Source organism: Chanos chanos, chromosome 5, assembly GCF_902362185.1.
Source record: "Chanos chanos chromosome 5, fChaCha1.1, whole genome shotgun sequence".
Classification (NCBI taxonomy): Eukaryota; Metazoa; Chordata; class Actinopteri; order Gonorynchiformes; family Chanidae; genus Chanos; species Chanos chanos.
Window position 1 is genome coordinate 17,898,764 of NC_044499.1, and position 232,500 is coordinate 18,131,263.

The following is a 232,500-nucleotide window of genomic DNA, read 5'->3' on the forward strand; positions in this document are numbered from 1 at the left end:
AGTACAATGGTACCTAATTTAAAAGTGCAAGCACATCTGTGTTACTTTGTGTTACACTGTTTGGGTGAATATGTGAGCTGCACTGGTACATTACAACATATTTACCTTTAAAAGAGCTGTTATTTTATTTGGTACTTTTACTGTAATCAGAACACATTTTGTCTTAACTAACAGTAGGCTACTTGTATTTGTATTCTTTCCACCTAAGGACGGTATCGAGCGAAACAGCGGGCCGACAGGATCCTAATTCGCGTCTCATTTTCTCTTCCACCGCAGGATGGAGACAAAGTAGGTACTTATTTAAGGAACAGGATATAGAGGTACGTAACGAACACACTCACACGCGCGCGCGCGCACACACACACACACACACACACATAGACACACAGGCACACGTACACACGCATACGCACACGCACACACGCACACGCACACAAAAGGTTTCAGTATAAGAGAGTCTGGTATCATTTTATTGAGTATGTTTTTCTGGTACAATAAAAAGGAGATAGATTTTGAGACATGTCATTTAGGAACACAGTGACACGTCTATTCGAGGAAGTACGGTACAGGGAAGAGATACGTGATGTACGGTTGACACGCCCCCTCCCGCTGCAGTGGGAACAATCTGAACTATAAGGAAAATACGGAGGTAGTGTTGTCTCTTCACATTTAAGCTCGGAAAAAAAGCTTTAACACCGCGTTTAGACTTTAAAATAGTTACATCTTTCCTATGAAAACGAAAATACCTGTATTTCTTGTGAGTGTCTTGTGGGGTAAGCATTTTAAAGGCTCAAACCGGATGACCGAATGGTTTGCAGTAAGACTAAGGTGCTAAGATAACTATGTAACGCTGGTTTTATCCACGCAAAAACTGGCTTGACTGCAAAATAAAATAGGTCGTTATGCCAAAACGCTGTCTTTGCCTACAATGTTTTAAGAGCTTGCTGTGTTGCTGATTGCATAAAGCTGTGTTGTGTCAGAGGCAGTGATGCTTGCACGAACCTGCAAAGTGGAAAGTGTTGTAATTCGTAGGAAATGTGATATCACCACAGTTTCTGAGACACTTTTGGGTTCTGTGACAAGCCACAAGTGTAAACTTCCTAAGTGCTTTTTATATGTGAACATTTAACTCGTTAAGCAAGTCCTCGTCACTCGTTTAATAAAATGTAACCTAATTTAACTTTGGACGGAAAGCGCTGAAGCAAGGCCCGTGCTTGACCAGGACTTTTGACAGGAGCTGTCAAACTCTAAAATGCTGGCCGTGAAAACAATCTTGAAAAAACTCAAATGTCTAACATGCATTGAACAGTTGTCCTATGGATCTTTTTTCAGCGAAGAGATACCACTGAAATACCAAGGCACCGGTTCCTGTACGTTAAGAACGTTCTAAATAAGGAGACTGAAAATGTCCCACAGTAAACAAATTAGAGTCTTGGTTCTCAACGAGATGGAGAAACTTGAAAGAACGCTTTTCCGACTGGAGCAAGGTATGCAATGCCGTTCAGTTTGTATAACGGTCGTCCGACGTTGTATTTACGTGTAGTACTTGTGGAAGTTGTTACCCGAATAATATTTACAATTAAGTTCACAAATATACATATTGTATGGTATGTAGTCTATCGTCCGGCTTATTGAGCAGTTTTACTAAAATGGCCAAAATCGACAACTTGCCATTAAAATACTTTGCTGAAAATCCAAAACCAAGGTAGCATATGATGTTTAAATGTCAGTATTCTTTCAAGCTGTGAAAGCACACAATGTCCTGAACACTTTGCGCATAAATTGCAGTTGTTCCTGCTGTCAGTTATCCCTATGTATGGGTTATTATTTTTATGTACTTTTTGTACATGAGATATCTGTTGTGTGAATGAGAGGGGGAGCATTTAATGACGGACTAATATTTTTTTGTGTGTGTGTATTCATCTGTTTTCGTTGCAACCGCAACAAGTGTGAGAAACAGCGTGTAGCTGCGGTTAAACTGCAGTCAAATACATTTGGGACAGGCAACTGCAAAACTTATATGGACAGCATCATTTGCTTGGGCTCAGTTCCGTGTTTGAGCAGTGTGTGCTTCTCTGAGAGAGCAAATGAAATATGAAACAGAGTACATGAGAAATGTTTCAGAAAAAAGAATCTAGGTGAATTGATCTGGTCTGCAGACTATAGTGTGAGTGTAAGGCTCTTGGTGGAGGAATGACAAGTAAACAGAAGAAACATGTAGGTGGAAAATCACTGGGCTTTTAGGTGAGATGCCCAAGGCACAATGATTATGAGGTTCAGTTGGATAAAACAATAGAGGAAAGTTTCCACTTGGCAGACATGTTCTGAAACGTCTGACTTATATCCACCAGACTTTTCCACTCTAGCACTTTTGTGTGTCTTCACATGTATTTGTGCTGTTGTGATCCTGTCAGGGTATGAGCTCCAGTTTCGGTTGGGCCCCACTCTGCAAGGGAAACATGTTCATGTTCACACCAACTACCCTGTGAAAGGGCAGCACTTTGACCGACACAAGTTCCATGCCCTGGAGTGGATCAATCCCACAGGAAGAGAGGATGACTCTGACAAGTTCTGTGTTTTGGACCTGCAGGTTGCTGGCTCCTATCAGTATTACTTTGGCCATGGGTGAGTCAGGGTACTCTCATATTTGAAATATTATAACTCCTATGTGTTCGCAGGTTACAGGAGCAGTTTGCGTTGTTGAAATATTTCTCTGCCTTAACCAGAAAATGGGTCTCAAACAAATTATCTGCCGTCATTGTTATAGTAAGAACTGCGTTGTGGTGTTAAAACACAAACAAAATGACGGGGATGGTGGTAGAATTATCTCAAGGAGATCTCCTCACTTGACAGAGATGAGAAGAAGTCTGGAGGGGGATATTTTGTGGTGGATCCGGTGCTTCGGGTGGGGACTGACAACCGCGCCCTGCCCTTGGACTGCATCAGCATTCAGACGCACCTGGCCAAATGCCTGGGTCCCCTGAATGAGTGGCCAGACAGACTCAGAGTGGCAAAAGAAGCTGGTAAGAGTGTGGTGGCCAAGTCATTTTTCTCCACAGGTTCTAGCTAAGCTAGCAGAGAGGCTGCACATTTAAATCCATTGCAGACTGCAAAGGAGTTTAAGAATTCAGCTTTTTACCCTGTTATGGTGATGAGTATGAATGAAGCAGAACAGGGATACTCAGCAATTTAAAAAAAAATTAAGACCACCCCGATATTGTCTCCATATAAAATCATCACTTTCATTATAATGGGCTTTTTGACTGAAGTCTCGGTAATCTCTGTTTGTTCTGCTAGTGAAAAACAGATGTAGCTCATATGAAGGGCTTTGACATCTATTTTTGTAGTTTGATGAAGGTTAGTGTAAGAGAGACATACGGACAGGCCTTTGATCAGACCAGAAAGGTCAGAGAGTTTATGCCCCATGAAAGACTGATTGGACAGTGGCCAGGATATACAGGTCTAGGTAGGATGTGATATCCTCGAAGGTGGTTGATATGGAAAAAATTATTGGGCAAAGCTTTGAACTCTAGGTTATCGAATTGGACATCAGACGTCCATATTACAGTATAATATAGGGAACGATGGATTTTGTGTAGTGAAATGGCATGTATAGGTAAGTATCAAAGTGAGCCAGATGTACCTCATGGACAACATGTGTGTAGAATTCCACACTCCATTCTAGTGCTCAGTTTTGTTGAATTTGACCTTATTTCCACCCGCACTATGTTTAACCTCTCGTTATCTGTCTGCCCTGTTTAGAAAGAGAACTAAATCAATAACTCTACAAGCCAGAGCAGGATCACTGTAGATTCAATCAATAATTTTGAACAGGTTAAGTCAGTTCTCTTAGCATTCAACATTATTGTGTATTCTGAAAAAATGTCAGTCACACTGAATATTATTTGTAATTTCCAAAGCAAGAGAATTCATGACTATACACTGCCCGGTGTTGATTTTTTTATGGACACAAATGGGTATTCTGGATTATGGATATTTTGGTGCATTTGGTTTTGGTTGAAAATGAGTTCTCCTCGGCACTGGTAACAGCAAATTGTATTGTAACTTCTAGGTTACAATATGATCCACTTTACACCACTGCAGACTCTTGGTGAGTCTCGGTCCTGCTACTCCTTGGCTGACCAACTGGAGGTGAACCCAGACTTCTCTCCTCCTGGACAAAACTACAGCTGGACAGATGTGGGCAACCTGGTGGAGAAGTTGAGGAAGGAATGGGGCATGCTCTGTATTACAGATGTGGTTTACAACCATACAGGTGTGTGTGTGTGTGTTCTTTGGTTTTTAGGTGTCTGATAAACATGGAGAAAGAGAAGGATTGGATGCCTGTAGGCCTGAGAGGCCTTCTACACAGTGCTTGGTAACTTGGTAACTGTTGCCATATCTTCAAAGGTATGGTGCTCTGATGACAAGACCTTGGCCTGGTTTGGCTGTATCTCAAGAGCTTGGGAGGTTGTAAAACTTACAGAGAACAGAGCATTGTTTTTTGGCAGGAGGTTCAAGGGCTTCAATCCAAGAGTATGCCTTTCTTGACACTCTCAGCTTTTTGGTTGAGTTTAAAAAGGGGAAGAATCATGTGGTGATAACATTTTATTTGTTTGTTTGTTTGTTTATTTATTTTTAAATTCAGAAATGCTTCTGCCCATGTATTTTCACACTGTTATTTTTGTGGAAGATTCCTGTCAGCCAGGGTTTCTCAGCCTTTTAAAATGTCTGGTCTTTTGACTAATGTGTTTATTGTTTAATTGCACTGCACCACCAAATATGAATCCTTTTTAGCGTGCGTGACAGCAGCTGGCTCTAATGCGCGCTCTAGGGGGTTTTGAAGTTTTCTCATTTTAGCTGGAGCTGAGCGATGCATTGAGGGTGACTTACTGTGAATGTGATGTGCCAGCTGGACACAACAATTTCTCATTTAGTGTGGGAGGCATATTACCCTAAGTCCTCAGATGGACCGAACAAGTAAGCCTTCAGGCACCTCTAGAGCTATGAGAGCAAGAATTCAGGAATTGCACATTCACTGGACAGCACTGGAAAGACAACCTTATAAGAACAGATTTCTATGTGATATACAGGGTTTAGTCATTCTGAGGGTGCTGCATGCTTCTGAGCGTAATTCCTGAGCAGTGTTTTCAATGTTCATAAGTGAATAGTACCAAATACTTCTGTGTATGTTGAAGGGCAGGTAATTGTGGTTACTGTTGGGTCTGGGCTTGCTTCGTTCCGCAAGACAGAATGTTTTCTTCGACTGACAAACACTTCCTCCAACAAGGGAGGAAGAGGTTAATATTGTATAACTGCTTCAAGTGTGTAATTCCGTTTTAAAAGGGGAAGATATAAGATGAGAATACCTTTTTAACTGACATTGCTTCAGAGGACTGTCTCCAACTTTCATTGCCATGCATTGCATCATTTTGATGAGGTCTCAGTGTACATTTTAGTATTAGAACATGCATTGGAAGGCTCATGGGATGGCCAGCTTTGGTGTGAGGAGAAAGGCCAGAGTGCCAAACTTATTGAAGGCCATCCCCTTATTACCCTTTGCTGAATGCACTTGTGAAGAGTTCAACTCTAAATATATCCTATATGGATCTCAGTGCCATGGAAGTGTTAGTGACCAAACACTTTGTCACAGACTGTCTGGAGCCCTGCAGCCAAGCGTTTTCACCGGCTGCAAATGGAGGCCTGTTACACGAGCAGAATTTTAAACAAAATGACTGAATGCTTTCACCTAGCTCTGCCTAATCACTGAATGTTTTCATTCAGCCATGTACATTAAATATGTACCGAAAAAAATGAGCGTTCCTTTGATATGGTTTGACTGTCTTTTGTTTAAGGACTGCTGAGGTTTGTCTCACATGTTTTCACATGCTGCTCTATAGTATAACTCAAATTGTTTTACTTAGGACTTGTGTGTTCATTGAATCTGTAAAGACTCAGACATGAGTCCAAGCACTCAGTGGCCGCAGCGCTTAGCTCATAATTCACAGTTCTGGCCAGTAGTCAGTGTAGCAAAAGGTCATACAGTATGTGAAACCCAACCCTCATCTCTCTCTAAATGTCATATGAGAGTTTAGGGGAGGACTAGTGGTGTGGGTGGGTTTGTTTGTGTGCTTTTGCTGTACTTAAAACATGGTGGTCCAGCAGCACCTGCTGCTGACCAACAAAGGCAGGAAGCTGGGTGTTCAGTCTGAAGGTTTATAGGGAACAAAGTATTTATCTGGGACAAAATGATCTGTTTTACCACCAGACTTTGATATAATTGAGTACAAACAAGTCATTTAAACCTTTGCCATGAAAATATACAGTGTTCTTGAACTTTGGTATTTAGATTTGGCCCAGGATCAAACACAAAGGGAAACAGACAGATGTAATGGCTGTTCTGCTGTGAATACATATCCAGACATTAACCATTTTTCCATTCATGAATATATATACAAACAGCATAAGTAGACCCCCCCCTTCATTTGTACTTTAAATTTCATTCCATCATACTAACAAGTTGAATATCTATGTAAGATATCTGTGTGATAGTTTTTCTGCTCTGTTCTCTTGTTTAGCTGCTAACAGTCAGTGGATTAGGAAGCACCCTGAATGTGGCTATAACCTGGTCAACTCCCCACACCTGAGGCCAGCCTGGGTGCTGGACAGGGCCCTGTGGCATGTGACATGTGACGTCGCTGATGGGAAATTCAAAGACCTTGGCCTCCCTCCACTCATTCAGAATGAACAACACCTGCACGTGAGTGTCTGTCTGGCTGTATGCGTGAACTGTGATTTATTGTTCTACAGGTCATTTCACTGTGAGTGTTTTTTTTTTTCTTTTCTCAGGCCATTCGTGAGGTCTTCTGGCAATATGTGTTCCCCAAAATTAGACTATGGGAGTTCTTCCAAGTCAAAGTTGAAAATGCAGTGGAGCAATTCAGAATTTTGCTCCAAGATGGTGAGTAGTACATCCATTCAGTATGGCTTATACCTGGGAGGGCTGTATTAAATTGATATTTTTCAGAAAATATCCAAATTTATCTTTTAGATTTTAGATTCACTTCCAAAAAGAGCTGATTCGCAAAACATAAGTGTCTTGAATGAAAGTGACACATCATGAAAACAGCTTATCCACTTCTGGAATTGAATGAACTGGAGATAAGAAAAAGTTGGGTTGGTTATGGTTTTTTGGCATCTTACAGGAGCCAAACCAGACAGGAGTCAGACACATGGAAGACAGCAGCTGAGGATTATCAAAGACCCTCAGTTCAAACGTTTTGGGTGCACTGTGGACATGAATTCAGCCCTGGAAACCTTTGTCCCTCATGGGTCAGTGTGTCTTTATGTCAGTATTTTACACATATCTTATATAGTATATGATGAATTATGTCATCAGTCATCCATGGCACAGTTATGCGCATATGCAAGCACAGAGTCTTAATTTCTTGGCTGATCTGTTGAATACTTGGCAGAATCAGACTCTTTGTCGGTGCATAGCTTCCGTGAGATGAACAGGTTGTGTGGTGTTCTTTGTGGTAACAGGAGCACCCCAGCGGCTATTGAGGACTGCTGTAACTGGCTGAGGAAGAGGCTGGAGGAGCTAAATGAGGAGCAGTACAAAGAGGTGCATCACCATCAGGAACAGGTGAGCATTTCACTGCACCCTGAACACGGTATGCTCTCACTGTTTGTCTCCTCCCGTCACTGTAAACAACCTCTGCTTTGTCTCTGTGTACACTTAGGCTGTGAACTGCACCATGGGAACAGTGAGTTATGAACGATTGGCCGACCACGGACCCAAACTTGGCCCTGTAACCAGGAAGCATCCACTAGTCACAAGGTGAAATATCTGTAGCAGCATACGCCGTGTCGTGCATTCTCGGGTGTTCAAAGAAGATGCCATTTTTTAAAGGAGAAAAAAAAATCTTGCTGTACATCCAATTGGTGATAGGTATTTTCATCTGATGTCCAAGCACCTTCTGCTGGTGCATTTTTGTATTACATGTGAAAATACAAATGTAAATTCAGTGCAGAGTTACATCCTGCTTCTTGGATTCCCAGTTCAAATGCCAAGTCTGCCACATGTACCAACTATGATTGGAAATCATTGGGAACACAGCTGGCCTTAACTCTAGGGTGGAGTAAGACAGGCAGGGTCCTTCTCCCCATTATAGTCAGTGGTCATCGCTGATGATGACATGCCCGAGTAGGTGTAAGATGAGTCAAGCACATAGCACTCTACTCTAAGTGTGTTACTTTGCTTGGCAATACTGTGCAACTTGGCAACGCTAGCTTCACTCACCTTGACTGTATTCAGTGCCGTGCAAAGAGGCATCTCACAAGACTGTGGAAAAAAGGGGAAAGATGTCGAATTAAAATGTCGTTTTAAAATATTGTTTGTTTTGAAGTTGTTACCAGTGGTCTAGACCGTATTTGTCTTTGTCTCTGCAGATATTTCACCTTCCCTTTTAAAGAGACTACACTGGAGAAAGACCTAGAGATGATGAACCAGCCAGATAAAGCATGTCACTTCTTGGCCCATAACGGCTGGGTGATGGGTGATGATCCCCTGAGGAATTTTGCTGAGCCAGGTCTCCTATTTCCTCTTTCCCCATTCAAGCTACTTTATGTTTCAGACTTAACAAAATGATTGCGTTGATTACAATGAGTATATTATGCTGTACCTTTTTTCTTCCACATGGCGGAGTTCTCATGCCAGGTTACACTAAATAAGTTACAATACCTGTCTGCTCAGTTAACCAGAGCGGTCTCTTTTTCATTTTATCAGGCTCCAATGTCTATATCAGGAGAGAGCTGATCTGCTGGGGAGACAGCGTCAAACTGCGCTATGGGAACGGGCCAGAGGATTGCCCATACCTGTGGGCCCATATGCAGAAGTACACCGAGATCACAGCCAAGCACTTTGCTGGAGTGCGTCTGGATAACTGTCATTCAACGCCACTGCATGTGGCTGAGGTACGGTACTCATTCATGGTCTATACCGTGATACTAGAGACAGGAAACTAAAGTAAATAGAATGACCAGAGGTACGCTGTAATATGCAGCTTTTTGTAGTCATACAGTTCATATTCAATCACAGCAGGTACTGCTTATATGGTGCCACGCATGGTAGTTCAATGCAATGTGTGGAAAAAAATCATTTGAGTAAACAGCGGTGTTATAGATATTATTGTGTTTAGCAGCTAAAACAATATAGCAAAGCAGACACAATCCTGATCTCTGTCGTGCTTTGGCGTGAGTTTTGGGCAAATTAATCGCTAATTTCTCAGAGAAATCAGCTGGGAATTCTTTTCTGATGAGTTCAGTGTGAGAGCCTGGTGAGAGGAGTGGGATTCTCTCTGACAGTCCTGTTGTACTCTACAGACCATGCTGGCTGCTGCTAGGGCAGTCAGACCCAACCTGTATGTGATAGCTGAGCTCTTTACGGGCAGCGAGCTGATTGACAATGTGTTTGTAAACCGCCTGGGGATAACAAGTCTCATACGAGGTACTGGACAGTGACAAAAGTGGCAAAAGCCAGTGTTGTATGGGCATGACGCTAATCGAATCATCGTATGTTTGTCTTTTTTTTTTTTTTTTTTTGTCTTTCCTGCATTTCTTCTGACATTCACCCCGTTTGATATTTATCCCTCCTCCTTTTTTTTATCTCATCCGTCATCATTTGGCTGTCAAAACATCCATTGCCAAACCATAATCGACATCCCATTCTCAAACATCCACTTTATCTGTCTTTTAACTGTGCTTTTTGTCAACCGCATGTTTTTTCTTTGTCTTGGCCTTCTTTTATCTCCTCGCGACCTCTCTCTCTGCCTCACACTAACCGCCCGTCTTGCTTAGCCTGGCTCTCCGCCCTCTCTCCCCTGTGTGCTCTAATCCTCCGGCCTGCAGTTCATGCTGGATGTGGCGCGAGCCATTAGGCCTGACCTCTACGTGGTGGCTGAACTCTTCACTGGCAGTGAGGAGCTGGACAATGTCTTTGTGACTAAACTAGGCATTTCCTCACTCATCAGAGGTAGGAGTTTTTTTGGTTGTTGTTGTTTTACAAAGACCACAAATGACTCCAAACTACAAATCTTCAAGATAAAACCCTCCAAAGAATGCACTTAAAAGGCATTGAATGAATGAGGCTAACCTTGCATTGTGAATTTTGGTCTGACAACTTAACGCTGACGTTCATTGTGATTAACAGTCTCCTTTGCAATGTGCCGCACAAAGCATTATGGTATTCAGAAAAGACCACTTAGCACTTCTATTCAGGGGTTGTCAAGGGTGATTCTTGTGCTGGTAAATTAGGTAAAAAAAACCTCTTTTACCATGGACACTTAGAAACCTCCGCACAACATAGACAACTGCTTAACTGAGCCTCTCAAATCAAGAAACATAATATGTCAATTATGGAACAATAAGCAATTGTGCCTTAATGAATCAGTGATTAAAAGAACAATTATGATTTGCCCTTTTCAGTTAACTTTAATTAGAACCAAAGACACACTGATGATCCCTGGTTTTAAGTGAATACATTGGCAGAGTTTGGCGCAAGCTAATACCGTGAAGCACCAAAATGTACTGAGTGAGCTGGTGTGCTGCTTTTACATGTGTGATTTCAGTTTAATCAAGAGAGTTGTGTCAAAGACTCTACCCCTCTCCAAGGTAAGTTTAAAGAAACGGTTATATGCTGAGTCACTGAAACATGTCTGCTCTTTTTTGACTCAGAGGCCATGAGTGCAGGGGACAGTCATGAGGAGGGCAGGCTGGTTTATCGCTATGGTGGGGAGCCCGTGGGGGCTTTCCTCCAGCCCAGTCTCAGGCCTCTGGTGCCCAGCATAGCCCATGCCATGTTCCTGGACGTCACCCACGACAACGAGTGTCCCATTCAGGTGTGTTTCTCCTCAGGGTCATTTCCTACATCCAACAAAATGTTGGACGAAGTTCAAGTGTTTGAGCAGTGAAGAGTCTGTTTGCACATTGTCATTAACATTTGAAAATGGATTATCCCTCTAATTTCTTGGGAAATGGCTTACAGTTTTGTTTTTTGCTGTTGTTGTTGTTGTTGTTGTTGTTGTTGTTGTTTTCAGACTGTCAGCAAGACCGATCCTGCTGATGTCATACTGAGTTAAATGCATTTCTGACAGTGTGTGTAACGTACTGGCTTTGGTCTATGTTTCAGCTCCGTTCAGCGTTTGACTCCCTCCCCAGCTCTGCTATCGTGTCCATGGCCTGCTGTGCCACAGGCAGCACCAGGGGCTATGACGAGCTGGTGCCGCACCAGGCATGTCCACAACAGACACACACACACACGTGCACACACACCTCACAAAACTGTTTTTTTTTTTAATCATCGATCACAGGTGGTTCATTATATTCTTCAGTAGCCTGTTAATTATTGCTTTGCCTCAAAAATAAATGCTGACAAATCGTGATATTATTATGCAATTGACTGGTTTTAATTTTTGGATATGTTCTGTTTTTCATTTATCTGGTTTTTGCTCTTGTTGTTCTGTTAGATATCAGTAGTGTCTGAGGAGCGATTCTACACTAAGTGGAACCCTCAGGCCAACCCCTCTTCTCCAGGAGAGGTTAACTTGCAGACTGGCATCATGGCTGGCAAACTGGCTCTCAACCGGCTACACCAAGAACTGGCAGCCAAAGGCTTCAACCAGGTAGAGCCTCAGAGACCGACTCACTTTGCTTTTGTGTCTGTTGATTCTTTGCGGTCGAAGTTTCCATGGCTTTGTTCTCTCCACCTCTCCCCAGGTGTATGTCGACCAGGTGGATGTGGACATAGTGGCAGTGACCCGTCACTGTCCCAACTCTCACCAGTCTGTGGTGTCGGTGTGTCGCACAGCTTTCCACAACCCCAAACACCACCACTACCCAGATGAGGTTCCGCCCATGTTCATTCCTGGTAGGATGCATTAAGCTTTCAGTACCGCTCCTTAATCTTTACAGTCTGAGAGAATGGATCAGTGCTTGTCCTGCATAACATTGCACCCTTTGTTTTCTTCCTTTCTTTCTTTCTGTCTTAGGTAAGATAGAGGAGGTGGTGTTCGAGGCTCGGACTGTGGAGAGGCACACAGGCTCTTACAGGAAAGACGAGAAGAACATTAATGGGTTGCCCGAATACACAGTGGAGATCAGAGAGCACATCCAGGTAACGTGAGTGGTGTGACACCAGTCTAATTATAACTGTCCCCAGCCAATAAAAAGACCTCACCTTGGAACACACAGGTTTATAAATTACAAAAAAACACCTTGCACGTAAACCTAAAAAATCACAAAGGGCTTGGATTTCTCCCTGTCTGCTTGTTTTTTCTTTTTGTGTGTGTGTGTGAGTCGACCTTGATTTTGAATTTCCCCCTCTTACATCTTTCAGTGGGGGTTTTTTTTCAGTTTGTTATAAATGATTTCTGATATGAGCACATGGCACAGAAATAGTCCCATATACTCATATGGACTGATTTACCCAAGGGTAATGCCTCTGTGTTTGTTTTGTGCTTTTGATCATATGAGTAAAGTAAATGTGGCTTGTGGTGTCCTGAGTGATGTCAGGTTTAATCTTCATGTCTCAGCTCAAGGACAGCAAAGTGGTCAAGCAGGCTGGAGTGACCTCCAGGGGGCGCAGTGAGTTTGTGCAGGAGATTGTGTTTCAGCAGCTTACACCTGGAAGTGTCATCGCTTTCAGGTGAGAATTCATCTGAAAGTCACTTGTTGTTTTAATTTCTTTTTTTACTCGCTGTGTTTGATGTATATTTGCCTTCATGCATATAAAGCCGTACCATTTTCCATTTTTGTGGGCTTATTCACTTTTGCTGACTGAATGGATGATGTAGAAGGACCCACACAAGTCACATAACCACATAATTCAGTATTTATAAAGAAATCTTGAGTAATTCATTCGGTATTTCACTGTGAGAATATCTAAGCACAAGTCCTTATCCTTCTCTCAGGGTGAGTCTGGACCCTAAAGCTCAGGAACTGGTTGGCTGCTTGAGGCATCAGCTGGTCCAGTTCAACCCCCAGTACAAATCAAGCAGTCTGGCTGATGCAAATGCCCCAGCCATACTCAAGACTCCACTGGCACAGTGAGTATATTCTCATTAATCACCTGTTTGAGACTCTGAGAAAGGTTGAGACTCCGAGTGGTAATATTTGTTTTGCTTAAAAAACAAAAACTCCTCCCTCTCCCTTAGTGTGGACTATGTGCCTTTTCATGGTCTCAAAATTCACTAAATATGTTAAATTCTTCATAGCAGAGAACTGAACCCATTCTTCAGAAATGCCCACCCTTTCTTCTCCCTCTCTCTCTCTCTCTCTCTCTCTGTGTCTCCCTCTCCCTGTTAGGATCATGTCTAAGCTGTCTCTGGCAGATATGAATGTGCTGTTGTATCGCTGTGAGGCTGAGGAGCAAGAGGATGGAGGAGGCTGCTACAACATCCCCAATTGGACTCCACTTAAATATGCTGGCCTGCAAGGTATTCCACGCACCAACTCCAGCCACTTCATTACTACCCTGGTCCTCATGGTCTCCTTTTCTGCTTTTCACTTCATTATAGCCATGTGATGGGAGTAGCCATCCCGTAGTATCAGAAATATTATGGTCCTATCACTGATAATGTGGATATGATTCAGTGAGATTCTTTTATGTTGCCTCAGTGAGAAACTGGAAATTGCCCTCTGGCTGACTTTTTATAGTTTTATTTGAAAGGTTTATGCACAGCATCTATAGAAATTCACCTCAGATTCTATTTTGCCCAACCACAGCTAAACATTTGCCAGAGACATAAGTGCCTGATTGTTCACATAGGTCTGTCATGTTGATCATATAGGTCTGTTGTCAGTGATGGCCAAAATCCGTCCTAACAACGATTTGGGTCACCCGTTCTGTGACAACCTCAGACAGGGCGACTGGATGATCGACTATGTAAGCAACAGACTAATATCCCGTGGTGGAGCCCTGTCGGAGGTAGGCATCGACTTTAAAAAGCAAAAATATACAGTAATTTTCTATGAAAGTATGCAGCTTTTCAAGTAAAGTACTGTATACATGCTGATTTTACACAAGTCAGTAGTAAATAAAGTTTCCCTGGGTTTTATAACATGAACTGCATGAAACTACAGAGGAGTAATGAGAGAGAATGTAATGGAGCAGATATCTGGGGTTTGTTATTTTTAGATTAGGGGTTAGGGGAAAAGTCAAGACACTGATAGGGGCTGATATAAAGGTCAATGTGAAGTCTGAGGTCAAGTTTGGAGACTTGGCAAAGTCCAGCAGGTGCTCCTCTTAGAAGGAGGCTTTTTTGGAGCTTTACAAACAGCTGTCGTAGACTTCTGTAAGGTGATCTATAACCTAGCTTTCCACTGTAAAACTGCTGATAAGTCACCAGCTGAGTAAACATATAATTTTAGAAAAAGCTCAGTAATCCTGGTTTCCCAGCTACCCACCTTAATTGACAGTCCAGACACACGTGCTATGTCTGGCCTTTTCTGTGTACACAGGTTTCTGAATCTGTCTCTCATTGCCCTGTAGGTGGGTCACTGGTTCGATGCTATGTTTGGCTACCTCAAGCACATACCACGCTATCTCATTCCCTGCTACTTTGATGCTATCCTTGTTGGGGCGTACACAACGGCCTTAGACGTCACTTTCAAAAAGATGTCAAGGTTAGTTTTTCTCTGAGTTTCATCCTAGAAATGGCCCTAAAGTCCCTATTTGATATGTACATAATGAAAGAGATAACCTATGCAATGTGGAGGGTTTTTTTGTAGTATTCAAAAGCATTTGCTGCCCTTACTGGGCATATTGTCATCTGTGATGCTAACTTGGGATGTTAGAAATATCCATATATGACTTGGAATTTCCAAATATTCCCTGAAATAAAGTATGGAACTATCTAGAAAACGTCAAGGTCGAGGCTGCATGTTTAGTTTGTGTGATTGTGTGTGGTGGTGCTATTTAGTTTTGTGCAGAACGGCTCTACCTTTGTGAAGCAACTGGCCCTGGGTTCAGTGCAGATGTGTGGTGTTGGACGTTTCCCTGCGTTGCCACCTCTCTCCCCAGCCCTGGCAGATGTACCCCATTATTTCAATGAGGTCACCAAGAAAAATGAGCAATGCTGTGTCTCCATGGCTGCAGGTAACATAGCAACACTCTCTCTATACAGATAAGCTTCGGAAAAAGGAATTGGCCAAATTACTTCATGTAAATGTATATAGGTTAAGTGCTCACTATTCCTGTAGGATACACATGCAGGGTTATTTGACACAGTAAAATCTCAGTTAATATTTATCACTGTATTTTTATTTGAACTTTACAGTAAGTAATACATAAGAAGTATTATAGTATTCAAAAGCAGTCCAGTTTATATTCCTAATTGATCCCTCTTTTACAGGTTTGCCACATTTCGCTGCTGGAATTTTCCGTTGCTGGGGCAGAGACACCTTCATTGCCTTACGTGGCCTCATGCTGGTCACTGGCCGTTATCTTGAGGCCAGGTCTGTCATTTAACACACATCTTGCCATATGTGCACACTGTGTGTTGGGTCCAGCAAGTAAGGATTAGCAGTAAAAGGCTGATCCTGTTACTTTCCTTCACATTGTCAGATTAGACATGCATTATTAGACATCTTTTTCCTCTTCTCTAAAACTGAATGTCACCTCTCTCTCTCTCTTCCTCTCTCTCTCTCTCTGTGTCTCTCTCTTTCTGTCTGTCTCACTCTGTCTCACAGGAACATCATCTTGGCGTTTGCAGGCACGTTGAGACATGGTCTGATCCCTAACCTGCTGGGGCAGGGCGTGGGTGCTCGTTTTAACTGTCGTGATGCAGTGTGGTGGTGGCTTCAGTGCATCCAGGACTACTGTACCTTAGTGCCTGGAGGTACTGACATTCTCCGCTGCCCTGTGTCCAGGATGTACCCCACGGATGACTCGGAGCCCCAGGCACCCGGCACTTTGGTACGCTCCTCACACACACTTAAACTTCATTTACCTTATTTGCTACAATTCTGCTTTTGGTTCTAGAGTTTACCAAATGTCCATCCTAGATTTCCTTACAGTTCCCACAAGCGTGTTTAGATACACCACAAATAAAACAATGTAGCCTGTTTTCATTTGTGGATTGGTTTTTATTTTATTTTTTATTCTTGTTGAATGTGCTTTATACCACATGCTCTCTCGTTAAAGTGTCATATACAGCCCGTCACTCAGTCTGTTTGATGCTCTGACAGGATCAGCCACTGCATGAGGTCATCCACGAGGCCCTGCAGCGCCACATGCAGGGCATTGAGTTTAGGGAGAGAAATGCTGGACCAATGATTGATCGCAACATGAGAGATGAGGGTAAGGCTTTCGATCTCTCACACCACTGTTTGATTGGTTTCCTAAACTGTATCTTCTCTTACTGTATTTTACATACGTCTTTCAGGATTCAACATTGTGGCCAAAGTGAACCCTGAAACTGGCTTTGTTTACGGTGGCAATCGATTCAACTGTGGGACCTGGATGGATAAAATGGGAGAGAGCGAAAGAGCGCGCAACAAAGGCATTCCAGCGACGCCTAGGCATGTATTAAGTTCATTAAACAAGCCTTTCAAGAGAATCACTCACTTACTAAGCTAACCGTCTAAGAGGAGCGTTTGATGAATTATAAATATAAGAAGTTATAGAATCTCAGAAGTGGTTGTAGTGGTTGTTGTCCTTGTCATCAGTATTGTTTTTGAGTTCAAAACCAAAGTTGAAAAGTGTTCAAAAAAAGCCTAAGTTGTGAAGCTCTAGTGAGTCCTTATTCTTTAGTATTGTATGTATTTGGTATTTAATATTTTGTTGTTTTTATTTTATAGGGATGGCTCAGCAGTAGAGATTGTGGGTCTCTGTAAGTCAACCGTGCGCTGGCTCGTGGAGCTTAATAAGAAGGGGCTCTACCCTCATGCCACCTTAAACCTCCGCAAAGATGGTGAGCCTGGAACTTGCACACACACACAAGTATACATATATCTTATATAATTTACAGTAAAGTCCTTTGCAGTCAGCTCCACTAATTCATATCAGACACTGACACATTCGAATAAGCTTGTATGTAGTAAGAGGACCAGAGGTTTGCAGCAAAACACTGGGGGAAATTATATCACATATTAAATGAAATGTAAAACTGTGGCAGTAGTGGGACTGTTTTAATTGTTCGGGTGCCAGGTGATATCCACCACCACTCAGACAGAGTAGTTAAAAATAAGAATTATGATAATAATGAATAATAATGATGTTGGCTTTAGCTGAAGTAAACCAAACACCATAAACACAGCTATTTAATTATTTACTTATTTATGTAAAGAAACACATTCTAGACCGGAAACTTCAAAAGATGTATTATATTTCATCGTTCGGTGCGCAGCAACAAAGTCTCTTTCGGGTTAAACGAGACGGTCCTCCGCTTCATGAAAGGACTGGGGTGATTGGGACCAAAAAAGAGAAGATGGAGAGAGAGAGGCCAAAACAACAAAAGCAAAAAAAAAAAAAGAAAGAAAAGGTCAAAAATGATCACACGCAGGATTCCGACTTTTAGAATTCCCGCGACATAATTACATTACATATAATTTCATCGCAACAGTAATACAACACAGGGCAACTCGGGCACCATGGGAAAATAAAAAAGAAAATAAAACAAAATTAAATAATCGAGAAACAAAACAGCTATCCCAAGGTAAAACCCTCCCGGAAGAAAACCTCAGCAGTAACCCAAGGTTACGCTTCTTATATGAGCGGTCAACGATAGGACCGGACTCAAAAAAAAAAAAAAGAAGGCAAAACCACAAATATTTACTACACTGCTGCCGTGTCATCTGCTAAAAAATGATAAACAATTCACAATAGAATCGTAAGCAGAAAATGATCACGACTTACTGGTGGAAAAATGAAGAATGAAAAGGCCGCAGAATGAAAAGGCAACACTCAAACCAGTTACACCAAACTCTTTCATTTTTCCAGTTTTTCTAAATGTACACTTGCTGTTTCTCAATAGCCTCTACTCATATCTCCACAGGTAAGCAGCCTATATCCTACGAGGAATGGGACAGAAAAATCCAGGCCAACTTTGAGAAGATGTTCTATGTATCTCATCAGCATGACGACCCCAACGAGAAGCACCCTGAGCTGGTCCACAAGAGAGGCATTTATAAGGACAGCTTTGGGGCCTCCAGCCCCTGGTGTGACTACCAACTCAGACCCAACTTCACCATAGCCATGGTGGTGGTAAGTACTTATTAGGCTCTGCACAAACAAATAGATTTGTCTATGGATCAGAAAGAGAATTTGGGATATAGTTAAGTATGAGTGAGCTTTTTTAAATGGTTTTTGCCTCCTTCAGGCTCCAGAACTGTTTACTGTGGAGAGAGCCTGGGAAGCTCTGGAGATTGCAGAGAAGAAGCTCCTCGGACCTCTTGGGATGAAGACCCTGGACCCAGAGTAAGATCTTTTCCCTCAGCTCAAAAGCTAAGTCATTGTAGTTTTTCCCTTTTAAATGATTTCAAAATTCGCGTATTGTCTGATTTTGTCTTTTAAACAGTGACATGGTGTACTGTGGTGTGTATGACAACGCCCTCGACAACGACAATTACAACGTTGCTAAAGGTTTCAACTACCACCAAGGCCCAGTGAGTTGCTCTCTCAGTGATTAGTGACAACATTTAATTTCACACTGTAATTCCATATAGAGTACAAAGATCAATTTGTCTTTCTCCAGGAGTGGCTCTGGCCAGTAGGTTACTTCCTTCGTGCTAAGTTATACTTTGCCAAGAAGATGGGCAAGGACACCTATGACAGAACAGTGTTTTTAGTGAAAAATGTCCTCTCACGCCATTACGTCCACTTGGAGAGGTAAGTAACCACCCTTGTAAATACTGTTAGATTTCACTGTTTACAGCTGTGGATAGAGGTACTCTCAAGTGACGTCCTCAATCTACTGTGATGATAGGTCCTGAATAGTTATATTCATTGAAAGCCATTAGGTAGATTGTTCAGGATAATCATGTAAAAGGAGCCATATCACACAAACATTTCTATTTCTATACTCTATTTATTTTTCTATACTCCTTTTTGTTTCTCAGATCTTCATGGAAGGGTCTACCAGAGCTTACTAATGCGAATGGCCAGTACTGTAGCTTCAGCTGTGAGTCCCAGGCTTGGTCTTTGGCTGGTGTTCTGGAGGTTCTCCATGACCTGTAAACTGTGACCCTTCACTGTGTCTGATAACTGCCTCTTCACAAGTCTTCCTGCACAGTTTTCATCCGCCCACTTCTCTAGTCTGACCTTAAATGAGCCCCCCCCCCCCTCATGCACTTTAGTTCTCTGAGCCAGTTCTTTTACTGAGGCACTGTGTGTGCAGCCTTATTAGTTGAGAGAGTTTCCTGCACTGATGACCTTGGTAAGATACGGTACAAGTCCTTTCTCAGTATTAGACACATGCATATAACATGACCTATTAGAATTATTCCAGTGAAACCAATGTTACAAAATAGTAATTAATTGCCATTGATATGTAGGCATTAAAATATTGTGATAGCACTTTCAGTAATACCTTAATGGATTGAAATATATTGTAGTTTGCCATCCCTACCGTCAGCACATGAGATAGTGACCCCACACATTTCTCTACTGTTGACCTTGTTCATAGAGATCAATAATATGTTGGTTTTTGTCTAGTTCTGTTCTGAGATATAATGTCTGTGCTATGAACATAGCTATTGTAAATGTTAGAATATGGTACCTGTCCCTAATGCTCATCACCAATCAACTGCTGTAGTGTGTCTGTCTCAGTTGTGAAGTTAGTGTACCCAGTTACTTGTTACGTAGTGGAAACAAAATACACATTTTGGGAACCGACTTGTGATGGTTTATCTGCATGTCCAAAATGGCTGAATGGTTTGGAGTATTTGTTATTGAGAATAAAAGCAATATCTCAATATTACTTGCGACTCAGTGAAATTTTATTTGAACGTGTTACATCATCACAAAACATTTTATAGTTAAACTCCCATCAAATGTATGTGAAAGATGAGTCAGACTATTGTTATTTGTTTTCCCTGACTGGGATGCGTATCTTCATCACATGGTGGGGATAGCAGTTATTTGGACATCATTAAAAAAAAAGCAGTTTATAGTCCCACCCATTGTTGTGTCTCATACAAATAAAAACTGAAAATCTGGGTCATTACCAAGAGGAACATATTGAACATACCATTCAAGAACACACCTTGGAAGAGTATGCAATAAATGTTCAGTTATTTTTAATTCTGCCACGTGATCAACACAGAGCCAATGAGAGTGAAGTGAAAACAATGCCAAGTCCAAGCAGACGGCGAGAGGGAACAGTCTGTGAGGAAACCTTGGAAGACTGTAGAGGCAAGGGGAGAAAAAAGTCTTTACACTGTGTGTTAAGTTCCCAGTGTATTGTATCAAGCACAATCTATAAAAGTGGTCATTTTGTTCCTGATAAAAGAGTCTGTGTACTCACTGAAGGGTTGTTGATCACTCTCACAGTGGGACTTTTCACCTTTGTCCAGAACTTACTGTAGCTCTCCACGAATGTGACACTTGAACAACAACACAGGACACATCACACAGAGTCACACATGTGTGGACTTTCATTGCTATTAATCACTTTATGATCATTTTAAAAAAGGATCCTTACCAGAACTGGATATCACCCAGAAAAGTATCAGTGGGTGCCTCCCAAGTTGCTTCCACCTTTGTTTTCTGTTCTCCAGAAGCCTGGCTGAGAGTAGAATTCTAGGAGCCAAAATCAGAATAGGTTCTTTGTGTAGTTCTCTTGAGGTACTTTCAGTGGTAAAGTTCACCAATGTCTCTTCATAGAGAAGAAATCCTCATAATGTTGGAAAACAAGCTCTCACGTGTAATTAAGGAATGTTGAAGAAAATTTTCTCCAACATTGTATGTTACGATACCTTTATTTTTTCCCTTTTATTGAGTAATTGTCATCTCTCATCTATCTTACGAGCTATGCCCCTCACTTTTCTCTCTTCTGAGTATGTGACATTGAATTATTCCAACTGTCCTACAGCACTATATAAATGTACAAATGACCACCCATACCTGGATGTTGAAACAGTTGAGGGGTCTTGTGAGGTTGGTGTCTATGGCAGTGAAACATCCTACTGCAACTTGTTCTCCTACTTTCCGAGTCTGTAACAGGAAACCTTGGAATTTTGAGGAGTTCCCAACTGTCTCCAAGGTTACTGAGAAGAAGAGTGACACAAAGAAGTGCAACATGACCTCAGCACCCACATTTTTGGTCTTTGCATTTGACGCTTAGCTTCTAAGATTTTCTTTGTTTAATAGACAAAGTTATTGGTTAAAGAGTAGTTCATTTGAGCTCATAATTATGGTGAAATGAAACTTAAACATTCACAAACGCATACTAAACCTTCTTTTGTGTTGGAGTGGATGAAAACCTTCATCTGAATATAAATTCATTCACAATTCTTTAGATCATACAGTGCAATTTTAGGTATAATTTGAATATAATTATTGTCTTCATAATTCAAAAATCAGAATTAAACATAATTTAATTGTTTAAGATTACTTTAAACTGTCGCCTCACTTACATTTTAAAACCCAGCCCTGAATCTCAACAAGAAAAACATAACATTGCTCATGTTGAGTTGTTCTACAGCATTCAGGAATTGCAAACTATGTCACTCATATATGAAAACTAAGTATTTCTTTGTCATGTATTTAAATGCATAAGAGACTTTGTGTGCAGAACTACGTCTTAATAAGACAGGAGGTGGTATTACACACTCTTACAGAATAAATATTTGTGATTAAATAAAATTCAACTGAAAAAGATTTAGGTGTGTATATAAACTATAATTTCTTGTGTGACATTTAATTCTAGTTTTAGTACATTTCATCCAAAATGGAGCTGCCAAAAAACATCTCAAAGCTTAGTTGCAGTAGACTGTGACTGTAGAATAAATGTTAAAAGGTTGTTGTGCACTTAGAGGGGATATACAGATAATAAATATACAGAGGTAGTGAAATAGCAAACAGTTATCATTAAGTTATCATTAGTCATAACCTTTTGCCTGTCCACTCTTCCAGAAGAACCTTGTTTCAAACACCTCCTACCTGTGATTCTTTGCCCTGGTCCATATGTGGAATTACTGACCAAGACCTGGAACGGAGGACTGGATAGCTCTTCTTGGAATGGAGAGTGCACAGGCTGCATGCTCTCACAAGACTGAGCCACATCACCATTGGGAAAACACTGAGCTTCCCTCATATAGTACATAACCAAGACCAACAGTGTCCAAAGACACCAGGACAGCATCTGCAAATCAAAAAAAAAAAAAAAAGAACGAAAGTGAAGTGAATTACTGACACAAAATGTAACTGAGATCCCCCGGGACACTGTGAATGTTGTCTAAAACATATTCTATTTTCCATCGGCCCTGATGATGTGAAAATTTGAAACATCTATTGAAATAAATGATCTTCGACAACACTCAGTAAAGACATAGTCAGAGTGCTGCAAAGTGCTGATTGCAAATCATTTGGTTTTACCCTGATTAGATCCAAACATGCTGGTGCTCCTAGTGTGTCAGTCTAATCTTGCCCAATTTTAAAGAAGAAAGTGTTTGTGTTTGTGTTTGAAACTCCAGGTTTCCTTTAAACAGCTTTACTAAGCATTTAATTTAGATAAAAACGTGTAGAGGTCTGATTCTTACCCGTATCTGATATTTAACGGTATCCAACATCTTGCTAATATCTATTCTTGAGACGATACAACAGAACATACCTTTTATGTTGTTTGGTCTCTTTCCTCCAGAGCAAATGATGCTCAGTGACACCAGTCAGTGAAAAGGACTTGTTAAGATACAGGTTTCATGCAGAAGGGGGTTTTTCAAATACAGAATGCTCAAATTACATATGGATAAACTCTGTGTGTCTCTCATGTTTCTTACCACACATTGGAACTGAAGTGCTGTGCCCCATTAAGTCTTTTGTGTCCACTGACCAGTAAGTATCACACAACCGGTAATTTAGCCATTGTCCCTCTTTCATTCATCTGCTTGTTCTGAGAGCTACATGTTCTTGTTTTTGTTGTTGTTTGTTTGTTTGTTTGTTTGTTTTCATCATGTAGTAAGAGTGAAATGGTTAATATGAACTGTGTTGGAGAAATTTTGTCAGGCCCACTTTTCAATCCACCTTGCAGCAACTGGCTTCACCTGTTTACTAGTTCTGCTCTTCACTGGACTCATTATTCAATTATTAGTTTCACATTATTCAATCATTAGTTTCATTAGTGTCCCTCTTCTCTGTTTCAGTTAGTCTCCTTGTATATCTCCATCTGTTTCCCTCACTGCCAGTTGTGAAGTCTCTCATACCTCTGAGTTACTAAGCTGTGTTCGTGCTGTCCTGTGTTGATTCTATGGGTACACAATTCTGCCTCATTTCTACTCTGTCTTTGCCCAGCCCTACATTGTGACAGTAATCTCTCCCATATTTTTACCATTGCCCATTTATGTAATACGACTTTGTCCTCTGCATTATTCAATATGCTAGTGTTTGACCTTGACACTTTTATTAAACTCTATTTCTCTGCACATGCATCCTGCATTTTTTTGTGACAAATCTCTATAGTTGTTGTTATTCAGTTTTAAAACAAAAGCAGTATTGTGAATAGGAAGGTCTTTGTAAGATTCAAATTAAATAAATAAAAACATACATACATACGTACATACATACATAAATCAATAAACATTAAGTCTCTACCCCATGAAACTAAAGCCTCTGACATTTTTTTCAGGTAAATCATACCCCCTGGTAATGTGTAGTGGCAGAAATGGACTAAACTCAGAGCTGGTTGGTGCATTTGGAAATTCTAGTAGGTTCAGCTAATTCAAATGATAGGAACCACAGGTGCTGAAAAAAGATGTTATTTCTTTGTTTCATTGCAATAACACAAACAAACCATGTAACTTTCCCATTTTGCAGAGGAAAAACTCAGGGTGTCAGGTTTAAACTGAAAATTTGTTTAATTTCTAAGAGCAGGCTCGTGGTAATGTTTTCTCTTTCCTTAAGTCCTGTCCTCCCATAAGAATTAGTAAGTTTAGCTGTCTAGCTGTTTAACTGTCTTTTCAAACCTTGTCTCGACTCTGCTGCCCAGTGAGTACACAATGTATTCTGAAGGTGGTGCCACTATGGTACCAACTAAATCTCTTTCATTGTTGTTGACGTACTAACAGTAATAAAAGTAATGGTAGCCTCTTGCCCCTTGAGCAATTTAAGTAATTTCCTCATTACTGCCTGTCAAGTGGTTATTTTCCAGCAGCAATAAGGATGTTGTGGTTTATTGCTATATATGTGAAGATATAAATTATGCCGCCCACGGCTAGATGCAGCACACACAGTCCAGAGGTTTCAGCCTTTTTGGAAGGTAACATTTTCAGTACATCAGAGAATGGAGGTAAAATACAATGTGAAGTCACATTATAATTTACTTTACATTTTTGTAATTTCAGATTACAAAGAGCTAATCTTTCATGTATTTGAATTTTAGTATTAAAGTAATGGATAATGACAAATCTCATTCATCTTTTTGATCATTCTTTTGATATATTAAAGCATGTCTAATTATGTGCCATGACTTGAATAGGTATTAGAACAGAACAAAATGTTGATCATGTATTGAAATAGTAATTCTATGTTGATTTGTTTTTTAGATGCAGAGTGTCCAGTTTATCCTTCACATTCTGTTTTTTGGGAATATATTCCTTGGTGTAACTGGATATCCAAGTGGTTCAGTAACAGTAGCATGTGTATCGATGAGTCCACAGCATGGTTCATCGACTCCTGCCACAGGTCCTGCTCCATATGCAATCAAAACAAAAAACTCAAATGATTGAAAAGGCCAGACAATTACAGGTTAATAATAACTTCCTTTCATCTACACACTCTGGTTTCACTCTTTCTCTTATGCATGTAAGAAAAGAAAAGAAAAGAAAAGAAAAAAGAAATTCTATAATTTCTCTTGGATGATCAAAAATCGCTTTCAAAGACTTTAGTCAATCGTAAACCAAAAGTCAATTTTTTTCCAACATCACTGAAGAGTTAAAAAATGGTTCAGAGTGATTCATAAGCCAGGGGAGAAGAATCATGTTTGTAATGTCTGATTTGGTCTCAGTAACACTAGAGGGAATAGGTGCTCATTTCAAGGGCTTCCTGCTGCAAGCTATGAACAATGTCACAGGGGAGCGTCCAGTTGGGACTTTCACACTGGTGGGAGACAGCTCCCAGTTACTGGACTGTGGAGGAGCGGTAAGCACAACATTTTGACATTTTGACATTTTCTGGCTCTCCCAAACTCTCCACTTTAAGCATAATATTATGAACTTATGTAGTCTTAAATACATGATTTATTAATAAACCACTGAGATAGAGAAGTTCCTTATCTTAAAACAAGATTACTAACAGTAATGTGATGAACATCACTAAAATGGTGGCAATGATAAATAAAATACTTGTGAGATATATTACTAATACAGTAAGTACAATGCAATAAATATACAATAAATGTCTAAATAAACTATAAATAAGAGGCTTTGATTGTACCTAAGCATATGTTCATAGTATGTGAAATGTTCCAATATACAGAAAATATGTATGTGAAATCATACATTTAAAGAAGAATTTTACATCTATAAATAGCTCTGTGAAGTGTGGCATGTAGCTCTTTATGCCACTTTTAATTTTTCAAACACATAAGGATTGGATGACACAACACTTAACGGGGGATTTGAAAATAACAATTTTGAGTGTGTTTTTCTTTTTTTCCAGGGTTCAGCTGTCAGCCACAAAAACAGCATGGAAAAGTCATCTGTTGAAGTCATGTGGAAAGCACCCGACATTGAAAATGCCACCATCGAATTCAGGTATCGTACTTCCATCTGTTGAAAGGCAGTCGTATCCCAGGTGGATAAAAATGAAACCTCACCTCAGAGTCACAGCTGTTGTTTTCCCTGGTCAACATCAATGGGGAAATGCAAACGACGACTGGACTGTCTTGCAGTAAAATGCTGTCCATGTCTAAGCAGATCCACCTTCACAAAAACAGGGCTTTCACATAGAGCAGTGTATCTTCTAAAAACAAGTGCTGGACTTGTAAATTTGTGTGTATGCCACTGAAATGTCCTTAGAATGGTGTTGCACTGATGTGTGGTTCTACAGCTGTAGCTTTATATTTGCTTCATGTTATATGTTTTATGTTTTTATCATTTTTTTAGCTTTCACTACGTAGTAAGTATTAATTCTTTCATGAATCTTATAGAGATTACTAATCTTTGTGGTTGTTTTGCAGGGCAACAGTGGTGCAGCAACTCACCACGTACTGGGTCGGGTTGCGTAGCGATCCAGTTGCATACGACGGCAAACCCTACAACAGTGCCCCATCTATGTCCTTTACATTGTCTGTTCTGTTGCTCCTACTCCTCCCTATACTAACTTAGATACATAATGATTTACTATCAAGGAGGAGAGGTCTGTGGAGGGTTAATTGCCAATGAGGCCAAAAGAACAATTGTTACAGTAAAAATGCTTCATTCAGCAACACTGACATTCATCAGTAATTTATGTAACCAACCATGTAAAGCTCTGATATGTCAAATATTTATTCTGTTTATTCAGTAATTGCTCCATTACTCTGGAACAAACTCTTAGTTTGAAAAAATGTATTTTGATTATGTTCATAAGTATTCCAATTACTTTATCTCATTTATCATTTTTCGTCTAGATTGACATCACATCTGTGCAAATATTAACAAAGTGATATGCTTTATATTCACTGACATAAAAAATATGGAAACAGTTTGCTTTAAGTTCACTTGAAAATTCTGTTATTTTTAACCATGAACTGCTTAAGTAAATGTGTTTTTTGTCTTTTATTGATATAAAATATTGATAGATATAGTGAAAACACAATGTCCACATGCATGTCTAATTAATGAAAGTATACGTTCATGGAGATGATAACATGTGTGTGCATGTGCATGTGTGTGTGAGAGAGAGAGAGATGACATGCACTAAAGAGTCAAATATCAAAAGACCAGCTTGGCTTTATTTCTTTCTCTCTACCACAGGTGAAAAACACATTCAGACAAAAAATTTTTTAAAATAACAATACGTGTTTGTGTGTGTGTGATGAGTGTGTGTGTGTGTGTGTGTGCATACACATGTGTGCACGTATATGTGTGTGTGTGTGTGTGTTTAGAATCCCCTGTATGTGTGACAGGTAGAGACTATGGGTCAGTGGCTGATTGATGGCTACATTTTATGGTTTCTGTCACTCATCAGTGAAACTGGATCTAAGCTCTTCTGCTGTCCAGTCACAGGAGCTGCCTGAGGGGCCTTACCAGAGAGGTCCCAATAGGAGACCAAGGCCCAGTTATATTATTATAGCACCAATAGCACCTTGTTATAGCACCTTCTTTTAGGGGTTAGTCACACCCCCAGGGGCGGGGAAGAGTCCGGAAAAGGGGGGGGGGGGGGGGCAAATCTACCATTCAGGGATATAGCTCAGGGTTCAGGGATACAGTGCGTCCAATATGTGGAGGAGGGGGCTTCACATTCTCTGGAATGCCACGAAGAGTGATTTTATTAGGCCTTGTTCTTACAGGAGAGACAACAGGCCTTTCTGTAGTACCAGTGTGTGCACAGTTTCACCCTCAAGACGAGTGCACAGTTGGCTGTCGCCTTGTCCTGACAAACATCCTCCACTGGAGAAATGGAAAAACAAAAGTTTAGGCATCTTTACAGCGTGTGTCCTCTTTTCATACTAAACAAAAGAATGTTGAAGTGAGGCGACCAAACATTTGTAGCTGGACATCTGTTTCTCTCAAATTTGATTTAAATGTACACAGGACCTAACCAAGTAAAGCTTAAAATAAGTCATCCCATTTCTCCTGAAAACAACCACTCTCCTCTGCTGTTCTTATGTGTATATAGCCTTTGTATATATGTATAATTAGTCTGTGGTGAGAAACTCAGCAGGCAGTAATGTAAAGTAGTACCTGGGGCTTCCGTTGGGCAGGCCTGCACCTCGCATGTCTGTCTGGACTCCGGTTTAAGTGCTGAGTCACAGCTGTGGCCAAGCTCATCGCCTTGGTAACACTTCACCTCTCTCACCCGCACCCCGCTGCCACATGTCTTACTGCACTGAAAGCACACAGACAAGCTACCACTAAGCACTCTTTCATTACATACACACCCCAAACATCATGCCACAGACCTCCTAAACATCCACACGCTGTACATGCAAGTGGCATTTATGTAAAACCACCACAAGGGGGCACTGTAGAGGCTCTTTTTTTTTTTATCTTGCAGCCAAATTAATGTTTCATAGAACTCTCAAATTTTTGGAGAACAGCTGATTTGTGTTTCTATCAACTACATGTCTCTGACTGGTAGAAGAGTATCCACTTACATTTCCCAATAAGAAATCAGATCATAAATTAAAAGCATTGGTAAAAAAAAAAAGAAAAACATCAGCAGGACATCTACCAGGCTGCTTGCACATTTTCAAGTGTCTCTGTGTTGTATTTTTAAATTTTTTTGATTATGTAAAATTCAAGCAAGTAAGCAAACTGCTCAGCAATTAAGGTTAATGGCTTTCCTTTAATCAGACAAGAAGATCCTTTTGGTAAAAGGGAGGTTTACCTGGGACCAGGAAGTGGTGAACCACTTTGAGCACGGCCTCTCAAAACAGGCAGTGGTTTCTTCAGGCCGCAAAGCTCTGTCACACATCTGTTCAGGGAACTCCTTAAACACCCCGTTAACCAGCCCAGCGCACACGACCTGACGCGTTTTCACCCCGCGTCCACACGTCGCATTACACTGTGAGAAGGCAAAAACACACTTAAGCAAATGCAGGAAAATCTTCGATGGATTCTGCACAAAATGGAAAAATAAAATTCACGTCACAGATCTAAAAAGACAGAAATGACTTATGATTGCGGTAGGCGTTTTTTTTGTATACTGAATATGCAGAGCTAACCCAGACAAGACTCACCGGTTCCCACTCCTGCTCCACCCAGTGAGCAGGACAGTTTTTGTCCCCACATGGCTGCACTGAAAGGGGTTTAAGGTCCAGATCACACTGACCATCAGAAATGACCTGTCCATCACTGTTCTTACACACCACATAACGAGACATGCGGCCCTCCCCACATGGTCCTGAGCACTTAAACACCACCACATGAGAACAGAGAGATAGGGAGAGAGAGAGGGGGGGGGGAGAAGAAGAAGCAGGATTCAGCAGGAACAAGTTGGAAAAGAAAGAAAAAAGACAAATAAGGTTTAGGAAAGAGATATTTCTTACACTCACTGGATGTCTATAACTCAACAGTTCTAACAGTAAAATCTCTACTCAAACCAGGCATACTGATAAATCACTCAGATTATCTGCTTTCTTTTACACAGGCATGAATGAGAAGTCAACTGTGAATTGTATAAATATTTCATGTTTTTTTTGCTACAGTGCTAAAAACTGTGAACGGTGAACTCACAGGCCCCCAGTCAGAGACGGTCCATCTGCGGTCACACGGGGGTCCCTCACACTCCTTCTCACTCACCGGCCGCATGGTCTCATTACATAACTGAGTTTCCATGGAGCAGCGCACCTCTCGACTTCGCAAACCCCGCCCTCCACAACGTGCCGAACACTATCGCCAGTACACATAGCACATTTAACACCAACAATAACATCCTGTATTTCACAACATGCACTGAGGGCTCCGCTGGACAGGACAGGGCTTAAAGACAGTCCCTCCTCTATATCATGGGCAATATAATTCACTGTGTTAAGTCTATTTGGTTACTGTACACAGTGCAGCCCAATAAGTTCTTCAAGGTACCCACCTCTGACCAATCAGAGACCTCCCACTGTGGGCCACACCCCTTGCTCTTGCAGGCTTTGCGTGCCATTGGCTTCTGAAGGTCGGCAGCCTGACAAAGCTCATCATACACGGAGCTGTCCAGACCTGGAGCCATCATCTTCCAGCAACGTACTGTACGGAACTGATAGCCTTCCCCACACGTCCGAGAACACTCACTCCATCGGCTTGTTTCCCATCTATCTCACGCAAGGAAACACACACCGGGACACAAGGGCGCACATATGTTTGGGATATAACTCACATTGTCCCTGAGTTATATCCCAAAGGTACAGGTTGTGAATGACATGATGATATCAGAGTTAAATCTTTACCATCTTATTCCCAATGTGAAAAGATCCGGCGGTCCTGACTCGGCATACATTTGGGTTACAGAGCACTGCTTCATTGTAAAAATGAGCCCCAACTTAAGTGTTCGATGTGATACTAGAGTTCACTCTTGGACTGACCTTGGAGGGCACTCTTTCCCTGTGCAGAATTCATGTGTGGGTTCTGGCCTTGTCAAGGCATCACAGTGGCTCTCGTCAACTTCTAGGCCATCATAACGCACACATAAAGCATAGGACGTGCTTATACCTGCAGCAAAAACACAGTCCAAACTACCTTCAGTATTCACTTCAAATGAAAGAGTACGTATGTGTGTGTGTGTGTGCGTGTGTGTGTGTGTGTGTGTGTGTGATGGCTTGTAGTGGCACCTGTGGTACACGTTGAGCTGCAGGGTGCATATGCTGACACCTTCCATCTGTACATGTCAGCTAAGCTGATATCACGATCATTTCCTCCAACCTCAAACTCATTACTGCCAGGACACAGAAAGAGAGAGAACTGAAGACATAAAAAACAGCCCAGAGCAACATCCTAGAGACAATTAAACTGACATCTTCACTGAATATCTTTCAATCAAATGCAACAGAGCAAGACTATGAGAAAATATAGCACAAGTGCTTATAAAATGAAAGAATCACAAATACAGCCCTGGCTTTACAACCAAACAGTTAATGTCTACACAAAAGTCAACTCACATCATTCAGGCCTACCCTGTGCCCCACCACCCACCTACTCCATTACCCCATTCCCTCTAGTTTCTGACCTCTCTGTGTTGGGTGCCTGCACTGGTTCCACCTGATGGAGTCTGAAGGGGTTTGCTTGGTGGGGTACTGTGCCATTGATCTCAGTTTCCGACAGAAGCCTATGGGTCCCCTCATCCTCGTTCACACTGCCTGGGTAAATCTCCAGAGACAGGCTGTTATCCAAAGACAAACTAGAGTTCAGGTTGATCAAGTCACAGCCTGGAAGAGATGAGCCATCTTTACAGGATGGCCTGGGGCCTCCAGGCTGGAGCAGGACATCGTAGAACAGCGTCTTCAGTAGAGGCTGGGGTACACGCTGAGTGCTATTGGGATTACTGCTGTCACCATCAATCGAGTTGGAATCGGCACCTGAAACTAAGAAATGAATACAATGGGAGCTAACAGTGATCTGAATGATAACGGTGAATAAACATGCTGAAGAAAAAAAACAAAAACAAATTAGTCTGCTGAAATCTGTCCAAACCATCCATGCCATTACTGCAAAATTCTACTGTCAGTTTAACTATACTGTTGAACCACGCCTATTCAAGCACAGAACACCAACGTCTGCTCCCACCGCTAAAGATAAACACACTACAAACATAAAACACATTTACCAAAACTATCTGGCACCTCATGTTGGAGCAGCTTGTTCTCCAGCTCATTACCAAGCACTGGACTGACAGGACTGAGCAGAAGGATGTTAGGCAGAGAGCTGATGTTGATTTGGGTCTGCACCTCCCAGCGGAGCCCCTCTGGGCCCACTCGCACTTCCATGTTCTCTTTGGACACCACCGGCACACTCTGGTTCCCCACCTTTGTGTACTCCTCACTAGCCTCGATCTCATTGTCAGTGAGGGAGAGTTCTGTGGATGTAATGTTGTTAGCTTCTCTGTCAGGCACAGCTGGGTACTGGGCAGGGGGAAGAGGAGGGGGAGGGAGAGCCACCAAGCTGCTGATCTGAGGCTCCTCAGGAGAGGAAGAAAGAGGCGCTGCAGTCCTGGGCTCAGTAGAACGTGGTACTGTGTACTCATATGTGATATGAGGCATCTTCCCATTGAGGTTGTAGTACTTTAAGAAAGAAAGAAGGTTGAACGCTTCAGTCAAAACCTCATCATTACAGAACATCATAGTTCATCACTGGCAGAAGTTTGACATGGAACTTCTGTTGTTCAGCAAAATTCATCATAATTGCATGTGGGTTTTGACGTCAGCCCACTAAGCTTATTTGTTGATATTTCAAAACATAAACAGCAAAAACATTACTAAATATTGTTTTACTAAAATACTGCATCAAGCAAAAAAAAAAACAATATAATGACAATTCAGACAGAGGCTACTGCCAAAATGGGTCTAAATTTCCCTTCATACAGTAAAACTTAACAAACACATATTTGAAGCTGTAATGGCTCCTGGCACTGCAGTACATACCTATATACCTACCATGACGTTCAGCCCTTGGTGGGTGGGTCCCTGGGCCATGATATACTCAAAGCCATCAGAAAAGAGACTGGCAGGTCTCCTGTACTTAAACACCGTTCCCGCAATGTGGAAGTTCCGCGGATTGTCTATGACAGTGTTCCCATTGAAGAAGAAGTGGCCTGCTTCATCAGACAGGGCTGGAAATCAGAATATTATAACATAAGTAACACTGCTGATTGCTAGCAATATAAGTAACACATATAATTAGACTTCTCTCAGTTTACTCTGCCCTTTGCCTCGAAAGCAGCTTCATGTTTCGATGTCAGTCTTACCCAGGATATTTTCCGTCTTTCGGCGCTCAATGATCTGGATATCTGTGGCTCCAGTGGGAATGTTGGTTATAAACACATAGCCTGACAGAGTGAAGAAAAATGTATAACGTTTAGCTAACATCAATCCTTCAAACTCACTTGCTGACACCCAAAAAATGAACTCACACAAATAATACATAAAGAAATCTCTGTCCTCCTAAGTATCTGTCTCACAGGCATTTTCTCCAATGCTGATGATTTATCAAACCGAGCATAAGAGTGGGCCTATAGGTATATATATACACACACACACACACACACACACACATATATATATATAGATCTATCAGAACAAAGAATATATAAACTCAAAGACGCACTAAAATTTACTGGGATAATTTGTACACTTTTAGGATGCCATCCCACATATCAGAGACAAATGACCAATGTTTCCCACATTGTCAGATATTACATGAGCTGCAGGGGGTGGTAGGCTGGATAACCTCTTGGTGCCAGTATAAGGTATACCTAACTGTGTGATCCCTTTTCGGTAAGATCCTGATACACGGTAACAGGAGCCTCCATTCCCACCGCAGACACCGCATTTATCTATGGTTTTACTGGAGTACAGCTTCCCATCACAACCGACCACCTATAGCCCAGTAACAGTGCGTCGGAGGAGAAAAGAACAGCTAAGGCTTTTAATCAACACATTATTCAGCTTACGTAAAATCAAGCATAGCAACCACAATCAATTAAATAACCTGATATTTGTGAAGAAGATCAAATGAGGTCCATCTAAATATTTTTGAAGTTAGTGGTTAACATAAGAAAAAATGCCTATAACGACAACATAGTTATGGTACTATTGTCTATGAAAGCTGGTTATTATTAAGTTACAAGGCATGTTAGCAAAGACTGGCATGAATTCTCAGTTTGTCGGTTTGTTCACATCATTCTGTGGAATCAGCGATTGCTTTAATGTAAAAAGAATTGTGAACAAGACACACCTTAGTTTTTTGTAAAAACTGAGGCTAATTGCAAATGATCAGCACCAGTGTTATTAGCTCATTAAAATTAGCTTTATAAGATCTGCTAACATTTAATAACAGAACACTGAAAAGTTGTGTCACTAGCTGCTGAATTTAATCTTGACGGAACATCTCTCAGGATTCTGAGAGGTACAGCTGTCAAACCTGGCATTGTCCCTCTATGCAGACGCCTTGGAAAATGCCATCCCGACAGTACGTCCCATCATGGGCTGGCACCAGCAGCTGCCTCTCTCCAGTGGTGGTCGTGCACTGGAGGTCACATGGCTTGTTGGAGATGCTGATGTAATCATCTGAACAGGAGATAACATCAGCAAAACAACATCATTCATAGCACTTTGAAGACCTCCAGAGATAAATAATTCTTTATAGTGTTGTTGAAAGGCCTCTTTTGTTCTAAAAGGGGAGCAGACTTTGGAAATAATCTATAATGGGCATCTGTGAGTCATAACACTGTTGAAGAACTGGCCAGTGGCCAGAGATGTGCAGGATGAGATCGGGTTCTGTGGAGCTCTCTGATAGGAACCCGGGAGAAATCGAGAAGAAACAAACAGGCTAAGAAAATATAGTGGAGAGGAAAGGAAAGGAGAGGAAAGGAAAGGAAAAGAGGATACATGTCACCAAAAAGAAAAAAAGAGAGATAAAAAAGAGATGGAGTGATTCATCACCTGGGTAAAGTGGAACCCACTCATAGTACTTCCTGCCGAAGGCTTTGGCATTGAACTGGGAACACTGATGTTGTTTGAAGCTGATTTTGCTGTTGGGGCATGGCTAGGCACACATCCACGTCCACACAATAAGGAAGATACAAATCATGAAGTGGGCATCATGGCAAACTACTTGCAGGTTCTACTGAGCCTTAAACTAACACGTGTGGGAATCTGCTGATATGCCAGCTGGAAAAACTGGTACACTCCACTCACGCTAATATGTTGCATGTTTGAACTATCCATATAAAATGAATGTTGTTAAGCACATATTCAACACAGTTCATTTAAGATTAACAAGAAACTGTCCATACCTGATTCCTGCACAGCTCATATTGCTTAGGTGTTCCAACACAGAAGGAACTGTTGATGTTTTGTGTGGTAGTAAGCCTAAGAGGAGACCATCTTTAGTCTTCAATATTGCATTAATATTATCAATTTAACCAATGAGGCCATTTGAAAGATAAAAACCTATGACATGTAAAACTAGACAGGCAAAGAAGATAAGGTGTTTGTCCATTCTTGCATGGGTTACAGCCCTACCTGGCCTACAGATGTTCAACTTTCCCAGGCTTTTTCACAGCTACCCTGCACCAGCCCTCAGCCCCTTCCAGATGTGGCTCTCCTCATTTTCCTCCCTTTCCCCAACCACACAGGGCAGAGCTAATGGGAGCCAGCTGGAGCAGCTCAGCTCAAGCCTTTATCTCGAGAAGAATCTCCCTGAAACGGCTGCCCGTTCACTCTAAAAGCCACTTTATAATAGGTTTGTCATTCTGACCGGAATCGCTGGTGTCATGTGGGCCAGTGACCAGTGGATTGATGTTCATTCCACAAGACATTCCTCTGTCTGCCAGGGTGCTCTGGGGCTATTAGTCAAGGGAGAAATCTGCCTCTCTCTCTCTCCTTTCTCTCTCTCTTTCTATTTCAAGGGAAGGCTAACGTGACATAACCATTATAATGCCTTTCTTTCATTGTCTCCTTTCACTTTCTTTCTTTTCCCTGGTACATTCTCACTATTTTTGGAAGGACAATCTGAAAAATGGTTTTATTAGCTTGTTTGTAAGTGAGCCATAGAAAGGACCTCAGCATTCTTTTCACACATCTAACACATTGTTTTATTGGTATAATTTTCTTTTTCTTACAAACATTTAACTGTAAGTGGTATTATTTTCTTAATTGTCACTTTCTTTTTCCTTCGTAATCGACAGGCACTGGGAGAGAGAAACTGGCGTCGGCCTTGGAAGCAAGGCCCTAAAATTAACCACTTATAAAAGCTACAGTCATTTATGCAATCAGGAGAGGAGGAGAAAAAAAAACTCTTTCCACATAAAGGGCATTCGGAAGAACTCGGGATCATTTAATCCCACATTAAATGCATTTTTTAATCTACAAGTTGATCATGAGTGACACTGCCTAGTGTGAAGAGTGGGTTCAGTCCAGGGTCAAACTGACAGCGCTGAGGCTGCTGAGGAAAGCCTTGCTCAGACTATCACACCTGTCACGTCTAATTAGTGAAGGGCCCGTTAAGAGTGGGCTGGGAGGGCAGTTAGTTCCTTCCTGGTTTGGTCTGGTCTGGTCTGGTCTGGCCTAGGTCTGCCCCAAGGCTGAGGGGGCTGCTATGTGACGGTAGCTGGGTTACCTTTGTTGTAGGCAGTGGCGCTCCTGGGAACGAACCCCTCCTCCACAGGTCCGTGAGCAAGTGGACCAGCTGCTCCATTCACCCCACCATTGAGCCACTTCGTCGGGCTGCTGCTGGAGCTCCTCCCTCCCCTCACTACTGTCCTGACGGAGACAGAGAAGTGTTGCTTCACTCCCACCCAACCACATCCACATCATATTACATGCTACAGGTATTCCAATTCTTGGTCACGCCTGGCTAAAATCTCTCTATATATGCAAGATCTCCTCAGTATGTGTGCTCTTTGTATAAACGACAAAAAATCCCTGTATCTACTGTATAAATCTCATAGTGGGTCTACTGTTAGAGCCAGCTGCAACTGGCAGATGCATCTGGTTCCACTGTATTATTAATGGGACAGCCTTCAGTTTAGGACAGGCCAAGGTCAGAGTGGAACTTCATTCAGTCCCTCTGAAAGGCATCCACACATCTTTAGAAAAAGAAGAAAAATCAGCTTTTTTCCACCCATATTCTGAGCATTTACCATTTTACTTGAGTTAAAAAAAAAAAAAAACAGTTGCATTGCCCTTGGTTATGAACTTACTTATACAACTAAAAGCTCTCCCCCAAAAATCAAAGCTCTTTGTATTTCTACAGAGGCAGAGAGGCAGCTGCTGATTAGAAAATCTTAGGGTAGAGACTTCAAATGTTTTACAGTTTCAGCATGAGGAACAGGTTTAGGGTAGACTTCTCAGGTAAAAGTGCAACCTTATGCAACCTTATGAACCACTGGAAAGGCTGAGTCCTTGCCCAAAGCTTGGGTATGAGAGAGTGGAAGAGAGAGGAGAAGGGAGAGGTAAAATAAAAAAAAGAGGGAAAAAAAGAGCAGAGAAAGGCACAGAGACTATTGGGCTCAAATTCGAAACAGAACCCACGGCTGGCTTGGAGTCTCTTCTCTTCTCTCAGAGGGCCAGACGGGCCAGGACATTAAAGAAGGCATTTGAGAGCTGGAGGAGTTGGTGAGGGAGGGGAGAGGAGAAGAGAGGAGAGGGTTTTTTGTAGTAAAGACATGGAAACAGAGGTGGATGAAGGCCCCAAAACAGCCAAGCCAGATGAAAGGATAAGAGTGGGCAAATTAACTAGACTCCTGTTGTCTAGACATCAGGTTAATCGCCCCTCTCCAGCGCCTGCATCAATGAACTTAAACTGCACACATGCACAGCCCCCATATGCTCAGATTTTTACGGGACAGTAGCATGAGGTAGCATAAGTCTGTCCGCTGGATTCTTAAACTGTAGATTTATGCTGTAAAGCTTTTTTTCTTTTTGTTTTTTTTAAACATTTTCGTACATTCTGTTTGCATATGTACAGGAGAGAATGAGCCAGTGTGAACTTCATTATGTAGCTACATCTACTCTAGACACAAACATCGTGTGTTGCTACAGGCATATAGAAAACAAAATGCAAAATGACAGGGAATATGAAGCTTTGTCTTCGAAACCCAAAACACCCCTGACATTCATTCTGGTGTTCCCCGAGCAGTTAAGCTTGAGACCTCAAGCTTGTCCAAACAAGAATCAACATGTCCTTGTCTTGAGTCTACAAACCCGCTGGATGTTCAGAATCTGAGAAGACAATACTTCACTATACTTTAAAATGCATCGCGCTCCTCAACCGAGACACCCCCAGGAAGTCCAAATTACGATCTCTGAAGGAAGAACGACTGTGGGAATGAATGGATGGGCAGTGCGGTTTCATAATGTCACTTGAGTTGAGTTTACAAATGCCTCAACATTATGCCGGTCAGGAAGAGAGCGTGAGAAGCATGCGTGGATGCACAGAGGAAATGGAAAATATACACTATCCTAAAATTTGCAAAACAACAAACAAACTGTTACTAAGACTCTAAAGCGGAAAAAATGATAGAGTGGGGGGAAAAAGAGACGAAAATTCGTTCAGCCTCTGTCCGCCTTCGAAAGATTACGCTGTCACGCTATAGCTACCTATGTTTGAAATGTGCAAGTCAACGGTAACCCATCAGGGAGTCTGACCTGTCTTACCATGATTTCTATAGGCTTACCTGTTTGACCGGTATCGCTGAGAGACCACTTCGCGAAATACAGAGTGACAGTAATCTTGTTATAATGATTCATTCATTCAGCCTACAGACATTTCCTAAATCCAAAGAGCCGGAGAAAGTCCGTTCAAAACCTTGCCAGTTGTTTTGGCCTCATTAGTCTGAGCCCAGTGGACCAAGTGCTCTCTAATAATGTGCAGCCACAAAAACTTCGGAAATTCCAAGAAGACATAAAGCCTCCAGCTGGGCTTTGATCTTAAAGCATAAAGCGCGCTGAAAAAACGGTATAAAAGAGCAATGCATCGGGTAAATGGGGAAGCGTGAGCACTGTGGCTAGGAACATTCATACTCTTGTGGGGTTGCTCCACCAGTCGAGGAAACCGCTTTTTCTCTTAGGAAAGTTTCATGCCTCTGCCAAAGAGGGCAACTTAGTGGCTTTTAGAATGAAACCGTTATTTATTTTTGCAGTGCACAAAGTTAATTTCGTGTAAGTTAACGTAAACAGAACTGTATCACAGAGAGAATTAAAGAATAAACAAGGAGAATATTGTGATTTACCTTAATATTGGCGCTTTCGGCTTTATCATATGTCCATAAGTATAACACAATGCAGTGAATTAGAATATTTCCGAATCGTGTGGTCCAAAGCCTGTACATGGTTCATGTGAAATCAAAAAAGACCTCGCCCCCCTTAACCACGACCAGAGAGAGCGAGGCTTACACTGAGAGCTTCAATGTTGAAGGAAACCCTTGATGCATTAATGGCTTTACAACCTGCTGGCCCGGAGGAAAAAGGGGGTTGGTCACACCGACTTTGATTGACGTTTTACACTTGAAGAACTTCGAACGCCTCCATCACCTCTCTCACTCCAGTTTGAATGTATGGAGAAGAATGATTGAGAGCTGGCCCCTTTTGCCTGCGGAGTGGATGGTCGCTCAGCAATTACTTATGCACTTTTCATAATGGTGGTTGTTCTAAAAACCATTAACCACAATTACGACTTTACTGAAGTCTCTCTCTCTCTCTCTCTCTCTCTCTCTCTCCCTCTCTCTCTCTCTCTCTCGTTCGTTTTCGCTTGCTCGTCTCTCTATTCTGCAAAATTGCATCAGTTAAATACTGACCAATAAACACACTATTGTCACAATTATACATACATACACACACACACACACACACATATATATATATATATATATATATACATAAACAACTACTGTTACAGTGATAAAACAGCAGTGATATGAATGAATTTACAGAAACACTGATTACTATTAAAACAAAGATAAACAGTTTCTGTGGAAAAGACATGGGTGAAAAGCAGTAAGTGGGCTATGACTGTCATTAAAGATTATGGCATTGACATGTGTTTTGCTCCACAAGGAGCAGTGTTTCCCTCACTAAGCGTTCTGTTCATTCATTTCAGGGAAAAAAATGGAGATTTCATCTTTAACTGCTCTGCAAATATGCAGATATGTTTCTCATTTTATTTTGAATCTCTCACTATTTAAAAGAAAATAATTCTCTATCTCAGCCTCCCCTGCCGGACTATGACCACAGATTCTTCTATGTTGTGGTACTCTTTGTGTCTTCATCAGTGGATAGGCTGTGGTTACTGAGCCCATGGTCACAATCCTTTTTCTGACAGTGAAGAGATACTCTACCAACTTATGCGTATACCAAACATGTTGACTCTATTCTTCCTCTCTGTCTGTCTGTCTGTCTGTCTCTCTCTCTCTCTCTCTCTCTCTCTCTCTCAGTTATTCAAAACACATATCATTCATTAATTTGTGTTCTTTGTAGAACAGTGAACATATATCAAATATAAAATATGTGTTCACAGCAATTTAAGAGAAATCAAGTTCAGCATCTCCATATGGAAATGGAGCCTGAGGCTTTTCTTCATTTCTCATTTAATTTTTCTGTGTAATCTTGTCTGCATTCATCCCTGTTTCTGTATGATTCCTAAGAGAACAGAGTACAGAAAGAAGAAATAACATTGACATTTGTTATGGCCCCTGCATTCCATACAACATTAAACATGTTATTTGCATGGACAGAGCAGGAGTTAATGTACTGTATCAGTTTATCAAACATTCAGTATTTCAGCATTAAAGTCATGTAACAGCAAAATGGCTGTACAATACACAGTTTTGTAAGCGAGGAGTTGTTACATGGAACAAACAGCCTGGAGTGCCTGCGACTGCACATCAGATGTGACTACACAAATACATGAAGAAAGTCTTTGAGCTTTTACAAAAATATTCCCAGTGAAGTAGACAAATAATTCTGAAACTTTTTTCATCTGCCTTAAAGCAATGTAACTAAATGTAACAAATGTATTACTTACAGTTGACTAGATCTTCACAGTATAGGTAAGGTGAAGCTATTTAGAAAAATCTTAAATGCATATATATATATAAATGTACTGATAAATAATAAATGACAGAACAGCAGTGGTTTACAGGTAAAAGAAAGAGTACATCAAGTGTCTGAGGATTTGAGGTCCAAGCATGAAAAATGTTAGGTGGTTGACTACATTTGTTGCCTACATTTGTACTATCAGTGTACCTTAGAGCAAGGCACTTGACCTCAAGATCGCTCTAGTTGTTTGTGAAAAGAAATTATTCTAGAAAAAATTATGTGTTCTAAGTGGGTAAATGTACACATATTGCACAAAGGTATCACAAGTAACAATGAAAAGGAAAACTGACAGCATCAGTATGGTATATCCTGCTATAGTGAGATAAAATAAGGATTCAAAAATCAACTGGGATTAATCGGTAAATCTTTTAGTTACGTGCCGTGGATCACTCAAGAAGAAGTGTCAAGGAGTTCAGTACGATATTTTTCACCTTATTTTTAGCAATAAAACATTTTATGCAACATTGATTGCAACACACATAAGCATTTAAGAGAGAGTTTTGCAGATGATGACACTTTTTAAACTGCGATCAAATCAAATGTTGGTATACCACTTCAAACAATGCAGGCATGCTCTTGTGGCACAGTAAATTTTGGTGCCTGACAACAGAGGCGTGTTCAGGCAGTCCACCCAAAAATCTCTGTGTCATTGCCCACTTTCAAAGATTTGCCTTAGTGAGCATTTCACTGAGAATCAACTGTAAATGACTGAGAACGGAAAACCAACAAACTAATATTAAAGTTGAATGAAAGTCATCTTTTTTTCCCCATCTAATAATAGTCAGAGTTGCTGATGTTTTTTTTCTTCAGATGATCAAATAGTTACATGAATGAAATCTACGTTTTTCATTTGTCAACAAGTGAAAAAGGCACGTCTAAATAAACCAGGAAAGTTTCAGTGATTTTTTTACTTTTAAAAAAGAGATGAGTTCACTCTCTGCACTTCAGTAACCTTGTGGTGTTTGGCTTGTCTTTCACAAAGAAAGGTTTATATTACATGGACTTCAAACTTTTCAAATTCATAAAATTTGTTTTGGTTTGACTTTGTTATTTGGAGTTGACAGTGACATATCTGGAGTTGTTAACTCTGCCCATAACTAAAGCTTTACATTAAACTTGTGTATTTTGTAACGTTCTGGGATTTGTTTTCACTGCATGTTTCCATATCCGTCTATGAATCATCCAAAAAAATGTTGTTTTCTTTTAAAGACTTCTTAGGATCATTTCATATGTCTTTCTTTTATTTAAAAGAAAACCAGCCAGTAACCCTAAAAAGAGGTAGAAAACCACCTTAGTTTCTATGTCCTGGATAACAGCCAGAATGTTGCAGATACTTGTGCTCTGAAGTGATGAAGATCAGTGATCTTTAAACAGCAGTCTTTCATTTCAGACCTATAGCGGCATAGTTACAGGTGTATGTAAGGGTATCGTCAGTCTTTATTGCTGCCACATAGTGCTGGAGGGCTCAGTTCCTACACAATAGACTGTTGTTCCTAAAGCCCTGAGTCTATAGTGCCAAGGTAAACGGAACCCTTACACACTGATAAATGCACGTTCTTTCAAAAAACTAATGAACAAGCATTACTCATGAGAAAGAACACGTGGACATATAGTCAAATATTGTCATATTAAGCCTTTGACTTTATTTTATAGAGTCATCGGGCTATGTGAGGACATGAGCACATGCTTCAGTCCTGATTAATCAGCCTCTATACATGAATATAGTCTAGTTTAGTTTGTATAGAGTTTATGTCATAACTTTTGTAAAAGGTATTAAATGTGTTATTACACATGTAATGTTTCAAGTAACAAAATAATATACACATCCTCATTTTGGCATGGAATGATGTTTTCACAGAACGTAAGAAGGTAGAGAAGAGCCTAGTTTTTAAAACTTTAGTGAATGTCTCACACCATAAAAAAATAGCCCCATAATTTTGATAAAAGAAATAAAACCCTTTTGAATTTATACGCATTTATGAAAGTTTTAGCAACTGCAGTTTAAATACAGATTTTCTCTTTTAGATGTCAAAAGTCACTGGAGCAATCTTTGTGTTAAGGCACCTAAAGGATGCCCTAAAGTGGAGACTAAGGACTTTAAAGTGATCACTCTGTTGTACACAGTCAGACTTTTCCTTATATGCCTAAGAATCTAATTCTTGACTCTCTGAATAATGAGCATCATCTTGAAGAATCCTCTTGGCCAAACTATGAATCAGTCGCAAAAAACTTATAACAGCAGTGCCTTGAGTCACGTTGTGGCCTTTGGTGTAATAAAGTCTGATTAATCTACCTGTAGATAGCGCTCTTGCTTTTGATTTTATGAATAATACTACATGGTGATATCACTCGTTCATAGCAGAGAAATTACTATAGATGGCGCTGGTGTCTAAAACACACTATCACTTATTTGGGTTGCTGCGTCAAGTCGTAAATTATTCCAAAATGTAAGAGATCATTTCACTTTTACATAATTAAAAGACATTTTAAAATCTCACCTATATTTACATAAAGGGCTAATAAGACTGCTGAGGTGTTTGAATTCTATGAGAGATATTCGTCAGTCTTCTAAAACTTCTACAGTTTCTGGGTCTTCCTTTTTAATTTTTTTTTTTTTTTTTTTTTACCGGAAAAGTTTAAATAAGACGATTGCTACTTGAGGGTTCCTATTACTGGAATTAGGCCCGTAGCATATTTCAAGGACATATGCAGAATTTTCGTTCACATAATTATAGGACTCCTCCCTGTTTCAACGGGTAAGGGAAGGGGGGATTCCCACCTACTCCTATCCTGCCTTACACCATTCACATGTCTGTCCATTCATCACTGGCCATGCTGGAGGACCGCACAACCTTAATCTATCCTCACACAGAAAAATAAAATTGTTTTTTTTTAGCCTACATTCAAAATACATTCTCTCGATATTATTTGCCCAAATCAATGAAGAATTAATAAACCATGATAATATATTGGATTACACAAAGATAAAAAAAAAAAAAAAAACTAAACAAAAAAACTGAAGATTGGGTTGTTTGAAGGGCAAAAGATTTCGCCTAACTTTTCGCGACTTCGGATCCGTTTTGAATTGTTGGTGTATCTGTGTGATGCCTTCGTTAAGGATCGTGCTGGTGTTATGGTGCTGTGTGCTTTGTAGCGCACCAGTGGCGTGGAGCTCTGTGATAGACAACAATTGGAAAGACAACCACGCTGATCCTAGTGAGGATCTGGAGACGACTCTTGAGGACGAAATGGACAATCAGGAGAATATTTTAACACAGGTAGGTTTTAACATTTATTTTCCGTACGTGTTTAATCATAATTGTCAAATCATTGTAAATAATTTATTGGCAATTATATTGCACATGCCTAATATCTAATAGAATATTTCGTCAGCAGTATAATTAATTTAATATGCCTATACTCAGTTAACTGCATGAATGTTATATTATTTTATATCACAGGAACACCATTATGCTTGCACTGCATATTATGGAAGAATTCTTTTTTAAATGAAGTGCATATGATTTTGTCATCAGTGTGCACAGTGAAGATCGTGGCATTAAGATCTTTGAGATCATATTTACAGTATCCTCCAAAAAAGTGAATCTTTGAGTTTTAAATTTGTATTTTCTATCTAATAATGTTTAATGTTTTTCAAAATCATAACTGTATGATGTGGATGTTGTTTTGGTGTTTAAATCTTTGTATCTCTTGGTTGCTCTGCTGTTGTTGTTGGTGTTTTCATTTTTGCATCTCTTTCCTGTTCCAGCTGCTGGGGGATTATGACAAAGTCAAAACACTGTCAGAAGGACCAGACTGTCACTGCAAATGTGTGGTGAAACCTCTAAGCAGAAGTGCCTGCAAGCGCATCGAAGAGGGAAGTGCCAAAGCAGAAGATTTTTACACTGTGGAGACAGTAACATCAGGATCCAACTGCAAGAAGTGTGCCTGTGTTGCCCCTCCATCTGCTCTGAACCCCTGTGAGGGTGATTTCAGATTTAAAAAGCTTCAGGAGGCTGGGAAGGATGACATCAAGGTAAAAACCTTCTAAGTATCACTCTATGAACTACTTATACAATGCATAGATATACTTACCTCTGTATATTTTTGACTAAATACAGAAAGTTGCATCCAACAATCATGGTTTTGAATATCCCATTTAAATGAAATGAGTTTCCTCTCAATTTTGACTAATGTTGCTTTTTTTTTTAAGCTCTCAACTATAATGGATTTATTGGAAGGAGCCTTTTATGGGATGGATTTGTTAAAGTTGCACTCTGTCACTACAAAACTCCTAGAGCGGGTTGAAATCATTGAAAAGGTATGTGCTTACTCAGTATCTCTTAATATGAATATGTTTAAAGTACACATCTGGCAGCTGAATTTTGCCGTTAATGGCTGTTTACATTGAGCACAACATTTTCAGGAGCTGATAATCAGTCTTTGCCCTCAAAAAGTTGTGATGACTTAAAAAAAGAAAAAAAATCTGACATCACAATTGGCAACTGTGAGAATGACTCAGGCTTGAATAGTCAGCACAACACAAGGACCTGTGTCATTACTACAAATGCACAGTTTGTTTCCTGTGCTTACTGCCATTCTCATTAAAATAACCACACTTTGGATTTTATGCAAACAATTAGTCCTGTTCTAATTCACCGAGGCAACTGAAACCCACTGCAATCCTGAGTCAGTGGTAATGGGTCAACTGAGTTCAAGCATTTGGGCAGAATTACCACACATGGCCAACTACTGTGTTTCTGCCCGTCTTTATTCAGTCTGTTTCAGGGAACCTCACAAAGGAGAGAGTCAGTCTGAAAGGTGTCTCTGGAGAGAAGATTAAGGGAAAAGGGTCACGCGCTAACCATCGTATGGAGAAAAAGAAGCGTCTGAGTGACGTACAGCCCTCGCTCCAAAAAAATATGGCTGCAGCCTACACACACACTGAGGTAGACCCCAAGTGACACACATCAAGACAAAACTCCTCACATAACTCTAAACTCTGCATGTAAAGACATGAGTGAATTCTCATCTCTGGTTGAGGCAAAATTCAACCTTCAGTCAAATATTACACACACTGAAGTAAACTCCACTAACTGGACAGAGGGTCCTATCCAGAAGCAAGCTGAGCATCTGCATGCTGTGGAAAACTTTGGCTTAAGCTACCATGTCAGCCTGGCAGCCTGTTCAGTACAGTATTATGAGATCAAAGACAGAGAGTTTTCCTTAAGCATATCCAAAGATTTAATATACCACATCCTTCTTTCAATTCATACAACAGATTATTAAAACAACCACAAAATGGACACTTTGGACCTATTATAGAGACAACTACTGTAACTCACGTATTGCTGCTCAAGCATAAATGCCTCATGTGGGGAAGTGTAGCTTTTATATGTACAGTGTGATGGATGACACCAGATGTTTTGTTCCTGTGCAGAAGAAGTATGAGGAGCGGTTTGTTGGGACCCAGAGCTCCAGCAGGCCTTTACTGAAGAGGAGCCATTCTGAGGGCCAGGAGGTGGCCGAGGGGCCACAAAAGGCCAAATCAGGGTCTAACGGTCTGGTCATCAGAGGGGTGACGTATTATAAGTCCAATACTGAGGAGAATGGGGAGGAAGAACTTGGTGAGTCAACTGCATTACCCAGACATCAACCCTACCATATGTCCCACTAGCTTTTAACTAACTCTTAGTAACTTATTCTTTGTGAGGTATATCTATGACTGGATGTTACTTCAACTTCATCTGGGTGTTACTGGTACTTAGCGATGGCAGGGTATTTCATCAGAGACTGACTGCGCTACATTTCCTTTTTTAGCAGGAGCAGATGAGGCTTTGAGTGGTGATGGTTCAGTGGATTTACTCATTGATGATCAGCTGCCCAAACAGTCACCCAAGACCACCAGAGCAACAGCCTTTCTCACCACAGCAGCCCCATCCACCCCAACTCTTTCAAAAGAGTCCTCGGAGCCAACAAGAGCCGAGGAGCAGGTTGATCAGAATGTAGCAACTACTGCAGATATGGTAGTTGTTACAAATCAGATAACAGAAGAGAACCAAAGCACCATAAAGACACTCATGCCTTCAACTACACAGGCAAGAGTCATGACAACCACAACCACTGCTCAACCAGCAGCAACAAATGGAGTTGCCATCAGCACACCGCCTCCAACAGAGCCAAAACAGCCTCTCAATCTAACAGCACCTCCAAGTCAGGAAACAAGTCAGTCAAAGGTTAAATCCCGTCTTAACTGGGATGAGGACACCACCGAAGCTGTCACAGGGGCACCAAAGAACTCTGGTGAGTTCAAACCCTGCACGATAATGTGAAGCTGTTAAAATGTTCATATTTAATGACATAGAGATAGAACTTTAATGCAAAGTGTTGTCCTTGAACCTTTGTTCTTCTTGTTAACAGGAGTATGCAAAGACACTTTGGCCACAATTGGGGATCCAGTGACACACAACACTTACGGCCGAAATGAAGGTGCCTGGATGAAAGACCCTAAAGGCAATGGCAACATCATTTACGTCACAAACTACTATTACGGCAACATCCTACTTGAATTCCGTGACATGGACACCTTCAAGCAAGGTATTTTCTCAAATCACAATATTTTACTTATTTGAAGTTGTAATTCAACATTTTTTAATGTCAACGTAACTTTACATGCCTTTTGTTTCACAGGGCGTTCTTCCAACTCCTACAAACTTCCTTATAACTGGATTGGAACAGGCCATGTGATTTATGGAGGGGCTTTCTACTACAACCGGGCCTTTTCTCGCGATATCATCAAGTTCGATCTCCGGTTGCGGTATGTCGCTGCGTGGACCATACTGCATGACGCTGTGTTAGAGGAGGACACGCTTGGACATTCAGACATTGATTTTGCTGTGGACGAAAGTGGACTGTGGATGATTTACCCAGCACTAGATGAAGAGGGCTTTCACCAAGAGGTGATCATCCTGAGTAAACTAAATCCATCAGATCTGCAGAAAGAAAACAGTTGGAGAACAGGATTGAGGAGGCATTACTATGGGAACAGCTTTGTAATCTGTGGTGTTCTCTACGCTGTGGACAACTCTGACCGTACACATGCCAACATTTCCTATGCCTTTGATACGCATACGCACACCCAAATGATTCCCCTTCTGCCATTCACAAACAATTACACCTACACCACACAGATTGACTACAACCCCAAAGATCGCATGTTGTACGCATGGGACAATGGTCATCAAGTCACCTATGATGTGATATTTGCCTATTAATGACTGTAAGGGAATTTAATAGTTTGATAGGATTCTACATTCAGCACTTTTTGTATAAAGTAGTGAAAAATTATAATTCTATGTCTAAGTGGATTGTAGATCAGTCTACATGGCCCATATTTTTTTGGAAATTATATATTACCTTTTTTTTAATTGTTTAAATGTTTGTCAAATGCATGTCTTTTATTTGGCATCTTATGATCACTATTTCTGTCCTGGACCGGCAGAATACAGTGAACACTGAGGCATGACAAGGTTGTTTTTCTACTGCTTGGGAGAAACATATGTAAGCGTTGTATATAATGTAATATAAAATAAATATTACAACAAAAATCATTACACAAATGTTGAGTGATGAATACTTATGCCAATCCAAAACATTTGGAAAAGGTTCAAGAGCGGAATACCAGTCAGATGCAAAAAAGAGATGCAAGAAAAATAACCATAAACCTCAAATGACTAATATTTATTCAAGTTTTGTGTTATACATTTGAGTACAATGTTGTACTGAACAAATAGTTTAGTAAGTAAGTTTGTGTCCTTTTCCTCCTATAGGCATTTAACAAGAATTAAAAAAATAAATTAATTAAAATGATTAGAATTAAAAAGGACTACACAGTTCTGAAAAATCAAAGAACTCTGATACAATGATGCAGGTCTATGCTGTGGCAGGTTCCATGGAACTGGAAAGCAAATAATTTAGTAATACCAAGAGTTAGAGCCTTGGATATGAAATGATTCAGGTTTCAATATTAAATTCTATTTCAGTCTTAAATCAATCACTTAGTCAATCACACCACTTATTTCTTTGATACAAACCTTTCAGGAAAACAAAAAAGAAAGCACACTAAAGCAATTTCAACTGCATGGTTAAACTATTAACTACTGTACTACACTTTACCCATACCTATACCTATACTCTCAACTGTTCTGTACCTTACTTATTATACCTTAGATTTGATGGTGGGTGTTCAGTTAGGCTCTAGAAGTACATCAGCAGATAAGAAGTCCTGGTTGCTGCTTGACGGAGTGGAACGGTGTTCAGTGTCATTGTTGTGAAGGAAATGAGGTATGCTGGAGGTCTTGATGTGGACATACTTAATGTCCGTAACTTCAACATCAATCTGCATCATCACTTGGTAGGCCTTATCCTTGATCACAGTTTCTGAAAGATAGACACAAAATCACAAGACCACATATAGATAAAAGGACAATCATTCTGCTACTTGAAATCATTCATTCTTTCAATAAAACTTCTGCGTTTTGCTACTGAGTTCTTGTCCTGTCACATATTTACGTACAGATCTAAGACATTCAGTACAAGAGGACTAATACCATTGTCAGTATCTGCCTCACTGCTTTTTCTCATGACCACACACATCTACACACTGCTGGAAGACAAATCCCAGTCTCTCAAACGCACCTGCTCAAAACATTAACCACTATAGATTGCTTGGTTCCATATAGCTGTGGTAATTGGAGAATGCTGGAGAATTGTAAAACAGCATGGCCAGTTCTGATGGATCTTCTCATCCTCTAAGAGTGATTTATAAATTTGAACTTGAAAAAGAGAATGACATGAAACAGAACACTGGAAACTAGTGAAGTGATCCTAGATGATCCTGCTGAAGTGAAATTTAACAAGCCCACAAAAACTAGCAAAGTGTCCATATTACATCAACATGGTCTTACATGAACAGAAAGTTATTTTATCAAGTTATTTTGATTAGGTTCTATATGTTTTAATCACGCTAAATACTTCTCAAAGTGACAAAAATCATAAATATTTGGTTTTAGGTTTTGGATTTGTTTCTCTTTACGTTCCCTAAAAAGAGTGCAGCTCAGTGTTATTTTAATGTAGCCTATATGATTTGCTACCCAACCCCGTCAGGTGGCGTGTTATGTCTTAGTAATGAGACAGGGACAACTTGACAGAATAACACTGATTTGAACTTTAACAGCATTATTTAATGACTGAGCTAAATGAAACAGCATATAGTACCTTAGATGCTATTGGCATTATCAGTTGGCATAGGTATTAGTTTCATTAAGCAAAACTTTTGGGTTTGTCGGGTGAGACAAGAAGCTTTTTAGGCTATCTGAATGCACACAATCCATGTAAAGTAAAAAAAAAGGAGATATTTCATTCAAAATAGAATATCAAAAGTGGCAAAAGAGGTCTCACATTGCATTTACATGTTGCAGCTACATGTTGTAACCATGATGGTGCCAAAAAGGGAACCAAAGTGACAAGAAGCATCTAGAATACTTATGGTAAGACAGGGCCCATTTACATCTAATGACTGATTGCCAAGAGGGAACTTAACGGACGAACAGTCCATCTTGACATGAAGTGTGGACGTGGAAATATCTTAAATATGACTCAGGAAAAAAATGGGCCCCTAATTGCATATCAGTCAGTAAGTATGAGATGATAACATCTTTGTGTCTGAATAACACAATAAATCTAATTCACTCAGAAAAGCAGTACTGGCCGTTATGAGAGCAGAGGGCAGGAATGCCTCAGCTGTACTGAGAAGCCATAAGAACATGTTTAGATGCATGTTCACATAGATCTGGATGGTTGCCACATCTGCTCCTGAAATGCTGGACAGGAAGCCCCAGGGGCAGGAGCCTCGACTTTACTTTGGCCAGGGCTTGTGTCAGGAGAGGCTGGAAACTTCTGCTTCACTACAAAGCTCACATTTCACAGCAGAGTACGGGACATGCACCCTGATGAAAACTAGGAAAATGTTCCAGTCTTTCACCATAACTTGTGGAGTTTAGTAACTACTTAGAATAAGACAACACAACAAGACATTTATGATTAAAATACAAGGTTCACATTTAAAAAACAAGATTCAGCACCACAGCTGAAAGCTATGTAGATCAGCATACCATCTTCATATCCTTAAAATGGATGAATTTGAATTTGGCAGTCAGATCTGGAATTAGTCCTACAACTCCCTATTTTTAGCAGAATGAAGGCTTTAAGACAACATCTGACTAGAATCACTTCAGAAATCCATATTTATCATGGTTGTGTAAAAAATAACCTAATTTTTTTGTCTGTCCTTGACCATGACAGTTGAATATACAACAATTAGACATGTGGCCAAGCATGGAATGCTTCTGACTGAATAAAGTGACCCATTAAGAAACCCAACAATTAATTTTTTTACCACTGGAATTCTGCGTCACATCTCAGCACTCTAAGACAGACTCTACACGAAAACTCCTGTCCCTAGCTGTAAAGTGTAGATTGTATGAGAAAAACACATGCACGTCAAGTTCTCACTAAGAGAGCCACAAGGCCTCTGTAAATTTCATCCATAAAAGGATATAGTGCTCTACAATGGAACACAAGCTGAGTGTAGCTGCTCTTTGCATTTTCTGCATTAGAAATTTGCATTTGTCATTAGGGATGAGAACATATGGCTTTGCCTGCCTAAACAAACAGAATCAGAAAAAAAATATGATTTAAGCTGAGACCTTAAATAACATGAACATAAAATGCTGGAAACTAATTTGAAAAAGTTTTTCCCTTGAAACTCTAAACAAATAAAGAAAAAAAAACACAGAAGAAAGGAAAAGTATGGACTACATTAGGTTTTAAAAAATGTAAACAAACTTTTGTTTTTGTTTTGTACACTGTGTTTATCATACATTTTGTCTGCTCCAGTTGATCATTTCTGCTCTTACCATTTGCAGTCATATCTGGGTACACAAGAGATATCTTTGGCCTACTTCCTCTGTTGTGGCTGGTAGCGGAAAGCAGAATGTGATCCTAAAGACAAAAACATTTATAAATAAGGTCTTAATTGTTTCAACAATTGAAGAATGCTCCCACAGAATTGTTGAAATACTGGTGACTAAGTGCTATACTTGCAGATGATCTCCACAAACACTTGACTGGTTCCCACTGTAAAGGGAAAAAAAAGCCCAAAGGGCATTATTCTCACTGTGACCAATTCCTCTTGAATAGAACTGACTGAAAGGGATATGTCATTTGTATTACTTTCCTATATTCTCTTTATTTCACCAAACTAATCAATGCTTTGGATTCATAGTTAACAAGAAAACTAGATCTTGACCAGCCTGGAGAACAAATAAAAGAGAAAGCAACAACCTTAACTCACGTCTAACTGTTATTTACAGCACTTTGTGTTTGAAGTAGCCAAAACAATACACTCACTGTTGCAGCGAATGAAAAGAGGTGTTTTGTGATTATTGTTATTGTCAAAGTGGGTGCTGAAGCAAATGAAGAAGCTAATTCCCAGGTCGCCCAAACTGACCTTTTCACATGAAAGAAGATACACATGTCAAAGGATGAGCCCTGGTGAAGAATGCTCCCATGAGGCCTCTCAGTTAACCAGATATGCTCCCACTAAACATGACGGTCATAGAAGGTAGACCTCACAAGTGTCAGTGGCCTCCATAAACCTATGACCATTCAACGAGTGATGACAAGCTCATCTGCAGCCTGAGAACAAATGAGAGGCTGCAGACAGTGACCTGCAAACACTGTAACTCTCAAGAACACCTCAGGTGAACTCCAAAGGCAACGAGGTCAAGAATGTACAACAGACAACAACATAAAATGAGCCGCAGCTCCATAAATTTCAACACAGCACAAAAGGGGAGGACAAATAAGCCATTCAGACTAGAGTGCACAGTTTGGATGGTCTGTCTTCACTCTCGGTCTTATTAAGCTTGACACATTATCCAAGGCAATGCTTAAAAAGTCAACATCTTTTACAAAATGTGTTTCAAGATGACAAAAAGAAAATGTAGTAAATTTATTTTTACCCAAACTTTTATGTAGAAAACATCAACTGTTCCACAGGAGCGTCAATAAGGGTACTATTGCATACTCGGAACCGAGGCCTTTTAAGCATGGAAATTTTAATACTAGCTCTAAGAACCTAAAACTAATGGAATGTCTCTGAGCCAATATTCTCTCACTGTGCTCTCAAATTAATGCCACCATAATTAGCCATCAAACTGGGCAAGCTCAAACTAAGTGAGCCAGTTGCAGAGTACAACTGCTTCTTTTTCTCTAAGGAGCTGTTTAGAGGTATAATGGTATATTTTGAGGTCCAAAGCAACAACTGTAGTCTCAGAGTGGTCACTCCGTGCTGCAGATGGAACATCAGCCTCAATCCAGCAATAAAATAAAATGTGTTTGAAAGTAGTGCCACTATTTGTAGTTAAATTAGTAACATAGATACATTGCAAAGCAGACTGATGGTAATTTCACTAAGTTCAGAAGTTTCAGCAATTCCTTAGCTTTTACCACGAAACAGTTTTTGACCAAACTGAGCAAACAATATTTTCACTTGTGCTCCATTACGGTTTGGATACAAAGTTAGCCTTCACCAAACCAATCTCTTTAGAGCAGCCCTTTTAAAACCAAACAAATTATATGCAAGATGGAGTCATATACATGAATTTATATTTCTGTATACAGTTTAGTGTTGTGCAGACTTCAGTGCTTCAAACTCGCAAAAAGCAGTGCAAGGAGACAGTACACCCTGAACATGTCTATTGTAAACATACAGAAATGCCTAAGCACTGGTTTGGCTTTCTCTGTGGAAGTTATGTCTCAGAACGAGGAAATTAATGATTTTCCATTAAAAGGTCAAATATATCTTGAAAAGACCAGGAAACCACACTGGTTCCATTCAGACTTTTCAAGACAAACCGGCAGTGAGGAGCTGACAAAAACAAGAAACGTTTACACGATCTCAAAGAGTGTGTCAACCGATTTTTTCTGGACTTCTGCTCCTGGCAGCCTCTTCAGTTTTCAAACCAGCTTGAAGCTGTTGGAGAAGTTCCATGGCAAGGCCTTGTCAAGAAGCCACATGCAGATCTACATGGGAAATCCCTGTCAGACTCCGACAACGATTACAAAGAGAGCAAGCGGTGTAATCAGACAAATAATTACATGTTTTTTATAGTTGAGCTTTTCAGTCAGTCAGAACTGCGGTAGTTGGACCTAGTTTCACTGTAATGTTCTGTAGACCACTGTGCTGGGAGGGGACATTCATCAAACTATGTAATCTAAATATTCTTTCACACTGAGCTAGTGGGTTTGAGTCTGTGGGACCTTTTTCCTCTTAGACACAGGTCTGATCTCATTTTGATCTCATTCACCAACAAAGCCTTTGGATCCAGCTGTTCTTTCCCACATCTGCTGGGTCCAGCCATACCAGTGAAGTCCCAGTCTGCAGTTTCCATCACTCAGACTGTGGTGTGTGCTCAGGCCCAGCATTCAGTGAAACCAGACGCTGCTCTGCTCTTTCAATTAGCCAGCAGAGGTTTTGGGAGCATGGATGCATAGAATAGACACCCACTCACCCAAGTCTGCCTTAACCAGGCCTGATGTCAAATAGCTCTGATCCTCTCACAGGCAAATGCTCAAAGAAACATATCTTATCTCTCCACATTTGTTCATGGAAGAGTGTGCCAAATATGCAGACAAAGAAAGTGACAGAAAGTACTTGGCTCTAAACAGACAGACAAGAGTTCTTTCGGGTAAGGACAAACCAGAGCTCACACAGAAAACACACGGGGGAGTATGATATTAAAGAGTCTAGAATCAGAGTTTTGTTTTTTCCCATTTTAGGTTTCAAGCAGACAGATTCTGGCATCTCATCAGACAAAATGTACCCATCAACTCCTCTGAGTAGTCATCAAGTTTAAATAACTGAGAGTCAGGCTTGAAACTTCAGAGGGGTTATCAAAATGATGTTAATTGGGGGAAGGGATGATACCTCCCTATGTTCCACTGAGTCTGTCATCTATACAAACCCTCACGGTGAAACAGTATGCTGACTAAATGGGGATTTTTCAGATTAATATCATAGGAATGCTTTTACTAAATCTTGCCTTGGTGCATACGGAGGCATCAAACACATATGGAATTTCTGGAGGCATTTCAAACAGAGAATGTATCACAAAGTATGTCAGTCAAAGCAATTTCTGATTCTTTGAAGAAAATTCATTCACATTTGTTTGCCCAGAAAAGATGGGACATTAACAGTACTATCACCCAGTGCCATTTGGACTTTCATTTTGAAAGAAACATTTTTTAAAAAATCATATCTGCAAGTACAGATATCATTTTTGAGAGATACAATATAAATCAATATTTTTTCTATCCTGCATATCTATGCTTACCTTGGATTTGCAGTTAGTTTAATAGGCATATTTCCATTAGCAACATCTCATTCAGCCAGCAGAGGAATTTCAACCTCAGTCTAATTACCCAAAAGGAAAATGAACACCTTTGGAAACCATAAAAAACATGCCTCTAGCATTTTCCTCATTGTCAGACAGAACTCAGTATGAAGACAGATTTTATCAGTTTAATCAAGACCCAATAATTCAGGCAAGAACATTTTACCCAGTCACACTCTCCAAAGTCTCCAGTATTAACAAATCAAGCAGCTAAATCAATGAAACATTTAAGCCAATGAGCAGAAATCACTTGAACAAATCAGAATTGATTATTAAAATACATCTGTTTATTTGTTATACGTATCTATAAATTCCAGTGCAGGATTTGACTCAATTCAAACCACCTTTAGAATGTTGCATTACAGAAAATAAACAAGTAAACACAGTATCAGCTAAGTTTCGGAAAGACCATCTGCTCTTTTACTTTGGCTTTTGCCATTCAGATCTTGCCATTTAAATCAAGAAGTGGAAAGTTGGAAGTAAAAACTGCTTTGGATTACACCCCATAATGCATTACTAAACTTGTTCATGGCAAACCTTTGATTCCATTCACTCAAAATTCAACAATTTCATCAGTTTAAGACATACTGAGGGTGACACTTATCCAGAATTACAGTACAGTGTGTTCTTCATAAAACTAATCATTTGAAACAATTTCTGCTCCTTGCCTTCATTACTAACAATAGTGTAACAGTATTAAGTTTTAAATCTAGATCAGAGAAGAATAATATGAAGTAAATAAATCAACTCTGAAATGGCAAGGAAGTTCAAGAGCATTTCACCATTTAAGAAACTTAAGCATTCAGTTGATTGGAAAAATATATATATATAATAAATATGTATTTATCCATCAGCAATTGCTCATGTAAGTAATGTGAGGTGTACGAAGCACTTCGGTACTATTTAATAACGTGTGAACTCACCCTGTGAAATGACACAATGTAAAATGTGTCTTCTCTGCGATTTAATTCAATAAGCAAATCCTGGAAACTGTGCTGATAAGCATTATACACCTGCACTTGACTCCCTGAGGTCCTAAAAGAGAAAGAGTTTGAGATTGGGGTGATAATATAAAGTTTGGAATGAAAAATTGAACACCTTCATTGGATTAAACAGTACAGGAAGTGTTGTTTAATTCCCCAAAGCTTCTGTCTGACGGCCTCTTTACTCAAGCTCTGTTGGGATTAATACAGCGTTGGCCTATGACTCTGTGAGCCAGAACTGTGGCTGAACGGCTACATTGCAGGCAATTTCGGTGTGGAGTGGAATTATTTGGCAACAGTAAGGGATTGTAATTAATACATAGTAAGTTAAGAAGAGCTCCGTCAATTTAAACTTAGACAAACAACCAACAGAAACAAACATAACTAACATAAATCAAATAAACTGCATTACAGACCTAGGGAGTGCATCTAAATCCACTAAAGGTTTGGTATTTGACAGTTATTCAAACTATCAAATATGGATGACACTAATGTAACAAAGCCCAGAGGAAAAAGAGTTCAAATGAAAACAGACCTGTCAGAGGACTGGATTGCAGTAGACTGGGTAAGTGGAGCCTTCTTTTCTGGATCATTCTAGAAAATACAAGAAAAATAAACAGATCAGTCACAGATTTACATTAACCATGTGCATTGCAGTTCACTTTGTTTACTCTGGCAGTAAAGTTTGGTTGTAACCTTTGATTATAGAAACACTTACCACATGGTAAAACTGATACCAAATCACATAGAAAATAACATGTCTGTAAAATGTTCCTTACATAATAACTTCCTTCAGCCTAAAGAAGATCTGTGACACACATAGCAGGGCATAGAAACTGAGGGTTTTGCATTTATGTGTGTGCATGACTGCTCTACACAATTACCTTTACGCCTCACAATTCACCTCAGTGGGACTGTAAATGGGACTTTCCTCATACCTCTTCCAAATTAAAAGAAATGGGGAAGGTCTAATGGAACCACTGTTACACAACCGTAGACACATTCAGTTCTACAATGTCTGAAGTACATTAGCCATACGGTGGTGTCAAACACCCTGGACTGTGGAGGTCAGTGCAAGTGTCAGGGCAGCTGTACAAACACAGGGTGACTAATTCATAGAAATTCAGCTTCTCCACATCGTGGGACTCTGCATGGGCATTCCATGTCCCTCACTAGAGTCTCATATTTCACTGAAAAAGGTTGGTCCTACTTTCTTCAGTCCATAAAGACAGATTCAGAGCTATGATTAGAGTGCTGGCAGTGCTGTATGAAAGGGAGGGAGATTAGGAGAGTCATGGAAGATGACGTAAAGCATATCCACAGAACAGACTGTCTGGTCTGACTCCGGCTGCGGGAGTACACAGGTCTAATGGGAAAATGGTAGTGATAAGAGAACAAAGTGGGGGTATCTCAATGCTGCATCTGCTGTGCCTCTCAGCTAGAGCGGACGGCAGGAAACACAAGGGACCACACAGACACACACACACACATACATCAAAGATAAGGTACAGAAATACATGTACAAGAAGGCTCATACACAAAAACTGAAGTTTGTGGTGTGTGTTTGTGCGTGGTTGTGTGTGTGTGTGTGTGCGTGTGTGTGTGTGTGTGACTTACACATGTAATAACAGGTATGTTTGAGTGATGCGTCGCAAATGTCAGAATGAATTACAAGGCAAAAAAGTTCAACTGTGCCACAATGCCGTTAGTTGTTTTGTTTTTTCACAAACACGTGCCCAGTGCAGTTTGTCAAAGCAGACAAAAAAATCCTTTCAAAGACAAAGAACTGTTATCATGACTAGGAACCAAAAAGAGCACCCAAGTAAAAAAGACGTCCTGGGCAGTATGTTCTCCAGATGGGTCACTTACAATGACAAAATCAGTTTAAGAGCTCTTCCTGTCCAACTGTACAAAGCTCTATCCCTTTTGTCTGAATTTTACATTTTACTCCTACCGTCTGGCATCGCATGCTAGCCGAATTCTTTAGGGACCCTTGAAGTGAAAGGAAACGTTTTTCAAGGCAGTGCTGCTAGGGGGGGTAGATATGACCAAGTCACGCCCTCTGGACCTTGGAGATATATCATTCTACCAAAATGAAGCTCTCCCCCTGTTACTGTCCTAGAGCTTCTGTCTTTTGCACAGCAGGTTGGAAAAGGTAGTGTGGAAACTGGAGAGATTTACTGGGCATCTCCTCCTGGCTCTGCGTACAAAGATGCTCTCCAAGCCTGTGCTTTACCAAACCTTTCATTGAGCTCTATGGGATATTTCAGCTGAAGACAAGTCAAATTGTAATCTAGGTTAAAGCTCAAAGTTCTTCCACAGGGTAACAGTTTAACAACTATATGCATTTTTTTTTCCAAATACCTGGCCCTGAAGGAAGGAACACTATTACTGTCTATTCTATTTACTGTCTAGGAAAAACAAATAAAACTAAACAGGGGGGACTAATCCACTGTATAGTGCTATTCATTATCAGTTTGCCCAAAGAGAGGTTGTCCTTCACAAAGGCAAAACTGTTCATGATTCTGCCTGTTGTGTGAGCAGATGACAACGAGGAATGAAACACTTCATTTTGCAGAAAGGATGAAAAGAGAACCCATAAATGATTTGCGACAGAGGAGAGTGGAATGCTTTCTTTCCCATATGTTAGTGAGAATTCTAGACCTGAGGCTTCTACTGCAACATTATTTCACAACAACATAACATTTTTAACATGATGCTGCTGGTGCTGTTCGACCCACCAGGATTTTGAAAAATATAACTCTCTCTTTGAAATCTTCCCTGAGGGGAACGAGTGAACGGTGGAAAACTCCCTACCTCCAGTGACTTCCTCAACCTGTCTCAGAGAGGAAACTGTCAACGTGGAGACATTAGACCATAGATTATACACTCCCTGGCCAAAAAAAAAAACCATCGCCATTTAGATTTGGAGCAATGTTATGATATGGGGTTTCTTCAAGTGGTCAGGTCTAGGCTCAGCAGCATTATGTGGTGATAAAATGAAGTCAGCTGAGTACCTGAATGTGCTGAACCACCAGGTTATCCCATCAATGCATTTTTTCTTCCCTTATGGCACAGGTATATTCCAGGATGACAATGCCAAGATTCATAGAGCTCAATTTGTGAAAGAGTGTTTCAGGGAGCATGAGGAATCATTTTCACACATGAATTGGCCACCACAGAGTCCTGACCTCAAACCCATTGAAAATCTTTGGGATATGCTGGAGAAGACTTTACGGAGTGGTTAGACTCTCCTGTCATCAACAAGGTCTCGGCCAAAAATTAATGTTGTGACATTGCATAAGGTTCTCGAAACAATGCCACAGTGAATGTGCACCATTATCAAAGCTAAAGGTGGTCCAACACAATATTAGAGTGTGCAACTTTTTTTTGGCCAGGCAGTGTAGTACACTCTAAGTCTCTGGGATATGTTTTTTTTTTTCATGGTCCTTCAAAGTTTTTTCCAAGTTCACAGTTACTGTTTCTTAACACACTTTTGTAGCATTGAATAATACACACACTTATAATAAATAGTGCATACATATTCATAGCTGGCCACTCATCATTTGTGTGGCTGTTTAGAATACTCACAATCTGTGAGACAGCTAGATGCATTACCATGATGTCATTGGAAAGTTCAACTAAGTCATTGTTAGTATGTCTTCCTGCACGCTTTTAAATAATTTATAAGAACTCCTGAAAGTGTATAGCACAGAAATTTAAATATTTAACCCTGAACCCCTGAAAGCAAAGAGCACAAATGTTTAAACATTGTCTAGACCTATTTCATTACCCTCTATCTCTCTTGATCCCTTTCCCTTTTACAAATTTATGCACTCACAAAATAATCACATCTCTACCATCAAGGACAACTGGATCACTCACTAAAAGATCAAATACACTATATGAGTCAACACGAAAATCAGACAAACAAGATGTTTGGTCAAACGGAGTCCTTCCCTGTGGAAGTTACTTTTGTCAACAAAGTGACGTCATCTGTTCAAATGTATGCTTACAGACGAGACAGACAGTGACCCAGTGACCACATAACTGCTTCTAACAGGGTAGTTTACTCCTCAGTGACAACTTGATTACATTCAGCAGACGTAGAATGCTGTCCTCACGTGCCCCAAGCACCCAAGACACCAGGACTATAAAAACAGCACCTTGGACACTAAAAAAAGAATCCTGGACCAATGTTGTAAAGACGAAGAAGACAAATTCACAAAAAAAACCCCTCTGAAATAGGGCAAAAAAGGCAACAGTTATTGATGGTACACAACAACAATTGTTGATGTCTTGACTATGTGACATTAAACCCTGACTCAGCATAATAATGTACCATGTCTGGAAACATATGCTTGAAGACTGTATCTCTTACCATTACAGGTTCGGGTTGGTGTTGATCACTTGTGTTTGATCCGGTCTGTGTTTCGTGACGAGAAACCCATCCGCGTAGGCTATTTGTGAGACTATATGTATAAAACAAAGCACAGCACAGAAAGATATTGTGAATTTGGAAAGGCATTTGGTAAAACAAAAGCACACCTGTATCCTTTATCATCAAAGCCAGAAAAATAAAAAGGAAGCCAGTTAGAATCCATAGCATTTCAATTATCATTTAAAATCAAATTTACCTGAAATACAATCAGACACTTTTCCAATATATTCTGGTACTGCTTATGTATCAAATGTGCTTTTCCAGAATCATTACAACATTTTTTCATGTTGTATTTCACAGAGATTTCCAGAGTGGACTGAATGACTACGGCCATACTGTGGTAGAATAAGTGAAGAGGTCTATTAGTGCTAACCGAATGAACTTGATTCTGCTGAATACAGGCTGGCACGGTGGTGGGAGTCCAAACACAAGAGGCTCCTTCTTCACTACCATGAGGGTTTGCTCTTTCAGGCTGAAGTCCTCCCAGCTAAAACACAGACAGTGAAAGACCGCTTTGTTTACTCCAAGCCTACACATAGCCTACATGAAAAGAACGTCATCCCTCTGAACCAAAAAATATCTAAACTGTCCATTTTTACCATTGACAATGGGACAATGATGAATGTGAGCTTATTCTTTATGACTTGTACCTTAACGTAAGATGAGAAAGGCAAGGACGCAGACAGGGCAGAGGATCTGTTTGATGAACATTTCAGACTTTTGGGATTCAAAAGTGTTTTGTTAACAGGGAATCTAACCTTGTAGTAGCAGTATATCTGACTGAACAGTAGTAATACATAATTGATAAAGAGAAAAAATTTATAAAGAGAAAAAAATGCCAAAATGACCATCAAATTTCAATCTGTCATCACTGGAAGTGCATTTCAGAAAGTGGATATGTGACTGTGACTTAAGTAATCTTTGCTCTGGCGATGAGGAGATGAGGCCTGCCAGAGTATGGAGGTGCTGTCATAACTCACAGAGAGACTCAGTAGAGAGCTTGTGCACCGTTACATAAGCTCCCTACTTTCCTCTTAATGCATTCAGCACACTCCCCAAGCTCAACCACACACACTCACACACACCGGCAAACCATATTACAATCATCATATTTCATAGTGATGATGACCAAAGACCGTGCCAACAATTATTTTGGAAATTCAGCAAATGTCTCAACGTTAGGGAATTTGACGCAAAAAAAAGTGGTTTAATGAGGGTCTGTTTTCTTTAAAAAGAAAACCGTAGGCGAGAGAGCCTATAAATCCACATTTATGGTTTGAAACAAAATAATTTGGTCTCCAAATATGCTTTGTTTTCACCAAACATTCTCTGTCTTTATGTTGTGTCAGGCCATAAAAATCAATAGAGCCAGTATTAAGTTCATGTTGGGAATCTGTTGACTTGTGGGACTTGTATTGTTTAATTACCTGTCCACTGAGGGGGACTGGATGCCATCAGGTGTTCCCTGGTCTGCTGCACTAAGGTCAAAGGGGGTGAAACCCAGCAGATGTCTGCTGTTCCACACAGTATCACCTGGCTGTCTGAAGCTGGAGTCTCCAGCCCACCTAATGAAGGATACAACAGGTTACACAACAAGGTTCATAGTTCAATAAAAATAACAAACTTGTCCAGTCACACATACACATTAGTCAACGTGAATTAGTTCCAGAAAGGTGACTATCGGCTTTTGCAATTAAACAGATAGAGGATTAGCTATATTTAAGCTGAGTGGTATTTATCCTAAATAAATACCACGTATAACCAAAAAAGAAATTTGAAAACATATAAACAGAATCTAAGACAGAGACAACAGCTTCAGGGATAGCTGTAGAAAACAGGAGAAACAGTTTCAGTCTGGTGGGGAATAACAGTCAGTCTGGCTGCAGAATAACAGAAGCCCAAGTTCCACCTGGCTTCAGTCTGGGTGATTACAGCAGTCCATTGTGCAGCTCAGAGTTAAGAACATCCGCTTTAAACTGCCAGGACGCTCACAACGAGAACAAACCAAGGCAAGTCAAACAGCAGACCCCCCGCTTTGAAATAATTATATCCTTTTTTTTTTCCCATGTGACAAACGTACTGAACAAAAACCCTAAAAATGAAGGTAAACTCTGCAGGATCTTGTTAATACACAAATACTTGGCAATGGTCAGTGAGAGCAAACAAAAGAGTCAACCACCCATTCCCACAGGCAGTGGAGAAGATTTACAGTACATTCAGCTCTTCTTCAAAGTTTATTTTAAAAAGGCTGTTCATGAATTGTAATAGATGTGGCCACTTGGACTTAACAGAACACATTTGGTTTAAAAATAAGTGCAATATTTCTCTCAGAGACAGCGGCTAAGGTACCCTCGGTGTTCCGGCTTCTGAGAAGTCTGAGCGCATGGAAAAGTCCAAAAAGACCTTCATTCCTGTAGCCAACTTTCCAAAGCATCTATCAAAAAAAAATCAGCCTGGACAAAGCAGAGTTTTCCATGGCATTTTGAGAAGAACAGAAGAAGGTAAAAAAAAAGAAAAGAAAGAAAGAAAACTGAACTTAATACAAACAGTGTGTTGGAGTAGCAATGATTTCATGTGTGGCCGGTGTAGAATCTAGTCCAATTGATTTCACTTTGATGAGTCATTCCATCACTCAAATGACTACAAGTGAGGAAAATTTTCACCTGTCTAAAAAATAACTGATGTAAAATGACTCAGTGACTTTAGTCCTTAGATGTGGTCAGCTTGTCATACAGAGGCATGATGAAAACCATGAGAACATTCTAAACCTGTCCAAAACCTGATTTTACACTATCTCCGTGAATTATGAAGTTCTGAGATCTTTGTGTGGGAGAGGAAAAAAGCTCTTAAAAGAGCGAAATTCAAACTATTCACATGTGTATGCTCCTCAAGCACTGCTCTACATTTGATACTGAATGCTCATCGTGACAGACAAGTAACAGTGTAATCAAAACCACACACACAAATCACAGTCAGAGTTTATAAGACTCCATGTGGCAGCATGAGTAGTAGATCTTGCCCACTGATTACAGGGCACCTTTCTAAATGGGAGTGTTTGGCTTATGTGATGTGACATTGAGCTTGGCAGCTGTCCTCTTTACCAACACTCTTTACACCCTTGCCATCCTTACCTCACTGGGCCAATGTTAAACACAACAACGACCAGGACCACCAAGAGGCACACTCCACGCCTTTTAGGCACCATCTTTCTCAGATCTGCGTTCTTGTAGAAGTGAAAAAAAGATGAAAATATTCATAAACACAAATGAACTCTCAATGTCACAAACTTTCCACTGTGGCGTCCATGGTTAATTTTTGAGAGGGCTCGCACAAAAAAAAAAAGCCTATAGCTGGATGCACAGCCATTAGCCTGGTATGTGATAACATTTTTGCAAATGTCAAAGTACAGTGCAATTAAGTTCTCGGCATTCAAAGGAAGTTAAAATTAGCCACAAAGCATGTTGGCACATGGTTAAAAGATATAGCCATAGCTTTTACTAAACATCTGGCAAACATATGGATTCAGGAGTTACTTAAATCACTTCTCAACATCTTTCTAAACATGTGGATAGCCGTACCCCCTTTTCAGTCCGTTTGCTTTTACCTTACCTTGGATAAACTCACTAAAGAAAGTTAGCATTGCCTCAGCCTGACATCAAAAACTAACACACCACAAACTGAGCCACGGACCTTCTCCTACCTCACTCATTAGTCCAGCCATCTCTGCACGCATAGAGCCATTCTCAGAGCGCAGTCTCTGGTTCTCATGCTGCGTCATCTGTAGCCGGGCCTCCAGTGTCAGCAGATACTTCTTCCTCTTCATTAGGGACAAAGTCAATAACTGACCATCCTTCATCATCTGAAGAGGCTGGTTCTTCTCAGGTTTAGGAGAGGAAAACATAGCGAAATATAGTGACATTTATGGTCATAAAGAAAGATATTCAGTGTATGACAAGAGTGAAGAAAAGATGAGATTTAGCTAATTAATGGCTAATTAAGCTGGAATGGTGAGAGGAGCCAGGTTACTTGTGGTCTTACTAGTTTAGACTGATGGGGCGCTATAGAGTTAGAAAAATAACATAGCTTGGTTTAGCAGTCTAACTAGTTAAATCTAGGTTTTGATTCACTAATATCTTGCTCTGCTTTGATGTCTGCCAAATGTTGCACCATATTTACGAATTGCTTGAAGACTGGCTAATGTAATTCTACAAAGTCAAAAGCACTAATACTTCATTGAAAAGGAATACAATTAGTACACAGACAACACAAGAAAAGCTTCCAAAGGCCATGTTTGTAATCACTATATAAAAACAAATACACCACACACACTGGGTTACTATATTTCACTAAACCGCCTTAATTTTGAGGCCAAAAATATCTGTACTCTCTGTAAAGACTTTTGACATTCCTCTAGTACTGAGATAAATGGCAACGAAAAAACATTGCCCAAAATAAGCAAGCACAGCATTCACTAAAAATTCTACTGTGCAGCTTTGCCCCTCATTATGATTGGGGTGCAGGGTTTGTAATTTCTCTGTGCGGGAATCAACTTTTGTTTTGAGACATACAGATGATCATACTAATCATTTACGTAACACTTCATCTCCTAGTGAATACCACACCTAACCACACAAGCCCCTTAATGCCCAATGAGTCTGTCAACTATTCCAGTAACCCTGGCATGATCTAGCACCTTGTCAGCAGCACATTCAATCAAACAGGTGCAGCAGTGAAAGTGGAAAAATTTATACAGACTCATCAAACATAAGCTAATGAGAGCAGCCGGCAGAAAAAGCAGAGTATGTATTTCCTCACTCGAAACAAAATTTTCCACTGGAACGTTGAACAGTGAGAAACAACCTGACACGACTAAAAAATGAAATCATTTAGAAATGCGCTGAATTATTTAACTGGTTATGTTCCCTGTATATCTGAGGTGAGGTGAGGTTACGAGTAATTTAAGACAAACAGGAGAGGAGAGGAGAGGAGAGGAGAGGAGAGGAGAGGAGAGGAGAGGAGAGGAGAGGAGAGGAGAGGAGAGGAGAGAATAATTTGTCTGATATTTGTCATCCTCATACAAAATATATATATATATATATATATATATATATATATATATATATATATATATAGATAGATGTACTTTAAATTGTGGGAGTTCTATTTAGCTAAATGGTTGTCCTCCTTTGCCCCCTTTTTTCACTGAGAGAAAGCCACAGAGGAATCTCATTGAAACTTTTAACTCTCCACAGTACTCTACATCAACCTATATCTGAGGCACGATTTCTCTGGTTGTCTAATAGCTTTGGCCTTAAAACAATCCGAGTTCCAACCACACTGTTTTATTTGGTTTCCTAAGAAACCTTTTCAATTCTGGGAGCACAGCCATCTGTGAGGTCCTGACAGAAAAAGAAAAAATTCTTAATGTGGAATAGAGCATTGATATGAGTCCTCAGAATGGAAAGGAGGTAGTTTAAACTTCCGTGACCAGCAGAACTCATTCCACTCCAGAGAGTTGAATTTTAGACAGAGTCAGCAATCTCACACTCAGATAATCCTCACATGAACTTGAAAGTCTGGCACCACTGAAGTTAATATGAGACAAAGAGCTTCACGGTTTCCAAATCTTGATTACTTTGCTATTGCTGATCAGAGAATGTCTGGCTCTGTTATTGTTTGTGACTGTTCATAGAAAGAGGTTAGAAAAACAAACAAACAGACTCCTGAGAACACGGGGGGCTGGCAGAGTGAACACAGAAATCCCTCAGATTTTATACTCATTTAACTGATTCAAATACTGACAAGATGCAAAGACGGGTTCCTGCCAACTGATATCTTTAGATCATCCAACAAAAAATGAAGAGTATCTAGAATTAGACACAATAATGTCACTATTACTCTTTCATCACTGCATACTGATATGGACAGAATCACAGTCATAACATCGTTTGAAAGGCCATTTTCTGTATTCTCTATTCTCTGTTCTGTATTTCTCTATTTGAGATTGTACATCTTCTATGTTTGCACAGAGCCTCACTTCAAATTTCATTCGTACAGTAAAGCTTTGTACTATTACCACTTTTGCATCATCAAAGACCAGAGTAAAAACTTATCTAAAACGAATTAAATCATAATCAACAAACAATCAGCAGAAAGCACCCCTTTTCTGCTTTTAAAACTGCGAATTCCCAAGACAAACCAGGCACACAGATTTAAAGATGTGCCCACTGCCATAAAATGCTTCAGGAGCAAAGAGTCTCTTACAGACCGCATCCCCCTTCCACACAAACAGTCACACTATTCTTAGTTCATGAATTCAGTCAGCAAAATATGCGCTCAGCTTGCTGAAACTTTTAACTTTTAACATTTTGATATGAAAACTGAATACATCGAAAATAAAATGTAATAAATGTAGTTCAAGATATCTCTTCCTGGATGCAGGCTTTACTTTTTTCACATGTTTCTGTCTGAGGTTTTGTATTATCAAATACACAAACACTCCAGCAGACAAGATAGACCTTTTAATTCCCTAAGAGTTCTCTAGTTTGAGTAAGTAAGACATTGTTTAATTGTTCTCCAGAGACAAAGTTTGCAACTGAAATCTGTTTACCCATTAATAAAAATTAAAAGGAGTTGTCTTCAGATACCTGTATGGATTCTCTTTCAAAGATCAAAGGTTAAAATGAATCCATCAGCCCTAGGAGACATTGGTCTCCTGCGATTTCAAGAACAGGGGATAACATCCTGGCTCCTGCTGACATTTGACCTTTCTTACAAATGGACATTAATGCTTAGACCTAACTGACTACAGAAACACAAACTGAAGTCCTAATTAGTCCTAAACAAAAGTGTCTTGCCCCAAGTAACTTCATGACAATAATGCGAAAGCTCTGATGAATCACAGCATTTCAAGGTGAAGTACAGCATTCCCTCGTAATATACCATAAGTAACACTGACTGTTCAATGCACCTTATCTTAAACAAGCTTAAGCTTTTGTTGTTGTTGTTGCTGTTGTTGTTGTTGTTGTTGTTGTTTCTCTTTATGACAGACAGTTATGTAAATGAAATGGAAAATGTGAAAATCTGAGCTTAAACAAGTTTGTTGTTCACTGTTCTTCAAAGAGTAATTTAATGTAAAACGAGATGGGATCTGCAAACCCTAAGCAGTCATATTCATCCCTTTGGAAAAAGATTGAGCAATCATTACCAAGACACCATGTGGTGTCTCATTCAAAAGGGATGTTTAGAAATGTGGCAGTAAGTATCTATATCTCTGAAATCAATTACAATGAAAAGAAAGGCAGTAAAAAACACTATGTTTTTATGTGGTTTCAAAACAGAATGGCTTCAGTTTAAAGCTGAATAAAGCATTGACTGTTGGCATCCTTAAGAAGTGAAAAGTGCTGTGCATTTGTGTGTGAGTTATCTGTATAAATATGTCTCTCTAGCCTAAACCATTACCTTTCTGCACGACTTAGCGCAGATCCAGTGACAGATAACGTACACAAACAGCCAAAAGGAGATCATTCATTCAAATAACACATTCACAATCGGTAGATTTTTATAGAAAGAAGCATTATGTGAAACTACTGAGCAAACAAAACAGCTCTTTTCTCTTTTTCCTCTCACTTCCTTTGGTTCACTTACATTAGAACAGTATTGGAACAAAACCATGTGTCTGGTAAACATTTATATAAAACAGTGTTTTATGATGCAGTATTTCTGTGAGTCCTGACAATTCCTAACTTCTGGCTGCCAGGTCTTGGTTCTACCAGTTTAAATATGAACTTTCTGCTTTATTTCCACGTGTGAAAACTAAATAAAATATGCACAACCGATGTGAGTTAGACATTAGATTTATGACACTGTAAAATGTGCAATATAAATAGAACTGAACTCAGTCGCTATCACTGTGTATGGCCTCACATGGCCTCACACCACTGTGAGTGTCCATTCACGGAGCCTTCAGTATGAGGAGTGCAACAGAAGCTCGGCTGCTTTCTTTTTTATTAATGTGTGGCATGTCTCCATTTCCATTGCATATATTAGGCTGGAAGTTGTGAAAATTACATGTATTTAAGTCTTCTTGCTGGCGGCTTGCTTGGATTTCCCCAGAATTTTCTGTGCTAATTTCTCAGTTGCTCTGTGTGTATATTCTAAAGCCCAGGTGTTCAACATATGCGTAGACCCAGTCTGGAGCACTTTAGCTCTGCTCCCTCCAAAAGCACACACACACACACACACATACATGCTGCACACGCACACACACACACACACACACACATACATACTGCACACACACACACACACACATACATACTGCACACACACACACACACACACACACACGCACACCCCTTGCCCAGTAGCTTTCAGTGTCAGAATGTTTTGCCACATTTTCAGTGTTGAATGCTGTAGAGGTGATCTGAATCAGAGCCCCTCGGTGGCTCAAAGGTAAAAACACTGCTCGTCTGCCAAGAGACTTCAGAGGTGTTTCTGTGGGGCTCTTGAGAGGGGAGCAGTGTCTCGCCCTCTTGTTTAAGTCTTTGGAAAAGGGGCCTTAGGGCTTTTTCCCTAAGGAGCGTAACTTCCTCTTACATTTCACACCACCGCATGCCTTGTCACGCACTTCCTCCCTGTACCCTGTATGTGAACCCCAGACAAAAACTGCTGAAAAGACAGCAAGAGAAAATTGCTGTTTCCAGAATACAACAGGTAGGTCTTGACGTACCTCTGGGTGAGATGTGATTTTGGGAGATGATGCTGTAACCATGGGATGTTTGGAAGATGGAGATGTGCTGGTTCCTTGTGTAACCTGATGGCCTTGTAACGAGCCTGTGGTGGTAAACACAGTATTTGGTAGGGAGGTGAGAACTGGTGTTGGTGGTGTGGAATTGGATTTAAATGACTGCTTCCTGTAACTATCTAGGAAGAAAAAGAGAGACTTTACTGAGAAAGACAACAACACTATCTCAAAATTTCAACATACTCCATTACAATGTTCGAGGACCACACTGGACAAGCGCAGGCAACACACTGATTGGATCAGTGGGTTTCAATGCTATAAGACAGTGTTTAATTATGCTCAGTCCAAAAGATTCTCGTCAAAATTAATCATGATTCCATTTGTCTTGTTAGATAACAACAGTTGAATAAGGGTTCATTCTATTCTGTATTATCGTACAAACAATAAAGTCAAAATAAAAGTTAACTTGCTAATCACCGCAGTCACTTTTGTTTGTGTTTTCTGCTCCGCACAAATAGATGGTTAGGACTTATATCAGCGCTTTGCATTGATTCAAACTACTTTATTAGACTGTGAATTTTTGCTACACGTCTGTGGCTGAATAATGTTTGAGCTTGCATGGCGAACCTTGAGCCTGTTTCATCTCAGGTGACCAGGGAGGCAACGGCTTCTCAGCATAGGACCAGTTCAGTTCAGAAATGCGACAATGTCCTGGTAAGGTAATGCCAGTTTTACAGTTACAGTCACTAGGGTGTCAAAGTTCTAGAATTTTCTTACGTGGCCAACTTGATGATAAAAAATGTTCTTCTTGCATATATTGTGCTCTTCCCCAAAAGTATGAAAACTCTATTTGTTTTTTGTGGTTCAATAAGAGAGTGAGGAGCAAAGTCTTGGAACAGAATTCTGACACCTGCCATGGAAATGTCCGGGTCTGTTTACAGCAGAGGGCAAAGAATCATGGCCCAGTCTCTGTGCACTAGTCCAAACTAGTCTGGAGTGACAGTTCCCTAGAGTAAGGAACATACTCACACAGATACATCTCATCAAATATTGTTTTTAGGAGGATTACATAAAACTCTGCATGTGCTCATTTGTGTATATTTTACTCATAACTGCTTGTGAATCCATACAGTCACAGATATTATTGGGAGGCTTTCACTTTGACATCAGTATTTGTTGTTTAAAAAAAATTACATGACTGGCTAAGAAAGAGAGAGATGTGGTGTGTTTAATTTGTCTCACCTCATTTGCTCCGTTCAACACTTTCCCTAATTAAAGATACATGTCATCTGACTATTGAACTGAGTCTGTTGTTTGTTGTTCGTACTGGAGTGGAGTCACTTCAACACTTTTGGTCACGTCAAAACCTCCCATATCTCACACTACAACCACGTACACGGGTCAGCATCCATACAATATCAAGAACCAGCAATTTGGAACCAGCTCACATTAGGGGGCTCTTACAATAATCACATTAATTACATTCATACTGCAACTGTTCCTACCATAGTAATAATTCTTTGTGAAAATGATTGTGCTCTTGGTATATTATATGAAGTAATACATCAAGCAGATAATGGTTATGTTCTGGATAAATTCCACTACAGTATTGTATATTACAGGCAATGGCGAAAATGTTGAAGTCACTGCCCTAATTTTCATTAAAAATACACATTTAATAATCATGTCAAAAAATGTACATGTCAAGGTGATACATCTAGAGCACACTAAGGCTATGTCAAAATAACAATGCACAACAACCCTGCGCCACTGAAACACCACAGCTGCGACTGGCGACCTGTCTGGGGTGTGTCCCCATCTTTCGCCCAATGAATGTTGAGATGCTCCAGCACCCCCTGTGGCCCTAATTTGGATAAACGGCTCAGATAAGGAGTGTGAGAGAGAGTGAAACGCCCCAGGTCACAATTTCAAACGTTAGCAGCAGCATAACATAGAAAATTACGCTCTGATCATCCATGTCGAAACAATCCTTTCATCACGTTCAGATAAAGTGATTTCAGCGGATGAAAATGGTAGATTACTGTGAGTTTTATCACATTCAGATAAAGTGATTTCAGTGGATGAAAATGGTAGATTACTGTGAGTTTTATTAGTTCAGTGACTTCTCACTGCTGAGAGAGGATGTTCCTCTATGCCCCAAATAAATGTTATATAGTTCACTATGCACTTTACATACACTGCTGAGATTTAAAGAGTAATCATAAAATATCCTTGTCAAAACATACAGACGTGTCAATATTTTCTTATCTTATACTTGAAAATCATGGAACTGAAAGGACTCTTTGTGGAGGAGAGAAGAATTAGTGATATACTGACACCCTCTGGTTGAGTAATGTTAGTGAAGCCTCACACTCAAAACACCAGTACATTTCAGTCACACAGTAGGCTCCTCCTTATAAGAGGTAGGCTTCACATTTAAATAGACATTTTTGCCTTCTTACCACTAGTTAAAACACAGTGCTGGTCCGGTGGTGGTGGTGAAGCAGGTTTTGCCAGCGCAGATTGACTGGACTGGAGCATCATGGTGTTTGCTTTAGGTGAAGAACTGATTAAGGTGGGGACTATTCTCACTTGTTTAGGCTGAAAATAGACAGGCTCCGCCAGATGAAGGACATGCATCAGGGGCTATGCTGGTCTGGCAGTGAAGGTAAATTAAAAGAAAGAGCCAATGCATAATAAGATCATTTGAAAAATTAAGGCATTCTGTCTCCTGTAAGTGTCCAGAATTGCTAAATACTTTCATGTGTTGGTTTTATGTACTAATTATATCTTATATGTGAAGTCATTTGTATTAAGTATTTTGTAAACAGAATATCATCAGTTCTCATCATTGTCATTTTTATATTGTATTTCTACCTTTCTGTGTAGCCTCTATAGATTTTCCTCTTTAATGTGATCTCTGTCTGTTGCAGTGTCTCATCCTGCAGACACACATTTAAATGTTCATTAAAAATGTGTGAATCAATGAAAAGCAGCAGTGTAACCAGGCATTATGAGAACAATGACACAAGCAACATATAAGGATCATTTTGAGAGCTCAAACCCTGAACACAACAATTCAGACAGTTTACTGCTACACAGAAAGTGTGGTGAAAGTAATGGCTATGTGTATGTGGGTTGAACTGAAGTGTGAGCTGGCCACGGAGGACACAGAAAAACTGAGCTGGAAAACACAGTCCATGCTGGTTAGAAAGATTTTCGGTAGCACTCGAAATGTTTGTTTACTTAATTCTAAGTTTAAAAACACCTTTTCTTCTATTTATTAGCGCACGCTAACTTGAAGGTTTTATCCAAAATGTTTAGAATCTGTTAACATCAATCTGTTAAATATATGGATAGGACACAGTGCGTTATAAAATATTTCTGTACAGCACAAAAAAAATGCACCTCACTCTACTCTGGAAAAGTTTCAAAAATGATAAACTGATCTAGTGCTTTCTGTCTGAGGGACTTACATAACAGGTGTTGTTCTTCTCAGGCAGCAGAATCTGAGTGAAGTGCTGAACAGACTCTGAGTTAGTGGAGACTGCTTCATCTGCGCTTTTGTCCCTACACTTAATGCAATCCCATCATGCCAAGTACACGTCAGAAACTGTAGTAGGTGCGTTGCCCACCGGAAAGGTGGCTTTACATAAAATTTGTTTTCCAAATTTAGCCCTGATAAGACCCAACTGCCACCTACCAAGGACAGTGCTGAGTCAAGATATTGGATTGACACGTTTGTGGATTTTTGATCATGTGGACAGTTTCATTTCATTGAAATGACTGGCTTTTTGAGTGAGATCATTCCAACAGTCAAGATTTTAAAGATAGTAAGTTCTTGAGAAAAAAATATCAGAATAAAATTTATTTTTGCCATTTTCAAGATCCCTCACAAGACTTGTCCTGCTGTACATTTTTAGACAGTTCTTGTTTGGTATGGATAAAGATGAATTAATAAATTGTACAGAAATTCATGTATATCTCTGAAGCCTTTAAGCTCCTCAGAGACGTGTCTGTGATATTCCTCTGATAGTTACTCCCTCAAAGAAAATGCCTTTGGAAATTCATCAAACCAAATCATTCATTTGGGGAACCATACTCCCACAATCCGCATATCTTTTTGGCTAGTTTAAAATCTGCCTTCTTCACCTGTTTTTAATCTCTCACATTAACTGCAGTTTTACAGAAGCCACTAGGTGGCAGTGCATATTCCAATGGGTTCTGCAGTGCCTCACTCCCAGCTCTACAAGCCAAACAGTCTCTATATTTTCATTAATACCCAACACTGTTACACCTATTTAAAGAAGCCAGGGGTTCAGTAATTAGTGGATCAGTTGAATCGAATGTGATAGTGCAGTGTTAGAGAAAAAATATATTGTACTGTGGGACACAGGCCTGGAGTTGAAGAACACTATAGACTAGACTACAGACACCAAGATTTCAGAGGTTTCTGTTACACCAACATACACACTGGCACAAATATCAGTCAGTTATATGGACAATGCTTCATTTTTAATAATATACATACATACCACAATACACTGTGACAGCACGGAAAAATTGCATATCTACCTCATATTTCCACGAAGGCAGACCATTATAAACAAATTTCTCTTCCACAAAGCTCTCTCTGAGAACACGTAATTTATCAACACAAAAAGAAACAACTACCTCTTTGAAAACTGCTTGGATAGAGATACCTTGATTTAAGGCAACTTTGTGTCTCAGCATTTGTGATATAACTTTGTAAGTCAAATTTTCATAGAAATCCTGAACCCTATTGTCAGTCTGTTGATTTCAGTGCAGATATACTGATGTGTTTGATCTCATCCACTCTGTTCTTGTGCATCTGGAACGCTGGCGTCACCCATCGTCCACAAGAGCACTGTTCACCATACCAGTTAAACGAGCCCAGCTTGGAACTGCACTTTGGACACAGGAGCTGCCACACAAAATTAGGATTTTCATTTGAAATGCCAGGGAAACAGTTCATACACACACTGCACTCTTGTACACCTGCGTCTCATATGACAAGATGGCTATTCTACCTGTCCATCCATTACACCAAGCAGCGCCTCTTCCATCCACTGCACCGGTTCTATGAAGTAGGATGTGCATTGTGTCTGACCATCCTTATCAGAGGCATGGGGTACTACACCACTGGTTTTTTTATGAGCGAAGGCAGTTGGCCCGCTACCAACGCTGTGACTGAGAATGCTGGAATGCCGGAAGAGAGTGCGTCTGTGGTAGAGGACAGAATTATGCAGGATTTACTTTGCTTTTTCTGGAACATTCTCCACAAAGGGGTCTGATACAACAGAGTTAAAAAGTTAAATTCAGTTTGTTTGTTTTTTTACCGGCACTTTCGGCATCGGTAAACTGCTTCAGAATTCTGGGTTTGTGCAGGATCAGCAGCAAATACTTCTTTTGGCATATTTTGAAGCTCTGAAACAGAAACATAGACTGTTACTGCTGCTGGTGATTTAAACACAGGATGTTTGTTTCTTGAGGAGCAAGATAGCAAAAAACAGGTAAGCAAAAGAATGCACAGAGTTAAGACTTTGCAATATAAAATATGTAACGTAAACATGGGGTTTTTCAAAGAGTATGCTACAATACATAGTTCAATCAAGGAAAAGGTAAGTGAGGAAAAGATATAACAAAAAAATACCTGGGTATTTTTCGGTTATTTTTTTGAGCCTAAACTGCTTGTAAAGTGGACTTGAGGTATCCAACTCACAGTTCATTGATTCATATAATGACAACTGGTCCAGAAACTCCTCATTCATTCTGAAAATATTTCAGTATTTTGTGAGTGGTTTAAAGAGTTTTGGAAATACAGTTGTAGCTAATATCATGTGACAACACTTAAAGAGAACCCTTTTTCTGACGTAATCGCGTATTAAACTGACTTACTTCACGTCAGGCTTAATTTGCTGAAGTTTCTTGTACGCATCTTGCAGGCTCATTTTCTGTGTTTTCATTAGGTATGCAGTCACCACGGCTGCACTCCGACTTTGACCTACGTGACTATGGGGGGGTGACAAAGTGAGTACACATGGTTATCAGATAAAATTGTCTCACTATGGGTCATGATCGCTGAGAAGTACAAAACATACCAATGAACGAGGACAGAGGACTGAGGTGTTCTGACAGCGTCATAGATAAAGCGAACACATCCGTCAAAATGACTGAGAAGATCCGTAGACGACTCGTCCAGGGCACGCACAAATTTAGTCTGAAATCCCTGTAATACTGGTTCTTCGGAGTCAACAGTAAGGATGTGAGTTATACCCGTGTTGACCAAGGTTTTCGGGTCCTTCAGATCGCAGACACCTCCTATGTAGAGCCCAGTTTCAACTGCAATCATGTTTTCATCAGGCACAGGCCAGATTCCCCGGTGAGAAGATCTAAAGTACTTCAATTTGATTGAACTCCTATCTGACTCTGATAGCGCTAACGGAAGCCAAAGGCAACGTTTACTCTGAGAGACTGGAAAGCAGACAACGCTCAACGACCTGATGGTTAGAATGGCAGTCAAGATAATAAATGACAAAAGCTTTTCCTAAGACAGACATGTACAACAAGGGTTTGCCATTTGCAAAGGCAAGCTTACTTTGCACCGCAACGAGAGCGTTCCACAACTTACAGTTAGTATCAACGTTTTAAACTAGACAAAAATGCATTAATATCCATTAACAACTACATTATTCGTAGATGTGGATTTCGAAACACTATCGTGTCGCGTGTTGCCTGGCTCCTTCTTCGTCCTGCAATAAAATAAAGCCGATCGGAGGAGTATGCAATCAAATATTTAGTTCCGACGCCATGCGTTCCAAGCTGGTGCTTTTGTCACTAGATGGCAGCAAAGGCGCTTGTAAAGTATTGTGTCTAATCACATTGATAAAAATGATCAAGTGGATGAGTAAAGTTAGCGGATTTTATGTTAAACAAACAGCCAAAACGCATCATGCAACCTAGTAAATTGGATCACAGTTGGGACACAAAAAGATGCAGGCTTTTAAGGCTTTTATTGAAACAGTCAGAAAATTGACACACAAGCACGCTCATACAAACACGATGGTTCTTAGTGGATAGTAGATCTTAGTACATCTACACTCATCAGAGATCTACACTGCATCAGAGAAAACCTGATGCTTATATCTATATCTATCCATATCGAGAGAGAGAGAGAGAGAGAGAGAGAGAGTTTGTGTGTAACATACATGTAATATACATTATGCATGCTAAGTGTGATGCGTACCCTATATATAACATAGTGCCATGAAACCATTCAACTGCTAACTGCTACAGATCTGTGTGTCACATCTACTGTGCATAATTCTTAAAATACTTCTCTAAGTATGTACTGCCTGCTGCTAATAAATCAACAAAAAAACAACTTCTCAGTCTGCAGGAGATTTTGATTAAATTGCATAGAGCAAAAAATTCTCATGCATCCCTGTGTTTAAAAGTGTAAAGATGTGGCACTGCCACTGGTGTTGGCTGAAATTCTGCCTGTTTAATAGGGTTTGGTCATTTTCATTGTGGTTTGAAAGCTGAGAGTATGACATTTAAACAAGCCTGAACCACGCCACTGAACTTAAGCCTCCATTGGCCTTACAGGAGGCAGAGGTATTTTCCAACCTCTTGTTTATTTTGATTATGTCTGCCCTGAATAATTCAATATACAACAAATAATTCAATGTACAACAACATCTACAAAACCTAGAGCAACCCTAATAGCCTGTATTAGATACAGTGAATTATAGCAGCAGTTTTCATGGTTCTTAACTACATTCACCATGCTCTGTGCCTTGTCACTTTTGTCTTATTGTTGTATTACTTAATTACTGCCATTATTATACACCAAAGTAAACATGTCACCACCAGATATGTGACTATTATGAAGACATTATCAGTACCGTACTATTTTTGAAGCTTAGTTATAATTCACACATCACATATATACAGGCCACCATCCAAAGTAACGTTCCAGAGCAGACGCCTGTGGTCTAATCTTATTGGTCTCTTCAGGACAGGTCCAGCTTAACCTCAGCTGGTCTGTCAGAATCCCATCCCAATCTCATCCAGTTGCCTGTTTTACTCATTTATCTTTAAGTCATTCAGTAGGTTATGTTATACACAAAGATACTTCTTTTTCTTGTTTTCCTGGTGTCTTTGCTTTTTTTTTTCCCTCAAATAATCCAAGTTATTTCTCTTTTGTTATATGCCCCTTAGATTTAAATGATTAAAACTATTGATTTTTTTAAGCATAAGAACAGTCTTTACTGTAGGTAAGGCAAATCAAATCTGTCTAAACCCTCAAGACCCACGAAAGGGGATTAAAAGTCTGCTATGCTTCCTTCAGTGTAACATCTGTGTGAACCTGATTAGATCTTTGTTATTTCCCAATGCTCCATAGGAACCATTCATAACGGGGAACTTAAGATTTAAATAGCTGACCTTCACCTACAGACGGAAAAGCATTGTTACATGTAAACAAAATCAGTTTCTTTAAGATGAATTTTTCAATGATTGCTCTCACGGATGAGAGACATACTTGTCTTTTGGCTTCCTACTGTAATACAGAGACATGCAGAAACATAACACTACTCTGTATAAGATTCCAAGAGATGACTATGAAGGAGCCCAGAACTTTTCTGTAACAATTGTCTCTTTTCATATGGAGACAGTCACAGTTTATTGTTTGGTTTTGTTGTTGCTGTTGTTTTGTTTTGTTTTTTGTTTCTTTCTTGTTCTTTTTATTTTTTGGCTTTTTTATCCCACTATTGTTCTCCTTTGTAGGCAGATTATATTCATGAACGGACCTGGATCTCTGTGGATCTGGGCTGAAATATATTTGTTTGCTTCTCATGTGTTCTGCCAACTCTGGTTTGGAAAGGAAAGCAGTGAACTCTCCTCCAGTTTGGCAACACAAATGCCCTCCTCTTCCAAGAGGTGACAAAGTGAAATGGTTTTGCTCTCTCACGGCACAATTAGCTTTGCCCTGTTGCTTCCTTTCTTAAGTTCAGCCAAGATGTCTTCCTCAGATGCATTCCGTACCTCTGTTTTAGTGCTTTAAATATCTATGGACTATGTGCATTCCATTTTGGGCTGGCTACTGGTTTTGTCATTAATTAAACTGCTATTTTCGTCAGGACCTGGAAAGCTGCAGAATTGCAAGCATTCCGGGGGAAATTTTTGTCACAGATTCATCTCCAATCAGCTATTTTTCTGCTTATCTCGCTGTTTATCTCCCTTCTCAGTTTCCATGACTCTTGAAACAGAGAAGACTTTTCAAATACTTTTTTTTTTACACTGTATGAGTTTTGCAATTCTATGTCACTGTGAGGGATGGAAAAGATAACGATTGCCTCATTTTTCCTTCAACTCTAATGCTGCTTACTAAATTACACCCGTCAGGACTAGAACAATGAACATTTTGATAGCTCCATTTTTTATTGTCCTTCTAATACGAAGGGGGAGGTAACCACCGTCTTTGTATTACCATATGTGTATATGTTACCTCTATGTCATCTCTGAGTCATTGGCCATGTCCTGTGAGCTGAGCTGACAGTCCTGTTGAGTAAGGTTTACAACACATTTCCCGTGTTGACAGAGGGGCAAGATGTCACTCATGAAGAAACGCCAGTCCTTCCTCTCTTAGATTAGTGCCAACTGCTTCACAATCCCTTTGAGTTAGTTTCAGGAGCAACTTTGAGGCATATTTGGGATAATCTCAATATAATAATGTCTACTCTGTATAATCCTGTTAGTCAGTATTACTGCCGCAGACGACGATTGGATTTTCAATCATTTTCACAGACTTTATGTAGCAACCTTTAGCTGAAAGAACAGGCATGTATTCATTGTCATGTTATTGAATTTTCAATTTAGGAACAATCAATTTTTTTTCTTTACCATTAACACAAACAAGTGAATATGTGTGTCCAATAACCAGTAAGTAAACCAGTTACATTTGGACAGCAAATCATTGTGGGTCATGAAAGTATTGTGTAGGTAATCATTTCCCCTTGACACTGTGCTGGACACAATTAAATTGACCATTCACTGTCATAAGTTCTTGTTTTTCATAACTTAACTGCCACAAAAATGCCTCTTTCAAACAAAAGGGTTCGGCATGCAATTTTGCTCCATTTTTGTGCCCAGACATTAATGACCTGTGAGATGAATGATTCCCAACAAGGCTGGGTCCAATCACTGGAAGTATCCAGTATGGCTGCACTCATCGTCTTTGTGTGTGTGTGTGTGTGTGTGTGTGTGTGTGTGTGTGTGTGTGTGTGTGTGTGTGTGTGTGTACGTGTGTGTGTGTGAGTGAGCAAGTGCCTGAGCTAATGAGCACGCATGGCAGATGGAGAGGACAGCCTTCTGCACACACACACACACACACACACATTTACCCAATGCTCAAAATCTCATCAGCACTGGGAAGATTAAGGGGTGTGTGAGAGGAGGTGGGTAATTTTCACGTCACCACACTGCCAATACCACAAAAATTCTCCATTTCACAGACTGAAAATATAGAAATAGTGCCTCATGCTTTCACAATAGTGTTGCAAGATAGCTGTAAGATTTTTTTTTTCCAAAATGATACCTATGGAAATAAATTTTTCACCGCCTTGTTACCTTGTTATTACCATTTTATTGTCTTAAATCAGCATTAATCTGATTTGTTTAATTAAATGACTTGTGTGTAAAAGAGTTAAAAAAAAACAACCTGGCTGCCAGGCAGTGAGTTGAGGGGTATCCAGGCATCAGTTCAGGCTCTGTCTTGGCTCTGTGCTTTGGCTTTGTTGGGTTAAGGGGAGGATAACTGCCAGATTTAGGTGATGATAGATGGTATGAGGGGTGTGTTTTTAAAGTGTGCTTTCAAGCTCCGTGCGGTTAAAAGGTCTTCACCAAGCTATTGTTGAGGGCAAACAGCAAGATTAGCCTCCTCGCCTTTCACAAATTTACAGTGATTTGGAGAGCCTACTAGATTTTCTTGCATGCTTGCAAGAAATGTTTGCACAATTTCTCAATCCCTTACAAATATCTCCAATTACAATTAAATTCAATGATCCATGTTCAAAAGGCGGGAAAAAAGGCTATTTTATCCCTCTCATCACAATTTGAATTTGTAAAGTGGAATTCACCAAGATTTGCTTCTGCTTTGAACAGGACAATACCGATGTCTCAGGCCATGTGGCTCCATTAGAGAGATAAAAGGAGGGTTGATAAATTGTCCTTTTAGTCCCTTTCTTTGACTTCACCAATTTATATTGTCTAACAGCAAACACATGAAAAGGTCCTGATTAGTGTAGAATGAGCTGGAAGAAAAGCAATTCATCTTAGTTAGTATCCTCCTGCGTTCTTTTATTGCTTGTTTTTACAAGGAGAGCCTAGGTGCCTTTCCCAGTCGATGGGAGAAGGCACAGACGGACAGACTGGTCATCATGGGCGACACTTTCTGTGTCCCCTAAATGTGAATGCAGAATTCTGAAAGCCAGTGACTCCTGAATAACCTCCCGAGGTAGCGGGAGCTCACCCTTAAATGACCCCGCACTCTGAGGTGGGGATCTTGGGGTACTTTCAAGGGGTTTTCAGACTCCTGAGCAAATCTTAAAACTAAGTACAGTTCGTTTTGTTCCGATTTCTTCGAACAAACGTGCAGCAGCCTAGCTCCTCGTAGGCAGGAGTCAGACAGCAGTAAGCACATTTGAGCTTAGCGTGTCGCTGATAGTAGTAACTTCGCCTCATACTGGTAAGCAGTATGTCCTTCTGTAGTATCATCAAGAGAATTGTATATGAATGTCTAAGACTTCAGTAAATCTTTCATTTTACCAGCCTTAAGCAATATGATATGGATTAGGTATCTTAAAGATGTGAGCTATTTAATTGTTTCTTAACCTATGAAAAAGAGCGGACTGCAACTAAAATGCAACGTATCTAAAAACGAAGCGATAAGCACAACATAGTTCATTTTATTAGCAGTCTTTTCCAAAAAATATATATTCAAAAAATGTTAAAGATTGTGATTTTGCAACTAGTAGATGGTACTTAAGACCAAAAAAATCGGATGTAGTTTAAATGTTACAATCTTATACTGTGACGTGTAATCCCGTTTTCTTAAGAATGTGTCGTCGCTCGTGATTAGGCAATAACTTTTAAGAACGTCATATTTCGAAATATGGCAATGTCCGTGACTTTGTATGGTGTGTGTGTAGCTCGAATTAGTGGTAATTACGCGGTCATTGCGAGAATAGTTACTTTCGCCACCCCCTCAGTAGGGCCCCTCTGTGTGTGGCACGAGAGCTCAGTCAAGCTGTGGACGGTGAGGAGGAGATGCTGCTGTCTGTGACGGCAAAACAAGAATCATTTAAAGGAAACAGTCACATTAAAAGATAGGTTATATCATGGACAATAACGACCCTTACCTTCATTTAAGTAAGTACATGCTGTCTATTTAATTTTGGTCTTTTAGGCAGGGGATTTTTCCCACAGACGGATTTTTGTTTTGTTTGTTTGTGCAGTACACTTTCCTTATATGGAGGTTTGATAGACCGAATTCCTTCAGCGGACTTTAGACGGGACGGCTATAAATCCAGCGTAACCACTTTATCAATGCGGTTGGTAGTCCTCTCGTGTACTGCGAGGCACTGCCAATGTTAAAGTCAGGTGATTGTGATTCTTCCTCTCAGTCGGGGTCAGGGGTTGGCATTTTAATTGCGCTTATGTAATTTATGGCCTTTCTAACGCGTCTCTTTAACTGTTTGCTGCCGTGTTGTTTTTAATGGTAGTGGGTCGGTAGGTAGTGGGTCGGTAAAGAGTGGGCCTGCGTTAGTTCTGCGAACCGTTTGATTCTGCCACAGCTGTCATTAAGTTAATGTTCTGAAGGAAGTTTACCAGGGCAGCTCTGAACTCCTACACTCGATCACTGAGATCGCATTTGGTCGAATCTACTAGCGCAGCTGTAAAGCACAATTTGTACAATTTATCTCGTAAAGTATATTTTAAAACTATTACAAAGAAATTACATTACCTTTTCATTTTGCTGTAAACAGTGTTCAAAGAGCGTGGCAAAACTGGCAAATGTTAGAAGGTGGCTTTTTCATCTCCCAGTTTACGGCCAATTTTAGGCCAATTCTGGATTCTTTTTCTTTATAGATTAATCTGTTCAATATCTATTGTGCTTAGTAATGATAAAGAGCAATATCCTGAAGTGAAATGTCCTATTTTTAGTTCTTACGCTATTTTGAGTGCTCTCGTGTCCTATTTGAGGAGAGAGGCATTTGACACTTGTCACCTTTGAAAGGTGGTAATAACCATGATGACTGCAAAGCACCTACAGTCATCACTGTTACACAGTCCCAGGTGGACTTGGCAACTTGTTGTGAGTGCCTCTTCAGCATTAGACTGATCTAAAGTGACTACACTCTCAAGCCTGGATGGCTCTTTGGCCATCAGTCAAGGTAAGTTCAAATTAGCTGGTCAGGAATCACGTCTAAGTGTTGTTACAGTCACCTGTTTCTCAGTAGATGTTTCTGAACTGTTATCCCTGTGTCTATGTATTTGTTTTATCCAAGTCTTAGTGCTTGTCATTTTTGGTCTAACATGAAGACCCCCTGGGCCTGCTGTGTTACATTCATTAACACCCTTCATGTTACATTTCCCAGATTCACTCTTGCTTAATTAAAACACACTCTGATGTCTATTTGAAGCAAGGCCGACGCATGCTGAGAACCGCGTTCACTAATGTCACTCGCAGCCTTGAGACTTCCTGATATCACTACAATTAATCGCATTACATCCATGTCATTTCCCGCCAAGCACAGTCAAGGTGCCTACAGCCAGAGCAGCGCCGTCTCTCCTGCCTGAGTAAACATTTATTTGTTTATGTATCAGCTATTCCTGTAAAGGGATGTCTCGCATTCTGTATTACTTTGCTTGCAAAGTAATAAAAATACATTTATCAGGGGAAATATATTCTCAGATGATAATCTGGCATCTTGCTTCACAATCCTGTTAGACACCTTGAGGGATAGTAAGTGAAGATTATGTGCACTCCACCTAACAGTGATGTAATGGCAGTGTGCCAAGCTAGTGTTACTGCAGTCGTTGGGTATTACTCATTAGGTGCTGCCTCTTCCTCGCCCGTTTAGCTATGCGTGTGCACTCAGATGCTTTCTCTGCTGTGCTGGTACAGTTGAGATTGATTGACAGAGAAAAAAAAGAGAGAGTGGCTGTAGGCCATCTCTTCTCATGATTTCTCCTGCCTGTTTGAGTAATAAACATCATCAAGAAGGTCCACGCTTTTAATGAATACTAAAGCTTTTTATGGTCTAATATTTTGAAGTACAAAAATAGCCAGTACATGCCTGATCCATTAGATAACATTCACTCAGAGATAAGCTCTATGGTCCGCACGGACTGCTCGCTGCAGCGGCGAATCAGTTCACAAATATAATTGACAATTTTTCTGCCCCAGTTATGGCCGGGCTCACTCTAGTAAACATTAAAGGAAAAGCACATTTCGGTTCGTTTTGTACCAGGGCTTGACTTGTCCAGACTTGCCCAGAACTCTAAACCTGTAGACTGCTCAATGTCTGGAAACTGGAGGAACTGGGGTCAGTGTTTAGAAAGCAGTACATGCAAACCATTGGAGTTCCTCTGTATGTGTGTTTATTCATAGCTGTCATATGAAGATAATCCCACATTTTATATTGTCAGCTGGTCATCCCAAACACTCTATCCACACAACTGTAGTTCGCACTTGTGCCGGACACTACATCATTCCATCATTCCATAATCTTGACTATCTCACCGGTATATGGAAGGGCTTTTGGACTTTTATGTATAATGAAAAATTAATCTAGGTTCTGGAGGGGGGGGGGGGGGTCCAATCCTAGAGACCTGCAAGACTGTCCACTAATGCTTCCTCCATAGCTGGAGTTAATAGGATGTTGTTTATTATATGGCAGGTCAAAAAATCTATAACCACTTCAGCACTTTATGTGGGCAAAAGCATCATCTTAGGATACAATGGCTTGACATTAGCGACATGGTCTTACCTAAGGCAAGCCACGGGATAACTGGGATCCTTTTCCCACATGCGGCATGGTTTAATGCAGTTTTCCTGCCTACCCCTCACCCCCCCCCCCACCCCCCACCACTCACAGTGTTTCATATTTAATTTCAATAAGCGTGTGTCTGATAATTCTGCTGGGTGAAGTATAAGCACGTGGCCAGTAGTATAGCTGTAGCCGATCAGGATGAGGGGGAGAGGAGATGTGTGCCCTTCTGTTTCATGCTTGGTTTATTTCTCTCCATTTGATTCTTTTGAGGATTTCCTCAGTAGAGAATTGCTTTGTCTCTGCCTCTTCTTTAAGCTTTAATCACAACATATGGCCCAATCCAACTGGATGAAGAGAGGCCTCAGAAGCCTCTGAGATTTCCAAGTATTGGTTCAAAGTGCCATAATGCTGAATGTAAATGTGATTAAGTATAGATTTTTTTTTCTGAGGGCCAGATTGCTATAATTACCTTATGTGTGATGAAACTGCTGGAGAGCAGCAGTCCACGGAGATGATGGAAATCAGCTTGACAGGTTATAAAGTTGTGGGAAGAGCACCATTTTTCCTCAGTAAGTACTCAGTTTTAATGAGTGGAACTTTTTAACATCATCTGTGAACAAGCGTTGTTTTTAGATACAATTGCTCCTCAGTGGGCCTGCAGAAAAAACGGCATCTGTCATTGTAAATAGGTAACACTACCAATTTTTAATATGTCTGATATGTTTACAGTTTGAAACATCTGTATGACTGTATAGATTTCACATATATGTCTATGCATGCACACACACACACACACACACGCACACACACATGCACACACACACACACTCACACTCACACACAATCAGTCACAAACACGCACAGACGCAGATCCTCATCTTCACAAACATGACAGCTGGCCCGTCGGTAAATAGACAGGTTGGACACGCTTACCAGAGGATAAGAGGATTAAATGGCATCACTGATCTGACATCAGTCTCATTAGCTGTAATTAATGTTACAGCCTCTATTCTCTGTGGAGAGATTCATTCTCATGCTTGTTATTTGTGACACTGATTTAAATAAAGTTCCCTCTCTGTGATGCTGCTGCTTTTCTTGCAGTCGAAAGAAATTTTGTTTTCGTTTTCCTCACTGTTTGTATACGGCTAGTGTACCAGACCATAGAGTGCACAGTTCTTAAAAAGAAGGTTTGTCACATACATACAGAGCCATAGAAATAACTACTGACTGAAAAATAAAAATATTAAACAACAGTAAAACTGCTCTCTGCGGAGCACCGTGAAAGAGGGGACGGATCATCAATGGGTTTGACAGGTAATTTCAGTCTGAGCCTTATCAGAGACCTCTCTTTAAAAGTGATAGGAGCTGAGTTTCAGATGTAACCTTTGACCCTTGGCTTCACTTAAGTGCCAAAGGCAATCATCATATGAAATCATGTCGTGAATTACCTGGCCTGATAGATTATCAAATTTTCTTTCACAGAAATACACAGAACTATTTGGTGTTTATGTTGTATAGAGGCAGTGAAATGCTTCCTCCAAATAGTCAATATTTGTCTCTTTGATGAGACAATTTTCTTACTAATCATCCTCAGATAATTGCACAAATCTTTACTATACAATAGATTTTAATTACTTATATAGTTACTCTAATTCAACCTTGGCAGAAAGAGAGAGGGAGCATAAGGCAGTGGAGTCTATCTGCTGATCTTACATTGCTCTTGTGGTAATAGAAGCATGGAAATTTCCTGAGATTGGTGCCTGTCAGTTGGAATTTGATATTTATAGGACATTGATTTTATGACTCTCTCATACAAACGCAGAGAAAGTCCAGAGAGAGAGAGAGAGAGAGGGAGAGAGAGAGAGACGTCTTGGGTTTCACAGCTCCAGTGAAGTGTTTAAGATGCAGTCAGGAGATGAGGGGGTACAGTGATCATGCGTACATGGTGAGAGGACAGAGAAAGGTGTAACACACTGGCCATGTCTGGACATCACCAGCCATTCATAATGCCCTTAAAGTGCTGTGATAGTGAGTAAACAGACAAAGCTTCTGTATTAAGCTCATGCAGAGAGTATTAGTGTTTGTCATAGGAGTGAATGTAAACTGTAGGATTTTTGCCTTTCTGTTGACTGGGAGGTTGACAGTTTGCTGGTCTTTTGATCCTAACTTGAAGAGGAAGGACTCTTCGGGTGGTGTTGTAGGATTGTTTTCAGTATTTTACCGTCTTCACGTAAATATGGTTGTGTTTTAGCCACAAATTTGTCAATTAATTCCACTACCGTCAACCCGCTGGGAAAGGAAATTTTGCATGTCTTGTGTTGCAATGAATTTAAATACCTACTAAGCTGGTCTGACAGCAGACCTGTAATGCAGTGAAGTGAATGGTGTTGCTTTATAGCTGTATTTCACGCTGTGACTGTTGTGACTGTTGAAACATCTGCTTACGTTTTAAGCGACTCATGTTTGAACTTTTCAGGAAATGTATGAATGTTAGATGTCTGCTAGTGTGCATGTATGTGCGTGCCTGTGTGTGTGTGTGTGTGTGTGTGTGTGTGTCTGTGTGCTTGTGTGTGTGTGTAAAAAGAGTGGGATGTCGTGCCAAGTGTAGTCTGGTTCGTGCTGTCTAGCTGACCTATGAAATGGTACTGTGTGTAATCTGAGATTGGCGGGTATAGATACCAGTCACTGCTGTGACCCCACAACGATGCTGCATGCAAATGCCACCGCCCATTAGCCGTGACTGACACAGCCTCCCAGATGCCTTGGAACATCTTTGGAATGGAAATGTCAACCTGTCATACTGCATACTCTATATTTACAAAACTGGCAGGAAAAAAATAGCTTTACCAAGCCTCTTTGAGAGCAATAATATAAACAGATTTTCAAGACCAACCAATAGTGTTTGAATGCTTTTTGTTTTTCTAAATTTGTGGTGTTTTAAGTGAACATCCCAACTAACCAAACTAAAATAGCTCTGATTGTATGTTGCTTTGCTTATATATATATTATATGTTTGGCTCTTCAAGTGCTCTATGGGTGCACACCTTGACACACTTGTTCACAGACATGCTCTGAACTCGCCGTTAAAAATATATACTGCTGAGAAAACTGCTCAAATACATGTTCTATTTTTTATCCTGTTGGTAATGGTCTTTGAGTGGTTGTCCTGGTAACTGTTTAAGTGAACTTTTCTGTATGTAATTGTGACTTAGTTGGTAATTTGATGGTATTGCAGATGCTGTTTACACTTGTCTTTTGCCTCTGTCTGACGAACTGCTTAGTAACAACCCTGTCTGTTTTCTTCCTCGCTTTAACAACTCTAAACCTAAACTGTGTGTTTAACTTAACAGCACTAAGTCTGATCAAACATGATGATGATGATGATGATGATGATGATGATGACGATTCAGTTGACTCCTGGTCTCTGAAGCCAACTGTTTTCTGGTTTTGATTGCAGACTCTCCTGTGCAGGTCAGCCACGCTCACCTGGGCTCCCAACCCTCACAGAACCCCCTCGGCGGCATGGTCGCACACCACTCATCTGTCATCAGTGGTCTGGGCTCCGCCTACTCCGTCATAACCTCCTCCCCTTCTGTCTCCATGCCAACCACAACCCACATGGACTATGGAGGACTCAATGGTCCACAGGTATAAAGGACATATTTCCATGACAGCATCCACACATACCTATATACTGCACTCAGTTCTCCTGTCTGTTTCTATTAAGATGGTATAGTAGTGCAGATTAGAGTTGTACAGTGAGAGGTTTTGTCTCAGAGAATATGTGGTGTTGTTATAGTCCCACAAAAAGGCTGAGTTAATGGTTGAACTTTCTGATGTGTGCGCTGATAAATGATTCAGACATCTAAACAAAACTAATGCAGAACCGTTTGAATGAATCATGCTCTACATTCAGTCCTGAAGCTCATTAAATTATGATTTAGTATTATTTGTATTTGTATGATCTATCTTTAAGGTCACGGGCTTTTAGCTGCATGATCTCCCAGTCTGTTTAGTGATTAGCCCACGTTTCGTCTTGCCCAGGGTCACACAACATAAGGTCAATGCAACCTAATGATGGAATGCTCTTTTCCCACTCGTTCTGCTGCCGCTCTGGGCCTGGTACTTCCCCAGAGGGGACAAGCCCACTGAATATGCCTGTCCTATAGAGAGCTAATGTAGCGTGACGGACAGCTCCACTGTTTCCTCTGTACGAATTGGGGGGGGGGGGGGGGGTTGGTGGTGGTGGTGGGGGTGAAGGGGGGGATGGGGGGGGTGTTATGACTGCATGCGACTGAGCTGCATTGGAAGTAAGATGCCATGCTTTAGAGGACACCGACGCAACGGGCGTGTTTTTGGCCAGGGTCCTTGACTGGCTTGCGGAGTGGAGAGTTAACCCTTAATGTAGTTTTGTGGGGACAGCACTGTGAATAATGTATGAGGTTATATGCAGTATGCAGGAGCAGACACTGCTCTACTGCAGCCTTCATCTGGGATGGGACGAGGGCCAAAGGAAGATGTAGGTCACCCATGTATATGTGTGTGTGTCTGTGTGTGTGTGTTCCATAACATCTGCCTCAATGCCCAACCACATTGGACAGCTTAGGTCAGTGTTCAAGGGCACTCACTGTTTGTGTGTGAGTAGGAAAAGTCTCAATGGGCTATTTTTCTAAGGTTAAAGAGAAACATATTAAACAACCCTAAGCCAAACCTTCTCCATATTACTTTGAGAATTATTCTGTTTGTCTGTGTCACAGGTCGGCTATCTTAACATCCCAGCAACAGCACAAATGCACTCTTCAGAGAGACCATAATGCTTGCATTTCATGTTTAATGTCCCCCTCTACTGGCTTAAACTAAAACTACACTTTGTTGATTCCTGTCAAGTTGATGCAGCATGCCAGTTTACCATCTGGCTTATCTGATGCACATTTGGCTAATTTGCCTTATTTGAGAATAGACAAAGTCAACTCGTGCTATCAGTGCTTCATTGTTACGGAGCTAACAGTCCATTACCTGTGTATTTCCTGTCCCTCTGTGGGAGCCACAGTAAACATTTGCTATGAGTGTTTACTTGAAGTCAGAACTGTGAAGAGTAAACACTCAGGGTAAACAAACCTGCCCTGTACCATTGCAGAAAACAGGTCACATGATCCACAAAGAAAACACTTGATTAACAGCCACAAGGAGAGATTGAACACACACACATACAAACACAAACACTCACACACCTGCTAAACCGCTCTCACTGAAATCCTGTACTCTCAAACATGCTAATACATCTCTTTCTATCCGGTCCTCTTTCCTCTTCCAGATGAATTCTTTGAACACCGTGAGTAGCTCAGAGGATGTGAAGCCTCCTCCAGGTCTGGGTGGACTGAGCCATATCAGCAGCTATCACGCCACCAGCCCCAGCTCCCTCTCCAAACACATCTGTGCCATCTGTGGAGACCGATCCTCTGGTGACTGTCCCTAACACAAGACACCCTACACCACAGCAAACCAGAGCTGCCAAACCTGACCACAATCTTACTGTTTGTCATTTTATTAGAACTCTTCTTTTTAAATGTTTTCCTTAGCCCAAGTACTGTTTTTTGTTCTCTTAGTAAAGGTCTCTGGGCTCAGTCAGATGAGTGGCAGGGGAGACAGAAGTATTGCAGGACCCGTAGAGCAACTCGTGCTTAAGTACTTTGCTCAAGGGAGCAGCACAGGTAGTCAGTGGAAGGGCCGAGACATTAGAACCAGCAGTCCTCCAGTACTAAGTCAACATTCAGACATTAGAACCAGCAGTCCTCCAGTACTAAGTCAACATTCAGACATTAGAAAAACAGCAGTCCTCCAGTACTAAGTCAACATTCAGACATTAGAACCAGCAGTCCTCCAGTACTAAGTCAACATTCAGACATTAGAACCAGCAGTCCTCCAGTACTAAGTCAACATTCAGACATTAGAACCAGCAGTCCTCCAGTACTAAGTCAACATTCAGACATTAGAACCAGCAGTCCTCCAGTACTAAGTCAACATTCAAACATTAGAACCAGCAGTCCTCCAGTACTAAGTCAACATTCAGACATTAGAACCAGCAGTCCTCCAGTACTAAGTCAACATTCAAACATTAGAAAAACAGCAGTCCTCCAGTACTAAGTCAACATTCAGACATTAGAACCAGCAGTCCTCCAGTACTAAGTCAACATTCAGACATTAGAATCAGCAGTCCTCCAGTACTAAGTCAACATTCAGACATTAGAACCAGCAGTCCTCCAGTACTAAGTCAACATTCAGACATTAGAACCAGCAGTCCTCCAGTACTAAGTCAACATTCAAACATTAGAAAAACAGCAGTCCTCCAGTACTAAGTCAACATTCAGACATTAGAACCAGCAGTCCTCCTGTACTAAGTCAACATTCAAAGAGTCCCACCTCAGATTTGAACCAGTAAGCCTCTAGTGTACCCACTGGGCCACTGCCACTCAATTCAAATGACCTCAGTTTATAGTGGCTTATGTATTATTAGCAAATTTCCAGGTATTGAAATAGACATATGGTGTAGGTAGGAGAGGGAAATATTGGATTAATCAGAAAAAGAGTGTTATTCAGTCTGTGCTTTATATTGTCGGAGAGACCTTATAAACAATGATGAGTGATTCTGTTAGGATATGTACAATTATGCCACTCTGTACAATTTTGTAGGGAAGCACTACGGTGTGTACAGCTGTGAGGGCTGCAAGGGTTTCTTCAAAAGAACCATCCGGAAAGACCTCACCTACACATGCAGAGACAATAAAGAGTGCCTGATTGACAAACGGCAGCGAAACCGTTGCCAGTACTGCCGCTACCAGAAGTGTCTGGCCATGGGCATGAAGAGGGAAGGTGGGTGTACTGAAACTAAACTTCATCAACAGGACACTTCTCACTTAGAATTATGTCACATGTAGCACAGACTCACAATTACAACTCTGTCATAGCTCAACGCTTAGTACCACACACGATTGTTACAGAAACTACGTGGTCATCGTTCATTTTTAATCAGCGTAAATCACGGACTTAAGCGTTTATCGAGTAATGATCTGGACAAAGTTTTATCACCTTTAAAGAATTCATAAGCAATGTGCAGCCACACAGAGCGTATAAAAAGTGTAGAACTGTTCGGTTTCTCATAGTGGGTTGGTATAATGGAAGCTTTAGACAGTCTGTTCGACTGCATTGGGGAGCAGTGATGGAGGTGGACATGTGTTTATGGTCGCAGCTGTGCAGGAGGAGAGGCAGCGTGGTCGGGAGAGAGGAGAGAACGAAGTGTCCACCAGTGGCTTTAATGAAGACATGCCGGTGGAGAAGATCCTGGATGCCGAGCTCGCCGTGGAGCCTAAGACAGAGGCCTGCATGGAGGCCAATTCAGGAGGCTCAGTAAGGAACCACCACACGCCTCCTTCTATCTCCTCCTCCGCTGGCCATGGTCTAGCACTCTCTAATTCATCCTTTTCCTTGACTCATTGTTTGGATTTCTTGACCTATTCTCTTTATGCCCTTATGGATGACGTGTCGTCGTGTTTTGTGGCTGCTACAAATCATTGCCTGCTTCAGGCATAACTCCATGTCCTCTCCATAATAATAAATGCAATTTAGTCTAGAACTCTCTCTCTAAACTGTCGTGTGGGGATTCAGCCCACAGAGTCTAACTGGGATCTTCTGAGAACTTGATTATGTTTGTTTAGGCTGTTGGAAGTTGTTTTTGGAACTTAAACTCAGACAAAGCCAATGGCTCGGATACTTTTAACGCGGCTATAATCTTGACAGTACTCATAGGAAGCCCCCGAAGTTTTTAGCTGACCGATCCCTGTTATCTGTTGCCATTACTTTCAAGTGCTGACCCGCTGCTCTCTCTCTCTCTCTCTCTCTGGCAGACGAACGACCCGGTCACCAACATCTGCCAAGCAGCCGATAAGCAACTCTTTACTCTGGTGGAGTGGGCCAAGAGGATCCCACACTTCTCTGAGCTACCTCTGGATGACCAGGTCATCCTTTTACGAGCAGGTCAGTCCTTCCCTCTGCCCTGTGTCCCACATACAACAAACAGTTTGGCAATATACTGAAAACATACACTAGTGCAAGTCTATAAAGACACATTTGTCTTAGTTGCATAAATACTGTGATATCTCAGGAACAGTTCAGTAGTGTAGAGGGCATGCAGGGAAATGTTGAATGGTAAAGGAAAGGAGTTGTTATAGTTCACATTGCGTGCAAATGTACCACAGCAGGGTAGTGAAAATATGTAAGTGATGTCAAGTTATGACCTCCATGATTAAGTGTGCAAGCATGCTTTTGTGTGTGTGTGTGTGTGTGTGTGTGTGTGTGTGTGTAGGCTGGAATGAGCTGCTCATTGCCTCGTTCTCTCATCGCTCTGTAACGGTGAAAGACGGCATCCTGCTGGCCACGGGCCTGCACGTCCACCGCAGCAGTGCTCACAGCGCCGGAGTCGGCTCTATCTTCGACAGGTCTCTGCTCACAGTTCAGTCAACGACAATGTCAAACCCTCTCAGTTCAACTGTTCCATATAGAGCTGAATCCCAAACTACTCCTTCTCATTCACTGTCCTTTACCTCGTTAATCTGTTTACTCCTCGTCTGTGTTACTACCTACCACACTCACTCTAACACTCTGTCCGGATGTGGTCGTGGTGTCTTTAAAGGATTAATGGCCTTATGAGGTCTGCCTAGCAATTTCCTAAATAAATGTGTTTGTTCTGTCATCTAAATGTGGTTTATGTTTGACTCAAATCTTTAACCCTGCGTCTCATGTTTTATTCTGGTTCCTCTGTAGGGTACTGACAGAGCTGGTATCTAAGATGAAAGACATGCAGATGGACAAGACAGAGCTGGGGTGTCTGAGAGCCATCGTCCTCTTTAACCCAGGTTAATCCTCTCTTTAATTATGTTATACATGTAACGCAAGTTTGCTGCATTTTAGTTTCTCTCGCAAAAAACACATCTGCTTAGAATAGCTGATGACTATGTGTTTTTTGAATCTGTAGATGCAAAGGGTCTGTCTAACCCATCAGAAGTGGAAAGTTTGAGGGAAAAAGTATATGCCTCGCTGGAATCTTACACCAAACACAAATACCCAGATCAGCCTGGCAGGTGAGGCTCAGGCTATCTCCTCTCTCATGACACGCAGAGGAAATAAAGACTGAGTTTTATATCCCCCATGATATTTATCTATCAATTATTTTACGTACTGGTGCCAGCTCCCCTAAAGAACAAGACACCATGCATTCCATGCAGTTGTTTAATCTTACCTGAGGATAGAACAGAAATCAGGGCAGTAAGACAAATAAGAGAATTAGAGATGTATTAAAGGGAACATCTCTTGCTCGTCCAGGTTTGCGAAGCTCCTCCTGCGGCTGCCTGCGCTGCGTTCCATTGGACTGAAGTGCCTGGAGCACCTTTTCTTCTTTAAGCTGATTGGTGACACACCGATAGACACGTTCCTCATGGAGATGCTGGAAGCACCACATCAGATCACCACATGACCCTGATTCTGCTCTCTGTACATACCCCCTTCCACCCCCCCACCCCCCAACCCCCCCAGCCCTCTCTTATTGAATCGATGTGAAAATAAACTGCATATTTTGTACCAAGCACAATGTGAAAAAGAAAAAGATTTGTATCAGTATTTTCAAAGAAAATCACTATCAGTGTGGATCTAAGAGTACTGTAAACATTTTATTATGTAAATAGACTTTACTCGTTTTCACAGCAGCATTGATTTAATGCAATGTAAAATTATTTTATTCAGTTGAAAATTGTGAAAGAAATGGTCACCAGCATAGAATTTTTAATAAAGATGTATTCTAGAATTCTGTGAGCATTAAAAAGATGTTCAAAATTGAAATGTCTCCTTTTTGTACCATCTGCTTCATACTTCAAATGAAAATAAGTGCAAAAAAGATGTTCAGAGATGTTTAGCTTGAATTGTGCAACCGCACTCGGTTCTTGGCTAACAAGACGGTCTAACCAATGATAGGATTCTGCTTCTTGACTGAGCTTCTCTAAAAGAGAAAGAGTTGAGTATGGTACACTGTGCAGGACAAATATTGCTTTTCTGATAAACAGTTTGAATTTCACATAACGGTTTACCTCTCGTCTTTTGTAATGGATGGTCAGTGCCTGACAACAAACGAATCCCACAATGACTGAAGATTCTTAGCAAAGAAAATGTGTAGAAGTGTGTAAGTATTTATTTGAAGGAGATAAAACTAAATTATGTCTTTTTTCTGTGAATTGAGAAAGGGACCTGAGTCGTCTTTTAAAACGACTCACTCTGAAATAAGTTGAGGGCACAGCAAGGAACATTTTGTCTCTTTTTCTTTTTATGGCGGTTATATAAAGAGCACGCTGTACTTTTTTAAATGTTTTGTAATTACATAAGCGTAATAATGTAGATTTATCATATGAGATCATCACTGAAAATACAGCTCATGAATGAAAAAAAACAAAAAAAACAACGAGAAGACAATCTTTTACGTTACCGATGCTCAATGCCTGACAACAAACAAATCCTACAATGACTGAAGATTTTTAGCAAAGAAAATGTGCAGAAGTGTGTGAGTATTTTTTTGAAGGAGATAAAATGAAATAAAGTCTTTTTTTCTGTGAAGTTTAAAAAGGGACCAGAATGTCTTTTAAAACAACTCACTGAAATAAACTGAGAGCACAGCAAGGAACGCTTTGTCTCTTTTTTGGTTGGTTTGTTTGTTTGTTTGTTTGTTTTGCAGAAGTTACATAAAGATCATGCTGTCCTTATTTTTTTTCAATGTTTTGTAATTATATGAGTGTGATATTGTAGATTTTCATATGAGATCCCCAATGAAAACACAGCACAGGAATGAAAAATAAGAAAAACAAGACGAAAAGACAATCTTGTCACGAAAGATCAAAAAGCAATAAAACGAAGTGTTACATTTAAAGAGTGTGAGATTCACTGGCGAATGTGTGAATAATTGGCTCGTTATTCTCTTGACATTAATTTGGCTGCTCATAAAATGTCTGGACCAAACAAAGTTAAAAAAAAAAAAAAAGAGCATACATTTCTTAAATCACTCTTGAATTGAAACTTTACACTTACGAAACTTTACGATACTCTACGCTGTTACTCGTAGCTGGTACACATGAGCTCAGACTGCACAGCCAGTCGTCAAAGGTTCTATCGGACAGAGCTGCAGGGATGTCATTAAACAGGAAGTCTGGGCAGTTGTGTTATTTGGTTTACCAACAGTGGGCATTCTCAGACACATCTGTAGTCAGGTCTAATGCAGCAGACCATATATCATATGTGAAACAAGCAATAAAATAACATTAGTTTAGCAATTATTCATCCATCACTCAAAAAAAAAAACCACTTTCACTTTTAGAACACAACTGGGATTCTTACTTCAGAGAAATCTGTTTGTTTTCCAGCGGCTGTGCCAAGTTCGTTTAAAACCACACATCTTTCAAGACCAGGTTTTCTCTTGTTTTGATTTCTTCTCAGACTCTTAATCAAACAGGGAATGACCAGATATTACAGTTGGATCACCCCACATAATCTGTAGGCGTGTGCATGACCCCATGTCCAAGGTGTGGGTGTCATAGTGTTTATTCATTGAGGCGCTTGGCCTGAAGAGAGGTTTTACACGATCTCTGGAACACACTGTTAGGAGTGGTAGACTTCATTTTCATTAGAAGACATTACCTCAGAATGAAAACGACTTCCCACAAAGAGGATGTCTTCCCTCAGTCTCGTGTTTGTTCTTCGCACATGGTCTTATTACTGTGACAATAAAAAATCCCTCACATCTTGAATAAAAGGCTGAAACACTTATGAAAAAGACAAAGTTCAGATACTGGCATGCTTTGATTTAGTTGAACACATGCAAAAGTCACTTACATGGTCTTGACCTTTCTATGGGCGTTCACCACCCATATAATTCCCATGGAAGATTCCAGATACTTCTGTTCTCTTACTATAATTTGATTTGTAGGAGCATTTAATCTCCATAATGGTAACTTGAGAGGAGTCAGTTTCATAGACATTGTGACGTGTGGATTAAGAGACCAATATCCTTAATGAAATAAACTCCACACTTCTTATGGTGGTTATTTTGCAGTCACCTAAAGATAGCATGTTAATCCAGGACTCTTATTGGTCAGGAAATTATGCAGGACAAAGAGAACCTTCATAAAACAGTACAAAGCCATGATGCTAACCAGGTGCCCGTCAAAATATCAGTTAAAACAGATGCGCCAATCTGACCACACAATAAATAACACTATAAAATTCTGAGGTGCTGGAGTTGGCAAACATTTACTTTATTGGTAATAACAATGCAGCATTACATTAACTGGACCTGCACCATTGCCATCCAGCATCATTTTCCGGAACAGTGGGCCTGAAGAGAACTGGCACGTCCTGTGTACTCTTATAAAACGCTGGTCAGTGGCTGTGATGTCATTGATGTCCGTGTAGACCGATCCAGTCACATTTCTCACTCTTCGCTTATGTTGTCTGAATTTTTTTTTTTTTTTCATTTGTGAGTGTGTGAATGTGTGTAGGAGGCTTGTTCTCCCAGTATTTGCATCATTGTGGTTTGACTGGATTGTAGTGGTTAATTAAAAGAGGCACTGGCTGAATGGAGAAATCCAGCTGCTTTACACTATATAAGGGACACGCTCCACTCAATCACAGCAAGATCAGAAGACTCGAGTTCCTCTGAAAGGTCAGTGACTTCCTCTATTACCATATACTCTGCTCTCCAGTGTGGGGTACTGTTTTATAAAGACTGTACCAAACAGGAGATGATAATATGAAAGAGTAGGAATGCTGAGATAGTTTCTTACAGTTGTTTCGTTGTTCTTGTTGTTGCTCTTGTTTTCAGGTGATTGCAATTTGTTGTCCTCTTTTTTCCTCCGGTGTCGCTGAGAATAAGAGTAACCATGGCTGGATTCTCTCTGATTTCAACACTAATGGTGATAACCTGCATCCTGCTACCACTTTGTGCTGCTCAAGGTGAGAGTCACATTAGATTGAAAAAGTGTGCCTTTGCTTTTATTCATATTTGTTTCAGTTTCAGTTTCATTTCAGTTACAATTCAGTTGGTCATGTTGACCCACAGAGAATGTTTCTTACAAGTTGGAAACTTAAATAGAAAGACAACATGCAACAAAATGTTTTGGGGACAGCGGTTACTACGTAAGGAATAAACACTAACGAATGCTGTGCCTTTTGTTATTTCCTTTCAGCCTCCTGTAACGGGCGGTGTGGAGAGCCCTTCTCCAGGGGTCAGGTGTGTAACTGTGATTATGATTGCCTCACCCATGGAGAATGCTGCAAGGACTTTGAGGCTGTCTGCCTTACAAGTAAGACCTCAAACACATTCTGTGTGGCAATACGTTTCTGACAGAGTTCAGATTCATTAAGCGTATATAACCTGAATTTATATTGCTTATGTAGATATCTGTAAGCACATGGATTTACTGTCTATGTGGTAGCAAAACACACTGTACAAAGTAGGTGGATTGGTGCTGCCGTCTAGGATGTACACAGAATTGATCACAGTGCTATATTGATAACTATTTGTACTTAAAATACATTAATAGAAATATTTCGATAAGAGACTCACTATATGTATATATACTATACTATGCTATACTCAATATATATATATATATATATCAGCAGGTTTTTGTCAATTAATCATACTAAAATATCACAAATAGACTGTGAAAGTGAGATGACAAGTGAAAGGGAAAATGTGGATGATTGACAGGTGGTTCATGTATGGGACGGTGTGGAGAAGCATTCGAGCGTGGAAGGCTGTGTGATTGTGATCCAAGCTGCACCACATACCAAACCTGCTGCTCCGACTACTATGGACAATGTGGTAAGGCAAAAGCATATATATACATAACACAAATGTCTGAGGCCCCATCGCTGGCTTTTGCTAACTATTAAAACCTGTTTGTTGTTGAGTTGTGTTAATTATTCTTTTAATGCTTTTCAGAGTCCACCGCGTTACCAGTTTCCAACAGGAACTCAAAGAGGGACAAGCCCACAGGTGCATTCCCATCTTTATGACTTGTCCGTATTCAATTTAAGATGGATACATTTTTATGTGATGCATACCTCTACTAATTTTGTGGCAATCCCCCTCTCTGCGGGGTGGCCAAGTAGCTGATGTATTGCGTTTTCTATGTCTGAGAAATAATGATGATGGTGATGATTTTTGACAGTGTCTCAAATCAATTGTCTTTAGAGCCTCCTAAAAGCAAGACAAACAAGAAGTCAGATGTGTACCCTCTCAAATCTAAGAAGCCTCAGGACAGCGAGAGTGATGAAGTGACTACAGGTAAGTGTGTTGTATGCTTTTTTGATCATATGATATGGTGGAGAAATATCTGGTCCGGGAGTGGTAACTAGACGAGAAATCCTTTCGCCTGTACCTGCACAGAAAGGAAGCGATCAGACTGATTAATCTTAACAGTAGATTGGATGATATGACTATAGCTGCGACTGACCACGAGTGACTGGATGAGTTTTAATTTTGAAATTTTAATTTTGGATGTGTTATGTTGTATTTGAGACATGTGGGCGAACTAATTTGGTAAGAACAGAGCTAAACCACAATGAAGAAATTCGGACTGAGAGTTAGGGCTGGACGTAGGTGAAAGGTAAATCAGGCTCTCAGCTGAGAAAGGGGACAACAGCCAAGACTTAAATGCAGCCACCAAACTATATTGTCCATATGTGTCATATGTAGTGAAGGTTGATACAGTTTTTTTGTTTTTTTGTTTTTTTTCAGACTACACTGAAACCCCAGTTGTGCCAACACGTGCTCCAACACAGGTGGCACCTAATGCCTTTGGAGGTGGTGAGTTTAGGAAACAAACTCACAGCTGTACTCATATGAATTCATATGCTATTGCTATGCTATGCTTAAAATGGCCAGAGATGATCTTCGTCTCCCATTTCCTACAGATGTCAACAAACCAGGCCCATCTGAATATGCACCCGGTGTCCTGGACAACAAGGGTAAATATGTGCCTATCTCTGAAGGACCCATGTCTCCATTAAACCCAGGGAAAATTGTTCAGCACAGCATGTACCCAACCTCACCAGAAGGTAATGGAGTTTTATTCATCCTGACAAGTACATCTATGCTCTAGTTACAGGTTGTCAGTAAGCGAAAATGTCTTTTTTTTGGAAAGATTTTATCTAGGACTGTCATGGATTATGTGTTCTGTCTGGAACCCTATCCACTACATGCAAATGATGACTACCTCTCCTGTTACTTCAGGCACTGTCTTCCCAACTGCAAACTCCCCCATGCCAGCAGGAGGACCAGCCCAAGCCGGAGGTCCTTCTTCTGGAAAACCCCTCACCATCCCTTTTCAGGTTTCTCTCTCCATTAATGGACCCTCTGGTGGTCTTGGTTCTGGCCCGTCCAGACCCAGCACTCTCGCAGACATTGCTGAGGCTTTGGGAGCCACCAACCCAACTCTGCTTCCCAGTAAGAGCTTTCACCTTGAGCACACCTCACCTTACCTTTTCAGTTCGACTTTGTGTTTATAAGCTTTATAAACACTTCATATTATCGAGCCTGTTTTAGTCTGATTCCCTTACAGTCAAAAAACAATGGTATTGCAAAACTTTCCTGGTATTAACATAAAAGAAAAAAACCCGTTTTTACAGTATTATAATCTATGGATGACATTTTCCATCTTTTTGTGTCCAGACGGCAACTACAGTCCTGACCTCTGCGCTGACAGTCCCATCGATGCCCTTGCTGCTTTGTTCAACGGCAGTATCATCGTTTTCCGAGGTAAAGCTAGGCACTTCCTCCCCTGTTCCCCGTTTGAATATAAACTCACCAGGTTCTGCTGTGTGAGAATCAGTCCAACAATTTAACAGAAACGTAGCTAAATGCTTCTCATGTAATACCCTCAGGCCATTTCTTCTGGCTGGTGGACCCCAGGACCAAAACCCCAGGCCCTGCTCAAAGTATAGTCGATGTGCTAGGCATTCCCTCTCCCATCGACACGGCCTTCACACGCTCCAACTGCCAGGGCAAGACCTACATTATCAAGGTAAACCCATTTACACCACTCACATGACTTTGGATAACACAGAAACATCTACTGTATATAAATTTCAGTCACTGGTGGGCACCGTTCTATTCACATAGTTACCTAGAACGTAGTACTTTGGTTGTAGTCAGACACTTTTCCGGTTTTCAAAGTTCACAGTAGCCACATTGGTCTCCACTCTCGTGTTCTCTCAAGGGTGATAACTACTGGGTTTTTGAGAACGGTGTGATGGAACCTGGTTACCCCAGGTCTGTGTCGGTCGACTTTGGAGGGCTCACCGGTCAAATTACAGCAGCTCTGTCTGTGCCTGCCACCAGGAAGAGGCCTGAGTCTGTGTACTTCTTTAAGAAAGGTAAATTCTCCTCGCTGGCTTAGGAGACAGACGATAGTTAGGTAGCCCTCAGTCTCACTCAGAGATATAAACTGATGCTCTGTTTATAGGAGGTCTTGTGCAAAAAATGTCATACCCATCTGGAAGTGGCCCATCCTGCAGCGGCAAGAAAGGCAAAACCATGGCCAACATCATAAGGAGCCGCCATGCCCGCCAAGCAGGTATTTGATTTTTTTTTTTTTTTAAGCACTGCTATATTTGTGTCAAAACACAAAAAATATTATGTTGACCCACATACTCTCAGAGACAGCACCATGTAGAAAACAATGCAGGTAAGACACTTTAATGACTGTGTCTGAGACTAACTTACATTCTGTAATACAGAGAGTGATCATTCATCGCAGCCTGGATCAATAACTGCTGTACCTGATACAGAGGTAATGTGTGCTTACATGGTGGCACAGCTCATAAATGTTTGTTTACAGGAATACAACTGACTGGAGAGATCAACATTACTCTGTCCTGGAAGGGATTCCCCACTCCAGTCACTTCAGCCCTGACCATGCCCAACCCAAGGAAGCCTGACGGATATGACTACTTCATCTTCTCCTGGCGTAAGTCAAATTGTCTCTTCTGCCTATGCCAGTTTTAACATGTGTCTTCACATATTAAACACATTTGTTTGACACATAAGCTGCTCTACCTACTTTGGACCTATTCCTGTATAGGCTGATGCTGTTCTCTAGTGTTAGATACCTGGTAAATGTACATGCAATTTATCAGTCTGCTCTGATCTCTGTTTAACAGCCAAAGTCTTCAACATCAAGATCACTGCTGAGTTACCGGCTCTGGCCTCTCCAGCCAACGGAGGTTCCCCTCAGAACATTAGTTCCTGGCTCAACTGCCCTTAAAAGGATCTGGGCCTCCAACGCAACAAAAACAGCCAGGCCACGCACAGCAAGATTTCTCCATTTATTAGCAAAATCATTTAACACAACTCTAGCGCAGTTACTCACAAATACAAAACAAAACAAATAAACGAATTAACATGAACGAGCTGACATTTAAAAAAAAAAAAAAATGTTTGAACGAAGGCTGATTGGAATTTTTCTAGATATTAAGATTGGCAGGGAACAGTGTTTCTGCTGAGCGGACGCTGTGGTACTGCGAATCACGTGATCAGTGCTGGGCACCTCTGCCGAAGGGTCCTTGACCTGGTTGAGTTGAGGCCCCACATGTCATACAGAGAAAGAGACAGACAGAAAGACAAAGAGAGAAAGAGAATACCAGTTAGTTCTACCATTACACCTCTAAAATCTACGCTTTGACTAGGTTGAGGAAACATCTGGAGAGGAACACCTGTGTCAGTGGAGACCTATACTTAAGGTTAAAGGTCATATCAGCCGAAAATTAGACATCTCAGCCGCCGATCATGTGACAACTCAAAGCAAGATCTTGTGGAAAAAACAGTTTGATTCCTGATTTGTACTGGTCTCACTAAAATTGTCCTTCAAAAAAAGTTGCTTTGTATGCTATCCACTTTCCAAGTATCATTGTTTGCAGTGATATATGCTTTGCTTTAATAAAAGTCTAAAACCTCTCTAGTGTTGTGGTTTGGCAAGAATGAATACGATCCTGGGGTTTTACTTGTCATCAGTGTGTGCTGAGCAGTTGTGCTCTGAATGAGACTTGTATGAAACACTGGCTACAATTTTACGAACCTTTCCTGATGATGCGAAATCCAGATTTGGTGCCAGTCTTCGGCTGCTGACTACTGCTGCTAGTGTCTGAAAGAAAACGCAAACAAAAAAAAAAGGAAAAAAAAAGAGGGATTTTACATAAACGGGTACTGAGAAATAGAAGAAAAACATTGAGAGTTTGTGTGTGTGAAAAAACAAGAAGGAGCATAAGGGAGAAGGGTAAAAAAAGAGTGTTGACCTGCAGAACTGGAGGTGGGCTCCTGGCTGGTGGAGGGCAAGCTTGCGTCATCTGAGGGTTGAGCTGGCTCCAGCTCAAACTGGCTATCCAGAGACACCTCGGCACTGGTCCTGCTCACAGACACAGTACCACTAAACTCAATTTATTTAGTTAGAGCTCAACACTAGTCAATGCACTAGTCATTAACTTCACACAGATTGTCCTTAACAGCAGCAGTAAGCACGGAGTCTGATTCTCACCCTTCACTTTCTGCCTCCCCTATAAATACTTCATCTGCTTCATCTCCAGGGACTGCCTCTCCTGGAACAGTCACGCTCGCCGTGGATGTGGTCACCATGGGAACCGACTGGGAGGCCGTCTCTGACACATCTGAAGGATGGCTCTCGGTGAAGACAGTCACTTTAAGGAGAGTGGATGAAAAACAAGAAAGTGCTCAGTGACATTGTTCATGAACTAAGTTTAATTTCTGCTTGTACACATAAAAGATAGTTAACAGAAATAATGGTGGCATAACAATGAAAGAAGACAACTTGCAACACAGAGGTTGGGGAACAACACGCAACACATCTCTGGCATTCAGTTCATTCTACAGGTCATGTGACTTAGCTGAGGAAAGAGTAGTGGGTTTACCTGGGGCTGCCACCTGCAGGGGTGTTGTAGGGACACTCCTGCCTCCAGACTCCTCATCATGGGCAGCCAAGAAGAGAGGACTCTCATACATGCCCAGACCTACAGATACAAACAAAACAAACAGGTCAGGACTCACAGTTAGAGCTTCTATTCGCTCTAACGGGGCATAAAGAAGTGAATGTTTCAGGTTTACCTCCTTGAGAAGCCAGCTGGCCCAGGTCAGAGTGTGAGGAGCTGGCCTGGGGAATCATGTCTTCTGGCGGACCAAACCGGAACCGTGAAAATGCCGCCACCTGTGGAGAACTGAGAGAAAGAAAGAAAAGGAAGGAGAAAGAGGGACAGAAAAGAAAGAATGAGAAGACAATAAAACCAAATTACAGCAAACTTTACAAAAGTATCTTTATTTACACAGAGTTCATAAAGAACAAACCAATATACAAGTATCCAGTAAAAGTGTTAGGAAACTGCACAAAGACTCTGTTCTTGTGACTCTAATGCAGTACTTACAGTTAAAAGGGATGAATTGAGAGTTGTAAGGTAACTATTATCATAATAAATGTGTTAATATTTTCTGATGGATATCTCAGGACAGGTAAACATTGTTGTAGAGGGACAGAGGTGCTCAGACTCACTGAATGGCTTCAGCAAATCCATCTGTGCGAGGTGGCACATTCAGAGTTGGCGTACTGGGCACCATTCGGTCATCGTCTTCAAAGTACTGCGGCTGTGGGACAACATATACACAGTTAAAGTACCAGCGACTTTTAGACTGTAGACAATGACTCCTGTGTGACTGATTAGACATACTACCACAAAAGAAATAAAGCCAACCACACATACACATACCATGTTTCCAATGCCTGGAGTGAGCTGAGGTCCTCTGCCCATGGAAGGGCCACGGATAGACTGCCTCTGTATGGAGCAAAATACACAGTGTAAGCCTCAGTGAACAAGAAGGGATTGTTTTAATGCTTACAATCACTTGGAAAGTGCTTTGTCCATATGCACTAGTAGAATGAGTAGCTGCACACTCAGAGTTCAGGCTGCAATGTAACATCATTTAATATCCTTATTCTCCATTGTTTCATCAAGCAGAACCTGTGTAAACTGAGGCCAGAACCTGTGTAAATTGAGGCCAGATATACATGAGTGAAAGGTCATCAGTACCTGGACAGGTAGAGCTCCCAGTTCAGAAGCCTGGGGCTGGAGATAGAGCACTGGGGGCAGCGTGTGGGGTGGTCGCCGTGGTGACTGGGGTGGGCGGTGGCCCAGGGTGGTTGTGGTGGTACTGGCTGCTACGTGCATCTCTCTGACTGGTTCAGCTGCTGGATAAGACTCCACAGTGCTTCCACTGGCCTCGCCTAGACAGAAGAATCGTCACGATACACAAACACACACACACACACACACACACACACACACAAAAGGCATTTCTTCATTACGCTCCAGTACAACCTCACAGACTATACTACATATCACACTGAAAAACGACTGAGATAATCAAACCTGTTTAAAAGTGACACAGCACTTCTCTAAATCACAAAGGTTACATTTGTTCCCACCATTATACTGTGGGCTCTGATGTATCTTTTATCGTCCTCTTAACCATTTCATTTAGCTTTAAGTCCTGCATTAAAGTGGACCTGGTGGTGAGCTCTTACCACTGCTCTGAGAATCAGCCTGTCTCTGGATGGAGTCAGAAGCTCCCTGGCTCTCCTCATTCTCAGTGCCTGGCTCTGTGGCGTCGGCTCCCTGAAAAAAAACAACACACACCAACATACAGGACATCAGGTATCAGAACACACGGAGGGCGAAGCAATACGGGGCAGGAACAACTATGACACTTGATTAATTTGAGTTTGATAAACAGTTTGCCTGATTCAGGACAAAGCCCTGAAATTTCTTGAGCATGTAGCAGATTAAAAAAAACCTGAAAGAAGGGTTCAACAACAGTGTACTGCATACCTCAGTGTCATCGCCCTCATACTGCTGATTGACTTCTCCACTTCCACTACCCTCGTTACTCTCCTCCCCCTCTTCCGCCATCCCTCCATCACCCTCATCATCATCGTCATCATCATCTTCCTCCCCTTCTCCATACTAAAAGAGAGACAACAGGAGTGAGTGAGTCTATGGTTTGGGGTTTCAAAATCCACAATGTAACACAGGTACTCTTTCAACATAAGCTGCTGGTGTTAAAACAGACCCTTTAGAGTATAGTATCACACCCACTGCAGACACAACATGTTCCAAAAAGTATAGAGGCGAGCTTGTAACACTGAGTTAATATAACAGGATTTACCTGTCCGGCCTCTTCCTCCTCCTCTTCCTCCTCGTGACTCTCGCTGTCTGTGTCTATGACGATGACGTCGTGCCTGCGCTCTTCAGATGACTCTTGTCCGCTCGGCTGGGACTCAGACGGCTCCATGCCCTGATCCATAGGGACCGACTGATTTAGATTCTCCTCCTGACCTTCAGCCAAGACTGGGTAGCCATCCTGAGGACACAGACACACACACACACACACACACACACACGCATGCATGATTGACTGTCACAGGGATGAGGTGTCACATGAAACAGAGAGATCATAATGAACTCATCTGACTGGCTCTTACCTCACTGCCATCGTGGCCCTCCTGTCTCTCTGCTGGAGCATCTGCCTCAGCGTCATTGCTCTCCTCAGTCCCAGCTTCCTCCTGCACATACAGTCATGTCAAAAGAGGTTTGCCTGTGTATGTGTTTTCAGCTGTTAACATTCATTTATGGAAATTGGAGAGTAAGAAAAAAAAAAAAAAAATCAAAATGAGTCATTGTGATTCCAAATACACACACACACACACACACACACACACACAGCTCACTTCCGGGCCAGTCCTGTGGAAGATGCGTAGTTTTTTGGGAATGGGAGGCTCAGTGGGGTCCTCCTGTGTTGTGTCTGTGACCTCAGTGGAGCTCTCCTGCTCCTCCTCACGCACACGCTTAGGTATAGAGGAGCCCGGTGTAGCTGACACTGAACCAAAGAACACAAAGGCACATAAGTGCATCTGTTTTACACAACACTTGCAACTGCTACCTTTTCAATCACTCCATTTGATATTAAAACAATGTGATGACTCTTATAGCACAAAATGTTGCAGTTCTAAATTTCCTTCAGGATCAATAAAGTGTCTATCTATTTCATGTTTGATAAACATGACATCAACACATCGATACAAGAAAGGCATCAATATGACTATTTTTATAACACTGTCTAACTGTTCAGGCAAAATTTGTAAAATTACCTACCAGTGCCAAAGACTGCTGTGGAAGTGGATGGCCTCTCCATCTGGGAGCTATGGACCGCCTCCATCACAGGAGCAGGCGGCTCTTGATTGGCCTGTTGCTGGGTGGGCTGGACAAAGGCGGTGGCCTGACTCTGCTGCAGGGTGAGGAGTGACTGAGTGGTCTGTACATTAGGGCTGGTGGAACGCACGGAGCCACTTGCACTGCCAAACACAGGGCCCTCAGAGGACTGCAAAGCTTTTGAGCAGGGAAATACAACATGGTAAGGAGCAATACAGAGAATAAGGAATAAGGAGAATATGTAACACAGAACAAATAATATAAGAAGCTCTTTGGATACATGAAATGACACACATAATGAGACAAAGTGTATTGTTTTTCTGGATTAAGAATAATTAATGAAAAAAAAAAAAACGCAATTGTACATTACTGAAGAGAAATTATTTTTTATATGAATGGTTATACATATATGTTTATATTTACTGTACGATCCAAACTTATGGAATAACCTGTGTCAGCTTAAAAATCTCGATTCTCACGTGACCTCTCTCACCTTCCTGTGTTTCAACCTGTGTGGTTGGCATGACAGTGGCAGTGGGGGTTGGTGTGGTGACGGTGGCTGGTGTTATCATTGGTCGAATGCTGGCTCTGGGTGTGGACTTGCTCCCTGGTATAGGGGATGGTTTACTGGAGGCACCTGCCACTGGTGTGGGCTTTATGTTAGCAGTGGGCGGCTCTGAAGAGCTTGCACTGTTAATAGATTAAAAAAAAAAAAGACAGTCACGTGGAATCATTATGATCACTTACAAAAGTATAGAGATATAAACAAATTTTAGCACAATCCAGAATTATTATGCGAACTTTACATAGTTAGTGTTTTCTGGATCATTACCTTCCCCTGTCAGTGGCTGGTGTGGTCTTCAATGTGATCTGTCTGGCTTCTGTAGGTCTCTGCTGCTCCTGAGCCTGGGGGAGAGAGGAAAGTTTTAACAATACGTCTAGCTGTTCCATAAAGCTGAAAACCCAAACACCATGACTGGGACTTTATCACTGAGTGCAATTTGTATTTGGATGTGAATGGGGCGTGGACTGGAGTCTCCGGCTGTCCGTAACCGTGAGCGACCGTGAGGTCAGGTACCTTGCTGGGACCTTGGTCCTGGGATTCATCTCGCTGCTCTCCGTGTCTCTCCTGTTGCTCGCGGAGTTCTCGGAGCTCCCTCTCCTGACGGGAGAGCCTGCCCTCATACTGAGATTTCAGTGCGCTCATCCTAACCTCCAGCTCCTCACGCTGCTGTTTCAGCTCCTCATTCTCCTTCGCAAGCTGCTCCTTAGCACCTGCAGAAATCACATGCAAGATCCATGGGTCTCTTGTAAGGGAAATTTGGAGTCCCCTGTAATGGGAGTTGCTAATTCTCAGAGACAACAAACTTCAGATGTGATGAATCACATCTCAGAGATGAAGCACACTTCAGAGATGAAGTGCAGTTTTCAGTGAGGTTAAGGAGTGCAGTGAAGCAAACTACCAAAGGACGTGTGGGGGTATACAAGATCATTTTTCTCATGAAGCACAGGATACTTGGTGTTCGCTCCCAGGTGTTGCAGACACACAGGGGCCTTGTCTTCTATATAATAAATACTCATTGTTCTAACACATAATTGCTATATGCTGCAAAATGTATCTAAGCAAGCACAGGTCCCTGTAATGTCAATACTTCCTCATGACAATAGCAATGAGGTACGTTTTCCTCCTAAAACTTACAATCATAATGCAAAGCAAAACTCCTGACTGGGCCTAACTGGTATCTATCAACGATCTATTCCATTTACTAGAACATTCCCTACATTCCTCATCGACTCACTGTTTATCTGGTTGATCTTCTGCTTGGCTCCCATGAATGCCTTCTTGGTCTTCTCCTCCTTTTCGGCCATCTGCTGACGGAGCTGCTCCTCTAGACTGGCCTTCTCCTGCAACTCTGTCCTGAGACGAGTCAGCTCTGGTTGGACCTGAGCTACCTGCTCCTGCAGAGTCTTCACCTCTGTGTCACGTTCACCCACCGTCTGATACACACACACACACACACACACACACACACACACACACACACACCCCAAGATTTAATGTTACCTCACCTTTGTTAAGATCCAAATGTAAAACTACTGTCTGTCGCCTTCCACAATGTCTCATTTCCCCCTTCTCTATTCAACCAAGATTTGGATGAAAGAATTTTATTTTATTATTTGAGTCACACTGTTTTTTATTATATTTTGAATGAGCAATAATCATTAGTGGGAATATTTTTATTGCTGACTTTAACCCTCTGAAAACATAACTGGTGCTGAAGAGCACAGAACTGTTATTTCACTGAATCAAGAGAAATAATCTGATATACAAGTCAGTGATTGCAACTGCTATAAAACTATGTCTACTTAGCAACCAATTTCACATAGATGTTATCTCAATGTCTGAGGGACAGGAATCCCACACTAAAATGATAATCAGTTTACAATAAACTAAAGGGTCTAAAGGGTAAGAATGCCAGTTTATGAACACACATGACAAGAGGACAAAATTCCACTGAAACGCATGGCTCAGACCAGGCTTTATGGGAAGAGCAGTCAGTACCTTCTGGAGGTTGTCCACTTGGGTCTCCAGCTCTTTAACTTTGTTCTCCGCCTGAGTGAGAGAGTTCTGCAGCCTCTGCATCTCCTGCGCTGACGCCCGCTGGGCCTCCTGATCCACGGCAGGCTTAGCAGCGTTCTCAGCCACCAGCTACAGTCGAAAACACGTTCACGCAATAAAATCAAACAAACCCGAGCTGCTTCAGCTGAAGAAGTCTGTGTGTTTGACGGTATTTTAAACCGAGCGCATGCTAACATACCTTGTCGTGTTGCTCCTTGAGCTCCTCATACTGTGTTTTGTAGCGTCGACCGATCTTCTTGACCTGCGTGATGGTTTTGATTTTCTCCTGGATGTCCAGCACTTTGGCCTCCAGCTCTTTTTTGACATTGTCCCTCTCAGTGGTCATCTTTGCCAGGTTCTCCTTAAGGCTCTGGACTTGATTTTGAGCACTGTTGACGGACGCTTGCATCCTGGATTGAATAAAATCAGAGAGAAAATATGAGTTGGAAAAATCAGCAGATGTTACGATATATCAGTAGAATAAGCTTAGCGGAGCAGAGTCTACTCCATCAATGTAAAGTGCCTGTACAATGCCCAAGTCTGGAGCAGATCCCTACTGTCTAAGACAGGGGTTTGTCAACCCATAGGGGCCTGTGGCAATACTGCAGGGGTTTGTGAAGAAAAGGCAAATGTCAAGTTAAATTCAATTGGTTCGAATCTCAATGGGGTTCATGAGGGAAAAATGTGGTTACAGAGGACAAAAAAGGGGTCCAAGGGGGACACTGACCTGGCCACTTCATTCTTCAGTTTGGCAGACTCCTCAGTCAGCTGCTGGATGCGTTTGAGATGGGCTTCTCTCTCCGACTGCAGCTTCTTTGTCTCCTCCTGGTCTGTGTCCTTCTGCTGGCTGACCAGTTGCTGTTGAAAAATCAAATCCACACAAAAGACCCCATTGTTCAATCGTGGTAAGGCTATGGGGAACCTGTCATCCTTTTAAATTACACCACAACGTGAAATGTGTATTCTACACAAGAAATAAATATCTGTACAAAAACAAAATATTCTTCAGCATGTTCTCAGTAATGCTGAATAAGTCAGATTCTTAATGTCCAATAACATATACTGTCAGTCAGTCTCTAAACCTGGTGCCCTCTGACCTGTGTTCGAGCTTTCCAGCGTTTGACATCCTCTTCCAGAAGCTTCTTCTCTGCTTGCAGCATGCCATTCTTCTCAGTCAACTCTGTTTTGGAGTCCTGCAGGGGCGTGATGTCTGCCTCCAGTTTACGCATCTAGAAGAGACACTCATAATTTTGTTATATTATCACTTAGTGCTTTAGAGTCATCTGCTAGGCCACTGAATAGGCTTCCAGATCAGCGAAAAGATGTTGATCACCATAAGAACTTCAGATTTTTTCACTGAATGGAAGACTTTGTCGATTTAGTGGAATTTACTATCACGATTCACCAGCTGCTGAACTCCTCTCTGATTACAGTCTGGTGTAATGGCTTAGGCTTATGTAGTAATTCTTTCATTGATGCTGCCTGGGAAAGCAAGGGCTATTTAACGACATCTTGCCTTAGCCTGCATCTGCTGCAACTCATGCTCCAATCTGTTCTTCTCTTCCTTTAACATTTTGTTGGTCTCTGTTAGTGAGTTCATGTTCTCCATCTTCTTCATCATTTCCTCCTGCTGTGCCATGGTCTTGGCTGTTGCCTACAGAAGTGAAAATACATCATTTTCATGGGACTTACCCATTTCTGCTAGTGCACAGTACAGATGTTAGTATCAGTAAATGAACATGTCAAAGTAAGGACAACAGGGACATGAAAGGGAAAAAAAGAAAGAAAAAAAAAACTCAAATTGCTATGTATGCACACAACATGGTTCCGCTGATGAGACAGTTTTTTCAGTAATATCAGATGAATACTTGAGTAAGATGTCTCTCTGCGACTGTTGTGAGATGGTGCTATTGTGACTAAATCCTTGCTGCAGTCATGTGCTAAGCGCTTGGCAGTCCCACCTGTAGTTTCTCACGCTCCGCAGCCAAGCTGTCCTGTAGCTCCTTCAGCTCTTTCTCCTGATACTCCACACGCTGCTTATAACGCAGAGTCTCCACCTGAGCCACCTCGAACCTGGTCTCGGCTATCTCCTTTTCCCGACGGACAAACCTGCACGAGCAGCAGTGAAAACAGGCTTAATGTAGGCTGCTTTTCTTTTTCTTTTTTAACTTTCAGTGATCCTGTGATAGACTCGTAATCAAGAAGGAAAGAGAGGCAAAAGAAAATAGTACTGCCTTTACCTGAGGATCTCCAGGATTTGTTCCTGGGACTTGCCATCCTCATTAAGGGAAATGTTGAGACTGCTCTCTCTGGCTGCCTGCTGCTGCACCGTAGCTGCCATCTTGCTGCTCATGTTCTCTATCTGGTCATGGAGCATGCTGTTCTGCTTCTGCAGGTCCTCTGCACGCTTCTGCTGTTTAGACAACTCCTCCTGAGGAGAAACACAAAACGTTGGGTCTAAGGTTCTTCATAGAGTGGCATCAAAACACCATAGGAGAATTAAATCTTTCGGTTTAAGTTCAGATCAGGCCGGATTATTGTTTCTTTAAGTGCTCAAGGATTTCTCAAGCACAGAAGTTGTCTGTAGAAGAATACGAGAAGTCAGCGGAACCTCAAGTTGGCAAATCCTCATTTTCTACACCTGTCCTAATTTTTCTTTTCAGTCCCTACTTCTCACCTTCAGTCTCTTCTCCTGTTGTTCCCAAGATGTGCGGGCTTGTCTAAGCTCAGTGGCAGCCTTCTGGGTTTTCTCCTCTAGCTGCTTGCTGTTGTGTGCTGCCTGCTGGCCCTGCTTTTTCGCTGCCTGGAGAGCCTCCACATCAGCAGCGTGCAGCATGAGTTCACGCTCATACTTATTCTGGGCCTCAGCCGCTAGTTTAGCCTAGGAGAGAGGAAGAAAAATGATTGGTCAAGAACAGCGTGAGATTAAAAGTAATATGCATTGGCGGAAGCATGCTGGTCTCATCCTCAGGACAAACTGGGTGAGATCCCGAGACTGGACCGTCTAATCTGATCTAAACCCACCTGTAGCTGACTGTCCTGTGTGGCTCGCTGCTCCTGAGCCGCTGCGGCCGCAGCCTTTTGTAGCGCCTCCTGCAGTTCAGTCTGCATATCCGTCACGCTCCTCTTCAGTTCCTTCACCTGCCGTTCAGATCAGACATAAGGTGACAAAATTCAATACATGTTCATTTGATCATATCGAGAGATCTCCATGTGGTGGATTGCATGCAATATCCTTAATCCTGGTCCATTTGTGGCATTGACTACAGGTGGATTCCTCACCTGCTTCTCAACATTCTCAACAGCTTTGATCTTCTCCAACTGCAGCTCCTGCTTCTCCCTTTCAGCCGCCACTAGCTTCCCTTCCAGTTGCTTACTGAACTCCCGGGCCTCCTTCAGCTGGTTTTCAATGGAGGTGCGTGCCTCCTCTGTCAGCTAGAACGTAGAGAAAAAAAGTGCTGTAAGGCTAGTGACCATGTGTCACAAGTATCAACAAGGCTCCGGTCATGTTGAGGACTGCGGGTTAGGAGTTCCCAAGACCTGAGACATTTTAAGACTCTACCAGACCTGAGGCAACATCAACTTCACTGAACTATAATAGATATTCATAGATCAGTGCTCTGGCTTACTCACCTGTTTCTCCTTGTTCAGGGACTCCTCTAGGCTGACAACCATAGATCTATACTGCTCCACATTGGTGGTGGTGTTCTTCAGACGCTCCTTCAGGTCAGCATTCTGTTCCTCTGCTTGCTGTAGACGAGTGCGAAGCTCCTCCACCTCCTGCTGGAGCACAGCTTGGCCAGCTGGATGACAACAAATGTGGGGTTAGGCTACCTACATATATACACAACAGAACAAGTTAATGTTTCTCCTGCATTGTAGAAGGTACTGTTGTTTGGCAGAGGTACCTCTGGGCAGGGTTCTGACAGGAGGCTTAGGAGTTGTAGTTGTAGTTTGGCTCTCAGTGTTGTTAAGCTGTTGTCTCAATGAGGTGACCTGCTGCTCAGCACTCCTCAGGAGCTCTTTGGTCTTCTGATGTAGTGCAATCTGGGTCTCCAGCTGTTTCTTAGCCTCCAAAAGCTGAGCCTGGCCAAAAGAAGAAGAAAAAGAAAAATTTGCATTCTAGCCACTAAATCTACTGGCCTGAACAGGAAGAAAGGCATAAAATAAGAAAATCAAAATGAGTAAATGGTCAGAAAAACACAGACAAGATGAGTGAAAACAGACAGATGTTTGAACCTGAGAGAAAAGAGAACAAGCTCACATCTTGGTTACGTCCTAGGGCATGTCTCTGCTCCACTTCTTGTTCCAGCTTCTTCTTAAGCTGAATGACCTCACACTCTAATTTTTGGATTTGGTTACTGTAGCGCTGTCTTGTCTCCGTCTCTGATCGCTCCATTGTCAGCTGGCCAAGAAAAGAACTGCGTAAGACGACCAAGCGACTACTACCGAAACCCTATGATTAAATTAGGCACAGCGGAGAGGGCAGTACCTGGATGGATTTGAGGTTTGTAAGCAGAAGGTTCTGTCCACGCTGCTCAGCCAAAATGGACTCCTTCTCCTGAGTTAGTCTGCTCTCCACAGTCTTCAGAATATCTCGCTCCTTTCGGAGATTTTCAATGCGTACCTACGAGAAAAGAAAACACACTCAAGTCAGTCAAAATACAGTTGGGGCCTTGCAAAGAGCACCAAATCTGTCTCTTTTTTTTTTTTTTTCTTCTAATATCTGGATCATTCTCGCTGACCTCAGCCACAGCAAGCTTCTCATTGGCTTCCCTCAGGTCCTGAGTCATGGTGTGAATGATCTGTTCATGTTTCTGCGCGGCAACAGCCATCTTCTGTGTCTTCTGCCTCAGTGACTCAATCTCACGCCGATATCCGTTCACATTTTCCTGGAGCATATCATACCTGGCAACCAATGCAAACATCATCGTCAGCCCAACTTACGCCTTAAAAATGTAGTAGAGCAAAACATGGACACTTGATCTCAATCAACAAGATCCACTCCATTATTAAAGGGATTCTGTAAACGCATTTTCCAAGACTTACATATTGGTATCACTATATTTATGGAAATCTTTACATACCGTTTGGTGGCAAACTCCAGTTGAGAGGATAGCTTGGCTTTCTGGGACAGCAAGTCAGACACCTGTCTTTGTAGTCGCTCAATCTGTTCGTTCAGCAGTTTGTCATTCTCTGCTTTCTCTTTCTTATATGTTGTGAAGGCATCATTGAGCTGTTAAGACACGATAAATTTGAGTAACTTGCAAATTTAACTTACCATTACACTTTAAATTCATGTCTTGTGCATTTAAAGCATTTACTTAAGTCAGTGTGTACAAAAACATTTCTCCCTGCCATTCACACAAGGCGGTAAAATTATATTAATATTCCTTTAATGTTTCATTACATTATCTTACTGCTGTGCAGCAAACATACCTGGTTTGAACTACACAATACACCTAAACAGGCTGTAATGAGTCGGACTGACCTGTTTGAGAGCAGCTTTAGACTGTGCTGCCTGGGCTGACTCGGCAGCTGCTGCCCTCACGGGCGTGGACCGCGTGGGCATGTGGGTTGTTCTGCTGGGGGTGGCCGGCTGGGACCCTGCCTCTGTGCCGGAGCCTGAATATATAAACACCATAAATGGAAGAACAGTTAGGCCATTACAACCAAAAAGCCTTTTTTTTTTTTTTAAACAGCACCACTTCTAGATTTTATTAGCCTTGTGATCATGCATATGAGGTATTGTGAAAGAAGGATGTAGAACAAGCAAAAAGGGCAGCTATTAGGACATAGCATAGCTGAGCAGCAGGCAGCTGCACAAGGGTGATGCTGTAAGGACTCTCACCCTGAGGAGGCAGATTCACTCCGGCAGTCTGGAGCAGGATGCGGTACATGTCTCTCTGACGTGTGGCAGAGTCAGCAAGCTGTTTTTGATGGTTTCTTTGCTCTTTCAGTTGCTCAATCTCCTTCTGAGCTTTCTCCAAATTCTGCTCCAACTCTGTCTGCCTGCAAGGATAACAACATCAGTACAAGCTATCAGGCTATTTTTAGCATGTTGAGGTCTTCACTCTCGCAAATGAACATAGCATCCCCAAGGCAACATAAGCCTGTGTTTCAGTTTACCATGGCATGTTCGCAGGGTGAATAACACAGAGACTAAAATCTATTCAGAGGTTTTATGTGCCATCACCCAGGTTTTCATACAGAAGAGGAACATCATTAAATGTGAGAAATCCAGACTTAAGAGTATACTCCCATAAAATGAGTCCAAACATAAGTCATATATCTTTATTATGCATTACACAATTGCATCTATATATTTAGTCTGAGCCCTCTTAAGAAGCTGGTACCTGGCTGTCTTGGCCTGGATCTGCTCTGTTTCTCTCTGCTCCTCCAATTCTCTGATCTGGGTCAGAAGGTTCTGATTCTGTTGTTGGAGTTCCTCCACGCTCCGGAAGGCCACCTGCCGCGCGCCCTGTGCCTCTGAGCTACTGCTTACTGCTGAACTTACATCTTCTCGCACCACCCGGTTACCACGAGCCTCCTCCAACTCCACCAGCAGCACACGTACCTGTACGCAAGCAGTGGCGGAAAAAACGCGGAAAGTTACCAAAACATCCATGGGGCAATGAACCTTGTGAAAAGTATTCTGAGGACAGCGTTGGTGTACCTGTTGGGACATGTCTGCTAGTTGCCGTTCAGATCGCTGGTTGTCCTTTTCAAGCACTGAGGCACGTTTATTAGCTTCATCCGTTTCTTTCTGAAGCTTGTGGATCTCCTAAGAGTACATAAATACAAAATTATTAACACACTGCCTACAGATCAGCCATCAGCTAACCTCACCTCTGTCCATTATATCATCGTGTCATCACTTACACAAACACACACACCTTCATGGCTTGTTCCAGTTTAGCGCAAAGGCTGGCCATAGACTTCTGCATGTTCTCATATTCCTCTCGCTGACGCTTCAGTATGGGTGCTTTAGTCTCCACCTCCAGCACAATCTCATCCAGGACCTTATTAACGCGCTTATTCTCCAACTTCTCCAGATGGAGCTGATCCTGAGCCTCAACAAAGGCATTATAAAGCTGAGAGCAGAGAGAGAGAGATGAGTCATACCCATTGAGACATTACCTATATATAAAGAAATGTTTCATTTTATCATTATGTAACACAAAGACATATGTACAGAGAGCCTAACAAACTCCTGTTGACCCTGTTTCTGTCTTTAGTTATTAAATAAGTAATTTGGGCAAGACTAGTGATTTTTAGTTCTGTAGTAATCTCTCCATACCTCCATTAGCTTCATACCAGGCTTCACAATCTTAGCTACAGCAGCTGCTGTTGGAGACAGGTTGTTCAACTCCTCTTCTGTAAATGCTGGAACACCTACAGCAGAAATCACAACAACGTCTCTTCTCAAAATGAACGCTGACAAGAAAGCATACAAATGACTTTTGTCTTACTGAAAAAAAAAAAAATTGTGTACTGAATGAATACAAGAGCATCACCATAGGAAGCCCTAATTGAAAGCAATTTGGGAAACTCTGGTACTTTGGGGGAGAACTGGAAAAGTCAACATCCACAAATTTGAGACAGGTCACCAACCTCTCCTCTTAGAATCTGACAGGCGTGCATTAGCATTTTCCAGCTCCTTCTCCAAATGCTTGATTTTCTCCTTCAGTTCAAGTTCCATTTTACTCTTCAACCCCTCCATCTCCGCCAGCTTCTTTTCAGTACCTTTATTTGCTGTTGGATAGAGAAGCATTCAGTATCAGAGACGCTACAGTTCAAGACAAGCCAAATAGTATGTCCTCTTTACAAAAACACTCCTATAACAACTGTCACACAGGTGTCCCTCACCTTCTCCAGCCTCTTTAAGCAGTCTATTGAGCTCCTCCACAGCCCGATTCAACTCTGTGTTCTTAGCCTCTGAGTCTGCTGCCGCACTCTGTGGAGAAACAGATAGTGGGTGTCTTCTCCTGCTCAAAACTATCAAACCCAAACAAATGCCGATACTTTGCCATGTATTACTGATATGAGATACACTGACCTTGTACAAAGTACAGAGTTTGATGTTAGCATTCAGTTCATTTCGGTACTTCTCCTCCATTGTGGTCCGCTGATCTTTGGCCTGTGATGAACAGAAGCAAACGATTACACGCAAGCTAAAAAACCATTAGCTATAGAGTTTAATTTCATGTTAGCTTTAAGCTAAGAAAGATCGACACATCATTGATGAAAGACGAACCTCCTTCAGCTTGTTCATGAGATCCTCTGTCTGCTTCTGCAGGTTCTCATTTGTTTTCTTAATGGTGTTCACCTGGTCCTGGAGCCTGGTCACCTATAGGGACAGTTGAATAATATCAGTGATGAGCCACTGGTCTATGAGACTGGGTTAAGTGTATGTCTGGGGTGCGGCACAGGCACCTCACCTCATCCTTCTGGTTCTCCAGGCTACACTTCAGCTCCAGGATCTCCTTTCCTTTCTCACGAGAGATGGTAATCAGCTCATCTGTTTTATTCTTCAGCTCCGAGTTTAGCCACGTGTTCTGCTTTTCCAGGAGCTCCTTCTCCTGCTCCATGCGTTTTTCACGATACTACCATGACATACATTCATTTAATGAGCTACAATCATGACAAGAAGCTAAGAGTGAAGGTTAGTACAATTAATTTTACGGCTGTACATTTGTAGAGCGAATTGTAAACACACCTGAATGGAGACCTCAGAAGACTGGATTTCATCCAGTTTGAGTTGGAGTTCCATCTTCACTGTGTTGGTCTCCACCAGTTTGTCATTGAGACGCTTAAGATCCTCTGTGAGGAAATATTCCAAGTTCAATTCAAAACGTAAATACTATGACAGTTTAAAGATAAGAACGAATGAGAGAATGATATCTCCATTTTACCAATCGTAACCAATTTTTATGCACATAAGTCAGTGACTTAAGAGGATAGTGTCATACCGCTGAGGTTCTCCACCTCTTGAGTTCTCTTCTCAAGCAAGCGTGACAGCTCCCTGTTTTCTGCCTCGATCTCATATTTGGCCTTAGGTGGTTTACCCTGACACACATGAAAATGAAAATGTTTTTTAGCATCTCTACAATTGGAAAGACAATGAGAGTGTCTTCACAGGGTCCAGGTCAGTACCTGCTGTGATGTTCCGCTTTCTTCTTCTGTGTCTTTCAGTTTCTTGAGTTCCTCAGCTAACAAAAGAAAACAAGTGTTAGTGGTTCCCTAATGCACGGTGTACAGATGCCATGTGTTTTTCTTCATTTTCATTGGACTTACTCAGTCGAATGTTCTCCTCTTTGAGGGTCTGATAATCTCTGCTCTGAGTGACAAACTGCTCCTGGCCCTCTGTGAATTTCTTCTCGACGTTGAAGTACTGTTGCTCTGTGGTTATGAAAAAGATAAGCATAAAATGCACATTCAATGGTTTTTTTGTTTTGGGTTTTTTTTAGGTATGTCCAAAAATCACTGGCTTCAAATCCAAATGCCAATGATTAATGTATAGCAGTTTGCAGAATACCTTTGTATATAGGTAGAAAAGGCCAAAACGAAGCAGTTAGTAACAATTAACTACTTAATAGTACAGTTACATCCACACAAGCCGTTTAGGAACTGAAGGCAATACAGCTGTTAGTGTGATTCAATTAGAGCCTTGAGTATTAGTCTGAAGCAGTACGCCACAGACAAACCAGCATCCTATACACAGGTAAGTGAACCAAAGCGCGCTGCTAAGGATATATAGCACGTCAACATTTATACACCAAAACTAGCCGGTACTGTTTATGTTTGCAAATTATCTTAAAATACGCTTTGTTCAAATGTAACTTAGTTAGCAAGGTACCCAACCTTCCTATATCAGTCATGTTAAAAACGTGTAACTGGCTGAACAGTTAAGGCTAACAAGACTTGGCTAACTTGCTGGGTCCACGCATTAACACATAGGTTATGTTTTTCTTTAGACACTACACGTTAGTAATCATGCAGATAAATGATACCAAGAGAAGGAGGTGTGCGAGCTTAGATTCGATACTGAGTATACTGACAAATCTAACGAAGTACTCCTTGACAACTTTAGCTAAGCATAGCGTTCTATTGGTGCTGAATGAGGAGTTGACCAGGAATTTCCCAAAGCAGAGACACATACCGCAGTCAGCTTTATATCGTTCGTGGAGCGATTTGAGGGAGTCTATTTCTGCTTGTTGATCGGCGAAGAACTTCTCGAGTTTGTTCTGAGCGGCTTTCGGTAGTTTGTTTACCTCAGTCCTCTCTAATACTTGTTGCAGAAGTGCCGCCATGTCTCCTGCGCACAGCTAGCAATAGAGCTAGCAAACGTTACCTACAGTAAAGCACGACTTATTCATGAGACAGTGGCCGGCCGCAAGGCACGATGGTACCTGCAGTACAACTTGCCCAATGAGGACAGTGGATTCAGATGACGTATTTTATGTGCTGCAAGTTGTCACACGTATTCATTACAATTTGATCTCAAAGAAGTCAGTCTGTGCATGGGACACAGGTTTGTCAATATATTTTTCCCATAATACCGTCATTTATATCTAATATGCCAACTCTGCCATTCGGTTAACGTGTTTTACTGTTCATGCAAAAACTTATCTGTGACTTCAGTTCTTCTAAACCATCTGTCAAAGTTCCCTTTGTGACTAATGCGGACTAAGTCTATCGCTGTTAATTTTAGAGTTAGCTTATTAACTCATCCCGAAAACAGCTGTGAATGTCTTAAGGAAAAAAAAAGAGAGAGCGCCTTGCAGTTTTGTTTTTAAGCAGAGCTGAATTTGTCCACCATTTTGATAATATGCCCCTGAATCATTCCAACATTATTTGTGCACTGCGTAATTATGATAATACTGTGTTACTCTATCATAATTATTAGTTAACAAGCCTTTTTGTATCTGTAGTCGCTTTTCAGAATGGGTAGAGGATATATTGTCGAAGAGGTGGTGGAGAAATATCTTGCTAATCTTCAAGCAGCTGTTGGAACGTGTCTCACAGGATTGCTAATTGGCCAGGTAAGACCAGTGTGTAACTTCTAAAATAGGAAAATATTACTGAATCTGAAATATTACTTCCTCAAACCAGTCGTCACATGTTAAAATTTTAATACATTCTCCTTGACTTGAAGTGTTCTCTGCAACGAGATTTTGTGGTGCTGGCGGTGCAGACACCTCACAGAGAGTCAGAGGGCCAGTCTGAGAGCAGAGGTGCAAGCTCACTGGATGCCATTGATATGGAATGGGTTACAGAGCATGCCAGGCAAGTGAGTAACAAACCAAGAAGAAAATAACCCACAGAACTAAATGACATTCATTGCCTAAGTAGACTATTTGGCAAGTTCTGATTGGTTCTTGGTTCTAGGTCTCCAGGATGTTACCGGGAGGACTGTCAATTCTTGGTGTGTTTCTGATCACCCCATCTGACCTGGCGAAAGAAGCTCAAAATACATTAAGGAGGGTAAGTGTTTTCTGTCATCATTTAGATAAGACACTTCATTTGGATTTGGAAAAAAAAAAAGCAATCATCTACATGTTGTGAATGGCCCTTTGTGCCCATGTTAGCTGTTCCACTTCCATGTATAACACCTGCCATTCTGTATAAGTAGCATCCAGTTCATAGTTAGAATATCACACGGTTCCGATGAGACTTGTTTTAAAATATTTTTCAAAATATGAAACTTCAAAGCCTATGGTGTTTTTTCTCTTTTCAGTTGGTCTTTGCAATTGAAAAGCATGTAACTAAAGGAAGATTGTGGGATCTCTCTGAAGATGATGTAACTGACAGAGTGACCTTACACATCTGTTCCAAAACTAGAAAGTATCCTTCCCCGGACCATTGACATATCCTGCATATTTCTCTGATGTGATTAATTAGCCAGATACAGAAAGTGTAGAACATTTAAAGTGGGCTTTAATTTGATGATTTAAAAAGCGAGAGAACACATCAGACACAACAACATTTTTAGTGATCTTCCTTAATTTAGTCTTTGCAGAGCTGTCTGCAAAACATTCGATGTGAAAGATCCAAAGGTAAGAAACTCTTCATGAGAGGATTATATGCTTTGATTTGTTGTATGTGTGTTATTATGACTTATCACATTCATGAATGATTTATGACATGCTGACTTTCAGTGCTCTGCCAAGCCAGCTGATTGGAAATATCAGTCAGGGGCCTCTCTTTCATGGCCAATGCTGACCTGCTCTGTGGAACTGGGCCTACACATACCTGTGACAGGGACCTCCTTAGAAAATATGGACAGATGTATGAAGGTAACGGAGTGACTCTCTTAGCTCTCCTGAGAAATGCAGAGAGCTCAGATACTGTGATCAAACTGAAAAAAGCCTTATTTCAAGAGTGCACCATAGTTAATATTTGTCCTTTTCTACCCCTGTCTTTCAGGATGGACTGAAGACATGGGCCCAGCAAATTGGGGCTGGAATTTGTCTTCTAAATGGCAAGCAGTTGGCAGATGAAGCAGACCTCATACCTGGAGCAGTAAGGATTCTGGCATTCTTTTTAAATCTGTGTTGTGGCTGCAGTTTATAATACCAGTTTACACTGACGTGTGTGTGTGTCTCGCACAGAAAAAGAACACAAAGATGACTCAGCAGACGTTTCGGGCACAGATCCTTGTATCAGCGGTGAGTTTCAGTCCCTTTTCCTTCAAAAAAGCACCTTTCTTTTGTATCTCATTAGATTTATTTATTTATAACTGCATGTATGTGAATGTATTCATTGTCGTTAATGATGCATGTGAACCTTTCAGATTGATCCACAGGGAGACCAGAGGTCCACTGCCTTAGTTCAGGCCTGTAGTGGTTCTTTGACCATCAACGGCACAGTCCACTGCAGAGCCTACATCCACACCAACAAACCCAAAGCTAAACAAGCCATAGAGGTGAGAGCTGCAGTCATGAGTATTATGTGTCCCAGTCTCTTCTTACAGTGTTAATCTCTACTCACCAACTATGGTAATAAACTGCAACAGTTTCCAATGATTTGGTTAATACGTTGTCATGGGAAGCTTAAGAAAAATTTGGACTCTGTACATCAGACATGACTAAGTTTGAATTTATGTTAAACTGTTCTCTGCTCACTGAGTGTGCTTTGACTCTGATTCAATAGGCTCTGAAGAGAGACATAATGAACACAATCTTTTGTAGAGCAGAGATGCTTCTGGAGGATCTTTTGATGAATGAAGGAGAAAGCAAAGGTATAGTGGTTCATATTAACTGTTTCATATAATGAACAACCCTCTGGTCTGAGGGGGGGGTTGAGTAAAGGACAGTTGATTTATACATAATGAGTATGTCAGCGGTGGCTTTTTGTTGTTCCATGACCCTAGATGGCGCCACAGACCCTTGTACAAGATTTTTTTGTATTTTTAACTCTACGGTTGGGCAGTTAAAAATATCAGCACTTAAGTGGATGTCCTTTCTTCATTGTTTGCACATGTGTCACTTTTATTTAATTAAGTTTCTTTTAGAATGTTGCAGTAAAATTGAACATCAGATCCTCCTTAACTCCTGACCATTTTCAGTATAAGGATGTGACACTAGTGTTTTCTATGGCATGTATGTGTGCAGGTCCTGCCAGTGGACAGCAGTCTCTCCCTCACAGAGTCTTTGCCCCTTTGCCTGGCACTGGCCTGTGTGTGTGTGACTACATGTTCCCTGATGAGACCACTGCAGATGTGGCTGAACGCTTTAAAGAGATGCTGGACAGGGACACAGCGGAGGAGGAGATCGACACCAGCCTGGAGCCCAGTCAGGGTGAGCCTATTTCTCATTGCAGTTCTAAGAGCATTATTTCCATATTAACTCCATATACACAATGGATACATGGAAAAATAAGTAAAAGTGAAGAATGTACTCTAGATATGCCTTATATCACATCTATCACAATTAATGTTTTCATCATGTGAAAACATGATTTCTGTGTTATCTTCTATATACATTAAAAATCAGTCTCTTGGAACATTACTAAAATTTTACCTCTACAACGCAACAGTGATAAAGCACATAGGAATGAACTTTTTTAGACCTCAGTTTTTATAAGGTTTATGTTTCTTAATCGTGATTATTTCCAAACAAGCTCCCTGATTCGCACTCAGCTCTGTGCTTTTGGCTGGTGTTTTTATCCAAAGCGACCAGCGGTGCATTCTGTGTCACACGCGGAGCAGCCTTGGTTTACGTGTCCTGATGATAAGACACATTGGCATCAAACACTCAGGTTCCAGAAACAAATACTAAACCCTCAGCCAAGGAGGCAGGTTTATAGTCTCCTGAGACACAACCATCCTCAGATTTAGAATTTATGAATTCACATTAGTGTTTGAATGTGTAGGTTATGCTAAGTTGTGTTAGTTAAAAGTGATCAGATGAGTGTGTTGGGTAAATGACTGTTTGTGGTTTGAAAGCACAGTCTTTCTAAAACAGCAACAGCTGTGTGAGCTGAACCATACAAGCCTCTTCAAAATACACATACACACACACATGCTCACACATATACTCACTTACATACACACGCTCACACACACACACACACACACACACACACACACACACACACACACACACACACTTATTTCTTATTTGCATTTTTTGATTCAGATGCCTGGCTTTGTTTGTTTTGTCCTGTTGAAACCAGTTTAAGACAGAGATTGCATGTTTCTGCAAATCATTAGCTCAGGATTCCAAGGAAATCAAGATTGAAAATTCCTTGCCTCAGTGTATGAAAGCACCTCTCTAATTATCTTATCCAATTAAACTTAGCAGCTATAGTAATACTGTTATTTACAAACGTGTCTATGTGTGTGCTTTCAGCTCATGCATCAGTTTCCTCAGGAGTGGCAGAGAATACACCAGATGGTCCTCTGTTAGACAGCCCTCACTTAACCCCCACTGACGCTTCCAAAAGCCAGGGAACCTTCCAGCATTATGTTGGTATGTATCCCTTATTGTCCTAGAGGCTAAAAGTCACTGCAGCATTGATGTGAACAGAAACAGGACAGCATATATTCAAGATTTGTTAGTACAAGGGCATACTAATATCTAATGCTTATGCTGAAGGTGTCTGATAGACAACATTAGAGCAAATTAAAAAAAAAAAAAACACTGGCTGCCATCTGGTGAACGAGACTTAAAGAAAGTGGAACCTCCTGTTTAATTCAATAACATCAGTTTTTGTGAGTCACACACAAATCCTCTATATTGTATTTGATTCCATGTTTATGACTGCTCACACTTTCATTCCTATAAAACCAAATTCCAAAATCACATTGAATAACCATGGTAATAAAATGTTCCTCATAATGTCTCTGTAGATATCTGTATACTTGTCAAATTCCTGTTTCCCCTCTTATCTGATCTGTTGACCAAGTCCATTACTCGCTCACTCACTCACTCACTCACTCACTCACTCACTACCTCACTCACTCACTCGCTCATACATGTCTCCTTTTAATTCCATAGGTGCTGCAGTGGCTGCTGGGATTGCTCTTCTAGTCACAGCTACCTCCCTGCTTTATCTCAGTGACTAATGACAGTGGTACAAAAACACATATAAAATTAGCCCTCCACACATTGCCTTTGAATATACACACGCAACGCGTATACACACACTCAGTTTGATCACATGAAATGGTCTTAATTATAATAGTTTAATCAAGTGATAAATACTCTGGTAAATATTGTCCATTGTCTATGAAAAAAACAAATCCAATTAAAAAACAAATCCAATCTATTTATTTTTGTTTCTCAGTCTCAATAGATTGTATGTATCAGTCAATCTTGCTGCTTTGATAAACATTTTACAGTGTTTAAAGCAGGTTAGAACATGTCATTGTACTCTAATACTATTTTCCTGTATAGATGGGAGTTCTGTTCATTAAACTTGTTGCATAGAACAGTTATATGGCTGAATGAGTGTTGTTTGATTTGCATCAGTTGCTGTAACTGCCGTTTGAACTCTGTTTGTGTGACCCCATAGAATTTCATTAACTTTCCTCACGTCAGGACACGTCAACTGTGCCAAAAATGTGAGAGTCTCCTGTGTCACTTTCAAAGCAGTGCATTCCCGATTCAATCTCATTTGTATTTACAGTTTGCCAGTGCAATCATTTCTTAAATAAATATTTTAATTTTTTTAAATGATGTGTCCCCTTTGTGTGGCTTCAGTTTTTTTCTTTCAGTTTTTCATTCGCCTTGCCTCAGCCCACCATATGTGTCATAAGTGGTGTGATATTTATTTTAACAAATGACTGATGATCTGTTTAGGGATTAAAAAACATCTCTTAACCCTGTGTCCACACAAACCATGTCTGGCACGCAACCCCTATACCCACCTCCACTAAGTGGTGAGTATTGTTACGGCGTGTTCTAAGGAGTATGGGGCAAGTGTTAGGACTTGTTCATAAATATAGGGCTTAGGCACGGGAAATTAGACGGTGAATCATGCAGAGGTAACTAGGGCGACAATACAGCTGACTGGCTCAATTCATGAAGATGGTAGAGCCTCCGTTTCTAGATATTCCTGAAAATCCAATGCCTCAACATTCTGCCCCGGATATGTTCAGTTTAAAGAACTTCAGCACACGAACATCTGTGTTCCCGCATGAAATTTATTTGCATAGCAGATAAAGATTTTAAATACTAATTTTATAAGCACCAACACATGGAATTTCACCCCTTGACTTTATCCCCTCTCACTGAACAGTTTTGAAAATTCAGTAATAGAAAGATAAAAAAAAAAGCAAACAGCATATATTTTAGAGGTGCTGGTAGTTTCACAGCTTTCTCAATTTATGTCATGGGAGAGCAGTCTGAATAAGTGGCTATTACAGTACTGTATAATGTCAAATCTATGCCTGTAGTTATCATAACAGATTTTCAAATGGAAAATGAATGTGGTCACACCCTTTGAAATCTTCAGTTTATTACTGCTGCTCACACACCGTGTCAAGTCCATCAGGCTGAGCAGCTCCTCTCCTCATCCTCCCATTCCAGATCATTCCACATTTGCTTCTTCCTCATCATCTGGGCAGGCTGCAAATTCTTTCTCTGGCAAAAGGCCATACTCATTTAGGAAAGCCTCCACGTCGGTGGCGAAGAACTCCTCATTGAAGTGCTTCGTTATGCACAAGAAGTTGCCCAGGATCTCGCCGGCTTTGTAGACCAGCAGGGCGGGTAGCACGTCGTCAGAGAAGCGTTCTCCGGCTCCAGTGTCGGCGGCACGGATACGACAAAACTTGACATTGGGATACTCGGCAGCCAGGCAAGTCAGGCAGCTGTTGAGCTCCTCGCAGCCTTTGACATCATCGGCGTAGATGTGCACCACCACCAGTGTGAGGCGATGTTCCTTCTCGATGACGTCCAAGAAGGCCTCGCCGCTTTCCAGCTCAAAGACGCCGTCAAACTTGGGGCCGAAACTCAGGCGTTCGTGCATCTCCTGCATGCACTGTTTGCGGTACTTGCGCAGACACCTCTCGTCCTCCTCCTGGATCAGCTCGTACTCCTGAACGCTCATCTGCATGTGCCAGAAGGAGAGGCGGTTAGCAGACAATACTGTCATCATACCATCCTGAGGAATAAACAAACTCGAGCAATTTCCATCACAACAAAACCTCTGCATGACCATGTATTGAGCCGTTACATATCTCACCTTGCGGTAGAGTCTTTCACGAGTGTCCTCAGTGGGCTTGGGGTTGGACATCTGCCTTAGGAGCTCTCTCTTTTGCTGTGGGGTGCTCTCATGGTCCACACTCTCCAGTTTGAACTTCCTCCAATCATTGATCACCCCTTTGGGTCCTGTAGATCACATGAGCAATGAAACACCTGTGTATATTGACCAACATTAAAATCTTTGTTTAAGTGTCTAGCAGAAGATGATCAGGTCAGCCATCTAAAGTCATCTCCAAAGGTCACGGCCTATGTGTGGTTTGGTAGATTCGTACCTGCTAGATTCCAAATTCTACTCTGGAGCTCTGATGACACTTTGGTAGTCTGCACGCTTTTTTTTGTCATGAATGTGATGTGTTCCTCATTTTAGTTTTACTTACTTAGTTGATGACAAATGGGGAACACTGATAAAATCATAGCTTCCTAAACTGGAAATCTGTCTTGCTTGTCGCTGCTTAGCATGGGCCAAGTCAATGTTCCCAAATATTTTAGGATTGCAACTATACTGGTTTGGTAAGGTGTTTGATGAAAGGCTGAACTAATCACTTTAGCTGAATCAGATGTCATTGCTGGGACAGAGCAGCATGTGCGTTCCAGTTCACCACCAGAGCCAAAACAGTTCTACGCCCCAATGTACGATGTCAGCTCATGCCCCACTTACAACACAAAACATCCACTAGTGGTGGAATGTACTATTTAAAAAAAAAAAAAAAGACGAAAAGTCAGAATCCCAGAGAAGAGCCAGAGAGGACTAATCCTGAACCAAACCTCAGTGTGAACATTTTTTTTATTCAAAGTGCAATTAAGTCAAGGGCTAGATGAAGTCTCATCTGGGAATCCAGTAAATGATCTCCTCACCTGTGTGTATGGCCTGCTGGTCATCGTCGTCAATGGCAGTGCCTGACATCTTGAGTTTACTATGATGAGAAAGAAAGAGATGTAATTAACAATGACAACATGAATCCCCATTTTTCTTCACTGTCTTTCTTAAAATTCCACCGAAAGTCCAGATTGGAAAGATGTTGTGAGACCATCAGAAACCATCAGTGATCGTGTCCTTTTTAACCTTTTCGTCCATTTTCATCGATACTTTCTTAGGAAAAGTAATGTCCTTTGAGTAGTTCTCTCCTGCCTTAATGGTCAGAGCATTCACTGACAGACGGATGATTAAACTGTTGCTTAACCTCACGTATTGTAAAATTACAGATCATTTTAATTGAACATACGCTTTGTGGTGTAGCAATTACATTTGCACAGTGATTTTCAGAACCTTAGGGTGCACTGGGCTTATTACAGGCAGGCTGCAGAGTTACTGTAATGCAGCAGAAGATATAAGCTTGCGATGCAACAGTGTCTATAAGACGGATCTGAAGTCTATTCCATGGCATACTCAAGCTGTCAGTCTCATCTATTGTTATCCGGGTTGAAATGGTATTATCAGATTTCACGTGTGATGGCTCGTGCCTTTACAGTTCATGCAAGAGTATATTTTAGACATTGAAGTCCAGTGTATTTCATGATTTTAGTGGCTAATTTCATGCTATGTACAAATTCATTGCCTGAATAAATATTACAATGTGATGACTGTTCTTTCAGAGCATCTGAGTTGGGATTTAGATCTTTTCTGACACATAATTGACACAAAACCAAGTTCATAGTTACATATTAAGATATCTGTGTTTGTCCTACTCATTGAGCAGTTTTCATAGAACTGGTTTGTCTCAGTGGTACTCAATGATTCAAACATAATCTTTAGCCCTATGAGTCTGTTAATATCATTGTAATAATTTGTCAGACATGAGTCTGCATCATTTAAACTGTTGCCCATTCTCATCCTTATTTATTGTTATCATAAAACATACTTTGATGCATAAAAATTGTGTTAACTTCTGAACAGGAAAATATAAAAAGTTTTTCCATGGTTGTCACAGTGGCAGATGCATTCTTGGTTATGTCACAAACTGCTCTCCGCAACCTACTCTCTGCAAACTGCTTTCTGCAGTGCATAGTGTCGAGCATCAGCTAACTCTTCGTATAACTTGACATGTTTGTTTCCATACAGCACTACAATATGCATAATTCTCAGTAATTTTTAGATGTTTGTCTTCAGCAGAAATGTAAGTAGGCATAATTTATCTTTCACAATACACAAATGAAAAATTACAGTATCATAATTCTTACCTGTCTTTTTAGTATCACTTCCTGTCTTGACAAGGGACTGGGACTTTACAATAACATGGAGATCACTGATGTTTTCAGTTATTAGTGACCACTGTCCAGCGAGTGGGCGGGGCCAGAGGGGCTTAGTCTGAGCATTAAACATGAGCATCATAGTGACATCTAAGAACGAATTTGCTGAGAATTAATAGGATTATGAGAGAACAATCCTTCAAGCCAGTCTTGCTGTGAGTCATGACAGGTGAAAGACGGACAGACAGAAAGAGAGGGGGGGGAGGAATTAGAGTTTATTAAGACAGGCTTCTTTTTAAAGGTGTCAGAACATAAAAACTAAACAAAAAAAGGATAAAGATAATTTTATATAGAACACCTCTCAGCATTCAGACTCTGTATTTCAGAAAAAAAATGCACCAAGACACAAGGGCAAGATGTATTTTATTGGCTGAATAGATGATTAAAATTCTGACTGCCCTTTAGTGCAACCACTTGGTAACACATATAGGAAAAGAAAAAGAGCAGTTCCATCCTATGCAAAATATAATTATGCTCTTTTAATCATCTTATATATTGTAATGTAATAGTATCTTCATCCCAACATAGCCTTGTCCAATGTTGCCAAATGCTTCAATAAATAGATCAGCCTTTGTATGATCATATTTCATAACCAGCTAAAACCCTGAGTCATTGTCTCAACAGTGTCATTCTAGGTCGCTCATCAGGCAATAAATCCCCTTTGCTGGCTTTACATTTGAGAGAGAGCCACCTTGAAGCTGTGTCCAGTACACACTTCAGTACATGTGTCATTAGAACTGGGTTTAACATATCTATCCCTTTGACTTTAACTCATCACCACTTGGAGGAGCCACAACAGAGACAAATAAAACTGAACAGTTCTATTACATTTTACTTCAGTGACTTTACATGAAGCATAATGTTGTAATATCATGAGCATTAAGACTTTTTAGCACCTCATTAATATACTGATTTTGTATTCATGCAGAGTAGGCTATTCTAAAGTATCTAAAGTATCTGGAAATACTGTTTGCATTAGTCTGTCTGTGTCTAATCATTTAAAAAAAAGCATTCTCTCCCCTCATTTCTGTTGTGCATACCTCAAGCCCTATAAATGAAGAGAGAGGGAAAAATTACAAAACCATACCCTTAAGAAATTGTATTGAATGTTTATGTGGCGTTGCTTAAGTTATTGAAGTTAAATCTATAGTCAGACTCACATTAGTCATAGTAAGTTCATCATATTTCCAAACCAGCTAAAACCCTGAGACACCCCAAGAATTAGCCCATTCATTACATACAAGCTCTATATAATGAATACAGCTCTTCTGGGGAACAAACCAGGCTGTAATCACAAAAAGAGTTGGATTTTGGATTAAAAAGGACTTCAAAAGGATGTCTGGTAGCAAATTTTTCAGGTGTGCAGTTGATACTTGCCTGCCTATGTTTGCATTTTCCAAACAGGTGGTCTGTTAAAAAGTCACATATGATGAATGCTGAGAAGGTGACTGGTAATCAACTGATTCAAATGGGGGTACTCTCTGTGGTTGAATTTGAGTATTTTCTCCCTGTGTATTTGGAGTTTTACCACTTTCACTGTATTATTAATGTATTGCGATTTGAACAATGTAATAAAACGTGTACAAAACTGTGTGTTGCTTGGCAATTTTGTTCACTCACAAGGCTGTAAAGATGGTGTTAGCTGGTAAATGTTTTTTTATGTTCTCTGACAGTGAAGATTTGTTAAGCCAGGACCAGTGCAATACCACTGATAGAGTCTTTTGTTATTTTGCTATCATGTATAGTTTAACCTATTTTTTACTCCACTCAACTCTACTCACATACATGAATTAGTACATCTGTGTTAGTGCAACTAGCTCTTTCTCATGCACTGACACCTACACATATTTACTCAGCTTCTTCTCTTGCACTTTTTCCTGTTTTACTCTGACGAGAGGCAGCGTGTTTCTTCATTGTCCGGATCTGAGTCATCTGAGTTACCTTCAAAAGGGAAAATACCTGACATTACCGTGACATCAGCCTCCAGCCAGCGCTCGCCTCAGCCCCTGGTCACGATCTGCCTCTCTGCATTATATTAGAGACACCTGCTGCGAATTCCATTGTTTGGTATAAATAGAACTCTTGGTCAGTCGCGTCTTTGTGCTTAAAATTTCAAAACCATTTAACCATCCACAGCTGAAATAACATTTCCTCTAAAAAAAATGTTCCTGATGATGTCCAAGAATCATTTATAATTAGCAAGGATGTGGTGCACTGTATTTCGGCTTGGTTTCAGTTTTCATTTGATCAGCGTTAAAAGTTCATCTTCGGAAAACAGAAAGACATAGAAAATATTTAATTGAATACTGCATAATAAAATGGTTTTCTAATCAAATATTGGACAGCTGTTGTCCAGGATATTCCTGCATTACCCACAGTTACGTTACTATAGCGTAGTGTAGTCTACAGTAGCTACACTGTAGCCTACTGTTGAATCAGATTTACACTTCGGTAAAAAATCACTTAATTTATTATAATCTGGAACTCTAAACTGACAAAATTGATCGATGGTGTATTTTTTATAAATATACAAAATTCAAAAGTCTGATTTGTAAAGAGTGGTACATTTTGTTTGCCATTACACAAACAACATACACTGACGTTTACATAGTCATCTTTTAATTTAAGCTCTAATTTCTCACTCTTAAGACTGTTGGCATGACTCGGATCATATACGATCTGTCCATTCTCGAGGATGATTGATTATTAAACAACCCTAAAGTTATGTAAAGGACAAAGTATTAAGCATGTCAAAGACTACTGAAATTGTAAAATAAAAGAAATCGTTCACACTTTCAATCGTTTTATTATGTATCAGAAGATACTAACTCACGCAATGCTGAATACAATACATTTCGCGAGGAACTAAGGGCTGTTAAGCTAGAACCTAGGCCTAAACTTAAATGCTAAATCGAAAGATATTCTGAGAATAGGTGCTTAGCCAAAATTTTTGTCATAGTTTATATGCCACACGTTTCTTTGATTTCAAGTGATAAACCATTACACAAGCGTGCACAGCATAACGTAACAGTTTGTTTCAAGACACCGTGCTCCTGGGCGCCGCTCTGTGGTTAAAACTGTCAGGTTTCTCAAGACATTATGAAAGAAAAACTGCAGAGATGTCATATTTAAGTCCAATTTTAAACTTAATAAAACCGAAAAAAGAGCTGCCCTTCTTACAATAGTATACCAATTGCTTTTAGATTTTAAAACAACGTACCAGGTTGCTTTGTTGGGTGCACTTTTTTCACGATCAACGAGTTCGCTGGTTACAGAATTTCACTATGCCTACATTTTAAATATCTTGAAATTCTACCAGTTTTACCAGCCATTTACCTTGACACCTTGACCATTTTCTATATCTTTACGACCTGTCCACCGACAGGCCACACAGGGCGTAAACCACAATTAGGGAAGTCAGGTCCTCTCCTCCTCTCCTGCTCTAAGGGCATGCCCAGCAGATGGAGTGTCATATTGAAGCAAAACTCCTGGTGGATAAGAGTTGACACGTTTCGCAAGGTACGTATGTGTACCAGTGTGTTGCCTATCCACTGCTTTGAATTTTCATGAAGTAAATGACATATGTTGTATTTTACTAGTGTCGTGCAGGGACTGATGATAAACTAATTCACATTTAGTCGAGGTGCTTATGCGAGCTCAAAGTGAGATTCCAAAACTTCGAGTTATTTTATAGGCCTAAATGACGACCGTATCAAAACGAATGTTGTGGCGTTCGAAACGTACTTTTTTCTACTTGTGCTATGTGTGGTTAGTCTGTTTTTTTGTATAACAGAGGTTGTTACGGGTGACATACAGAACGTTTCTGTGTCCAGGCAATCAGTTACACCTACACTGACTTGAAAGCGACTAGCCCGAACCATTGGAGTTCTTTCTTTCGCTGGCTGCTGTATTTGATATGAATTATGAAATGCGCAGTATTTCTTACGACTATTACCTTGAAACGAAAGTTGGGTCATGGGCGCAAACAGTGTATAAATGGCCGTATGAACTCACCCGATTTCCTTTTACAAGAAGCAAAACTTGAAAAATGAATTGTTGCAGTCAGGTACATGTTGTTCTTGTCTGTAAAAACATTTTGACTTTTGTACATGTTGCTCTTGTTTGTAAATGTTTTTGTACTGCCACGCCTGATACATAAAATCTTTTAGCGTGCCTCTGCATTTTATTTATTTATTTTTGACAGGCTATTTTTTATCTTTCGTTCTTTATGATTTTTCTCACTTTAGTCAATAGATGCTTCCCAGGATTGAACAGTCAGGGGGTCCCTCCTGATTCTGAACTTCTGGTTTCCTCCAAAGTGTGCGTTTTCATACTAGTGACAAGATGTGCTCTATAGACCCCTATCAGTACATTGTGGTAAGTGTTAGAACGGACATTTTGTTATAAAATAGCCTAGTTCTTTTAAAAATCCCTCATATAAACATGCCATCCATCTCCTTGAGTCATTTTACTGTAGTATACCTACAATGTGTTTATAGTTTGAATGTGCAGTGATGTGAACGTGCAGTTGTACATGTACTTCAGCCGTGAAATAAATTGCCTGAGTGTTTCCATGGATGTTTCCCTGAGAGGATTTTATTTGCATTCAGCCTGATTATAATACAGCTACAATAAAGTTGCTGTTTAGGAGCGTTATGTCTCCTATACGCGCATGTATATTTTGGGAGAGTTAGATTTCCTGTTAATGAGGAGGAGTATTCTGGAAACGTTAGGTTACAACGTTTTGTTAAAAATGGATGTTAATTTTCTTGATACAGCTTTGCATGTGAAAACACCTGTACATTTCCTCTTGGCTTCTGTGGTAAATAAAATGCTTCCGTATGACGCATAGCTGAAGACTAGTACACATATCTAAACATCCAGGGTATTGTCTTTACCATGGTACTACAAAACACACACACGCACACAATCACACACACACACACAGACTAACAACCACACACATACGCAAAGGCAGTCAAACTATTGTTTATTAGAATGAACAGTATATTTCACTTAATTTCACTTAATCTCATGACTTTTACCATTTATGTGGGAGATTAGGACTCTGTGGTTTTTGTCTGTTGTTTCTTTCTTTGATTTTGAAGTTTAGGTGATAGAATAATAACTTCAGGATTTACAGACATGGATGTGGCACTGAAGTGTTTTATCTTAACTTTGTTTTGTTTTATTCACATCATTTGGCTGATTTGAAGCCTTTGCTTTGTTTTATGCATGCAGGTTGAACATCAGTACTCTCACAGATTCAAAGTGACTGTGCTGAGGGCAGAGAATGTTACTAAAGGAGCATTTGGAGATCTTTGTGAGCTTTTTTCTTGGATTTCATCTCTTGAACAAATATGATTCTATCAAATAGGTTTAATCTCTGCTCTCTGCTAACTCAATGAATATTACTACTTCTGTGTGTGTGTGTGTGTGTGTGTGTTTGCTTTTCCAGTGGACACTCCGGACCCCTATGTGGAGCTGTGCGTTCCGACATCTCCTGAGTCACGAAAGCGGACACGGCACATAGACAATGACATAAACCCTCTGTGGAATGAGACATTTGAGTTTATACTGGACCCTAATCAGGACAATGTACTGGAGGTACATAATACCAATACTGAAACCTAATGATGGATGGTGTGAACAGCTGAATGAACTCACGAGTCTCTCCTGACTTCATTTGCATCATCCACCAGTCAAAGATAAATTAGTCCCACTGATACAGTATTTTCACGCGGAGAGTTGTTCATCTTCTTTTGTCTAATTAAATTCCTTGAATTTCAGGTGACATTAATGGATGCAAACTATGTCATGGATGAAACTCTTGGGACAACTAAATACTCAATTTCAAAACTCAAAGTGGGTCAAACAGAACAGGCTCAAGTCTCTATTGGCAAGGTATTGAAAATTTACACCCTTAGTGAGATCAAGGCTAATGTTTGCATGTCCAAAACTGTTAGTATACCATCAAAAATGCACTCAATGCTGTGGTGATTTTGATATTTTACCTCAATGATGAATTAATAAAGTTACCAATGATGGTAATGATTTTTTATCTCTCCAGACAACCAAAATATATCTGGAGATGCTGCTGGAGGTGTGGTATGTATAAAATCTTCAATCATTTTGACACCAAAAATGCCCACATTTGTCTTTCTAACTAGGCACCTATTGAAGTTGTGATGTAATTCCTGTTTGCAATGGCACTGTTAAAAAACATGCATCACTGAGGTTATATGAGCTTGACTGTGTGATTAATGTACGTCCCTGCTTGTCATGACAGTTCGTCTACAGACCTGCGTTTCAGTATGGCCCTGTGTGACAAAGAGAAGCTGTTCCGTCAAGTTCGACGAGACAGAGTCATGTTGGCCATCAAGAAGCTCTTCAGCACGGAAGACAGGCGCTTCTTGCCAACCTCTCAAAGAGAGGTGAGCCCGTAACACGAGACACTTAACACCCAAGTGAAGTCGGTCGCCAAATTAACACCTGGAAACATGTAAAGGGGGTTCTAAGCACCAGAAACCTGTGTTAGAATTACTTACCTCCTTTATAAATGTTTGCCCAGGTCCCTAGCATTGCCATACTGGGTTCTGGAGGGGGTTTCCGGGCCATGGTGGGTTTCTCTGGAGTGATGAAGGCTCTGTATGAATCTGGAGTGCTGGACTGTGCTACATATGTTGCTGGACTCTCTGGATCCACGTGGTCAGTGTCAAATCTGTCCAGGCTTTAAGTTACTCAGCCTCTGTTAACCTACAGTCTATGGGGATTAATTGGAATTTTATATGAAAGTTTTGACTCACTGATCCTGTATGTACAGTGTTCATAAAAACGAATGTTCTCACTGCTTGACAAGTCTGGCTCTTTCATAATTTCATAAATCAGATATATACTATAAATTATATACTACTAAATCTCACACTACAAAATTTTTAGAGGCTAGGCTATGTAACAATCTACTAAATTAAGGGTTAAGGTTAGGTTTAAGATTAAATGTAGAAGAATAAATTGCTTTGTACACCTTCCTTGTGTGGTTTTGGCCATTTTTCACGTTGTACCTACCAAACCTGTATAACATAAGAGTATTTGCAGCAGGTCTCAAAAAATGTTCTTCCCAGTGCTCTCATTTCAGTGTCTTGTTCATCTAAGAGAGTGATGATTTTTGGGGGGATCTCGCAGGTACATGTCTACGCTCTACTCACACCCAGAGTTCCCAAACAAGGGCCCTGGGGAGATTAACCAGGAGCTGATGAAGTGTGTGAGCAGCAGCCCATTGAGACTCCTCATGCCTCAGCATATCAAGCGTTACATTAAAGCCCTGTGGAAGAAGAAAGCCGCCGGACAGCCTGTCACCTTCACTGACATCTTCGGCATGCTCATTGGAGAGACGCTCATCCCTGGGGTTAGGCCACACCCACACTCGCCCACACAGGCCCACACACACACACCCACCCATACAAAGACACACACACAGACACACACACACACCACACGAGCCCACACACAGCCATACATACACACATCCACCCCTCACCAACACACATACACACACACTCACACACACACAAATAAAAATGGCAACCAATCTTCTGAAGAGCTGTGCTCCTCTAAATTTGTTTTCCTACTGCTCATGTAACACTCCTGAATCAATTGACTGAATTGTCTGTAGGAATCTAGATAGTCTAGTCTTAATCAGGCATGTTCAGGTTTGAGGCAAAAAATTCCTGTTCCAACTCTTCTAGAGGCAGGGTTGCCTTTTCCTGGGTCAGAGAGATGGTATTGTAACATGTATGGCTGTTTGTCATAATATTCACAAAAGCTGCTTTGTCCTCATGGCCATGCTGTATCCTGATGCAAATGAATTGGCAACGTTAACATCGTGGCAACTAAGAGGGTGTTATTTATACAGAGGAAGTATACAAATACTGGCCACTGACTAAATTAGCAATGTGCGTGTGTGTCTGTGTGTGCATGTGTGTCTATGTGCGCGTGTGCGTCTGTGTGCGTGTGTGCATGTGCGTGTGTGCGTGCGTGTTTGTGTGTGTGTGTGCATGCGTGCGTGTGTGTGTGTGGGTTCTACTACTCTCCAGCGGATGGACACTAAACTAAGTCACATGCAGGAGAAGGTGGACGAGGGCCAGACCCCCCTTCCGCTGTTCACGTGTCTGCACGTCAAGCCCGATGTGTCTGAACTCATGTTTGCAGGTAAGAAGCCATGGTCCGTAATGCACTCTCAGTTTTGACATTAGTGAATTTCAGTTAATATGCAATATGAATTGTTCTATAATTCAAAACTTCAAAGAAATGTACTTTGTTGTTGTTAGGAGAGCGTCTCAGTTATTTTATTGTTTCAGTGAAAGTCCAGCTAGACTTTCATAAAATAACTGAGATGCATAAGATGCAACCTATACAGATTTGTTTATATTTGTTTACAGCAATGGGAAACATGCAAATGCCTGTGTAAACAAACCTTGCAATTATTGACTCCTCATTGAAATTGCCCCACAGTACTCTTATTGGACTCAGTGACACTCCCTTCCTCTGTGATGGACAGGCTTTTCAAAGAAGTTTATTTTTAGATCATGTGGGTAGGGTGTTTAACAATGAATGGTTTGGTGCGTAGGACTGCAAACAGTGAGTGTGTATGTACGCAGGAGGCTGTCAAATATAGCACAGGTGCTTTGCTTAGTTTCCTGCCCTGATGTGTTTTATGTTATTTATTGATTGAATTTGCTGATAAATGCATGAATGAATGAATGAGTGAGCAAGTGAGTGAGTGAGTGAGTGAGTGAGTAAGTGAGTGAGTGAATGAATGAATGAATGAGTGAATGAATGAATGAGTTAATTAATAATTACTGTACATTTACTTAATTGATTTAAAAAGAAGTAAATTTATATTTACTATAAATTTAATTTTAGAAAAGTGAAGTCCTGAAACACTGGTGTAACTTTATGGCTTTTTGCTCTATCCCTATTCACATAGAACTTGAGTCAGCTAGTCAGTGTTCTGATAAGTATCTAAAAAGCTTAGTTAGGTATGCTTAATTATGACTGAAGTGACAACTTGTGCGTCCAGAATAGTAGGGTTGCTTAGCCCTAAGAAAGGCCAACGTGTCCATGTAAACTCTTTATGTAAACTTGCCTGTGTTTTCTTCATTCTTCCAGACTGGGTGGAGTTCAGTCCTTATGAGATTGGTATGGCCAAGTATGGTACATTTATGGATCCAGGACTCTTTGGCAGCAAGTTTTTCATGGGAAGTGTTATCAAGCAGTATGAGGAGAACCCTTTGCACTTCCTAATGGGTAGGATGTTTGCCTAGCCTGACCTTTACTTGACACCCTTCCCATTTAAATGAATCAGTACATCCAAATAATGGAACAATATAAACACAGTCGCCTACACCTGTGTATTTCCACACCAGACTTCACTTCCTTTGATCTTGATTTTCCAGTTTGTCATGTGGGTCCCATAGTATAGTGTGGAAATACTGTGTGTGTGTGTGTGTGTGTGTGTGTGTGTGCAGGCGTGTGTGTGTGTGCGTGTGCGTGTGTGTGTGTGCGTGTGTGTATGTGTGCGCGCACACACGCGTGTGTAACTATTGTAATCATACATTGTCTACAGCTGTTGTAATGACACTGTGTCTGTGTTTGTGGGTGTTTGTGTGGAGTTGTAATGAAAGTGTATGTATAGCTAATGCATTGCTTTTTTTTTTTAGGTGTGTGGGGCAGCGCTTTCTCCATCCTCTTTAACCGTGTACTGGGAGTTAAAGAAACTACTGGAGGGAGTACAATGGAAGAGGAACTAGGTAAGCCTTCGAAAGAATCCTATTTGCAAACATACTGCATCTCATTGTATCAGATATGCCTGGACAAACAGTGCTGTTGTACCAGTAACTCATTACCATTGACTCATTGTGGTAACATTGGCCAGGATGCTCAGCATTGAGATTTAGTCATTCCTGCTTTGAACAGTGCCTCAGGAGAAGAATGGAAATAATTTGGTCAAAGTCAGACTGTATAGATCATTTCATCATGTCATTTCATCATGTCTCCCTTTCAATGTCACATGAAAACAAATCTCTCAATGTTTTCATGTGACATTGGAATAACTGTTTCTTTTCATGGTTAAGTAAGACATATACATGACTATATCTAGATAGCGTTGTGTGTGATGGTCTAGATAATACCTTTCTTCTCCCTGACTAATGTTACCTGACACAGTTTTGTTCCTCTGAGCTGCTTGAGGCACCACTTATGTCCATGCCTCATAATGTACTGATTGATCAATTTATGTACATGCATATGATGTCCATCTAACGCGTCTCTCTGATCAATGCATTGGAGAATGTGAGATTGCACTGGTTTTGATGCCGCTGTAGTAATGTGTCTCTCTGCTTAACTTGTGAGAGAATACACTGGTTTCGATTCCATTGTAATAATGTGTTTTTGTTTTTTTTTCCCAAGAACAAATTAAACCCGAGCACATTGTTGGTAATGACTCGACAGACAACGAAGATGAACCACGCAGGGGTGAGTGATGCTCATGCTACAGTCATAGTCTTTTCTTTGTGTGGTTACAATTGCAATCACTCACACTGTTGTGACACGAAAAGTCCGCTGCGGCGCGGAAGTCCGGGGGCCGACGCTCTCCCCTATAGCTGTGAGTCACGGGTCTGTCAGAAGCAGCAGAACAAAGCATTCCATCCCCATTACATCAGGTCTATTCTTGGCATCAGCTTGCAGAATCACCATCCTTCGAATTAGTGCTGTCGAATTTCATATACTGAACCGGACTGATGGCCGTTCAGACTGGTTGATCATACGAGTCGCTTTGAGAATGGAAGAGCTGTCATGCGTGTCGCTGTGCAAAAGTGCCCGTCGGCTTTTCCGAGTAAAAAGCACAGACGGTGCTGGCGCGGCACGCTGATTTCGTCAGCTGTACGCATCAGTTATGAAGAGTCTTCTTAACCAGTCGCTGTTCGCTCTGTTCTGTGTTTCTTTCTCTGTCGTTCTGTCTCAGCGGGCACGGAGAGTGTGGAGGTGGAGGACGAGAGACAGCGGCATGCCCAGGCCAGCTGGGTGCAGCGCATGTTTACCTCCATGGTTGGTGACTCCACCCTCTTTAACACACGTGAGGGGCGCGCTGGTAAGGTACACAACTTCATGTTGGGCCTTAACCTCAACTCGTCCCTGCCTTTCTCTCCCTTCCACGTCACGTATCAGTCGTCCGTGGACGAAGAAGTGGACGCAGTAACAGGTCAGAAAACGGTCAAGGGGAGAACTTCTGTGTCACAGTTGTTGATGAATTGTATGTTAAGCTTTGAGTCAAAAATTCAAGTCTCTGAAAGTTTGACTACTGAAGTTGCAACTGAAGATGCAACTGAAATTCAAGACAGGTTTTAAGCAGTGTTCACGGGTGGGATGTGAAACCTGCAGACATTTATGGCTAATGTTTTTGCAATGATTAGTAGTAACTCAACCAATGCTTGTCTTTGTTAGTCACGTCGGGTGGGGCTTCCTGTGGAACTGTGGGTGTGTGAAGTAAATAGTTTGCAAATTACATGTGGTTTCTAACATAAGTCAAAGAATCTGGATGCTTATTCTCTTCATTAATGTTTAAGTAGAGCGTTGAACCCTCATTGATAATAATTTACTCTCTTACACTGTTAGAGATCAATTGCATTTTATATTGTTCCATATCTCATCATTAAACCCACTGATAATCAGACTGTGTGTCTCTGCTGTAGATCCTGATGAGTTTGATCGGATCTACGAGCCACTGGATGTGAAGAGTAAGAAAATCCATGTAGTAGACAGCGGTCTGACCTTTAACCTGCCGTACCCCCTGATTTTGCGGCCACAGCGAGGAGTTGACCTCATCATCTCCTTTGACTTCTCTGCCAGACCCAGCGACTCCAGCCCTCCATTCAAAGTAAGTCAAAAATCTCCAGAATTTGGTCTAACAGACTATGTGAGGTATTTGTGAAATTTGTTTCAAGTGTTTTTGTTGAATATTTGGAGGATATTTCCTCAAGAATAAGCAGCCCTATTTTTTTAGAGCTACGCTGCTTGCAGGCTTTTGCTCTTGGCTCTACCATGTAATCAAGGCTAATCAAGGCCATGACTAAGTGAATTTGATTCATTTGGGTAGAGTTGGAGTAAAAGCTTATCTAGATGTCAGTAGAATGACTGTCTCTCTCCTTTATTTTCTGGAAATTCGGTATTTCCTGAGGTAACACAACCTGTTTGTGCACATTTTATGTGTCAAATTACAGGTGGTAAACAGAGACATCTCTTAGAAGATGCTTCTCACAGTAAAGTATTCAGGTGATTAACAACCATCCTTTACTTAGAGACGACTGTTGTGTTTACCTGTATGTGTGCCAGGAGCTGTTGCTGGCAGAAAAATGGGCACGTATGAACAAGCTGTCATTCCCAAAGATTGACACTAAAGTGTTTGACCGAGAGGGTCTGAAAGAATGCTATGTCTTCAAACCCAAAAAAGGCGACAAGAGCTGTCCGACAGTCATCCATTTTGTCTTGGCCAATATAAACTTCAGGGAGTTTAAAGCACCAGGTGAGGACAGACAGAATCGTTTCTTAATTCGTCTCATCGTTTAAACTTGTTCAACTTCGAACTGGGTCCAAATTCTTCACATGCATTTTAAAAGCAATGTACTCCAATTGGTTTTGTTCTGTATTCCTCCAGGAGTGCCTCGGACAACAGACCAGGAGAGGGAGTTTGCAGACTTTGACATATTTGATGATCCTGCATCACCATACTCCACATTCAACTTCCAATACTCTAACCAGGCCTTTAAACAGCTTCATGACCTTATGGAGTTTAACACTCTCAACAATATTGAGGTAAAGCTGTTCTCCTGTTTTACCACCTATCCCAGGGACTTATGACGCCAAAGCATTCAGCTTTCACCAACTGTTGTTTTAGGAAGTTTATATCTCCACCTTTCTGTCATTTTCTCTTCTTTTATCTATATTTTCTTTTCTTATAGGTCATTAAAGATGCAATCAAAGACTGCATTTTGCAAAGGAGAGAGAACCCATCACGCTGTGCCGTGTCCTTCTCGCTCAGTGAAATTGAAAACAAGAAATTCCTGAAAAGACAGTTGAACACGATAAAAGGAGCACACTCCCAGTGAATGACACAGCAATCATTCTCAGTGTGCCATGAAACTGGCAATAGATCTTTGACCTGAATCAGCACATTGTCAAATGAATGAATCCAACAAACCTTTAGGATTCAGAGCATAACACCATGGTTTGACACCATGCATGCTGGTTACACCAAAAAAAAACAAAAAAAAACACTGGAAAAAGGATTCTGTTTAGTTGTTGTTTACCACGGCTTAGCACTTTTCAAATGGTTCTTGACATTGTTTTATCATTCGTTTTGACTTTACTGCACACTCTAAAATCATTATATGCCTTTACTGGTTTAGAAGGAGGTAAAGATATGTGCTGACCCATGAATATGCCTGTTGAATATTTCTCTGAGAGCTCAGTACCAGGCACTGTGTCTCCTCCTGGCCAAGCTGAAGACAGGGTGATTATATCTTACATCAAGTAAGAGCAATCCCCGTATGGTTTCTGGAACAGCTTAGAGTCCTGAACCTTCACTCTTGCTGATTTAGTTGTACAACTATTGATTTCTTTTGTTTTTGTTTTGTAAAATATTTTGAATATTTTTAAGAGTTAACTTTTTTTTTTAAACAAAGTCTTATCAGTAAGTCATCTCATTTTTAGAAGTTTAGGTGCAATGCAGTATCTGTCTTAAGACTCTGAAAAGGGACTAGATCACAAAAGGTGCAGTTTCATGGCAGGGAATAATGAGGTCTACATGTCAGTCCTCTCTGTGCCAGTGAAAGGGTGAGTTGGAAGGTAATCTGACACCAGACTTGCAGGTCCACCCTTCTGGGATGAGTTAGAGGTAATGGCGTGATGTGGCATATTGCGCAAACCTCATAACTACCTCAGAGCCTTTTGTCTGGATCCTCATGCAGCTAACATATTACATCATATAGTCCTTTTCAAATACATTCCTATATGTTTACTTTGATGGTAGACATACCTTCTCTTACCTAAGGTTATGTCTTTGCTCCAGTCTATTTATATGATATCAGGAATGTTTTTAATACAACTAAAAATGGGTATGGTCAAATTTCGTCTTCCATTTTTCTGTTCTGCAGTCATTTGATCCATGATGTGGTGAATAATTCAAACACATTTGTTTATATGTCACTCCCTGTTGCACACATGTGAGTCAGTGAATGTAAAAATGGTGTTTCTGATGATGGACTTTATCTATTTTAATTTCTTTCATTTGTATTACTGAATTGATTGTTTTTGAATGACTCCTATTTATTTAGAAGAATTTGGTTTATATGTAATATGTTTAATTAAGTCTTAACTAATCTGAGCAGAATAAATAGATTGAAATAGATATTCGACCATTGCGACGAATAAATATGAGTATAAATTTTAATTTCTCTCTCTCTCTCTCTCTCTCTCTCTCCCTCACACACACACACACACACACATACACACACACACACACACACACATACACACAAAGAAACACACAGAGCTCTGAGAAATTTCCTGTCCACAGTTGAGACCAAGCAGTGTGTCACCTTTAAATGACTGAAGTATTACTTATCAGTGGTCACATGAGATTGGTCCTCTCTCTGACACAAAATGTGCGAGTGTATTGCTGTTAGTTCTCGCTCTCAGAACACACAATCAGTCTGGGACTGTTTTTACAAGAAGCAAACAAAAATGCAAGTGGTGTAGTTTTTGGGAACAGGAAGGTTAATATGCTTGGAGTATCCGTAACTTGAAGCACAATGATTCCTGGAATTTCATTTTGCTATCAGTATTACTTCATGTATTGTTCTTTGAAGTTCAAAATGAAATAGAAATATAAAACCAAACTACTCTTGCTTCATGAAAATTATTTTGAAGCAGGTAAGGAAAATACCATTTGTTGTGATAAGACGGGTAGCTGAAAAATATTAAACATGGAAATGATTAAAAAAAAAATGCAGTTAGGACAGGAAATTATTTCACATCAAACTGGGACTTAGTGGTCGGAGCAAAATTACTTCACTTTTGGCATCACCTACTGTACAATTCGAGTTAGCACAACAAATTAAAGTCTTTGCACTAACGCTAATTGCCACTCGAGGCGCTCTATGCGGAAGTCATCGGAGGAGGAAGCAGAGAAGGTACGGAAAGGGGAACTGATTTGGTTTCTGAAAGTAGCAGAGGCCCGGTGTCAGTTTAGAACTTTGTAAATCTAGGTCTCTTTGCCCAAAGTCGTTTAAAATAATCAACGATGTCGAAGAACACCGTGTCCGATCGCTTCAGAAAGGTTGATGTGGACGAGTACGACGAGAATAAGTTTGTCGACGAGGAAGAGGGAGGAGAAAACCAAATCGGTCCGGATGAGGCTGAGGTCGACTCCCTCATCAGACAATATCCTTTAAAACCCACGCTTTTCGCTATAAATGCATATTGTGTCTTTTTTTTTCTTAGGTATGCTTTTTCTGGATGGCTTGTGTGTCTCGCGAGCATATAGTAACCAAGTAGTGACTGTGCTGCTGTGTAGCAATCGCTCTCTGTCAGTCAGACATGGGTGTGGTACATGAGAAGCTGCAGCTCCATTCATTTGAAATGTCTTACTCAGTAGCTCCTTGGGCCTCTGCAGGTCGCAAAGGAAGTCTGTTTTACCTTCACTTGCGCGGGTGTATGCTGGGAGAAAATTAATTTGACTTCTTTATGTCGTTGTCTATATGGCTAGCAGAGCTATTCTTTAATATGCTAAATTAGACATAGTCTGGGACATAAAGTGGTGACATGAGGCTAAGGGGTTCGTCTGATGTACATTCCAGTAACTGGACTCATGTCTAGAACATTGTACTGTAGCCCACATGTAGCTAAATAGAAATGGGTGAAGTTCTTAGGGTGAATTGAAACTGAACTATTCTTTTCCTTAACAGTGATGTTTACAGGGAATATGATGGGTGCTCTGCAGGCAGTACTGAAAAATCCACCCATTAACACAAAGAACCAGAACGTCAAGGTGACTAAATTTTAACTTATCGTGTAGAGCAGTCATTTTCCCACCGAATTAAACTGTTTAACATCACTTCCTACTGTCTGCAACTATCCTACTACTACCAGTCACGTTGAACCCAAGCCATGACTAACTTTGTTTGAATGTGTATGTGTGCTGCAGGACAGAGCTGAGGGCCTGGTTCTAAAAGTTCTCAGCTCCTTTAAGAGCAGTGATATAGAGAAGGCTGTGCAGTCCCTGGATAAGAATGCAGTGGATCTCCTCATGAAGTACATCTACAAAGGTTTTGAACGGCCATCAGAAAACAGCAGTGCAGTCCTCCTTCAGTGGCATGAAAAGGTATGCTTATGATAGGCAATACTGAGTGCCTCTTATTACTGCAATGAGAATGGAGCACTTGAATAGTTGTTTGGCTGAAATTTTGTGTCATTATAACTTTACAGTTTCAACAGTTACAGCGTAGGATATTATTATAAACAGCTCTTTTCAGTGCTCATATTCAGTGCTTAAAAAAAAAACAAAAAAAAACTTAATTTAATAATCATGCAATGATGCTCAGTAAGTGCTGTCTGTGTCTGTGTGTGTGTGTGTGTGTGTGTGTGTGTGTGTGTAGGCTCTCGCTGCAGGTGGTGTGGGCTCTATCGTAAGGGTACTCACTGCTAGAAAAACAGTGTAACTCACACCACCACAGGACCAGTACAGGGATTGGCTGGCACAAAACCCCCAGAGCCTGGCTCCTGAACCCACTGTGGAAGATTCTCTCTCTCTCTCTCTCTCTCTCTCTCTCTCTCTCTCTCTCTTTCCCCCCCTCTTTCTTCTTGCTAACCTCACTTTTACTGCCCTTTTTGGGGTGTCTCTCAGTGGAAGCTGAACACTGTATATCCTAGATCTGTATCTGACCTAAGCAGGAACAAGAATGTGATAGTTTTATTTAGGTGAGGTGTTGATCGAGGATACTGCAGGCGTTCTTTTTCAAACACCATACCCACAAATAGGGATGTTTATCAGCACTTCCCTTATTGCTTCCTATCTAACGACCTGACTGTCAATCTAGAGCAAATGTTTTAAACCATTGACACAAGGACTTTGAATTGTACTGTAATGCAGGCAGTCCCATAATGGGCGACACAATCCAGTTGATTCTCCATTCTGACAAATGCGTGCATAACCTAAAACCTCATGCAGCGCTTTTCAAACTGCTTAAGGTGTTTACCTTAGGTCACCTTTAATTCTTTTGTCTCAGATCAAAAGGTGACAAGAGGTCATGTAAAGAAAGAGTGTAAAATCTATCATTTTTAATATAAATTGTGATATCTTGACTGAGGTGGCTAAGACGTGCATATGACACTCATCCACTTCATGGTTGATTTGTTTGTTTGGTAGATTGTGGTAGCTCTAACCTGCATTGCATATCCACTTCTGATTTACATATATCCATATTATTCTTTCATGACGATGAATCCATGTTCACCAGTTTGTGCCATTTGAAACAAATCAGTTCAAAAACAGTCTCTTGCATTGGTCAGTATTAAGTGGTTTTATTTATGTGTACTGTGCATCACACCATGTCCAGGTTTGTTTCTTACATCTGTGTACTTCACTGACATGCAGAGATCCTGTAGTTTCTGTTTGTCATTTTTGAGAACCAACTTCTGAACTGTCTTCTTTTTTTTTTTCTTTTTGTTTTTGTTTTTTACCAGAAGAATCTTTCCATCTTTTTTCCATCTTTGTTTGAATACACATCTGACAGGTTGTGCCTCTGTCATGGGGTATTCATATCATACTTGTCCAACGGTTGCATAGTTATAATTGAATTTTGTTTTCTTTATTTTTTTAAAAAGGGAATAGCATTTCTGTTTTTAATGTTGCCAAAAATGTTTGCTTTATTGTGGGGGACTCAACACAGAAAAGAAGTGTCAAAGATTTGACTTAAAACAGCACAGAGCATGCAGTTGGTTCTTGACCAAAAAAACAGGAGGTGAGGTTTTATGCAGAAGTATATTTACATTGAGTCAAAACCATTGTCAATAGTATGTGCACACTGTAACATTCCTAAATGGGTTCTTCAAATAACCCCAGACAAATTTGCATGTTTCTTGTGTTCCACTTTTGGCACACTTGATTTATATACTGAACCAATCATCAACCACCTTCATCAGTAGAGTCTGAGGTGCTAGTTTTGGAGAAGAAATTCCTGTAATGTATACGAATATTCAAAGCAGGTTTTTGGTAGATTGATATTCTTGGTCCAAATGTACTAAACGAAATTTTGAAAGACCATGAGACCAGATTTTTTTGTTTGTTTCTTTGTTTGTTTATTTGTTATTTTCTTTTAACTCTTGGCTGTGTGACATCACTCGTTCTACTCATAAGTCCTACAGTCAGAAATGCTTTTTTGAACAAGCCATATTGAACTAGCTGAGTGTAGGTCATCACACTGTTGTTTAGGATTCATCATTCAACGGCTCTGAGTGAATGTTTACCTGAAGGTTTGCTCAGTGATGCATATGACTCATGTGATCAAGTGCAAATACAATGTACCAGTGTACCAACTGCCTTACAATAATAATATTCCTCTTTTTTAAAGTATGGTTCTTTGACATACAATAAAGAATTGTATTGGAATTCAGAAGTTGTAGTGGTATGTATCATTTTACCTGTTTGGCTGTGTTACAATTCAGGAGGATATATATACATACATACACACACACACACACACATACACATACATATATATATATATATATATAATTTTTTTGTGGTCATATTTTAGGAATGAACATCTGTCTGATGCAATTGCTGGTTTAACTGCTGCAATACATCCTTTACTTAAGCATTTGTCTAGACTGAATTTAAAGATAACCTTATAATTCAGATCAGGTTTTTTCAAGATTGTATTGGTATGTAAATAGGTCCTGGAGAGTGGAACTAAGGTGACTACGGAAAACTATTCTCTGACACCAGCTGGTACAGATACAGAGAACAAACAGTGCTAGTGATTGTAGACAGTCAGTACAGTGCATAACATTGTGAGCCACTTTATAAAGGTCATAATATAATAACAATTATATAACCGAACCTCACCCATGTTGGGGTTAGTGACCCTCAAATTTCACGAAGGTCTAGACTGCTGTTTTATCTAGAACTAACTAGCGGATAAACTTGTGAGGGGAAAAGATGGCCCGTTATGTAATTCTGCAATATCGCCGCCAGAGGGAGCACTATTAACATTCGGTCGATAAAAAACCTCCTACGAAAATTAACACGAGTCACGCTAACGTCGATGCTGACATTACGTGGATTCAGATTTCGTTATGCCTGGCACAGCGTACAGCTCACTTACTCTGTAATTGTGTTTATTGCTCTCATTAGTATTTGACAAGCAATAAATCTTAACCTAAGCACAAAATCAAAGCTGTTTCTGTAATCTGCTCATTTTTGTTTACCAGCATCTTTCCCGCTGTCAAAACATGTATCCCAGGTTGTAGGGTCTTTATAGAGGTTTGAGAGGGAGAGCTCCGTTTCTGTCTGCATGTTTTAACCAGCTAGTGCTGGATCAGTCCAGCAAGGGTCAATAGTGTCATTGAAGATGGCATGAGTTTGTCAGATGAATAACATCATATCATTTGAAAATGGATTAGCACAAAAATGTCTTTGCCAAAGCTCTTTTCCATGATTAAATCAAGCATCTTCGTGCCTGAAACAATGGAAAAACAGATGAAGTCTGTTGTGCCAAAACTAAGTTTTAATGTCTGAGTGGAAGGATACTCATGCCAGTTGTGCTCCCCCATACAACAGTGTAGGCTGAAGTGCTATTCGTGAGAGAGATCTCTGTAGCTCTGGGCTCTGTCAGGAAGGACCATGGCACATCTCTAAGGCAGCATTTGGTTGCAAAGTATCTTCTGTTAGAGTTTCAAGGGTGTCTCTATGTATCTATCACTGTTAATTATTCCCAGACATAGAGCAAAAATAGGAGTTTAAAGTAAGTGGTGTTGATGCATGTGTGTCGCTTTTACACCTATCTGGAAGCTTTCCTTCCAAGAACCGTTTGCATTTGCGAAATTGCCCACTCTGCTATAATCTCAGGGCAATTTGAGAGTGAGTCACATGCTTTGACCACCAGCATCTTGGCTAAGTAGAGAGTTACTTTGAACAACAATATATCTTTACTGAAAAGGAAATCAGGTCACAAAATAAAAAAAAAGTTCTGATTGGCTGTGCTCTGCCTTACAACGCCACGTGAAGACAAAGTGTCGTGTCATGATTCTCTCTTGCAGAACATCCAGTTACCCACCTCCAGCTCAGACAAAATTCATCCCAACAGGCTAAAGATTGCACCATGCTGTCCACTCTCATTGATACCAGTTTCACTTTGCTGCAGGGTTTCTTCTAATGGAATCAACATCAATGGCTTAGAATTTAGCTGCAAAGTGATCTCATAGCCCTGTCTCAGCCATGGATATTTAGTTAGTTCAATTCCCAAATAAAGGGCTATTTAATTTTAGAGATGTCTATTGATCATCCACTGCAGGTTAATCAACACGTACATAGCAGAACAGCCCTGAGCAGTAATGTCTTAATTGTGTATAGAGGTGTTTGGTCTATTAGACATGGGACGCTACTGGCTGTGGATTTGTGCTCAGGCCAGAGAGAGAAGGATGAAGAAACTATAGTCATACGATTTGCCTCTTCCTTGACCACAACAGACATTGAGATAACAGTTAGAGAAAGTAATACAGCCATGTGAGATTGTGTTTTTTTAATGGTTGGATTATATTACAAAACCCCTAGTCTATTTGTTAATGTCATTCAAAGAAAATAAGCCCTGTGGTTATTAAAAGTAATAAAATATTTAATGAGATTTTTTTTATGTGTTTTTGTATTTAGGTTCCTGCTGCTTGCTGTGTCTGGCATCCCAGTTCTTTTTCATGCTGGGGTTGTTTTTTTTTGTTGTTGTTGTTGGTTTTTTTTTTTGGTCATCTGCCTGTGTCTGTTTAATCCTGAACGTTAAGGATTTACATGGGCACTTGTTTGGACTCAGTAAAATATGTGATACAATTGACAGACACCCTGGAAAGTCAGTGTAAACACGACTGTTGTTCAGCAGACTGAGAAGTTGAAAAGCTGAGGGAAAGAAAAGAAAGAAGCTGGGCCGACGCCAGGCAGCGTCATGACCTGCAGATTGCAGGGACGGCTCGTAATTTCCATCCCCCATTTAGTTTCAAGCCAGAACTGACACGTCTGAGTAAATTTGTCAATGTCTCTACAATTAGCCTTTGAGATAAACAGTCAGTGACTGGTCGGAGTAGAAATATGACTTCATTTCAGTTCTTAACACGGGAGTCAAGATATTGACTTGAGACATTGATTCTCCAGTGATGTTCACCTGGGGATTTTTTTTTTTATCTTGAGTATTTCCTGAAAAGCTATTTATAATAGAAGTTTGGCTAGAGATTCATTCATATCTAGGTACGGAATGTGTATTTTAAATAAATACATCCATAATAGTCACTAGCTTCCACTGGAAAATGCATGCACCCTCTTTGTAAATGATTGCTGTGAAGCCATGTGGAATGGTTGACATTTCCAATAAAAATGGCTACTGTTTAATGTGAATACATTTTAGCAGATCTGTTTTTTTTTTAGTATATAATCTGATTCATTTGTTTCAGAACCTGACTGCGAATGGGTTTACTTTTTCTCATGCAGGTTGATGTGGAAGCAAATGACACACTTTTCTGGTGTGTGGCTTGCAAGTGTGGCTTGCATAGAGACAAGAGATTAATAAAAAGCTATGCTGCAGTTCTGATACAGGATTCGCATTGGTTATCCAAACCACCAAAGCTAAGTGGCAGTTTCCATTCTAACATTAATTTTGCCAGAAACAAATGCAGTTGAGAAAACATAGAATTGATGTTCACTCATTCAGTCTGCAAGTGGACCAGTAAGAAGCTGCAAGGACAGATGCTAGAGAAATATCGCTTGTTTTCAAGAGAAAAACTGTATTCTTCTGAGTATGTGTCTTCACATCGAAGTGTTTCACTATCTGCTTTATTTAATACAACATGAGATATTTATACTTATGTCAAGAATGTAACCAATGGATGTAATTTAGTCCATATTATGAGGACCATCTAAGAAAGAGAGAAAAGGATACAGGGCTCTTGAGAAGTAAGAGGGATGCTTGGTTCCAAAATCATGGGAACACTTTGTTGAAGAAAAGGTACTGAAAACATGCAGTTTTACCAAAGTTTCCCATATTGTACTAGTTTCCTGGTATTTTGTGGATTTTTGGGCATGGAAAACAGCTGCCCCTGACTGCCATTGTGCATATACTACCCTTAGGGTAGAACAAAAACAAGGCACTCTGTCTGAACGCTATCCAGAGAGGAGAGTTATTAAGAAGAGTTCCAAACAGGACACAGCCTCTGGATAAGAATTCCTGGTAGAGTTCAATGTTAATGAAACAATAACCTAAAGTGCAGCACATGAAAGAGAGAGAGAGAGAGAGAGAGAGAGAGAGAGAGAGAGAGAGAGAGAGAGAGAGAGAGCCTTTGATGCTAGAAATTTTGGGATTTCTTTGGGAAGGATTGACTAAGTTACTAGGTTATCGTATGCATATAGCTGGCTAACCCTTACTGCTATTATGTTGTCATAGTAACAGACAATGACTGTAAGAGGATGAGCACCAAACATAAGATAAAGTAGCTCTAATAGTAGTTCTTAATCATCTGGGAAAAAGGAAATTTGATCGATTTACAAGATGCAACACCATAACAAAGATGGTTCAAGCAACAATTAGTTTGAATGCAATTCACTGAAGGGCAAAGTAGATTCAGCTGTTTAAGCAAAGCACTTGGCATGTGAGGGCCTGAAATAAAAGGTGAATGCGTTTATCTTTTATTGGAGGGACCATGAACAAAAGGAAAATCAAAACAAAAATTTGCATGGTGACACACTACAAACACTTTTTCAAGAAAAGAGTTTAGCATTTACTTTTCAAGAGGATTGTGGTGGCAAAATAAAATAATTTCCCACAGTCTGGATGCCAAAACACTGGATGCAGTGGACCAAGGTACACATCTACAGTGTCTACAAAACATTAAACTGAGAGTAGACCGCCCACAGAAAATCACCCCAATACAAACAATTAGTCATGACTACCAGGACAGTGAAGTGTGGAAGAAGGCCAAGCTGTGCTTCAAATGGGCTGATAATAGCAGGTGAGTCACTATTTATGTACATTTACACCAGTGGTGGGGTTCAAAATATTCAAAGTGGTGTCTGCTTTGTGCCTGGCAACATTTATGAAACATGCCTTGACACCGGTGCCTTGCTCTTAGACATCCGAAAAAAAAAACCATACAACAAGCGACCACCAGACCCCCTTTCTCAGAATCATTAACCCACTGCATGTTGCAATGATTATTCTAGGTGGACTTAGGAAATTTCTAAAAGAAGTTTAACATTCCATAAAAGATCCAGAATTCATCTAATCTGAGCAGACAACAGATTATGACCTCATAAACACAGCTGTCATCACCACATATTCCAAGCATGACCAGAGTGGATGAAGTACAAGGCGTATCAAGTCTATTCTACATGGCAAAAGAGAATGTGGAACAAATCTGAAAGGTTAGTCACACTCAGAAAGCTCTCAAGGCTGGATTAAGCCCCGTAGGTTTGTCAGCTCCTCTGCATACATCATCAATCTGCTGTTCATCCACAGTCATGGAACAAGTAAAACATGCGACATGACCCGACGGCTTCACGTGGCCAGTTCAACCACACAAAGCAATCTGTTTTAAATAAGCATTAAAAGTGTTCAAAACTGTCCTCTGTGGGCATTGAAGCTTTTTAGCTGAGTGGAGTTCAGAGAGTCAAACAGTGTTCCGAGCGATTCCTGCATCATTTGACTCCAAGAATCTGAGAATGAACATTTGCACTTGGCTGCTGGTTAGGCTTATGCCACTCAGTTTAAGGGCCAGAAGAACAAATTGATTTGATGTTGATTTGATGAACAGACCTTGCCGCTCTTAGATGCAGTTTGAACTTTTAGCTTTTATCATGACTAGTAGTGATTCTTCTGTAATTCTTGGATCTTGTTATCTATAGGAAAATAAATAACAGTAATTTATTCTGAATGTGTATTATTCTAGATTTGAACAAGTGATGCGTATCTCTTTAAGTGTCATTGTACTGGGTTAGTACATAACCCAAAATCATCAAACAGTGGTGAAAAATGATTCTGTCTCTGGGAAGGAGGTTACTTTGCCAAATTAACTCCCATTCTGCTTAACAGAGAGGAAGAGCACAACAAAGTGTGTGTATAAACACCAGTAATCCACAAGTCCAACAACTACAAAAATGTGTTTTGATGACTACAGCCAAACACAGGCAGAAACTGTACCTTAATGAGAGTATTAGCATGGATAGTCGAGTAGAGCACTGCACAACAGTCAGTATGAAAATCGTCAGAGGGGAGGGAGGCATTAAAAGGATAACTTAAGAAAATTGAATTTTAGGTAAATGAATAAATAAATAGATGATTACAAGTGCAATCTTTAATCTGTTTTAATTACCTTGGGGCTCATGATGTAGAAATGGTTGGTGACGACCAGTCACATTTTAGTTCAGCTCTTGGGCCTGACTGACAGACTGCTATAATTATTATGCAGAATTCATTCTGCATTTGTTTTTGTGGCTTATTTTAACCTAGCCAATAATATTTGAAATTCATTCAGTAAAAGTTTGGAAATGTGTTAACAAAACTATCCTAACACTCTTTGTAATCTCCTCTGAGCTATGGCAGAAGAACTGCTCATTGTTAACTGGCCTAATACATATTTATCATATCAAAGAGATATCCTTTCTTGTTAAATTTAACTTCTGCTGTTTTTCATTTTTTGGTACAGAATTACGTGGCAGCTCACACTTGACAAGTGACAATTTCTAACTAAACCTGTAACTTCGTAACATTTTCTTTATCATTTAGTTTCCTTATCTAGGAAAAACACATTGGTATGGTCAAAGTAAGCTTAGTACATTAGGTCATTAGCACAACAGTATTACGGATATATTTGCTTCTGACATAACAAAACTAAACCTACTATATGAGTTTTAATACATTCGAGATTTGAGGGACAACAAACATGAATCATATCAAAACCTTGTCGAACCTTTGACAGTATTTTGTTTTCAAATGAAGTGTCCACCTCAAGGTTTGTTTTGCACATTTTTGCTGCTATTATAGCTAAGCCTCCTTTCACACGTGGATCAATGAAATGTCAACAGACACAAACGATGTGTGATAAATAAACCCCAGGATAATAGAGGCATGGAGCTCAACGGGACATAGAATAACATCAACATGAACTTAAAAATGTGTGTTTCAGGATATTGTTCAGTGGCACATGTATAATGGATAACATTTTATGCCACTAATTCAAAGCAGAAAGGGCACCATGACAAAGTGAAGACGCAAAACCTACATTTAAGAGATTGAATCATATTTTTGGGTACTTGTTGACAAATAGGTAGACATATGCACACAGTCCTCAGCTAATTAAATAGAGAGAGTGATAGAAAAACATGTAGTGCTGGAAACAAAGTCAAACAGGATTCTTAGAATCAGAGGTTATATACTCCTGCCGTGGAGTTAGTGAGAGGGTGTTTATGCATGTTGGAAATATAATTTTGGAAACATATTTTCAATATGTTTTGACCTTCTTGCCAGTTACTGAGGACAGGCAGATCAAAACATAAAGCATAAAACAGCAATGACATTAAATTACAAAGTGTATTTCACAAGCAGTTTACACAGTGTCATAACTAGACATGTGATTAATTCAAGGTTTTAAGACTTTAAATAGAAAAAAAACATGCAATCACGTGTGGCCTTGAACACAGAGATTGATTCTCAAAACAACTCATCCTGCAAGTATTGAAAGTAGCTGAAAGTATTTTGATATTTACCATGACCTCTGTTTTATTTAGAAATGCTATGCTGTGGTAAGAGTTCTCTCAAACCAGAGACCTTAGAGCCAGGGATTGCCACAAATCAGAACAAGGTGGTACTAGCAAAGGAATAATAAACACCATATTTAGCCTGTCACTGTCATATCCAAAAAATGTCAAACGAATCATAAATTTAATTGTTCGATACAATTGTTCAATTTTAAACTAGTTTAATTAATAAATTCTTTTTAATAATACTACTAGTTTCCTTTTTATAATTTTTGATATTTGTGAGTTTTTATGGTTCGGTCAAACCTTTTTACTATCTGAACTCATAAATGTGACCACTTAGGATAGAGCTGAAGGCTCCTAACAGCTCATAAAGCCATTCAGGTCATCGTTTTATGTGTCACAAACAGCAGCAGGGGTAGGTTTAAACTATTGTTCTCTAAGGTGTCATTTGCTTCAAGTACTACAATAATTGCTTCAAACATGCTAACCTGGTAGCTACCATGGAAACACCGGTAAGAGACAGAACTGACGCAATCACTCCATTGTGACTGAAATAGCCAAAGCCCTCTAACCATGGCAATGACTAACCCTTAAAAACAACAAAGAAAATGATACTAGGGACAGTAGAATAGTTGTTTACTACTCATTTATCTTACAACTCTTTATTTTCTTTCGGTGTTTTTTCTCTATCATATTCACTAAAAAAAAATAATTTATTTAATAAATTAATAATGTGTTTGATCTGGTGTAACATCAAATTTGGAACTTGGGAAAAGCATGAAGTGCCAATATTTAGGTTGTCTTGTCAAAGTCTGTCTTCAAAAAAAAAAAACCCTTTAGCAGTGAATCTCTCTGTAAATGACAAACTGTGCACTTAACACAATATGTTTCACTGTATTTTACAGTCGAGATATTTGATCAAAGCCAAGAAGCTTTGAGTATGACCCATTTCAGATAAAGAATATCCATTCAAATTTCAGTGACACTGACATTTTAACTGATCACTTTTTTCAGAGCAGAGCTTTGTTTTCTTCCATTCAAAGTGCCAGAAAGAGAGGATATGTTAACATAAACAGCACCGACAGCCAGCGATGTCAGACAGCCAAATAAAACATGCCAGTGAGTATGGACTCTCAGCTTTTTCAGGTGCCTTAATGTGGAAATTCGGTGTCACCAGCAACACGCATAAACAAGTGAATCCGTTCGCTGATCGTGACTCAGGTCAGGGCCGACGACCTGCTACCTGTTTGTTTTAGAAACAGGGAAGAATTCTGAGGCTTCCTGTATGTCACTTCATTTGTTTCAGGATGTCTTTGATGGCAGAGGTCTACTGAAACAGCAACAAAATAAAGACAAATTGGATTTTTTCTTTTTCTCTCTTTGGTCGAGATGCTTTAAACTCTGGTGAATGGTTTCACTGAATGGAAGAGTCATCCTTGAGAATAATCGCTTTTAATGTAATTTTGGACATTTCCCAAGATTGTTTATATAAATATTGTTTATGTCTGAAGTGCCTTATTTCCTTCCTCTGAGGGAGACGTCATCACTAAACACTGTTGTAAATGTTGTAGGTGACAGCTGTGAGAACAGTCCTACCGGAGTCTACAAATCAATATTCAGGATACGATTTGATTTTATCTGTAGTGTGACGTCGGAGATTCACATAGTAGGCATAGTTGAGCTGTGATATCTGATCAAAGCATGCTAAATGAATTCCAGTTAGTTATGGTTAAGCATCTGTGTTATGCAATGAAATATGACTGCCTACCGTCAGTGGACAGTTTCTTCCTTTCTTTAAAAGCTCCAAGGATTCACTAGTTCTACAGTGTATTTTCACTGATGATCCTCCCAGCTTTCAAAGATTTTTCTTGCCTTGGAAGCGGCACGGGGACAGTGTGGTATCTATCATTCAATATAGCATTCTATGGACAAAAAAAAAAAAAACAATCTTAAGGTGGGGGTCATTGGAAGTGCTGGAAGTTGTTTATGATGATCATGGCAATATATGGTTTTCCAAGAACTCATTATGGAATCTAGCTCACTACTGCTTGCCCAGTAAATCAAGTACTGGATACTGTCACAGTATATTTACACATTAGAGTGACATAATGATCTACTGCCTAGTGTTAATACTCCAGAGCATGGGTGATGCTTTCGTACCTGCTCTCAGACACAGCCACATCAAAAAGTCTGACAGGACAGCCTTGGTCATTACATTGTGTCATTTGGTGTTCACTGACCTATCATGGCAGTGACACCATCAGAATTCTTGAATTTTCAGGACTGAAGAACAAGTTGCCTCTCTCCATCAGTTGCTTAGAGACACTAGACACATTCAGAAAACATCACATTCACAAACTTTTTGACCTCTTAACCAGTAACTTCACTTCTCTGTATTTTAGATGCTATGGGTATATTTAAACAAACTAACTAAAATATGATTTGAGACCCAGTAAAGCACTGTAGTGCTACACAGTCCTGGTTCATGGCTCTAACTTTTGTGTACTGAGATATGTTGATTTATGCCTATTTGTTATTATCTTTTGTAAGCTGCTTTAAACAAAAGCATCTGCAAAATGACTGAACGCAAATGTAAATTTATCCCATAGATGAGGACAAAACTTTCACACAATGCTTTGCTATGTCCTTGGAAAGGTTGTTTACTCTGCATGGCTCCCTTTTCCGTGCTGAAATATGTAATTGTGAGTTTAAAGTTGGCATGGTCAATGATAACAATGGAGTTGCTTAGTAGATGCTAATACTGGAGGGCCGTCATGTGCACCGTGGCCAGGCATGACTGGAATTCAGGAACTTTCCAGAGCTTTAGAGCACTCCATCACAAGAGGTTAAAGGGCCTTTCTGTCCTGCCTGTAACTCTATAAACAGCAGTTTGTTGTTTGTATTACTATAGACAGATATGATAAGGTCTATAAGATCAATGTGTATAGTCATGTAAGTTAATTATTCTTCATCACTGTGGTATTTACTCATGGAAGGGAAGATAATGACACTCCCATTTTGACTGAGTGGTCAGAAGTATATTATTCTATGAACAAAAACAAACAACCAAACTGAAATGAGTATGATTTTCTCTTGCAGTAACTCAATATGTAAATTTTCTATCCACACAAGATTGAAAATACTTAAACATCATTGCCTTTTTGTGGTAAAATTCTTAACATGGCATTTAATAATCAGATTCTCTTTTCCTTACATAGTAATATCTGATGAATACAAAACAGTCAATTCACATAACATCATTTTAAACTTATAGTACATAACAATATACACTATTGTAGAAAAAACATACGCTCCCAGACACTGGACAGAGCAAAACGTTTTATATTTACATTTTGTGTATACCCTCCGGTTATGGTAAACAGTGAGAACATATGACCCTGGTCAGATCACAAAATGAGCAAAGCTTTGGCTCTTAACTCTATTGGAAGAGATCTTTTTTTAGACCATATATATGGACACAAATCCCATGACACTCATTTACATAAGACTGTTCAATAATGTATGCAAGATGGCTGCGGCTGCCGCTGTGTGTGTGCGCGTGTGTGTGTGTGTGCTGGAGGGAAACTCAAAGCTAGATCTCGCTAAAATGCTGTCGGATTTGCACTTTGTAAAAACGATCCACTTATGCAACTTTTTCAATTTAAAATACAAATAAACTACTCAGTGCAGTGATTATGTCCAATTGTACATAGAGAGGCCATGAAACCTTTAACTCCTGGATCTAGCTTGGTCTGAGAAGATAGTGTTTTATGTAACTGGTGCTCAGCTGAAAATTCACAACAGGTTGCTTCCCTAGTGTGTGTGTGTGTGTGTGTGTGTGTGTGTGTGTGTGTGTGTGCGCGTGTGTGTATGTGCGCGCACACACTCATGTGGATCCATGTGTGTCTTTATGAGTGCAAGTGCTTGGGAACCATGGAGACAGGAGCCTGGAGGGGGTTGGGGAGCTCTCCTGCCTTGTGCTAATGACCCAGTTATGTAATAGAATGATCTCCAAAGAGGGGTTTCGGGAAGGTTGAATGCAATGTAATGTGACATCGCAAGGAAGCTAAAATTCAAGCTCTGAGGTCCTCTGCATATCTATGAGCTGCACTATTACGTCATATTTCACATTTATGATTTCATAAGGAACAAAATGTCATTTTTAAGCTCTGGTTTCATGCATTTTTAAACCAACAAACTATTGAACAGCATGTTTCATTTGCTATTCAGTATGAATCTACATCCCTACAGGTTATGTCAAACCAGTCAGTCAGACAGTTATTCTCCAATGGCCACTGAACTAGGCTTCATTATTTTCATTTTATTCATCCCCAAGTCTGCCTCTCACAGAAATAATTATGTGCTTACTCACTGGTGAAAATCTCTTTGAATTAGTTAGAGTTGCCATCACTCTGCTGCAATAGGGATAATAAGAATTTAGACATCCTTGAGTTCACCAGTATTCCTCCTCTTAAAAACTGATGATGAAGAGAATGAAACATTATGCTTTGTTCTTGATTAAAAGAGCATCTGAAACTCTATTTTAAAACTGATGTTTTAATTCTATTGTGCTTAAACTTATTTATCATAAACAGTGCGAGTCCAATAACATGTCATAAGGTAACAAAGCAATAAAAATAGCGTCACTTAATTAATTTATCAATTCATCAATCCGCTTATCCTTCCAACAATTAGTCCAACTATCAGTTTTTGGTGACCTATCCATTTTATTAGAAAGGGCAGTTATTGAAATGAATTCAGTGCAGTGAGCCATTAAACAGCGACTAAAGCTTTTCCTCTCAAAGCTGTATCAGGAATTCCGACTCTTTCAATTACGCTGTCACGCTGTTCTCACATCAAGGACGAGAGTATGTCAAAATAATTAATACAGCTGAGAAAAGAGGCAATAATCTGATTAATAAGGCAAACCCTAATTCTCTCATTAATTTAACAGGCATTTAAACAAACTTATTGAAATGTCCCAGAAAAGTTCGTGAATTAATGCTGCTGATAATGTCATAACATGTCTTCATAAAGGAAAAAAACAGTTATAAAAACCTGAATCACAAGCGGTAATCTTTTTTTTGTCGCAACCTCATTTCTTCATTCTCTTCCTGACACGTTTTCCTGGCTCTCTTGAAGTTTGTTAATAATTTAAGCTTTACTCCACTACTGAAAGACTTTGCGACTATTAAACAGCTATAAAAACAAATACAAAAGGAAGTGCGCAACTTTAACATTACCTAGGTCATTGCAAATGTTCTGAATTTAGTCTTTCACAAACTCATAAAATGAGTAAGTCACTGTTTATGAATAACACGAACCGTGGAGATACGAGTAATACTTTAAAGATGGAAAACAGGGCAGTTTGTGCATGTCTTGTGTGCCGTATTGTGGATAAACTCTGAAGAAAAGCTAATTGTTTGGAACCCATCACAAGCAATAAATGAGTCACTTTTTGTCATTGTAGGTAAACAAAACCACCCACATTTCCCAATACTGTATATGTTCTTAGAACTAAACTATAGCTAAGAAAATGCTCACAAAAGTGTTTGCTGGGAACCAGCAACCCTCATTCCTGAATTTTTTATGCCACTGCTGTCAGAACACATCTGTGTTGGATGAATGAATCTTGACACTTCAGAGTACTGTGTGTGCATGCATGTGGGGACCTCGAGGTCTTTGGATACGTCTGCAATATCTAAGGAATCGTTTAGTTGACGCATAACAACCAATTTAATTGTAACAATTTCTTCTTAAGCACTCGGTATTTAGACAGCTGTAAAAAGATGATTTCTCCTAAAGCACACAGTAACATTTAGACCACTGTAAAACGTGATTTAGCTTCTCTGTGAGTGGCAGACTTTAATAACACCAAAAGCCCAAAAGTGTCGGGCGGTGTTGTCTGTTTAAGCACTTATCTCAGTCAATCAGTAAACGGGCCGAATGGCTGTGCGACCTAAATAAGAAAACAGATTCCTCAGTGAGAGTGACAACACATGTGTTACGTGCCGACTAAAAATCATATCGTGTACGGAACTTCAGTTCCATGGATATGCGTACGCATAATAATTTGCACCCAGCCCCAGCTAGCTCCACCCAAGTAGTGCTTTCGTCACTGGCGGTTTGGCTTTGTTAAAAGCGCGCCCACTGTGCCATTCAGAAATAGAGGGGAGAATTGTAGATGTAGGCTCTGTATCTTCACATTTACCTTTCATACTTCAGTGAAGAACCAGAAACCGAAAATGTCTAATTGGACAACGTTTCAGAGTAATCAGGTAAGCCATTTACTGGCCTCACTGATATTTAATTTATGTTCTGTTCTGGTTTTGTGTTGACGATAATTGCTTGATTAGAAAGTGAGCGCGGCATTCAGTCCTTTAGCTAACTAAAGTTAGCTGATGTTACATCTTAGACGGGTGATTTACCAGGTCTCAGTATTGTGCTAACTAAATGCACCGTTCTGCCAGTTTTGTTATTGCTCGACACTGTAGTTCACACGTGTCCGAAATTTGTCATTTTTGGATAGTTGTAACGTTAGCTAACCAAATTACTGTTACCGCCAGATATAACCATTCTCGGATTTACCTCAGTCTGCGTTCGCTAGGTAGAATTTCCTTTTGCTAATAATTCTTTGATGGAAAGACAGTTACTGTGGGTTACAGTTAGCGGGGCACCCTTCTTAGGTGGTTACTAGTCACCCAGTCTAGCCATGTGCCTGTCTGATTTGCACTATACCGCAACGTGTCCCTGTCTGTCCTCGCCGACATAGCAGTGGGAGTCGCATGTGTTCGATTTTGCTGCGCAGGAACAGGAAGCATTTAGCCATGTTGACGGAACGCATCAAATCTGAAGGAATTCTAAAAGCGTTCGCTTATAGTTTTGCCGTGATTTTAGAGTGCCATCTAAATTTACATCATCAGGGCGATATTTTATCGTCTTTGCTCAGTTTGTGGCCGTTGATGCTGTCCACAACCGCATGATTTCATCAGAAACAATGACTTTTCAGCTGTTCCCCTCTAATTCTCCTTTTTTTTCTAGCAGGCCTCGTTTTAAAATATATCCTTCCAACTGTATTTAATGAGTGAGTAATTTGTCAATTCGAACACGTGAACGTATGAAAGAATTAAAGCAACAGGCCCCGTTGTAACAGATAAACCAGTTGACCCTGTTCCACACGGTCAAAGGTACAGGCGGATTTCCTACGGCTCCTTCTAATTAGTTCCCCGAACCTTTAAAATACCGCGTCTGACCAGACTAAATAGAGCAAGGTTAGTTTTAAAAGTGTAGTTTTGACCTTAATTTACCACTGGGCCTAATATTTCAAATGTACAAATGTTAACATGCCAGTCTTATACCAATTCCTGCATCTAGTTACTGAAATACCTGCAGATATTTACTGCATTGTAGTCTACTCTTTATGTTGGCGTTTCTCCAGTTTTAACTGGAAAAGTTGCGAGAAGATAAGGAGTTCACTTGAAGCCTATGCGTCAGTGTGTACACAAGTCATGTTCAAAATATCATCTCTGTCTGTAAAATGTGCCTATAAATGATTCTGACTTGTCATTGCACAACAAGCGACCTTTCTGATGTGGGATTATTTATCTACCCCCAGGAATAATTATGTTAAGTGTGATCACTTGTAATGAAGAAGGTTCAAATCATTGGTACAATTTCCTAATTGTACTAATGTCATTGGGGGATGGTCTAATTGTCATCTCCTTGGTCATGTACCTCCATACAGAAGACAGTTCCTAGGTGTTCATTGTGATCCCCCATTTCTCCTCTCATGAATTGACAAAATGTATTATTTGTCCAGGTCAGCAGAATACTGTTTTAGAAATGTATGTTTTTTGGGTTTTATCTTTTTATTCCTGCCGATGTGAAATTTTAGCTAATTTAGTGACGTGAAGGTTTTTAGAGTGAATGATCACGGCAAAACTCCAACACAGTTAAACCAGGACAGGTTTAGAAGGGAGTTTCAATTCCAAATAGTTTTCCAGTTACCCGATTTCCCTGTCACTAATCAGACAACAGTTTTATTGCTGCCTGAGGTAGAATTTGATAAGTAACTTAAAAAAAAAAAAATCTGCTGTGAGAATGTCCTCCTGTGAGTTTGCTTGAGAAATCATTTACATTAGTTCTCGATCTCTTTGATCATTCATTCCTGTCCTGTGTGGCTCAGTGCTATGGGATTAATTTGTTAATCTTTATAACAAATGAGCAAGCCTAATCAGTCCTGTGTAATTGTGCTGTGTTTTTGATAATTGTTGTATCTGTATTTTTTTTTTTTTTTCCCCCATATCTGCTTAGGCTGGTTTATACATACAGAATCGATTCATTATTTTCCCCCCACTGAGATGATACGGCACATTAGAAAAGGAAAATAATCTCATTTTAAAAGGTCAGATGCCAGTCTTGGCGTTTAGAGAATCTGGGCTTTGAAAACATCTATAGTCAGTTGCACTCGGCATGTGAAATCATAAGACTTTGCCCTTCCGTTGGGCAGATACTGATAATGCTGCCTTTATATGCCTATGGAAATGGCACCTTGTCCTTTGCATCACAAACACATTTGAGATGAGCTGATCGGTGACAAATGTGACTGGGTGGGCGCATGTGTGTCTCAGCGTTAAGAATTCATACTTTCTAAGCGTTTTTTTCCTAATTTCATCTTTTCCTTCTCTTTCAGGTTATGATATCCAATAAAAGTCCAGAAGGTTCATCTTAGTAACCTAGAGTATCACATTTAGCCCCTTGTGACCTGCTGGGTCAGTCTGATTGGTCCTAGAGGGGCTCTTCACTGTGCCTTCATCCTCATCTTTGTTGAATAAGAATTCCTGTTTTCGGGTGAGGACTCATGGTATTTTCATGAACATGTGAAAATCAGTGTGACAGTGAGTTTGACTACCTTTTTGTGTTTGGAGAATTTTGAAATTCATTTGACTGTCTCATCTCAATTAGACATTCCAGAGATTCACAATGATTCCCAACGGATATTTGATATTTGAGGACGAGAGTTTCCTTGACTCAACCGTGGCAAAAATGAACGCTCTGCGTAAAAGCGGCCAGTTCTGTGACGTCAGACTACAGGTACCTGTTAAAATTATACCACTGACAAAATCCAAAGATGTCCCATTGTCCCAAAAAAATGTCCTTTTAACCTCCTGTATTTCTTCCCTTCAGGTCTGTGGTCATGAACTGATGGCCCACAGGGCTGTGCTGGCCTGCTGTAGTCCATACCTGTTTGAGATCTTTAACGGGGACTCTGAGCCACAAGGTGGAGTGTCTCTTGTCAAGTTTGATGACTTGAACCCAGAAGCTGTGGAGATCTTGCTCAATTACGCCTACACTGCCCAGTAAGTTACTCTGCTCTATAAGTGTGTGTCTCTAGCTTAATTACTCCTCCACATCTGATTAACCTCTGCCTTTCCTGAATAATTTTTATTGCCTTTCTTCAGACTAAAGGCAGACAAAGAACTGGTCAGGGATGTGTACTCTGCAGCCAAAAAGCTAAAGATGGAAAGGGTTAAACAGGTACGGATGACCACGTTTGTGTTTAGACTTGATACTAACGGTATGCTGTATGTCGGGGGCTGGCTGTTTGATCAGGTTGACCTGGTTTTTTTTGTTTTGTTTTTTTTCCTTGAGCAGATCTGTGGAGACTACCTGTTGTCAAAGATGGACTGCCAAAGTGCCATCCCCTACCGCAACTTTGCTAGCAGCATGGGTGACGGCCGCCTTCTGGGGAAGATAGACGGCTACATTCAGGAACACTTCTCTGAGATCTCACAAGAGGAAGATTTCCTCAAACTGCCCCGACTTAAGGTGGGCTGGGACTACCCACAATAATTTTTTTTTTTTTTTAAATGTCTTCTGCTGAGTACGACTGATGACAAACATCTGATTGCTTACACCCTGCCATTGTCCAGCTATTAAGTAGTATCAACTATTTTTGTTATTTGTAGTTGGAAGTGATGCTAGAAGACAACTTGAATTTGCCAAGTAATGGCAAACTGTACTCAAAAGTCATCAACTGGGTACAGCGAAGTCTCTGGGAAAATGGGGAGCCTCTGGAAAGGTTGATGGAAGAGGTGAGTGTCATTCCTTTATTTAAAGAGCGAGAACTTTTTCCGTCTGCTTGTCCTTCTTCTGTCATGGATTAAAGTTTATTTCAAAGGTTGACATGGGTAATTCTCCCCTTTTCCCTGCCCCCCCGAGTCTTTCTCTAAACAATATAAGTTTTGCTGTAGGCACCCACCCAAAATACTGAAAATCTGAGGTCTCCAGGTGAGCAGAAGGCGCTACGTTCAGTTCCTGCCTCAAAGTTGCTTTAATTCTCTGTCATTTCCTCTCTCCTATGTGTAGGTGAAAATGAACTTTTAGGCTTACTTTTTGCTTATCACCAGTGCATTTTTCCCTGACAGGTTTTTGCTGTCTTGTGACCAAAGGCCTGTATTCTAACGGCCATTCCTCCCCATTGATCTCCCCATCTTTCCTGTAGGTTTAGTAGACACTCAGCAGCAACATTGTCAAGACTGAAGAAGAGAGATGCCAGTCAGCGGTAATGAGTCATCCAACCTAAAGCTACGCTGTGTTTCAGCAATTGGTTCTAACAGAGTTTCGCATTTATTGTGGGGGAAAAACTCTGTTCGCCAGACCCAAGACGTTCGACACAACTGTTTGCGGCTGTCAAAAACGATCCAAGAACATATGCTTGTTGAGAATTGCTCTTTCTGGTTATGACTACTCCTCACAGGATCTTTTTGAGACACCTGTTTTGTGCTCGACAAAAAAAATCGGAGCGGGTGTGGGCGATGGCTTGTTTTGTCGTCCCTTCCGACGTGGCTTTTCTCAGGGTCCTCTGAGCTTTCTCAGTGAAATGAAGCAAACCCCCCCCCACCCCCTCCCTGCAGCGGCTGAGCAGACTGCATCGAGACGTGATGCGTGAGGCGTTGCTTTGGTTGTTGTCATGGAAGCAGCCACATGGGTCTTGTTGCTGTTTTGTTGTTACAGGTGCAAACGCTGTACTACTCAGCAGATCACAAACTGCATGATGGGAGCCTGCTCGAAGGGCAGACAGAGGTCTGTGGCAGTGAGGATGACAGCATCCAGTTTGTGCAGGTACGGGACTCACTCCGACTGGGTTTTGAGCTTCCCTGTGCCACCTCCGCTGGGGTGCCGTGCACCGCTACATGATACCGCAGTTCCCTCTCTGCCATTTCTCTGTTTCCTCTAGTTACATAGGACTAGTGTCCTTTGGGAATTACTGAACTCCCCCCAGAAAAATGTGTTGAGTTGCATATGTCTGGGTAGTTTTCTCAGCTGCCCGTGCGCTGGGTGGTGAGACGTGTGACCACGGTGTGGTGTGGAGCTTGGGCGGAGGCCCTGCTTTGGCTGTGTGGGTGTGTGTGTGTGTTAGAGAAGGGCAGTAGTATTCCTAAGGCAGTACCGGGTTTGTAGCTGCCTTTTGGTTTTGCAGAAGAAACCCCCTCGTGAGAGTGTGCAGCGACAGATGAGCACAGGCGGCCTGTCTCCTGGCTCAGCAGGGCAGCTCAGCAAGCATGAGTGGAAATACATAGCCTCTGAGAAGACCACCAGTAAGTCCACTGTTCTCTCTCTCTCTCTCGTACCTCATTCACCAGGTTAAAGAGTGCGTTCTATGCTCTGAGATAATGGTCCTTGTAAAAAAGGTAGTCCTTAGCATTAGCATAAAAACATGTAGGTAGCAAGAACCTCAGTCTTGATTTCACACCCTCCTAAACAGTTTGTCTTGTGTCTTGTTGTACAGACAACACATACCTGTGTCTGGCCGTGCTGAAAGGCATCTTGTGTGTGATCGTCCTGCACGGGCGGAGCAGTCCGCAGAGCTCCCCCTCGGCGACCCCCTGCCTTATGAAGAGCCTGAGTTTTGAGGGCCAGCCTGAGGAGCCAGAGGAGAAGCTGCTGACACCCATGCACTACGCCCGCTCTGGCCTGGGCACCGCTCATCTGGATGGAAAGCTGATTGCTGCAGGTAGCCTTGAGCTTCTGAACTCATAAGACTCTCAGATGAACTCAGTTTGTCCAGTGGAAGCAATAAATCTACAAGGAAAAATGATGAGTCCAAGGCTTGGCACTGTTGCATCGTGGTTCAACCCCCTCCCTCCAAATCGAAATATGATTAGGAGTTGTAAATGGAGAGGACAAATATGCATGCATAATGAAACAACATCAGAAATGCAAAATACACAGACTTTTGAAATTTAGTCCCAGTCAGGTGACTAAGTATCAGGTATAGTGCTACTGGCACAGTGCCAAGGAACATTTTTCATTTGATTCCTCAGTTGAAATCGCATTCATTTGAAGAGCTGTCAGTTCAGGCTCTGATGCTCCCTAATTGTTCACCCAGGTGGCTATAACAGGGAAGAGTGTCTGAGGACTGTGGAGTGCTATGATCCGAAGAAGGACTGCTGGACCTTCATTGCTCCCATGCGAACTCCAAGGGCCCGTTTTCAAATGGCAGTGCTCATGGTTAGTGCTCAGTTTCTGTTAATTGCCTCGTATGTCCAGCGAGTGTATCTATAACTAACTCGGTGGATAATCATACTGCTTTTCTTAAAGGGCCAGCTGTATGTAATGGGCGGCTCAAATGGCCACTCTGACGAGCTGAGCTGTGGAGAGACCTACAACCCCCATGCAGATGAGTGGACCCAAGTGCCAGAGCTACGGACCAACCGCTGCAACGCAGGTGAGATTAACGTCCCTGCCAACGGACCCGCTTACACCAGTCAGACTGAAAGAGCTCCACAATAAAGATCAGCTGACACCCAGATGAAGTGCCAAGTGCCATAATTTTTTTTCTCTGCCTTACAATGTTCCAGGTGTATGTGCCCTAAACAACAAGCTGTTTGTGGTGGGAGGATCAGACCCCTGTGGACAAAAGGGCCTGAAGAACTGTGACTCCTTTGACCCAGTATCTAAAACCTGGACCAACTGTGCTCCTCTTAATATCAGTATGTAGACTCCATTACATGACCAAGTCCTTCGTGAACTATAAAATGTGCTTTTAAGGATTAACCTGGATTATCACGACTGGCATATCTGTAATTGCTCAGTGACGTCTCACCTCCTATGAGAGATCACAAGTTTTGTGGCTCACTGTTTTCTCACCTGTCTCTAGGGAGGCACCAGGCAGCGGTGTGTGAACTGGACGGCTTTGTGTACGTCATTGGGGGTGCCGAGTCATGGAACTGCCTGAACTCTGTCGAGCGTTACAACCCTGACAACAATACCTGGACTCTGGTTGCCCCCATGAACGTGGCTCGGCGTGGGGCAGGTGTTGCAGTGCACAAGGGTGAGTGTTTGTACACCCACATGACAGGATATCCTATGTAATGTACAAGGATCCTGTCGTTATATAAACCTACAAAATGGACTATGCTATAGTAAGTACTGTGTTGACTTAAGATAGAGTAAACATGGTTTGCAGTAGGTTACGCAGCAGTGGATCACCTTTGAGTATCAGTATGAGTTTGTTCAAAGGCTTTTTGTTTTTTGTGTTTGTTTTTCCAGGGAAGCTCTTTGTAGTGGGGGGGTTTGACGGTTCCCATGCCCTTTGCTGCGTGGAGTGCTACGATCCAGCCAAGAACGAATGGAAGATGTTGGGAAACATGACATCAGCGCGTAGCAACGCGGGCGTGGCCGTGCTCGGTGATGTGGTCTGTTCCATCGGCGGCTTTGACGGCAATGAATTTCTCAGCACCATGGAGGTGTATGACGCTGATGCCAATGAGTGGAGCCCATGTGTGGGGGCCTTCTCCCAGGACTGAGCCATGGCATCGGATGCTCACCAATGTGAACACTGACCAGCTTAGTGATATAATTGTGTTTTAGTGATGTTCTTGTTCTTGTTTCTGTTGAGCCGGAAGGGAGAGGTCGGGGCGGCGGGTGGGAAGGCAGGGGAAGAAAGGCCGTTGCGTAATTTTGTTGGTGGGCGAGTCCCATCGGGTTGCCCAAAGCAACATCAAAAACTTTGCATATTGCATAAAATATATTCAGCTGTAAATAGATTTGTTTATTTTGTTTTTTGTTGTTGTTGTTGTTGTTGTTGTTGTTGTTGTTTTTTTTCTCTACTGTTTGTTTAACTACAGAATGCCAATAATCTTTTGGAGTTGTTAGGACAAATGTTTCATTGGGAAAGAAAAGATTTGTTTTTTTTTTGTTTTTTTTTTCAGAATGTAACAAAATGAGGTTGAGGGATAATTCAGCCTGTTCGTCATTAGAGCTAGCTTTTTGTCAGCCTAATCATGAACTCAGTACCTGCCCAACCTGAGGAGTGAGCTGGACTGTGTGATGCCTAATCTAACTAGAGCTGCTCTCCTTTTTTTTGACAGGGATGTGGTATTAAGAATATTCTAGATGCTAGCAGTTAAAGCCTTACTGATGAGTTGACTAGCTTAAAAAAAAAAAAAAAGGAGGTTATCTGTAATGGAGCTTTATTGCCTCATCAATACGTGGAATCTTTTATGATTGCCTTTTTATATCATTTTTATACAGTACTGAGCAAGCAACCAACACACAAAACTTAAGTGACATTCCTAAATGAAAACAAATGAACCGAGTGCCACGGAGTTAGTTGTACTTAAGACACTAGTGTCTGCTTTAGCTTAAGAATCCTTTGCTAGTGCTGCCATGGTTATTCCCTATTCATGACATTGAGATGGTGTTTCTTAATGTCCATCAACCACTTCTGTTTTTAGACACTAATTAGTTAAGCCTATATATTCAAGGTGGATTTTTTTCTTTGTCTTACTTTTGTTACAAGCTGAGGTGCTCATTTCTTAACTAATAAAGCATTTCAATCCAGTCGGTATGTTTTGTCATGCTGTTCACCTAGAGTAATGAATTGGTCTCTTTGAATTGAATTGTTTTTTTCCTTAAAAAAACCCCAAAAAACCCAGTTAATGAACCTAACTTGGATGGTTTGTTGACACAGGACACCAGCTCCAGTTTGTCACAGAAATTGTTCCTGGTTGGTTCTTAGCTTTGTATGGGAAACAGACACCAGTATTCATTGGATTTTCTAGTCAGCTGCAGAGCTTCAGGTGTGCAGAATTCATTTGTGAGGATTCTTTTTCTCTGGATTGTTCCTGAATTGTCTAGAATTAACTTTCTGGGAGGGGGGAATCTGTATCTAAGGTGAAGGCTTTTCTGTTGGTGTAATTCTCCATGTCAGGGCTCCTTAAGTGACGTAGAGACGTGGAGTGCCTTGTGAGCCATTTATCCTTATAAGCTCTAGAGGTTTCTACTGGTATCCCCATTCACAAAATAGAACATGCAAGCCTTAATCTCTGACCCTTTTACACACGTTAGTCAGGGCTGATGCTAGGGTAAGTAGGCCAGCGAGCAAGACACCGGCATTGGTCAGGAATGAGAGGAGACCTCCTAGGTCCTAATTAAGACTGACCTGACCCAAGGGAGTATCCAGTTCTTCCATGCCTCGGAAAGGCATGTAACGTAATCCAATTTAATGGTAGATAGAATGATAATCAGTCCTTAAACCTGCCCAGGCTCAAACTGCAGCCTCTTCCAGACCACACCAGAGGAGTATTACTTAAAACCTTAGGAGACATTCATGCACGGGTTAAAACCAAGGTGTGATTCCAATTCAGTTCCTCCTTGAATAGCCTTAACATGGAGCTGTTGAAGTTTTTTTGTTGTTGTCGCAACTGCATGGAACTTTGCATTTCTCCGCTTTGAGATCAAATGTCCCCTCTGAATATTTGTCTCTGTGCACCTTTTTAAAATACCATCTGTGATGGAGAGCTCCAGAAAAATTACGTGAGTGTGTTTCTGTATTTAGACTTTCAGCTTTAGTAATCTCTGGCTTGTACACCACAAATCCTCGTAATCTTCCTTTACTACTAACATGGTGTCTGACGGTTTACATAGTAACCTACTGAGCCGTTTCATGTATGGCACAGAATTTTCCTACTTGTAACACATTTGCCTGGATAATGTTTACTTCTTAATTTAAACCTGTATTCATATGGCTGGAAGTTAGGGCTGGAAAGGTTCTCATGTTGGGTGGTAACTCCCTCATCCACTGACACCCCAGACAAGCGCAGGATGCAATGACTCATGTATGGAAACTACACACAGTGAGTGAGTTGGTGGAAAGGATGTGGTCGGAGAGGCCCAGCTAAAGGCTGTTTCCTTATGGAACTCTTGGAACTTGTCCATTCGGTCAATACTGGTCTTTCCACTCATACTCAGTTATAGTATCAAACATAAGCCTGTTGCTGTTCAAATACGTTCAAGCTCTCGGACCAGTTTCAAAAGAGACTGATCCACTCATCTGAATCACAGATCGAATTAGCTGAAACATTTAGGTGGAGCATTTTAACCTACATGAAGACATACTTATACACCTTTTTTAAAGTACAGATTACAAAAGAAGATGGTGATGTCATGACATCGCAGGGCCGTGTCAGACTGTCATCATGGGCTGTTATGTAAAAATGGTAGGAGCAGTTAGAACCAGCCTCAGCTGGGCTCTGGACTGTGGCCACTTCCACATACAGTATTACAGAAGGGACATAGTCATATCCAGCCCGCACTAACATTAAATCATTTAGATCAGACACTTGAGCAACTTGAGAATGTGGACTTTCAGTATCAAAAGGTGCTTGCCATTAGAACAGCTTTTCAGTAAAGCGCCTTGCTTGCATAACGGCAGTCGACTGTTATATTTGGGATTCAAACCCACAATCTTCCATTTTCCAGGTTACATCACGCGCCATCATTACCCACAGCATGTTATTTCAATTTATAATCTTCTTCCCCAAACTCCAAATGAAAAAAAAGGCAATGGACTCACAGTTTGTTCAGTGCTAAAAACCCTAAATCAGGACCCTGGATCAAAACAAACACACACACGCACACACACACACACACACACACACACACACACACACACACACACACACTTTCAAAACACTCATCTTGTGAATTAGCCCACATCTGTATTACATAATAGTGATTCATATGATTGCAGGATAAATTTAACAATCTGCCTTCAGGCACAGTACCTCCCTGTCACAGACAGTGCCTTAGTTTTCCATCTTGCTAAAGAGTCTTCGGTTGGTGCGCTTAATATTATGTCAGTGTTGCTCAGTTTTAGTTGAATGTAAGTGTTTACTCATATTGTATGCAAGCAAGAGACACTCTAGCCTTTAATTCAGTGAAACATGGAAAGAACGTGTATATACTTGTAGAACTTGTGTATTTTGTTTTGGATTTGCGAAGCTTATATGTTTTCTCAGAGTGCACTTGAAATGCTGATGAATAGAAAACTGGGTCAAGGTTTGCATGGTTGTGCTCCTTGGCCTTGTAATTCCCAGAATAATCACAGTGGGTGTGTTTGAGGACAATGTATCTTTCTGTCTCTGCTCTTCAGATCAGAAAGTCAGACATCTCTCTGTATTCCGGGCCAGTTTTATTCTCAATGTCTCTCTTTCTCTTTTTCTCTCACTCGTTCTTGCTTCCGCCCCCTCTCACTCACCCTATCTGTTCCCTCTGTTAAAGGTCATGTATCTCTCCAATCTTCTGCTAAAAAAAGAAATAAATAAAAATAAACATTATCCCTGGGGATGCAATATTCTTACCATTCAACTATAGACACCTTTTCATTTTGCCACTGAAAATAATATCTTTTTAAGTACGCTTTATGATTTTTAAGACTCTCAAGTTGGCACTGGGCAGCTACATTATAAGAACAGGTGTTTGAATGTATCCTAACTGAATATAACATATTTCATTTGAAATAAGGTCATGGTGAAACAACTAACAATGTCATTTCTGTCAGGCACAGAGGACAGAGGACAGAGGACAACGACCCTCAGTTGTTGTGTATATTCCGCTACGGTCCGTCTGTGAGTGCATTGTTCTGTGTAACCTCACTGTGAGTCTTGGAGCTGCTGGCGTGTTAAGGTTAAAATGGGGCAGAGTCAGAATATACCTATTCAGAGTAACGCTTGTTTACAGAAGCACATCTACGTCACACTACACATAAATCAAACATAATTCCAAGCATACACTGTGAGTTGGATAGACTCTCCTTATCAACTTCGTTGGTGAAATGACACGCAAATACTAATATTCTTATTAAAAGTACATATTGAGAGAAACTGAATTACGTGGCTTTTAATTGCTCCACACCAAGAATTGGTAGATTAAGGGTGCAGTCCTATGGTCAGAATTAGTCCAAAATACATACTAGCTTTTCTGGATTTAAAATTAATATGTGCACAAGCTATGTTAGTTAAAATGGGTGATGCTGGTATTTAAGAGCTGGCATTAGAAAGTGTGTGTCTGCCATTAAAAAAATTTCTGAGATTTTTGAACAAACCAGTTAAGTCTTTTCTTGTGTCAAAATATGTCTTTTTAATTCAAGCTTTCCACACACACTCATCTGACTTTGAGCTGTATATGGTGTCTAAGGGAATCCCAAGTGGACTGAAGGCTATAATCTCATGGAGGCTTTAACCCATGTAGAGAGACTGAAACTTTTTTTTTTTCACTGGATGTTGGTTATGTTCAGTGCAGGTCTACACTGCACCAGGTCCTCACACATACACACACACACACACACACACACACACACACACACACACACACACACACACCAGTGCCCGCATACTTAAAACATTAACAGAAGTGGATGAGCGGGTTTTTGCAGTTTGGTATTCTCATAAGAAATCACCAAGTGTGTAATGCCATTGTCCAGAACAAAGATACTCTCTGTTACTATATAAACTGTAGTAGCCTCCCTCCCATCCTAGAGACGGAAAATTCCAGTATCATCCAATGCATCCCACCACATTTTCCAAAACCTATGTAATGACACACAGTACGTATGCTTGTATAGTAAATGGATCTTTATGCGTAAGCTAGAATGTTAATGATTGAATGGTGATATGAGCTGTTGTACATTCTAACTGAACTGTAAAAGACACCACAGGCAAAGGAGAGAGCTGTCCTGGAAATGTACCGGAATGTGCTAAAAAAGCACATGCTCTCTGCCGGGCATGCTGGTTAAGCTTTCCATCATGGCTCAGTTTTCAATGGTTGTAAGTTACTGGGTTCATCATCTGAAATAATGACGATACAGCAATGACTTTTCTCACTAGAGGAGATGTTTGTGCGTGTGTTATTATTTATGAATGAAGTTCAGCTTGGCAAAGACAGAAATTTCACACATTTGCAAGGCAAAGAGCTCAGAGCCAGCTGAGCACTGAATGTGTGTGTGTGTGTTAAAGGTTTAAATGACTGCCTTCTCATTCTGTGAGAACAGCAGTCTTCCCATGAGGAACAGTAGACTTGTCTCAGGAGATACTAACATTAAAGCAACACCTTCTAGCAACAGTACACTAACAACGGTTCCCAATGCCCAAATAACGGCACATTGCCCGAGCTACCTCACACTTTCACAGGTAAGCTCAGAAGTCTCTGAACCTAACAAACAAAGGGAGGTGTAGAGCACAAGCCCAGTGAGCACCAATCCCAGCCCAGCACAGTGTGTACCCTGATCTCATTGGTCGAGAATGCTTAATTCAGTCCACTCTACAGTTATTTTACAATAACAACAGCAGGGCTTTATGACTTGAGCAATCCGTACTGGGAAAACGTGCTCGTGCACACGTAAACATGTTCCCTGGGACAAACTTTTGACACAAAAACTCAGTCTCACATTAAACTTAACTTGAAGAGAAAGCAGCCAAAAAGTTGAGGCAGTTCAAAAAACTTGACTGGATATTACAAAAGATCCTCTGACTGTGAAACTATTTGTTCTGTCACTCAACACCTCTGTGATCATGACTGCTTTCACTCTCATCTGCACAGTGAGTTTTCCATTTGTGGTTATCTGTTTAGCAGTTGCAGATAATTAAGGTTTATTGTATTCTTACTGAGCAAGATGTATTTATGAAGATGTGTGAACACGCACCTGCTAATAATAAATGTACACGAACTCTGAGCACAACCCATTCTGCACATCTCAGTACAGGAGTGAGCAGAGCGAACTAAATTAAACATGCACACATTAGACAGACAGCATGGCCGTGTAGGCAAACATTCTAGTATGCAGTCAAACATCATTATGAATGCTTCTGAGATCACTGCTTCCGCTGTTTTGATCCACTTCACATTTTAATTGAGTATCATTACTTTGGTATAATTACAAAACTAAAATTATACTAGTAGTTGTTGGTGGCTCCTTTATTTCACGCTGAAATAAACAGCATTTATGAAATACGGTAAGTGTATTCCGCCTGAGCGACAATAAGGGATGAATGCATCTCAAGGGCTGGGGGAGCTGGAGAGACGCGTGCAGCTCAGGAAGAGGATGTTAGGATATGAGGGAAAGAGAGTGAGAGCACAACTCACACAGGAATGATACCAATCTCTTAGCAGCTTAGCACACAGAGTGCAAGGGGTGAAGATGAGATAGAAGCACTGTGCATGTTGAGTTACCTTGCTGCACTGAAAACACAGATATCAGACGGGTGCTTAACTGAGGCACCTTTATATCTCCATGCACACTGCTGCCTGAGAGCGGTCGCACACACATGCACAGACACACACACACACATACACACACACACACACACAGACATGCCCAAACACAAACACAAACACAAACACAAACACACGCACACATGCAGACATGCACAGACACAACCACACACACAAAGAGGGACACACACACACACACACGGACACACATGCATGTACGCGTGGGTGCTCACGCACACAGACATGAGTACATTTCAAAAATGGCGCCCGAGAACTCAGCACACACAAACACACAGAGACACACATACATGCATGCACGGGTGCACACACACACACACACACACACACAGGCACATGCACAGGCACTGACACAGACAGACCAGTCCCAGTGCTGAAAGGTGCTGAAAGCAGATCAGTAAGTGTGTTGCATGATAGAACAGAAGCTTTTCAGTCGACAGCAGATCCAGTCTGCTAAAGCAATTACAACTAATAGGACTGGATCATCAGATCATCAGACACACACATGCACACACATACAGTCACAATCTTTGGCCATCTGCCGCCCAGCAGACACTGGCTCCACAGCACTGAGAGTGAGGGAAGAAAAAGCATGATGTGACAAGACCGTTGGCAGATGAAGAAGTCGGCCAGCTGAAATCTGAAATGAAAAAAGTTCTTCAATATTTAAACGAATTTCCTTCACATGACTGTTTATATTTGTGCCCTAAAGCTTCAGCTCATCATATAAAACCAAACACACGCACACACACATACACACACACACACACACACACACACACAGCCATAAATAAATCTCCAGGACACACCAAACGCATCCACATCAATTTACAAACACACATGACAATTCTCGATACCGGCGCAGGAAATAAATTAATGGATGCAGAATCATTCATCCAATCCCCAGAGCCAGTGTTGTACTCTGTAACTGTCCCCTAAATGGGCCAGAATCCATTCCAAACCCCTCGGGCTCTCAAAGCGAGCACTTCAGTCAGAGGACCAGTGCGTCATCAGTAGACACATTAACTCCTGCCCTCAGGACCCAGGGAAGGCCAGATGATGATGATGATGATGATGATGTGGTTTTATGTAAACCCCTTGTCCCAGCCCTGTGAGCATCTTCATAAATTTCATAATTAATAGAGACAGCATGAATCATCACCATTGTGATAATAACAGTCACATCATCTCTAAACTGGGGCCTTTAAAAAAAATGTCTAAAAGCCGTGAAGAACGTCTCTTTAAAGTAAATGGCTCTTCTAGCAAAAAGGGGCGGGGAAAGGTCTCGAATGTCTAATCTAATTTGATCTCGGTCACAAAGGCCAAATGAAAGCGTTTGATCTGTCAAATATCACACTGCTACCAAGAATAGAAGAGGTCATGTTAGTACATGGGATCTAGGCTTTCATAGTCGCGGAGCTAATCTTTGATGTCTTTGAGCCTCCAGGTCCAGTCTTTTACAGTCTGCATGGTGCTGCTGGCCTCTTATGACCTGAGCTGTGAAAAAAGCCCTCCCAACACGTGGTGCACAAAGCTGATCTCTCAGCAGTAGTCCGACTGGACCAGGGCCTCTCCTTAATGTGAAGCCTTCAGATCCATTATGCATGAGTACATTTAAAAAATGTGCACGAGAACTCATCGCACACACGCGCACGCACACACACACACACAGAGGCCAGACCCAACAAAGCAAGCCAGTAGGACTGAACATTAACCACCCTGCCCAGTAGGAAACACAGACAATCCCGTGACCACTAAGTGACCAGCTAGTAATGCCCATTTCTTGACCTGTGTTCAGGTTAGTATTTTGTATTGACTTGTTCAGAAAACCATCCACCACTTAACAGTCCCTAAAGAGATTTGGAAAAATGAGGGAGGGGGATGAAATTCTGTGAAATTGCCATTAGGAGTCGAGTCTGTGGCATTTGGACAGGATTAGAGGTGCTTTTCATGGTTTTTACGTGTCCTCTGTGATAACCCAGCTCTTATCTTCACTGTGCCTGTCACACCGAGGAATCAGCTGACAGATAACATCCACCAGGCTTACGACAGAGATGGAATACGTAATACTGGATGACTGACCACGGCGGCCTTGAAAATGAATAGATAGACAGAATGGATGAATGAATTGTTGTGCTACAGCTCTGCTTCTCAGCATGTCCAATGCATTCCTGAACTCCTCATATTCTATAAGTTTGAGTGAGTGGTAACACATTCTTTCTAGATTACCAGGAAGCACATACAATGGGTGACTGTCAACATGAAAATGAATTATTCCACCACAGCCCCAACAAGAACTGGTCAGAGTCTTAGCCTGAAACAAGAGACTTAGTCCTTAAAAAGTGTGTTCATAAAGTACGGTCCAATCTTTGGATGATAAAGTGTGATACGATAACCTACTGGAGACTGAAGGTAGTGCAGTAGAAAGAATGAAGGCAGTCTCTAACCAGCCTAATGCTCTGCTAAGTGCCCTGTCATGATCTCTCCTGTCATTCTTCAACTGTAAGTGAATTCAAACACAGTCACTTAACTGTGGCCTCTGGTTGTGTTTGACTGCACTGCGTTTTGGAATTTTTTGTAGCAGCTGCATGTTCTTTAGACGTGAGACTGTGCTGATAAATTTACCATGAGGGCGGCTATTTTCTTCTCTCGTTTCATCTAAAACTCCCATTTTAATGAAACAGTCACACACTCCCAAAGTCAAATGAGAATCTGCTCCACCTCAAGATCTGTAATGTTACAGAGCAATCCTCAACCCTCTGAATTACATTACATTTAGACCTCAGCAGAGATCATAACACACTTCCAGTGCCATGAAAATATGACACTGAAGACTTTAACGGGCATTAATGTTCATGTTTAAGAGTCCTGGTAGCATCATTGACTCTGACACTATAAACACGGGACGTCATGGGAATGAATCTAACACATTCTCCTCACTGTACAATACTGCCTCAGTCACGGGTTCATATTTGTCACATTAGCTGTAATGAGCTAAGCTAATTTCACAGGTAACAAATGATTCTATGGTCACACAGAGCCCTTCCACATGAGTGCTACCAAAACATGTAGTACACTTTCTGACAGAGAGGATTAAAATTCCTCTGGGTTATGTCAACACGAGTAGCGGTGTTTTGAGTATGTGAGATGTACGGGAATTGGCACGTGGTAGCAGCGAAAATACCCCCTGCTGTATCTCAGGCCACAGAGCTCGGATCCATCTCACAGAGACAAACTGGGAGAGGGAGAGAGGAAAAGGCCTGAGAAGCAGTGAGGGTTACAGACTTTGGAGAGGATAAGATTCACACAAAATATGTAAACCAGGAAGACCCGAAGCAGAGGAAGCATATGAAAAAAGACTAATGAAACTAATGAAATCAATGCAAACAGAGAATGTCAGAATGCAGAGGTGGCGTCTATAATAATAATAATGATGATGATAATAATAATAATGATGGTGATAATAATAATAATAATAATAATGCAGCAATTAACCACTAATTTATGTTTAGGAACAATAATTTGTTTAGCTATTGGAGCCTCCCTATTCTTTTTGTAAAGACATGCTATTTCATGTCAATATAAACTGAAGTAAGGGATGCATTGAGTGAAATAACTGTTTTAGTTGTGCTGTGCTCCATGCTGGATGTCACAAGCAATGATATAATCTGAAACGATGAGTCCATTAGTGCTCTTTAAAATAAGTAGCGCAGCACCACAATAATCCCACAGGCCGACAGTCCCAACCTGGACATGGGATTAAATTGATACTTTTACACAGGCAACTAATCACAGATTACATGAATGCGCTAGGTAAGAGAGCATTATTTTAGCCTGTGCGTGGGGGGTCTCCAGACATAATCCAGAGGTTAGTAGTGAAGTGTGAGTACTCCAGTCAGCCAGACATAGAAAAAGACACTTTACATACTCCCTACACAGGTCTAGAACCAAAAAGATCGCATGAAGGGGACTGACAATATCTTGTATTTATACCTTTATAATCATGGTAAGCATTCATTCATATGGCTGTACAGCCTGTGAGAGCATAAAACATAGTGTATAGGTGTCCTGAGTGGATGCATAGAGAATGAATGTGGCTGAAGAAGAAACTCCACCGGCCTGACTTGCTCCAGCCAGGGTGGAATTGTTGTATAATGGTCAAATGGTTTTGAAGACACTTGAATCTACAGGCATTTATATTAGTAACAGACTTATAATAGCCTTGAAGTATAATATGGGTACAAATGAAAAAGATTAATAGTGTAATGTAGAAAGCAATTTGGCTGAAGATGAAAAGCAAACCACTGTTGCCACCTGCTGGTCATCTTACTCTACCATATATTCTGAACAAACACAGAGGTGTCCCTGCATGCAACACAGAGTGGTTTATAACTACAGCTTCAGAATACATTTCTTTTATTTTTCAAACAGATAATGCAGTATACATTTTCCCCAAACAACGACAAGAACTCATAATTATGTAAAAGACGTTCAACTAAAAGCACTTCATGCTCTAAAAAGATTTCATGTTTTCCATGGAGTTTCTTTTCTTTATGCTTTATGAAAATATCAAAAATTGGATCTATCCTCATATACAAATAACAGCTTATCGATCTAAACCAAACTTGTACAGTGATGGTTGTATACACTGCAATATCTGTGAAATGGCTGGCAAAGTTTATGCTTCAAACAACTTTATTTTGAAACCGTGTGGTGAACTTGAACCTCTGGATTAAACAACTGATGTATATTGTTAAAACAGGTAGGATTGAAAAAAAAAAAAAACCCTGACTCAAGCAATACACAACAGTGGGCAAAGTTCCTGTGCAGACTAGACCTTTATAGTACCTCTAAACAGACAGGTACAAAGAGGGGGCAAGAAAAATGACAAGATCCCATCTACATCTGAAAACAAAGTTTATGGAGATGATGTTAATGTTGTTATAAAGAACTCCACAAAATTCCTGGGGAGCTAGGTCGATCTCGTTGAGTTTGTCTGAGACAGAGGGCATTTGCCATGGACAGAGAAACTACCAATATGAAGGGGTTACAGAAAACATCTTCCACAGCGGGAGGTTTCCATTGATAACCTGATGATTTGACAATGTTACAGTGATGATATTTTGAAGGTACAGCTGAAGCACAATTTGGTGGTGATGAAACGGACTCTTTAAATCATAGAAGCCCTCAACATGAGACACTAATATGATTGTGTCAATGGAAAAAAACAAAACAAAACAAAACAAAAACAAAAACACTGTCACACACTTGAACATCTCCCAAAGCCCCCCCCACCCCACTTCATATCCCTCCCAGGTCCCCAATCCTATACAAAAGGACAATAAAAAACACAAACCAAAGCAGCCACAGTTGTTGGAACAGGAGCTCCAGAGACTAAGTGTACTCCAGATAAGGGGAGAGAGAGAGAGAGAGGGAGAGAGAGAAGTAGAGAGAAAGAAGAGAGAGAGCAAGAGGAACCATCAGTCCGACCTAGGCCTGTTCTGGCCCTTAAACCTTCCAGGCTTCATTTGTGCTCCTTGGCGGGGGCAAAGTAAAGCTCCATAGGTTTGTTGACCTTCCAGTACTTCTCACTCACCAGCTCCAGAGAGAAGGACCCATTCAAGACCTATGGGAGAGAAGAGAGAGAGTTAAGTCTGAAGACACTTGACCACAGCAGAGTTCTAAAGGTCCAGTCAGTAGGGTTGTACAGATCCAATCAAATGTCTTGCTTATAAAGAGGATGAAAGTATCGTTTATTGGTGACTCATCTTGACCTGGCTGTGGGGTCCCAGCCGATGTATTTATAAATACTGTGATAAATGTAACGGTGCTAGTTTCACTAAGGTGTGGTTTGAGTGTTATTGTTTGTGGTGGTGCTGTACTCACTGTGAACTGGCCATTGGCTGTGGGGATGTGGATGGTGTACTGTTTTTCGCTGGCTGCGTCTACGTTGATGGGGCTGGCCTCTCCATTCTTGCGTAGCTCCTCCAAAGCCAGGCGCACTGCCAGGTATTTGGAGAGGTGGTCAACTGTGGCATTGCCTGAAGTCTTGATGTACCTGCCAACAAATTCCAGAAAATTCAATTAACTCCCTCACAACTGTCCCAAAGAACAGAATAAGACAATTAAACAGAGAAACAGTTGAACAGTCAGTCAGTTCCTATCCTCTCACTCAAATATTTCCCACCCATGTAGAATTGTTTATGGAATGTTTTAAACTGGTTTAAATACTGGAGCATACTAATGGAAATGTCATAATGATGACAAAAGAATAAAATAAAATCATACATAAGATCAGAAAGAAGGAGAAACAGAGGATTAGAGACAAAGTCCAAATTTACAGACGTGGTAATATGATCACTGCCTGGAGGAATGCCCTGATAAGTGAAAAAGGACAGAAACGCTCTGCTAAAATTAAAACAGTCTAGGTAACACGTAACAAAAACAGAATAAACAAACAGAACACAACTGATCCCCTAGAGACAAGTTATGTAAGCAGTTCTCTAAATCCACAGACTCTGAAACTCTAGCCCCAATGAGACTTTGTAGACCCGACAGTCTTTCTACCCTCCATTTCTGCATCAAAGACAATGCTATGTGTTCCATAGCTACCAGACACAAGTTTTTCCACTAATCGCTCCCTAATAAGAGATAAGAGGGGGCTCGTTACTGAGGTTTGCCCACCTCGTCTGTGCAGCGTCCTCTTTCTCCATGAGTGTGGGGTGAGGGCGGAAAACCAGTTCGATCTCGCTGGCTCCATCCATAGCCATGTCTCCTCCTCCGTTCTCTGTTGCATTGTCCATGTCCAGGCCTGAATCATCGGAGGTCTTGGTGCGTTTGATACTGGGCCCTGCCTCCTGGTTGCTGTGAACTGAGGCATTGCTGCAGTGTGAGCTGTCGCCGTTGTCCTCCACACCACTGCCATTCTCAATCTGATGTTTCTTCCCTCGCTGCAGCCTGCAGTGCCCCGTGTGGTAGGAGGGTGGAGACGCATGAACAGTTTGAGCATACGATTAGGCAGGGGACAAAATGAAATCCTCATAAATCTTACGTAATAGCGATTCAATAAACAGATCTGCTCTCAAGTAAATGGAAGAAGGCTGTTACAATGAAGAACTGCCGTAAGCTTTGTTACAGGAACTACTGTGGGATTGAAGGCACACAATACGAAAGGGGATAAGATTACCTACAAAGCAATATGCGGTAATTTTACAATTCTCTCTGAGTCAAGAGAAGAAATCCACCACTTGGTCTCAACTTAGAGAACTACAAAACAATGGAATATGCTAATAAAAAAAAACTTTATTTCACTCTCTATTTATCTTCTTTGTTGCTTATGAATATTCTGCACATTTCTTTCAAGTAACATTAATAAAGCATCAAGAACCCATCTCCACCATGCAAATGGTCTACAGACCTGTTCATGGCCTGGATCTTCAGGCCTTCCTCAATACTGTGGCTCAGGGCCTGTTGGTTGTTGTGCTTGCTGATACGGGCCAGCACTCTTTCCTGGTGGGCTTCATACTCGTCTCTGCTGGGGTAGATCTTACTGATCAGGGCATCGAAGTTGGGGTCTGGACGGAGGGAGCGCTTTGACACCAGCTTCTTCCGGCACGTCGGACACTCCTTGTTCCTGTGAGCAAAAGAGATAAGGATGATGGATAAGGTCGGGAACTTAACAGATTTTCGTTTGTTTGATGAGTGTGATCCTGACCCTTAAGCCAAATGTGGCAGTGCAGAGTAGTATGGAAAAACCTGTGACCCTCACAATTTTCAATACTTCAGCTGAAATTCAAAACTTCAATAAGTTGCTATTATTTCAAAGTACAGGTACACAGAACTATATATATATAAAAAAGAATCAAACGACACCTCTAAATACTGCTTAACAACACTTATTAACTTAGTCAAATACCTCAATTCCATTTGGACAATCCTGCCAATCTTTACAATACCAACAACAAATTATGGACCATTGGAGCAGTTTATTTAAGAATAATTTCATTGTGACCTGTATGTGTGAAAACCTAAGGTTAGGCCACCATCACTATGAACAACTGGTTTATTCTACTACTGCTGTCCTAAATCAATGTAGAACCTACCCGGATCTGAGAGCCGTGATGATGCAGTCTGCACAGAAACGGTGCAGACACTCCTTGGTTGTCATGGTGTTTTTCAGCATGTCCAGACAAATGGGGCACATGAGCTCACTGTGCAGGCTTCGGGGGGACACAGCTATCTCCAGACCATCTGTGATGGCCTCCTACAGTTCATAAAACATCAACAGAGGTTCACTTATATACATGATATATATTCAAGTCTGCATCAATCTTCAACACTTTCAGCTCAGGTAATAGCCATCTACAGGATATTCACCACTGTTAAATGAACACCAGGTGTGTTAATACTGCCCCCTTGAAGGACTAGACTGGGACAATATAAATACTCTCAGTGTTCATTTACCACTTGCAAATTTGCTTTGAAGCGAAGGTTCAGAACTTGTTTAAATAATATGTTGAAAATGCATGGCATTTTGGTGAGTTCTGATTACCTGTGGGGTTCTCTGGAGTTCATAAAGACTGAGCTCCCAGGTCTTACTGAGAGGCTGTACCCCGTTTGTCTGTACAGTCTGTGTCATCTTTCCAAACTAGTGTTCAGAGAATCGCTCCTATAAAACTCTGTGAAAACATACACGTAAAACTGGTAAGTAAATGCCCAGTTTCCAGCTTAATTAAAAAAAAAATCCTGATGTCTTAATTATAGAGCAGTGCACAAGAAAACACAAAGCATTATGAGCCCTTAAAGCAAAAACAAAAGCAAACTACACAATTATCTGATTCCTGTATTTACAAATGACCTGTCTGCATAAAGTACTATCAAAAGACAGGATAACTTCTCATCGTACCTAAGGAATACTTAACCTAACGCTGCTACCTTCTAGGAAAGAAACCAAGCTTTGTTCTACAGAGTCTTTAACGTTATAGGCAAATGTCATCCGGACTCTATGCTTAGGAGAATGTGACACCGCAGACACTTCTATTGAAATACATGAAAACTGGAACGTGCTTATGAATGCAAATTCTACGCTGTTCGTACTGGCAAGCGTTTTGAAGCGGAGCTCACGCTATGTTGTGAGCTACAGCCATAGAAAGGAGCGAGCACTGCGAGCAAATCTTGGTTAGTAGCTGTCGACTGACTTGCTAATATTAGCTGGCATGGTACTTTTTATTCGTCTTTGTGTTATCTTACAACTACTGCACCTAAGTTCATTAACAGTCGTCCTGTCAAATTACTTATTTGGCCCTGTGTGTTTTTTTCAGTTAGCAAAATGACCACAAATATAATTTGTATGCTACTGTGTGGATGGGTTAATGTTTTTATGTCCTGCGCTGTCAAGAAAACGAATAAGCACAGCTAACCAGTTAGCTACTAAATTGGCTAACAAGGAAGCTAGATTTCACACTCCATAAATCCATCTTCCCAGACCCTACAATTCCACACGATATTGATACAAGAATGCACGTTCAGTGTAAGCCACAAAACTGCAAAATGATAAAATATGCTGATTAAACATGAGTGTTTACATACTTACATTTCTGTGTTGTTGCGCGACTGTCCTGCCAGCGCGTTCTGGCAAAACTCAATATGGCGGATTTTGCTTTCGCAATGGAGTTTGGGAAACGTAGGAATGAAGGACAATGAGAGAGATTTGAAGTTGCCGTGAAACGTCACATTAACTGTCTATAAGAGTATATGTACAGTATTTATGTATTCGTAGGTGATACATTTCAAATATTAGATGGGACTTATTTTGGTAACGAATAACTACACAACAATTACTAATACGACAACATCTGTTATTAACTAGGTTGCCTGAGTGTCTTTTCTCCTTTTCTCCTCTTTTCTTTGCCTTGCAAACCTTGGATCCGTATTAGTATGATTTTTGTCAGCTGCTTTGCAGACAGATAAGGTAACACTGTGTTATTACAATGTAAAAAGTATAAATTATCCTGTTAAAAGCCGTGCAGTTCTCTTGACTATAGATGTAAGAACAGGGTGGTAGGCAAAGGATGAAGAGGCGGCGCTGTAAACTTTAAGGAAGTTCAAGATGCTCAAGTTAGTGACTTGAGCCTTCACCCATCACTTTATGACAGACACGACGACGAAACGCATCAATATTAAAGTGAGCAAAACACAGACATATTTGTTTCGGATTGTACCATTGAGGGAAACCATTCTGCACAATGGGATCTTCCTCCAGTCTGCTAGACGAGAGTAAATCGAACTACATCAGAGGTAAATGAAAATTTCGTTATTTTCAAGTATTTTCCGTTATGTTAACTTGTAGCCTGCCACAGAACATCTCGGTATAATACATATACATACTTAAGCCTAGACCAAAATTATTTTTCCACATTAAAATACTGAATTTGGAAAGAGTCTTTGTTTTCGGTTGATCTAGTCGTCCAGTTTTAATCTAGCTATTTTATTTTAGACTGGGGGCAAATCTTGTGCTCAGCATCGCTCACTCGACTGTCAGACAAAATAAATTTTTATGGTATCGAGAGGGAGAGTAAGATGTTATGAAAAGGTACAGAGAACATGATGGACAATATGACATATGGATAATTATACTTGTATGTTGTATGTTGTATGAATATCTTTGTTTTTAATTTACTTTCCTCATTTTGTCACATTGTAGTCTACACATGGCGCACACACCCACCTTTACTCATATCCCTCAACAGCATAACCTCCACGCACGCAAAGGCGCCCGCGCACACACTCACATACCTACACTTTATATGTAATGCGTCTCTTCCTGTCACAGCTGATTTTCCAAGTAAATGGAGGATTTGTCTTTACCAGACACTTTGAATATTATTAAAGCTGCAATGCATTTAGCTTGTTTTAGAGGGACAGGATTATGCACGGTTCCTTTTAAATAGACAAGATGTTACTTGCAGTATATTACGGAAGTTTTGAAAAGACATCTTGCTGCCTTTTAGCCAAATTATACAATCCTAGTTTTTCTAGAAGAATGTCATATATATTTGGGCTAAAGGCATGTTGGGGAGAGTGGGCTTCCTTCCTTTGCTTTATGCTTCCACAGCTGTGCTAGAAGAAAGGAGATTGTTTTACCCATCTGGCCCACTCTTTGGAGGAAGTGTTAAGTTGTTTTCATTCTGTTACTCTTAATTCTACACACTCTGTTGCCCACTGTATTGTTCATTGGAATGTTCAGTAATTTCTTTTTAGATTAAATAAAACACACACACACATTATGAATGTCAGGTTGACAACTTCTAACATGCAGGTGTGCTTAGACTAAATCACAGTACTATGACACTTAAGTATCACGACTTTTATCAGTTTAGCCACATTTTCAGTGTATGATGTTACATCTCCAAAGAGAAAAATAAACAATTGGTACAATAAATGGTAAAGATATAAAATCTGGAATAAGAGACCCCTTCAGAGTTTGGATGAATGACCTCCTTGTGCTCCAAAAACTTGAGCTATTTGCCACATCCTCTCAGCTATTTCTGGAATCTGGCATGTATTTACACTGGGTCATCCAGTGTACACTGACATGAGCTTTTCTTGTCAACACGTGGACGCCCTCCTGGTTGGAATATTATTTCTGGCACCATGTCCATGGTAAAAGTGACAGGTTATCACAGTTTCTGTTTTTAGAGGAAAGATTTGTAAATATCATGTTGGATTTTTTCAGTTTTATATTTGTTTATGTCTGGATTACAGCTATCATAAGTACTCTGATGTCTTCTGCTGTGTGATTGTGAAAAATAACGTGCATGTAACAGAGCAGAATATGACCTGCGTTGAAGAGGCATGTAGCAAAACAATGCTGCTCCATTATATGAAAGGAAAAAACAATGTGTTTTTAATTAAAGGGACACACTACACCGCCCCCTCCTCTGCTAGGGCTTTAGAAATGAAGTCATGGTTTGCTGGCACTGACTGATGACTGTATTGGCTGAACAAAGTTGTGTGAGCTCCATCTCAAATATGCAGCAGTGCTATCTATCTGTCTGTCTGGAGACAAGAGACTGCTCTCACATATAAACCCTTCCCTCACATAGTTATTAAGCAGTAATTAAAATATGGAATTCTTTACAATGCTGCAGTAGTAGAGTGTCATTGGAGCTTACAGCATTTTTATGTAAGCTTTATTATTGAGCATGTATGTTATTTTGTGTGAATGAGTCACTGTTGTAGCCAAACAACAGAGTGACAATCAAGGTGCAATATCTTAAACAACTTGGACAAAATGAACGTAAGACTGATAATGAGCTCAAGCTAAATATACTCTAAATAGAAGGTTAAATTACTTATGTGGTCATCTGTTTGACATTAGATGTGGGTAGATCGGCGGAAATACGATTGCCAATAATGGTTTTTGATATTAATAGCTTCAGTAAGAGTTTCTCTGTGTTAGCTGACTTTATTTTCATGGGATTCCCCTGTTGTCTGAATTAAGAAACTGCACGTTGGATCCATCCTAAAACTGTTTGAGGAGCAATTCATTTAGTACACCAGTCATTTTCTACCCTATTAGTCACGCCAATTGTAATGGACTAATTATAATCAGTTGTGACATTGGAGATTATTTAACAGTTTTATTTCTGCCCAAACTGGTTGTACAGAAGGTTAATGCTCACTCAATCTGATACTATCTGGGCTCAGTGAAGTGTTTTGGTTGCCTTGCTGAGGCCTGTTAAACTGTGCAGAGCTAAGAGATTTAATCAGAATCCATTTGGGGACACAAACTCATCTATCTGTTCTCCAGCTCTTTGTCCTTTGAGTCTGTCAACCCTCTGTTCGACACACAGTAAGGACAAAGCTCTAATTCAGCAGAATTCTCACTCCGGAACATAGAGCATTCACACAAGGACAGTTTCTCCATTGCAGAATTTGCTACAACTGCCACTTCCTTTCCCCTCACGACCATAGATATGTGTGCCAATATCTGGATATGTGTGTATGCATTTCTCTGTGGTTGGATTATTTATGTGCCACCTGCCCATAAAGTGACCATGTCCTACTTTTCAGGTTACCATTGGGATCCACCTTGCTGGTTGCTACCAGTGAATAGTGTTTTAGTGCTTACATATGGAACACATGTTCAGCTGTGCCCGAAATTATACAATCTCCCTATTTTACTGAGAGGCCTATGTTGACCTCACTATTTGACTTACACCTGGCAAGAGCTGGTAAGACTCTTCATGACGGCTCACACTCCACTCCTGTGGTTTAGATCTCGCACCTCTCCCCTGGTTTTTTCACTCTTAGAACTTACCGTGTGGGAGTATGACGTGTTTGTGTTTCCAGTCCTTGTCCGTGACTGGCACATTCTCACTTTGCCCTTTTCCAGGAGTAGGGCCTGCATTTTTTGAGTTCCTTGAGCTAATTTACTTTAAATTTTCTAATTTCGGCACTTATGTATCAAAACATCCCGGAGGTATACTTAGCATGTGTTGTGCAAAAAAAAGGCAAATAACCCAGTTCCTCAGAATTACCATCACCACAAGGAAATACTTTTCGAATTAGATCTTGCATGGCAGTCAAGGATCCAGAAATCTAATTTATTGTAATATATTGGCATGAGAAGGAATATGAAAATATTTCAGAATGAGCCTCTGGGGAGAATCGGGAGGTAGGAGAGATCATCTGAATAAGGTTTTGAGACATGGCCGAAATCTTTTAGGGACTATATGATAGACTTGTAAAACACTGTCACAGTAGAGAAGTTTAGTTCTGCCTGTTTAAACATTGGGTGACATGCAGGTTTAGCATAGTAAGGCTGTAATGACACGGTTGAAAGCGAGGATTGACCTTCAGGATGATTTTATGTCTACTTTAACAAAGCACTCGTAGACTGACTTACAACAGTAGTATGTATGGTATATGATTAATTTAATAAAAAAGCCAAGTCACATAACAGTGAGATCAAAAAAATTCTCAAGTGTTCTGTATGAGTGGTGCTGAAAGCCTTCCCTTTAGGACTGGTACATGTGGTTTTGAGAGTGAAAGCTGGTCAGTTTATGTTGAACTATGAGTCCACCCCAATAGTCATCCACCAGAAAAACCTAAACTCAACCAGCTGCTCTTTTTGGTTCTTGTAGGAGAAACAGCATTAAAGTGAAGAGTTTTTTCAGCCTGACATGTTAGCTCTCAAGCACTCTCCAAGGGCGTTTCAAACTACAGATCTCATCTGCAGACAGAGGGGAGATGAGAAAAACAGCCTCTCTGTAGTAGGTCAGCCAAACCAATGAGCCTCACTCTGGACTGAAAACCTCTCAAACCATAGGACTGATACACCAACAGCTGCTCGCAGGGTTACACGCATATAAAACACAGAAGAAACACGGACAGAGACGATTAATTGGCCAAGTGCTTTAGTCCACTCTGTTTTTATGTCTGAGGTTATTTAATGTAGCAAACTGTATGTGCAAAACGGATCTGGCATAGATTAAAATGTAACAAAAATTGCTCAATTTGCATATGTGAACTCTGGAAATTTAGAGGCATTTGATTCCAAGAGTCAAATAAAATGGAATCCTTTTGCCTGAGCAAGAAGCAGCCCACCCTAAAGGATTAATCTGCTGAGAAATTCAGCATTGCACTGGTAACTTAACTCTTGGTTGTGAAGATTTTCGCTCCCCTCCGCCACGTTTTTGCAATGATTCAGGTCTCCGCAGTGCCAATGTATCTTCAGCTGACGCGCTACAGTGAAACACTACCGACAGATTTTACTACTTAGTGTGCAGTCAAACCAAATTTATCCAGTTGTATTTTGAAGAAATCTTTATATCTCTCCATTAAAAGTAAAGTAAATGTATTTTGGGTGTTGGGGTGCTATTAGCTTTGAAGCAGGGCACAACTGTCCTTTCCCCCAGTTTAGTCAATTTCCATCTCAGATGAATTGCAGGTTTCAGATGAAGAAGAAGGTTTCTGATGTATGAGCAATGTTTAGGTTTGGAGAACCATTTGATCTCACAGCTGCCTCTAAGCAGTGAGCAGCACTGGGGACTCACTTACAGGAAATGACCTCATGCCACAAATACTGTGCAGAGCTGCCATGTAACTCCATTTTCTCTAACTCTTAACTAAAGACACGAGCAGCTAAAATCAGGCTCGCAGGCTTTGTAACAACACAGCGCCAATGCCTGAGTCGATGGGTTTGTCCTGTGACTGGTAGTAAAAGGTGCCTGATAGTCCTCAGGACATTCCCCAGGAGAACAGTCAGTTGGGAGGGATCTTATTTCCTTAACCCCCTTTTTTTCTCTCTCCCTCCTTCATCCTGCTCCAGAGGATGCCTCTGCATTCTTACACATGAACACACGCGCGCACACACACAAACTCACACACACACACACACACAGCTGTGGGAGAGGGATTAGAGGCGTACAAATGACAAAAGCATGGGAGCAGACACCATCCTCTGTCAGGATATCCACAGTGATCTGTGGGAGACACAGTAGTTGGGGGGCTATTTATGGGACAGTATGTCGCGCTCGGCAGGTTTGCATGACTGTAGTCAATTCCCTGGATGTGGATATTACCATTGTTACTCGCGTAAGCCCAGGAAAGTAAATACAGAGCTCTGTTTATTTATTATATGTAAAAGTCTCCCTGAGGATGTGTCTGTGGAACATGTTAGTGGTGAAAATGCATTTTGCATGCTTATTACTGAGCAACACATTTTATTACATTTTTCTTCCTGGTCTGTTTGTGTAAAAGTTGTATGTCAGCCTAGTTTTTGGCATTCAGAAATAACTTGGACACCTTGAGATCCATGAGACCAGTTCAGCTGAGTTAAGCAAGCGAAGGTCAATCAAATCCAAAAGTGCACCCTTCTCCTCTTCTTCCCACATGGCCTCTTTTTTCTATCCAAAAGGATAGACAGCAAATACACACACTACATATACATACTCTCTCTCTCTCTCTTTCTCTCTCTCTCTCTCTCTCTGTGTCTCTCTTTGTCTCTCTTTGTCTCTTTATGCACATTTTGGTGTTATCTACATCAGTGCATCCTGTAAGTACATGCCATAGTAATTGCTAGGTGATTATATTCAATTATACCATTTCCCAAATTATTAAAGGACCTCTGCCAAACTCAGATATAACACTTACTGATAAGTGATTGGGCTGGGTTTCCATACGCAGAAACAACCAAGTTGTGAATTGAATTATTCTGTTAGAAGGTATTTTCTGTTAAAAATCGTTTCATTCCTGAGCTAAGCTGACCTGCGTCTGGAAATGTAACTTGTGGAGTGCTGGACTAATCAGCAGACCATCTAAGTGTGAATGTTGGGAGGGGGGTGGATCAGAAAATCCACAAGGACCTCACATCTAGTTGTATACATTTAGCCAGAAGGGATGTTTTCCCCAAGGACTAGCCAGCCTTACTGTGTTTGGACAGTCACATTTGTGCTTAAAATGATGAAGTTTTGGTTTCTGCTTTGTGTGCATAGCACTGTTGCAACATCATTTACCACACTATCACGCAATCATTTCCTTTGCAGGGTGGGAAGACATACTTTTCATCTGCTTCAGCATGGATGTAAGCTCCAACTTGGAACAAAAATTATACACAATTTGAGAAAAGTCTTCTAAAATTTAACTGTCACACCCATAGAAGACCTGTATGCTGAGGTTTGCTCACCACAGTCTTATGTACAGAAATTATGAAGGGGTTTTTTTGGCCCAGAAGCAGAGTGACGCTTACAGCTCAGTGACCTGCCGTGTGTAGTCTCACCTAATAAAGAATGAGTCAGCAGTCTGTCCACTACAAGAGCTTCTCAGCTAACTACCATCTCTTCCCTCTCTCCTTCCACCACACTCTTCTCCGCCCACTAATTCACTTATCACTCGACATAAATGAATAACAGGCCGTTGAAACACTTGAAGAGCAAGTCCAGTTTTTTGTTGTTGTTGTTGTTTGTTTGTTTGTTTCTCGGAGACACTTCGTTGATTCTGTTTAGATGAATGAATAACACAAAATATGTTCACTAAACAAGGTGTGCAGCTAAAGCTGGGACAGGTATGATTCCGCCTTGAACGAGGTCTGTTCAAAAGGACCTGTCGCTTCCAAAGTACCACAGAGCTCATCAGCAAAGGGAACTGATGCCAAAAACATTCATTTTCTTTACCCTCCTCTGAAATATCAAAGATTGTTTTACAAAGTAACAGGGCAGGTTGTCTGGGGAGTTTATGTGCAGTAATCTGATACTGGCACTCACTGGCCTGATATATAGGATACAGTGCTGCTAATTTAGGGTAAAATGTAGAACCAGAAAGGCCTTATTTAGACACTTTTCTCTCTTCGGTGAAAGAATTGTGTGTCCCAACATTACTGTCCTGAATAAAGCAATATTTTTTCCTTAGAGCCTGGAAATATGGAACCAATTCCAAGTCAACAGTCGCAAAGACAGCCTTGAAGTTGGCATTAAGAGTGGAATAAGGACGAAACTGAATCATTGCTTCTTTTTTGCAGTTCTTTTTTTCTCTGGCAGTGTATTCAAGAACAAAAGCCAGACCAAGTCTTCCATCACATACCTCACAGCAGTCACTTTTGACAGGGCATTTTAAATATCTTTGTCTTTCTCTCCTCATCAAAATGCACTGTCAGCATGATGGATCACTCCACTGTCTATGCATAATTAATTAGTCTCTCATCCACTGGCTCACTCAAAAACAAGTCATTGGTGTATACTGGCATTGCACAAGCTGTGAAAGTTGCATCAATAGCTCAAAATATTGTTGAGAGACAGAATAAAAATGGTCTAAAAATTCAAAATAGGAAAAAAAAACCTTTGAAAAATGAAGAGAACAGTGATAGCTAGGGACAAAAAAAATGTCACCTAAAGTAAAACTAGCCAGGCTGGAGGATTTTGCATTTGATTAATTTCCATTACACACCCTTCTTTATGCTCTTTTTCCAAAGAGGGGACTCTAGTTTATTTTTTTTTGGGGCTTAGCATTTATTTTCCTTTGAGATTATTCAATTCAAGTACTCCCTGACCTTAACTGGCACTAAATGCTATGACCGGACCTGAATGAAGTGTGTATGAGTGTTCTGTGACGTAGCGTGTATGATATGTGTGTTGTCTGTATGTGTTGATTCATACAGGGCGAACAGAGGCAGAGCTGAAGAACTTCAGTCCACACTATAGGAGGCAGTACTGTGTGGCTTTCTTCTCCCAGCTCCAAGATGAGGTGGAGCAACACAGGGCTGGCCAGACCCAGCTCCTCAAACAGAGGGTAGGAGATGGAAGGTCCAGACATGACTCATGACACATGCAGGAACAAACGTGTAACACAGAGTATCTGAATGAGCTTTGTTCTCACTGAACTGTTAAAAGCTGCCTTTCATTTGGTCTTTGCTCTCTTTTGACCACAAATAGAAATGAAATGAGAAAGCACAGCATTTATAACTACTCAAACACAAATGAACTTCAGTTGGTATTGCTTTGACTCATGCCGTCCTATTAGAACTTCAGTGTGGCAAAAAAGATTGGGCCAGAGAATGGAAGACATGTAAGAATAATGCGACCAGCTTAACCATTAAAATACTGAGAGCACACCACTTAATCCTGACCACCCGACCTGGAGTCAGTTTTCAGTCAGTTCAGTCATAAAAAGCCAAATTTAACCAAGACCAGACCATTTCAGATCTCTAACAGATCTACCATGTCATGCTACTGTAATCCAGACACTGTAATTACCACACCAGTTTGAACCAAGCCCATACATCCTGCTTCCATAAAACTGCTGTTACTACAAAAAACCAATTTGAATGAACACTTTAATGATTTTGAAGGACATTTTTGTTGCTCTGAGATTGATGTTGTCTGTATGCCTCCACAGGGGCCTCCTGAGGGCAATGAGGTTCTTTACAAAGACACTGTGCTGCACTATGATGACAGCAGGAAGTGGAAAGAAAGGCTTGTTCTGATCAGAGCAGACTACAGCATGGAGCTGCATGATAGCCAAGAGGTACAAACATTAGTCTTACCTTCACCTGGTTCAACTATCAAACCATCTTCACTCACAAATGAAGTGATTAGATTAGATTAGATTAGATTAGATTAGATTAGATTAGATTCAACTTTATTGTCACTGTGCAGAGTACAGGTACAAAGCCAATGAAATGCAGTAGCATCTAACCAGAAGTGCAATAGCATAGTATTCTTTACAGATAAGTGCAGGTATAAGTGAGTACTACAGCATAAATGATGCTATATCTTACAGTGTGTACAGTATTATAGACAGTGGTGAGCATTATATACAGATTAATATATAGTGCATATAAAAGTGCAGAGACAGTGCAGTGATGAGCTTAGCAATGCGTCTAATACTGTAAGCCTTTATGTGTCTAGACGTTCGCGAAAGGTGTACCTCCACGCCACAAGATCCTGCCGACCGGAGGCACAGTTCTGACCTCAGAGGAAAAGTATATGGCCATTGTGGACAAGGCTTTTCCTGACCTCAACAGTGAGTTTAAATGGAAATACAAAGGGCGACTTTAACTCTAAAACAGTTCCTTCCACCCTGTCGAACATTCTTTCTCCATGTGTTGTAGGTGGGAAGGAAGACTCCTCAGGTTCGATGGTTGCGAAGCCTGGTCCATTCCCTGTTTATCTGAGACTGCCCTATAGACGGGACTCCTACTTCTGTTTCCACCAGGAGGAGCAGCAGAGTCGCTTTATAGCAGTCCTCTCTGACTGTATCCGCCACCAGAACCACGGTACCTCCACCCAGCCCGGTCCTTTTTCTCCCGCACTCAGTAACCAATGGGGAGTTGGTATAAATCCAGTGCAGCTACACCGCTCTCACACTGAAAGAGCAGGATGATGCTCTGTCCTTTTCAGCATAAGACAACACTGCCTTTGCCACACAGTGAGAGCCTTTCAGTGAGAGAGACAGTCTTTTAAGATTATAAAAGTCCGAACTCTCCAAAGGCTAATCAACTACATGAATCAGAGATTACATCACAAATTCAGTTTAATATTTACACAAGCAATACAAAATGCATTTCAGGTTCAATAATGCACCAAGCTGTCTGAGAATCAGATTGGTTCATGATAAACTCAGACATTACAGTCCATTAAATCCACTAAAATGATGAATAAAAACAAAAGTATATACGGCACACGATTTGTACAGGGCCAGGCCCTTTTTACAATTAACACTTAGAATAGACATCGACTACGCATTTTTTCATTTTCATTACTTCACTCCCAGTCAGCCAGTACTCACCACTGCGTAGGCGTCTTTTGGCAGCAACTTCTGTAAGCCAACACACAGAGCTCACACAGTCACACCAGATGACCTCTTAGCTATTCAGTGTGTCAGTTAAAGTGACAGACTGATTAGTTATGAAGTAAATATGAGGAGGTCACTCATGTTGCGTAAAGAGGTCAGCTGAATCTGCTCAGGGATTTATCTTAGGGTTCTTACAGAAAACAGCGCAGGTTAACTGGCCACATTTCAGCAGTATCCTGTGTCTTTCACAATACGATGCTGTCATGCAGGTTGGCAGACAGCCGAGATTATGTGTCCTCTGAGGCAACACAGATTATTTTTAGATATTGATTTTTCATAAGTGTTATTTTCACGTGGATCAAACCTTTGTTGCCCAAAGTGCTGCACTTGTGGGACATGACATGGCAAAAGACACTTGTTGGGCAAGTTCTTAGTCTCTCATCAGTTTTGTACTGTTTTTCTTTGGTGGTCATAGAAACATTCTAATAATATCCATCTTTGTACAACGGTCTTCCTGTGTGGGGGGAAGTTCTCCTCACCAACTTGTCATTTGGTGGTTTAGCAGCTGCTGTAGAATGTGACTGCAAGCGCCATTGCACCAGCCTAGTTTTAGCATCATACTCAAACACTTTTTACAGACTTTCTGTGTTCAAACCTCAGTGTAAAATCGCCTTAAAGAACGTTAACTCCTCATGGGAGGTGAATGTTAATGTTGAAATCATGGTGAGAAATGCTGCATTTTTTTTGGTTTCGTCAGTAAGAGAATTGTGCAGAAACCTGCTCTCTCTTTGACTCTGTTACTTTGGTCACCCTTCATATAGAGGTTATAGAGCACATGAAGATTTCTGGGACAAAGTAACCTCAATTCATCCAGATCTAACTCTCTGTCACTTCTCTTTCCTGTTATTTTCTCTACTTCCTCCTTTCATAGTATCATAATGAAAATTAAATGAGAAGTTTTGGTAAATCACATGATTCTTTTGGTGTAATATACAATCAGTGAACTGAGTTGTACGAGAGGCGGCAAAGGAAAGTAAAGTACTCTCTCTCTCTCTTTGCTCTCTCTCTCTCTCTCTCTCTCTCTTTTCTCTTCCTCTCTTTTCATCTTTTCTCTCTCTATCTGTATATCCAGATTCTCTGAAGGGCATGTCTTGCGAGGTTCAGGCTTTTCTGAAGGCCATTCATTTCTACAGGCAGGAGAAAGGTCACTATGAGTCCTGGGACATGCTCATTGGCAGTGATGCCCAGGTGGGTCCTTCTGGTTTTACACCAGGCATAAAACACACTGAACAAAAACCAGTATCATGACACCTGGACAGGGGAGGAAGGAGTATCAGAGATAAATGAAGGGAAAGATGGAAAAACAGGGAGTGTGAAAAGTGGTCTGTATGTAACGTAGTGGGATGCTGTTCCCTCACATCAAACCCCCTCACAACTCATGCTGCATGCTGCAGTTTGACCAAAGAAACCACAAGAGGGAAAAACAAATATACTCCCCCTCTGTCACTGAAAGAACCATCCCTTTCATAATGAAGACATTTTCAAGAATTCAGTGATTACTGTGTATACTATGCTAAGCCTGACTGTGTTATGCCGTGAATTAAGTGTTGAATAAGCTGAATAAGATCCCAAAAGGTGCTGGTCAACTGTGGTAAATCTTTGGGTAAATCTCTACAGAAATGAAACTTAATCACTTTTAGTAAATTTGTCTGCAAAAGTGTGAAGTTTTAGTATGAAATAATATTTAGGAGAATGTGATGAATGACTTCATGTTGGACCCCTGATTAAGTATTGTTTTTCAAAGTATTGATTAAAGGTCATTCCAGAACCAACCACAGGAAGCCCTATCAGGAAACACCTCTGCTTTCCTCTGGCTATTGTCAGAACTTCCCTTATCAAACAGAATTAACCACAGGAAAGCTTCACCATTTAAGTCTTTGAACAAATTAAGCTAATAAACAGAGTCGATCATCCCAGTGATATAGTTATGACCTTGTTCCAAGACCAAACTTGTGAACCTGGTGAAATTGCCATAACAGGCAACGCTATTGGTCTGTTCCTCCTGTTCCTGGGTGTCAAAGTCAATGTTCACTTGCCAGTAAAACAAACTGTATAAGGCTCTTATTTCTTTTAATGCTCCTGGGCCTGGAAACTTTGTCTAAGTGGTTCTGCATTTTGTCAGCATTTTCTACAAATAGAGATGTGGCAATAGACTGTCCCAAATTCTCTGTTAGTGCTAGTATGCTAGCTTGTTTTGTCATTCATAAACATTTGCACTTCAGTGATGCAACTCAGCTAGTTAGTGTGGTGACTTACTCGTTTGTGCTGAGTAAACTTTTGAGCTGCTTCTAAACGGAAATCTGCATCAGAAAACAAGTCGCTATCTAGATAAAACGAGGACGATCTGCTCCTTTTTTAAATTTAGTTTTCATTTCAAGTTTCCAGTAACATTGGAGTGATAAAGCCAATGACATGATATCTAATGGTTTACAGTTAGCTCAGCTGTTTGGGCATAGACTCTGAATGATAAAAATGTCAAATATTCAAATACATAAGTTATTTATGTTTTAGTTTCTGTTTCATCTTAGGTATGCAACACCTACAGCCTAACACTTATTAAATGAAAACATTTTTAATTACACCTATGTAAGACCAAAATAAATAAGAATGTCCATTGTAATGAATCAGTGGTTAATTACAGCAAATCATGCAGTTAACACAATACATTATATTTGACACACTGTTCCAACATTTTGTAGGTGTCGTAAGACAAGATGATTGTGGGTCTGTTCTGCGGCACTATGAGTATTGTCTGAAACTACAGTCTAACACTCTTATCACTCTTCTGTTTTGACACTTAAACCAAGACAACAGACACTGAGCCAACACATGATGACATCTGTGTGAACAGACAGACTGAAAGCTTTCTTCACAGTGAGCATAGACTGACCATGCTACTGCTGTGTGTCGGTTTGCAGGTGCTGGCCAATCAGGTGATGGAGGAGCTTATCCCCTCTCTGCAGACTGAGCTCCTGCCAAAGTTGAAGGGGAAGAAGGCAGAGAGGAAGAGAGTGTGGTTTGCGGTCAGTGAGATCAATCTCTAGTTATCCTTGCTATTTAGAGACATCATCTGACATGTAATTCAACCAGTTTCAACACCATGCAAGTCTTAAGAGTGTGCTGTCAGTAAAGTGAATATATAGTTCTATGTATGCTGCGGTGTACCAAACATCCATCCTAGAGGTATTTCTCAGCTCAATCTTTCTGTTCTCTATGCGATCCTTGGACTACTGCAGTTTTCAGTCTTCACATGGTAAACATCGTATTTTTTTCCTTCTACTCCTTTTAGAACAGTTATCAGAAGCAACAGTTCCAAAATGGCCTCAGTGTGTCGTTATGTGTGTGGCTTGATAGTAGGGATCTCTTTGTGCTGTGGTTTCGTGGTTGTGGCATGTGCCACATGCAGGTCATATCAGCATTCATGTTTGTGATGCTTTCTGCTTTGCCTGTTGCCTGCAGACAGTGGAGGCAACCTATGCCCTGGTCCAGGAACAACTAAGTGAAGGACTTCAGGCCCTGAAGGAGGAGTGCAGAGAGGCAGCCAAGAAACAGGAGGCACTTATCCGCTCTGATATGGATCAGATTATCAACTCACGTACCTTCCTGGAGACCAAGCTGCAATGTATGGAGATAGAAACTGTGTCTCAAATGACTATTCTTATTTCTCCAGCCCCGTTCGAAAGACTAGAGAGTAATTTAATTACATACAGATTAAAGCTCTGCAGGATGTTTGGAAAATGCGCACTGGGAACTTGAGGTCTCTTATGTCTGTTTTGAAAAACCATTCATCTGTTTCACTGTGTATATATGACAGATGTTTCCTCTGTGTAATAAGACTATCTGCTGAAGTAGTCAATGCTAATACAGACTGAAATATATGAGGAGAGCCAAGTTCATGAACGTGTACCTGAGTGACCGTCTGTATTTGTATTTTTTAGCCTTGGTGTCAGAGCCAGCAATGAAATTCTCCTCAGAGAGTGTGGCCCCCTATCTGGCTTCCATCCTGGAGGAGCTCATGGGACCCGTCAGCTCGGGCTTCCAAGCAGTGCGTCTCCAGCTGGAGGGCGACTTGACCCGGCTCTGCAAGGACTTCCCTGAGGGAGGAGGCTTGGATGAGTTAAAGAAAGTGAGAATCAAAGAAAAAAAGGAAGGACAAGGAGGATATAAAAGCAATTACGTCTTCACAGCAGCCTTTAGCCACCACCACTAATGTGACCTGATTAGTAGTTGTGCATTTAAGAACCTAGCAGTAATCTGAAAAAAAAAGACCAAGTTCATATCTGTTTGCTGTGTTTGAGGAATTTATACAGGATGCATTAAAAAGTATTAACAACATTATAGTAACTGTACAGATTTTTTTGCCACAAACAATACCATTTGTTACACAGACATATTATTTAAAACTGAGCTGCATTGCAGCTTTGTGTTGCATAATAACAACCTCATTTCTTAATTGGCAGGCTCTGGAGAAGGTGAGATGTGCTCCTCTAGTTAGCTGTTACCAGCATGTGGAAGTTCTGAAGGAGCAGCTCCAGGAACTCAGGAACCGCTTCAAATTCTACAACACCACATTGTTGGTCCAAAGCACACAAAACCACATGCAACAGGTCAGGTTCCAGAGTGTGTCTTTGCATCATGAATGTTTCCTGTCTCTTTTCTGAAGTTTCTCTAAGAGGAAGTTCTGATCTCTAGTTGATGCTGTGGACTCTAGCACTAGCCACAGACTTGTGTAACAAAGTCTATTCTGGGGGATATGACCAGTTCCCGCTGAGTTACCTCACATCTTCAATTAGTTACTTGATATTTTTTAAGTTATTGCTGAATTTGCTTCAGTATTTTATTGGTTTAGGACTGGCACCAAATAGTTTCATCATGAGAAATGAATGCTGCCATGTTTTGAGCTGTAACTGCTAGTTTGTTCACTCTTAATGCATTTGTGCATTAGCCCAGCCTGCAATCCAAGTCGTGATTCTAAGCTCTTGCTCCCTCTGTTGTTCAACAGGATGCAGCACTTCACCTAATGTGTTCTTAATGTGTGTGTTAAAAGTTTTTCTGTCGCGGTTATTTTGGTTCTCTGAATACTGTGTTTTCAATATTTTAACAGCTGATGGACAATGCTGTGCACACATTTGAGCTGCTGCTTCAGTCTTCCCTGAAAGATAAACCAGACAAGCTGGCATCAGTCATGGAGAAAGCCAAGCTCAGAGTTCTTAAGGTTACCAGTGTTTTTACAGTTGATGTCTCAGTCATTTCAAATACACAAATATTGTTTGGCATGAGCTTTGGGCTAACAAGACAATTAAGAGCAGTCCCTGAACTGTGAATCTCTTTGTCACTTCCAGCAATACGACTATGACAGCAGCACTGTGCGGAAGAAGATTTTCCAGGAGTCCCTGATGGACATCACCTTGCCCGCCATCAGGAGGAACTTAGCCCCCACCTGCAAAACAGTCAGTACATTGTCTCTCCTTCAGTGCATTCTGATCATATGTCTCTTTCTATAAACCCACACACAGCCTATTGTCTGGTAAAGTTTCAGTAATCACATGAGATGTAAGCTGATCATGTTCATCATTGTTTTTGTTAACTAGAGCAACTTAAATTTCAGTGAAATGATTGTAAATCTATGACACACACTGTCCTGCTGAGCATTCAAATGCTACCATACCTCTTTACATTCTGTATATAAATGCGTTTATTCTGTGTTTGTGTTAGGAGCTACAGAAATTTGAACAGTACATCTTTGCTGATTATACAAATTTCATTCAAGTGGAAAACGTCTATGAAGACATACTTACAGACATATTGAATAATGAAGTCAACAAAGGTATGCAAGCTGCATTTTCATCATGACCGGGTTGCAATTGACTAAAAACACTGCAGACTTTTTGCTGTATATGAATTAGTTAATGGAGTTCATTAATTCACAGTCCTGACTTGTGTATACTTTTATTTCATTCTTGTCCAGTGGTTAAGGAGGCTGCCAGCCTGAAGAAACACAACTTGTTTGTGGACAGCACTGATCTGCAATGTATTAGCCAGAGTAGTTTAAGTGACAGTCGTACTCCACCTCGCTCTGCGCCTGCCAGCCCAGCCAAAGTGCCCTCTGCTGCTGTCACTCAAAAGGAAGAGACACCCAAGTCTCCACTGGTACGTAATGGCAATCTGGAAAGCCAAGACAAGAAGGACAGGGGCCTTTCTGCAGTAGAGGAGGGAACAGAGTCTCATGCTTCTGAACCACCAAACGATGCTAAAGAGTCTCAAACAGTCACTTTGTCGGACCCAGTAGATATCCCTGCTATCATTATTGAGGTTCCCTCCACCACATCTGTTCCTACATGCACTACTGATACATCTAAAACCAAATCTGAGTCACCCTTACCAGAAACTGACATCGTCTCAGCCACACCAGATGCCCCCACTATCTGTCCACCTGCCTCTTCCAGTCAACCTGAAATTTCTTCATCCATAGCTAACAGCGCCCCCTTGCCCACCCCAGACATCTCATCTCCAGAAGCTTCAGAAGAGCCTGTGACTAATACGTTAGTCAACCTCAGTCTCAGTACCACTCCCCTTATAACTGTCCCAAATGACTCTGATCCACCTGTGGAACAGCAGCAAATCACTGACCGAGCAGTGTATCTAAATCCACCAGCAGGGCTGACAGCTGGAACCCCTGTACCGACCGCTGATCTTCTACCTGAGGGTGAAGAGATGGAAATGTCCGGAACGCAAGTGTCGGGCAGTCTTCCTGAAGATGAGAAAGATACAGTCGTGGCTCAGGCAGAAGTCTGTAATGTTGAGATAGCCACTGGTGACTCTCCCTCAGACGTCAAAGATGACAGTGCTGTCCAGTCAGATTTGACTCCAGAACCTAGAGATGATATCACAATCCCCACTGACCAACAAACCAAAGAAGCTGATTCGGCATCTCCAGTACAGATTTCCTCGTGTGATTCCACTCATCTCGCTGAAGATGTCAGTGAGGTAGTGTTGGCTGGTGCTGAGAAAACCGGAATGGATCTTGATGCTAATAATGTTGCAAGTATCACTTATTCTCCAGCAGGGGACAGTGTCCCTCCAGCTTCAGAGCCCATGCTGGAATGTACAGCCTCCCCAGCCAGAGGGTGTCCTTCTGATGACAGTGACCAGGACAACGACGAGCCTCTGGACAGTGTGAAAACCATCAGAGATTTGGTGGTAGAGATCATTGAAGTGGAAGACATAGTGACACCTTGTCCAGACAGCGGTCTATAGGACAGGAATTTCAGTATTATAATATGCCTGCAATGGACATGTACAGAAACACTTGATGAATTTTAACTTTCACTAAGCATATCTGTGTTACAAAAATCATAAACTAATTACAATTCAAATTTAACCTGGTCAGGCCTGACAGCTATAATTCAGCTTTTAATATTAATTAAATATGGACTAAAAGTATTTTTTGTTGAATTGAATGACTTTCTAAATTAATCATTTTATACTGTGTTTCTGTAATACAATTTTCTCTCACATTTTTAACTATTGATGTATGCTTTTTGTACTTAGAGCCATTAGCAATGTAATCATATTTTATATCCATTTTCATATTAAGAGCAATGACAAGTATTCAAGTTTGAATCTGGGCTTACAGATCTTTTTAACTCTACACGTTTTTTTTATGCAGTTGTATGTAAACTTTGACAACGTTTCTCAATCTGTCCATAGAGAAGGGCGGTGATGCTGTTTCTTAATGTATTAAAGTTGATATGATTTAATGCTGACATTTACTATTTTATTTGTAAATTTTTAATTATTGTTTTGGCTGATTAAAAAACATAATGTATAAGCACTGAGTTGCTGTTGGGAAAGCAGAACAAATGAGAGGCTGACACTGGCAACCTGAACAGGTTAAGATGCATTTCTCTAAATACAGGCCGATGAATTATAGATATGAAAAGATTGTAACTACAGTCTGGACTAACAGTATATATCTGTTTGACATACAGCATGAAGATCAGACCAGAATAAAAGGTATAAAGGTCACAAAGGTCACAAGCATCTCATTGGCTGTGAAAAACAGGAGACAGCAGAAAGACTCAAGATGCAGATACTGTCCATACAGCTCAGTTACACACATTATCTTTCAGTTAATAAGGCTCAAAGATAATAATAATTAAAATGAACACACACAATGCTTCCAGAATAACAACCACTTTATTTCCACATTGTCCACAGTAGTGGACCTCGTACACTAGCTTCTACACTGACTCAAAACTGTGTCAGAATTTTCCCAACATCACCATAATGCATATAACATCAAATATTTTCTAAAAAAAAAAAAAAAAGGAAAAAAAAAAAGGATATGCTACATGTAACAAATCATCATACTGGCCTTTGTGTAAATTTCATTTAAATAATAAACAATTTTTTTTAAGATTAATATATTATTAATAAGAGTTTGACTAAGAAAGAAAGTAACTGGCTGTTTGAACCAGCAACAAAATGGTTATTACCACTTTTTAGCTGCAATATGATTTTACCCCTTGTGTTTCAAAGGCATCTTAAGACTTCTTAGGTAGCTTAGTGACTTCAATACACAGCAATATCTAATTCTGTGATGCTAACACTGTTAGTTTACAAACAGTAGTGTCTGATCAAGTGTAATAAAAATGCTACAAGGGTATCCTTACCAGAGGCCCTTAATTCTCTTAATATATTAGTAGTAGTGCAACATCTTTGAGAAAAGTTAAGTGAGAGAGTGTACATCTTGATAATACATATATATATAGTTTTCTGTCGCATATATGACAGCAAAAACTGAGGAATGGTGTGTTGAAGAATGGCTACCTGTTTGTTTTTTAATAATGAGTGTTGATGTTGAATGTATCGAATGTTTATTGCACAATCAGAAGTAGAAATGAGTATAAACAGTGATGATTTCAAATCAGATATTTGGCATCACCTGCATCAGCCCTGAAGGGTCTACTGTGGAGTTCAGTGGGCAGGGACCTGTTAAGTCTCAGTGCAGGTCGCCCATTAACTATAGTAAGGCTGAAGGGTTAGGAAAATAGAAGCGTTGTTCAAGTCGAAAAATCCATAAATTGAAAAAAACTAAAACTATAAAGTGCATATTATGTAGGTAAGACTGTAACAAAACCAAAAACCATGCCTGTCTTCTCCTATTAATCTTCATGATTAATCTACAGTAGTTCAAATATAATGAGCAGGAGCCACCGTTGTGCAGTGGGTTCCTTTTGAAGCAAGTTTAGAGCATGCATTGTAAGTGTTTTCCCTGTTTTCCCGTGCAGTAAGTCTGTTCCCTGTTAAGAGAAAGGATAAAGGTTACAGTGTTCTCAGTGAAGCTGTAGAGTCAGCCAGTGACTATTAGGTCTATCTGGTGGATCCATGTTCTTGGTAGAACTGTTCATCCGGACGGAACCCGTAGGCCGTGGGGGGACGTCCGTCGGATCCGTTCCTGAGGAAGAAATATCAGGAAGATCAACATGACTATAAAACCATCACTGTTTAGGGGTGTGTGGGTGTGTGTGTTAAAGTGTTTTAGCACCTAGAGCCAGTAGATGTCCCTGTAGTCCTGTAATCAGACAGATGATCCAGTTTAGAGGATTAACTATCACGCACTGTTGAAGTTTGAACGAGGCGAGCTGCACATTTCAAAACACCACACGCTCACCTCGGTTTAGTCCGTTTGGGAAAACGAAAGAGCACAAGACAAATGGACAACGCTGGAAGATATTTCAACTTGAGGCAAAATAGCAGATACAGTATAAGGGGTAGCCTATCTCTCCGACAACACCATCCTGTACCTATAAAATTGAGCTTCATGTCATTAACTGTTCTCTTTATGTGCCCCTAAAGGAAAAGCTGTCTGTTCAAAATGTGTGGTGACATAACTACAATATTGTCCACTGTAATGTAATTAAGGTGGTTTGGGAAGAGCTCATAAGCCACAGGTATGCCTGCATGCGCAGGCTTGCCAGGGCTCTGTCTCATTTTAGGTGAGTGCCGTATTAAACTGTGCTTGTTGTAATGCACTGTATTTAACAGGTGTAAACGGTTTAGCCCGAGGGCCGAGAAACAGAGGAGGCGTGACAAAGTAATGACACGCTCAAATTAAACAAGATCTACGAACCCCTAATCTAACAGCCGCCATCGCTGCCGGGCTGCAGAGAGAGGCAGAGAAGTCAAGCCCCGAAAGACGAACGTGTCCTTCATTCAAACGCCTTTGTCCCTGCTTTCTTCTTGCGGCAGCCACAGGTTTAAAATATGAGCTGTTTGCGTTGCCCCTCTGAGCCTGTAAGACTTCGTGTTGTTTTCTCACCCCAAATCATTTCCAGCAATCAGTCGCGTGAGAAAGCTGCGTCTACCGCTCCTGCACCAGTCCGCTCCTTCTTCCTCTCTGGGTCACTCTCTCTCTCTGAAATATATCTTTTCCCTTTTGGCCTGCCAGTCTGAATTTGATCCCCAGGTTAGAGAGATTCATGGCCTCAGCGCACAAGCCTCAACACAGAGGCCATCTAAGCTCCAAGACACGGAGATGCTGGACGTGGTGTTGGCTGTCGACAGCACTAAAGGACAGTGCTAGAAACTCAACAAAGGAGGCTACAAAAGGCTGCTATGCCATCTCTGACACGCAAAGACGCCTGTGCTCCAGTCATGCCACTGTTAAATCTATTTGACTGACTAGCGCTACTCTCCTTGAATAGCCAGTTACTTACAACATGCATTACAGAAGTTAAGCTTAGCCATTACAGACGCATTTGATGTAGGCTCAAGCTTTGAAATAAGACACTTAACTGGCCACGGGCAAAGACTATGGGAAAGCACTGCTATGACTATTGAGATTTTATTATGACTACTTCGTTTATTTATTTGCTCATTTACAAGAATACGTAATCAAAGCCTTTATAATATTCCCACTTCGCCCTTTGTTTCAACATCTGTGCGCCATGTCGACAAACATATTACACCAGTAATCTCTCACCTGACATGTAGTTGAAAAAAAATAAAAATAAAACAAAACAAACAACAAAAAGAAAAAAAACAGAGACCAAGACCCTCTGATCTGCAGCCACCACATTCCAAGCCAAAGTAACAGCCAGTCTGTCACCTCATCCTCTGGGGTGGGGGGTGGTGGTGGTGGGGGTGTGGGGGGTTTAAAAAAAAGGCCCAATAAAAGGCACAGAGCCTGTGATTGACAGGCCCATAGGGGGTGAGTGCAGTGATGCTGTCTCAGGGGAGGAACGGAGGAGGCAGCCTGGCTGAGGGCACCCATAAAAAAGGACCCTTTTAACCAGACTTTGTTTTACTGTTCTGAAGTGAGCATTTTGCACAGGAAACAGGGGCTGAGTGCTTTAAAAAGCAATTTTTTTCTCCCCTTTTTCTTAAACTTGTTCTCTAGCGCATACGCTTTGATCTCCAGTTCTGTCACTTCTCTGGTTACGTGCCCCCACCTTGGCTGTGTCAAAACAACGGCACACCCCCCCCCCCCTTTTCCTGTTCCAGCTGTTTGCGTGGCAGTATGCTTGATTTCTCTCTCTCTCTCTCTCGCCCCCCCCCCCCCCCCCCCTTCTCTCTCTCTCAGATTCCCTGTGGTGTGCAGACCATGCTGTGAGGCCTTGTTTGTGTAAAAAAGATCTACACAACCTGATGTGCTTTTGCTAACACACTCCCCCCCCCTACACACACACACAACTATGCACATAAACACACACACACAGATAATGCTCTGTACACCCCTTTGAGAGACCTAGAGGTCATACGCGAAGGTCAACAGGTATGTTGCTTTCACAGTCACTGCAATTCCAAAGCTGCTGTACATCCATTTTCTAGTTTTCTAAAGCTGCCATTGTTTTGTTCCGCTGCTCTAATATTACAAATGCTCCAGAGTTCTATAAACGTATGTACTGCTGCAATACTCTCACTGTTCCGGACCTTCGGTTAGCAAACCGGGTGACAACCTTTCCTTTCTCCTCTTTTCCTCCTTCAGCTTTCACAGACATTTGGCCCCAAATGCCAGTAATTTCAAATGCAGCACACCCATCACCTTCTCCTCTTTTTTTAGTTTACTTTAAAAGCCAAAGCCTTGCATGAAATACCTCAACCATACTTACCACAGTTAAATAAAGTACCTGCTGTTTGACTCAGGATCCAGAACACTCAGAGAGTCGGCACTCTCGTAACGCTTTCACACGAGTCTAAAATAAAGACCCGGACCCTCTTTGATTATTATGGTAACCTCTGACACTCTGAGAATTAGCCAGTTAAATTAAACCATTTGTCCCACGACCCTCGTTCTCTCTGCCGAAATGTATCTGTAACGAGGGCTGGACAAACGCATTCTCCATAACCCCTTCACCCACATGACAAGCCCCGTGGTCTTCAACGCCTAGCTATCCGTCAACGCTGGGCCCATTTCCCCGGCGGAGCCAAAACAAACAGGCAGATCACGCATTCTCCTCTAAGGCTCCGCTCATAGTAAATAAGATAAATTAGTATAACCGGGCCAAATATGCACTATCTGATCTACACATCAAACACAGACAGAGAATTCATTTCCTTTAGGGCTCTCTCCCTCTGACAGGCTGGCACTGCAGATAACCAAAATGAAGATGGATGTGGAAGAAAAAAAAAAAAGATTTATGTGTGTGTGCGCGCGCGCATGTGTGTGTGTGTAAAAATGTGCCCAGTCAGTACCTTGGGTTTTTGTGGGACTTGAAAGGTGTGTTTATTTTCAAGGCACATAGAGCTGCTGCTGACAGGAATGGATGGAGACATGTGAGAGACTGCTGATAGTCACGCCATCGGGTTCAAATGAACAGAGTCAAACACACAGTGCACCACACACTCACAGCACACGCTCAGAATCTTACAGGGCTTCAGTGAACGCAGAGAGAGAACAAATAGAAATGAATCAAATAATATGATATATGTCATTCATATCTAAATGTGAGGAGTTCAGAAATGAAGCGATTGATAATCATAAATAAAGACCGATCATACGCAAACCCCATTGCTATTCATCTTTCAAGAACAAAAAGGAAATACCTAAGTTTAAATCCACTCATGAAAATATCCTGATATGTTATCAGAGCAGTGATTTTCTGAAATTAATCATGATGACAAAGACTAACGAACTACTTCCTCAGATAAGAAAACTCTGTGGAAACGGGGCCTTTAGAGATGCCATTTCTACTGGAGAGGTCTCGACACACCAGACGACCCACCCAGAGCACTGCATCACACCAACAGCCTCAGCAGAGACTGCAGTCATTAAAACAACTTGCCTTGTTCATGCGTTAACATTAAAAATGTCACTTTAAAAAGAATCATTAAAAAACCTCGAGGTCAATGACTATTTCAAACCTATAGTGTATCAGATTACAACAGCCTTTTCATAGGCATCACATACTATTTAAAAGCAGCGAGAGAAACAGAGATGGTGATATGTAACTGTCCACTATAGAGTGGTGATGACGGTTGGCTTACACTGCGTTAAAGTCGTGCTCGTCCTCCGTGTCTCCGTTCTGTGTGTGAAACTCGCTGTAGAAGTCTAGCCCTTGCTCTGAGGCCATCATCCCATCTGCAACAACATGGAGCACAAACAAACACATGCAGGCCTGAGAGACAGGCGCACAGCAGAGAAACTTCCTCTACTCCCTCACCCCCATTCATCTTCCAAACAGCCTCTCACCAGGTCTGCCACAAACACACACACACACACACACACATGCAGCCCAGTCTTTACAACAATCACTGGCGCTTTCCTCAAAATTTAAATGAGGTGGCTGCCTTTTTTCTATCTATCTATCTATCTATCTATCTATCTATCTATCTATCTATCTATCTATCTATCTATCTATCTATCTATCTATCTATCTATCTATCTTCCTTATGGAAGCACCTGTGAGCTGTAGTGAGCCTGCTCTGGAGTGCTATCTATTTGTCTGTCTCTCTGCTTGTCTGTCCATCTATCTTTCTGTCTCTGTATCTGCTTGTCTGTCTGTCTGCCTGTCTGTCTGCCTATTTACTGAAACATGTCTCAGCAGGTGTCTGCTACAGTGTATTCCTGCAGTATTAATCATGGCATTTAACTGCTTTCCGTGTACACTGATGATTTTACTTTGAGGTGTTGGGCAGATGAAGGTTCAGTGGTATACTGAGACACTGTTGTATCTGAGAGATGTACTGACCGGTGCTGTAGAAGAGGTCCGGCTGCTCCAGAGGGTCGGGCTCGTCTCCATACAGGTAAGGCTCTGCATCGTCCATCTGTCTGCTCTCCATCATCTCCAACCACTGAGAGTTATGCCAGCGGAATTTCTCACTCTGAATCTTCTTGGCCCACTCTTCATCATACTCCTGCATACACCAACACACACACACATGCACACACACACACACCAACACACACACACCAAAGCACACACACACATTAAAATGAACTAGTATTAAGTATGAACCATAAGGACTACGCTTTCCAGTGTCTTTTGTTATGGTTAGGAGAGTTTTCCACACAATTCCCAGCCTATCAGATCATTCGCCTGACTATAACAGTTAGCATGGAGGCTCAGCTCAGAATGGTTCAGCCCAGTCTGGGGCTGCAGACACAGTCAACAGTTAGCATGGAGACTTAGTTCAGAATGGTTCGGCCCACTCTGGGGCTGCAGACACAGTCAACAGTTAGCATGGAGACTTAGCTCAGAATGGTTCGGCCCAGTCTGGGGCTGCAGACACAGTCAACAGTTAGCATGGAGAGTCAGCTCAGAATGGTTTGGCCCAGTCTGGGGCTGCAGACACAGTCACGGTACATATGACAGCTGGAAGAATGTCACAGGTAGCAGTGCTAGCCTGTAGTGATGGGTGATAGTGACAGCTGAAGGAACTGTAAGGTCATTGAGAGGGAAAAAACCCAGGTCCAGGCATCCGTCCTGGGACCCGAGGGCCCGGCCGAGGCATCCCGCCACTGCCTGCTCCGCCGAATGAAAATATGGATTAATCAGCCAGGCCCCCTGTGGCACTGCCTGAGTAAATAAGCTCTGTTTCTTTTTTCTCAGCAATAGCCATTAATCATGTGGACAGCAGGCAGGGCCCCCAGGACCCAGAAAATGACACACACTCAGACTCAGTGGATAAGATCCTCCTCAAACGGCCCTGACACGTTCTCATATGCACAAACTCACACACAGATAACTGGCAAACTCAGCTCATCCCCACGTGCAGCCATGCAAAGAAGGCCAAGAGTGAAGGCCTGGAGTAAGCTATTAACTCTTCAGTAGGCAAAAAACTGTATCTTATACAGTATTAGAATCTCTATGACTCTACAACGTACAAAGACATTACACAGAGCCACATATACATACATTAGTTTATTTTACTCATTCCAGAAAAATGTATGTTCTTAGGCTGGACATTAAAGTCATAACATTGCAGGTTACCACAAACTTTCCTCATTCTGAGCACTAAATCTCAACATAGCTGATGTTCAGAGGACTAGAATCAACTCTACATGCATAACCAGGTAACCCAGTGCTCTCTGTCTACTCTCCTTCTGTCACCGTGGATACAAACCAGATACCGACCACAGACTTTCATGTGGCCAAGACTAAATGAGTCCAACCAATAAAGTCAATGAAACACTTCCCCCAGTGAGACGGGAATGGGTGAACCCCACACCCAAGGGTTTAGCCATAATTAACTGTATTCTTGTGTCAACAAGGGAGTAATGTGCTGCTAGGGTTTCACTTGCTTCTGTAGACACACTCCGGCACAATTTTAGAAAGGCAAAAAAAACACACACCTCTCTTTGTGAGTTGGGAACTAAGAAGGGATTTAGAGCGAAAGATTGTGTTAACTTCATGACATGACAGCAGCTGAGAAGGTGGACTTACCGCTATAATATCCAGAGTGTTGTCACACACCTTACGGATTTCCACATTTTTGTCATGCATCAAGTCAATGAGGTAGGCAGGAACCTCTGAGGAGGAGTTAAGATACTAAAAGCACAGAGGGACAGTTGGCATTCCATTAACGTATTACACAAATAAGTTAGTACAGTAATAATAAGCAAATTCCATGCCCAGTCTTGAGCATTAACAGTTTCAGAAGCATTCCACCTCCAATTTATTATTTAAAAAAGAAAATCATCCTGCTTTACTTTTTCACTCTGCTGTACCATTCTTTATGTGAGTTGGGAAAGCATGAACTCTGAGACCTGAACACAATGTCTTCACTTCGTTCCACAAAATCAGAAAATGACAGTAACAATACAGACTGTTTCTCGACCAGAGTACAGCCGGCGGGAGAAAGGATACGTGTGTCCTTAACGATGACATCACGGGTAGCCTGACGGAAAACCATCTGGTAGAAGACATAAATGATCTGACAAACAAATTCATCATCTTCCTGTTGGGCTGTGGAGAAACCAAACCAAAATGAAGAATTACAACCACAGCTTTGTATGGAGTCCAGATGAAGGATTGTTATCAGTTACCACTGTTCCACTAGGAACATGAGCATGCGAAGGCAGTGGTGATATCACTTTCTCTCCATCGTTATTACACACGCTTACACACACACACACACACACACACACACACACACACACACACACACACACACACACACACAGAGAGGTCCTGCTGACACGTACTATCCACAGGTGTCCAACGCACATTGAGAGAAGTTACAGTAAAGATGATCTTTGCGTTTAAAATTAGGAGCTCTCGTGAGATGTGTCTATTAGAAAAGGAGTATCAGCCTGTTGAAACCTGAAATGATACAGACAACTCCAATGGAGAAATGTGCTTACAATCCTCTCTCTCACACCCCCCCCCCCTCTTTTTTAATAACATCCTTTATTTCATTTTGTCATACATCCTGATCTAATGCCTGCCTCCTGGGACCCACATTCCTGAAAAAGACCAAAACTCTGCTCTGAGACAGCTATCCTCCGCAGGGACGAGCAGCCGAGTGCTGCTTTACTGTATGATGGTTAAAAACCCTTTTATGTTCGGTTCAACGGTTCAGAACAAAACTACATTTCAAAGGACTTCCTGGTAGCAAAATTCAGTTATGCACGTTTGAACCCATTAAACCTAAAGACAATGATATTTTACAGACCATTACATTATGTTTCCGCCCGAGTGCAATTCAGCTGAAATCTCACTAAAATAGTTACGTGTTCTACAAAACACTTAAAGGATATTTTTCAAAACAATTGAGTTTCTGTGGTATCCGTGACTAAAATGACAACCTAGTGGGAGTAGTCTCCAGGAGAACTCAGGAATTTTGACAAGAGAAAATTCTCTGTGTTATTTTTCCTAATGCATATGTGATGTGTGCGCTGGGAGGTATGTGAATAAGGAGGGTATTTTTGGAAGGTTTGTCCCATTCCTGATTTTGCTCTGCGTTGCTCCCGGGTTTTTTCACTTTCCAGTGTTCAGCTTTATCCCATTTTGGGGAAAGATCCCTGTCAATGGGTATTTATTAAAATGAGACTTAACGCTGAACAGAAACTGAAAAGCACATTGCATTGCTTTACCATGTTCTCCAAATTCTGTCATGTTTCAGCATGCATTCTGCAAAAGAATGAACTGGCCTTGTGTCTCAATTTCTATGTTTATGTACCCAAATGTATTCTAATTTAATATTAGTTTAGTCTAAATAAACTCTTCAAAACTCATTTTGGCTGATGGCAGAATGGGAGACAACACCGCAAAAGAGAGCTCTGGAACTTGACACGACACAGGCGCAAGACTTGAACACTTCTTCTGTTGTTAGGCAGGTCTGCAACATGAAACGCAAGCTAAAATATCAATGTTCTTTTTTCCTTCTCCAAGGAATTTGCCTTTAAAACACAGTTCTAATGAATTATTTAAAGCCCATGAGCCACAAGATCCTTAAAAATGGCTCTGTTTCTGCAGCGACCAAGCTGCCCATGTCTTCCATTACACGTCTGCTTACCATTGAGAAGGTCAATGAGGGTGGGGATAATGCCAGACTTGGCCAGCATAGCAGCACAGGAGTTGTCCATGGAAACAGTCCCAATCAATATCACCACCTCTAGGATGAGGTCATCCTCTGCCGAACCTGACCAATTTTAAAAGGAGTCAGAAGTCAGATTGACTGCAAGTAGATAGAAATTGTGACAGACAGACTTATATGCTATATACCCACACGTGCGCGCACACACACACACACATACACACACACACACACACATACATACCAGGCTTGAGGTGGTCTTTGAGGTAGGGCACCAGGTTGTATTCTTTCAGCAGGAGTTCCCAGTTCAGGTCAGGGAGAGTGAGGTTAGCCAACGTGCCTAAACACTCAATAACTAACTCCTCTTCCTCCTCTGGTCCTATCTGAGCCGCCAGATCTCCCATGTAGTCCTACAGAGTACATATCTGTTACCATATCTCTACATAATACAACATAATAATATAATACAACCTAATAAAACATCTCTATATATCTACAAAATAATACACCAGGGCATGATAGACAGACAGACAGATAGATAGAGAGTTAGACAGATAGACAGATAGACAGATAGATAGATAGATAGATAGATAGATAGATAGACAGACAGACAGATAGACTCACAATGAAAAGTTCCTTTATAGGATCGTCATGCTGTGAGATGTTCCTGATCATTTTCATCAACAGTGGATCCTTAAATTTAAGAGCCCTCTTCATCAGCATTTTCAACCCATTGCCTACGGGTTAGACAATGGCTTATTACACATTTATTACACAGTAGTTTTACATGGACAAGTTCCTCAACATTCATTCATCGTTAAGCGTCTCTGAAGCAATTAAGAGTATAATTCCTACACGTTAAATTCCATATTTAAAGCAGGACAGTGCAGCAGAACAGACCTTTACACATGAGTTGTGCATTCCTCTTGTTAGCTGCCAGGTTAATGCAGAAGGAGATGAGCTCTGTGTCAATTCTCTCTTCATCGTGTTCGAAGAGCATCTGCATCAGCTGTCAACACAAACAGTCCTGCCATCAGCGCTTTGCACAAAACCTTCAGTCTCACGAAAATTACAGCGTTATGCAATAACAACCAGAAGAGTGCTGGCATTTCAGACAAAAAAAGTCTTTCATTTCTATCTGCAAAAATCTCTCTCCAGTTTATGGAATTACACCATATGTTCAAATGTTTCAAATTATGGTCAATGACGAGAAAAAAAAAAAAATTAAAACAACTCGAGAGAAAGAAATTCCATTTCAACACTTTGTGTTTGTTTCAACAATTTTCCACCTACATTTCCAATAAAAGGAATAAAAGAATAAAAACATTTCTAAGCAAGGGGAAATACGGTTGAATACTCTGGGATACCAAGCATTATCTGTATTTTAACTGGAAGGTTTAAGACTGTTATAACTGTGTTTTTTTTACCCTATTTCATTCAACACAACAAGTCAGCTGATCACAGCCCAGTGACTAGCACTGGCAGCACCGTCTGAGGGAAAGAGTAGGTAACGGTGTGAACGAGAGAGAGAGAAAGAAAGAAAGAGAGGGAATGCAGAAGAGAGAGAGAGAGAAGGGCCTGACACAGAGCTGTGTGTACGGTCAGAGCCGACTGGTTTAGCGGTGAACAGGAAGGCATAAAAAAAAAAAAAAAGTCAGACGAGCTTGTGAAGAGGCTGCAGTGTGCAATCACACAGGTCCCACATAGAGTATCACATACTCTGGTCCCTGGGCCTCCAAATCACGCCGTCTAGACTCACTGGCACCTGACTTTACTTTATTTACCAGCGACTGGAGGCTAGGCCTTGTCCCCCCCCTACACCCCCCCGTCCCGCAAACACTCCCCACTTTCACCTCATCCTCCTCTCTCCATCCTGCACCACTTATTTTTCCTGGCATACACACACACACACACACACGCACATGCACGCACGCGCACACACACGCGTGAACCCCCCTAAAACATCTTTGAATGATTACAGCGGGACCACTCCGCGGCAGAGGAATGTGTCCCCTGTGAAGGGCCTCACCCACTGGTGAGGTTGCAAGAACCAGGAGTGTGTTTGATCTGGATATCGCCGAGCCGCAAGTGGTGTTCAGGTCCACTGAACCTGTCCCCCCCCCCACACACACACACACACTCACGAGGGGGCCAGGCAGACGTCGGCCTAGGGGATGGCTCAGAGCTCCAGTCAGAGATAGAAAGAAAAAGGAACGGAAACAGGGTAGAACTTCAGCTCCAATCTTGTAGGAGTGATTGAAAGAGAGGTTAAGGGTGAGGACTGACCAGAGCTGTCCTTACATCCAGTCTCAGAGAGCAGCCAAATGACATCATACACTGATACATCTCCAGGCTACTGCCTGACTGATTGGGTAGGAACATTTTTTTTTTTCTGTTTTTATGAGCATCTGGTAGGCATTTTCAACCAATTATACAAGACAAGCCTTTTAAAGATGACAACGTTTGGGCAAGGAATGTGTGGGAGAAATAGTAACCTGGCAAATGCTCCTGATCCTACCAAAGCCCTAAGCCGTGCTGGACTGGCTCGGACATCTCATTAGTAGAATGTGTCAAGGTCAGAGGTCATCAGCTGATCATACTTAGGTCAAATACATACTTTTACAGAGTCTCATAAATACAAAGCACTGGACTAAGGAAGTTTCTGCTTCATTATACCTGATGAAATACATCAAAAAGAAAAAAAAAATCAAAAACGTTTGGAACATTGGTCAGTAAAATAACCGCAAGTGATTCTCAAAAACTCACATAATTTATGCTCACTATATGAGGTTAAACTGAACTGAGGAGAAACATCTACCGTTTCCAAAGATTTTTTGGTCCGGACATCCTTCCATAAGAGCAGAGAGAATCAGGCTAATACAGAGAGAGTTAAGTTACCTGAGGTATGCAATCTGTGTAAGCAAACATGGATTTGAATCGGTCATCCACGCTGATGTGGTAGAGAATACACATAGCTATCTGCTTGTGGGTCTCATTACCTGCAGAAGGTAAAAGAAATAAATAAGGAGTTAATCAGTTATAAATACCCAGAAGAACCGTAAAAGAATTCATTTAGACCTCCGCAACACCGATTTGTTTAGATAAGTTGACCATTTATTTGTCCTGGCCTAAGTGAGCAATTTTCCACTTAAAGATTAAAGATAAGAACATTTGGAGGACTATGATTACAATCTAAAGCTATTTCACAAGGGAAACAGGAAAAATTGCAAGGGCACACATACACACGTGCGTTCACACACACACACACACACACACACACACACACACACACACACACTAAAAAGGACCTCAAATAAACACTCGTTAATAACACTATCTCCTTTAGAAAGGGTAAGGACCCCCCCCTCCTCCAGTTTCTCTTTACTCAATGTTAATTTTGCCCCCTGAGAAATGAAAAACACCCTGGGGGCTTCATTGCATAAGCATTCATTAAGCGAGTGGTCATGGCAGGCCTAGGCCTCAGGTACCACTGAACACATTATCACATTGCCTACTAGAAACAGATGTTTTCACCAGAGACCTCATGGGGGAAAAAAAGGAACACAGAGAAAAAGAGAGGGAAAGAAAAAGAGAGTAAAAGGGAGAGATAGGTAGGTTTTTTTTAAAAAAAAAGTGTAAAGAGCTGGCTATTCTTTGTTTAATTGGGAAAACAGGAGGAAGCATAAATTTTACTGCCATTAATAACCCACGGCCATCCCGGCCGGCCCTCAGCGCTGCCCCCGGTGGTCGAAACATATGCTTCTCGTTAGGGCCGGCAGACAAAGCAGAGCAGCATTACTGCTTTAACTCACCGCGAGGAACCCGTGCAGTCGGCTTTACAGGCCTCAGCAGCAGCCTGTTAAACGCTCCAAATACTACTAAAGCCAGAGCCGCACACAGTTGGAAAACAACACACACACACACACACAAAACATTTACTCAATAATTCAAGGCAAAAATATAATTATGGACTTTCGGGAGGGTACTGATTAGGAGGCCTACGTTTACACAGTTTAAATCACCGAGGGCAATTTTAAACTCAACAAAGTAAATTAAGCTTCCTGGAAGCAAAGTTGTGACATATGACATGTCATTTTTAGGGGGGAAAAAAAAATTCTGTAACTGAACACCAAAGGAATCCATGAAACATTACGAATAATAAAACTGCAGCAGACATGAAAGTCATGAAGTGGCAGTCAAACTGATTGGTACTGAATTTAAAAAAAAAAAAAAAAAAAACACTAAATAAATATAAGTCTGTTGACCAAGACAGTTAAATACAAGCTACTTCTTGAACAAGATCTCTAAAATCATAATGGAACATCTATACTGCCTAGAAGCGGACTTTTCTGGCTTACTGTTTGTATTTTTATAACGCAGGAAATTCTGGAGCCTCTGGTTGTTTCGGACACTGGAAAGTGTAGTTAGGCGTGTGTGTGTGTGTGTGTGTGTGTGTGTGAGCCAGTGCTCAGCTATAATATTCATCATTTAAGTCAATCTTCTACTGCCTGCACCTGCAGGAGCTTCGGCCAAGGAAAGTTTTGGGTTGCAAAATGACTGTAAATGCCATTACTGGCAATGGTAGAAAAATAATTCAAGTAATTTTCAGTGCTCATAAATATCACAAAAAGTTTCTCTTTTCTTTTTTTTTTTAGTATTTCAAATTTGACTCTCAAACGTGGAGTTCTAACAGCATTACATACTCTATAAAGGGAAGACAGAGAAAATAGCAAACTCCTGGTTTCACTGAGGAATGTGCATGAGTCCACTCCTCATCTCTACAGTCATGTACAGTGGGTGATGGTCCTAGAGGAGACACGGAGCCCAGCTGTGAGACAGATGAGAGAGGGAGAAAGACAGTTACCCAGCAGTGCAGTGAGTTTAGGCAGCAACCCCACTTGCACCATCTTACTCCGCAGGCTTGTGTCAAAGGAGAGGTTGAGGAGGAGACGCAGTGTCACGTTAAGGAGGTCGTCGTGGTCACAGGGTACCAGCCTAGCTAGCTTCTCTATGGTGTCCACCTCAGCCTGGTGATTACAAACACACATGCATGCAGACACGCAAATGCACACATGCGCACATACACACACGCACATAAACACACACACATATACACACACAGACAAACACACACAATATGACATGTATGAGGGAATGAGGGAAGACTGACTGACTGACCGACATATACTATTTAAGAATTACATCTCTCTGACACAGCCCATTTAATACAGGCGTGTGTTCCTCTTTACAGACAGAAGTTGCAATTAAATTTCAGCATTCACTAAAACGAGGTACAGGGGAACAAACACTGTGTGTTTGGAATATAATCATCATTTTTTTAGCAAAACAGACATTCACGGCATACTTGGCATTTATTTCCGTGGCTGTTTTATGAAAAAAAAAAAAAGTCAATCGATAGAGTTTACACCTGAGGCAAGTTTTGAAAGCTTCTTTTTCTTTGTTTGTAGAAGGCGTTCCTTTTAGGCCAAAAATGTAAACGTCTCTTTTTCAGCTGGCTCTGTAACAGTCAACCTTTTCTATCCGATGTGTTTTTATGCATGAACATGCTGGAGGACTTTTGGAGGCCAAAAGCACATTTCTTTTATCGAAACCACACATTCTGTAAGGAGATACCGGAATATAAAAAAACCCAACTGCTCCTAATTTTGGTCCTTCATAAAGGTATGAACAGTAAAATCGACTCCAGCTGGGATGACAGGAGCGGTCTGGGAGATGGTATAAGGACATACAAAGTGAACCCAGCATGCGTTACCCAACAAAGATGTCTCTAAATCCCTTTACTCCTATATTTACCTCTTCAATAGTCAAAAGTGACGCAAAGCTGCCAGATACGTCAAAGCAACTCTACATTAATGATCATCTCTTTGACAAAGATTTCACAGGAGACTGATATGGAACCTCTGACGATGAGCATTATCCTGTATGTTATTGAAACAGTATCTGTGACAAACAAGAGGGAGCTCACCATGTCGTTCTTGTTCTCCAGGTAAATGCTGAGCTTTTTAAGGAAGGAGACTACCAGCACCAGTAACTCCTCATTCTCCCGCTCCAGGGTCTTCACAAGCAAATGAACGATGTTTTTGTTCCTCATCTTTAGCTCTGTGCGTGTGTCTTCTGACAGGTTCAACAGCAAGTAGAGCCCCACTAAAACACAAGAGAAGAGGATTACATAAAGCATAGACTTATGTGAGTAGTTAGCTTGTTTTACAGAAAGATCACTTCACTGGATATTGATTTTGCTGCGAACCAAAAATGATTTAAGATCTAGCTAGCACATTCTAACAATAACAAAGTGTTGTACCTCTTAGCAACTGCTCCTGTTTGACCAGATGCCCATGATATTTCTTCAGGGCTTTCTCATGCTCCCTCTTAAGACTCTGGTTATCAGGGTCATCGTCATGTATGCTAAGTCAAGGAAAAGACTAAAGGCTCTCTCAAACTTAAGACACAATAATATATGGCTCTTATTACACAACCTAAATGTAATGTTGGTTTATGAAAGTCTATCAGAGTTGTTTGAATGGAACTTGTTCACATTTCAATGTCAATGTCAATGACACTACTCAATTCAAGGTCAAATGAAGGCTTCAATAGCAGCATGACAGGAACAAATGCTGAAGCAACATCTCAGACCAATATACTATACAGAACAGAGGAGACAAGAGGCAAATTTTCTACATACATCCCAACTACAGAAATCTATTAGACTTTTGATTGACAGGAGTCTGAGCCAATGTACAGAAGGATATAAGCATTTCTCTTCTTCTGCAGTTCCTCCTGCCAGACGTCGTACTTCTTCAGCTCATGCTCGATGATGTTCATACACAGGGCGCCAATCCTATAGTGTGTTATGAGCCCGTGGAACTGAGAAAAGCTTTGGGACAAGGGGAAACAGCAGTCATCATTAATAGACTCTGAGATTTGTCACTCTTCAACTTCTCTTCAGAGGCCAAGCCAGCAAAGCGCTCAGCAAGACATAATATGAGTGCTAGACTATGACAGTTCCACTGAAACGCTTTAAAAAGTTCTGCCAAAAGAATCTAGGGAGCAGTATCTCTGATTAATATGGCTATATGACCGAAAGATTTGGACAAATAACTCGTCACACACGTCAGAGAATTTCTCAATGGTGGACACACTGTGACGAGTTTCCACCTCCAAAACTTCAACGTCCCAGCCAAAACAAGCTTTGAGATTTCAAATAAGGCTATATGCTTCCACACCTCCAATCAATTCTGACAGCTGGCTCAAAGTAACAGGTAACTAAATATATGGTTGCAGAAAATGTTTTGAGAACTTCTCGCCATTGTATTTTGACATTCAAGTGTGTATGTGAGTGATGGTACTGAGAGACTTTGTAGAGTAATTAACCTTTAGTCAAGGAGAGTAACTATAAACATGACAAAGGTGAAAAATCAGAAATGCCTGTGACTTTTTTTTTTTTTTTACATAAAACACTTAAGCAATTGAAAAATTTAAACATTCACCCGCTATCAGAAAAAAAAAATCATCATAACGCAACATCACATTACTAGGGCCTTGAGAACAGCAGATGGCAGTCTTCAGTTTAACATTCGGCAGGGTAGACACAAGACTATAAGTGAATAAAAGAACATTAAAATGTCTGAATATTTTCACATAACACTGTGAAGACAACCTGACGACAGACTGACACAGCATCAAAACTCAAAACATCCAGAAAACCCTATATTCAGTCCACATTCCAAATACATCTATACAACGCGTGCACCTGCAGGGCATATCAGTTCAAAGACCATAACATTGGAATGACTTGCTGATTTGTGTGGTGATATTTATGAGGGTCTCTTGGCTGAGCCTGAGAGCGGTGTTCATGTGGTTACCTGGAGAAACAGAAGAACACATAGACAATGGTGGTGGCCAGCTCAACACTTTGCTTCCAGTCTTCTCTGAGAACTCTAGCCAGGGCTCCCAGTGCCGTCTCTACGAAGAAAGACAACGAAATTCAAGGTGAAGGAAAATCAAAGGGAAAGCCACAATAAACACATTCTCCCACTACAGGTTCACGGATACTCCAGAGAGGACACTTTAAGTTACACATGTCTAATTTATTCTCACAAACATATTACATCAACTATAATCTATCAATCACTTGTGGGAAGGTAAATGTGTTATACTGCATACGCCCTGAAACACAGAGAGAAAAAGCAATATCTGAATGCAGCGTAAAACATCCTTATGAATTCAACAATTCTATGAAGATGTGAGATGTTCAGTGCTCTGATACCATTGTGTAGTAGCTCTTCTAGGTTGTCAGGGTTACGGGCGAGGTGGAGAATGAGGGTGGAGCCTCGGATTTTCTCTGGAATGTCTTCATACAACAGCTCCACGTAGTCATCCACCTTGTTAATGTTGGCCTCCTCGTCGATCTGAAAGCATTACTTGTGTGTTATAGACTGAGTTGCCAGGAGCAGATTTTGAAAGGCAAGATCACACATAATACAGATTAACGTCGAACATCACAATGTCTCCATTTTATACCTCCATGCCCTCAAATGGAGTCAGCTCTCTGGGTTTTACAAGTTTCTTCTCTTTCTTCTCTTTCTTGTCTGGGTAGAAAAAAGAGCAATGCTGAGCAATACTATGGTCATTATCATCATCATAATTCTAAAAAAAAAAAGTATCATAACATGATGATAACTAGAACATGCATAATGTAAATCTGTTTGGAACTATATGCAAGACGTGAAGCATCTTGATTTGTGTTGTTCATTGAGCATAGTCCCTCAATGACTCTTTTGTTAAGCTTCATTCATTTTTTAAAAAATGTTTTTCATTTCATGTTTAAATGTTTAGTTAAACTTTATCATTTTTGTTAATCTGTACAGTTTTTGAATAAACATATAATAATACCGTCCTAATACAGTAACAGCCACACACTCTGCAGAGGACCGATGACAGAGAGCGAAATAACTCACTAACTGTGCTACATTATGGAGAACTGGGTCAGTATCTCACCTTTACTACCGGGCTTCTTACGGTTCTGTAAGTAGAAAAGCAGGTGTTCCACCTCAGCAAGTTTAGAAGGGTGGATGAGCTCACACTCCTCCACGACCTTCCGTGCCAGAGCGCTCACATCAGTGTGGACATCTAGGCTTCTCAGTTTGATACTGTTGTCAGGTTAATGAGAATGGAAACAAAGTGTTATAAATACAATACGTCATCTGTGTGAATTACACATCACAAATCACGCATCACGCTGTGACAGGATAAAATACTGAGCTGACTCGTGATGCACGCCAATGCGAATACACTGAGCCGATGTAAACTAATGCGTGTTTTTATATTTATTAGTACAAACTAGTACAAGATGTGATTAAGTTCAGTTTTACATAGTGTTCTTACATTTTCTGACATTTTCTCTCTTCGTGAAGAGCTCCGCTTTTCTCTCCTAGTATGGTCGCTTCGACCTCATAGTGCACCACCAGGGCTTTCTCTGTGGGATGGACATCTATGGATCCTGTTTTAACTGTCCTATAAGCCACAACACCCAATTCAATTCAGCCATTATCAAGCAATTGAGGAGGAAAACATGACAAGAAAAAAACCCGACTGCTTTACGCTTTTAGAGTGGTTGAAAGGTTATATACGGGACAGTGAGCCATATTTGCCCACGCCCTAAATCACTGATGAGTTTGCCCCAGATTACCAGCCCGTCTCTGAATACGACGACAAAAGCTACTTATCAGAGCTATTTACTAAAACAATTAGCGCAACTCATCAGGTACCAATGGAAACGTTTGTGACACAGCTTTGTAAGCGAGTGCCAATAAAATATTAGGAGCCTATTTCCCAGTATAGCGGTTCTGTTTAGCTTTGTACCGTTATTAAATGACTCTCCCGGTTCAAGCTGAATTTACCGTTTCAGATAGTGTGCATCGTCCGCCTGCATTTTATTCCGTTCATGTGAGACCAAGAAATATCGCTGTAATCGTTCTTTATTTTGTTTACATGTAACAGGGTGGAATTACTTCCCACTGAACGATGTCACTGTTGTGGGCGGATGCTACCGCTGTCAGTCGGACTGTCCCGAAATGCTGCAAAATTGCAGTCCACTGTAAGAGGGTCAGTGGACGGCCGAATAAGAAATGCAAGTGTATTTGTGCGCCATCTATTGAACAGGAGGTTATAAACCCGTTAAAGGGCAAATCTCGACTCCTTTTGAGCAACTCAACATCGGCATGAGGCTTTGCATCACGTTTTCCTGGATAAAATAATTTCTGCATTTTTTCAGCTGTAATTGTATTGCAATGCTTCTGTCTTCAGATCCAGTCATTTTCCAGTCCAACTTTAATCCACCTGATCCACACGTCATACACAGAGAGGTGGTAAACTGTAAATCTTAACAAGGGCACGTGCACATTCATAAAGGAGGTGTTTACAGACCGATCTCAGCATTTGCCACATCATGGAAATATCTGCAGGGCAATCCTTTGCAAGCATTTTTTTTCCTCCAATACACTTACATTTACTTTTCAGAGAAGTTTATGCTCTGTATGAAAGATGTGTGCTCTACTAAGCTTTTATATCCAAATACCATACAAGCTGCTTTGGCCTTGCACAGAAAAAATAAATAAATAAATCAAATAAGATGCGATAGACACCGTTAAGACAGACATGACATGCTACATTGATTGCCAAGTACTTTCCATGGGTCTGATTACACACTGCCTCATGTGATGAAAGGGTGTGGAATCCTCTGACTCACTATGACTCACACTGATTCAGAATCGAAATCAGACAGAACTATTTCCTGTCACATTCCCACTGACACTGCATCATGGCCTTAATGTGAATGTCCTTGCACAGGAGCTTATTAAAAATATCTAACACTCAAAACATAATATAGAAATCACTTTCCTCCAGCTAAGCTGTTCTCAGAACATTGCCCTGAACACAGTAACACACCTTCAAAATCTATTAGTAAATATGAAGGGAAGGGAACAATTGGTTTTAATGAAATTCTACTGTTTACGGAGAACCCCGGTGTACGGATGTGTTCAGTTTACAGTATCAAAGGAGCCATCGGCACAGATAAAGTTTCTCTCTTCCAAACACGTTCCCTGCCACTCTTCCAGACATCTCACGTAACTTTGGAGCACCTCTACACTGAGCCCCAACACCAGGGACGATGGGATTTCCAAACAGGAAGGACGGGGCAGCTAGAATATTGTTGGCTTACCTGTCAACAGAAAAAAGGCCTATTCATCCGCTTTCCAGTTCAACTGCTCCCATGATGTGGGCCAGACCTTATGAGAGATGAAATGCTTCAGAAAAAAAAAATTAAAAAACCACACACACAGCAGAGAAGGAGCTGAACTGAAGATATATGGAAGAGCTTCTTTACTACACACTGTGCAATGCTACATGCCTGATGGTTTGTTCTGAAGTATAATTTTCTCTTTGTAAGAAGTAAAAGCATTAATCATTTATATGGGTATTTAATATATGTTTAAGCTGGTTGGTGTATGACTGTTGTCTCTGAATTTTGAATCCCTGGCTTACTTTGAAAGAACTTACACTGAGAGGGAGGTAATTGCTGCAACCCGACAGTATAGCTTCAGACAGACTCATAATTGATCTGTGTTGGCATGTAGGTTTGAAAGTTTTCCAAAGCCAGATTTGTTCTGCTGCACTCTTTAAAACATCCTGCTGACCTTCCCAGACCTAGTCTTCTCTTCGTATGAGAAAGCAGATCACTCAAGGGGTAGGCTCATAAGTATTTTTCTCTGACCAATCAAAAAGCCACACTGGTGAGATAAATTGCTTTCAGATGGGAAAGTAGAAAGAAGAGCGCTTTCATTGTTACCAGTTTTACAAACCATGTTGGTCTTTTCTCATACTCTTTTATTTTTTTTTTTTCCTCAGAGCTGACTTTTTTGTCTGTGGTTACACATCTCTTGCATTTTGCGCAGAATCCCAGCAAAATTACCGCAAGGCAGTTGTAAAAATGCTGTAACCAGAATAAAAATAAACCTCTACCCAAAAAAACAGGATTTAAAACGATGTTTCACAGTTTTCAAACAAATCTAAATGAACCAGTTCCCTCATATCACATCTTCAGTGTTTTGACAATGTATACTTTGAACTGTTCTGTGTTTGAACTAAGGTGTATTCTATATGAGCGATTCGGATCAGCTTGATGGCAATTTAACTCCAGTATAAATGAAGCTGAAACTAGTGGTTATGTGATCAAGGCTGAAATGAAACATAACAGTTGGAGTGGCTAGACCATTCATCATTTACCTGTGTGGGAATGTTTGAAAATAAATCAAATAGTGAAGCCAAAAAGTACACAGCCAAACAACAGAAAAATCTTACCCCAGCTCAGCATTCAGTTTCTCTGACCTTTACCGCTCTTAGCTATGGTGATCTGAAATGGTTCACACATGTGAATCCTAGGCTTTCTTAGAACCAGTTTACTCCCAAAATTAAATGTTTTCATTGCTAAGAGTGGCTCATCAGAGTGTGTCTGTGTTTGAATCAGTCACTAAAATCGTGCGGTTCTCTGTTAGTGAACCTCTGTAGGTCTGATGCTGGACACATGTGAAAGCAACTTGCCACAGATAAATCATTTCTTGGTGGAGACCTAAGAAAGGAGTATTACAGTAATTAAATTCAGTGATGATTAATGTATGCAATAACCTCTCTGCCTCTGTCTGTGTATGGAGTAGCCTTCAAAAATTGTAAAAAGCTGCTACAATAGCATTTAAATACAAAGCCGAAAGCTCAAGTCAGACCGAAGAAAAACCAAAGTTGGACATTCGTTGCCAGTGGCCCTCATCAAATAATCTTCCTCAGATCCTTCTAAAGATGAAGGCAGGTAAGATAATCCTCTCTCCATTGCATAGAGTTCATGAACGTTCTCTTAACGTGATGCTTTCTGCTTGTGGAACACAATGCACGTTTCCTTACACTGTTTGAACAGCAAACCCTCCCCTGAAACATCAGAGAACTGGTACTCATACTGAGTCAATAAAGAAGCTAAATGGTAATTCATCTAATTGGAAACATTTTGGGTTGATTTATTGTCAAAACTGTGAAATATGACTTTAATAATACTTACAAATGACTCTGCCGCTGTCTGTCAGAGAAACGCAGCAGTTTATGGAGAAGGCCAACTGTCTTGGCAGAGCATTTGTTATTAATGAAATGTGAAAATGATTGTGGTGTGTCTGTTATGGTTACTGCAGTCTAAACTGTTGATGAAGTCGCTGCCCTGTGGTTTGGTTGTAATTGAATTGAAGATTCTTGCATGTAGGCATTTAAAGTACAGTAGCAGACTCAGAGAGAAGAATGGTGCCATGGCTGGACATGAATTTGGCTTTATTGACAGACATCTCTACATTTATGAGCAGGCATGTTTGTTTCTCTTCTTTATAACTTCTTGCTTTTTTTTTTTTACAGGGGAAATATAACACACAATCTACGCTAAAGATGGCTGCTTTACTGTGTAACAAATTGAAAACACATCTCTTCGATTTAGTGTCTCACAAATTTAGAGTCATTGGAGGGTGACTAGTGTTGTAACTGAAAGTGTAAATGGTACATGGTTGTTTTGTACATTATGGAAGCTGAAAGAACTTAGAAGCTGTCAGACTTATAGTTACTCACAGGCTGTCTAATAGTCAGTATTTCCATGCTGGGTGTAAAGTGTCCTGTGTTATATGTTTGTCATAAACTACTGAGTGACCTAAAAGATCACCAGGATCATTCAGAAGTCATTAAACCTCAGGAGGTGTTTCCTCCTATTGCCTCAGCACTTCATTCTCCATCATCAAATAGGCCTGAATCTTAAGAGAGCACAAAAACTGGGTTCAAACGTAGCATCCTTCCAACAAAGCACAGCAATTAATATTGCTATCCGTGTAACACAAGATCTGGTCTGTACTTTTTTTTTTTTTGATAAATGTGGAAATTTCAGAATGAAGCACACTTTTCCCAGAAAAATTATTCTCCTAACTTCAGCCAAAGCTTTTCCGAAAATGGTCAAGTGAGGAGCTGCTAACCATCCAGCTCCCCTGGGGATTCTGGAAGCTTCTGTGCCAGTTCCATCATTATACAAATCACCACAATATTGACGACAAAGTAGCGTGCAGATTTACGTCAACAATGATGCGATCCCAAGATGCAAAAAGTTTCACAACGTCTTCCATGGAAAGAGTTAAGGAATGTTGTTCATTGTCACGTGATGCAGGAAGACAGGCAAAACTTACCCTGCACCCCCATCCCCTCCTCCTCCTCCTCCTCCTCCTCCTCCTCCTCCTTCTCCTTCTCCCTCCACAGAGCTAACATCTTGCCTGCAGATGTGGTGATACCGCAAACACTTCAAAGTACCTCCTCTCAGACCAACTAATATTCTGACGCCAACTGTAAATGTCCTGGACACGCAGAGTGGAAAATATGAAACCTCTCAAAAAGCTCACTAGGATGTGGCCTTAAAATACGTTACAATTTGTTGTACCTACATGATTTAGCAAAAAACATACAACCAAAGACTTATCTTCATCTCTCTGAATGTGAATCAAACCTTTAAAAGCAAACAGAGATCCCTCACCAAAAAAAAGGGTTGAGAGAGTGCATGTCTTAGATGAAATCAGAGAAATTAGACTTGGTCAGTGGTCCATCAGTCACACTTACGTCAGAATATGGCAACCAAGCAGAATGAGATGACAAAAGATTTTTAAGAACTGAACAGAACAACACTGATGCAAGTAACAAGCAAAATATGAGACTTCACCACAAACCAACTTGGGGAACTCCAAGGAAACCAGCTTGTTGAAAACAGAGAGATTTGTCTGTCTCCAGCGTTTATCTAGACAGCTGAATGTAATTGTGGCATGAAAGTGCAGAATACAATGAAGCAAGTCACATGCTAAACACAAACAAGGGAGGATGTGGATGTATATTTCAAATGAGTTATTACATTACTTCATTTCTTAGTGCTGTCCCAGTTTTAGTGCCCTTTGACTTCACAGTGGGTCTGTATTTGAAGCTGGGCTGTGACTTTGTGGCAGTTTCCAAAATCTCCACTGATCAGAATTAAACTGATGTTTTGGACTGAATTGTGGTAAAATTGAATGATGTTTTTATTACATCCATGCAATTCATATCTCACATTGTCAAAATGACAGCCAAAAACTCTTTAGGAAAATTCCTGCTTTTTTCTGTTTTCTCAACAGAAGGAGAGGCCTTAATCTCAGGACGTCTTGCTACCTTCTAAAATAAGGCATAGCTAATCAAACCATATGTTTAATCTCTGAAAAAAAAAGAAACAAAGTCTTTCTGATCGACTACAGGTTGCACAGGAAGGAATCAGTTGCTATAATATGGTCTGAATGCAGCAGTTAACAAACCAGTCATGAGGTTCAGCTCTAATAGACAATTCAGTTACACTAATAGGCAGTGCTATTAGGGTGAACACTGTCACACCCCTAAATTGGACCAGCAGTGTGTTCACTCCCAGTTAACAGGCTCAGAGTGAACAGCTGCATATGGAACGCATATCAGTCAGTCACTTCTGATATACCCACTAAACACATTTCAGTTGTAACAGCTGAGCTTCACAGAGGAACACATGTAAAGACCTGCTTGCTCACCCACCCACACACACACACACACAAACAAACAATCTAAAATAAAAACTAAACCATAAGCATGTAAATGACACATAATATTTGGGAAATTGCTAAAGACTAGTCAAACCTTGACTGCGGTTTCTGTGACCATTGCTCAAAGTGTGTCTCTCGACATACCAGTGGTTTATGGTGCAATATTTGACTCTGTTTGGCTGTTTGTTCTATTAGTCATTCACAATGCTTTGAGAAATCACAAACTGACTCACACAATTCGTGACTAACTCTCAAGGGGCAGTCCTGCCCGCCATTATTTTTTGTTTTATTTATGCTAGACACCGACTGGCCGTGTTTATAATAATTTTGTTACCCAAAACTCAAACTTCCTTTCCTCTCAAATCCTCAAGTCATTTAAAATATTCCATAAAAACATTCGTATTAGAGCTGCAATGTTATGACTGAACAGCAATGCACATGGTTTTAAAAAAAAAAAAAAAATTAGGCAAATGCTGCATAAAAGTGAGAGAAATAGAATTCGACACCAGTGATAAACTGGGCTTTGACAGGCTCTAACCTTCTAGGGATCTTCAACAAGTCAGTTCCCAGTGCCTCAAAATTCACAGAGTTCAGTACTATACTGCATGTTAGCTGCTTTTTTTAAATAATAATCATAACTGATAAGTTTTGGGGTTTTTTTAAAATCACAAAATGTATGTTAAGACCAACGAGAAGGGGAGAAAATAGTTAGGAGGAGCACAGCCAAGCATGACAGGACGTTTTGTTAGCCAGCACTGTCTTGCTCATGGCAATAGTGAGCTAATCTCAACCAGATGTTCATTAACAGCTTTTTAAGAGCTCTTGGGGAGTGAGGTGCAGAGGCAACCCAGATTAAGGCTGTGATCTTGGGTTGGCTCACGCCACGCCAGGGGCCCCAGAGCTTGAACAGAAAACACAGTAACATGCAACATCTTACAATAGCTCTGCCTAGCAACCGACCTGTTTACTCCCACAACACCTGTCATTGAGAAATAACTCCCTGGCTTCCCCTGCAGTTGCATCCCTCTGTGTCGAATAGCAGTGTGCACAATTAGTGGACCACGGACAGGAGTGAAAGATGATGGAACTACTCAGTCAGCCATTCTAAGTATTATGAAAAATTAACATCTGGGAGTTGTTGACTACAGTCAATATTGTGTCAGTCGGAAACATTATAGAAGGAGACAGTCTTGTTTCCGTCGGGACATATTTTTACATTTTTATGTTCGCTTTCAAATAATTTCAAAAGCCGTACTATTCAAGTGCTATATGGATATTGTTAGGAAGCAAACAAATACTCTGAGGTATGGAGAGGGCAGAATGAGAGAGGGTGTGTGTGTGTGCGTGTGTGTGTGTGTATTTGCTGTGTAGTGTAGTAGTGTCTTCACTAATGACTGTATCTTCTAGATCAACAGATGATGGAAACAGAAGTTCATCTGAAACACCTATTATTGCATTCACAATGTATCTCTGTTCCCCCAATTCAACTCACGCTAATAGCAAACAACTAATAGAAAACAACTCATCTGCACCAAATTCCACTTCCTTTGAAAACATGCATTGTTTATTTATTCCTTTTCTCTGGTGCAGCGTTCCAAATGCTCACAAAGCTCTTTGAGTGTGAGAAGTCTGGAAGTTTCCAAAGCATGAATCTTAGTGTGAGTGGTGCCAGTACACATTTGGTTTGGTCCTCACACAGAGTGTGAGCTTCAGGCCCTACTGAATCGGCCTTTGTATGGTTCCCATCAGGAGAACACCATGTTCTTCCTTTGTTCGCTAATGCAAACCAATCATGAAAAACAACTGTGTATTGTAATGAGAACGAAGATCACATGCCTTCTCAATTAAAACAGACCTTTTTGTTAGGACTCTGTACTAAAATTAGAGTCCATAGAGCTCTGCTCGGGGTAAAACTGTACTAACTAATCCGGATTCAACCTAACCCTGAATCAAATTACAGGTAACCGAAGCGTCCAAAGTGTGTGATTAGCATCGCATGACATATGACTTGTGCGTGAATGACAAAGCATTGGAATAAACACGACAAATGGTTGCAATCAGTTCTGAAGCAATAAACCATACCTCTCTCTGAGACTTCAAGAAAGTGTAAAGTCTGGCATTCTGAACGCAATCACGCTCGACGTGTTTGACTCGGGCCCTGTGGCGTCCACAGTTCGTCTCTTTAATGGATGCGGACACCGGCATATGCAGCATCCGTGATGTAGTTCATTTCACCGGATGGGGCCTGCCAAGGCTGACATGAAGTATTTGTGTCAGACAGGACTATTTGATTCCAAACTCGGGCTGATTTCCATAGTTCAAACCACCAGAGGCTGCCACAGGGTCTCCACCGTTCCTTTTGTTCTTCCAGTTTGAAAACGAGTATTGTAGTAATTATGGGAGCGTTATGCTAATGGCTGGTTTATAATGGAGCCTCCATGAATCCCCTAAGACTATTATACGTAGATTACCTAGGCAAACCTCTT

General features: G+C 40.9%; 15 protein-coding genes across 17 annotated transcripts; 9 read left to right on the plus strand and 6 right to left on the minus strand.

Moving 5' to 3' along the window:
- Nucleotides 1-636: 636 nt before the first annotated feature.
- agla (amylo-alpha-1, 6-glucosidase, 4-alpha-glucanotransferase a) lies at nucleotides 637-19,979 on the plus strand. 2 transcript variants are annotated; one of them, XM_030774220.1, is made up of 34 exons: nucleotides 637-649; nucleotides 1,333-1,487; nucleotides 2,415-2,625; nucleotides 2,854-3,023; nucleotides 4,073-4,276; nucleotides 6,579-6,760; nucleotides 6,850-6,961; nucleotides 7,206-7,332; nucleotides 7,546-7,648; nucleotides 7,746-7,843; nucleotides 8,455-8,594; nucleotides 8,792-8,979; nucleotides 9,913-10,036; nucleotides 10,738-10,901; nucleotides 11,192-11,293; nucleotides 11,529-11,684; nucleotides 11,779-11,929; nucleotides 12,051-12,175; nucleotides 12,594-12,706; nucleotides 12,972-13,106; nucleotides 13,366-13,496; nucleotides 13,851-13,987; nucleotides 14,552-14,685; nucleotides 14,982-15,157; nucleotides 15,414-15,516; nucleotides 15,751-15,976; nucleotides 16,249-16,360; nucleotides 16,446-16,581; nucleotides 16,861-16,973; nucleotides 18,057-18,265; nucleotides 18,381-18,478; nucleotides 18,579-18,666; nucleotides 18,756-18,889; nucleotides 19,120-19,979. In XM_030774220.1, the coding sequence occupies exons 2-34, from the start codon at nucleotides 1,406-1,408 to the stop codon at nucleotides 19,235-19,237; spliced, it is 4,602 nt and encodes a 1,533-aa protein (XP_030630080.1). In that variant the 5' UTR covers nucleotides 637-649; nucleotides 1,333-1,405; the 3' UTR covers nucleotides 19,238-19,979. The 2 variants fall into 2 exon arrangements, with proteins under 2 accessions (XP_030630080.1, XP_030630081.1); XM_030774221.1 differs by having other exon boundaries at nucleotides 7,209-7,332.
- Nucleotides 19,980-27,688: 7,709 nt separating this feature from the next.
- On the minus strand, nucleotides 27,689-38,893 carry LOC115813208 (ADAMTS-like protein 2). Its single transcript, XM_030775821.1, has 18 exons — nucleotides 38,795-38,893; nucleotides 36,181-36,323; nucleotides 34,856-34,931; nucleotides 34,503-34,605; nucleotides 33,982-34,127; nucleotides 33,314-33,437; nucleotides 32,807-32,887; nucleotides 32,496-32,671; nucleotides 31,670-32,123; nucleotides 31,073-31,421; nucleotides 30,678-30,781; nucleotides 30,432-30,558; nucleotides 29,948-30,161; nucleotides 29,596-29,751; nucleotides 29,100-29,270; nucleotides 28,748-28,924; nucleotides 28,102-28,246; nucleotides 27,689-27,807 (listed from the first exon to the last, which is right to left on the minus strand). Exons 1-18 carry the CDS (start codon nucleotides 38,891-38,893, stop codon nucleotides 27,689-27,691), a joined length of 2,964 nt encoding a protein of 987 aa, XP_030631681.1.
- Nucleotides 38,894-43,762: 4,869 nt separating this feature from the next.
- olfml2bb (olfactomedin-like 2Bb) lies at nucleotides 43,763-47,932 on the plus strand. Its single transcript, XM_030774721.1, has 8 exons — nucleotides 43,763-43,936; nucleotides 44,428-44,694; nucleotides 44,872-44,979; nucleotides 45,437-45,607; nucleotides 46,099-46,285; nucleotides 46,479-46,961; nucleotides 47,079-47,255; nucleotides 47,349-47,932. The coding sequence occupies exons 1-8, from the start codon at nucleotides 43,763-43,765 to the stop codon at nucleotides 47,930-47,932; spliced, it is 2,151 nt and encodes a 716-aa protein (XP_030630581.1).
- A 25,952-nt stretch (nucleotides 47,933-73,884) lies between these two features.
- Nucleotides 73,885-76,079, minus strand: dusp12 (dual specificity phosphatase 12). The gene is made up of 6 exons (XM_030775473.1): nucleotides 75,467-76,079; nucleotides 75,264-75,377; nucleotides 75,019-75,137; nucleotides 74,705-74,792; nucleotides 74,396-74,588; nucleotides 73,885-74,289 (listed from the first exon to the last, which is right to left on the minus strand). Exons 1-6 carry the CDS (start codon nucleotides 75,715-75,717, stop codon nucleotides 74,131-74,133), a joined length of 924 nt encoding a protein of 307 aa, XP_030631333.1. The 5' UTR covers nucleotides 75,718-76,079; the 3' UTR covers nucleotides 73,885-74,130.
- Nucleotides 76,080-81,688: 5,609 nt separating this feature from the next.
- rxrga (retinoid x receptor, gamma a) lies at nucleotides 81,689-94,010 on the plus strand. Its single transcript, XM_030773249.1, has 10 exons — nucleotides 81,689-81,797; nucleotides 87,882-88,072; nucleotides 89,739-89,886; nucleotides 91,115-91,294; nucleotides 91,671-91,828; nucleotides 92,326-92,455; nucleotides 92,784-92,916; nucleotides 93,242-93,333; nucleotides 93,453-93,558; nucleotides 93,800-94,010. Exons 1-10 carry the CDS (start codon nucleotides 81,767-81,769, stop codon nucleotides 93,948-93,950), a joined length of 1,320 nt encoding a protein of 439 aa, XP_030629109.1. The 5' UTR covers nucleotides 81,689-81,766; the 3' UTR covers nucleotides 93,951-94,010.
- Nucleotides 94,011-97,392: 3,382 nt separating this feature from the next.
- Nucleotides 97,393-101,784, plus strand: prg4a (proteoglycan 4a). The gene is made up of 12 exons (XM_030774722.1): nucleotides 97,393-97,465; nucleotides 97,699-97,815; nucleotides 98,712-98,804; nucleotides 99,258-99,326; nucleotides 99,434-99,577; nucleotides 99,753-99,965; nucleotides 100,191-100,277; nucleotides 100,403-100,542; nucleotides 100,738-100,894; nucleotides 100,984-101,094; nucleotides 101,359-101,487; nucleotides 101,681-101,784. Exons 1-12 carry the CDS (start codon nucleotides 97,393-97,395, stop codon nucleotides 101,782-101,784), a joined length of 1,437 nt encoding a protein of 478 aa, XP_030630582.1.
- Nucleotides 101,785-101,964: 180 nt separating this feature from the next.
- tpra (translocated promoter region a, nuclear basket protein) lies at nucleotides 101,965-119,719 on the minus strand. Its single transcript, XM_030773744.1, has 51 exons — nucleotides 119,569-119,719; nucleotides 118,704-118,808; nucleotides 118,563-118,618; nucleotides 118,379-118,475; nucleotides 118,126-118,229; nucleotides 117,848-118,012; nucleotides 117,664-117,756; nucleotides 117,466-117,546; nucleotides 117,276-117,363; nucleotides 117,021-117,161; nucleotides 116,707-116,801; nucleotides 116,303-116,500; nucleotides 116,083-116,190; nucleotides 115,763-115,983; nucleotides 115,232-115,418; nucleotides 114,898-115,005; nucleotides 114,494-114,642; nucleotides 114,152-114,314; nucleotides 113,899-114,033; nucleotides 113,671-113,811; nucleotides 113,307-113,492; nucleotides 113,040-113,186; nucleotides 112,689-112,841; nucleotides 112,431-112,547; nucleotides 112,084-112,287; nucleotides 111,647-111,837; nucleotides 111,368-111,515; nucleotides 110,923-111,060; nucleotides 110,504-110,635; nucleotides 110,134-110,264; nucleotides 109,606-109,816; nucleotides 109,350-109,496; nucleotides 108,586-108,784; nucleotides 107,865-108,061; nucleotides 107,619-107,680; nucleotides 107,280-107,476; nucleotides 106,730-106,963; nucleotides 106,306-106,454; nucleotides 106,060-106,140; nucleotides 105,744-105,938; nucleotides 105,407-105,541; nucleotides 105,103-105,193; nucleotides 104,609-104,802; nucleotides 104,288-104,353; nucleotides 104,074-104,165; nucleotides 103,635-103,744; nucleotides 103,442-103,540; nucleotides 103,051-103,210; nucleotides 102,812-102,921; nucleotides 102,595-102,660; nucleotides 101,965-102,087 (listed from the first exon to the last, which is right to left on the minus strand). Exons 1-51 carry the CDS (start codon nucleotides 119,717-119,719, stop codon nucleotides 102,053-102,055), a joined length of 6,963 nt encoding a protein of 2,320 aa, XP_030629604.1. The 3' UTR covers nucleotides 101,965-102,052.
- A 194-nt stretch (nucleotides 119,720-119,913) lies between these two features.
- On the plus strand, nucleotides 119,914-125,522 carry odr4 (odr-4 GPCR localization factor homolog). Its single transcript, XM_030775316.1, has 14 exons — nucleotides 119,914-119,940; nucleotides 120,341-120,451; nucleotides 120,565-120,699; nucleotides 120,798-120,893; nucleotides 121,147-121,253; nucleotides 121,429-121,465; nucleotides 121,568-121,705; nucleotides 121,836-121,931; nucleotides 122,021-122,077; nucleotides 122,203-122,334; nucleotides 122,562-122,649; nucleotides 123,023-123,208; nucleotides 124,262-124,381; nucleotides 124,910-125,522. The coding sequence occupies exons 2-14, from the start codon at nucleotides 120,353-120,355 to the stop codon at nucleotides 124,975-124,977; spliced, it is 1,359 nt and encodes a 452-aa protein (XP_030631176.1). The 5' UTR covers nucleotides 119,914-119,940; nucleotides 120,341-120,352; the 3' UTR covers nucleotides 124,978-125,522.
- A 921-nt stretch (nucleotides 125,523-126,443) lies between these two features.
- On the minus strand, nucleotides 126,444-128,021 carry pdca (phosducin a). The gene is made up of 3 exons (XM_030775839.1): nucleotides 127,973-128,021; nucleotides 127,098-127,243; nucleotides 126,444-126,962 (listed from the first exon to the last, which is right to left on the minus strand). Exons 1-3 carry the CDS (start codon nucleotides 128,019-128,021, stop codon nucleotides 126,444-126,446), a joined length of 714 nt encoding a protein of 237 aa, XP_030631699.1.
- Nucleotides 128,022-133,708: 5,687 nt separating this feature from the next.
- On the plus strand, nucleotides 133,709-142,527 carry pla2g4aa (phospholipase A2, group IVAa (cytosolic, calcium-dependent)). The gene is made up of 17 exons (XM_030774723.1): nucleotides 133,709-133,741; nucleotides 134,606-134,687; nucleotides 134,823-134,971; nucleotides 135,155-135,268; nucleotides 135,435-135,472; nucleotides 135,654-135,798; nucleotides 135,936-136,072; nucleotides 136,547-136,769; nucleotides 137,458-137,572; nucleotides 138,533-138,670; nucleotides 139,084-139,173; nucleotides 139,832-139,897; nucleotides 140,388-140,624; nucleotides 141,115-141,299; nucleotides 141,755-141,944; nucleotides 142,077-142,234; nucleotides 142,381-142,527. Exons 1-17 carry the CDS (start codon nucleotides 133,709-133,711, stop codon nucleotides 142,525-142,527), a joined length of 2,247 nt encoding a protein of 748 aa, XP_030630583.1.
- A 2,122-nt stretch (nucleotides 142,528-144,649) lies between these two features.
- arpc5a (actin related protein 2/3 complex, subunit 5A) lies at nucleotides 144,650-146,244 on the plus strand. Of its 2 annotated transcripts, none has more exons than XM_030774238.1 (4): nucleotides 144,650-144,862; nucleotides 145,364-145,469; nucleotides 145,626-145,802; nucleotides 146,077-146,244. In XM_030774238.1, the coding sequence occupies exons 1-4, from the start codon at nucleotides 144,723-144,725 to the stop codon at nucleotides 146,137-146,139; spliced, it is 486 nt and encodes a 161-aa protein (XP_030630098.1). In that variant the 5' UTR covers nucleotides 144,650-144,722; the 3' UTR covers nucleotides 146,140-146,244. The 2 variants fall into 2 exon arrangements, with proteins under 2 accessions (XP_030630098.1, XP_030630099.1); XM_030774239.1 differs by having other exon boundaries at nucleotides 145,397-145,469.
- Nucleotides 146,245-161,607: 15,363 nt separating this feature from the next.
- Nucleotides 161,608-170,280, plus strand: ivns1abpb (influenza virus NS1A binding protein b). The gene is made up of 15 exons (XM_030775650.1): nucleotides 161,608-161,710; nucleotides 164,125-164,282; nucleotides 164,397-164,525; nucleotides 164,619-164,791; nucleotides 164,894-164,969; nucleotides 165,087-165,260; nucleotides 165,401-165,526; nucleotides 166,449-166,556; nucleotides 166,915-167,032; nucleotides 167,224-167,448; nucleotides 167,824-167,945; nucleotides 168,036-168,162; nucleotides 168,296-168,427; nucleotides 168,595-168,768; nucleotides 168,987-170,280. Exons 3-15 carry the CDS (start codon nucleotides 164,415-164,417, stop codon nucleotides 169,241-169,243), a joined length of 1,923 nt encoding a protein of 640 aa, XP_030631510.1. The 5' UTR covers nucleotides 161,608-161,710; nucleotides 164,125-164,282; nucleotides 164,397-164,414; the 3' UTR covers nucleotides 169,244-170,280.
- Nucleotides 170,281-180,476: 10,196 nt separating this feature from the next.
- On the minus strand, nucleotides 180,477-185,637 carry rnf2 (ring finger protein 2). The gene is made up of 7 exons (XM_030773938.1): nucleotides 185,599-185,637; nucleotides 184,558-184,684; nucleotides 184,109-184,269; nucleotides 183,424-183,639; nucleotides 182,691-182,963; nucleotides 181,893-182,064; nucleotides 180,477-181,632 (listed from the first exon to the last, which is right to left on the minus strand). Exons 2-7 carry the CDS (start codon nucleotides 184,642-184,644, stop codon nucleotides 181,531-181,533), a joined length of 1,011 nt encoding a protein of 336 aa, XP_030629798.1. The 5' UTR covers nucleotides 184,645-184,684; nucleotides 185,599-185,637; the 3' UTR covers nucleotides 180,477-181,530.
- Nucleotides 185,638-186,220: 583 nt separating this feature from the next.
- On the plus strand, nucleotides 186,221-203,615 carry niban1b (niban apoptosis regulator 1b). The gene is made up of 14 exons (XM_030774725.1): nucleotides 186,221-186,302; nucleotides 194,164-194,294; nucleotides 194,901-195,029; nucleotides 195,413-195,527; nucleotides 195,616-195,780; nucleotides 197,431-197,546; nucleotides 199,277-199,381; nucleotides 199,818-199,980; nucleotides 200,297-200,484; nucleotides 200,819-200,965; nucleotides 201,463-201,573; nucleotides 201,701-201,808; nucleotides 202,074-202,185; nucleotides 202,327-203,615. The coding sequence occupies exons 1-14, from the start codon at nucleotides 186,251-186,253 to the stop codon at nucleotides 203,613-203,615; spliced, it is 2,931 nt and encodes a 976-aa protein (XP_030630585.1). The 5' UTR covers nucleotides 186,221-186,250.
- A 2,060-nt stretch (nucleotides 203,616-205,675) lies between these two features.
- kifap3b (kinesin-associated protein 3b) lies at nucleotides 205,676-224,321 on the minus strand. Its single transcript, XM_030775314.1, has 20 exons — nucleotides 224,264-224,321; nucleotides 223,749-223,877; nucleotides 223,368-223,513; nucleotides 222,885-222,952; nucleotides 222,631-222,772; nucleotides 222,227-222,326; nucleotides 221,114-221,238; nucleotides 220,666-220,764; nucleotides 220,330-220,508; nucleotides 219,208-219,370; nucleotides 217,242-217,342; nucleotides 215,244-215,352; nucleotides 214,968-215,080; nucleotides 214,588-214,753; nucleotides 214,323-214,448; nucleotides 212,672-212,770; nucleotides 212,249-212,334; nucleotides 210,554-210,719; nucleotides 209,850-209,943; nucleotides 205,676-205,818 (listed from the first exon to the last, which is right to left on the minus strand). Exons 1-20 carry the CDS (start codon nucleotides 224,293-224,295, stop codon nucleotides 205,734-205,736), a joined length of 2,328 nt encoding a protein of 775 aa, XP_030631174.1. The 5' UTR covers nucleotides 224,296-224,321; the 3' UTR covers nucleotides 205,676-205,733.
- Between the last annotated feature and the right edge of the window lie 8,179 nt (nucleotides 224,322-232,500).

Bases quoted from the DNA above. Each gene is read 5' to 3' on its own strand.
- agla (XM_030774220.1), top strand. From the start codon at position 1,406: ATGTCCCACAGTAAACAAATTAGAGTCTTGGTTCTCAACGAGATGGAG. The intron at 7,649-7,745 runs GTGAGCATTTCA...GTGTACACTTAG, and splicing joins TGCATCACCATCAGGAACAG to GCTGTGAACTGCACCATGGG. The intron at 13,107-13,365 runs GTGAGTATATTC...TCTCCCTGTTAG, and splicing joins CTCAAGACTCCACTGGCACA to GATCATGTCTAAGCTGTCTC.
- LOC115813208 (XM_030775821.1), bottom strand. From the start codon at position 38,893: ATGTACAGGCTTTGGACCACACGATTCGGAAATATTCTAATTCACTGC. The intron at 34,932-36,180 runs GTAACCCAGCTA...GTCTCCTCTTAG, and splicing joins CGCCACTGCCTACAACAAAG to GCTTACTACCACACAAAACA. The intron at 30,782-31,072 runs GTCAGAAACTAG...GTGTCCTGGCAG, and splicing joins CAGGCACCCAACACAGAGAG to TAATGAGTTTGAGGTTGGAG.
- olfml2bb (XM_030774721.1), top strand. From the start codon at position 43,763: ATGCCTTCGTTAAGGATCGTGCTGGTGTTATGGTGCTGTGTGCTTTGT. The intron at 43,937-44,427 runs GTAGGTTTTAAC...TTCCTGTTCCAG, and splicing joins AGGAGAATATTTTAACACAG to CTGCTGGGGGATTATGACAA. The intron at 47,256-47,348 runs GTATTTTCTCAA...TTTGTTTCACAG, and splicing joins CATGGACACCTTCAAGCAAG to GGCGTTCTTCCAACTCCTAC.
- dusp12 (XM_030775473.1), bottom strand. From the start codon at position 75,717: ATGATTGCAGTTGAAACTGGGCTCTACATAGGAGGTGTCTGCGATCTG. The intron at 75,138-75,263 runs GTAAGTCAGTTT...AAATATTTTCAG, and splicing joins CAAATTAAGCCTGACGTGAA to AATGAATGAGGAGTTTCTGG. The intron at 74,793-75,018 runs GTATTTTTTTGT...TTTCTGTTTCAG, and splicing joins AATAACCGAAAAATACCCAG to AGCTTCAAAATATGCCAAAA.
- rxrga (XM_030773249.1), top strand. From the start codon at position 81,767: ATGGACAATAACGACCCTTACCTTCATTTAA. The intron at 91,829-92,325 runs GTAAGGAACCAC...TCTCTCTGGCAG, and splicing joins AGGCCAATTCAGGAGGCTCA to ACGAACGACCCGGTCACCAA. The intron at 93,559-93,799 runs GTGAGGCTCAGG...TTGCTCGTCCAG, and splicing joins TACCCAGATCAGCCTGGCAG to GTTTGCGAAGCTCCTCCTGC.
- prg4a (XM_030774722.1), top strand. From the start codon at position 97,393: ATGGCTGGATTCTCTCTGATTTCAACACTAATGGTGATAACCTGCATC. The intron at 97,816-98,711 runs GTAAGACCTCAA...AATTGTCTTTAG, and splicing joins TGAGGCTGTCTGCCTTACAA to AGCCTCCTAAAAGCAAGACA. The intron at 101,488-101,680 runs GTAAGTCAAATT...TCTGTTTAACAG, and splicing joins CTACTTCATCTTCTCCTGGC to CCAAAGTCTTCAACATCAAG.
- tpra (XM_030773744.1), bottom strand. From the start codon at position 119,719: ATGGCGGCACTTCTGCAACAAGTATTAGAGAGGACTGAGGTAAACAAA. The intron at 106,455-106,729 runs GTAGGTAATTTT...TCTTTGGTTCAG, and splicing joins CACAGCAGTCTTTGGCACTG to TGTCAGCTACACCGGGCTCC. The intron at 102,088-102,594 runs GTTCGTAAAATT...CAACTCAACCAG, and splicing joins ATTTCGCATCATCAGGAAAG to GTCAAGGACCCTTCGGCAGA.
- odr4 (XM_030775316.1), top strand. From the start codon at position 120,353: ATGGGTAGAGGATATATTGTCGAAGAGGTGGTGGAGAAATATCTTGCT. The intron at 120,452-120,564 runs GTAAGACCAGTG...CTTGACTTGAAG, and splicing joins CAGGATTGCTAATTGGCCAG to TGTTCTCTGCAACGAGATTT. The intron at 121,706-121,835 runs GTAACGGAGTGA...CCTGTCTTTCAG, and splicing joins ATATGGACAGATGTATGAAG to GATGGACTGAAGACATGGGC.
- pdca (XM_030775839.1), bottom strand. From the start codon at position 128,021: ATGTCAGGCACTGCCATTGACGACGATGACCAGCAGGCCATACACACA. The intron at 127,244-127,972 runs GTGAGGAGATCA...TGTGATCTACAG, and splicing joins CCAGCAGGCCATACACACAG to GACCCAAAGGGGTGATCAAT. The intron at 126,963-127,097 runs GTGAGATATGTA...TGGCACATGCAG, and splicing joins GTGAAAGACTCTACCGCAAG to ATGAGCGTTCAGGAGTACGA.
- pla2g4aa (XM_030774723.1), top strand. From the start codon at position 133,709: ATGTGCTCTATAGACCCCTATCAGTACATTGTG. The intron at 140,625-141,114 runs GTCAGAAAACGG...TCTCTGCTGTAG, and splicing joins AGAAGTGGACGCAGTAACAG to ATCCTGATGAGTTTGATCGG. The intron at 141,945-142,076 runs GTGAGGACAGAC...GTATTCCTCCAG, and splicing joins CAGGGAGTTTAAAGCACCAG to GAGTGCCTCGGACAACAGAC.
- arpc5a (XM_030774238.1), top strand. From the start codon at position 144,723: ATGTCGAAGAACACCGTGTCCGATCGCTTCAGAAAGGTTGATGTGGAC. The intron at 145,470-145,625 runs GTGACTAAATTT...TGTGTGCTGCAG, and splicing joins CAAAGAACCAGAACGTCAAG to GACAGAGCTGAGGGCCTGGT. The intron at 145,803-146,076 runs GTATGCTTATGA...GTGTGTGTGTAG, and splicing joins TCCTTCAGTGGCATGAAAAG to GCTCTCGCTGCAGGTGGTGT.
- ivns1abpb (XM_030775650.1), top strand. From the start codon at position 164,415: ATGATTCCCAACGGATATTTGATATTTGAGGACGAGAGTTTCCTTGAC. The intron at 164,792-164,893 runs GTAAGTTACTCT...GCCTTTCTTCAG, and splicing joins AATTACGCCTACACTGCCCA to ACTAAAGGCAGACAAAGAAC. The intron at 165,527-166,448 runs GTGAGTGTCATT...TTGTTGTTACAG, and splicing joins TGGAAAGGTTGATGGAAGAG to GTGCAAACGCTGTACTACTC.
- rnf2 (XM_030773938.1), bottom strand. From the start codon at position 184,644: ATGACACAGACTGTACAGACAAACGGGGTACAGCCTCTCAGTAAGACC. The intron at 182,964-183,423 runs GTCTGTAGACCA...GGGGCACTGCAG, and splicing joins AAGATCCAGGCCATGAACAG to GCTGCAGCGAGGGAAGAAAC. The intron at 182,065-182,690 runs GTGGGCAAACCT...ATTTGTTGGCAG, and splicing joins GAGGACGCTGCACAGACGAG to GTACATCAAGACTTCAGGCA.
- niban1b (XM_030774725.1), top strand. From the start codon at position 186,251: ATGGGATCTTCCTCCAGTCTGCTAGACGAGAGTAAATCGAACTACATC. The intron at 195,030-195,412 runs GTACAAACATTA...TTATGTGTCTAG, and splicing joins AGCTGCATGATAGCCAAGAG to ACGTTCGCGAAAGGTGTACC. The intron at 195,781-197,430 runs GTACCTCCACCC...CTGTATATCCAG, and splicing joins TATCCGCCACCAGAACCACG to ATTCTCTGAAGGGCATGTCT.
- kifap3b (XM_030775314.1), bottom strand. From the start codon at position 224,295: ATGCAGGCGGACGATGCACACTATCTGAAACG. The intron at 210,720-212,248 runs GTAAGTCCACCT...TGGTGTATGCAG, and splicing joins ACACTCTGGATATTATAGCG to GAGTATGATGAAGAGTGGGC. The intron at 205,819-209,849 runs GTAAGCCAACCG...TTTCTTCCTCAG, and splicing joins GAGCACGACTTTAACGCAGT to GAACGGATCCGACGGACGTC.